At 40.0% G+C, this 288,358-nt stretch overlaps 3 protein-coding genes across 5 annotated transcripts; 2 read left to right on the top strand and 1 right to left on the bottom strand.

Moving 5' to 3' along the window:
* The first annotated feature begins 82,322 nt into the window (after window positions 1-82,322).
* LOC136866492 (arginine-hydroxylase NDUFAF5, mitochondrial) lies at window positions 82,323-84,444 on the top strand. Its single transcript, XM_067143510.2, has one exon. The coding sequence runs from the start codon at window positions 82,393-82,395 to the stop codon at window positions 83,605-83,607; it is 1,215 nt and encodes a 404-aa protein (XP_066999611.2). The 5' UTR covers window positions 82,323-82,392; the 3' UTR covers window positions 83,608-84,444.
* Window positions 84,445-126,314: 41,870 nt separating this feature from the next.
* On the bottom strand, window positions 126,315-157,415 carry Ufc1 (Ubiquitin-fold modifier conjugating enzyme 1). Its single transcript, XM_067143497.2, has 4 exons — window positions 157,071-157,415; window positions 156,785-156,916; window positions 156,537-156,704; window positions 126,315-126,663 (listed from the first exon to the last, which is right to left on the bottom strand). Exons 1-4 carry the CDS (start codon window positions 157,191-157,193, stop codon window positions 126,583-126,585), a joined length of 504 nt encoding a protein of 167 aa, XP_066999598.1. The 5' UTR covers window positions 157,194-157,415; the 3' UTR covers window positions 126,315-126,582.
* Window positions 157,416-158,223: 808 nt separating this feature from the next.
* Window positions 158,224-283,988, top strand: ifc (delta4-sphingolipid-FADS-like protein ifc). Of its 3 annotated transcripts, XM_067134997.2 has the most exons (7): window positions 158,224-158,483; window positions 184,269-184,445; window positions 268,329-268,468; window positions 268,742-268,955; window positions 276,428-276,639; window positions 279,280-279,427; window positions 283,294-283,988. In XM_067134997.2, the coding sequence occupies exons 1-6, from the start codon at window positions 158,402-158,404 to the stop codon at window positions 279,418-279,420; spliced, it is 966 nt and encodes a 321-aa protein (XP_066991098.2). In that variant the 5' UTR covers window positions 158,224-158,401; the 3' UTR covers window positions 279,421-279,427; window positions 283,294-283,988. The 3 variants fall into 3 exon arrangements, with proteins under 3 accessions (XP_066991098.2, XP_066991099.2, XP_066991100.2); XM_067134998.2 differs by lacking the exons at window positions 158,224-158,483; window positions 184,269-184,445 and adding an exon at window positions 209,915-210,057; XM_067134999.2 differs by lacking the exons at window positions 158,224-158,483; window positions 184,269-184,445 and adding an exon at window positions 240,628-240,646.
* The last annotated feature ends 4,370 nt before the right edge of the window (window positions 283,989-288,358 follow it).

Below are 288,358 nucleotides of genomic sequence, written 5' to 3'. Positions count from 1 at the left end.
CTGGTCACATTGTCAACAATGACAACAGCAGCAGATGTAATTTACCGCCAAGTAGTGGTCTTGCATCCTGGTGTGGGGTCCAGAACATCTATAATAATAATAATAATAATAATAATAATAATAATAATAATAATAATAGTAATAATAATAATAATGTTCTGGACCATCGTCAAATGTGCGGACCGCGCTGGAAACGGGTCCTGGACGGGTAATGACTATGAATGCAGTCCGGCTGCGGGTTCAGTACCGCCAAGGCACCCAAGATGACACCACACCGATCTCCTCAAGGATTTGATCCATATTAAAATGCTTATAGGAAAATATGGCAAAGATTTAGGGGCCCATCTGACCGGATGGAATACCTGGACCTAGCCCGGGAAGTACAAAATCGATTGCTGGAAAGAAAGATTAAAAAATGGGAGGAACCTCAGATCGCGAATTTCGGTGGATTATATATAAAACGATAAACATTCAGTTATAATTTTCAGTACAATACCGTAGCGAAGCACGGGTATCTTGCAAGTTGTTGATAGGTAGGCTATGCGTGAATGTCGAAATGTGTCTGATAACTTGTACTACAGTCGTGTGCACTGTAACTGTAATTAAGTCTAGCCTGGGGTAAGTGCACCGGGAAATGAAATAAGGTACTATCCCAACATTTCGCTGGAGAGTGTGTGACATATCTCATTAGAAAACCACAGTCACTATCATAGCATCATAAAGCATGTTTTATGTATAATGTTCAATTATGGAAAATAATAAGAAATAATTTTCCACAGATATAGAACACTTAGACACATGAATGCAAAATGTTTTGCTATCATAGCAGTATCATGTAAGGTGGGTGAATATTTAATACTGTTTGGGGTATAAAAATATATTGTATTGAATAGGGTTATTATTTTATTAGTTACAGTCCTTGGAATGGTTTACGACATATTTTATAAATGACAACTTATTTAATTACCTAATTTTGGCTATTTATTTTCAACTTTATCTCGGAGTTTAAAAAATATATTTACATTTAATTTTACAAAAATATTTTACATTTGTGAAGTAAACCCAGTGTTTATCCTCAACATTGGCCATCAATGGGCCAGTCACAGTCCTCAGTTTCAGATAAATTTGTTGATTTGGAGGATAAGGGGCTAGAATATTTCTCAAAAACAAAAATAAACAAACCTCATGGCCCAACAGCCCCGAAGGGCCATGACCCACCAAGCGACCGCTGCTCAGCCCGAAGGCCTGCATGTTATGAGATGTCGTGTGGTCAGCACGACGAATCCTCTCGACCGTTATTCTTGGCTTTCTATACCGGGAGAATATTTCTCAGAAGAACGAATATCTTTCAAAATTTTGATATCAGAATATATCATTCCAAACATCTTCAGGCGATTAAGACCCGAGTAAAATGTTTTCTACAAGTTACCTAATAATCTTTACTTGAGGCCTGTGTTTCTCTTTGATCCACAAACTGTTCATCTGTGAGAAAATCCTCTTAATACGAGCATTTCAGCCAGGCAGACTCATGCAAAAGGATAACACTTGAATATCACCAGCACTGCTCAAGGAGTCCTTATTTAAGTGTACAAAAATGCACAAGGCCTGGAGAGGGAGATAATCTATAAAACTTCGCATTAGATATTTCAGCTCCTTTGATGAAATGAAATGGCGTATGGCTTTTCGTGCCGGGAGTGTCCGAGGACATGTTCGGATCGCCAGGTGCAGGTCTTTTGATTTGACACCCGTAGGCGACGTGATGAGGATGAAATGATGACGAAGACGACACATACATCCAGCCCCCGTGCCAGAGAAATTAACCAATGATGGTTAAAATTCCCGACCCTGCCGGGAATCGAACCCGGGACCCCTGTAACCAAAGGCCATCACGCTAACCACTTAGCCATGAAGCCGGACTAGCTCCTTTGATGATAAACGTAATATAGCACATCACAGTTAGACTTTGCTGGTACACCGAGATAAAATTCCTAAAAAGCGAGACTGTCCCGGATTCCTACACTAGCCGGGACTTAATCACGTGATTCGGCACTTGGCTGACTTCGCGTTAAGTAAGTCTGTTTACCTTACTACGAGGCGTTGAAATACAAGATGATCAAGCGACATCTGAGTTACGGCGACCATTAACGTGAACCCACTTACAAAGCAAATTATCTTCGTACAATTTGTTAAGATGTTAACACCTGTAGCTACACAGCTTATGGAGGTGAAGGGCTCTTCGCACCCACACGCTGGACACCTTCCAACTGCAATAGTACTACACGCACAGCTACCGCGACCTCTGACGGCGAGGTCCCTGACTAATCAAAACCATACATCGCGACCCTCGACCTGCAGCCGGCTACACGACCTCATTGACTCCCCAGAGAAAGTTCTATGGCATGCACACTCATCAACAACTAACAACACTCTTCTGAATTCAACATATGACAGTGGGGGCTCGTAAATATCGGTGTTTTTTTTTTAATTGTTAAAATCCACAACATTATTATTTCATTTTTTCACGGATATTAACCAATTCCGAGATAAAATGAACATAAAATCAAACAGTAAGGATAAACTAATCATTCACCTACGCTGAAAATGTGGAAGACTGTTGTGTTGCAGATGAATGCTTGAGGCTTGGATAGGTCCACTCACAAAACGATTTATCTTCACAAGATCTGTCCTCAGAAATGTTCACAAGTGGAAGCCGCCTTTCCAAAGAATCGATTTCAAGTTGTATTTTGTAATAGAATACTAAAAGGCTAGTTTACTAGAGAACACTAACACTGTTTTCCACCATTATAAAATACACATGCCGCCTCTGTGGTGTAGTGTTTAGTGTGATTAGCTGCCACCCCCGGAGGTCCGGGTTCGATTCCCGGCTCTGCCACGAAATTTGAAAAGTGGTACGAGGGCTGGAACGGGGTCCACTCAGCCTCGGAAGGTCAACTGAGTAGAGGTGGGTTCGATTCCCACCTCAGCCATCCTCGAAGTGGTTTTCCGTGGTTTCCCACTTCACCTCCAAGCGAATGCCGGGATGGTACCTAACTTAAGGCCACGGCCGCTTCCTTCCCTCTTCCTTGCCTATCCCTTCCAATCTTCCCATCCCTCCACAAGGCCCCTGTTCAGCATAGCAGGTGAGGCCACCTGGGCGAGGTACTGGTCATACTCCCCAGTTGTATCCCTCGACCAAGAGTCTGAAGCTCCAGGACACTGTCCTTGAGGCGGTAGAGGTGGGATCCCTCGCTCAGTCCGAGGGAAAAACCGAACCTGGAGGGTAAACAGATGATGATGATGATGATGAAAATACACATTTCGGGTTGTTGCTGTCACAAACATATGTAAATCACAAAACAACACCGGGAAAACAGGAATCTGCATCAGAGAAAGGCAACCTTGTAACTACAAACTACTAGTGAGAACAATTTTCTTAGAAATTTATCAACAAGTCTCCCCCACCTTTTTTAAGAGTTAACAAAACGGAGACGAACGCTGCTTTTGTTCCGCTGGTTCGAGCCAGGTTTGAAGAGAGGAGAATAGTGTGAGTGTGGGAAGGAAGGATGATGTGAGTGTTGTGAGAGATATGGGAAGTATATGAGGTAGAACTTTCTGTGGTAACCTCTGCAATTTTTTTTCAAAAATGCGCACGTTTTCCCTCTACCTCTTAACACTTGTACTGTACTTTTGCTAGGGCTATTTCACCGTAGAAGTTTTTGCTGGTTCACTCGGCTGAACGAACCCACAGATGCAAGTATTCCACCCATCTTGGCTGGATATATTTCCCCCGCGGTCTAAGCCAAGAAAGACGATTAACCAGCAATTTCCTTCCTGATTTTACCCTTAGAAAAATAATAATCAGGAAAACAAGTAGTTTCCTAGTAACAAGAAGCCCAGTGAGCCATTGAACCTAATGAGAAGCAGTGCCTGCCTGACATAATATTAAAACTTTCTTCAACTTACCCCAGATATTTCTGGGGTCGCTGGAGCTATCCAGGCTCTTTTTTGTTTTAGCCGGATGCCCTTCCTGATGTCACGTGATTTTTGAGACGAAAATGTCAAACCAGGATCGACCAGGTGGAAAAGTTGTAGTTAAGCCACTGAGCTAATAAACTCTACGCCTGACATATTATTAAAACTTGGAAATCGTGGTAATTATTTCAGGTGGTACTGAGAGCTTACAAGTTTCAATTACTATGCTGATGGGGTGAAGGTACCTCATGGAGATCACCGTAAGTACCTAGGTGTTAATATAAAGCAAGATCTTCGTTGGAATACTCGCATAACCGAACTCGATAGCTGCAGTCGCTTAAGTGCGGCCAGTATCCAGTATTCGGGAGATAGTAGGTTCGAACCCCACAAAATGGTTTTCCGTGGTTTCCCATTTTCACACCAGGCAAATGCTGGGGCTGTACCTTAATTAAGGCCACGGCCGCTTCCTTCCCACTCCTAGCCCTTTCCTGTCCCATCGTCGCCATAAGATCTATCTGTGTCGGTGCGACGCAAAACAACTAGCAAAGAAAAAAAGAATACACGCATTAACGGAAATTTACATAAAGGTTACAGATCTCTTCATATAGTTGCGAGGGTGTTTAGGAGTTGTAGCAAGGATGTGAAAGAGAGGGCGTAGAAGTCACTGATAAGACCCCAGTTTTCGAAACCAACCGTCGGCAACCCTGAAGATGGTTTTCCATGATTTCCCATTTTCACGCCAGGTAAGTGCTGGGGATAAACCTTCAATGCGGCAGCGGCCGCTACCTTTCCCATCCTTACGTCTCCGAAAACCTCCGATGTGCTAGTGCGACGTTAACACTAGTCAGACCCCAGTTGGAGTATGGTTCCGGTGTATGGGAGCCTCACCAGGATTACTTGATTCGAGATCTAGAAAAGATCTAAAAGAAAGCAGCACGATTTATTCTATATGATTTCCGACAAAAGAGTATTCTTAAAGTTGCTAATTTTAGGCTGGGAAGACTTTGAGGGAGACGACCTGCTCGACTAAGTAGAATGTTTTGAACTGTCAGTGGACAGATGGTGTAGAATGATATTAGTAGAATAAACTAAATGGAGTTTTAAAAGTAGGAAAGATCATGATACGAAGATAAATTTTGAATTTAAGAGGACAAATTGGGGAAAATATTCGTTTATAGGAAGAAGTTGGGATTGGGATTATTTACCAAGCGAGATCTTCGATGCATTTTCAGCGTTTTTTGAATTAATTTAAGAAAACACTAGGTAAACAACTGAGGGAAAATCTGCCACCTCGGCGACAGCCCTAAATGCAGATCAGTGGTGAGTGACTGATTCATAATTGATAAAACTATCTCTGTACAAGTGAAGGAGGCCCCTGGAGGTGGATGGTAAAAGGCTTCCAATATCCGTAAACTCAGCACTAAATGGGATAAAGTTGTAGTATTGCCCTATCGCCTCAGTCGAGTGACTAATATTATCGTATTACGATCACAGGAATAGAAACAGCTTTTGGGTGGTTTGGCCGTGTGCGTTTGCAGAGTTTCGCCCAGACGTGCCATTCGGGCTCATCAGTTGGATTGGCACGCCCCTCCAAGACTCTGCTTAGCAGTGGCAGAACAAAAGCTGGTTCTATTCCTGTGATCGTAAGATCTGCGGCTGTGAAAGCCATTTTGGAATATTATCGTATGTTACAGCAAATTATCGTGCATCTTGGAAATCGTCTCCTGATGTAAAAGAATTGGTGAAATATACAAACCTAAAGCTCTCGTGCCTATTGTACGAACTAAGGAAAGAACTGTTACAAGAACGCTATTCGTATACGGTAAATACTGTATAAAACTATGTGATACTTCAGTAAGAAATAAAACAGTACTACCTTAACTGATGGATACCATACCCCGACACTTAAACGATGATTCTCAAAAATGCGAAAATCCCTGCGATCGTATTGATTCTCAAAAAAAAAAAATAGCTCGGCACCCATACAGCCCATTAAGGGATTTGGCCTGCCAAGACGTTTACTGCACAACTAGAAGGCCTGAAGATATTGGAGTGTCAACCATATTGCATGGCTTCCAAGGACTCCTGGGTTGAGTTTCTGGTCGGATCGTGAATGTTAACCTTCATTTCTTTCCTCTGGCTTGGGGACTGAGTGTTTGTGCCGTCTCCAACATTAGATTTCGTCTCAGGTAGGGCCCCATTCTCCCAGAATCACATCAATCGTTGTCGACAAAATACAAGTTTGAAGATTTTTTCGTCACAAGTTTAAGAAACCCAAGATGTTTGTATATTCGAGCGTTGGCTTCCAAGCTGGTGGAATGGTCGAGGACGTGGAGGAGTCCGCCCTTGGCCTCCATATGACTGTCGAATGTTCAGTATTCAACGGTTATGGTCCCGGATCTACAACCAAAGGAGGACAGGAAAACAATGCATGACTAATGTCGAAAATTCATTGCGGTGAAGATTCAGAGATATCCATCAAGGTGACATTTCCCGGTGTAAAACAGATCACGTTTTTACACAGTACGCTTTTGAGGTTGATGTAAACGATCGTTAGGATCGATACTCCTACGAAAGACCTTTACAATGTCACTCGAGTGTCTGCCTGTCAGTCTGGCTGGCTGACAGGCTGGTTGGCTGGCTGGGACGTACTCTGAGAACCACTAAGACGGTTAACTCAAAACCGAGCGAGTTGGCTACGCTGTTCGAGGTGTGTATTCGGGAGAAAGTGGTTTTGAATCCCACTGTCGGCAGCCCTGAAGATGATTATCCGTTGTTTCCCATTTTCACACCGGGCAAAATTAAAGCCATGGTCGCTTCCTTCTCAGTCCTATCCTGTCCTATCCGATCGTCGACATACCTCTCTGAGACGGCGCGACTTAAAAACACTTAGCAATGTTAACTCAGAACAATGCAAAGGTTTTCATACCACAGATATTCATAGCATACCATACAAGTGAGCAAACAGAATGTAAATAATTGATTCAACACTTCATATTCTTATTCTTCTCCTTCCACTTTCTCCACGCTGTTAAGGACGCGGATGCGAAATGTGTCATACATGTTTATCCGGCCAGGTTTTACAGCTGGACGCCCTTCCTGACACTAGTGCGTGTTTCTATGATGGTTGATAGTGTGAGTTGTATGAATTCGACGAGGAATGTGTTGGGAAAAAACACAAACACCCAGTCTCCGCGCCATGGGAATTAACTACTCGCAGTTTAAAAACTCCGGCTCGGCCGGGAATCGAACCCGGGGCCCTCTGAACCGAAGGTCAGCACGCTGACCATTCAGCCAAGGAGCAGAGCATTCATGACTTAATAATAATAATAATAATAATAATAATAATAATAATAATAATAATAATAATAATAATAATAATAGTCCGCCTCTGTGGTGTAGAGGTTAGTGTGATTAGCTGCCACCCCTGGAGGCCCGGGTTCGATTACACGCTCTGCCACGAAACTTGAAAAGTGGTACGAGAGCTGGAACGGGGTCTACTCAGCCTCGGAAGGTCAACTGAGTAGAGGGGGATTCGATTCCCACCTCAGCCATCCTCGAAGTGGTTTTCCGTGGTTTCCCATTTCTCCACGCAAATGCCGGGATGATACCTAACTTAAGGCCATGGCCGCTTCCTTTCCTCTTCCTTGTCTATCCGTTCCGATCTTCCCATTCCACCACAAGGTCCGTATTCAGCATAGCGGAGGAGGCTTCCTGAGTGAGGTACTGGTCCTTTTCTTCAGATGTGTCACCCCGAGCCAAAGTCTCTCTCTCCAGGACACTGCCCTTGAGTCGGTAGAGGTGGGATACCTCGCTGATTCTGAGGGAAAAACCAACCTTGAAGGGTAAACTGATTAAAAAAAGAGAAAGAAAGAATAATTAATAATAATAATAATAATGGCCCCCTGATGTTTGGGGTGGTGGAGTTCATCCACGGTACCCTTTGCCTACCGTAAGAGATGACTAAAAGGGGAACACCCAGGACATCCAGATTGGGAGTGTGGGTTGACGATCATGGTTCACCTAGGTAATTCTGGTACTTCTACTACTTACTTATGCCAGGCTCCTCCATTTTATCTTCTCTATATCGAGAAAGTGGCTCCACGGCTTGCGGCACGTAGCTGTCGGGAGGTAGTGGGTTCGAACCTCACTGTCGGCAGCCTTGAAGATGGTTCTCCATGGCTTCCCATTTCCACACCAGGCATATGCTGGAGCTGTACCTTAATTAAGGCCATGGTCGCTTCTTTCCCAACCTTTTCTTGTCCTATCGTTACCATAAGACCTACCTGTGTCGGTGTCACATAAAGCGAATTGTAAAAAAAAAAATATATTACGTGTGATCCCGCCCACTTGTTCTCTTCTAACCCCAACAGTATTAGGTTGTAAGACCTGTGGTATCTTTCATTTGCGTGCCCTTTGTGGCCCTTCGAAGGGTCGGAACTTTTCTATCGTTAGTGAAAAGAGTGGATACCACCAACGGCCTTAGTTTGCAAAGACGACTGATACCCAACTACACTCCGGGAAAATGAAAAGAGAACACCATGAATTCGTCGACCCAGCAGAAGGAACTTTTATTGACACACTCCTGAGGACGTATACAACACACGATCGCACCGACAGAGCCATACGAATCTGAGTACAGTCGACAGGGTGTGCGCAATAGCAGCGCGAGTACCGTGTATACCCTCCCTTTGCAGCAATGCATGATGGAATTCTCCCACGCAGATGACCATAGGGGTGGCGAATGTAGTCTGGCAGAATGGCCTGCCATGCAATTTCCACCTGGTGCCTCCGTTGGGCCATATTTCCTGCCATTCGTGCAGACCACGCAAGAGGACGTTACATCCGGTCCCCAAAATGCTTTATGGGGGACAGATCTGGGGATTATGCAGGCCAGGATAGTTGACGTACACCTTCTAGAGTACGTTGGGTGGTACGGGATACATGTGGACGTGCATTGTCCTGTTGGAAAAGCACCTCACCTTGTTGGTGAATGAACGGCAGAACGACGGGTTTAATGATGGTTTGGATGCACCGAGCACTGTTCAATATTTCCTCGACGATCACCAGAGGAGAACGGCCAGTGTAGAATATGGCTCTCGACACCATGATGCCGGTTTTTGACCTTGTGTGCCTCTGTCGTATACACTCCAGATGTTGGCGCTCACCTGCACCACGCCACACACGCCTACGATCATCATTGGCACCAAGGCAGAAGCGACTCTCATCGCTGAAGACGACACGTCTCCATTCGTTCTTTCTAAGTGCCAATCACGACACCACTGGAGGTGGGCTGCACGATGGTGGGTTGTGAGCGGAAGACGTCCTAACGCCATGCAGGATCGTAGCCCTGCTTCGGAGAGACGGTTGCGAGTGATCCTCGCTGATACCCCCGGAGCAACAATGTTCCTAATTTGTTGTGAAGTCGCGGTGCGGTCTACTTGGTAAGATGCGACTGTCTTGGCGTGCACCCATGCGTCACCACTATCCGGACCCAGGCCGACGGACATGTGCCCTTCTGCTGACCACTGTTTACAACATCGATGCTCTATGGAGACTTCTCGCCGCACGTGTTGCGCAATTCTGTCGTATGACCGCCCGGCCTCCCGTACGCCGGCTATACGTCCTCGGGAAACTGCGTCAGTTCTAAAAACGGTTCACGTTCACGCTGTCGCGGTATGCTAACGATGTTGCAGACACAGACGGAGCTCCGTATGCCACGGCAAAATGGCTGCCAGTAGCTCAGGCGGTGACCAACTGTTGCGCAGCCTGCAACGTTCCACGGCTGATGATGCGGTTCTTGGTGTGTCTACAGTGTTGCGTGTTTGCTCTGCACTCCCGTAGAGTCCCGTGCAAGTATGACAGGCCTTATTCACTTCACTCTTTTTGCATTTTAATTTTCCCGGAGTGTATACTGTCCGAGGATATTGGAGTGTTACGTGATCACTGTGATGACCACTCAGCCTTATTTATTGGGTTATATGACTGGGTTCTGTGTATTTCATAACAACAGCTCCGTAGTTGATCTCAGGAAGCTGAGTGAAATATGTTCCAATCCTCAGACCAGGATTAAAATCCTTGTTTTTACCAGGAATAGAAGTTGAAGCCAACACTACAGTATTAACTTCCAGTAGAATACTCTGATATACACGAACACTGTCATTACAAAGTGCTATGACAGTCACTATGTATGAGCCATTTACGGTACCATGTAACGTGTTCGTTTCTAATTTAACCTTTTCGATACGAATACATTCCAACTGTTCGTAGAGAAATCATTCTCACGTTCATATCCACCACCTTCAACTTAATCAAAAGGTATTCAGATTTCACCAAGATCTCACTCTTGTCCTGCAACTTCGATCTGAATGCAGAATGATATGAGCGCTTAAATACAAGTTCGAAGCATTTCTAGAACCGATAACGAATAGAATGGGAAGGAAAACTTGAGAAATGTTCCTATCCCATCATATTCCATTTTGGTCGGATTTATTAAGTGTACAAAAACGGTCCATTATACTGTACTTTTAAAATGAATAGAGTTTAATTGAAATATATTACAAAACCACTTTTGTTTGGATAGTGAGAAAATTCAGATTTACTGTATGTCTGTAAATGCCAATCAACATCTGGCTGGTTGGCTGGCTGGCTGGCTGGCTGGCTGGCTGGCTGGCTGGCTGGCTGGCTGGCTGGCATGTACACTGAGAACCACTTATCCCGTGCAGGATTAGTGTAGTGGCTTAACTGATGGCCTTCCACCTGGATGGCCGAGTTTCGAATCTCGATGAGCCCCGGCTTGAAATTTTCACCTAAAAATCACGTGGTGAAAGCATGAGCATCCGGTCTCAAGCTCTCAACCCAAACTTAAATGATTAGTCAGAGCGGTTCCAGTGACCCCCGAAATAATTGCGATAATCTGAAGAAAATTAAATTCCTATGATAAATATCAGCTCTTAAATATCAGATTCACATATTACATTGTTCTTTTCTCGGGATGCACAGAATGGCTCAAACCGTGAAGTGCTTACCGTCCAAACTCAAGTTAGTAGATTTGTTCCTGCCTCAATCAGATGACATTTGTAGGTGCTTAAATACACACAACCTCATGTCGGTACGTCTACCGACACTTAAAATAACTCCTGTGGGACAAAATGTCGGCATCTCGGAGTATCCTAAAAACGTACAAGAAGTTAGGCGTAAAATCAATGACATTATTTTAACCATTTTCCCCATCAGCTTCAGAAGATGATAGAAAATCAAAATGTGCTAAATGAAGCAAGTTGGGCTCATGACAAATGAAACAAAACTGAGCTATTAACTAACTGCTTGAAAGAAGAATTTAAGATCAATAGTAACTGTACAGAAAATGTAGAAAACTATCTACATCTAGGTCAGGCAGTTCCACTACTTGAGAGGCTTGACAAAGAGATCGGAAGAAGAATGGGAAATACTTGGCGTCAGTCCTCGGAAATGATTTTCCCGTAAACATCTAAAGGAAGGTATTCAACACTTGTGTACTGACTGTTCTTATGTGAAGTGCTCAAAACAGACAGTTAAACGAACTGAGAGTTTCTCAGAGAAGAATGAAAAGTTCTTAGACATTTCTCTAAACGACTGTCTGAGAAACTCTGAAATCCGGAGTAAAGGACATTGGAAGAGAAATGTGTACTAAAAGTGGAGTTGGAACAGGTCATATAGTAGAAATGGATCCGATGAAGTGGACTAGAGTGGTAACTGAATGTTACCACAGAGATAGACAAACAGGTAGGGGACACCTTTAAAATAAATGATCCGATGTTCCGATCCAGGTTGCGGGATCAAATTGGATGATGGCTGCATGCGACTGAAGAATTTGGAAGAGTTGGGGAAGGTCTTTTTCCCTAACAGGGAATTGAGCAGGATAGAACTAAATATTTAAGGAGACAAAATGTTTACCTAATAGATATCCAATAATTCATTTTACAATACTATAACCACAATTATTTTTAAGTGTGAATGTACGTATTTGTTAGGCCGATATTCCAAATTTCCATCCTCGTACCGAAACTACCGATTGATACCTGAGCTACACTTAATGCCATCGAGAGCCACATGCAGCCTATGAATAGGGGAATGAGTATGATTACCTAAACTGAAGCACCAACAATACGGAATTAGGCAGACTGGCGCCGGTAGGTACTCGCTACTCACAGTGGGAACCACAAGATGACCTTCACAACAATACTCGCCAGGATTACGTAAACTTTGATGAAGCGCCGCAGTAACAGATTTCTGATTAGAACAGCTCCAAGGTGCCCTCGTATGTTCTTGAAGAATCAGTTTCACACATTCCGCAGATACCTTATTAACATGTACTGAGAGTATCGCAGCGTGAGATGAAGACATGATCCAGACATGCGCAGAGTGAGAGATAACCGGAATTTCTCGCAAAATCGGCGATTTATCTCAGTCTAGGACAGTATTTCTTAAATATACGTATATTATAAAAACATTCAAGCTATTTAGAATTTTCTCAGTCGTGAAATTGCCGGCGTTTCTCCCCAGTGTAGTATCTGGAACATTAGCTGGCACAGCTCTCCAGGAGCCTGGCACAGTCAGTGAAAGGAAATTATTTTTCCTTTTCTGAGAACTTCATTTTTGAGATATTTATTTTCCTAAGTCAGTTGAGAAATCTTGATGATACTAATACTCAATAAGGAATGATGAACATATTTAGAGACTATCTAATTTAATGCTGTAAATAGGCAACAATAACAGTAGCTTCCTGCCCGGTTCTCCTGCTTTAGAATCTCGGTTCTACCAAGAATTTATAATTACGGAATACACTCAGCCTCAATGAAGATAATTAAGAAGAGAGATGGGTGCGAATTCCTGTCTCCGCCATCCTGGAAATTGTTTTGCTTCAGTTCCAATTTGAAATACAGATCTGGCCATTAAAGTTGCAGCTCCTAGAAGGGCACATTTGATGGATCACCACACCGATACTGTCTGTCCACGATCTTCTGAGTTTCTCTTAGCACAAATTTTCCAGTCATTCGGCGCTACTCACTTGCATTTAAACATTCGGTCGTAATCTCTGTGCTGTAGTGTCTATACTTCGCCGACTACTTGGCTATTTCCTTTGGTTCCGAGGACCTCGGTTTCGATTCAGGGCTGGGCTAGACATTTTAGCCACGTTTGGTTAATTCTTCCATCTCGAGGGCTGCGTGTTTGTGATAGTCTTAATAAACATCTTCATTTACATACAGCACATCGCACCGCAAACTACCAGGTAAACACGCAATAGTTGGTGAGGTTGGCGCCAGGAAGGGCATCCAGCCGTAAAATTGGTCTTAATTTACATTTCTACTAACTCCAGATAATTGGGAAGGAGGACAGGATAGAAGTAGATGTCTTTGCAGGAGACCTAGTGTTTGCAGTGCACTATGTCTTCTGATATGGGATAGAACAAATTTGTTACTTTGAGTCTCATCCTTTCGGTTTGACAATATCAAAGTGGCTGAGGTATGAGAGATGCTGGTAACCAGTCCCTGTTATGACTGGTGTGAAGATATCGCTCATATGGTCGATTGGAGCGTATATTTCAGAGGGTTGAAAGAGGGAATTGAGGAGTGAGACAGAAGTGTCTATTACGTATCAGCATGTGCCTGGTGTGAAAACAGGAAATCATGGAAAAACATATTCAGGGCTGCCGACAGTGGGGTTCGAATCCACTGTCTCCCGAATCAAGCTCACAGCTGCGCGCCCCTAACCGCACGGCCAACTGGCCCGGTGAAGAAAGAACTGATAGCGTCACATTGGTCAGAAGTAATAATTATGTCGTATGGCTTTTAGTACCGGGATATCCCAGGACGGGTTCGGCTCGCCAGGTGCAGGTCTTTCTATTTGACTCCCGTAGGCGACCTGCGCGTCGTGATGAGGATGAAATGATGATGGAGACAACACATCCATCCAGCCCCCGTGCCAATGGAATTAACCAATTAAGGTTAAAATCCCCGACCCGGCCGGGAATCGAACGCGGGACCCTCAGAACCGAAGGCCAGTACGCTGAAAGTTCAGCCAACGAGTCGGACGTCAGAAGTAATCATCCACACACCTGATTAGATTATCAATAGATGAATCGTGCGTAACAGGGTTTTGAGAAACCGCAGTGATGAATCTGTCAATTGAATAAAAAATGCTAGCATCGTACGCTAGGTTGGTGGCCGGGCTGAGTGGCTCAGACGGTTGAGGCGCTGGCCTTTTGACCCCAACTTCGCAGGCTCGATCCTGGTTCAGTCCAGTGGTATTGGAAGGTGCTCAAATACGCCAGCCTTGTGTCGGTAAATTTACTGGCACGTAAAATAACTCTTGCGGGACTAAAATCCGGCACCACGGCGTCTCCGAAAAACGTAAATGTAGTTAGTGGGACGTAAAAACAAATAACATTATTATTATTATTATTAGTAGTAGTAGTAGTAGTAGTAGTATTAACGCTGGGTTGAGACAGTTGACGGTCATATAACTTATAGATTACACATAGAGTTGTCCAGCTTTATGGTTATATGGTTAGCATGCAAGCCTTTGGTCGAAAGAGTTCGGGTTCGATACCCAATTAGGTCGGAAATGTTAGCTTTAATTTCTTAATTACTCTGACTCGAGGGCTAGGTGTTTGTGTTATCTTCATCATTAGAATGTATCTTAGGTAGGGTCCCATTCTCATAGATGCGCAGGTCGCCTATAGAGTGTCGGTTCGAAAAACCTGCACCAGCCTTTATCCGAAGGCCACACGAAAAATAAAACCTTGAACTGAAAATGCTATCTTTTGGATATGTATGTTCAGGATTGTCGGTAGTACAACTGCTTACGAATCGGGAGATGCCGAAAGTGATGATCGCAATGCACCTTAGTACCTACCATCACAAATGCATTGGATGTTAATCCTAAAATATCACCTGAGAGCCAACTTGTGTTATGGCACTATTGAGGAGCTTCTTCATCCTACACAAGAGCAGGTCAGCGGCCAATATCCTGTAAAATACTGGCGATTATGTCACCTAACAGGTGGCTTTTACACACCACTCACTCGGCGCCGTTCATAGACACTGTGCTCAGGAGCATTAGATACGCTATTCGACTCACTGTTTGAAAACTACACTTCTGACCGCATGTTTGTTAGGAAAGTGCATTAGTTCCAGGCAGACCTACAACTGACCTAGCTGGCCCATTTTGTTCATTCTTTTGAATGAATCTATTTGAGACGTGTTTTGAAGGGCAAGTGAATATACGGTACCAGGATGACTAAGTGATAATGTCATCACCTGAGAGAAACAGTTTTAATACACTTGCGTTCATGTAAGATCAATAATGATTGAGTGGCCATTAAAGATAGTAGTAGTGGTAGTAGTAGTAGTAGTAGTAGTAGTAGTAGTAGTAGTAGTAGTAGTAGTAGTAGTAGTAGTAGTAGTAGTATGTCCGCCTCTGTGATGCAGTGGTTAGCGCGATTATCTGCCACCCCCGAACGCCCGAGTTCGATTCCCGGCTCTGCCACGAAATTTGAAAAATGGTTCGAGGGTTGTAACGGGGTCCACTCAGCCTTGTGAAGCCAACTAAGTAGAGGTTGGTTCGATTGCCACCTCATCCATCCTAGAAGTGCATTTCCGTGGTTTCCCACTTCTCTTCCAGGCAAATACCGGGATGGTACCTAACTTAAAAAAGGCCACGACCGCTTCCTTCCCTCTTCCTTGTCTATCCCTTCCAATCTTCACATCCCCCCAACAAGGCCCATGTGTTCATCATCGCAGGTGAGGCCGCCTGGGCGAGATACTCGTCCCTCTCCCAAGTTGTATCCCGCGATTGAAAGTCTTACGCTCCAGGACACTGCCCTTGGGGTGGTATATGTGAGATCTCTCGCTGAATCCAAGGGAGAAACCAATCCTGGACAGTAAACAGATTAAGAAAGGAAGAAAAGAAAGAACGAAAGGGGTGGCAGCTAAACACGCTAATCACTACACTACAGACGCGGACATTATTATTATTATTATTATTATTATTATTATTATTATTATTATTATTATTATTATTATTATTATTATTATTATTATTATTATTATGAACCGCGGGAAACAACTGGTTTACTGGTCCGTCTCTTCTGCTCCTCCCAGATTTCTTTTTCAATTTGCTTTACGTCGCACCGACACATGGCGACGATGGGATAGGAAAGGTCTAGGAATGTGAAGGAAGCGACCGTGGCCTTAATTAATGTATGTGAAACCACAGAAAACCATCCTCAGAGCCGCCAACAGTGCATTTTTTCATCCTTTCACTGTGGTTTTTCCTCCTTTCTTCTGATCAGGTGTTCTTGACCTTTGTATGTTATTCAAGGAACCCCTTGAATGTATTAGTCTGAAACACTGTTCGATTCCAGATCTCATTTGTAAGGATCCGAATTTTTTCTCTATCTTGTATTGTCTCCTGAATCTATTTTGTGGTCGTCTTTACTTTGGTGATGTACTTGAAAAGTCCACTTGTCAGTCTGCTCTCACTCATTCTCATAAGATGTCCATAAATTATTATTATTATTATTATTATTATTATTATTATTATTATTATTATTATTATTATTATTATTATTATTATTATTATTATTATTATTTGTTGGTTCGTGGTGTGGGCCCTTGTGCTCATGCGGCTAGGATTATTCAATCCATCGGGTGTTTCTAAAAATTATAGGAGAGATTCTTATTGGGACTATGTTTACAGTAAGTATGGTACCACCCTAGTTAACAGAAAATTCACCAAGCACACACAGATCGTTTTAAGCGAGGGGACAATAATCAAAATCTCATATTGTATTATATGAGGGAAGGCTACTTCTGGTGCTCCTGGTATAAGAGGGACTAATCAGTTTCTGAATACCCCAATTATACAGGCGTTACCTGTATGAGTAACGGAGTCCAATTTCCACTTGACAGGCCAGGGAGTCATCGGAAATAACTTGGTGAGCGAAATGGAATTCGACGGGGAGCTGTCAGCATTAATATGATTTATGGAAGAAAGAAAGTAGAACTGGCTGAGTCAGCAAAGGAAGTGTTAAGAGTTAATGATGTTCGGGTAAGAGGGGAATAATGAGGAAAGGATAGCGGATTTTAAGATGTTCTTAACAAATATTAAATGAGAAAGAGCAGTGTCTTGGAATGGACAGTTAATGAGAAACGCCATAGTGTTTTTAGACACGTAAATGACTGAATTATTTGAATAGATTGAGGAGTTGGAGGAATTGCGACGGGAATTGTCTCAGTGTATTCACCATGTGAGGGAGCAGATGAGTATAAAGTAGAGAAGTTTTATGAAACACTGAATAACATCGTAATCTGGCTCAACAGCAATTATCAAATTGGAAGTAGCACTGATGTACAGTATATGAAATGCGGGGAAGATGTGGAAGTAAACGGGAAGAGTTTACTGGACTTCTGTGCTAGCATGGAATTAGCAGTTTCGAATTCATTCTCCAGGCATAAGGCTATTAAGCGTTACACATGGGAGGGACGGTGCTTCAGATCCATAATATACTATAACTGGCTTTGAATTCAGAAAAAGATTAGAAATTTATGGGTATTCCTGGGATATTTTCTACGATACAGACCGCTATCTGATTTACAGCGAAAGAAGTAGGCTATCACTAGGCCTGTCTGCTGGCGGATAAGGGTAGAAAATCTCCAGGATAAGGGCATTAAATAGAAGTACATGGATATGATAAGTGATAATTTCAAACGAATATACGCTCAACAGGTTCGGCATACTTGGATGCTTAATATAAACGGCAAGGGAATTCCTGAGAATAGCCATGTGTAAAGATGAGAAAAATTAAACACCTTGGTGGAATGTAGTCATTTAATTTAAATACGGAACTGTGTACTATAGGGAACGTTCCTTTAATTTATTGTTATTTTGTTTCTTTCTGCTTCTTTCTCTACAGAACAAACCGATCAAGTCACCAGTCAATTTCAGAAAATATTTAGACATTCTAAATGTAAATTTTACGCACGTTACTGATGATGGGTTTTAAATTCCCAAAACAGGTTTTAACAAAATATAATGTGATGATATAGACTGTGTGTTTTGGTTCATTTATTGTATATATAAAAGATTGCAAATTTGTTTTAAACAACTGTTATTATGTAGTTTTTCGATTCAGCTAATATTAACGAAGAAATTTGGTATTTTTTGGTTTGAACACCTTAATACTGCTACACCGGGCGAGTTAGCCGTGTGGTTAGTGGCGCGCAGCTGTGCACTTGCATCCAGGAGAGAGTGGGTTCGAACCCCACTGTCGGCAGCACTGCAAATGGTTTTCCGTGGTTTCCAATTCTCACACCAAGCAAATGCTGCGGATGTACCTAAATTAAGGCCACGCCCGCTTCCTCCCCACTCTTAAGCCCTCCCTATCCCATCGCCGCCATAAGACTTGTCTGTGTCAGTGGGACGTAAAGCAAATAGTAATATATGTATATTGCCACACCACAGTACATTAATCAAATAATATATATCCTAGCGCACACACTGCCTATCGCTGAATTTAAATACCGAGTTTCGAGAAAGTCTGTCCCTAAATTAAGGCCACGCCCGCTTCCTCCCTACTCTTGAGCCTTCTCTATCCCATCGCCGCCATAAGACTTGTCTGTGTCAGTGGGACGTAAAGCAAATAGTAATATATATATATTGCCACACCACAGTATATTAATCAAATAATACACTGACTGACAGAGCAAATGCAACACCAAGAAGGAGTGGTCAGAACTTTATGCCAATTGCAGGGTAGACTGACGTCACTGAGGTATGCTCATGATGTGAAATGCGCCGCTGTGCTGCGCACGTAGCGAACGATAAATGGGACACGGCGTTGGCGAATGGCCCACTTCGTACCGTGATTTCTCAGCCGACAGTCATTGTAGAACGTGTTGTCGTGTGCCACAGGACACGTGTATAGCTAAGAATGCCAGGCCGCCGTCAACGGAGGCATTTCCAGCAGACAGACGACTTTACGAGGGGTATGGTGATCGGGCTGAGAAGGGCAGGTTGGTCGCTTCGTCAAATCGCAGCCGATACCCATAGGGATGTGTCGACGGTGCAGCGCCTGTGGCGAAGATGGTTGGCGCAGAGACATGTGGCACGTGCGAGGGGTCCAGGCGCAGCCCGAGTGACGTCAGCACGCGAGGATCGGCGCATCCGCCGCCAAGCGGTGGCAGCCCCGCACGCCACGTCAACCGCCATTCTTCAGCATGTGCAAGACACCCTGGCTGTTCCAATATCGACCAGAACAATTTCCCGTCGATTGGTTGAAGGAGGCCTGCACTCCCGGCGTCCGCTCAGAAGACTACCATTGACTCCACAGCATAGACGTGCACGCCTGGCATGGTGCCGGGCTAGAGCGATTTGGATGAGGGAATGGCGGAACGTCGTGTTCTCCGATGAGTCACGCTTCTGTTCTGTCAGTGATAGTCACCGCAGACGAGTGTGGCGTCGGCGTGGAGAAAGGTCAAATCCGGCAGTAACTGTGGAGCGCCCTACCGCTAGACAACGCGGCATCATGGTTTGGGGCGCTATTGCGTATGATTCCACGTCACCTCTAGTGCGTATTCAAGGCACGTTAAATGCCCACCGCTACGTGCAGCATGTGCTGCGGCCGGTGGCACTCCCGTACCTTCAGGGGCTGCCCAATGCTCTGTTTCAGCAGGATAATGCCCGCCCACACACTGCTCGCATCTCCCAACAGGCTCTACGAGGTGTACAGATGCTTCCGTGGCCAGCGTACTCTCCGGATCTCTCACCAATCGAACACGTGTGGGATCTCATTGGACGCCGTTTGCAAACTCTTCCCCAGTCTCGTACGGACGACCAACTGTGGCAAATGGTTGACAGAGAATGGAGAACCATCCCTCAGGACACCATCCGCACTCTTATTGACTATGTACCTCGACGTGTTTCTGCGTGCATCGCCGCTCGCGGTGGTCCTACATCCTACTGAGTCGATGCCGTGCGCATTGTGTAACCTGCATATCGGTTTGAAATAAACATCACTTATTCATCCGTGCCGTCTCTGTTTTTTCCCCAACTTTCATCCCTTTCGAACCACTCCTTCTTGGTGTTGCATTTGCTCTGTCAGTCAGTGTATATATCCTAGCGCACACACTGCCTATCGCTGAATTTAAATACTGAGTTTCGAGAAAGTCTGTCTAACCGTTTTTCCATGATGTAACAAACAAACAAATAAAAATAACATGAACTGTTAACTACTTTAGACTTTTCTGTACCTCATCAGAGATATAAAAGAAGTATGAGACAATTATCTGAAGTATACAGACATAATTACAATTTCATTTATACAGATTCTCTATGTAGTGCGCATTGTAAATTCTTGGGAGCGTGGGGACGTGTTTAGCACAGTATTTCAACTCAGAAGGTCAAGGTTTGAATTCTAACGGGCCCTCGAGAAAAATGTCCAAGTCTAAAATAATGTAGTATACAGCCGTTAACCTCCGACCGTAACTCAAAATGAGACTCTACCATCCGTAAAACTGACTGGGAGAAGCCAAAGGAAGTCTATTTGTAGGGGCTGGAATAACTTACCAAGGGAGATGTTCAATAAATTTCCAATTTCTTTGCAATCATTTAAGAAAAGACTAGGAAAGCAACAGATATAGAATCTATCACCTGGGTGACTACCCTAAATGTAGATCTTTAGTGATTGATTGATTGATTGATTGATTGATTGATTGATTGATTGATTGATTGATTGATTGATTGATTGATTGATTGATTGATTGATTGATTGATTGATTGATTGATTGATTGATTGATTGATTGATTGATTGATTGATTGATTGATTGATTGATTGATTTATTTATTTATTTATTTATTTATTTATTTATTTATTTATTTATTTATTTATTTATTTATTTATTTATTTAAAATATTAGAATCTACTTGAAAAGTGATCGTGCTTGTTCCTAGTTACCTTTTTAGCGGTGATGATTGTAATATACTTCAGCATATCTTGCACAAACTTATGAGTCGTAAAAGTAATTTTAAGAAATCATGAAGATGAGCTGCTACAGCTACATTAAACAAGTTATCCGTATAACGAATGCAGCCACACACCGCTCTTCAATAGCGGAAACAGAATTCAAAGCCACACCAAAGCTATAAAGTTTAAAGTTTTTTCTTACTTGCTAAGTAGAGTATAAATAATTCATCGTAAGATATCTGGTTCTAGGAATTAACCTGACTAGTCTGGGTTCGATTACAGAATCTGCAACGAATCTAATATTGGTTTCGGAAACTGAAATGCAATTCACGCAATTTTAGGTAAACGTAATTAAATAGAGAGATTAATTAAAATCCCCACCCGTGACGATGCAAGTAGTAGATTATTGTATCTTCACCTTAAACTAAAAGTGATACCGTATTGGTAACATACACTACGGTAACTTGCTTCAAATCATAACGTACCGGGCGAGTTGGCCGTGCGCGTAGAGGCGCGCGCGGCTGTGAGCTTGCATCCGGGAGATAGTAGGTTCGAATCCCACTATCGGCAGCCCTGAAGATGGTTTTCCGTGGTTTCCCATTTTCACACCAGGCAAATGCTGGGGCTGTACCTTAATTAAGGCCACGGCCGCTTCCTTCCAACTCCTAGGCTTTTCCTATCCCATCGTCGCCATAAGACCTATCTGTGTCGGTGCGACGTAAAGCCCCTAGCAAAAAAAAAATCATAACGTCAAATATACACGTACCAGTTCCACATACGAGTATATTATTATCAGACAAGACTTCACACACACACAAGTACACGGGATTGTCGATCAAGATATCCCAAGCCCCTTTTAAAATTGAATTTATATCCTCGCGGTTCGAACCCCGTATAAAACCGGAGGTTTCGTGGCTGTGGTCACGATTTTAATTCTGTATTATTATTATTATTATTATTATTATTATTATTATTATTATTATTATTATTATTATTATTATTATTATTATTATTATTATTGTTGTTGTTGTTACGGGGTTACCCGTGGAGCAGAAAGAGGTTAAAGAAGGTGCCGGGGTGAATGGGTCTATCTACAATTTCAAAGTTGAGTTAAAACTTTAGAAGGTTATATTTATTTTCCAACAACAAACTTAACAATATTTTACAATGAACCATCAGGTACAAAAGCAATCTTGAAACAAGATTAAGAAAGTCCAAGATTAGTGATTTTTACAATTCTGGGCTTCACGCCCCTAGTTTTACAATTTTACAAAAGGAAGACGTATTATTTAGTGAGGGGCAGAAATCCCCTAATTCAAGAGCACTTGCTCCCTAAATCACAATATCTAGCCTCCCAGAGACACACTTTACAGTTACAAAACTTGAAAAAGAGCTAACAGACTCTCAGGTTTCCATGCCTACTCAAGGCCACATCAACTTACAGTCACTGGGCACTTAAGGCACAACTTACAATTTGAGAATGTTTTATAATGGGGTATTTAATACCCAACCTACGGGGCCTTCATAAAAAAGAACAGGTTAAATAACTGGCACAAACACAAAAGGAATGGACGCGTACACTGAGCTCCAAGATAACGAAAACTGAAAAACTAACAGGGCTCTAGGCCGATGAAACAGGGGCTATTCCCAAACTACTGAGGTGACTGGCATAGAAATTACTTTAACACATTACAGAAGGAAAAACAGTTACAAAACGTAATCACCTCAAACCAAGATGAAGGGGAGCTTGAGAGGGTAACTCACTCTCTATCCCCGATTTATAATCAAAGAGTTTATGAAACCGAAAGAAAAGTTACATTTTAGAAAAGTAGGTTACATTGTTAAAGATTCGGACCTTCCCTTTGGAATAATTTGCGGAGGTAGCAAGAAAGAATAAAGTTATGTGGCCATTACCTTATAGATGTTCTGCTGGCGACGAAAGAGGCCCCCGCCTCCTGCTTAAACACACACACTCAGATAGACGACAATCAATTGGCCAAGAAACGCGAAAAGCCGCAGTGTATAAACCCTCAGGGAATGTTCGAGACCATTCAAGACTAAACCAGCCACACCCTCTCAATTTAATTGGTTAATCTCAAAGTTACACTCAGAATCGAACAAGAAGCCTGTGATAGGTTGAAAATTAATTACACAAAGTTTTAATTGGCCAGATTCAAAACTGGCGGAAAGAAAAAGGAAGTATTGCCAACCCAAAAATAAATGAACATAGATCAGTTATGGAAAACCTAGGAATATGAAACTTCTTTAAATTATAAATTCTTTCACCTTGCACCAGGGTGCATGTATCATAGTTTTTAGTAGTGCCATCTGTGGAAAAATGTCCAAACTTCTTGATGTATATCAAAACAAAACAAGGAGAAATTCAGTCAGTTTAGGAAACTGCACAATAACAAAATTACTTAATATTTCAGTGTAGACATCTTCTGATTAAAGTTCCAACTTGTTGTGTTATTAGTTTCACTTTTGATTGATAGAGGAGTTCCTTTAGGCGCTAATTTTGAATGTGCGGCGTTGATGTGTACCTCCCGGTACAATTATTATTATTATGATGATGATGATGATGATGATGATGATTATTATTATTATTATTATTATTATTATTATTATTATTATTATTATTATTATTATTATTATTATTCAAACCTATGTAGAAGGATACATTTCTATGGTGGATTGCAGTGTGATGTGTTTTATGTAAATGAGGATGTGTATTAAGACGAACACGAATATCTAGTCCTTGACCTAAAGGAATTAACCATACGCAGGTGAAATCCTCGATCCGGCCGGGAATCGAATCCGGCGTCCTCTAAACCTAACGCCAGTATGATGACCATTCAGCCAAAGAGCTGGACAGTGTTTGCTTTGCTTTCTCTTTTACAAACAGTTTACTCTTCCTGCACCTTAACGTACAACAAACAACTTCCTCAGGCAGTCAAAGAGAAATAAATGCCGATTACCTCTTATTAAGACATGCTACAGCAATGAGTAAGTTGCAGCCCGCTTAAAGTTAAATTGCTGAAATTCCTGGAATAAAAAGTATGTGTAAAGTCCAGGCAGCCCTTACTTGTTCTCTTGGAATAAATTCTGTAATTAAGATAATTTAGAGTGATATCAACTTCATTGCTGCCTTTTTAATTGTAAGTTACTTTATTGGAGGGCTGTTTTAGAAGAGCTCATTATGACTGAATACATTACAAGGAGTTAGTTTATTTATTAAAATAATAGCGATACTGATAATTTTAATCGACACTAAGTACGAGACCTGTGCATTGAAGGATGTAATTTATTTCTTACTAAGAGGACCAAGTGAAGAAAATCATCTTTAACGAATCATGAAAAATAAGTAGTCAACCATGACTATAAAATGTTATGTTCTAAACATCCACTTAGGTGAAAATATAATACTCCAAGAAGCACAGTTTAATTGTCTTCACTCTGAAACACATTCTTAACTGATCAGTGATTTGCCAAGAAGAAATGCATTAAACTCTCATTCCTACAAATTGCCTTCTCCAGTTGTGTCACAAATCTCCCAGCCACGACCTGTTGAAGGCGGATGAGGAGTACTTGTTAATATCTTCAAGATGTTGCCTAATATTTGTCCTGAAGAAGCTATCGGAGCTAGAATACATTGGGAAGATCATGGAAAATGAAGAAAAGTACTGTATACTACAGATCCTCATGCAGGGAAAGATCTTCGAGATGAGAGGTAATGCCGTGTGGCCTCCGAAGAGGACTGGTGCAGGTCTTTTGATTGACGCCTGTAGACGACCTGCGTGTCTTCGAGATGAGAGGTAATGCCGTGTGGCCTCCGAAGAGGACTGGTGCAGGTCTTTTGATTGACGCCTGTAGGCGACCTGCGTGTCTTCGAGATGAGAGGTAATGCCGTGTGGCCTCCGAAGAGGACTGGTGCAGGTCTTTTGATTGACGCCTGTAGACGACCTGCGTGTCTTCGAGATGAGAGGTAATGCCGTGTGGCCTCCGAAGAGGACTGGTGCAGGTCTTTTGATTGACGCCTGTAGACGACCTGCGTGTCTTCGAGATGAGAGGTAATGCCGTGTGGCCTCCGAAGAGGACTGGTGCAGGTCTTTTGATTGACGCCTGTAGACGACCTGCGTGTCTTCGAGATGAGAGGTAATGCCGTGTGGCCTCCGAAGAGGACTGGTGCAGGTCTTTTGATTGACGCCTGTAGACGACCTGCGTGTCTTCGAGATGAGAGGTAATGCCGTGTGGCCTCCGAAGAGGACTGGTGCAGGTCTTTTGATTGACTCCCGTAGGCAACCTGCGCGTCTTCGAGATGAGAGGTAATGCCGTGTGGCCTCCGAAGAGGACTGGTGCAGGTCTTTTGATTGACTCCCGTAGGCAACCTGCGCGTCGTGATGAGGATGAAATTATGATGAAGACGGCGCATACACCCAGTCCCCGTACCAGGGGAATTAACCAATTATGGTTAAAATTCCTGACCCTGACGGGAATCGAACCCGGGACCCCTGTGACCAAAGCCCAGCACGCTAACCACTTACCATGGAACCGGACGAGATGAGAGGTAAAGGACGCTGACGAATGATCTGGTTAAGGAATCTGAGAGACTGGCACGAAATACAGTATATTCAGCAGAACTGTTCCGAAACGTCACCAACAAGTCTGAAATCGCCATGTTGATAGCGAACTTCCAGAACGGATGACGCACTAAAAGAGAAGAAAGAAGATCACTATAACATTTAATATTATTACACCAATTAATTTGGCCGTTGCAAACATCAGAGCTGTGAATTGCTGTCCAGAGTCAACATATTCTTATACCGACTTTGTATCAGTCATCAAGTCAGTCATTTTCGAAGCAGGTATTACTAAAAGACACCACTCAAAATATATAGATAAGTCAGCTAATAACATATTTTGATTTATATGTCCAGCCTCCACCTGCAGGTTAACAGCCGTTTGAACTTTCAGAACCCTTTACTTTCAGCAAGTCATCGAAGCAGTAGCGTTAATTAGCAGCTTACCTGCTGTGTGATTATCGTATGCTTATTGGTTTAAGGGCATTACGACACACGTGTGGTCAGTCCTACGTGTACTGAATGTAAAGATGTGTCTATTGCATAATACTTATTATAATGTCACAGAGCCCGTAACTTTCACGAGCTAGGAAGTAGACTACTCGTTTGAAATGCAATTATCGAGTTAGTTGGCTACGCGGTGTGACACATAACTGTAAGATTGCATTTCGGAAATGGCAGGTTCAAACCTTATTGTCGGCAATTCTGAATACGGTTTTCCGTGGTTTTCCATTTTCATAACAGGAAAATTACGGGACTGTGCCTTAATTATTGCTACATCCACTACCTTCCCAGTCCTAGTCTTCTCCCAAGCGACCAGTCTCCACCGCCGAAAACCTGCCTGTATTAGTGCTGCTAGAAAGAAACTCAAATTAGAACTAAGACAATCACGTCGCCAACAATCATATGTACAGTCGAAGCAGTCAGCACCACTAATATTGTGAAAATACTTCTCCATAAGGAAATGTAGCTGCCATCTTTGTTAACTGAGGTTCGAACCCCACTGTCGGCAGCGGTGAACATGGTTTTCCGTGGTTTCCCATTTTCACACCAGGAAAATGCTGGGGCTGTACCTTAATTAAGGCCACGGCCGCTTCCTTCCCACTCCTAGTCCTTCCCTGTCCCATCGTCGCCGTAAGACCTATCTGTGTCGGTGCGACGTAAAGCAACTAGCAAAAAAAAAAAAATTTAATTGATTTTAAATGTTTTAATCGTAGAAATGATCTGGTATTCTGTATTATTGTTAATTCTGTGCATGTATAATTATTTCGGTTTAAATGTGATAGGTGCCTGGGATTTTAAGTAAGTAAGGATGATAGATCCAACAGTTAGGATAGTCGTTTCGATAGGAATAACTGTTCAAAAATTCATAATTACTGCGCAGTTGCTATAAGGCTAATGCTCATAATCGTTTTATGGTCGATGTTACATTGTACGACATTTTACCAACTAATATTTGAATTGCAACTGCACATTATTTTACCTCTATCTGAAAGATAAGTCAATTGCTGCTCGCTTCCCGTCAGAGCCCTGATTCATCAGCAGCTTCTCTGGCACGTAAGTTTTGCGAATAGCGATAGTTTTGGCCTTTAGTACTACTCGTTTGAAATGCAATTATCGAATTAGTTGGCTACTCGGTGTGACACATAGCTGTAAGATTGCATTTAAGAAATGGCAGGTTCAAATCTTATTGTCGGCAATTCTGAATACAGTTTTCCGTGGTTTTCCATTTTCATAACAGGAAAATTACGGGACTGTGCCTTAAATATTGCTACATCTACTACCTTCCCAGTCCTAGTCTTCTCCCAAGCCTCCAGCCTCCACCGCCGAAAACCTGCCTGTATTAGTACGTAAACGCTGTTCATGTGCCGTGACTTGTAAGAAGTATTCGTTAGGAAAGTTTCAAAACGAACTTAATTTGAAGTTTAATTGCATCGCATACATTACACATCCATTGCTCTTTATAAAGGAATAGTGATTTTTAAAAAGCAATTTAAGTACGGTACTGTTAAAATTATTATTACAATTTGCTCTAAGTCACACCGACACAGATAGGTCTTATAGCGACGATGGGATAGGAAAGGCCTAGGAGTGGGAAGAAAGCGACCGTGGCCTTAATGAAGGTACAGCCTCGTGTGAAAATGGGAAAACACGGAAAAAGCATCTTCAGGGCTGTCGACAGTGGGTTTCGAACCCACTATCTCCAAGATGCAAGCTCACAGCTGCCCGCCCCTAATCGCACGACCAACTCGCCCGGTATTAGTATTAGTATTAGTATTAGTATTAGTATTAGTATTAGTATTAGTATTAGTATTAGTATTAGTATTAGTATTAGTATTAGTATTTCAATTTCTTTACATTTTAAAAAATGTCGCCTGCATAAGTTCTTTAACGTGTTAGAGCTTTCCACAAGGGAAAGAGGCTAACATTGAACTTACAGTGGAACTTCTGTTTATTTGACTACTCACTCTTGTCAAATACTGTATTTATATATAATACTTACAGATATTAGCATTTTTATTTTGTTTTGTATTTAATATTCGTTCGAGATATTTTAAAGTATATCTAACAACTTAGATACTTTTCATTACGAAGAATTCGAACTTACCGAAGAAGAAAATGTAAAAGAAACATATAAAGAGGGTTATAGCCTATGAACCCCCACCCGCTCCTCAAGAAAAGAAAAATGGAATTAGTACCGACAAAACAATAAAAATCTGCGAGTATACAGAACGACGCTCTATCCACATAATAGCTACATGGTGTCTAACATAGAAATTTCAAAAATATAACACACCACAGAAGGGCTCATTACGTGTGGATAAATCTTCGGTTCTACTACATCTATTTTAGAAGCTCATGTCATAAAGAAATAGCGCCCACGTTGTGGGGCCTTAGAAATGTCTTGACGCAGATTGCTCCATTTGCAAAATTGTACTTTGGTGGAATAAAGATATTTAAGTGGAACTGCATTGTCACATTTAATATTATTTTCAAAATGGTTAAATTCTTGAAGCTTTTCTCAGACCACAGCTGTTTTATTAGGGAAAAACAAAGTCACAGTTCTTTTTTTATTTGCGTATTTCCGTTTTCACTGTCAACATGTTCTTCCTCTTCACGCACCAAAAATACGCTGTCAAATTTTTCGTGAAGCGTAGGAATACGCTATAATGTTTGTTCACTGGGTCTCTTCTCGATATCTTGGAGTTTGACTGACAAGAGTACGTCAGTTCCTTGTCAGTCTTGTTCTTCCCTAGCCTTCAAATATTTCCCCTCAAACACACAATGTGACTGTCTACGTTACTGCACTGTTCTTCTTTCTCCCATAGACTCTGCTGGTCTTGCTGCTAGCTACAGGTACCGTCCGGCTGCAAGCAGCTGCCCAAACCACGGACCGATATACTGATGAAAATCGACCCTATGAGTTCGGCTTTGTAATAGAAGGCCAACAACACAGGCACGAAAAGAAAGGTAAGATGTTACTTGAAACCACTTTTCATTTAGAAGTTTTCAACCAATTGTCCGATCAATTGGACACTTAATAATTTCTTCTCTTGGGTTGCTTTTGGCTACAGTATCACTTTTAGGACGACTTTCTTGCAAATATGAGTCTCTCTTAAACCTCTCCGCATAAGAAACTAAAAATCGACCAAGTGGCTGCTCGGTTTGGGTCACGTAGCTATCATCTTGCATTCGGGAGATACTGGGTTCGAACCGGACTGTCGGCAGCCCTGAAGATGGTTTTCTGTGGTTTCCCATTTTCACACATTAATTCAGGCCATGATGCCGTCCTTCCCACTCCTAACCCTTTCCTATCCCATCGTCGCCATCTTTACGACGTGAAGCAAATTGCAAAATATAAAGAAACTAGAAACTAAATTTTAATTTCACATGTGTCATAACTAACATTATTATTGTCATATATCATATCATATCATATTCTTTATTCTTTCTCCAGATCTACATAATGTGTATATGATCCATTTATGTGGAGAAAAAATAACAAAACTTACCTAAACCAGCTCACAAGGAAAAGGAAAATACTGTCACCTGATAAACAACAGACCCATGAACAGATCATAAATAATAATAATAATAATAATAATAATAATAATAATAATAATAATAATAATAATAATAATAATAATAATAATAGTAACATTATTATTAAGGATCGTGTCTTTTAGCGTTCTGAAATCAGATATTTAGCATTTTGTAGAGTTTATTCCTTTGTAATTTAGCGTTTGATAGAATTTTGAAGAAAAACATAGGATTTCACTAAATTCTAATAAATTGGTCATGTATCTTGAAAACATTAAAGTAAGATTAAAATCGCATTTGCACAGAACTTACAGTAAAATAAAAATCCAAAGTATAATAAAATGTTACATTTACTTTAAATTGATGTAGGCTAAAGCGTAACATAGAGAAAGACATTTATACTGATGCAAAAACAGAATAATAAAAGGAAAATACACAAAATTAACTTTCAGGCCATCCTAACTCTGCGGTTGAGGCACAGGTACCCAGATGCTACCGCGTGTCTGACGACCCCCATCCCCCACCTCGGCCCACTTATCTCTGTCGCTGCGGCTATGGTGATATAACAACGCATGCGCTAGGTTGCTGACCTTACTCTTTTAGCCGACATGACAAACCATTAGAGTGATTAAATATCTTTTATCAAGACAAAACTGTGTTGTTTGGTGCTATGTGGAACGAAATTCGTACTTTAAGGAGGAATTTTCGTTGTTCGAAAAACATTTATAGTAGAAAATTGTGGAAGAATTCCTATCTTTAAAACCATGTAACATGTCCAAATATAACACTGGTAGTTACTGTGATAGCCTTAAATAATTCGGCAACAGTTTAGAAATATCGAAGAAATGTCTCCTGAATTAAACATATTTATGACGCCTTTCTCTGTAAATTTTGAGTAGGCTCTAGTTAAATTTCAAGGAGAACTGATACAGAGGGTACAGGGATCTGGAAGTCAAGTAGGGATAACATGAAAATCTTAGTGTTGAACTGTAGAAGTATTGTAAAGAAAGGAATATAATTAAATAATGTAATAGATACACACCAGTATTGTAATAGGAGTTGAATCATGGCTGAGAAATGATATAATGGATACAGAAATAATCTCACGGAATTGGAGTGTTTATCGTAGAGACAGGATAGGAATGGTAGGAGCGTAAGTATTAATTCTGATGAGGGATGAATTTATCAGATACGAAAAAGTTAAAGATGACAAACAGGAAATTCTAGGTGTAAGGCTCATCTCTAAAGATAATAGGCAACGCTGTTTATGGAATGGTACAGACCTGGAAAGGATAGAGCAGACGCTGATTCGGAATTGTTTTATAAGATAATCAGCTATATGGGAAACGATGTGGAAAGGAATGTGATTGTAGCGGGTAGTCTCAATTTACCAAATGTCAATTGGGAAGGTAATGCGAACCACGGGAAGTATGACCAACAAATGGCAAATAAGTTGATCTGGGAAGGACAGCTGAATCAGAAAGTGATGGAACCAACTAGAGGGAAGAATATTTTGGACGTGGTGTTGGTAAAATCAAATTATATCTATAGAGAAACCGAAGTAATAGATGGTGTTAATGATCACGTCGTAGTTAAAAATAAATGTGGTGGAAAGGAAGGTCGTAAAAGTAGGACTATTAGGCAGTTCCATATGGTTGATATAAATCATCAGTCAATCAATCAATCACTCACTACTGATCTGCATTTAGGGCAGTCGCCCAGGTGGCAGATTCCCTATCTGTTGTTTCCCTATCCTTATCCTAAACGATTTCAAAGATATTGGAAATTTATTGAACATCTCCCTTGGTAAGTTATTCCAATCCCTAACTTCCCTTCCTATAAACGAATATTTTCCCCAATTTGTCTCTTGAATTCTAACTTTATCTTCATATTGTGATCTTTCCTACTTTTAAAGACACCACTCAAACTTATTCGTCTACTAATGTCTTTCCATGCCATCTCTCCACTGACAGTTCGGAACATAACACTTAGTCAAGCAGCTCGTCTTCTTTCTCCCAACAGCCCAACTTTGCAACATTTCCATAACGCTACTCTTTAGTCGTAAATCACCCAGAACAAATCGAGCTACGTTTCTTGGGATTTTTTCCAGTTCTTGAATCGAGTAATCCTGTTGAGGGTCCCATACACTGGAACCATACTCTAGTTGGGCTCTTACCAGAGACTTACATGCCCTCTCCTTTACATCCTTACTGCAACCTCAAAACACCCTCATAACCATGTGCGGAGATTCGTACCTTTTATTTACAATCATATTTATGTCATTATCCCTATGAATATATTTCCTTATATTAACATCAAGTTTCTTACAATAATCCCCAAAAGAGACCTTCACCCCATCAACGCAGTAATTAAAACTGAGAGGACTTTTCCTATTTGTGAAACTCACAACCTAACATTTTTTTGCTAGTGGCTTTACGTCACACCGACACAGATAGGTATTATGGCGACGATGTGATAGGAAAGGCCTAGGAGTTGGAAGGAAGCGGCTGTGGCCTTAATTAAGGTACAGTCCCAGCATTTTCCTGGCGTGAAAATGGGAAACCACGGAAACCCATCTTCAGGGCTGCCGACAGTGGGATTCGAACCCGCCACCTCCCGGATGCAAGCTCACAGCCGCGCGCCCCTAACCCCACGGCCAACTCTCCCGGTACCTGATTTTTAACCCCGTTTAAATTTGTGCTAAACCTTTAATCTTAAACGTATGTCCACATACTTCAAAATTCAAAATATGACAGCGATGAATTTCTGCTAGATCATGATGCTATCTCACAGCAGAATATTAGAGAAATTATGACCTGGAAGTACGATAAGAAGCCAACCTTGACTCGAACCATTCCTTAACTCGCATAAAATTCGGCGCTGCTCCATTAAATAAGAAAAGACTAACCCAACAGAAAGTAATAAATATTGAACATGAAAAGCTGTAACAAAATAATACGCACACTGGAATTGCTCAATTTCCAACCGCACAGAAGCATCACTCATCCAATGTGCAAGATCATTAGAGATTGCAGACTTGACCAAATCCACTGGAAATACAGCAATCTTCTTCAATCCAAGACTTCATTGATATTACCAATTGCCTTACTTAGCCGCCGTGATGAGCGAATAGTGCGCTTAGCGTGATCTAGGTAGCTACATAATGAGATTGCTAGTTTCTCGCTTTTTGCAACAGCTAAGGTGGAATTGCTATATAAATTTTTATATACAGTAGTCTGTCACTTAATAAGGAAGATTGTTACTTTTCTCTATTTCATGAAACTTAATGAGCTTTTCAGGGGGTATTATTGTAATTTATGTAATACTCGTCTAATTCATGACTTTGTTTCACCACCTCACGTTTTGAAAGAGTTTCAATGTGACCTGGCATACTTTTAATGCCTTCAGCAGTCACTTTCTGAATATCCTCTTTCTTATGTCTCCAGTATTCAGAATAAGACTCTACAGAATACATAATAACAACTTACAAACCTATAGTTGTTAACAGGAGTACAAAAAGAAATAAGAACAGTTTTCTGTTAAAATTGCTAACTGAAATGCAAAGTAACTATCAAGTTTGTGTACACAAAAGTCACAAGATAGTATTTATGAGTTTTTATTGTAATAAATTGGCTCTTCAAAGTGTCTTAGCACCGGGCGAGTTGGCCGTGCGCGTAGAGGCGCGCGGCTGTGAGCTTGCATCCGGGAGATAGTAGGTTCGAATCCCACTATCGGCAGCCCTGAAAATGGTTTTCCGTGGTTTCCCATTTTCACACCAGGCAAATGCTGGGGCTGTACCTTAATTAAGGCCACGGCCGCTTCCTTCCAACTCCCAGGCCTTTCCTATCCCACCGTCGCCATAAGACCAATCTGTGTCGGTGCGACGTAAAGCCCCTAGCAAAAAAAAAAGTGTCTTAGCAGGGAAGCGCAAAGGCAAACTAAAAAAGAAAAAAGATTTTTTTTACATCATTCACTTACAAAGTAGAAAGCATTTTAAATAAAAATATAGGCCTATTCTGTCCCTGTTTACAAAGCATCCAGATAATATAGGCATGAGGGAGTTTTAAAAAGTGATTACGAACGGTGGAAAACGGTAACTAAAGATGTAAACAGACTCTGAGATGGGTTTAAAGCAATTGTTGAGGAATGTGAAGAAAGGTGTGTAAAATTTGTTAAAGACCCGCTATATTATAACAGAGAATTAAAGACATTAAAGAGGAAGAAGGTGCAGGTTGGAAAGAAATAGATTTAGAAATGGTTGTGTAAGTGAGGAGAAATTTACTCATTTTGAATAAATTTCATACTGTATCGCGTTTTCAATACACATTAACAAGTGGTTTACAGGTCACGAAAGAGTAAAATACTGTACAAGTTTAATCCTTTATGGGCATATGGTTATTGCAGAAAATCCACTACCCTAATTATTACTTATATTTATAAAGACAAATGAAAAATCAAGCAAATAAGCTTGTAGTTAAAAAAAAATGAGTTCCCAGACCGAAATCATAATTTAATTTCATCGATTTCAAATGTTAAAAACACAGCGTTTCGCCCAGTGTGGCAGAGGGCTCGAAACTCAACTACCTTGCTGGTAATTAAAATCAAGCAATTACCAGCAATTGCTGTTGATATAGTGGTCATTGCCGCAGGATCTCCACGATTTTCGCGGGGTTTCGTTTTTAAAATCCCACATACATTGATTGAAATTCAAACCGCAGAAGCTAGGTAAAAATCCTATGAATATGTCAATCAGCTATCGCACCCCTCCAAAAGACAAATGTATTAGCGAAGAAAGTGATAGCAGTCAGAATGTGATAACTCTCTGGCGTCTCATCAAGATTTTTGAGTTTCGAGTCCAGGATAATTAATATGAGATTTTCAATTGAGATAATATATTGTCTCTGTGATTCATCTCAGTTGTAAAACCGCAGACCGTTTGACATTTGATCGTAAGATATTAAACATATTTCCATCCTTTATAGTGAAATAGCAACAACGGTGATATTCCGATAAAGGCAAAAGACAATTTCTCATTGTTTTAGCGTCGCTGAGTAAGATATAAATCATGAAATTTGGAACAATATCATCTGAAAAATTCGAACTGCATAGTAACCTGACAGCTCTTATAGTCAACGGGATCGTAAGTTAGGAGAGGTAGGCTATATAAGCAGGGTATAGATATGATTTTCATCGTTGATATTCAGCTCATTCCGTCGTTATTGCGTAACGTTACTAATTGTCATCCTCGGAGGTCCATATTCGATTTCTAGCCTGTCAGAGATGTAAAAGTGCTGAACATATTTCAAAGGTACATACTTGTGAACCTAAAAGGATAATAATAATAATAACTACATTTACGGTTTTCGGAGACCAGAGTGTCAGAATTTTGTCTATTAGAACTTCTTTAGTGTGCTGGTGAATCTAACGACAACCGAGCTCGATAGCTGCAGTCGCTTAATTGCGGCCAGTATCCAGTATTCGGGAGATAGTAGGTTCGAACCCCACTGTCGGCAGCCCTGAAAATGGTTTTCCGTGGTTTCCCATTTTCACACCAGGCAAATGCTGGGGCTGTACCTTAATTAAGGCCACGGCCGTTTCCTTCCCACTCCTAGCCCTTTCGTGTCCCATTGTCGCCATAAGACCTATCTGTGTCGGCGCGACGTAAAGCATATATATAAAAAAAATCTAACGACACGCTTCTGACGTATTTGAGCACCTTCAAATATCACGGATCGAACCTGTCAACTCGGACTCTTAACTGTCTGAGCCACTCAATCCGGTAAACCTAAAAGGAACTGCAACACTTCCGGTGATTATGAGGATTCGAAACTTTACTAATTCATAATTTAAAAATTGGTGGAGACAAACTTAGTGGGTCTAAAATTGAGCGAATGCTCAGGCATGTCTCTTATCGCACGAAGAGAAGACAATCTTTAATAAACTCTATAAAATATTATAAGAGAAACCAATATGAAAGTAAATAAAGACAGAGTAATAATTTTATATTAAGTTCAAACAAATTTCCTTTCACAAAGAGGAGACGTCATTTCACAAGTAATATGTTTTGGCCAAATCAGAAGAGAGGCGTGGGAAGGATGTGATGGCTGAATGACATCGTCACGGCCACCGCAATTGGTATTTTTAAATTTAAAATCACAGATTCCACGTACTCCTACAGTATACCCATAAAGTCAAATGATCATAACCATGGGACCTCTTGTTTACGAGGAATCCAAATTCACGTCCGAATTCCACGTAAAACTGAAAGTCGCATGAGTATGATCACGAACTCAACAGTCACGTATGACTACGAGCTTTCTTTCCTTCCGGAATACCAATGGAAAAACTATCATTTCTACATATCAAAATCGATACTAATATTCAGTGCACTTCATAATACAAAGCAAATTGGAATCCCACAACGAGCACGTTGTACTCAAGAAAATATTGAATACTGTTAAGGTGAACAGGTATGAGTACGAGATGTTTATGTTCGTTGTACCACCATCTAAAATGGGCATTGGGCACTTAGAAAATGCGAGAGGGATTAAATCATATTTAATAATAATAGAAAACAAGGGGGGAAATGGAACAATATTTATTTGTTCAAATTTCATACTTCAATTATATCGCCCCTTGAAAATAAATGTAATTGTTTGTTCCCAGATGAAGCCGGGATTATAACTGGCGAGTTCGGCTTCATTACGGCGGACGGTATCTACCATGTGACAGTTTACGCAACGGATGAGAACGGTGACTTCAAGATCATCAGTATGAAGAATGTTCGTGTTGCCCCATGTAAGTGAGCATTAAATATCTTTCACTGACGTTCCGAATGGCATTTTTTCATCAAATGACAAATGTTAAACATTCATTTTATCACTATATACACTGACTGACAGTGACAATGCAACACCAAGGAGGAGTGGTTCGAAAGGGATGAAAGTTGGGGAAAAAACAGAGACGGCACGGACGAATAATTGATGTTTATTTCAAACCGATATGCAGGTTACACAATGCGCACGGCATCGACTCAGTAGGATGTAGGACCACCGCGAGCGGCGATGCACGCAGAAACACGTCGAGGTACAGAGTCAATAAGAGTGCGGATGGTGTCCTGAGGGATGGTTCTCCATTCTCTGTCAACCATTTGCCACAGTTGGTCGTCCGTACGAGGCTGGGGCAGAGTTTGCAAACGGCGTCCAATGAGATCCCACACGTGTTCGATTGGTGAGAGATCCGGAGAGTACGCTGGCCACGGAAGCATCTGTACACCTCGTAGAGCCTGTTGGGAGATGCGAGCAGTGTGTGGGCGGGCATTATCCTGCTGAAACAGACCATTGGGCAGCCCCTGAAGGTACGGGAGTGCCACCGGCCGCAGCACATGCTGCACGTAGCGGTGGGCATTTAACGTGCCTTGAATACGCACTAGAGGTGACGTGGAATCATACGCAATAGCGCCCCAAACCATGATGCCGCGTTGTCTAGCGGTAGGGCGCTCCACAGTTACTGCCGGATTTGACCTTTCTCCACTCCCTCGCCACACTCGTCTGCGGTGATTATCACTGACAGAACAGAAGCGTGACTTATCGGAGAACACGACGTTCCGCCATTCCCTCATCCAAGTCGCTCTAGCCCGGCACCATGCCAGGCGTGCACGTCTATGCTGTGGAGTCAATGGTAGTCTTCTGAGCGGACGCCGGGAGTGCAGGCTTCCTTCAACCAATCGACGGGAAATTGTTCTGGTCGATATTGGAACAGCCAGGGTGTCTTGCACATGCTCAAGAATGGCGGTTGACGTGGCGTGCGGGGCTGCCACCGCTTGGCGGCGGATGCGCCGATCCTCGCGTGCTGACGTCACTCGGGCTGCGCCTGGACCCCTCGCACGTGCCACATGTCCCTGCGCCAACCATCTTCGCCACAGGCGCTGCACCGTGGACACATCCCTATGGGTATCGGCTGCGATTTGACGAAGCGACCAACCTGCCCTTCTCAGCCCGATCACCATACCCCTCGTAAAGTCGTCTGTCTGCTGGAAATGCCTCCGTTAACGGCGGCCTGGCATTCTTAGCTATACACGTGTCCTGTGGCACACGACAACACGTTCTACAATGACTGTCGGCTGAGAAATCACGGTACGAAGTGGGCCATTCGCCAACGCCGTGTCCCATTTATCGTTCGCTACGTGCGCAGCACAGCGGCGCATTTCACATCATGAGCATACCTCAGTGACGTCAGTCTACCCTGTAATTGGCATAAAGTTCTGACCACTCCTTCTTGGTGTTGCATTTGCTCTGTCAGTCAGTGTACATAGAAATAATGCCCTTCAGCAAAAGCGTAATGCACTGATAGAATACGCTTTAATTTTATTTACAATTACAGATGTAGGCTATTCCCTGGGAGGATGAACTCAGTCCTCAGGAGGAACTCTTAATATCCCCTTTGGACCAACCAGTTACTTCGTTTCTTTGTTATCAGATACTACGCACAGTTTTAGAGCCTCACAAACTTTACCCTGTACTTTGTGGGTTGCAAACCTTCTCAAGAAACCATACGTTTTCATATTACTTTATTGTTCAGTATTGTTGAAACCCAGGTAGAGAATACAAAATTGGAGCATGTGATCATGTCAAATACAGTATTGAAAATTTATACTCTCATGGTATTTAAGTGTAGTGTGAAAGGTCAAATCAAGATGTAACAAACCAATTAAAGTAAATTCACAATAATTGTGACCAATGGTACCTCATAAGAAACTCCCAATGTTTTAGTAAGTCAGAAAATCAAAATCGAGTTATAAAAAAGACTAATGAAATTTTGATCAACAGTACCTTTTTAAGAATCTCCAGATATTTTACTACAGTGAGAGAAGTCAAATCGAGCTGTAACAGTGTTAACACAATTGTGATAAGCGGTATTTTATGAAAAGGAAGTCATCTCATGGTACAGATAATTATTACATCACTGTCTTTACAGACTGTCCTTGCTGTATCGGAATGAATGTTGAGAAGGCACCAGTCATCTTATATACAGTATAATGGAAGTAATAAAAAGATTGAATATATTATTGTGTGTATAGGGGTGAACAATGACAAGAGATGAGAAACAAAGACTAAGTATGGAACGAACGCATTGGATGACTATGTACGTAGGATCTTGTTTCCATGGAGGGGTGAAGCAGGGTGATAGGAGAAAAGTTGGCTACATAGAAAATTAATTGACTTGGTCGTGGAGAGTAAAAGGAGCAGAACAAATCTGGGTGTTCATTCGGTGTTGGGGGGGGGGGGGGTGTTGAGGATGGGCGGATGGATTCCCCCGAGCTCCATCTGTCAACTGCGTAAGCCAGGGTCTCTCAAACGCCCAAAATCTCACGCGTGCAAACTGGGGCACAGAGTTCCTGTGCACAGTGCATCGTTCCCACTCGGCTCGACTCGGACCAACTCTTCGTCTCTGGGCTACTCGGCTAAGCTCGGCTCGGATGTGGAGCGCTACGGAGCAAGTGAGGAAGAGGGAGACAGGTGGAGCGAGCGAGACAGGCGTGGGGAAAGAGAGAGACAGCGCTATTGCTCCAAATTGAGGAGTGGGGGTCTGCACTCTGGTCAACTAAGCGAAGTCGTCTTTTGCACCGTGCACGGTGCATGGTGCATGCACTCTGAAAGGCCCTGGCGTAAACCTTGCGAGATGTTTAAAGTTTCCCTTAATAGAGGATCGACTAAATCTGTAAACCATGAGTAAGAGAGTTGTAAAAAAACAAAGGAGTTCAAAACTTGAAGATACATTTATGATATCAACCGACGCACTCGTCATTTTCACCATCAAGTCAAATGAATAGGTAAGTTAAGGTAGTCACTCATAAGCTAAACGGCCCCTTTCAATAGATTAGGGGAGATACTACTCCTTGCTATATTTAGTGATCAATACAAGACAAAAGGTTATAACAAATATCTTGCGCTTACCGCACTCAGGAAATAGGATGGCAGATTAAAAAGGTCTCAATTATTCTTCAAAACTGTAAAACGTTCTCAAGTAGGCCTACTAACAGAAAGAAACAAAAAGGACGTTAGGGTCTTTAGTATTGCCTAAATCAATCTTGAAGGACGGACTTCAGGTGAAATGTGTACCCCTCACCGCACACACACCTACTAACACAAATATCTCGTGGACTGCTCGGAACAGGCTAAAATAAACTGGAGCTGGACACGTACCTCATCAATCAACGATAGGAAGCAGAAAGGTGATAACCCGCACCCGAAAATGAAAGAATGGTATCAAAAACATAAATTTATTAACACAAGTAGGAATTCGAATGAAAAAATAAAGTGGATAAAAATAAGAGAGGATACAGAAAAGAGATTACTTACGTATCACAGACGTAAGGACTTTCGCAGTTGTGTTTCCCATAATAAGTGCCGTTTGGTAGATATTAACAAAATTGTAAGGAAACATTGTGAATTGCAATTACAACCAGAATTAGAACAACCTCTTTCTTGGCGAAGTAATTAATTATTTGGAACAAAGCATCTCTTTCACCAAAGCGAGAAGTTGGATACGTACAATGAAAGCCAACATTTACTTTCTTAAATCACACAGACGAGCATTCGGTAATATCAGACACGAGTTCAAATCGTATCTTATTTTAAAAGACGCGGCTCACAACAATCACCTCTAAAGATCCGCATCCCTAGACAATAAACAAACAACACCGGGAAGATGGGCCGGCAAGAAACAAAAAAGAACAATATATGAAAGATGAGAGGTTGCCATAGTTACGAGATCGTTAAATGTATCCAACAATGAAGAAGGTAAAATGAAGAGCAAATCTTTAAAATACACAATCAAACCGGCGTGTAAGCCGAGAACACAAGCAAATAAAAAGTAAAATAAGGGTTGCGTTAAATATACACCTGTGAGATACGGAAAAATAACATATATTCAAACAAATAAATCCACGCCAACTCACTCATGCATGGTCTACAGGCCAAATGTTTGCAGGACAAAATGAATATTATTATCAAGATACGTTACGAGAAAATTCGTACTGCATGATAAATAAGATCACTGGCCTACGAGCTTGATTAAAACTTGCCAGGTTGTAACCCAAGGATCAACGCATAATGGATAGCCTCATCCAGTAACAATCATGACCTTTATCTAGTATCCACGCTACATGACATATTCATATTGCCTCTTCTAGGACAAACATGAATTACACAACATTAGCGTTAACGCAACATCAACACCAACACAAGGTCAGCCAATCATAAGCATGAAGAAAACATAGCGTAGGGTCTCAATTCAGAAAAACACGCAAACACACATCATTCACACAGAGCTATTTTCCGTTCCCAAATATTGAATAATTTGTACGAAAAACAAACGCACACAAGAGAAACCAATAAAACCTACAGCAAATGAAAATTTTTAAAAAAACCTGTAGAACAGGGTCTCAGTACTCTAGATCTGCATAACTACGGCAAACCAAAAATAAAAATAAATACCTTACATCCCGAAGAATGGAACCAGCAGATTCGATATAATCAAAATCATTGACACTGAGCAGAGAGTCGCGTAGGGTGGACGATAAATTCATTTGATAAACCACACAAAATCAAGTGCAATCATTTTGTACCTTAACGTTTCCGCCTTCCAGACATTGTTGTCTCTCACAGAGAGCGAAAAACAGAGAGTGTCACAAGAGAGAAATGCTTCGTCAGAAATTGATGGCATGAGACGCTATCTGTCAAGGAGAAGCTAAAGATACGTCATGTTTGGAAATATTACAAATTTATACGTTCGAGAAATTTCCGCGAGAGCGACGTCAGAATGGTGCAACACAAGGACAAACTTGGTTTAGCACAAATGTTCTAAATTGAAAGCCATTGCCGCAATTTCTATATCCGAAAAAAACTTAAACTGTGTTCAGTACTGTCTGTTTACTATATCATGTCTCTTAAGTAACAAAACCGTAGGATTCATCCAACAATAATCAAGAGTAATCAGATCACAGAAACTTGTCTAATTATTTATCGCATCTAACAGACACATTTTTTTATTTATTTATTTATTTATTTATTTATTTATTTATTTATTTATTTATTTATTTATTTATTTATTTATTTATTTATTTATTTATTTATTTATTTATTTATTTATTTATTTATTTATTTATTTATTTATTTATTTATTAGTTTCTCTTAGGCGCGTAAATGAGCGAATGATGTGGGTAGATTTGGCAGTTGGAGGAATGAGGAGAGAACTTTCTCAGTGTATTCACCATGTGAGGGTACATATGAGGATAAGTTGACAAGTTTTATGAAGCATTGAGTGACATCGTAGTCAGGGTCAACAGCAAGGATAGTTAGTGCTAATGGTCGACTTCAATGCGAGAGTTGGAAATAGAACTAAAGGATACGAAAAGGTTATTTGTAAATGCGGGTAAGATATGGAAGCTAATAGGAATGGGAAGAGTTTGCTAGACTTCTGTGCTAGTATGGGTTAAACAGTTACGAATACGTTCTTCAAGCATAAGGCTATTCACCGCTACACATGGGAGATCCATAATAGACTATATCTTAACCGACTTCGAATTCATAAAATCTGTTAGGAATGTACGAGTTGTCCGGGTTTTTTCGATGATATAGGCCCAGGGTATGGAAAGTGAAATCTGTCTGCAAAGGAATAAGAGTAGTAAATCTCCAGGGTGAGTAAATTAGACAGAAGGACATGGATATGATTAGTGAGAAGTTCCGAATACTAGACAGTAAGCAGGTTCAGGATATAGAAAGAGAATGGGTGGCATACAGGGATGCTGTAGTATAAACAGCAAGGGAATGCCTAGGAACAACTGTGTGTAAAGATGGAAAAAAGCGAACATCTTGGTGGAATGATGAAGTGAGAGCAGCTTGTAAACGTAAAAAGAAGGCTTAAGAGAAATGGCTCCAAACAAGGGCTGATGTGAGTAGATGAAAGAAACAGAGCGAAACAAATAGTTGTTGAATCCAAAAAGAAGCCGTGGGAAGATTTTGGTAATAACCTGGAAAGGCTAGGTCAGGCAGCATGGAAACCTTTCTGAACAGTGCCTAATAAACAATCTTAAGAAGGGAGGGAAAAAGGAAATGAACAGTGTTTTGGGTAATTCAGGTGAAATCTAATAGATCCTAGGGAATCACTGGACAGGTGGAGGGAATATTTTGAAAATCTTCTCAACTTAAAAGGAAATCTTCCAGGTGGTGTCGCAAACAACCGAGCCCATGGGGAGGAGGAAAATGATGCTGATGAAATTACGCGTGAGGAAGTGGAAAAGGTGGTAAATAAACTTCATTTCATAAAGCAGCAGGAATAGGTGAAATTATATCTGAAATAGTGTAAGTATAGTGGGAAGGCAGAGTGAAATGGCTTCATAGAGTAATAAAATTAGCATGGAGTGTTGGTAAGGTACCTTCAGATTGGATAAAAGTAGTAATTGCACCTACCTATAAGAAGGGGAACAGGAAGGATTGCAACAACTATCGAGGTACCGTACTTCATTGATCAGTATACGTAGTACAGTCATTAAGTTCTGAGACTTGACGCCTGGAGGATAGGCACCCATACGACTCTGTATGTTGCACACGATGCCGCAATACACGGCGTACACCTAGACAGAACCACATCCACCTTCAAAGTAGTCGCCGTTGGCCGTTAACCACTTAAACAGAACCACATCCACCCTCAAAATAGTCGCTGTTGACCGTTATGCACGTTTGCTAGCGTTGGTATAGCTGCTGGAAGCACCGCTGAAAGGAAACGCCATGTTTCGTCTCCAGTTATTATCCGGTTGAGAAATGTCGGATCATCGTCAGCACTACTGATGAGGTCACCACAAATCGGCATGCGATCATCACGTTGGTCTTGCGACAGGATTCGTGGCACACTGTGCTGGGTAACACGAGACATGTTGAGGTCATCCGTCAGAATTTTGTGGCAAGTACCATGGCTGACCCCTATTGCTGCTGCGAGATCGTCTACAGATTGGGAGCTGTTAGCACGCACCAAAGTTGCAACTTCTTGGATCTTGCGTTACGTTCGAACTATTTGTGGCCGACCAGTACGCACATCATCTTCCAAACTGTCACGTCCTTGCACAAAACGTCGGTGCCACCTAAACACAACACTGCGACTCAATGCGTCCTCACCGTAAACCTGCTGCATCATTTCAAACGTTTCGGCAGCGGTTTTGCTTAATTTTTGGCAGAACTTGATGTTTGCCCGTTGCTCAAACTGTGACATGTCAAGGTCCGACTGGCGCACTCAAATCACTGTTACAACAACGACCGTACGTCTGCTTCCAGTGCATGCACTCAACCGTCTCTTGTAGGGACGACTAACTGATATGGTACCATACCACGGCGCCACCTATGCGCTATAGTGCACCGTAGCGCCATCATGCGGTCAGTCTCAGAACTTAATGACTGTACTACGTACAAGACAAAGTATTCATTGGCATCTTGGAAGGGAGGGTGCGATCAGTGGTTGAGAGGTAGTTGGATGAAAACCAGTGTGGTTTCAGACCACAGAGAGGGTGTCAGAATCACATTTTTTGTATGTGAAAGGTAATTGAAAAATGCTATGAGAGGAATGGACAGTTGTGTTTATGTGTCGTAGATCTAGCGAAAGCATATGACAGGGTACCGAGGGAAAAGATGTTCGCCATACTAGGGGACTATGGGAATAAGGGCAGATTATTAAAATCAAACAAGGACATTTGTGTTGGCAATTGGGCTTCAATGAGAATTGGTGGTAGAATGAGTTCTTGGTTCAGGGTACTTACAGGGGTTAGACAAGGCTGTAATATTTCACCTTCGTTGCCCATAGTTTACATGGATCATCTGCTGAAAGGTATAAAGTGGCAGGGAGAGATTCAGTTAGGTGGAAATGTAGTAAGCAGTCTGGCCTATGCTGACGACTTGGTTTTAATGGCAGATTGTTCCGAAAGCCTGCAGTCTAATATATTGGAACTTGAAAATAGATGCAATGAGTATGGTATGAAAATTAGCTTTTCGAAGACTAAATTGATGTTAGTAGATAAGAAAGCCAAGAGAACTGAATGTCAGATTGGTGATACAAAGCTGGAACAGGTAGATAATTTCAAGTATTTAGGACGTGTGTTCTCCCAGGATGGTAATATAGTAAGTGAGGTTGAATATACCTGCAGTAAACCTAATGCAGTGAGCTCGCAGTTGCGATCAACAGTCCCTGGTTCGATTCCCGGCCGGGTCGGGGATGTTAACCTTCATTGGTTAAATCCAATGGCTCGCGGCTTGGGTGTTTGTGCTGTCCCCAACATCCCTGCAACTCACACACCACACATAACACTATCCTCTACCACAATAACACGCAGTTACCTACACATGGCAGATGCCACCCACCTTCATCGGATGGTCTGCCGTACAAGGGCTACACCGCACAGAGGCTCGCAGACTAAACGTTGAAAGGCATAACAGTCTATAATGTTTATTTATTTATTTATTTATTTATTTATTTATTTATTTATTTATTTATTTATTTATTTATTTATTTATTTATTTATTTATTTATTTATTTATTTATTTATTTATTTATTTATTTATTTATTTATTTATTTATTAGCAGATGTACCCGTGCTTCGCTACGGAATTCTACATTGTGTACAGAATTCTAGGTTAGGTAGTGTAGACGTTGTGAGTAAGATTGTTAAATTGCATAGCTATTAACGCTACCCTAGAAACGCGACGGGAAAGTCACCAAACGCCTTTTCTTAAGTGAAGACTGGGTTAGGGAATTGTCATTGTAATGGTAGGTCCTCTTGCCTACCAACAGTCGCGATCAAGTTACGGAGTTTTCATTATGATGGCAAACACTCACTCTCCACCTGCCCTTTTACATCCTCAGAAAGACCGTCGTAGTGGTTTTTGCCACCTGAAATCAACATAGGTCATTACAATGACGCCAGTAGGAATGTCGCGATTAAAAGCATTGCTAGCATATGAAATAATCGATCAAATGAAAAACCACACATTTTCTTACTTTTAACGAGCAGTACTACGCAGCCGGTCTAACAGTCCAAAGTTCCAGAGCTGGAATGACCAGGCCGCAAGCAGCCGTGAGTCGTGAGCATTCCTCTGCTGTTATTCTGTTAAGTGAGGACGCTGTCCATACCAATCAGTGTCTCAGAGTAGGGATCGAATAACTGGAATACTACGATGAAGCAGTGCGTTACGTACTAGCAGTATCAGGAAATTTATGAACCAGAGGAATGGCGTGGTAAAGAAAAAAGTTATCTAACTCCCCAGTTACTTCCTGCCAATATTCAGACAGGCTGTTTTACTTCATTCGCAGCAGTAATCCCATCTATCAGAGATGAGTGGCAGCATAAGAGACAAAGATTATCACAACAAACAATGGTCAATGAAATGTTACTGTTGATCAATGTTATGAGCTTTCGATATTGTAGGCCTTCACATTTAGCTTTCTTCCGACTTTGAAATACCCCTCTTATCTAGTCGGTATGGTACAACTGAATAAAACATAAATGATTGGAAATTGTATTATCTATAACTTTTGCTATGTAGTACTTTTCGATAGGACCAATAACATAGGAATTTAAAAACTAAATTTTAGGCGCATTCCCCTAAACTAGCATATCATTCAAGGTGAATATTTTTATAGCTTAGACTGTAGTTTCTTATTCCCCGACTCTATATAAATTCACTGAATTTTGTTTACCCATTTTCTCGTGACTCGGTGTTAATATGGACTTAGCAACAAAACTACAAAGTCATGAATACCTCTGTTATCATAGCCAGTAAGATAGAAATGTATAAGACATAAATGATCGGAAATTTAATTCTACGTAACTAGTAGATACGAACAATAAATAACATAAATATTTGAGAATTAAATTTTAGGCCTTCCCCTAAACTACCATTTCACTCAGCGTGAATAAAATTATTTAGATTGTAGTGGGTTATTCCCCGACTTTACATACCGATTTTCATTAAATCATCTTCGGCCGTTTTCTCGTGATGCGTGTACTTACATACCGACAGACAGATAGACAGAAATTACGGAAAAGTTAAAGTACATTTCCCTTTTACTGTGGACATGACCGATACAGAAATACCATTCTTTTTAAATTCTGAGCAATGTACAGATAAAACTCTTGTTATTTATTTATTTATTTATTTATTTATTTATTTATTTATTTATTTATTTATTTATTTATTTATTTATTTATTTATTTATTTATTTATTTATTTATTTATTTATTTATTTATTTATTTATTTATTTATTCATTTATTTATTTACAGCTCCATTTGGCAACCCTGATGCAAGTTTCAAGACTTCCCCTGTGCCTATAGGAAATACAGGAGTAAAATCTTCATCTCCAAGTGTGGCTATTAGCACTCAACCTCCACCGCCATCTAAAACAGCCTCCTTCCCCGGAAGTTCTACGAGGCCACCAATTTTACAAGAAACCAGCACTTCTCCACCCCTTATCACTTCTACAAAGAAGATTTTCAAGGTCCATAATGGTTGCAGTAACTGCGTGATTCCAACGACGACGACGACGACGACTAAGCCACTGCCTCCGCCGTTACTGAATCGAGATAACAGACCAGCGCCGCTTCCTTCTAAACCTGGGTTCCCATTCAGCAGCTCAGTTCCTAAGGGTTCTTTCCCTGAGCAGCCTCCTGAAGTATCTTTGCCGCGAGGAAATGGCCCCGTGCCAAGTCCTCAGCCTGTAGACAGTAGGCGAAATTTTATAACCCCAGAAGATAGTCCTCGAGGTGGCCAGCAGCCACTCATAGCTAATGTAAACATTCCTAGGAATCAGGAAACGAATCCTAAACCTCCTACGGAATTGCAACCACCCATTAGCGCAGATAAAGCAACATTTTTCCCGGAAACTACTTCAGGGATCCCGCGGAATGATAAAAATACGCAAGGAAATGTATTTACGACGAAATCTCCATTTACTTTATCATCCCCTCAAGTACCACCGCCATTTACTACTCCAGGTGGAAGACCACCTCAGAATTCTTTTGGAGTACAGCCTGTTAATATTCCTGGTTCAGTATCTACAATAACACCTAATCAAACACCGCGTTTACCTTCAGATAATTCAAGGCCTCAGTTTCCAAATACTAATGTACAAACAAATCCTTCTCCAAAAATTCCTTACAGCAATACTGCGGGTAGTGTACCTCCTCGATCGCCGCAAAATCCACTACCTCAAACTCCAAACTATAACTATCCTAATACTTCCCCTCCTATAACATCCAGCGTTGATACTCTCGGTAGCCCATCTCCTACTCCAAACCTTAACATCCCCGTTGCTTCATACCCTCAAAATTCAAACAATTATGTTCCTGGTAAGTCGTCGCCTCAATTTCCCAACACCAATGCTCCAGATACTCCAGACAGTGCAATCTCAGGTATTCCAGGATTTTCTCCTCCAAGCTCTCCAACCAATGGCATAATACCTCCTCAAACAACCTCAAGCAACCGAGGTAGTCTCCCACCTCAAACCCAGCCGACTTCCCCCGGAAGAACAACTCCCAGCCCAATAGGTGTAATACGTGACGGCCCACCTCCAGGAGTTAGTATATCTGACGTCATGAAGTTATTGTATATATTCAATTACACTGTGGGTTTTCATGGTCATCATGAATCAGGGTATAGAAATGGAGACAAGCAGGGAGGTTATTTCGTCAATGGTCGAGATGGCATTGGTAGAAATGTTAATTACGTTGCCAATGAATTCGGATATCAGCCAAATATCACATTAGTGAATCTTGGTCTGAACTCCCCCGATACTCCAAAACAAGACACAGAGAAGGAATTTGGATTAAAGGGTTATGAATTCAAATGGTTCCCCTCATGATTACAAATTATCAACGTATCTGTTCATCGGTAATTTAGCGCTAAATTTTCTGCGACATACTCGGTTTGGAGAATATAAACCTCCCGTTACGAGCATCTGTTTCACTATTACTCGTCACTTTCATCGCAACTATTCTCCCTCCGTAGAGTAGTTAAACTACTAGCCACTCAAAAGTACTGATCATAGATTAGATTTAGCATTTTATGTCATTACAGAGCTAGATGAGCAAATATAATTGTTCTGTCAAGTTCTAATGTCGACGTCATTAAACCGTTAATATCTTCCAAAGATTTCATCTTCAGTGAATTTCGCATAAAGAATTTAATGCAATTATTATTATTATTATTATTATTATTATTATTATTATTACTATTATTATTATTATTATTATTATTATTATTATTATTATTATTATTGTGCGATCCCCTCACAGAAGGTTGGCGACCACCATGGCGTATTTTTCCCTATTTTGAACGTCCTGTATCAGAGTTGCCATATCGTGGATCGAGCGACTGTCAGATAATCTTCTCCGCCCACTTCTACATTTTCCTTTTGTCTTACCTTCTATGATCAATTGTATTAGGCTATATTTGTCATTTCAGAAGACGTGACTGAAATACACTGCTTTCCTGTTTGGGAGGGTTGAGATTTCACATGATTTCCCAGCACGACTGAGTTCCTCGTCGTTGGAAATGTAGTCTACTCACGAGATCTTGAATACTTTGCGATAATAAATTAGAATTTTAAAAAGTCAGTAAATTATTAATACACGTACTTGAGATAAAAATATTTGGCTCCAGTTTCAGGACAAACATAGAAATTAAACCCACACAGACATGGAAATAGATCGAACTCATTACAAGAGTCTCTAACCCGTATTATGAAACAATAATGAATACCGGCATTTATTATATTGTTCAGAAACAATGCTAATATGAGCAAACGGTATTCATTGGAAGGATCTGAATAAAATTCAAAAATGGCGAAGTAACATGAAGAAAAATAGACATAAGTTGTGTGTTTGAGTCATCAGTCCATAGACTGGTTTGATGCAGCCCTCCATGCCACCCTATACTGTGCTAAACTTTCCATTTCTACGCAACTATTGCATCCTACATCTGATCTAATCTGCATGTCATATTCATACCTTGGCCTACCCCTACCGTTCTTACCAACTACACTTCCTTCAAAAATTAAATTAACAAGTCCTGGGTGTCGTAAGATGTGTCCTATCATTCTATCTCTTCTTCTCGTCAAATTTAGCCAAATCGATCTCCTCTCACCAATTCGATTCAGTATCTCTTCATTCGTGATTCGATCTATCCATCTCACCTTCAGCATTCTTCTGTAACACCACATTTCAAGAGCTTCTATTCTCTTTCTTTCTGAGCTAGTTATCGTCCATGTTTCACTTCCATACAATGCCACGCTCCACATGAAAGTCTTCAAAAACATCTTTCTAATTCCTACATCAATGTTTGAAGTGAGCAAATTTCTTTCCTTAAGAAAGCTCTTCCTTGGTTGTGCTAGTCTGCATTTTATGTCCTCCTTACTTCTGCCACCGTTAGTTATTTTACTACCCAAGTAACAATATTCAAATGGTTCCCCTCATAATTACAAATTGTCAACGTATCTGTTCATCGGTAAATTAGCGCTAAATTTTCTGCGACATACTCGGTTTGGAGAATATCTTCATTTCCTAATCAAATATTTCCTGCATCACCTGCCTTCGTTCGTCTGCACTCCATTACTTTTGTTTTGGACTTATTATTTTCATCTTGTACACCTTACGCAAGACTACATCCATACCATTCAGCAACCTCTCGAGATCTTCTGCAGTCTCAGATAAAATAACACTATCATCGGCAAATCTCAAGGTTTTGATTTCCTCTCCTTGGACTGTGATTCCCTTTCCAAATTCCTCTTTGATTTCATTTACTGCCTGTTCTATGTAAACATTGAAAAGGAGTGGGGACAAACTGCAGCCATGGCTCACTCCTTTCTGGTTTGCTGCTTCTTTTTCAAAGCCCTCGATTCTTATCACTGCAGACTGAAGATAATTCTTCGTTCTCGGTATCTGATCCCAATCATCTTCAGAATCTTAAATAGCTTGGTCCAATTAACATTATCGAATGCCTTTTCTAGATCTACGAATGCCATGTACGTGGGCTTGCCCTTCTTGATTCGATCCTCTAAGATCAGACGTAAAGTCAGGATTGCTTCACGTATTCCTACATTTCTTCTGAAGCCAAATTGATCTTCTCCCTACTCAGCTTCAACTTGTTTTTCCATTCTTCTGTAAATAATACGTGTTAAAATTTTGCAGGCATGAGATATAAACTAATGGTGCGGTAGTTTTCACATCTGTCAGCACCGGCTTTCTTGGGAACAGGTATAACAACATTCTGCCGAAAATCGGATGGGACTTCTCGTATCTCATACATCTTACACACTAAATGGAATAACCTTGCCATGCTGGTTTCTCCTAAGGCAGTCAGTAACTCAGAGGGAATGTCATCAATTCCAGATGCCTTGTTCCTATTTAGGTCACTCACAGCTCTGTCAAACTCTGACCTCAAAATTGGGTCTCCCATTTCATCAGCATCAACAGCCTCTTCATGTTCCAGAACCAAACTATCTACATTTGTACCTTGATACAACTGTTGGATATGTTCCTGCCATCTTTCTGCTTTGTCTTTTTTTCCCTAAAAGTGGCTTTCCATCTGAGCTCTTAATATTCGTACACCTAGATTTCCTTTCTCCAAAGGTTTCCTTGATTTTTCTGTATGCAGCATCTACCTTTCCTAGGACCATTCAACCTTCGACATCCTTGCACTTCTCCTTCAGCCATTCTTCCTTATCTACCTTGCACTTTCCATCCACTTCATTCTTTAATCGCCTGTATTCTTTTCTGCCCTCTTCATTTCTAGCATTCTTGTATTTTCGTCGTTCATCAATCAGGACTAGTATCTCCTGAGTTATCCACTGATTCTTAGTTGATCTTTTCTTCCTTCCTAACATTTCTTCAGAAGACCTACTGACTTCATTTTTCATGACTATCCACTCTTCTTCTATAGTGTTTCCTTCAGCCTTTTCATTTAGCACTTGTGCAACATGTTCCGTGAAACAATCCCTCACACTATTTTCGTTCAACTTGTCTAGATCACATCTTTTTGCATTCTTTCCTTTCTTCAATTTCTTCAACTTCAGATGGCATTTCATGACCAACAAGTTGTGGTCAGAGTCCACGTCTGCTCCTGGGAACGTTTTGCAATCCAACACCTGATTTCTGAATCTCTGCCTAATCATAATGAAGTCTATTTGATACCTTCCAATGTCTCCAGGTCTCGTCCACGTATACAGCCGTCGTTTGTGGTGTTTGAACCAAGTATTGGCAAGGACTAAATTATGATCAGTGTAGAATTCAACCAGTCGACTTCCTCTTTCGTTCGTTTGTCCCAGTCCAAATTCTCCTACTGTATTACGTTCTCTTCCTTGGCCTACCACTCCATTCCAGTCTCCCATCACAATTAGATTCTCGTCACCTTTTACATATTGTATTAAATCTATCTCTTCATATATTCTTTCGATTTCCTCATCATCCGCTGAACTAGTAGGCATATAGATCTGCACTATTGTGGTGGGCATTGGTTTGGTGTCTATCTTGACGACAATAATTCTTTCACTATGCTGGTCGTAGTAGCTTACCCGCTGCCCTATTTTCTTATTCATTATTAAACCGACTCCTGCATTTCCCCTGTTTGATTTTATGTTGATAATTCGGTAATCGCGTGACCAAAAATCCTGTTCTTCCTGCCAACGTACTTCACTTATACCAACTACATCTAACTTTAGTCTATCCATCCCCGTTTTCAGATTTTCTAACCCACCACAACGATTCAAACTTCTAACATTCCACGCTCCGACTCGCAGAATGTCAGTATCCATCTTCCTGATGATCGCCCCCTCTCATATAGTCCCCACCCGGAGATCCGAATCGGGGACTAGTTTACCTCCGGAATATTTTACCCGGGAGGAAGCCATCTTCAGTACATCATTCATACAGAGAGAGCTGCATGCCCCCGGGAGGTAGTTACGTCTGTAGTTTCCCGTTGATTTCAGCCGTGTAGCAGTATCAACACAGCTAAGCCATGTTGAGTATTAGTACAAGGCCGTATCAGTCAATCATCTAGATGCCCTTCCAACTACCGAAAGGCTGCTACCCCCCTTTCGATTAACCATTCCTTAGTCTGGTCTCTCAACAGATACCCATCCGATATGGTTGCACCTGCGGCTCGGCTATCTGCTTCATTGGGACACGCAAGCCTCCCCACCGCGGCAAGGTCACATGGTTCGCAGGGGAGGAGACATAAGTTAGCAAAGAAAATTCAAAGAAATAAAGAAAAAACGAAACAAACAAAAATCGTGAATATTCTTAAAATTTGATCAAAGGATCAACATGTCAAAAAAATTTAATTCTGTAAATATCAGTCCCTGCAATGAATGGTGTGAAGATGTTTCTCATGGGGTCGGTTGATGCATGCATTTCAGTGGGCTTGGCAGACTGATATGTAAAAGCAACTTCTGGGTCGGTGAGGAAAGCAACGGGAAACTACCTCACTCCTCATTCCCTAGTACGCCTCTTCAGTGATGTCTCAGCCATCTATGACAGCTGATGGCGGAGCTGTTGAGGATCCAACCAGCCTTAGGGCTGACGACTGAACATACATACAAATATCTATTAGATGTCGAACTCCAAAATGAATCCCATCTTAACTACTTTGTACCCCTGAAATACAGAGACCCACACATACACAATCGGAAATCTTCAATACTTTTTTTAATATGTACTCTTCGAGAAGACGGAAAAAGCCTTGTCATCCTCCGTATCAGAAACTCAAAATTTTGTCAACAAACTATTCATTTTCAATCATATATGTTAGTGTGTACATCTAGTACGGTTTCTTTGATCTCATCATTCACTGTAGAAAGGGCAAACGTTGGAATTTAACTTTTATCGCACAGGTTTCATTTCTATGATGGGTCGCTTCAGGTGCTCGTCAAAGAGAGGTTTCTTTCTCCCGTACGATGAAGTGATGTAATATTTTGAGTGAATGTATCGTTTAAGTTGATAATAAGTGCAAAAGTGTAAATGTTAGATTATGAATGACTTGTGTACGGCTGAGAACGTTACTTTTTAACAGATTAAAACATTCTATGTTTTCCATTTCCCTACATTCCATGACCTCGTTATATTTTACTTCTTACTGTGGAAAGAAAATTTGAACACAGAAAATCTCTTATGTTTAAAGAGTTCATTTTCACTGTGAGTGTATTATAATTATTGTATCATTAGAAGTTAAAGATATATGGCCAGAGTGAACGACTTGAAGAATCAGCAGTTTTTCAAAATCATTCTTCTACTTGCATCTACATATTTCCTAAAAACATCAAAATCTTTCAAAAGTACCATTGTGAAGAAATCATTTGGAGAACATTTAGAGAAAATGTGTATTGTTTCTCGTGCCTATTCATTAAATATTGCTATATTTCGTGTGCATAACATCCATAATCGGAAATCAATATTTTTGTAATATGTACTCTTCGAGAAGACGGGTAAAGCCTTGTCATGAGGTGTATTGTTAAAGTGATTATATTCAAGTAAAATGTACAGTCTCTTAAAATAAAATATTTGTTCTTATACTACTCTTTGGTTACATGGGAAAGACTGACAGTAGTGGAGGTTAAGAATCCAAATAAGTCTTAGAAGTATTTCGTCCACTCGGAGACGATAAAGAAAATACTATGCTGTCCCCCCACGTATATATTTTATTATTATTATTATTATTATTATTATTATTATTATTATTATTATTATTATTATTATTATTATTATTTAACATCCAAATAACTAGTTTTAAGGTTTTTGGAACCGCGACGTGCCGTATTTTGTCCCGCAGGGTTTTCCTTACCTGCCAAAAGGTCTACTATCAGAAGGATGGCGTATCTCGTATTTGAGCGATTGACCTTATTAAACCAAACGAAGAGTGATAGAACTATTTTGTTTGTTCTCTTTTACTTGCGGTCTATTTGACGCATTCCGTTCGTCTTATGAGCCAACCATGCCTGTCAGCCTCGCCCTTGAATATTTCTACGTTTTACACCTTTCCTGAGGTTACTGAATTGTATATCTTTAATCAGGTACTCCTTTTGCCAGTGGTTAAAGTTGTATCAATTCTCTTAACATTAATGAAATTAATCATGATTAATAGTCAGATTGGTTCTTACCACTTGGGTGGTTATCAAGGTAAGTGGAAAGGTATTCGCCAAAATAACTCAAGATGAATAATAAACAGTAATAAACCGGGCAAGTTGGCCGTGCGGTTAAGGGTGCGCAGCTGTGAGGTTGCATCTGGGAGATTGTGGGTTCGAATCCCACTGTCGGCAGCCATCAATATGGTTTTCCATGTTTTCTCATTTTCACACCAGGAAAATGCTGTGACTGTAGCTTAATTAAGGGTGGCCGCTTCCTTCCCACTCCTAGGCCTTTTCTAGCCCATCGTCGCTATAAGACCTCTCTGTGTTAGTGCGACGTGAAGCAAATAGCAAAAATAAAATGTAATAAGCTGACGAAATCGATTACGAAAAGGAAAATGGATTGGTAATAAGTTAGTTGCTCTAAAGAGTGAAACACAGGTTATCACGTACTTTTTATTTTCAGTCATAGAAGACATAGTCTTACTCCCGATAAATGTACGGTAGTCGTACGGCGAAAGGGAACTCTGGACCAGGGCGGAAGATTTTAATTTTGCCGGGTCAGCACTTTTGATTGGTGTTGCGTCAGCAAGGTCAATGACTCTGACATCATAACCTAAACTACGCTAACCTAACAGTCCTAACTTAACCTCACAGACTGAGTGGAAGAGCCTATCGGCCAGGTTAGTGGCCGATTTTGGACCGTTCGTTAATCCACAAAAAAATTGGGGAAGAGGGTCTCCCGCTTCGGTCACCCCTCGATCCTCCAAAGAATTGCCGGTCCCTTTAGCAGTCCTCTTCGGGCTTGATGTCCGATGGTGGTGGTGGATCGCTGGAAAGAGACTATCTATCGGAGTTCCATCCAGAGATGGAATGCGAGGATCACCCTGGTGAAACTCTAATTGAGCTTTTGGTTCCAGTCTGTAGCTAGCTTTAGGTAGTTCCAGTCATTTTTGGATCGCGCTAAAGGTCATTCAAAGCATGAAGATAGTTATATGCAGGTTCTATAGGTGGCAGGCAAGTGTGCATGAAATGAGAAATTTTAATATGTAGAAGCTGTTTGACTCGAGCTGAATTAGTCATATAACGTCAAGTATTAGTGTAGATAATATTGCTAGATTGCATTGAATCCCACTTTACCCAATCGATTAATGTTTTTCGAACTCACTCGTATCGATTTTAGGCGATAGCTCCCATGATGCTATTTGTGTTCTTTGAATTCCATGTGGTCATGTGCCTGTGCTATTTGAAATTGTAAACACTGTAAATATTTGTTCCTTGTGCTTGTTTAACTTCGCCAATCCTCCTGAAATCCTGTATTTCCTGTTTGAGCACACCTCACGGGCTGGAAGCTGAATAATTCCATTCATGTATTTCTATGTATTTCCTGCCTCGGTGCATTTAATTCTGTTATTTTTATTTTCATGAGGTACTTGTGTACTGATGTGATACCCATTATTTTGCGTACGCTGTGCTCTGCTGTCTTGCTTTTGAAAAGATTTATTATGTCATAAAATCAGCTTTGTATTAATTTGTCACCTATTCATTTCAAGGTGTCCGACTCGTTGGCTGAATGGTCAGCGTACTGGCCTTCGGTTCAGAGAGTCCCGGGTTCGATTCCCGGTCGGGGATTTTAACCTTAATTGGTTAATTCCAGTGGCCCGGAGGCTGGGTGTTTGTGTTGTCCCCAACATCCCTGCAACTCACACACCACACATAACACTATTCTCCACCACAATAACACGCAGTTACCTACACATGGCAGATGTCGCCCACCCTCATCGGAGGGTCTGCCTTCCAAGGTCTGCAATCGGCTAGTAATAGCCACACGAAATTATTATTATTTCAAGGTAAAGCCACTTTGTGTTGTGAGGTTATGCTTGTCATTTAAATGCAGGAATGCTATTACTTCGTTATAACGGTATGTTGAGTGCCCGTTTTCTAGCGTCATGACAGATGGATTTTTTCAGCTAATATTACGCGCCCTCCTATATTTGTATTTTATGGCAATATCATTACAGTACGGGTAATACTATTTAAGAATGGATGCTGTCAGTTAATCGAATATGTAAATTTTGTAGCTTAGGGAAGCAAAAAAAAAAGAGTTTCATTACGAAAACTGACTCAGAAATACCATTTGGAGATTCAACGTGCTGTGTGCCTGGATATAAATCATATTAAAGCAGATACACTCACATTCAAATCAAAATGTACTCATCGTGATGATTTCGTTGTTACAAATAACTCAATAGGGTTCATCAAACCATTCAAGGATAAATTTTTCATTAGAGAGGATACTTTCTGTGTACTTGTGTACTTGATAAGCTACTTTTTCGGATAAGGCCAAAGCTCTCAGTTGATGCCCATCCTAGTACATTTTCCAACTACTATATAAATGGTGGTTATAAAAATTTATAAGCTATGTTACCTGTATATGAAGATTATATAAGGCCATTGGTATCAAATGGAGCAATCTCCAACTTCCTTCATTTTACAGTAGGAGTAATTATTTATCTAACGCATTTCTATTCACTCTACCCGAATGGGTTTTGTCTTATATGTACAGCGAACGGGTTGTATGCGAATAATCAAAAAGAACCAAGCATAAGATTAATAGTTACAGTAATTAGATATATTAAATTTTATTTTGGAAACTGTTCCTTTCGATACAAACCGAAAGATTTTCGTGGATATTGCTCCTTTTGATATGAAAGTGCATGGAGATTGCTCTTTCTGATAATAACGTACAGAATTGTGATATCTACACTCCTTATTTCAGTATAAATGCCATTATAATATTATATTCTTCACACTAAACTGAAAGTTCAACAATGGCTGTAAAAGGTATGTTTATTAACATTGTTACAAAATTGACGGATAATATTATCTAGACGGAAAAAAACAGAAGGCATGACAAGAACATGAAACGCATTAGATTTTAGATTTGCAAACATTCCGATCACCAATATATTCATCACGGGTACAATACAATATTAAAATAGTGTATTCGGTAATAAATAAAAGACTTTATCCTTCACAAAGTAAGTAAAAAAGAAGAAAATATTTGTAAACTAAGGATAACTCTAAAAATAAAGTTCCCTCTAATTTTGGACATAACTACATCAACAAGAAATGTAAAGATTAATCACAGTTGATATGTAATTTTAGAACTACACACCAAATTCTTTGATTTGGATTACAGTATCAAAGCTAAAGATAAACTGGTCAAAATTCAAATATGAATTAAACTTGCAAAATAGAGTCATCATCGTAAATATTTTCACACAAAAAATCATGTTGTAGAGTCTCATCGCCTTCATCCACTCTTTCTGCATCGTGAAGCACTTCTACATAGTACCGAAGCTCGGGAAGCGTTTTCCAGTCTTCACCGAAGTGGGATGACAAAACTTCGAAACGATTCTCAGTTTAGCTTTTGATAAGTTATGTACGGTGTTCGCACGTATTTCCAATGGTGATTATTTCAGACAAGGAACTGGTGTTTTTTGTAATGAAAATGGACATGTTATTGTCAGCACGGCATGATGCCTCCACCCTTACTTTTACATCACACTTTTTGACACCCCGCATTAGTATTACTCGTTTACTTGGAGCAAATTTGAAGTGCCATGATCCAATATGGCTTCAGAACAGCATCTGCACACGAACTTTAGTATTTTTACTGTTCTGAACATAAAATTTATTTTGATATTGCTTTCCAACATGTTTTTAACTTTTTGGCTTCCATCTCCTCCTCCTCTGCAGGGTTAGTATTACCATAGTATTTTAGCAACAACTGATTTCCATTTCCTTTCATCCCGGGTCCACATGATTGCTTTTGTGGTTGACACAGGTGTCAAGTTTTGCGGTATCGTATTCATCAATCAATCAATCAATCAATCAATCAATCAATCAATCAATCAATCAATCAACCAGTCAATACTGATCTGCAATTAGGGCAGTCGCCCAGGTGGCAGATTCCCTATCTGTTGTTTTCCTACCATTTTCTTCAACGATATGAAAGAAATTGGAAATTTATTGAACATCTCCCTTTGGTAAGTTATACCAATCCCTAACTCCCCTTCTTATAAATGAATATTTGCCCCAATTTGTCCCATCGAATTCCAAATTTATCTTCATATTGTGATCTTTCCTACTTTTAAAGACACCACTCAAACTTATTCGTCTACTAACGTCATTCCACCCCATCTCTCCGCTGACAGCTCGGAACATACCACTTAGTCGAGCAGCTCGTCTTCTTTCTCCCAAGTCTTCCCAGCTCAAACTTTGCAATATTTTTGTAACGCTACTCTTTTGTCGGAAATCACCCAGAACAAATCGAGCTGCTTTTCTTTGGATTTTTTTCAGTTCTTGAATCAGGTAATCCTAGTGAGGGTCCCATACACTGGAACCATACTCTAGTTGGGGTCTTACAAGAGACTTATATGTCCTCTCCTTTACATCCTTACTACAACCCCTAAACACCCTAAACACCCTCATAACCATGTGCAGAGATCTGTACCCTTTATTTACAATCACATTTATGTGATTACCCCAATGAAGATCTTTCCTTATATTAACACCTAGATACTTACAATGATTCCCAAAAGAAACTTCCACCCCATCAACGCACTAATTAAAACTGAGAGGACTTTTCCTATTTGTGAAAGTCACAACCTGACTTTTAACACTGTTTATCAACATACTATTACCAGCTGTCCATCTCACAACATTATCGAGGTCACGTTGCAGTTGTTCACAATCTTGTAACTTATTTATTACTCTGTACAGAATAACATCATCTGCAAAAAGCCTTACCTCTGATTCCACTTCTTTACTCATATCATTTATATATATAAGAAGATATAAATGTCCAATAATACTGTCCTGAGGAACTCCCCTTTTAATTATTACAGGGTCAGATAAAGCTTCGCCTACTCTGATTCTCTGATTCTGAGATCTGTTTTCTAAAAATATAGCAACCCATTCAGTCACTCTTTTGTCTACTCCAATTGCACTCAATTTTCCCAGTAGTCTCCCATGATACACCCTATCAAATGCTTTAGACAGGTCAATCGCGATACAGTCCATTTGACCTCCTGAATCCAAGATATCTGCTATATCTTTCTGGAATCCTACATGTTGAGCTTCAGTGGAATAACCTTTCCTAAAACCGAACTACCTTCTATCGAACCAATTATTAATTTCGCAAACATGTCTAATATGATTAGAAAGAATGCCTTCCCAAAGCTGACATGCAATGCATGTCAAACTTACATCACAGAACACTACGAAGAACGTACAGCTTGTTTTGATAACATGTTTGTGCACTTCCAATATAACTAAAAATCCGACAAATTAGCAAGACATTAGAACCACTATGGCAGCACTCACATGACCAGAACGGAAAGAGCTGATTGGTAGCTGTGGATATTGTCCCACTTGATTGACTGTTCTGTTCAAAAGCAACGTTATACATCCATGCCCTGAAGTGATCCCATTTTGTTCTTTTTTGCAAATAACAACATATTTTAGCAGTACAATACAATAGTGTCTGTAACTCAATTTTTACGAAAATTGGATATTGCTCCTTTTGATACCAATAGCCTCATATTCTCTTTGTTAAATTAGATGACAAGGTATCAGCGGATATACTGTCGCTTACATTAAGTATTTACTGGACAACGATTTGGATTTTAATGTGTTTATTACGAAAATTCATGTGCCACCAGCCCGCCGGTAGTCATGATCGTTAAGGTGTTGAAGTCTATATGTTCTGACACCCTGGTTAGCCAGTTCGAGTCTCGTTGGTTGAAGAAAATTCCCCAACAGGATGTTGACCGGCAGGGTAGGAGATGTGGTGGTATAAAATTTCTAATCACTAGATTACATGCCAAAAGTCTGGATTAAATTCCAAACCTCTCCGCAGTGCTCATATGGAATGAGGACATATGTCACTGTGGGGATTCGTCCGTTGGATGGCGACTTAAAGCTTTGAGCAGACCCCTTGGTGTTATTCGACAGTAGTTGGCTACGTGCCGAGTTTCACCCTCTGCCTACCTCATTATCATCATCCCACACCCTGACGCCTATGGGCGTCAAATGGAGATACCTGCATCAGGCAAGCCAAACATGTCTTCGGACACTCCCAGTACTAAAAGCCATGCGATAGATAAATAAATCATGTGCCACCAGAGAACTTCAAATCCATTCTATTATTGAGAGACAAAAATTATCTGAAGTGTAACAGATGAAGTATAACAGTTAGGTGAATCATTATCACAATAATTGTTATGAGAGAATTGCAGTTTGTGACTGGGTTATATTCCTAATAAATTCCTTGAACCAGGTAGGCTATGCTATTTAAAAGCGTATAGTAATAGAAAGTTCATTCAAATACATGTATTCCTAAAACAAGTATTGATTTATAAGAAGAAGAATTACGGACTGGAATAATTTACAAGGATAGATAGATAGTATACCCTTTAGGGCATAAAACAATGGATCAAACACATAAAACAATAGTGGGTTACATAACTTACCTGCTTACCTGTCCATAAAAATAAAAATGCACCTAACTAGCAGCAGCCGGAAAGTGGGCTCAACGGGTCCTTGTGACGAGAGTGTGATAGGACAGGTATACAACTACAGTATATTTTCATTACCAACTTGAAATGAGGAACTCTATGAATGTTAAAGCAGAGTCAATTCAATAATGGCAATAATTATTTACAATAGTATCCACTCATGGTGCAACAAAATGCCAAAGACGGCTTACATTATAATTTAAAAGGATCAAAATAAAATGATATCGACGTGCTGATGGATAAAAAATGAACCGGTTAGAAAGTCATTCGGTAAACATTATCATTGGACCTAAAAAATGAAACATGGTGCTAGGATTAGGGACGTTTTTCAGAAATAAATTTATGATTAAGGTTCCCTTACATCTGGGAGATATTTACATATAAACAGAAAGCAATCAACGCTATAAAACCCAAATAAAATAAACCAAAACTTTGAAGCTACTTGTGGCCCGATTCCAACTTAAAATTATAGGAGTGTGAAATCCCTGGGTAAACTTCATAGTTACCAGACAATCTAACAATCAACATCAAATCTACTAGTACACAAAGATATCACACATTCAATACACACCAATATGGACAAGCAAGTGGAAAGAAAAAAATCTTTGTCACCAATAAATCTCAGCCGGAAAAAGAAGGATTGCATTACTGCCTGCGGTTTATAAAAATGGCCGACACCTCCTAGGGTGCGGTATCTGTGCCAATGACCTGGCTGTCTGGAGTGTGAGGGTCTCCCAGCCACACAAAAAATCGTAAACAACACTAACAATGACATTGTCCCACCAGCATTTCTGGTCTCGAAATCACATAAGGGCGTTCATTTTCATCTTCTCTTGACAAACATATGAGCCTCTACACAATTTCTTACAACCAGTAAGGAACCAATTCCCTTTCTAAATATCAGGCTCGATTACCAGACCGCTTCCGGGTCTAATTCATTAAATTCACAGTACTATGCCGTACTATTTTCTCATAACAACACAGCGCTTTCCACACGTAGCACGACTTCATGCCCTCTAGATCTCGGTTCGAGTTATATCTTAGGCAGTGCGAAACTAGGTCATAAATTTTGATGACGTTGCCTACAACGTGGTTTTTATACACTGAACAGACTTTACACGTAGTGAAACATGCAGATAAATCGCACACATGCAACATGCAACGGCAACGTTACGTTAATCTTACTATCCTTTCTGATATCAGAGTGTGACAAGCTTTCCTTAGATGACCCTTATTTACAGCAAAAATATAAGTCACGAAACATAGAGAAAATGCTGACCTGACACTAAAATAAACAACCTTAAATAACTCTTAGCTCCTGGATCACCCATAAAATAATATAACACACGGCGCAAGTTCCCCAATGATTAGTTATGTACATTAAAAACATGTGACTTTAAAACCATCTTAACAAAATAGCCTGATAGACTCCTACGTCATGATTAAGTCTTACTTTAATAGCCAAAGGGCTTAACTGGCTACTATTTATCTAATTAATTGCTAACTTTCTGCTTAACTGTCACTAATCCTACCACATGCTTACAAGTTTGGTTCACTTAGCTTTAGCTCATATTCGGTGACCTTCTCCTCTCTCGTTCAGGACTTGGCTATGCCATTTAGCCAAGCATGATGACGGCGTTCATAGCTGTAGGTCCACTCATACTGATGTCTCCAGTTCGGTCCATTCCTGGCATCTGCTTGATGCTCTACTCCACGTGATGTCCACCCGGATTTGAAACTCGGTTCCCGAATTACTAGAATGAAATATGTAGTTACTCATCCGCACAGCACAGTCGTTATACAGACACCGTTTCCTGCGTACACTAGGCAAGTCTGAAACGTATTGAATTTGAGACATCGTTTAATGTAGTGTTAAAAATAAAACACGCACTGGGGTGTGTCAAGGCTTACTTATACATGAGTTCTTAGCCTATTTGTTGAGTTAAACTGATTATCCTAACTCAACTACACACGTGCGTTCTTTTGAAACACAGAAATAATTTCAGTTCGCAGATTACAGTCTACTGACGATCGAAATCATACTACGAGCTGACCCGTACCACTTTTGTGAAGGAGTCTATGCCAATGGCAAAATTTCCAGTCAATTAATTACATGCTCATGACCACACTATGACGAATGAAATCTAATCTCACTAGAAAGACTATTATTCACATATCTACAGTTCGAATGAAGTTAGCGCGAACATTTCAAAAGCAATAATAGTCTTTGTTTTAGACAATGGTTTATGGCGCAATAACACAGACAGACCCGCGACACGCACCGGCAGCAATCTTACCGTCGAATGAGCTGCCTCCCTCCACATCTCTCATCTCTTATAGGGAGCAAAAAGTAAAGCCATGCGGAGTGAACTCCCGCCAATCACACTTGAGTTTGGTATGCAGCCACTAAACGGCTTCCCACGGTGGTGGTATTAATGCGGAGTTGTCAACTTCGTCACTTATTAATGGCGTTAAACATATCATTATGTTCAGAAATTTCTGCTGATAAATTTCATCAGTTTATTATCCTGGAAAACCCTCAGATAGAGGAGATATCAATCGATTTCTGTGACGTGGTGAACCTGACTCTTCCCGCTTTAAATGTTATTAAGGTGGCATGGTACTTCCCAAAACAAAGTTCTTATCTCACTTTCCTTCTCCAACACATCTTCGGCTTCACTCATGCATGGTCACACCCTACCTAGGGAACCACCTCCAAGCTCCCGCATTCTATACGGCATCGTGCCCTGGTACTAGGCGTCCTGTTGCGCAATATTACCATTGCGTCAAATATCGCCTATTAAGTCATGAACAGATTGATTGATTGATTGATTGATTGATTGATTGATTGATTGATTGATTGATTGATTGATTGATTGATTGATTGATTGATTGATTGATTGATTGATTGATTGATTGATTGATTGATTGATTGATTGATTGATTGATTGATTGATTGATTGATTGATTGATTGATTGATTGATTGATTGATTGATTGAAATTGCCGTTCTTCGGAACGCATCAGATATTCCGCAGGATTGTTATTTTGGAATGCAATCCTATCGTACCCATTTCCTAGACTATAACAGTTCATAGAAAATATTTATGTTTTTAATTTTCCATTTATTGCTCATCTAAATATATGTCTAGGTAGCATTGGTTCTATAACCTCAAATAAAGCATTCTTAAATGAAAATAGTAAACTCCTTTAAGAATCAGGAATGTAGATAAGTACGTAAGTACGTACGTAACAGGATGAAAATATTGCATAAGGAAGAAAATAGAGCTGAAGTCGGCTTTTATTTATTCGATGTCATATCCACGAAATAAGGATATTATTGACCTTCGCTGCTAAAATATTTTCAACCCGACACAGCAGGTAACCACATAACTGACGTTTACATGTAATGCATGAGCTTAATAGAATTTTAGTGATACAATTAATGCTTCATATCTCGAACATATCAATGTCGTTAGTGCACAAATATGTTTCATGCAATAAAAACTTCCCAGTCTGTCAAACACACAACAATTACAAAATAAATTATAACACTATAAACATACTTGTAAAATACACACTAATATACAAAGAATGACATGTTTCGTTCTACAAGAACATCCTTAGATTCTATCAAAACACTTAAAACATGCTTATATATGTACAGTATTGTTTACGTTGTGTAAGCTTGTCAATGATAGAGAGTTTAGTGATAACAGAAACCAGTAATGACAAAAATAAAATAAATATACAAGTATTAAAATAATGGAAAACTTACGTACTTATCTACACAGCCGATGCTAAGTCCGTCGTCACCAAACACTGTATTTAGCTCTTCGGGTTACTTTTGGAGTTGGGATGGGTACTAGAATTGCTGTTTTTGTCATATGAGGTCGAAGAGTTTCTCCGTAGGTGAAGCTGTCATTGACTGAATTCTTTCTGGTTTAGATGAATGTAATCTGGGGTATAAACACTTCTGCGTTTGGAACATATCAGATTATGAGTGGGGTAATCACTAAATACGGATGGCATTTTATCTGGAAGAAGCATCTTCTTTGTGGGGCTAACACTAAAATCAGATTTGCCGAAATGCTTGCTATACACTTTCGACGGTCTTGCTGGTAAGCATAAAAAAATATTTTTTAGCCTTACCTCGAAACGGCAATTTTCCACTTATCTAGTAAGGTCGGATCAGTAAGAAACAGATGGAACGTCACATTTTCTTCTTTATTTGTACTGCTTGAAGTATATCCTGAAACAAAGCAATGCATCATTTTTAACAATTTACTCACATTCAAATATCGTGCACGGAATGTGCATTACATGACATTAGCCTACAAGAATTATCAGAGTAATGAGAGTAACACCACACTATTCATCGCTGCCATAAAGACACTAACGGAATCTGTCTTGGTATTTTGGCACAGAAGTAGACGAAGAAACAACCTATAAATGATTAGTACTATTACACCTTTTCATTCCGTACCTGATGGAGCAAGGTGGGTCTACTAGAGGATAAAAGAGATTTGAAGCCGTGTATTGAGGTGCGGAAAAGGTGAATGTGTGGTGCCCGTGGCCTATAATAAGGTACGTTCCGGAATTTTCCTTAACCCTTTAGTGCCAGGCGAAAATGTAAAGGTGAGGTCTAAATGTGCCTGGCTGTTTTAATTGAAAATGTAGGCTTTAAAAATAAGAATGTAACTCATCTGTTTTTAAAGATATGAAAACGAAACTTAATCAGGAAATGCAAAACATAGTCATCCTAATTTAGGATTACTTTCAGATAATTTACCATTTATCCCTCACGTTATTGATTAATAAAATGCATTTATTCAGGAAAATAAAAGTTCGAAAATTTTATTATTCCTGTTACCACACACTTAAAAATAGATTCAAAACAAACACTGGAGGGCACATATACATAATACAAGATACATGAAAAGCATTTTGTTTGTTCTAAAAGTATCTGCAGGGGTGTCAAAAATCCGAAAATATAAATTCCAGCATATTGAAAAAATACACCAGAAATGGCAATCATACAAGTAAACACAATTAAACGATGACAGTGAAAATAACAGCCGTATAGCTAGTGACAGGTGAGTCAAGTGACCGCTAGGACTTCGTGGACAGTGATTCTGATCTTGGTAAAGAATCAAGTACCGATTTCGTCTCAGAAAATGAAATACCTGTGCGGAATGTGACTGTACATAATCAAGCAAGTGATAGTGAAGATGTTAATGCTAATAGTGATTGAAAAGAAAGGAGTGTTGACCAGGACAGTCCTGCACAGGCTTCTCAACAGTTCCTGGACTCATTAGTTCTTTAATTTCCTCCTCACTTACACCACTCTTCTTACATTTCGACGCCATGCTTTTAGGAGTAACGTGTAAACAAGACCATCTCCAATAGTCAGACCTTAACACAAAATCAACATGGCCAACGCATCGGTTGAATGTAAACAAGCCTCTGCATAAATATAACCTACTGAATATCGTACTGAATCGCTAAGTTGTAAATAATAATGTACACATTTAAATATATCATATTAAGGTAAAATAACACAATATGGAGAACCAACTAGAAATATAACGCATTTTAACTAAATGTACACACTAGACACATGTAACAAAGGCTTATTAGCAAGAAACATATTTATGCACTAATGACATTGATACAACAGCGATATTGAACACTAATTGTATCACTAGCATTCTCTCAAGCTCATGCGTTACATGTAAACCGTCAATTAAGAGCTTAATTGTGAAACAGATGAAAACATAGCAGGGAAGTTCAATAATATCTTAATTCATTGATATGACATTACAAAAATAAAAACCTACGTCTACTATATTTTCCGCAATACGAAATACGAGCATTAAGGACTGAAATAATTTGTCAAGAGTGCCTACTACCATATCTACACAAATTCGATAAATGAAAATGAAATGGCGTACGGCTTTTTTAGTGCCGGGAGTGTCCGAGGACAAGTTCGGCTCGCCAGATGCAGGTCTTTTGATTCGACTCCCGTAGGCGACCTGCGCGTCGTGATGAGGATGAAATGATGATGAAGACGACACATACACCCAGCCACCGTGCCAGCGAAATTAACCAATTAAGGTTAAAATTCCCGACACTGCCGGGAATCGAACCCGGGACCCATGTGGCCAAAGGCCAGCACGCTAACCATTTAGCCATGGAGCCGGACAATTCGATAAATTTCCAACTTCTTTGAAATCATTTACGGCAATACTGGGTACTGTACGTCAGTACACACACTATATTTCAGATTCTTAAAGCAGTTTACTATTTTCATTGACGACTGGACTAGAACCAATGCCATCTAGAGATATATTTAGATAAGCATTATGTGGAAAATTCAAAATATAAGTTTTCTCTATGAACGAGTATGGTCCAGGAAACGGGTAAGATAGGATTGCATTCTAAAATGACAGTCCTGGAGAATATCTGATGCGTTTCAAAGAGTGGCAGTTTCAGTTCAGTCAATCAGTCACCAATGATTTGAATTTAGGGCTGTCGTCCAAGTGGTAGATTTACCTATCAGTTATTTAACTAGTCTTTTCTTAAATTATTTCAAAGAAGTTGAAAATTTATCGGATTGGTGTAGATATAGTAGTAGGCACCCTTGGTAAAGTATTCCAGTCCGTAATTCTTCTTCCTATAAATCAATGCTGGTACTTGTTTTAGAAATACATTTATTTGAATGAACTTTCTATTACCATACGCTTTTAAATATAATAGCCCACCTCGTTCAAGAAATGTATTAGAAACATGACCCGGTCACGAATTTCAATTCTCTCTAACAATGATTCTGATAATGAATCACATTAACACCCACATCGTAGGCAAGGCAAATATGTACCGTAGGTGAGAGTATATCAGTTGATAGCTTATCCCCTAACTTAAAAAAGAGAATATAAAATTCATTCATTAATGGTGACAGATGGGGCGTGGCAATGGGAGTGTAGGTGGGTTGGTTTGAACTGCTGAGGCTGAAGTACGTGGCGACAGTCTTCTTAAATGTGTACCCTGTGTTACCGTTGCCATAGCACCTAACCATTTTTTTATCAGCGTTAGTCGACTTTTTCTCGCCGGTAGCGTAAACGAAATGTCAGATTCCAACTATTGCCTATGTTTGCAGCGTAGGCAACGCTCCAACTCTCGTGGACCTTAGTATAATTATGTGCAACAATTAGGATTATGAAATGTTAGCGTTGGGGGATTGGGTAGAGGAAGAGCTATTATATAATGGAAATGTCAACAGTGAGACGGAAATGTATACTCGAAGTACTTGGCAACATTGGTTTGCATGGCAGTACATATGGATCATCCTTGGTAAGATAATAATATTTAAAATAATAATACTAATACCCGTGTGGGGATTTACCGGTTACCTCCATCGGGCGCGTCCCATTGGAATTGGGGAAGCTCGCTGTCTCTGCCGCCAGCAGAGTCAGAGGGTAGTAGGGAAATAAAATACCACCGTGAAAAAAACTGGTCCCTTGCTAGGGTTACAGCGGAGACTGGTAAATGACCAGAAGCCAGAAAACATCTTGAGGCAACCTCTAGGGCTAACAACCCTAGATGTAAAATGATGGGTACCCGTCCAAAGCAAAGTCAAGTCAAAAAGCATGATGGCACAACATTTCATGAAACATACCCCAGGGGGTAAATCTTCGGATAAATCCCTCGTCGTGAACGCCACGGCGCACGAGTCTCGTTCGGATTGTGGGGGAGACTCAACATCATGCAAGAGACGAGTCGGAGCGTCTCGGTGTACCCCGAAGAGTCAAAAACTCAAGCCAAAATCTAAAACCTTTCTAGCAACTTTCAACATGAATTCACTTACACAAACTGGCAAGCTGAAAACCCTCACCAAAGCTCTTCACGAAAATCAGATATCCATAATGGCCCGACAGGAAACAAGGTACCCAGATGAAGAGATTTTTGAATCCGAAGGCTACCGATTTTTCAAGAGCAAAGCGCAAAGAGGAATCCCCAATGGAGCTGTGATGCTTGGAACCGCGTTTGCTGTTAGAACCAAGATCTTGAAATCGGTTGCAAATTTCGAACCTGTGAATGACAGATTGTCTATACTCACAATTAAATGCGCGAACAAAACCTACGCCCTAGTTAACGCACATGCTCCTACAAACGATAAGAACAAGTCTGATCCAGACGAAGTTGATAATATCTGGGACCTACTGGATGAAAAATTAAACAAAATCCCCAAACACCATGTCAAGCTTCTTTTGGGTGACTTCAATGCCCAACTAGGTCGTGAACAGAAGTACAAGAAAGTTATAGGAAATTACCCTGCTCACAAAAGAACCAATCCCAACAGCAAAAGACCGGTGTCCATTTGTGAAAATCACAACCTGCAGGTCATGTCGACCCAATTTCGCCATCTACCATGAAAGCAAATTACTTGGCGTTCTCCCGTCCAAGCTCTCGGAGAGTTCCAAATTGATCATGTTGCAATCTCCAGGAGAAACAACCCTGAGATTATGAATGTCAAGGTAAAGAAAGGCATCAATGTGGCCTCAGATCATTATATGTCTCTTACCAAATTCAAACCAATTCCCGCAAACACAAGGAAGACAACCAAACAGATCACACGCTTCGACAATGATAAACTTCACCAAAGGATCGAAGAGTTCCAGGAGAAGGCTAGACCAAATGACTGTGACTTTAACAACGCCAAAAGTCCCCTTGCTGAGGCCGCCAAAGACATTGCCGAAATCGAGAGAAGCAAAAAGCATGCCTGGTGGAATAGTACCTGCGAATCAGTCCTCCAAGAAAGACTCAATGCGTGGAAACAGTACTCCTCTACGAAATCAGAAAATGATTGGGAAACCTACAAAACCCAACGTGCCCAATCAGCTAGGGTGTTCAGAACTGAGAAACGTAAATACGAAAAATCTCTCATTGAAAAGATAGAACAAAACTTTAGGAAGAATGAAAGCAGAGAGTACTACAGAGCCTTCAAACGCAAACTCACTGGCTATAAACCACCATCTATATGCTTTGAGCGAACGGACAGCACACTGGCGACGTCAAATTAAGAAAATTTCAACATTCTGGCAGATTACTTCAAGAATTTACTTAATTGCTCTAAACCGCAAAGCGCAATTGAGACCAAGGAACCCTTACTCAGGTACCCAGATTGCAGATCACCGGACAGAGATGAAATCAAGCGCCACATTGCCCGTCTCAAAAAAACAAAGCACCGGGGGAAGACTCAGTAGTAGCAGAACTATGGAAATATGCCCCACAGGAATCACTTGATATCTTGCAAAAGCAAATAGAAGAAATTTGGAACAAGGAGACCCTACCCGAAGATTGGAAAATAGCTTTGATCCATCCATCCATTACACAAAAAAACAGCATGAAGAACATCAACAACTACAGAGGAATATCTTTGCTACCCGTGATTTACAAAATTCTATCACTTGCCATCCTGGAGCGTTTGGAAGCACAAGTCGAACATCAAATAGGTGAATACCAAGGAGGGTTCAGAAAAGGTCGCTCAACAGCGGAACAGATCCAAAATCTCAAAACGACCATCAGATATTGTACACTAAGGTCCAAGCAGTATATGTCTGTCTTTGTGGACTTTAAGAAAGCGTACGACTCCATTGACCGGGAAGTCCTGCTAAACATCTTAAATGAATTTGGAATTGATTTGAAACTGCTGGCATTAATTAGAGCCACCCTGGTCGATACAAAATCCAAGGTGAAGTTTATCAGTTCCAAGGATGTCTCTCGCATTCCTTTGACATCAAAACAGGAGTCCGACAAGGTGATGGGCTATTCCCGATACTCTTCAACTGTGTTCTTGAAAATTGCCGAACAAACTGGTTTGCAGATTTCGTTTGAGAAAACAGAAGTAATGACTAACATCAAAGAGGCTCCACCAAAACTCCATAAAAAATACGGGGACATCACCCGAGTAGACAAATTCAAATACCTGGGTGAGATCATAATGAAAAATGGACTGGACAAATAAGCACTTCAGGAGCGAGTACGCAAACTGGAAATAGCCTACCAAACATCCCGCACAATCTACAACAAAAAATGCTTTTCCCAAAACACCAAGATACGTCACTATGAAACAGTTCTGAAGCCAGAAATTCTATATGCAGCCGAAACCCTGTCTCTAAATGCCAACAAAGGACTCCTTGAAGAACTGGAGAAAAGAGAACGCAAAATTGTGAGAGGAATCTTGGGATCAAAGTACAGAAATGGAATCCATCAAAAGAGATCCAACAAGGAAGTCTACAGCAAAATAGAGAAAATTACCGACACAATCAGAAAAAGACGGGCACGATTTTACGGTCATCTGAAAAGAATGGACGGAAGAAAGTTAACTAAAGAAATCTTTCACTTTTTTATTCAAACCCCAAAACCACAATTCCCCGGTTTAGAAATACCAAAGAAGACCTGCAAATGCTACATACCTCAGCTGAAGACGCCCTTAACAGAGATCTCTTCCGCAAAAAAATATTTACGAACGGGCTAAACCGAGACGAGCAACCGAAAAGAAGACACGGTGCCCTTTGGACGGAGGAGCGTAAGCAGCCCCACTCACAAAGAATGAGGGAAATTTGGGCTCTAAAGAAGGCCAAGTTCAGTGTCAAATGCAACAAGACTTAACGTGGTCCTTGATGGCCCCAGCGAATTATATAATAATAATAATAATAATAATAATAATAATAATAATAATAATAATAATAACAATAATTCTATTTGCTTTACGTCCCACTAACTACTTTTACGGTTACCCCTTCCTTAAATTTGTATATATATATACTGTCAAATCTCCACTTTACCAACTTGAACAGGATGGAGTATATATAACGCTTGTATGGATACCTGTACATTCTAACATTCCTGGTAATTATCAAGCTGAATTTGCCGCCAAAGAAGCTAGCCGTCTTCTCACTCCCCCCTCCCTCCTCTCACAGTAGCTATACCACCTCTTGATTTCTATCCTAGCCTTACAGACAATGCCTACCGGTCCTGGCAATATGAGTTGAACCAATCTGCACGTTATAAAGGTGCTTATTATTACCAGCTTCAACCATACATTCCAACAAAACCGTGGTTTTCCAAGGGCACATATACACGCCGATATATTACTAACATAATTCGCTTACGATTCAATCATGCCCTTACTTCGCAATATAAGTTCCGTTTTCATTTGGTTAATCAGCCTACTTGTGAGTGTGGTGATTCAGACGGGGATCTTAATCATTTGTTTTTCCAATGCCCTATATATTTTTTCTCTCGACGTAAGTTACTCGCTAGTCTTACACGAATGAAAATTCCTTTTCCTACTAGCCTAACTGGTTTGTTATCTGATCTATCCCCGCCATCATTAATGTTATAAATCAATTTCTTGATGATGCTCAATTGATGCTATAACCACCCTTCGCTCAAAACTTGTTCTTTGACCAATTTCCCCTGCTCTATAAGATTATACATCAAATTTTGGTTTTAAGTCAGTTTTTTTCTGCCTTCAATTCTACTTTGCTACTGTTGCTACTGTGCTTTTTGCTACTGAACATCGATACAGTCTTTTGTTATTCCCACTACTCCTTTTTCAATCATTATCATACGTGTTTCCGGTGCGTTCCTCCTTTGTCAACCAGATGAAACATCGCGTGTTATGGTTTTAGGTAATTCCACTTATGTACACACTACACATTTCCGGTATGTATCTCATATTTCTTACCCACTCCTTCATTGTTCACCCTCCTATTAGTGTTTTCTCCTCTCCATAGATCTTTCTTTTATGTTTGTTAATCCCAATTGTAGACCCGGTCATGTTCGAGTAGTGAAAAGACGCCAAAATGGATACTTCGGCGTGAAGATTAGCACCTTTGTGTCCGTGTGTTTTCTCCTATGTCTCTTTACCTTTTTGCATATTTGCTCACTCCCCCTACTCTTAGAGGTTCTGGGTGATCCTACTTTTTCACATAGCTGCTCTCATTGAACATTCACATGATAGAACCCTATACATTCTTTAATCATACCTTAACAATTTTGTCCCATACTGAAATTGAGGTATAGTGTCTAATCCACTAGCATACCTTCTGGTTAATAGTATAGTGAAGTTTTTTAATACTTATGTATTGGATCATAGTGACAAGTGTCAAGCCAGCACAAATTCGCAGGTGACGAAGTTTTTGTACCCTGCGTTCTTTCTTTGTCTACCTTCAGACACTACTTTCCAGCTTCCATTTTGAACTATGTGCAAGACCTTTTCGTGTGTGATCTATAAATAACTTGCCAGTTCTGAGTGTGCATTAGTTCTATATCCAATATGTGAAAATTACATCTGTCTTATGTTCTCCAGACTCTCTTTTGTGTGTGTTTCATTATATTTACAAGTATAGTGCCTGGGTAACAGTAAAAGAGCCCATAAGCATCAAGAAAGAAAAAAGAAAGAACTACTTTTACGGTCTTCGGATACGCCCTTGGTAAGATAGGAGCAAGATGGATCACTTCGACGTGAAGATAGAGTACCTTGTATCCACGTGCTTACTACTAGGTCTATTCCCCTTATACCCACACGATGTAGATTTTTCCTCCTGCTGGAGATCATTGTGTTGAAGTACTTTCTGAATAGTTACATTAAATCCACATAATAAGGTACGATCCCTACATAGTAATAACCAAGAAGTTTACAGTTTTACCAGCTTTAAAAACTGTGAGAAAGTTTTTATTATTCACCATAAGTGGTTATAAGGCCGGTCTCCACTTATTAACATTTAACAACAACATGTTAAATGTTGAAAGTGTTAAATGTTAACTGGTGAAACCATCAACATGTTAAATGTTGAATACTGCTTCATTTAACATTGTGTCCACACGTAATAAACATGTTAAACTTGACTTTCTTTGTTTATATATAGGTAGTTCATCATATCAATTTGTGGTAATACATTTAGGTGGTGTTTGGTATTTTCAGACAAGGACAATGGACTCAGATGAAGAGTATCTGGCCTTAGTAAAAAAAGAGAAATACGGTGAAACGACGCTAAATATTTGCGTAACGGTCATAACATCTCTCACCAAACAATTCAATACGAATGTCAAAATATCAGATGTGCGGAGGAAAAGATTGGATCGCTGATAATTGGTGAAAGGGCGATTAAACCCAAACTTATTTATGACCGCAATCTCGATCCGCTTATCGGATATTCTGAGGCACAAATAAAGGAATCGGTAAGAAGTGACAAACTCGATACGGTATCAGATATCTCTGCTTCTTTCCTGAATTACTTATTTCGTGTAAGCATATTGTAAGAAATATGTTGTAGAAAATAAGTCAAACAATTGCTCTTGGTCTATCTTTGATCTCATATCTGTTTGCTGCCTTCTGAAATTACTAGTTTTAATGAATTTTTATAGTTTTTCATATTCGAACGTGTTGCATTGAGCGGGCGAGACAGATCAGTAAAGAGAACTCTAGCGGCACTTGCCGGAAGTATCTCGAGGAAGAGTCTAGTGTGCTGTATTTTCCGGCCTTGTGTATCTCGTAGGCAACGCTCAAGCCCAAACAAACCTATCAAGGAGGAGAAGAAAATGCCTTACTGGTTGAAGCAGCAGAACTACCCTTGGCTATGCGACGAGAATATCTAGCGTCTAAATATTTACTTAAAAAGATAGCTCTGAATTGTCATCCCATATTACCTAAATTGCAGCTTTTAAATGAGTACCAAATATGTCAAAAATTGAAAGCCAGCAACATACCGGCACTTCTACTGGCATATGAAGTAATTTTTCCCTTAAGGAATAATGTTGTACATACAAGATCATTTCCGGAATACTCTCACGAATACAACTTATCTACATACCACCCTTCCATCATAGCTACTACTTTCGAACACCTTCCGGGTAATCTGAAGAATAATCCCACTCTAGTTAATAAAACTTTACAAGCATTTCTCAATCCGCATAAACAATACACAAATTGCTTTACAGACGGATCTAAGACTTCAGAGGGAACTGGAGCTGCCTATTACATCCCCCAGCTTAACATTCAGCAACAATTTACGTTACCACCCAACGCTTCCATATACACTGCTGAAACCTTTGCTATTCGACAAACTCTTTTATGTTTACGGCAATATAATATTCCCAATGCCATCATCTGTACCGATTCATTAAGTGTCCTTCAAAGTATCAAAACCCCGCAGGAATCTACTAGTTGGTATATATGGAACATCCGTAAATTGGTATACAACCTTTCCGTAAATCAGCATGATATAATATTAATTTGGATACCAAGTCATTGCAGCATACCGGTTATGTTCAGGTTGATCGTTTAGCTAAAGCAGCAGCTGCAGGACAAGGTCTTCCCTATCACCTCGCCATTCCACACACGGATTATTCCCCTATTATCAAACAGAACGTACTTCAAAAATGGTCTTCTCTCTGGAAAAATTCCGCAAAAAAGAAGGGTAAAGCTTATTATCAACTACAACCGGAACTGCAAAGAACCCCCTAGTTCACTATGGGCACTCACTCTCGGAGACATATAACTACAGTAATCCGCTTACGATTCAATCAGGCGCTTACACCTGAATATAAGTACATATTTCATATCGTGACACAGATATTTGCGCCTGTCAGCAAGCAAGTGGTACGATTCATCCAATGTTGTAACTATTCTAACCAACGAAAAACGTTTTTCCAAGGACTAATAAATCATAACGTTCCTCTACCAACTAGTGTCGCTTGTCTCATTCATACTCCTACGGAACCATTAGTTAATATGCTCACTAATTTCCTTGATGAATGTAAAATCGCCTTATAAGTCACTCTTTTATTTGACTACACGTCACTAACATTCTCACACTTACATTACATAACCTGGCTATTCCTTTAATCTGCACGTGTTAACAACAGTACAAATCAGCTCACCGATAATAGAAGAACTTCCATATCTATCATGGATATCACATATCGGCGAAGCTCAGCTTTTTATTACAGCCTAATATAGGGTTAAATTAATACTTTAATCATTCTTTACCAGCACAAGCCTACTGCTCTGATTCATCCTTTTTTCTTTCTTTCTTTCTTTCTTTCTTTCTTTCTTTCTTTCTTTCTTTCTTTCTTTCTTGAGGAGGTAGGTTTGGGATTAAGACCACTATTTCCCAGTCACAAGTCCTACTTAATATTTCATTTGAGTCACTTTACGATACACTCGCATCAGAAATAACCGTTTTAGACACAAGTATACTGGGTTATATGTAATAAGAAAAAACACTATTCTGTTCTTCGTGAGTAGAGCCATACAAAACATTACACTTTAGGAACTTTTGGAATACATAGGGATCCTTATGGACTTTAGCAAAACAAAACTAAAAAACACTTAACTAGGATGTAACAAGAGTGCAACGCTAGGGTCGTGATACACTCTCTGGGAACGTATAGAAGTGCCACTTCTCTGTATTCCGGAAAAACAACTGAATTTCTATAGCGTAATTACAATTTGATTTGAGTGTTGTCAATATACTTGTTATGAATAGTGATGATGTGTGGCGAAGGTTGTGATAGCAAGACTGAAAGACGAGTAGGTAAAGGTACGTATAAGCTAATTAATTTCCGCATTAAAATTTCCTGGTGTGCGTATTGGGGGCATTGGAAAAATAAGTGGTCGCTGTCTCCATAATTATGTCCACAGGAACAAGCTGAGTCATTCTTGATATGAAAACGGTGTAGGTACACAGGGGTTAGCGAATGATTGAAACGTAATCTAATAATGTTAGTAATGTGACGTCGCGTGTACTTACCGTTTGCAAACCACGGTTTTATTGGGATGTTAGGTTGCAATTGATAATAGTATTGTCCTTTCGTACTAGCTGATAGACGCCATTGTGTGTGCGATGCAAGCTGAGCTTCATGTTTAATACGTGGGAAGAAATCGGAGACCGGAATTTTGATTTGTAATAAATGAGCGGTATCTGCACTTGCTTCTTTGGCTGCTAAATCGGCTATATCGTTACCTACGTGCTGACTATGCCCTTTTATCCATAATAACGTTATAAAAAAGCCAGACGCCTCGAGTTGGAAAAGAAGATATTTAACATCGTATACATACGTATTTTGACTTTGGGAGATTGTAGAGCTTGTAACACACTTTGGGAATCACTGAAAATATTTATTTTTCTGTAATTCAAATGCTGGACATATAAAAGAGCTTGGTATATAGCATATAGTTCTGCTGTAAAAATGGTTAAACTATTCGGCAACGGATATTTAAAGCTATTGTGTGTTTGTGGATCAAAAATGCTGCTCCAACTCCAGTACACGATTTTGAACCATCGGTAAAAAGATGATAATATACAGAATTTAATAAACCTTAAATTTCTTATGAGCAGGTGGTTTGAGGGTAGGTGCACGAATAGATTGATTCAACGAGCCAAAGGGCACAATAATAATAGATGGACGGAATATTTGAATATCATAGATATATGAGTACATATTCAAGCGTGGTATTCGCAAAATGGCCTCGGAAATATGTTGCATTTCAACGTATGCCATATATATTGCGGGGTATTGATGCTTATTAGGAGGACGCTGTTGGTAATATTCATGTAGTAATTTTAATTTGGGGAATATAATGGAGTTCGATCGACTGATATGTTTGAGTAGAAATTTTTTCGAAATTTTTAACCTTCGAATATGAAGCGGTTCTTCTGAAGTTTCCACCAACAGGACGTTGGTTGGTGTTGTTCTAAGGGCACCCACACTGATACGTAATGCAGAAAATTGTAATCGATCCAATGCTAATAGACTTTGTTTAGAAGCTAAATCAATTATATGTGCACTGTAATCAAGAGTGGAACGAATGGTTGCACGGTATAACTGTAATGCTGACAAGGGGTCAGCACCCCATGCACGTTTCGTTACTGTTCCTAAGATATTGATGTATCGATCAGATTTTCTCATTAAAGACTGTATTTGAGGATGCCATGTTAGCCTTTGGTCTATATAAATGCCTAAATATAAATGCTGTGGGACAAAGGGGATGTTATAATCATCGAAAGTAATAGGACTTCTATCAAAAACTCTTTTGTTAGTAAAAATTATCGCCGCACACTTAGGTAAGGAAAGAGAAAGTCCATGGGTCGATAGCCACCGAAAAACTAGACTTAAAACATGGGATATTGTAACTCTATAATTGTCAATGTTGTGGTGTGAACAATATAGTTCATAATCATCTGCATAGGCTAGAATTCGGGCATACGGTGTTACTATAGATTCTAGATCTTTCATATAGAGAGAAAACAAAATGCCGCTTAGTATTGATCCCTGTGGCAATCCCTGCGATGTGAGCCGGCTATCAATTTTATGTTGAGTTGATTTAATTGTTAAACTACGATTGGTGAATAATTGGTGTAAAATAGAAATGAATCTGATGGGAAATCCACAGGTAGATAACTTCTCCCATAGGATATGTAATAAAACGGCATCATAAGCGTCCTTTATATTCAAGAAAACTGCAATAGTAGATTGCTTCCGCCATTTTGTTAATAAGATACCCAAAAGGAATATAATAATAGGTTCCTGTGTACTATGACCACGCATAAAAGCGAATTGGTTATTAGGTAATAACTAATAATATTCTAATATCCACGCCATTATTTTCATTAGGATTTTACAAAAAAAAATCTGATACATGATCCCATTACAATTCCGCAAATATTGTCAGGTACAGTGGGTCGTTTGGTGGGCTTTAAAATGGGAATTATAAAAAAATTGTTCCATTGCATTGGCACTTGTAATGTCTCAAAAATGCCATTGTAATATTGTGGTAAGTCGATATGGGCTTGGGAAGGCAATGCCTTTAGCATAAGATACGTGATTGCATCAGGTCCTGGAGAGGAACTATTAACGTTATATAGGACAGATTGAAGTTCATTATATGTGATTGGTTTTAATAATAAATTAAAATGACAAGAATCACCCACAGGGGAGGGTATAAAGGGGGGATTTACTGATGCTGGGGCGAGAGTGTGCAGAAAGTCCTCTAAAACTTGTCGAGGAAATAAAAAGTTAGCTTGATATTGAAACGTTCTTGTAATCATGCGAAAGACATTCCAGAATTTCGCGGCCGGTAGCTGTGGAGTTAAAGTAGAAATGAAAGATTCCCATGCCTTACGTTTCTTTGTGTTAAAAATTAGCTTTGTTTTTGCTATATGATGACGTAATTGGAAGTAAAGATGTTGTGTCATAGATTGACGATATTGTTTAAATAATTGTTTTCTCTTAATAATGAGGTCATGGCATTCTTTATCCCACCATTTTTTTACGTACTCCGGGGGGAGCTCATTACCTTAAGGGGTCTGCACGGATGGAACATATTTAAATAATGAGTTAAACAGGGAATCAAGGTTGAAAAGGTGATAGATGTACCACGTTCGTGCTGTAGAATATGATTGATATATGCTTGATAAGTTTGGATATTGAAATTTTTATAGGAACGTACATTACTTACGAGTGAAGGGGCATTATTGCTGGAGGTTGTTGGGTTATTACCATACGTTATCATGATTGGAAAGTGGTCACTGGTGTAAGTGTCGGATAATGTGTGCCACGTGGTAATAGGAGCCATGTTTGTACGGCATAACGTAAGGTCCACAGCACTTGGTGGGGATCCAGGCAGTGTAAAACGCGTTGGTGAGCCGTCATTTAATATAAAAAGGTCATGACGATTTAACATAACAAGTACATTTGATCCCTTTATCGTGTCCGTTGTACACCCCCACTCAGTGTGGTGACAATTGAAGTCACCGACAATGAAAAGGTGTTGGAATTGTGCAAATTGCTCGAAAAATTGTGACCATTGACTTTGAGTAATATAAATTTGAGGGGGACAGTATATATTCATAAAACAAGTATTACGGTGTACTACCCCGACCGCATACGTGTGTGGAATAATATATTGCAAAGTTAGCGATATATAACTTAATGTCGTTTGTACACATGTGGCTACACCATCGAAACCATTACCATCATGGCGGAGAACCTGATAGCCTTTTAATCGGAAGGAAAAATGTGGTTTAAACCACGTTTCCTGCAAAAATATAATGTTAACCTGCGTTTCATTCATTAAAAATTGTAATTCATGTTGCTTAGAAGTGACACTTCGACAGTTCCATTGTAAAAATCTAATCATAAAAGAATGTTCATTATATGATCCCTTAATTGGTATAGTATATAATGAAGCTGTGGCTCATGGCTCATTTTTTGAAGTAACATTATTATAAGTCGCTGGATTTCCTGATGAAGGCGTTCCTTCGTAGGGGTATAATTTATGGCTTGGGGGGCCACGGAAAGTTGCTGCCCACTTTGTTGTGACAAACTTGGTGGATGTGAGACTTGCTCAGATGGTATCATCGTACTCGATGATGGGATAGGGTTTACTGGGGCAGGATGCTCATTTCGAAGTATGGCCATGTATCCCTGCTTATCATAGCCGGGTTCAGATGTGGGAGGGGGTGATTGTAAAATAACTTGTGTAAACTTTCGTTTACGGGGGTTTGATGTCTGTGAAGACTGAGGATTCGTTGGTAAAGGGGGGAATTGATTTTCCTGTTATTCAGAATAATAAACTGGAAGTGCTGTTCTAGCTTTAGCTTCCTGAAAGGACAGATATTCCGTGCTCATTAGCCGTTTAATTTTAACCTGATATTTGTGTTCAGGACAGTTCGGAGATCCCGTAATGTGATTCTTCTTACAATAAACACATTGCATGAATTGCTCGGTACAAGCATTGGTTTCGTGCTGCTGGGAACATTTGCCACAACGTGCATTTTTTGCCTGACATTGCCGTATCGTGTGCCCATAACGCTGGCATTTGCGACAGCGGATAGGTGAAAAAATAAAGGGTTCTACTTCCATATACACCTTGTATAATGCAACATGATGTGGGAGCGTTTGAGCCCGGAATACGATTTTAAGAGAACCCGTAGGGAGATATTGCGTTTCACCATCTTGGACCACTCGACGATTGAGTCTTTGCACACTTTTGACTGGTACTTCAGATTCCAAATACTGGAGTATATCCTCATTAGATAGACTTTTCTCGACTCCGCGGATTATTCCGACATGCAAAACTTGCGATGAAGGGATATATGCTTTGATTTTCAGAGTTTCTAGTATAGGGCTGTTCAAAAACGCATTGGCTTGAGCAGCCGTATGGAAAGTTACTTGAATTCTGTTGCGACCTTTACGTTGGATAGATTTAACATTTAACTTTGTTTCATAGAAACGACGACGAAGAGCCGTAGGGTGTAAACTACCTATGTTCTGATCCGTTGTGGATTCCACAAATACAAAATACGGACCATGGTGATATCCGGGGCGGATACTACTTGTGACACCGCTCATTGTTGGTTACGTTGTTCAGTATTAGAACGTGATGACACGTCCGTATTAAGACATTGCGAATCATTCCCAGTTGACTGAGATCCCTGCTGTTGCCTCGTATCGATAGATGAATCAGTCACGGATTCCTCATCCATGGGTATTTCAATTTCACGATCCACTAGTAAATTAGTCCCGAACATTGCCAATGTCCCCCCACTTTCGGCAGCCATAGCTTACCACTCCTTCACCACACATATACTATGCTCAAACGATCACCACTGCCGCGCTCAACTAACTCGCACAAACAAGGTAGTGTACCGCACGACAAATGACAACAGACTGAGAACGCCATTCATCCTTAACCACGAAAAGCAACTTCCAAAACTTGCACTACCCAAGATTACCAACCTAGAACCTACGGATATTATTTCAACACAAACAAATGCATTACCAAACGGTGTGGTTATTGGGTACGGAGTTAAAACTAAGCCCAACAACATACAAGCAGAAAAAGAAGAAGGAGGAGGAGAATAAGAAGAAGAAGAAGAAGAAGAAGAAGAAGCACAGATCGGGGAGGGGATGAGAGGTTGTTCGAAGTGTCGGTGATGTTCATGACCGGTGAAATTTAGATATTTCTGTTGAAAATGAGATTTTTGTCTAGTTTAATTACAATGAAGCCGTGTACATCGATTTTGTTTAGATTATTTCACAGGAATCCTGCCGTGAGATGTAATTGTAGGGCAAGTCACTGGTCAGTTTCTCGATCTAGGTTATGTGATGACAGTCTATGCCCCTTTGGTTGTAAATTGGACACACTTCCGATGAAAATCAGAACGTATTATAATTTAAATTCATTCCGAAGGTTATCTTCCTCTCCTGGATTTTTCCAAGTAAAGTCGACTGTTGATGCAACTGTAAATATATTTGATCGTCAAGCCAAATTGTTGCAGAAAGAGAGAGCGGCACGTTGCCCAGAAGTTAAGGTGTATGATTATCTGAAGGAAGAAGTTGGTTTTAGATTAGCAGATAGAGTGTTTGACATCAAGAGAAAATTCAAATGTGCTGTTGACCTTGGTTGTGGTCGTGGCTATGTTTCGAAACACATTTCTTCTGATTCTGTTGAACAGCTTATTCTTTGTGACACTAGCCCAACTTGGTTGGAACAAGCTATTTCACCGGATGGTGTAGAAATTCAGCGAAGAATTGTAGATGAAGAACATCTTCCCTTTGAGCCAGGTACAATAGATCTTGTCATTAGTAGTTTGAGCTTGCATTGGGTTAATGACTTGCCTGGAACATTTGCCCAAATTCTGACGTGCCTTAAGAATGATGGTGTTTTCATGGCATCAGTGTTTGGTGGTGACACATTATTTGAACTGCGTTCATCTTTGCAGCTTGCTGAATTGGAACGTCATGGAGGAATAGCACCTCACATATCACCATTTACTGAAATCAGAGACATAGGAAGCCTTTTAACTCGAGCTGGTTTTACAATGTTAACTGTGGATACTGATGAAATTGTAGTAAATTATCCTTCAATGTTTGAATTGATGTGGGATTTAAAAGGAATGGGCGAGAGTAATGCAGCATGGAACAGAAGACTGCATCTGGGACGAGACACAATGTTCGCTGCAGCTTCTATTTATCAGCATCTGTATGGAAAAACTGATGATAAAGGAAGAATTTCAGTTCCTGCAACATTTCAGATCATTTATATGTTAGGATGGAAACCAGATGCTTCTCAGCCTAAACCCCTTCCAAGAGGATCAGGTGAAGTTTCCCTCAAAGATTTATATAGGCTTGATGAAATTGTTGCTGAAGCAAAGAAGTTGAAGATAGATGAAGACACTAAGAAATGAAGATAATCCCTTTCTTGTGAAGTGTAATATTTTGTTAAGGTTAATGCTATCACAGTTGTAGGCTATTTTATCTTTTGAGCCCCTTCTTTTTCTGTATAGTTCAGAGAATTTCTATTGTTCTGAAGTGATTTTTCTACCTTGGCTTACAAACTTGATTTTGTTTCAGAAAATAAGATTATATATGAAGTATTAGGTGTCTATTTAATTTAAACAAGAATATGACACAATATTATTTTTCCAGTGTTCCAAGAGGTCTTCATTGTGCTGATGCATATATTATGTAGATATTCACATGTACTTGGTCACAGTAACAACTACACTGACTGAGCAAATGTCGTGGGATAGCGGAGCACTGATGCGCAGGTGTGTTGTCTGCGCACCACACGTCCCCTGTGCCAGCGGCACTTGTATAGAAGACCTTGTGAGCAGTGGCTGAGCATGTGACAGGTGTAACATGGAACGTCGTCATGAGCTGACACCATTCGAACGGGGTATGGTGGTCTGTGCCCGACGAATGGGAAGTGCGATTTCGGAAGTGGTGCGGGAATTCGGCTTCACACGATCAACTGTGTCTAGGGTGTATCGTGAATGGTTGAATACAGGTGTCACCGTCCACAACAGACGAACGACCGGCCTTCTAGCCATCCTCGATGACCGTGACCAGCGACATCTGAGACGGATTGTCAGTAGTGACAGACGGGCAACCATGCAACAAATCACGGCTCAGTTCAACACAGGCCATGCTAGACTGGTCTCCCAGTGGACAATCCATAGGAACATGGGTTCTATGGGGTATGGGAGCCGGCGCCATATACGGGTGCCATTGTTAACCCAACGTCATCGGGCACAACGGCGCGCATTTGTCGCCAGTCACCAGGGATGAACACCGGAAGAATGGCGTAACGTCGGACGAATCACAATTTCACCTGCACCATGCCGATGGGAGGCACCATGTATGGCGCAGACCACATGAAGCGATGGATCCCGCCTGCCTCGAAGGTGTGGTCCAGGGCGCTGGTGTCTCTGTTATGGTCTGGGTGCATTTTCCTTGTATGGAATGGGCCCCCTAGTTGTTCTGGAAGAGACTCTGAATGGTACGCGGTGTGTTGAGCTGCTCAGAGACCATCTCCACCCATTTTTGGCTTTCCAGCCCCCAGGCGGTTCTGCGGTATTTCAAGATGATAACGCGCTGCCACATCGCCCGGGAATGGTTCCAGGAACATGCAGCGGAGGTCCAACGACTGCCATGGCCACCTAGGAGCCCCGATATGAACCCTATCGAGCATATCTGGAATAATAATAATAATAATAATCGTATGGCCTCAGCTACCATGTGCAGACATTTCAAGTTGACGCCATCTAGCTGTCTGCTCGACAATTTCGATATTCAGTTTTACTCTAGGCCCACTAGATGGCAGACCGAGTAAACCGAAACTCTCTTGGGCGTCTATAGCTGAGATTTAATTAATTTTGTCGGGTAAACACCAAATGTATCACCAGAGATCTTTTACATGCTGACATCGTACGACATGGAGTGTCGAATGGACTTTTTTCCGCCCTTCAAAAATCTGACTACCTCTGCCTGGTTTGAACCCTCTATCTTGGGATCAGGAGGCCGACACTCTACCACTGATCCATAGAGGCAGCTAGCATATCTGGGATGTCCTGGAACGCAGGCTCCGTGCCATGGATCCTGCACCCACAAACAGACTAGCATTGGCGACCGCTCTGCAAACGATTTGGCGTCAGCTGCGTCCAGAGGACTACCAGGGACTTGTCGACTCACTTCCATGGCGTCTCACTGCAGTTCGCAGGGCCAGAGGAGGCCCAAACGCTATTAGGTGACTATCCCATGACATTTACTAAGTCAGTGTACACTCACCATTTGTGAACATTATTGTATTAAGACTCTTGTTATTGCAAACGTTTTTAAATACTTAGCCTAGTAATAAGGCTTTGGGAATAAGAGTGTCAGTGGAGTATAAACTAAATTTACATTGCTTCTTTTCAAGAATACTTATCTAAAGTACCATATATAGATGAGCATTTACTTTTGCAATGAACTACAGTATCCACTGTACATACAGTATCTGGCTACCGTACAGCAGAAATCTAAACCGTACTACAGTACTGTATGCAGTGCATACCGTAAAAGGCTACATATGAGACAACAGGTTTAAGATACGGTACACAAAAAAGTTTAATTGGATAAAGCAATAGGAAACGAAATAGAAAGATCACATACGGACCTTCCAGAAATTTCTTTCCCTTAAGTGTATCATAGACGTGCGTTTTACTACATTGAAATAATGCTTGAAGATATTTCACCGACTGTTTCTGATTTTCACTTGCATTTATGAACTTAACTTTTTCATCAAGGGATAGTGTTTTATGTTTCTTCCCTGCCATATTTACTAACAAACTGAAGAATAACAAGTACAGCTACGGAATGAGTTGGCTGTGTGGCTGGCTGTGAGCTTGCATTTGAGAGATAGTGGGATTGAACCACATTGTCATCAACCCAGAAGATGGTTTTCTGTGGTTTCCCTCTTTTTTTCTTTTTTTTCTTTACATCACACCAACACAGATAGGTCTTATGGCGACGATGGTTTCCCACTTCCTTCCCACTCTTAGCCCTTTTCTATCCCATCATCACCATAAGACCTATCTGTGTTGGTGCAATATAATGCAACTTGTAAAAAGAAAAAATCCAGTACCAGTATAGCTCAACAACACTTGTGCTACAGAGCTTCCATGCTTACACTGTGTTGAAAGTGGCACGTTCTCCTGTCAGGAAGTCCAGCACCTGGGGGAGGGTGCTGATAAGCACTCAGGACATGGGCAGATGCTGACAAGTTCAGCAAAATGAACCTAAATGCATTACTGGGGCTCCAACAAATATTCTAAGCCCCTAAATTAATTACAGTACCGGTACTGTATAATAACAACAACAGGTTTCATAAGAGAATTCCTTGCTTATCTATTCTATTGTACATATTACATGTAACATTACATTGACAGAAGTTCCATATTATTCAGAGATTTTTCCCTCATGGGACTGGAAATATTGGTCCGTGTCCGTGTTGGATAGGTTCCATTTTAGGCTGCATAAAGTGCCATATACCTTCATGAAAAAACAGAAAAAGTCCTTTTAAGGCAGGTTTGCGGTTTGTTCAGGATACAACTTATACAGGTTTTACTGTAATAAGGGTAGACGTCCAAACATTTTTAAAATCCCATTCACTTCTGAACATAATTACATTGCATGCAACATATAATTACTTGCATGCATATTGTTCTGCAACTTATACTTAAGTTGCAGGAAACTTGCCTAGATAAGTATGCGTGTTAACTCACTATGGTACCCTGCAAAAATATCAATAACTCTGTCTTTGAACTGAGAATCCTTTGATATCTTAGACAATAGTGTCTTCTCAATGGCCAAGAAAGACAAACACAACAGTCATTCATTGGTCACAGAATTTCTTTAGGATGTTTTAACCTGCTTAAGAGCACTTGTACCAAGTTCACTTGCATTTGTTGCAGACAAAACGCAATACTAAATTTGTCACTTGTTTGTAAATATATTGGTCATTCTAGTGAATCAATAGGTTAAGAGGTGACAAATACTTCTCAAAATCACAATAAATAAGACTTGATTCACTTTTCAGATTGGTCTTCTTCGAAACTTACATTAATTTTGTAAGTTTACTTTGAATAAAATTTATAGTTATTTTACTGAACTTTTTTCATTCAGCAGTTCCACAAAACTTATTTATTCAAATCTATTTTTTCATTTATTTAATTCCACCTTGTGTCACTGTAGGCAGGAAGTTTGAAAACATTGTTCCTGCAAGAGTTCACTCTCTTTTGTAGATCTACTAAAGAATGTGTGGAACATAGTGATCACAAATAAACAGTTTAATTTGTTTAATGTGTTTAGAGCCATTCAGTAACACCAGATTCAACATGCGCATAATAATAGATAAATATTGCACATGGATGAAACTGTTGCACAAGGGCCAGGACACCTCTATGACCTCCAGCTAAGTCAGCAGCCCCATCGTAGGTCTGTCGGTTGTGTCGTCTACTTTAACAGAAATAGATTGTGCTCTATCTACTTCATTACTTATTCTTTCTTATAGCACGTCAGTTATTAAGTCATTCTGTATGATGCTAGAAGTACCTTTGAAACTGGAGTTGAAGTACAAAATATTTTTTACTGTTTATTCTTCTTCGGATAGTAAATCTAACAGTTGTAAATAATTTCCCCTGTTTGCTGAATCTTCATCTTGATGATGAATGTAAAGTGCAAATTCTTATTTACCTAAGTAAGTAATAGCTTCGATAAGGTTGTGGGTTCGGATCCCACCGGTGTGTGGTTGGCCATTTTTGTTCTGTACTTAACATCTCTTCAACACGTACTAAATGTATGTAACACGACCTAATAGGTTGAAAGTTGGTTCGATTACAATGCGGTCGTGAAAATTCAATATTCATTGACTTGGCCCTCAACGGGCAACTTAAACGCACTCTACAGTGTGATGGTAGTAGTATCAGACCTGTAGCTTAGATCCTTTCCAACAGAACAAAGATGGCCTAGGCCACCATAGCTCAATTGGTAGAGTAACCGATGCGAAATCGGGAGGTTGTGGGTTCGGATCCCACTGGTGTCTGGTTGGCCATTTATGTTCTCTACTTAACATCTCTTCAACACGTACTAAATGTATGCAACACGACCTAATAGGTTGAAAGTCTGTTTTGATTAGAATTTTCTGTTATTAGCAACTTTTTCACTGTGCTGAATAGCAGCAAGATACAAACTTTCTGACAGAGCATGTTCAATTCTATTTTAGCTTAACAAATGAAAGCTTTCACTGTTCTTTAAATGTTTTTGTAAAGCTCGAGGCTTGCATGCTTTACGTTCAATATTTTTTATTGTTGAGATGCCATCTTTATTCCACTCAGATCCACCTCCAAACCTAACACAAACAAAACAATAAAATTGATTTCCATTTGTGCTAAGTTACTGTCCAACCACTTGTATTTTGAATACCACTGTGTTTTGAATTTCCTGTTCACATTACTATCCTTCTTATGTAAATTGCAAGTAGGTTATAGATTTTTCATGTCACATTTTTGTTCATAAGAGAAACTTGTCTTCAACCTTTTAACAGCCAACGTCCAACTGATCAGACTTTCAAAGTTCAGTCTAAAAACGCTGGGAATTTTTTTTTCCAAGTTATTTATTTGTTTTAATAATGTATAATACATCTTTTGGACTAGTATTGGATTAAATAAGAATATATACAAGTTCATTCGAGGCTTGGTGACCAGGCGGCAATTCAGCTCCCGCAGGCGAGCAACAAACTCCTTACCCTTTTACCGGAAAAAAAAAAACCACACACACAACTGTTCCGGATGCAGAAAGGTTAGTACTAGTAAAGGTGGTAAATGGAAAACGACCAGATACATTTGCTAGAACATGTTATAAACATGTGTAAATATTAGTAAATACTTTCTTGTATCATATTTTTAAGGCAAAAAATGAATTTTTGAGTGTTATGTTTTTGTGAAAAAGACATTAGTAATGTTTAATTAAAACAAACCAGGAACTACAGCATTTGTATATAATGTAAGATTAGAAAATTTCACGTTAATGAAATAATAATAAAAATATTGTAACTGTAATATTGTACATAAAGCTCTATTTTTTTATATGTGGCATAGGAAACACCACCTCTCGAAAATAATACAGTTTTTTATAGTAAAAATATTTTTTCATAACGTTGTTTGATCATGAAATACAGTTGAACCTGCTTTATACGTAACTCTGTTCTACGTAATTCGTATTTGTACGTAATTTCCTTTAGGTCCTGGCAAAATGTAATTTAAAAGCGTGTTAATTAAACCTTATTTATACGTAATCCGTTTATACGTAATTCGCTGTTATACGTATTAAATGCCAGTGAAATATAACTGAGTTTTGCGTAATTGTAATCAGAATGTGCTATTTAAAGAAAAACTACTGTATTTACGAAGTTTCCCCGTCGGCGTTGGCGGAAGTAGAGCGATCGGGTTTCGGAGATGAAACATAACACAGAGTTTCGCCAAGTGACATTGTTGACCCTTACTTACTTGCGACTTAACAAAGTCGAGTCCCATTCGCTCATCCTCTACCTTCGTCGTTTTTGACACGCCGCCAAAGATTAAGGTACATTGTAAGCAAAATGGGCTGTTTCGGTGCGGAAACAAAAGAAAATACAGTAAATTTGTTTGAATATGAGAATTTCTTTCATGGGAACAACGGAGAAGTAAAATGTCTACTATGCCGATACCTGGTGTTTGCTGTTGAACAGTAGTTTTGTTATTCAATTGCTTTTGATTACCTATGGAGAACAGGAAGAGGAAAATTTAAACGAGAAATGAACGCTAATCCACACAAAACAAAAACGGAAATTGCTTAAGTCTTAGGGATTGCTTATACCACGCTATGTACAGTCATCAGTAAAAGAAATGCCATTTTGGAGGAGTTCTTAAATGTGGGTTCAAAACAGCAAAGCGCAGCCATCAGCAAGAAGTATGATACGTAGATTTGGAGAAAGCATTTTTCTCATGGTTCCAGCAAAAGCGGGCTGCAGCTCTACCAATTAGTGGAGACATGCTGAAGGCAAAGGCGATAGATTTAGCTAAAATGATGAGTATCACTGCTGCTTTCAAGGCTTAATCAAGATGGTTGCAAGGATTTAAAGATCGTCATGGAATCATGGGGAGAACAATTTGCGGTGACTCAAAATCTGCAGAAGACGTCACGGTACAACACTGGAAAGAAGAGGTTCTGCTGGGTATCGTAAGCGATTATCAGCCTCCAAACATCTGAAACTGTGATGAGACCGGCCTATTCTTTAATCTCCTTCCTAATAAAACATTAGCTGAAAAAGGTGACTCATGCCATGGAGGGAAGAAAAGTAAAATTCGTGTAACAGTACTTCTCGCCACCAATGCAGATGGATCTGACAAACTTCCTCCACTTTTGATAGGAAAATCGAAGAATCCAGGTATTTTAAGGGTGTGAAAACAAAACCTAAAGAATATGAATCCAATGGAACAGTGGTTGAAAAAACTGGACATTAAAATGAAATAGAAACAGAAGAAGATCCTTCTTCTTATGGATCGATGTGCAGCACATCCACCTCAAATCGTTCAGGAGAATGTCCGAATGGAATTTTTCCCTCCTAACTACCAATGTTCTACAACCGCTTGATATGGGCATCATTGCAAATTTCAAAGTGCATTATAGAAAAATGCTGGTTCAACATTTAATAACACTGAATGATGCAGGAAATGAACCTTTCTCCATTAATTTGCTACAAGCCATGGACTTTATTTTGGTTGCCTGGAAGCAGGTGTCATCCTCCACAATCAGCAACTGTTTCCACAAAGCTGGTGTCTTACCAGAAGAGGTTGCCTCTAATGATGGTTATGGGGACGAAGTTTTTTCTGGCAATGAGCTAACGCTACCGCAGGGTGTAGAATTTGATACTTTTGTGCATTTCGATGACAATCTGGCTGTATGTGGTGAACTACCGGATGAAGAGATTATTGCTGATGTATACCAACAACGCGGCGGTGATGGACCAGCTACAAGCGATGGTGACATTGGAGATGGAGATAACGACTTCAATCTTGACACCTGAACTGAGTGAAGTGTTAAGTGCAATCGAAGTGTGTAGGCGTGTCATCAGTGCGAAAAGTTGTAGCGAAAATACCTTGAATTCATTACCAAGTTTGCTAAAGGAGATTCATACTCTTAATGCAAGAAAAGTGAAACAAGCCAAACTATCTGATTTCTTTAAGGCTGGGCCAAGTTCAAAATAATACTTTCTGTCATAATGTATTTATTATTTGCAAGCATTTACACATATATGTATATTCCATTGGTTTTGCACTAAATATGTGATGTATTACGTAAGTCTGATTTCTAAGTAATTCTGAGTTACAAGTAGTTTTTTCTCTTCCCCTTGATATACGTATAAGTCAGGTTCAACTGTACTTTCTTTTCAAGGAAAGAAAATATTTATTTGAATTATCACTTCATAAAATAAAAATGTATAAAATAAAGGTGCATTAATTTACATCAATAAAATGCCCGAAGCATTATCTTAAAAAAAATGCCCATCCAATTTACATAAATTGAACAGAAGTTATTACAAATAATTTACTGCAAGGTAAAAAGTACTCATCAGGCCTTGGTGGTATAGGACATGGACACCGCGTATGAGGCTGGCGGTCAATTGAATTGGAGTTGCTTTGATCACACACTTTTTAAAAATAATTTATAATTAATAATTCGTCATAAAAATAATAATGCATGGCAGGCTAGAAATTAAGCTATTGTTCATACTCTGTTGCCTACCAGCCAGTAGGCAGGCTAATGCAAGACCGTGAGACAACTGAGACAATAATGGAAATGTCGCTCAGCAGTGCAGGAGAAGGCAGGTTTGCCCTTGCCAAGCTGTGCTGTTATGCACGTGCCTGTTACTCAAACATGCCGAATGGCAAAGCCGAAGAGACAGTTGTCAGACATGTCTCTTCATCATCATCATCATCATCATCCGAGCTGCAAGCTCGACGTGTTCCAAGCACAAACTGGTGCTTCATCCAGTGTTGTTACAATAATGAAGCCATGTGGACTGACTGATGTAACCATTAACACGTAACTCCAAATATTAATTGGGTAGACACTGTCTCGTATGCTTTACCCTTGCTCATTTGTATATATTTGTTGATATAGAGCCTGTTAACTCTCATTCCCCCACATGATTCACATTCTTTCTGTAATGTTACCATTGCCTTTTCCATATTACATAGTGTGAAGACACGTGATCAATCGTCATTGATCTGCATTTAGGACCGTACCCAGGTGGCAGATTCCCTATCAGTTGTCTAATCAGTCTTTTATTAAGTGATTTCAAAGGCTTTGGAAATTTATCTAACATTTCCCTTTATAAATTATTTCTATTCCTATAAATGAATATTTGCACTAATTTGTACTCTTGAATTCCAACTTTATCTATATAGTATGATCTACTCAAGCTTTAATACCATTACTAAAATCATCATTTCTCAACGGACAGCTCAGAACATCCAATCTCCTCCTTAGCCCAAAGTTTGCAACATGTTTTGTAACACTACGCTCTTGTCAGAAATCATTCAGAACAATTAGTACTGCTTTCCTCTGGATCTTTTCCATTTTTCATATTAAGTAATTATGGTTTGAGTCCCAAGCACTGGAACCATACTCTAATTGGGGTCTTACCAGAGATTTATACGCCTTCTCTTATTACATCCTTACTAACCGCTAATTACTCTCATAACCATATGAAGAGATATGTAACCTTTATTTACATTTGATTGTCCAAATGAAGATCTTTACTTATATTAACACCTTAATACTTACAGTGATTCCTGTGAGGTACATTCACCCCCATCAACACAGTAATGTGTTTGCTTGCAACCTCTGTTGTATACCTGAGATTGGGTAAGCCATGATGTGGTCATGTATAGTAGCATTTCAATGATCTTTCCAGATATTTATTTTGTTTAAATTCCCGCTAACAAATAATTTAACTACAGCAACTTATTAGCAAAACATCAATTTGTTGCAGTGAATCTGGAAGACTTTTTTTTCGTAAGTGTAGATATTTACTTGTTCAGACTTTTAATTTATTCATTTATAATAAGTATTAGTGTATGATCTCAGCTACTGAGTTGCAGATCTTCTGAAATTGTGCTGTCTAGACAGCCTGATTTTGCTGCTGTCTAGCAGCCTAAGCAGGATTGTACAGGACTGTTCTTCAAAAATTTTACCTCTGTCAGGATCTTCGGATAATGAGTCACCAATGTGGCTAGAAAAATGATGGCATATAATTTCATATGGATGTATTTTCTATGTGCAAAAAGTGAAAGTAGGTAGGAGATGTATTTGATGATACTCAAACTAGCCTCGTGTTGGTAAATACATCAGAACATGGAATTGGTGCTAGACAAAATTTCTGTGACACATCTCCAAAAACCATGAAAGTAGTAAGTGGGTCATAAGACCAATAATATCAATTAATTATTAATCAGAAGTGGTGATCTTATCCACTTTATTAGAATATCATCCTAAAAACTACCAAAGATGAATCAGTACCCTTACAAAACCTATTCCACAGCATGGACTTCAATATTGACTTTGGACGTGACTAACCACATACACACAGTAAATCACACATCTTGCGCACATTAATCATATATAAATAACCCACAGAAAGTGATGGTGGCGATCGTATCCACGTATTCTGAAATGTTGAAGCACTCCTGTGTGAAGCAGCTGCAATAGCTTTATCACTAACTGTAATGATATCTTCAAGTTAGGTTTCCACAGGGCAGTTTGGACAGTGAAGTCGATGCTGAAGATCTTGAAATGCACCAGTTGCAATTAGCATTCTGTGTGTAACCTTTTGAATGTAACCTTGGTTCTGGGAATTCCAGTTCTTATCCTAATGAGGGTATTCCAGACAGGTCAAGATTGTGAAGTATGACCTGGAGTTCCTTCTGTAGGCAGATTCCAATCAGATAGTATGGATCGTTTCTGCCAGTATTGATTCCTAAGAATGTTTGGTGTGGCTGGAGCTGTCGTGGTGTAATGAAAATGTTCTGTAACCTGAGATGCTATAGTACTGTTTCATGACCATAGAGAGGATGACTGTTGTCCACCTCTTGTTTGAGTTTCTCAGTTTTAGCTGCTACTTGTCGTTGGATTGAAGGTGGAGCTTGCCACAAGAGTCGTACAACTTTTCGTTGTTTGTTGGTTTCAGGCAGCCATAAGCTGCATGGCAAATATTGTTTAAAGCAATATCCACTTTCTTGGAATAGACAGAACTGACCCACACAGGACAAGCATATTTATTTGGCTGTACAGAAAGGAAGTGCCAAAGCTGTAGTTCATACAGTTGCTGGATGTGCTCTCCAGCTTGACCCTGTTAGTATGTGTAGTAAACTGTTTATAAGAGACCGACCAAACTGAACTCCAAGGTATTTAACAACAGAGGTGAACTATAGTTGCCTTCCTTCCCAACCGAAGTTTGTGATTTTCAACACGATTACGTAGATGGAAAAGTGCAACCTGTGTTTTCCTAGGATTCGGCTTAAGGTGGTTGTCCTTATAACACATGGACAATTCACTGAAACAGATGTGCAGCCTGGATTCTACTTCCCAAAATGTATTACCTGAGACAGGCAATAATCCTGATTAACAGGCCTCACTTCATTTCACACCACTACTACATGTAGAGAGGTTCAAACACACAGTCTGTTAGCAATCACGGCACACGACACATTTTCCTTGGCTCAACTCCAGAAGAGTCTGTTGCTCACACAGTCATTTCAGATGGCTGCTCTACACAGTGAATTATTGAACACTGATAACTAAACAGCGGTGATATAACAGCAACAACTCAATAGTGCTAATCAACACTACAGTATTCGTCATAACAGCGACAATTAATACTGTTCCAACTCTACTCACACCAACTGTTCCACACATGGACCACTTGGACTCCACATCGGTACACACAGAACTCCACGGCAGTATACACATTTGACTAATACGCTCTCTCCTTCAGTTCATTAATTTTATCTATCATTTATTCAGGTTAACTTCATGGACACTGCAATGAATTGTGAATTTATACCAGTCACATATTAAGAATGTGTTGGTTTTAACCATATCTTCGTGTGCCGTCCTGACAATGTTCAACAGCATTTCAGTATGATTTTAACAACAAGCACTACGAGAACATTTTAACATGATGCTAAGAATTTAGAGCATAATTTAATTTTGTCATATTCTACACATAGTTCATCCCAGATTTTGAATTTCAGTTGTGTGTTTGTACATTTGTTTTAATGTCAATTGTGTGTTTGTACATTTGTTTTAGTTATCAGATGTATTACATTAAAGCTGATGATGGCCAGCCAAGGCCAAAACTAGTCTCTGGTTTAGAAATGTAATTCAAAGACTGCATATTATAGTATTGAAAAGGTGGACCATTACGACATTAGTTTAATAGTTATTATTATCACAATTCAATAGGATCAAAACCATGAAGTTTATTTATATCCTATGAGTGCACACATAGTACTTAGTACTCCAGAACAGTGACATACACAGTACTCCACAGCACTCCAACATGACAATACTATAACACTGACTCCAGTGAGACACCCCAACACACAATTCTGAAGACAGCCAATGCTACTACTATCCAACTCATCTACACTGACTGACCTGACCATTCCTGGTGAGCCTGTTTCATATACCCGGTGATGAAGTTCTGGAATGAGAACATTCTGGTTACAAATTCCAGAAAATCCATGAGAAACAAGATGAAGAGAAAAATAGAGGGGGTGGGGGGACATCACTAAGCCCTCCAGCTGGTTGCTCCCAGCTGACACTTCCTTCCAGGAAATACCAAAGGGGCCTACAGACAGAGGGCTGGCATGTAACAGTAGATCCTACAGGCAGAGCTCAATGTTATTAGAGATGATGACTGCCAACCATGGAGCACAGACTTCTCTTTCTTAATACAACTACGAACTTCATCCTCAGTATTGCCATTATTACCAATACACATCCTAAATAGGTGAAATGAAAAACTTCTTTTAGCTGAGTAGTTCCAGTTTTGATATTGGCTTGTGTTTCTACTCTCCCATTGCACAGTAAATTAAAATCACTCATTTTCCAACTACAGTTTACTTGATGTGATAACACAAGTGCTCACCATTTCTTTCTGTCATATAATTCTTGTTGATTATTATCTTAAATATTTCTCTCTACCCCTCTAAATTCAGTCCTAATCCAGTATTTTCTTTGGATTCCCTATACTACACTGCATCATACACACATACACTCAAAACTTAAGTGACCTGAAATGATGCCAGTTGATGATATTCTGTTGTACGACATCACCGGCTTGTGTTTTGCCAACATGCACAAAACTCTAACACAGTATTTCCACTGTGGGATCTTCGACCATACAGCTGAAATCTTTCACTCTGCGACTATCTCATCTCCAGGCTGCTGAAGAATATTCTGAGTGGCTGCTACGTCACCACCAATGCTGAGATCCAGGCTGTCATTGAAATGCAGTTCCACAGTGAGCAAAACAAAACAAGTATGCAAGCGTAAGCATTTGTTTGCTCACTGGAAACTTTTTTTTTTTTCCCCTAGGTGGTTATCTTCAGTTTTCAAGCTTAAAAGTTTGCTAAATTCCAAATATATTTTTAGCATCAAATGTCAAGAAACTATCGAGGAAATTTTTTATATATAAAGGAGGTAAGGCAAGATGATGAATTCAAAGCATAGCAATGTACAGAGATATGTAGAAAAAAGTGAAAATAGACATGAATTAAAATGGCACTTCCAGGTACCTTAGAAAATTAAAACTTCATACCTGTAAACCTGATACTCCCAAGACCATTGCAAAAACAGAAAATTCCCATGACCTCCCTCAAAGGACCAAGCTGAGGGGCTTCAAAATTGTGCCTCAGAAGACTAAACAGGGTAAGTACATACGCACTTCTCTACCCAGTTGTAATTTTTTTTTTTCCCCCAAAGTGTGGGTTATTGTAGTCACGTGCTAGTTCGTGAACCATGGACAATGGCTGAGAGGCCTAGTAATTGGTCCTGAGAGTTAGGATACCAGTTGCTACGGATTGGGAGTGGGCATCTGGGACACACTCTGAGTTATGGCCCTCCTTGTGCTCAGGCGGCTAGGACAATTCAATCCACCATGGTCCCTAACCCATTAGAGGAGAGATCCTCACTTGGACTATGTGTAAGTAGGACAGCATCCTGCTTCATGAATTTACCAAGCTCAGAACATTTTAAGCAAGCCTCGGACCTATGGGAGTAACAGAGTCCCACTCTCATTTGACAGGCGAGGGACTCATTGGAAACATCTTTGGCGTACGAAATGGAATTCGATGGGGAGCTATCAATATTAATGGAGCTTATGGAAGAAAGAAAGTACAACTGGCTGAGTTAGCAAAGAGGCTGCATCTGGATGTACTATGAGTAAATGATATTCGGGTAAGGGAAGATAACGAGGAAGACATACGAAATAATAAAGTGTACTTGACAGGTGTTAAAAAGGGAAGGGCAGGGTGTGGGGGAGTGCTGTTCATCAGAAATACTATTGCACACAACAGTTTCTGTTAGGCACGTCAATGAGTGAAGGATGTGGGTAGATTTAGCAGTTGGAGGAATTAAGACGAGAATTGTCTCAGTGTATTCACCATGTAAGGGTGCAGATGAGGATGAAGTTGGACAAGTTTTATGAACTTCTTACAAAATTGTTCAAAACTGTTTTAATCCTCCTAGTTGATACTTTATATTTTTATGTCCAATTAAGACAAAAGTTCACACATAAATAGACATGTTTCTTCCTGGCATTGGGTCATCCTCAGTAAGACATGTGCAATGAGTATGGTATGTCTATGTGTGAACTTTCGTCTGAATTGGACGTAAAGATATATAGTATTGACTAGGATGATTAAAATAGTTTTGTACAATTTTGTAAGAAGTTCAACCGTCAATACAGATTCAACAATGAGATTCATGGTCTGTAGTAAGTTTTATGAAGCATTGAGTGACGTAGTCAGGATCAACCACAAGGATAGGATAGTAGTAATGAGCGATTTCATTGTGAGACTTGGAAATAGAACTGAAGAATACGAAAGGGTGATTGGTAAATGTGGGGGGAACGCATGGAAGCTAACAGGAATGGGAAGAGTTTGCTGGACTTCTGTGCTGGTATGGGTTTAGCAGTTAAGAATACATTCTTCAACCATAAGGCTATTTACCGCTATGCACGGGAGGGTAGGGGTTCCACATCCATAATTAGAATATATCTTAACTGACTTTGAATTCAGGAATCTGTTAGGAATGTACAAGTTTTCTGGAGATTTTTTGATGATCTGTAGTGAACTAAGTATCTCTAGGCCTAGGACAGAGAAAGTGAAATCTGTCTGCAAACGAATAAGGGTAGAAAATCTCCAGAATAAGGAATTTAGACAAAAGTACATGGATATAATTAGTGAGAAGTTCCGAACACTGGACAGTAAGCAGGTTCAGGATATAGAAAGAGAATGGGTGGCATGCAGGGATGCTGTAGTAGAAACAGCAAGGGAATGCCTAGGAACAAAAGCAAAGCAAAGTCACCTCCGTACAAGCCATGAAGGCCTTTGGAGGAGTGGAAGGTAAAGGCTTCCACCATTGTTAACCTCGGCACGTGATGGGGTAGAGTGGTTGGCTCTATGCCCGGCCGCCTTTGCCCCCAGGAATTAACCTGGTATTCATTTTTGGTGTAGGCTGAGTGAACCTCCGGAAGTGGAAATCTCGTTTCTTAAATCTTTACGACTTCCCGACGGGAATTCGAACCCACATCCTTCCGGGCAAACCGAGCCCGTCTTTACCGCCTTGGCCAGGCAACCCCTAATACCTAGGAACAACTGTGTGTAAAGATGGATAAAAGAGCAAACCTCTTGGTGGAATGATAAAAGTGAAAGCAGCTTGTAAACGTAGAAAGAAGGTTTATCAGAAATGGCTCCAAACAAGGACTGATGCAGAGGAGCGAAACAAATAGCTGTTGAATCCAAAAATAAGTCGTGGGAAGATTTTGGTAATAACTTGGGAAGGCTAGGTCAAGCAGCAGGGAAATTCTGGACAGTAATAAAGAATCTTAGGAAGGGAGGGAAAAGGAAATGAACAGTGTTTTGGGTAATTCAGGTGAACTCATAATAGATCATAGGGAATGTAAAAGGAAATCTTTCTGGTGATGTTGCGAACAACTGAGCTCATGTAGAGGAGGAAAATGATGTTGGTGAAATTATGCTTGAGGAAGTGGAAAAGATGGTAAATAAACTCTATCATCATAAAACAACATGAATAAATGAAATTAGACCTGAAATGTTGAAGTATAGTTTGAAGGAAAGGGATGAAATGGCTTCACAGAGTAATAAGATAAGCATGGAGTGTTGGTAGGATACCTTCAGACTGGACAAAAGCAGTAATTGCATCTATCTATAAGCAAGGGAACAGGAAGGATTGCAACAACTATCGAGGTATATCATTGATTAGTATACCAAGGAAAGTATTCACTGGCATCTTGGAAGGGAGGGTGCGATCAGAGGTAGTTGGATGAAAACCAGTGTGGTTTCAGACCACCGAGGGTGTGTCGGGATTGGATTTTCAGTATGCGCCAGATAATTGAAAAATGCTATGACAATTATAGACAGCTGTTGTGTTTATGTTTCGTAGATCTAGAGAAAGCATATGACAGCGTACCGAAGGAAAAGATGTTCGCAATACTGGGGAACTATGGGATTAAAGGTAGATTATTAAAATCAATCAAAGGCATTTATGTTGACAATTGGGCTGCAGTAAGAATTTATGGTAGAATGAGTTCTTGGTTCAGGCTATTTACAGCGGTTAGACAAGGCTGTAATCTTTCACCTTTGTTGTTCATAGTTTACATGGATCATCTGCTGAAAGGTATAAAGTGGCAGGGAGGGATTCAGTTAGGTGGAAATGTAGTAAGCAGTCTGGCCTATGCTGACGACTTGGTTTTAATGGCAGATTGTTCCGAAAGCCTGCAGTCTAATATATTGGAACTTGAAAATAGGTGCAATGAGTATGGTATGAAAATTAGCTTTTCGAAGACTAAATTGATATCAGTAGGTAAGAAAGCTAAGAGAATTGAATATCAGATTGGTGATACAAAGCTGGAACAGGTAGATAATTTCAAGTATTTAGGATGTGTGTTCTCCCAGGATGGTAATATAGTAAGTGAGATTGAATGTATGTGCAGTAAAGCTAATGTAGTGAGCTCGCAGTTGCGATCAATAGTATTCTGTATGAAGGGAGTCAGCTCCTGGACAAAACTCTTTACATCGGTCTGTTTTCAGACCAACTTTGCTTTATGGGAGTTTAAGCTGGATGGACTCAGGATATCTTATTCATAAGTTAGAAGTAACAGACATGAATGTAGCAAGAATGATTGCTGGCACAATGGCAGGAGAGTACTCGGAATGAGGAGATTTAGGAATGAACTCAATGGATGAAGCTATACGCATAAACTGGCTTTGTGGTGGGGTCATATGAGGCGAATGGAGGAGGATAGGTTACGTAGGAGAATAATGGACTCTGTTGTGGAGGGTAAGAAAAGTAGAGGGAGACCAAGACGATGATGGTAAGACTGAGTTTCTAACAATTTAAAGCTAAGAGGTATAGAACTAAACGAGGCCACAACACTAGTTGCAAATAGAGGATTATGGCGACGTTTAGTAAATTGCAGACTGAACTCTGAAAGGCATAATGGTCTATAATGATGATGTATGTATATATGTATGTGAAAAGTAGATTGAAACCATGCGCTTAGGAACAAAAGATGTATATTGGCACTTAAAGTAATACAAATATTGAATCAATCTATAGGGAAGAAATAATGCATATTATATATATCGTAATGAATGTACGGTATTTTGGCCCTTTAATTTGATGAACGTGATGGGACATGGTTCACCTGTATATTATTATTATGAAACACAGTCCATTACATTGCTAGAATACAAGTATAGCTGAACATTTTTCTGTAAACTCATTGCAATTTGTGCATGTGGAGCACTTGGATGCTAGTTATGTTAACCACATTTTGGATTGCTCCTCAGTGAAAACTCATTTCAGCCAGTAGCCTAACAACACATAACAGAATACTCATGTTACCATATTTTATTGTAGACATTGTACTTTGGTCTCAACACTTTAACTCAACAGCAACACAACTAATCATCATCATCATCATCATCATCATCATAACCATCATCACCGAGCGAGTGGCTGCATAATTTGGGTCACATAGCTGTCAGCTTGCATTCTGGAGATAAGTGGGCTGAACTCCATTGTCGGCAGCCTTGAAGATGGTTTTTCATTGTTTCCATTTCCACACCAGGCAAATGCAGTCCTTCCTTCCCGCTCCTAGCCCTTTCCTAAATTGTATGGAGTAGGTGGATTTGACTTTTATGATTCCTTTATAAGAATTTTTGTGAGTTTACTTTCCTATCCCAATGTCGCCATAAGACCTATCTGTGTTGGTTCGACATTGATAAAATTGTAAAAAATATAATCATCATCACAAGATATGTTCTAGATTGGAACCATGCAGCTCAAGACATCTTTCATACCTGTGCTAGAGGTCGGTAATTATTCCTGCTATTGAGCCTCTGGAACTGGATAGGATTACATGTCTAATGTTGGTCTACAGCTGTTCAATACGAGGCCGACGAGAAAGACACGCCGTGGCACGCACGTCACACATTGAACGTCATGTGACTGTGCCATAGCCTGTCTTTCTCAACGGCCTCGGTTCATCATAATGAGATCTCTGTACACTTCTTCTTTTAAAATATCCCACAAATGTGCATCTAGTGGTGTAAGATCAGGAGAACATGTCAGGAATCGATAATTGGTTCATAAGGACATGATGTAATTTTGGAAATGTGGATGTTCATTTCCTACCAGAAGAACATTTTCATTGGCACCAAATGAATCTGGTACATCTAATATTTTGCACCAGCTGTAACACTGTTCGCTTCACTGGGGAGGGATTTATTGAATTCCTCTTGAAAATGTTCCAGCAAAATCCTTACACATGTTCCTGCTAATCGACCCACTCCATATGACCAGAAATAATGCTCCATAAGAAATGCTTTTTGTAGCATACTTAGAGCCATTGTTGTCCATCATGCACTATGACTACTTCAGTTATCAGCCAAGGTCAAACTGCAGCCTGACGAAACACCAGCACACTTGCTTGTCTCAAGACTCAGTGTTGTTAAGTTTCTGTATACTTTATAATGGGCCATGCTGTACTTTTGTAAAAAGAAATAAAAATCTAAAATTTAGTGTTATTCAATCAGCTTATAACAATCTTATTTCCAAGCAATGTTAAAATATTTATGCAAATTATAATTTAATGCCACTAAAAGGAGTCATTTAGTACAACATGAGAAAACATCTATACTTAACCAAAACATCAAAAAGAATCAATCTTGGAATTAAATGTTGCTTATGCAACCATTAATTTTACATTTTTCCAAACTTTATAGGCACCTAAATCTTGACCTACAGACCTAAAGATCTCATTCAGTCATCATTAATGAGTTACTGTCCGACTCGTTGGCTGAACGGTCAGCGTACTGCCCTTCAGTTCAGAAGGTCCCGGGTTTGATTCCCGGCCGGGTCGGGGATTTTAACCTTAATTGGTTAATTCCTACGGCACAGGGGCTGGGTGTATGTGTTGTCTTCATCTTCATTTCATCCTCATCACGACGCGCAGGTTGCCTAGGGGCGTCAAATAGAAAGACCTGCACCTGGCGAGCCGAACCCATCCTGGGATATCCCGGCACTAAAAGCCATACAACATTTCATTTCAACGAGTTACTAACTCCCTACATTTTGGTCTTCAAAGCTCTTCAGTGGATCAAGCTCTGTTTGGCCTACACCACATTTCAACTAAAAATCAACCAACCAATCACAACTTACCTGCATTTAGGTCTGTCACCCAGGTGACAGATTCCCTATCAGCCATTTACCTAGTAGTGATTTCAAAGAAGTTGGAAATTTATCAAACATCTCCCTTGGTAAATTGTTCCAATCCATGTCCTCTTCCTATCAACGAGTATTAGCCCCAATTGGTTGTCCTGAATTCCAGCTTTATCTCTATATTATGATCTATCCTACATGTAAAAACTCCTTGCAAGCTTACTCATCTACTAATGTCATTCCACGCCATCTCGGAACGTTCCACTTATGATAAAGATGTTGATTCCCACGGGGAACCTGAAATTTTTATTCTGAACGAGTAAATTTATAATACCAATATAGTTGGTCCGTTATTGGACATTCTCATTTCCAAGTCATGAGAAGATCAAGAATTCTTTGAGCTATTTTGGTGTTATGCATTTGAGACAGATGATCACAAAACATAAGATGACACTTCCTCATAACAGGTGAGAACTTTTCAAATTTAGAGTACAACTCTGCATTTTACTTGGGTGATATAAGCCCTTAGAATTTTGACATGAGTGGAGGGTCTTACTTTCATTTGGGCCATGCATTCAGCAGCATATACTGCATAAGGCTACAGGACATGCTATAGTGATGCAGCAGTATTTAGCATGGATAAGTGGGTTTGCAGAGGTGAAAAGCTGTTTCCATGCTATTAGGCCAGTATTTTAGAGCTGCTTTCTCTGATGCATTAAAGGAAATGATCTTTCCAACAAACTTAAAATGAATGGGTTCGGTTTTTCCATATTTAATATCAACAAATGCAGTGGTATTATGACAGTCAGGCATTATTACTTTAGTTTTTCAAAAGATATCTGGAGACCTACAGCTTCAGCCGGGGTGCAAGGCAGTTGGATGCGCAACAAATAGCCTCTCCAACTGCAAAAGTCAACCTCACCTTCCCGTGGTGCTCCCTGTTATCACAGACGAGGCTCTGGCAACCAAATATATGGCGGAATAACCATATCACAATTAAGGATGCAGTAAATGGCATCCTTTCCACCCGTAACATCTGAGGTGGGAGCAAGTGTCAAGGCTTAAAAGTGGCAGCCCCACCATGACACTCGGTGAATGTGGGCTAATAACTCGCAGTCGCTTAAAACTAACTTATTAAAGAAACTAAGAAATAGAGCCGGACAGATCCTAAGACGATGACCTTTGGCTTGAAACAGGATATGAAAATTGGATTTTGGAATGTCAGAACACTGTATCAGACTGGGAAACTAACACAACTTGCTACCGAGGCAGAGAGGTATAGACTGGGTATTTTTGGAGTTAGTGAAGTAAGGTGGAATACATTTGGAGAGTTAAGAACTTTGAGGGGACAAACATTCCTCTACTCTGGTAAGCCAAATGAAAACGACCCACATCAGGAAGGAGTTGGATTTCTTATAAACAAGAGATCAAAGAACAGTCTGATAGATTGGAAGACCACCTCATCAAGGATTATCACTGCAAGATCCAAGGGGAAGATCAGAAATGTTTTGATTGTCCAATGCTACGCACCTACAGAAGAAGCGGAAGCAGATGATAAGGCTAAGTTTTATTCAGAACTACAGAGTTCCATTCAGGCAATAAACAAAAGGGACATTGTGATTGTTATGGGAGACTTCAATGCCAAAGTGGGTTCTGAAAATCTGGGTCTTGAACAAGAAATGGGGCGACATGGACTTGGTACTAGGAATGAGAATGGAGAACTTTTGGTAGACTTCTGCGCAATCAATGAACTTGTTATTGGTGGAACCCTATTCCCTCATAAAGAATGCCATAAAGTAACGTGGATCTCACCAGACCAGCGAACTCAAAACCAGATTGATCACCTGGTAATTAGCAGAAGCTGGAGAAAGTCTCTTTTGGATGTCAGAAATCAAAGAGGTGCAGATATAGGCAGCAACCACCATCTAGTGACTGCCAACATCTGGATTAAGATTGCAACTGCAAGAGACTATTTGATCAACAAACGAAAAGGTTTTATGTTGGAAAGCTAGAGGATAATAGAAGTAAGGAACAGTTCAAGCTTGTCCTCAGTAACAGGTTTACAGCACTCCAGTTAGATGAAGAACACTGGAAGAAAGTTAAAACCACTTTGACAAACACAGCAGAGGAGGTACTAGGCTTCAAGAACATCAGGAGGAAAGATTGGATGACATTAAATACTTGGGAATGTATTGAACAATGTAGGGAGCTGAAACTTAAGTTGAATAATTGCAGGACACGAACCCAGAAGGTTGAACTGCAAGCGGCATACCATGCTAAAGATCGGGAAGTTAAGAAGAGTGCAAAAGCAGACCGGAAAAAATGGGTATCAGACCTTACTGAATTAGCGGAGACTGCAGCAAGAGATAGAAACATGAAAGACTTGTATGACATCACACGAAACTTGCCAAGAAGAAATTTAAACAAAGCAGACCCATCAAGAACAAACAAGGAGATATGCTCACTAGTGATGAAGCTAAGTTGAAGAGATGGCGAAAACACTTCATGCAGGTGTTGAACAGAGAAAATATAGAGGAAGATACACAAGTGGTAGAGGTGAACGAAGATTGTGAAACTGATGGTATCAACACTGATCCACCCTCAAGAAATGAGATAAAAGAAGCAATCAGCCAAATAAAGAATGGGAAGGCCCCAGGAGTGGATAATGTAGCACCTGAGCTTCTAACTGTGTACCCTGATATGACAGCCGATCTGTTGCATCCACTGTTCACAAAAATTTGGAATAAGGAAAGAATGCCAAAGGAATGGAGAGAAGGACTCCTTGTGAAATTACCAAAGAAAGGTGACATGACCAACTGTCACAACTGGAGAGGTATCACCTTGCTCTCGATTCCCAGTGAAGTGATGACACAGGTGATCCTTAACAGGATAAAAGCAAGGATAGAAAACCAACTGCGCAATGAACAAGCACTCTATGAATTATTATTGAACAGTTAAATGAATACAATTCTGGCCTATATTTTCTGTTTGTGGACTTAGAGAAGGCTTTGATTCATTGAAAAGGAACACCATGTGGAGAGCGCTACAGAAGTACGGCGTACCAACTAAAATCATCAAAATCATCAAAGAGACTTACAACGACTTCACGTGTAAAGTAATCCATGAAGGGAAGCTTTCGGAGCCTTTCTCCATAAATTCTGGTGTGCGGCAGGGGTGTGTCCTATCTCCAACTATCTTTCTCCTTGTTCTGGATGACATCATGAGGAAAGTTACAGAGGGAAGGCAAAGAGGCATCCAATGGGAATTGGGTGACAGATTGGAGGCTTTGGAGTATGCCGATGACTTACTCAAAACCATACTGATATGGAGGGAAAGATACAGGATCTGGAGAGAGAGGCAGGAGAAGTGGGCCTCAGGATAAATGCGCAGAAAACAAAAGCAATGAATATCAATGTGAAGAGCAAACAGAAATTTAGAGTCAGTGATGAGGACATTAAAGAAGTCAAAGAATTTACATATCTTGGCAGTGTGGTTACACAGGATGGAGGAGCAGCTGCTGATGTCAAAATGAGAATCCACAAAGCAAATGCGGCATTCGTACAACTCTACCCGATATGGAGGGCCAGAGAAATATAAATGAAAACCAAACTTTGCATTTTCCGAACAAATGTAAAAACAGTACTGTTATATGGTTGTGAAACCTGGAAAGTTACCTCAGAGATTACTAATAAACTACAGGTATTCATAAACAGATGCTTAAGGAGAATTAAATGTATTTTCTGGCCAAAAGTAATTTCAAACGAAGATCTTTGGAAACAAACAGAAGAAGAGCTCATTGGCATACAAATAAAGCGGGGGAAGTGGAAATGGATCGGCCAAACACTGCGGAAGCAGCAGGATGCAGTGGAGAGAAAGGCTCTGTTTTGGAACCCCCAAGGACAACGGAAGAGAGGTAGACCCAGGAAGTCATGGAGACGCAGTGTGATGGAGGAGGTGAAATAAGAAGGGAAGACCTTTGGAGAACTCAAGACTCTGGCTCAAAATAGGATACGCTGGCGCTGCTTTGTCGAAGCCCTATGCTCTGCAAAAGAGTAAAAGGAAATAAGTCAAGTCACAGCTTCGGCCACTTCTAGTAAAGTTTCAACTTGGAGGCAAGCAGTGTCTATGCCATTAGGACTACATCATAATATATAGAGTATCATATTATGCTAAAGCAAGATAGTCGATGTTCATTGCTTTGGATACAGTGCCCAGCCTATTACCATTATTGGGTAGTCAGTTTCTCCACTCACAGATGACCTTTCCTAGAAAAGAATGGGCAAGAACCCATCGCCTTACTCAAAGAATCTAGATATTGTGCCAGGTCAACATTTCGTATGGTTAGGCCTTTACGAGGAGCGATCCAATCTGGCTTCCTGTCGCGAGTTACATCACTTATTAGGGCCCACCCTGCTCGCCTCAGTTACAACCAGTCATAGGGGAGCCTGAGGCCCAAGGCGAGTCCTCTCAACCACTACTCCATGTATTTTGGTCCTTTCTGGTGGCACCAGAAATTAAGGTTCAATCAGAGCCTTTGATTTCCCGAGAGATCCAAGGACTTCTCCTCATCCAAAAAATCTGGAAAGGCCGAGCCCCCTATATAAGTGGCATGCTGAACTAGTCTTAGTGGTTCAGTGTGAGCTCAGTAAGTGAGCAGTGCAGCAATCGTGACTGCTCAGTTCTGTGAGGAAAGGAGTGAGTGCTTTGCGTGAACTGATGGAACAGTGCTGTTGATTGACATAAGGCCATGAACAGAGGATTGCCGTGTGCGAGTGCAAACTCTGTACCACGAACAGACTTGTGTGACTGTGCTAAGCCCATGTAGACTGTTACGTGTGTTGCCGCTAAAGTTGTTCAGTGAATTTATTCATGAATTACGGTATGCTAGGATACAATGTACAGTGCATGTGTGTGTGTGAACTGTGTAGTGTAACTCTTTACTGTTTTATCCCGTAATTATTAGACTCAAATGCTAGTGGAGGGGGAGAGAGTGTAGTGTAATTGTTTATTAGAGTTAGTTAATAAACATGTCAAGGAGGCTGTGGATTTGACAACTGATTTCAGTTAAGCAATCTCTGTATTGAAATCAACCAAATTGTGCTTCGTTTGGGGTTCACCCACAGACTGCAAAGTTTGTTAGTGTGTTTTACATATGTGATTGTGTTATCTTCCTTGGCTGCATATGACAATGTTTCCACTAAATTCTTAAGTTTAGCTGTGAACAAGACGATAGCCATCTTGTTATAGTTTCTTGTTTATCGTTGATTGTAAAATTTCTCCTTGACCTTTTTGAAAGGTATACTGTGTTAGTTAACACCACCTAGGTATCCTTTACACCAACTAAGGAACGGTATCCATGTTTTGTTAGTATTCAAGAGTAGTGTATTTCCAGTATTGTATTCAACGTTTAAGTTAGTTATTCTTTGTTATTGCATGTGTCAGATAGAAGATAACAAACAATTGCCTGTTGTCTATATAGGAAATCAGGTGATGCTAGATCCAATGTATTACTTCTCTGTGAGATATGTCATTCGAGGATTCATGGAATTTGTGCTGGCATCTCTGATGTACAAGTTGAGGTTCTTACTAGCACTGCTGACTCGTGGATGTGTCCATCGTGCAAATTACTAAGAAATTTGCCAACTTCTTCAGTAGTTGGTTTTGAGTTAATAAAACTGTCCTCTCTGCGATAAATTTGTTAAAGGTATGAGAGGTCTTCATATTCATTGGTCCCAAAATCATCCCGATAAGCCTGTTAGAGGAGATGGTTCGATAATGACATCACAGGATTCTTTTAATGAGGAACTGGCTTCGTGTAAGAATAATATACATATGTTACGTCATATTCCCAAGGGTGCTAGGTATTTCGTCACCGAAAATTTATGTCAGGTAATAGTGCGTTGCATTTCAGATAATACTGACGACTGCTGGAGAGGTCTACTGCTTTTTGCTTATATTGCTCTTTGGGTCCCTGAAAAATCCCCAAAATATAAAGCTCCATTTCTTGTAATCATCATCATCAGTGTCCCACTCCAGTCGCCTGGGTGTGGTTCATCTCTTGTTGTTGTTGTTGTTGTTGTATGGTAACATACACAGAACAATACAAAGATTAAGTATACACAAACAGTAAGCACAAAATATTACATACATAATTACAAGATATACACATTATAACAGGGGCTGCCTGGCCGAGGCAGTAAAGGCGTGCTCGGTTCGCCCGGAAGGACGTGGGTTCGAATCCCCGTCAGGAAGTCGTAAAATTTAAGAATTGAGATTTCCACTTCCGGAGGTGCATATGGCCCTGAGGTTCACTCAGCCTACACCAAAAATGAGTACCAGGTTAATTCCTGGGGGCAGGGGCGGCTGGGCATAGAGCTAACTACTCTACCCCATCACGTACCGCGGTTAAAAATGGTGGAAGCCTTTACCTTCCACTCCTCCAAGGGCCTTCATGGCCTGTACACATTATAACATTGAAAACAATCGTGCAAGCAAAAAGGGTCCAAAGAGTTAGATCTAAATTCTCTAGCCATCGTACTGCCTCAGCAGAAGCCACCACAAAGTCCAGGATGGATCTAACGAATGCCCTTCGAATGCATTGGGTGACTATATGGTTGATAGTCTACTTACACCACAGTCATAGGCTGGAGAAGATCTCATACCCTATTTAACCGGGCGAGTTGGCCGTGCGCGTAGAGGCACGCGGCTGTGAGCTTGCATCCGGGAGATAGTAGGTTCGAATCCCACTATCGGCAGCCCTGAAAATGGTTTTCCGTGGTTTCCCATTTTCACACCAGGCAAATGCTGGGGCTGTGCCTTAATTAAGGCCACGGCCGCTTCCTTCCAACGCCTAGGCCTTTCCTGTCCCATCGTCGCCATAAGACCTATCTGTGTCGGTGCGACGTAAAGCCCCTAGCAAAAAAAAAAAAAAAAAAAAAAAAAAAATTACCCTATTTAAACATCATTGATCCACATCTTCCATGGTTAGTACAGACTGTATTGAGGGCTGTTCATGTCTTGCGGGGCAAATCAAAGCCAGCTGGAGATTCTTATAATTGAGCAATGTGTAACTACTATTAAACATAACTTAAAGGAATTTAAATTGTCATCTCTCATAAAGGGATATACTAATCAAAAATACATATTGTAGAATATTTTATTGATTGTGTCTACTCTACAGTTCATTTTTGGAAAGTGTGGACTGCGGATTAAAATTTACCCATGGTAACCTCTGCCTGTTGTAAAAGGCGACTAAATAATAATAATTTTTTAAAATGTTATTTGCTTTACATCCCACTAACTACTTTTATGGTTTTTGGAGATGCCGAGGTACCGGAATTTAGCCCTGCAGGGGTTCTTTTATGTGCCAGTAAATCTACCGACACGAGGCTGACGTATTTGAGCACCGTCAAATACCACCGGACTGAGCCAGGATCGAACCTGCCAAGATGGGGTCAGAAGGCCAGCGCCTCAACCATCCGAGCCACTCAGCCTGGCAAAGGCGTCTCAAAGGGGACCGAGTGGCCGCCGGTATAAGTGGCCTCCGTCAATGTCCGAGGGTGGATGAACGAATTGAGGTCAGGGCACTCTCTTGTCCTTGGGGTGAGAAACTGCCCCTAAAGGTAGATGAACCTATACATATTGGTCAACGGCATAGAATGGAGAAGGCAACGGGAAACCACTCCATTAAAGATCCTAAGTATATCCAAAATGGAATGCAACCATGGAAGCTGACATTAATGAGGAAATGTTAACTACTGATCATGGATTTCGGAACCCAAGATCTGGCAGGAGAGGTAAGAGAGCTTCTGAGATCATTAGCACCATGAAGATGGGAACATGGAATGTACGAATGCTATTGAAAGCAGAAAAACTGGATGAAGTGAAAGACCAGATGAGGAAGAATGAGATAGATACTGAAACAGGAATGTTGTGCCGACATTTTCTGCTCAAAGTATTTCTGAAACAACGCAAGCTAACACCCGTCTAGGCAATTTGAAACTACCGCTGTATGCACAGGCAATGGATACGATGGCGAGTCATGCGGCTGCTCGCTGCTCTGAGCTTGCCAAGGACAAATGACGTCACAATAGAACCTTCTATATGTTCTATGTCACTATCTCTTGAATGAAACATGATATCAAATTTCTGACTACACCATCATGTAGCCCAGTATTAAATATGGTGATGTACCAAGTTTCAAGAAGATCGGCGGCAAGATAGCCGAGTAATTAGAAATTAGAGTTATATGAATTTAGAAGCCTGTGGTCTGACCTTCACGTATAAAAGAGGGCCACGAGGTCGGTAGTAAATCAGTATCTTTGTGTCGTCCCAGCCATTCTCATCTGCGGACCAGCTGTGGGACTTCAATTCTGCATTGTTACTCTGTCTGGCGAAACGCCGATGTTCTACACGTAAAGTACGAATGCTCAGTAGATTTTCTAAGTCCACGGTGTGAACCTTGAACTCTAAATTTCAAGTGTGAGAAGAGGTGTTTAAAATATTACAAGTCATTTACAGTGATTGACCAACATTTAACTGTGACACGAGTGTGACTGGATTTATCTCATAAAAGTAACAATCATTCTACAAACAAATATTTACGAAGTGACTCATGAGAACTCTGTTCTTTTTCTGAAAGACTGTGCTTTGTAAGAAAACTTAGTTGTTAGCAGCTAACCGATTTATATAGCACCACAGCAAGTAGTGGAGACTTCGCAAATGCTATGAGGAAGGGCAAAAGGGGTATATTTTTTGCGAAGGTCGTGGATACTGAGGTATGATTCACTTGCTTGCCGCGTGCATTTGTCAGTCTGGAAGTCTCTTTAGTGTCTGTTAGTTTCTTAGAGTGTAGTCAAATACTAAATTATTTTTTAATTTTATTATCACGCCATACTTCTATTTAATTGTAATACGTGAATAATATTGTTTCTTTGGTGAAAGTATAGTATTGAATCAAAATCTCAAAAAACTATTATTGCCGCACTTAAGATAGTAAACTGTCAACCTTTACTTTTCTGTCTAAATACGCTCAAAGAGCATCAAAACCAGTTTTTAGTTTTTTTGTTCAGTTTTGATGTCTATAACCCCCACCCACTATATCCCTTAACCTGGCTACTTTCTGTTTTCTGCAATTTTTTTGCCCCCCCCCCACTTCTAATCCCCAGTTGCTGCTACTGAACGCAGGTGGTCAGGGTTTGATGAGTTCCATTCTTCACACCAGGCTAGATCAGCATCGAAATGTGAGTTGATGAGTTTCTCACCAAGCTTCCATGATGGGTTCCTGGATTTCAACCTCTGTCGTGTCTGAAGTTTGCAGTCCTGATGTAAGGGCAATTGAGGATCACTGCGACATTTCTGCCATTCTTTTAGCAGAGCTGCTTCTCTTCGTATGTGAGGGGGATGGATGTTGGATAACACTGGCAGCCATTTCAGAGGTGTTGATTTGATGGTGCCTGATATTGTCCTCATTGTGTCATTCAGCTGGACATCAACTTTTGCAGTACGTGCACTGTTAAGCCATACAGGGCAGCAGTATTCTACAACTAGGTAGACCAAAGAAAGGGCTAATGTTCGCATAACAGTTGCGTTTGCTCCCCAGCCAGTTCCACTGAGCTTGTGCAAGATGTTATTCCTCGTTTTTAGCTTTGCAGCAGTAAGAGGTGTTGTTTATACGACAGTGTCCGGTCTGTTGTGACGCCCAGATATTTTGAGCAATGATTATATTTTAGTTGCTGGCCTTTGAATTCCACTTGGGGTACATAGTTGGCTCTTCGACTATCTAGATGAAAGCAGCTCACTTCAGTTTTGTTCAGGTGTTTAAATATTTGTTCAAGTTGAGGAGATCCTTGGTGAGTGCAGTTTCTGCTGTTTTAAAATCATTGGACTGGGTGGTCAGAGCTATGTCATCTGCATATATGAACTTCTGAGAAACAGTTGCTGGAAGATCTGCAATGTAGATGCTAAAGAGTAGTGGAGCAAGAAATGATCCTTGTGGTAGACCATCATTTAGTACCTAAGGCTTGGTTGCATTGCCATTTAGATGTACTTCAAATACTCTATTGCATAACTTGTTGTTGAGAAGTGTTGCAAGGGTTTTACAAGGAATAATCTTTAAGAATTTCAGTACCATACCTTGTCGCCACACCGTGTCATAAGCCGATGTTAGGTCCACAAACACTGCGATAGTTTTCTTCTTCTCCTGAAATCCATTCTCAGTGTGGTTGGCGAGTGCCAATACTTGGTCACAGCAGCTTCTGTTTGGTCGTAATCCAGCTTGTTCGACTGGTATGTGTTGGAGGGCTGTGGCCGAGATTCTGTTGTAGACCATTCTCTCGATTAGCTTGTAGCATATACTTAAGAATGCGATGGGTCGATAATCTTCTGGACTGTTTCCGCTTTCCCAGGCTTCAGGATGGCAACTATTTTTGTTCTCTTGAGCAGGGATGGGAGCCTACCGTTCCGTAAGAATTTAACTAACCAGTCCAGAGTTCTAGGACCACAGTGTTTCAGGAACTCTGGGTATATTCTATCTAATCCAGCTACTTTAACTGTTTTTATTTCTTTCAGAGCTGCTGAAGTCTCTGCAACATTGAAGTCTCCCGAAAATTGTGTGTTTGGTTCAGTCAGGGATAGTTTGTTTCTTAGCTCTTTCTTAAGTTTCTTAGTTTCAACTTTGTTGACACGAGGAGCTCTCTTGGAAAGACTGACAATTCTATTGGCTACATCTACTGGAGATACGTTTGAGCTCTTATTAACATATCTTGGAGTGCTACTTCCAAGTTTTCACAGAAGAGCCCATGCTTTTCTACTCGAGTGTTGGAAATTCATGCTGGATGTCACTGAATTCCATTTTTCTTTTCTGTCAGAATCTAAGCAGTACAATAGTTCGTCAGCAACTTCTGATCTGTTACTTTGTTGGTATTCCTCATACAGCTCATCACACCGCCTGTTCCACTCAGGAATATATTTCCTAAATCCTCTGGGAATATGTTTCTTTGCTACAGAGCACATTAAACCAACAAATCACTCATAGTTGTAAAAGTTTGGTGGAATCCACTGAATGTTGTAATCCAATTCCTTAGTGAAAGCTTCCCAATACGCTTTTCCAAAATTCCAGCGGAGTAGAGGCGTTGATCCTATTATCGGGACTTCAATACCAATTTTTACGAGGATTAGTCTGTGCTGACTTCAAGGAAAGTCACTCGGTACTTTTCTACTGCACTGTAGAGGTCTTCCATCTTTGTCTCAATACAAAACAAAGGTCTGGGTTGGTGTCTTTCTTCCATCTGCCCGAGTGAAAGGAGCCTTTGCCTATAGCATCATACAGTAGGAACACATCTTCTGTTTCTGACCAAGCTAACACACCAAGCCCATCCTCATTAGTGTCCCCATATCTCCCATGATGACTGTGGGGTGCTTCATGTTCTGGATGGCTTCTTTACACCAAGGTTGAGACAGTGGTTTATAAATGTTTACTATTTCCAAGTCTACTACTTTGACTCTGGCTACAAAGATGTCATTAGAGCTTGTGTCTAGAATTTCAACTTGGTCAATATTATTTCGTATGTGCACAGTGGTGCCATAGCATTTGTGGAAGGTAGCCGTAGCAAGGTTGAAGCCTGGTATTTTACATCTGGAGTGAAGTTTGGTTTTGTCTTCACAATGCGTTTGTTGTAGTAACATGACATCTACATGATTGTCGTTTAGGACTTTTAAAAGGTATCACTTTTAGATCGGCTTATACCCTCAATATTTACTTGAAGTATATTCAAATAGGGGCCGGTGTTTATTTACCGATGTTGTTGCTTGGTTCTAGAAGGACAGTTTAGATTAAAATTATGTACCATGATCTAGGTTGAATTGGGAGTGGCGACCCCATTGTAATACTAGCCTATATACGTTTCATTCATTGCATTCCTGACCTGGTCTAAGACTGGAAAACAGGTTGTAGGTTTTCATTCATTTTCATCTAGGTTGAAGTGTACTTTGCTGTTTGCTGGGATATCCGTAAAGCAGAGCTTTAGCTCCAGCAGCCAAGTGCCGTTGCTTACTTAGCACCACCCGAGAGACAGGTGTAGGGTATTTTAAGGTTATACCTATGGACGTGAAGCAACGATAGAAGAATTATTAATCAACTTTATCTGAACCAAAGCACAAAAATAATCGTCAATCAGGTAGAAAAGGCCAGGATTAGAAAAGGAGTTAGACAAGGTTGTCCCCAATCACCGTATTATTTAATATGCTCACTGAGGAAGCTATTCAGATCATGAAGGAGAAGACAATGGGAATAAAAGTCAATGGTGAAAGGATACATTGTCCACCTCACTGGCTGAATGGTCAGCATTGAGGCCTTCAGTTCAGAGGGCCCCAGGTTCGATTCCCGGCCAGGTTGGGGATTTTATTCGTGTTTGATTAATTCTTCTGGCTCGGGCACTAGGTGTTTGTGTTTGTTCCAACACTTTCCTTTTCTTATTCAGTTATAAATTACTAAAATAGACTCCAAATCTAGCAACTAGTCCCTAGAATCGACTACACTGATGTGAACGAACACGAACATAGCACGTGAGATTTACAATTGATATACGCATCGCGATATACAGGTTTCAATAAACATCGCACATTCGGGCGGATTTCTCGTATTAATAAACGTCAATATTTCATTTGAAAAAGACCAATGAGAGAAGGACTTCCGGCCACTGGTGTACAAAGCTGAAATAGCGGGATTTGAAAACAAATGTTTGAAGTTCACCAAAAAATAAGCTAAAATCGGGAGGTGGGAAAAACTGTTGAAAATTGGGAGTCTCCCGCCTAAATCAGGAAAGTTGGCAGTTATGGACCTTGCACCGGAAGTCTGGGTATTGGCAAGTGGCATTCCATCTCGAAGACAAAGAGAACACAGGACTCTCTACCGACCAAGGGCTGTACCAGTTCACCATGATGCCCTTCAGCCTCTGCAACATGCTGGCGACCTTCCAGCAACTGATGGAGGAAACACACCGAGAATCTCTGGAGAGTGTTCCAGAGACTTCAAGGGGCTTACCTGAAGATGAATGCTGTAAAGTGCCAGCTATTCCAGAAGGAGGTGTGCTACCTGGGTCACATCGTGTCGATGGAAGGAGCAGAACACGTCCGGGACTGGCTGGTGCCAAAGGACAAGCGGGAACTCAGGAGCTTCCCCGGCCTTTGCGCCTTCTATTGTAGGTTTATATCCAGCTACACTAACATCTCAAATCCACTTACATAGCTCACCGAGGACAGAAGGCTGTCCCAATGACCGTCAGAGGTGGAGGCTGCCTTCTGTATCCTGATGAAGTGCCTATGTACAGCACCCATCGTTGGATACTCCAAAGCTGGGGAGAAGTTCATCGTGGACACTGATGCCAACAACATGGGAATTGGTGGGGTGCTGTCACAGGTGCAGGATGGCCAGGAGATGATGATCAAATAATTAAGCAAGACGCTGTCGAAAGCCGAGTGGAATTACAGCGTAACGCATCAGGAACTGCTGGCCATCATGAAGACCTTGGAGCACTTCCACAAGTACCTGTATGGACAGCCGTTCCATCTGCGCTCTGATCACTCTGCCCTGACGTGGCTTCTGTAACCTAGAGGGGCAGACACCTCATTGGATACATTGCCTTCAGTATTACGACTTCACTGCTGAGAACCTACAAGGAAGGAGAGACTGCAACGTCGATACTCTGTCCACGAGGCTGTGCCTCAAGAACTGTGTGTACTGTCAGAAAATGGAGAGGCTGGTGGGCACTGTGGACGCCTGGGCCATGAGGACCGTCGCCAGTGAAGGCTAGAATCATGCCGCCCTGAGGAAAGAGCAAGTGAAGGATGATGACATTGGGCAGATTCTGCAGGATGTCAAGTCAGGACAACAGCAGGAATGGAAGGACATTGCTGAACACAGTCCAACCTACAAGGCGTGGTGGGCTCAGTGGACATCTCTTAAGGTCGATGACATTGTACATTTTTAATGATGAAGTTTCAACCCATTTTGAATACAGTACTCTTCCAGATGATTTAAATCTTATTGAAGTTTTAAACAATCAAGTGGACCATTAATTTGCATTTTTTTTGCATTGTCAGCAAATAAAAGCAATTCAGAATTCTTTTTAATGTCATTTATGTAGAGAGTAAAAAGTAAGGGAGCAAGGTGAGACCCTTGAGGAACTCCACTGGTATCAATAATAGGCGCAGAAAAATTATTCCTTATTTTAACGATGTCCGGCTCCATGGCTAAATTGTTAGCGTGCTGGCCTTTGGTCACAGGGGCCCTGGGTTCGATTTCCGGCAGGGTCGGGAATTTTAACCATCATTGGTTCAATTCGCTGGCACTGGGGTTGGGTGTATGTGTCATCTTTATCATCATTTCATCCTTATCACGACACGCAGGTTGCCTACGGGAGTCAAATCAAAAGACCTGCACCGGGTGAGCCGAACATGTCCTCGGACACTCCCAGCACTAAAAGCCATACACCATTTCATTTTTTATTTTAACAATCTGCAGGAGATTCTTAAGATACAATTCAAACCAGGAGAGAAGAGGCCCGTTAATTCCATAACCTGTTAGTTTTTGCAGCAAGATATCATGGTCAACAGCGTTAAAAGCTTTTGAGAAGTTTGTATAAATGCAGTCCACCTGTGAGTGGTTCTCTATTGCATCCAAGAGGAACTGATAGAATAAAAGAAGATTGCTACAGGTTGACCATCCTGAAAAGAATCCATGTTGCTCATCAAGGATTATGTTTCTAAAGAGAGGTGTGATCTTGTCAATTATTGAGTCAAAAATTTTGGAAATATGAGAAGAAATTGTAACTGGTCTATATTGTTTTATGTCAGTTTTATCACCATTTTCAAAAACTGGACTAACAAATCCTTTCTTCCATTCCTCTGGGAAAACACCTTGGGTAAATGATAAGTTGAACAGATAAAAGAGTGCTTCACATAAAATAAATGAGCAGTACTTGAGCAGGGAAGTTGAAACACCATCAGGTCCTACAGTTTTCTTTAATTCCAGAAATATCAGTTTGTAGTAAACTTCTGCCTTACTAATGTTTATAACTGACAGATTTTACAGAGAAAAGATAGTCATATAACATACTATTACTATTCTTTTTTCGTCGCCATAAGACCTATCTGTGTCGGTGCGACGTAAAGCCCCTAGCAAAAAAAAAATTCTTTTTTTGTAATTTGCTTTACGTCACACCGACACAGATATGTCTTACAGCGACGATGGGATAGGAAAGGCCTAGGAATTGGAAGGAAGCGGCCGTGGCCTTAAGTTACAGTCCCGGCATTTGCCTGGTGTGAAAATGGGAAACCATCTTCAGGGCTGCCGACAGTGGGGTTCGAACCCACTATCTCCCGATTACTGGGTACTGGCCACACTTAAGCGACTGCAGCTATCGAGCTCGGTATATTGCTATTCTGATAAGAAGAATAAACAGATGAAAAGTGTTTAGCAAAAAGACTGACAATGTTTTCTCCAGTATCTGCTGTAACTTCATTAAGATGCACTGTTGAAGGAATATTATTACATGACCTTTTAGAACTTAGATATTGCCAGAATTTCTGTGGATTGAAAGTAATACTTTGTTCATAGTTGGAGACATAGTTTGTATAGCAAGATTTGGATTCAGACTTGCATTCATTTCTTAATTTCGAGAAATGCTGATAATCACTATTGAGACCCGCTATTTTGTACCACTTATGTGATGTCTTCCTTTCGATAATCAGCGACTTCAATTTATTCAGCTATCTTTTGAAGGCATTTTAATTTCATGCCATATAGGCTCTCAGTGAATCAATTTCAACGTTCCGTATTACACTACCAGGCAGAGTAATTCACCTATCTCTTGGCTTATCTATGGCTGAGTTTTTAATTAATAATGTCAGGTAAACACCGACTGTGTTACCAGAGATCATTTACATGCTGAAATGAAATGTCGTACGGCTTTTAGTGCTGGGATATCCCAAGACGGGTTCGGCTCGCCAGGTGCAGGTCTTTCAATTTGACATCTGTAGGCGACCTGCGCGTCGTGATGAGGATGAAATGATGATGATGAAGACAACACATACACCCAGCCCCTGTGCCATTGGAATTAACCAACTAAGGTTAAAATCCCCGGCCCGGCCAAGAATCGAACCCGGGACCCTCTGAACCGAAGGCCAGTACGCTGACCGTTCAGCCAACGAGTCGGACATTTACATGCTGACATTGTATGACAACGTCGAACTGATAATTTTTTCACCGTTCAAAAATCTGATCACCCCCTGACGGATAGGCCGATATTTTAAATTCACAGAGGGAGCTAAGCAGGAGGTTTTATGAAGAAGGGACAGGAAAGAAGAGATGCCACAGCAAAAATATTACATGGTTTGTTAAGTACATATTTTAGTTTTATTGGTATCACAGTAACAATTAAGATGGTGGTGACGACGACGACGATGATGATGATGATGATGATGATGATGATGATGAAGATGAATCTACAAAACAAACACATAAACAAGCCCCATGGTACTACAGTTCTGATAGGCCTTGGCCTACCAAGCAGCCCTAGTCAGCCCAAAGGCCTACAGATTACCAGATGCTGTGTGGTCAGTACGAAGAATTTTCTCAAGTATTATTCTTGGCTTTCTATACCAGGGCCATGTTACCTCACCGTCAGATAGCTCCTCAATTACAATCACATAGGCTGAGTAGACTACGATCCAGCCTAAAGATCCACGTAAAAATCCCTGAACTGGCCAGAAATTGAACCTGGCGCCTCCAGATAAGAGGCAGGCACTCTACCCCTGGACCATGGGCTAGTTGCTAGGATGTATATGTACCATAAATATCTAAAATGTGCAAAACACAGTAATATGAAAAAGAAATGAAAAAAATCAAATTTTTAAAACTTATAAGTAGCCAATTAATAAATAATTTCATTCTTCTAAATAAGTGCCAAATCATTCCAGAACTATTTCTGTTGACATATTTTACTTATTTTGAACAAACAACACGACTGTGCTATCTGGTATCTCTTCAAACTCTACCCCTAGATCTCTAGTCTACGACTTACCTTGTGTTTCGGACATCATCTTAAATTTGTTGCATACAATTAGACAATTGCATAATGCACCGTCACATACCAAATTACCTAATTATGACACGATTACTATAAAACATTGTAAGGAATTATTTATTTCATCTCCAAAATCTCTGTAAACATAAGCACTGGTCAAGAGGATATTGAATGTGGGGTCTGATAAATTATATGTGATAATTATGTACACCTACAGTAGCCATCACTTTTTGTACTTAGCCTACTCATTCGTGTACTTACCACTGCATACAATGCCAGAATATATGTCCTTTATAATTATGTTATACTACGTCAATAATAGACCTCAGTAGAAATGAAAAGCCTAGCCGCTCACTGACATGTATTTATGGAATGGAGAAGGACCATGGTTGGTTATTTGCATACTAGGCACAAAAAACATTCAACTCCGCCTACCTGTAGGCCTATGACACGCTGCTCACCGCACAATGCGAAGAGAATGCTCTCTAGATCTCTTGGCATTTCTAGCGAGAAACAGGTACTTCCACTAGTCTCGAGACGCCATCTCAGATCGCCCATCACTACCGACCACGTGTCTTCTTTTAACATGAAGGCTTTGGGTTGAACAGCGGTTGCTCAGTAGGTGAAGACCCAACAGGGCTGTAGCACCATGAAGTCGTATTTGTTTCAGTCACACTTTTATATGCAAGGATTTTTTTTTTTTTCAAGTCAGAAAATTACCACTCTATTCACATTATTTTTACATTTATTAGCTTTTACTATTTTTAGATTTATGCCGCCATTAACTCGGTATTTAAAAGTTCATGGTACCTGACACATATGTGACTTATTGAGGTGGTTTTCTGCAACACATTTCGGGAAGTTGAGACTATAAAGATTACTACCATGCTGTTGGATAATCTTGATGAAATGAGTCTGAATATATGCAGTTTCTCTCTTCACCACCATTGTTCTCAAAGTAAATCTCACAGAATTGTAAAAGACCGAGTTGCATCATTAAATGTTTAAAATCCTTCCTATATTTGGTGAAAGTTATGTAAGCTGATAGAGTCCAGGGCCAGCGAATGAAAGACACCTCAAGTGAAGGAGATCAATCTCTTTAGTGGAAATCAACTTTATTCATCTGCATCTAGATCTATCTCACAAGTGACAGTCTTAAACTTCCTTCGAGATCTGTCTCATGAGATGCATCTCATTTTTAATCATATCACCCAATGAAGTTTGGTAAACTGCCAATACAGTGCAGTACTGACCTTCCTGTGTAAGCCTGTTGGGCTGAATTTGCCATCATTGTATGGCTATGATGATGATGATGTATGGCCAATCAGATAATCTCACGATTTCTCAAACATTTATATTTAACCCCTTAACTGGGTTTGACGCCTAAATGCATCAACAGCTGTCGCACGAGTATTGGGTTTGACGCCTTTAGGCGTTCTTGTACTTCTAAATGTGTTCTTACGTAGGGTTAGGTGCCTATAGGCGTCTGGCTATTCTTAATCACTTCTGCCATCTACTATCGTAATTTAAAACTAATTCCATTCATATTATATGTGATTATTGCTGTCCTATTCCTTTCTTTCCAGTCTCACGCCAGTTGGGTAGATTGTGCCCAGGCGGTAGTCCGACAGCTGTCTCATGTTGCCTCGTACGGTCTGCACCATATGTACATTGAAATTACTAAATTTGCAATTTGTTGTCATCGTCATTGTTGTTATTATGATACAGTTGTTCTGCGAACTCCATTGTCCATGTTCTGATAACTTTTTGTAAATTGATCTGTAATATGGTGGTAAACTGTTCCGTGTGACGTGAACATGGCTTGGTTAGGAAAGATGTTGAATTATCTGAGAACCCGCCGACCAGAAGTAGGAATCACTGACGAAAACGTTGTGTTATGTGCCTGTCAAACCAAAGGCGACGGGAAATTGTCTACTGCTGTGAGGAATGTGACGTGGCACTTTGTCCTTGCCCGTGCTTCCGTATTTACCACACTGTGCGCAATTTCTGAATGACCTATGAACCAGAAAGTATGTAGAACCTATTACAGTATTTATTTACATAGTTTACGCCCACATTGGAGCACTTAAATCAAACCCAAATACATTTATGTTAACAAAGAATTAACTGAAGATTTAGCTTGCATAATCTTCTTCCTTTCCCAAAACCTCTTCATTCTGGCTGACCTGGCTGCCCTTTCTTCATCAGATATGACATATTGTTTGTGTTGTACAGTTTTTAATGACAATCTCATTTGTTTGTTCTTGAGAATCCTTTTTTCTTCTATATTTTCAATTTGCTTCATTGTAATATTCAGCTCTTCTAAATCATTATGAACTTCTTTAAACCAATTATTTTTTGTTTTACTTTTCCAAAAGTAATTAAATAGTTGTTTTATTATCCTATTATCATTTAATCTAGAAAGATGACAGAAAAAGGTAATTCTTCTTTTTTTCTCATCGTATCTATTATAGATTCACTTTCCCTATAAACCACTGCATTAGGCAATAATCTCCACTGTCCATCCACCTGATGTTTTTTATTAATGATTGTTCTGAGTATCCTTCTGTCAACCTTTTGCAGTGTATGAGTTGTTGCTTTGGTGTTCAATTTAAATAGTATTTCACAAGCATAAGTCACTTCAGGTTTAATGACGGAACAGTAATGTTGAAGTTTAGCATTCATTGAAAGAGATTTTTTCTTGTACGTTGGCCATGTAATTCATTTTGCTTTTTTATAACTTAAATGTTCTGCTTTCTATTGATGATTTTTCATTGGAGTTCCAAGTTATAATTTCACCAAGATATTTAAACTTATTCACAATTTTAATTTGTTTGGTATTGGCTAAGGTAATTGTTGGTGGTGTAACAGGGAAGGTTGGCATTATGTTTGTTTTTTCATATGAAATTTGCAATCCAACTTTTCTTGCTATGTTATCAAGTTCTTCCATTTGCAATTTAGCTTCTTCCATATCATTAGCAAGTAGTGCAAGATCATCAGTGAAAGCTAAACAATTGAGTCTTATTTTTCTGCCAATCTTGATGTTAGGTTGACACACCTTATTCCATTCCCGCATGATTTTTCCCAACACACAATTTATTAAACAATAATGGTGAGAGTCCATCTCCCTGCCGAAGTCCAGTATTAATGTCAAATGGCTTTGAGAGTTCATTTCTAAATCTGACTTTAGATTTAGTGTTCTTAAGGGCAATTCCAATAAGACGAATAAGTTTCGGATGTAAACCAAATTCTTGTAGGATATTCAATAATGACTCACGATGGATACTATCATACGCCTTTTTAAAATCAACAAAAGTGATAACTAACTTTTTGTTTCAAACCCTATGATGCTTCATAATCCAATTTAAACTGATAATTTGATCTGGACAACTTCTCCCTGGACGAAAGCCTCCTTGGTATTCTCCAAGTTCACAGTCAAGTTGTTCTTGAATTCTCATGTATAATACTTTGAAAAATTTTTGTAAGTGATATCCAGCAATGATATCCCCCAATAATTGTTGAGATCTGATCTATCACCATTTTATGTAAAGGGTGTATTATCGCCATATTCCACTCTTCGGACAATTTTTCAGTGTTCCAAATGTCTATGAGGTATTTATGTAAATTCTGAATGGTTTGTGTATTAGCATTCTTCCATATTTCTGCAGTTAGTTGATTCTCCCCTGAAGCTATGTAATTTTTAAATGAATCGATGGCTTTCAACACTTCATTGTAATCTGGTGGTATAACCTTTTCTAATGGTGTTTTATCTTTTGAATGAAAGTCATACTCTAGGTATTGTGTTGGTTCTTCGCTATTAAGTAATTCTTGAAAGTATTGAGCTAAAATTTCTGCATTCTCTTGGTTACTATGTGCCAGTTTTCCATTTGTATTTCTCATCATAAGTGTTGGTGGAGTATAGTTTGATTGGTATTGTCGGAACGTTTTATAAAAATCCCTCGTCTTATGTTGTATCAATGCTTCATCTATTGCGTTTAATGATTCTTTGTGATAATTTCTCTTAACCCTTCTGATTTCTTTGGCTGTTTGTTTTCTAGCATTATTTAGTTCTTCACGGAACTTTTCTGTTCTCTTTTGTTGATCATTCAACCATGCTTTGTGCCTGTTTTGAATCGCTGTGTCACACTCCACATTCCACCAAGCATGTTTCTTTCGTTTTTTAACAGGAGCAATTTCTTCAGCTATGGTTTTTAATTTTTCAATTACCGTCCCCAAATTGTCGCTTAGAGGAGTTTTAGACCTTTCAAAATACAGTTTATTATTAATTAAATAACTAGGGTCATACTTCTTCTTCCTATTGGATTTGGATATTTTGTTCTTTTTTGGCGTTAATTTTATTTTAAACTTGGAAATATAGTGATCTGAATCTATGTCTACCCCACGGAGTACTTTCACATTATAAATTTCTTTGTGATAATTCTTGGGCCACATGGTCAATCTGGAACTTCCCCAATTTAATATTAGGGCATTTCCAAGTCATTAGTTTGTGTGGTCTTCTTTTAAACCTTGTAGATTCCAAAATTAATCCATGATCTATACAAAGATCAATTAATCTTTGACCATTTTTATTTGCCATTTACCCACTACTGTACAAAATTGTTTTTCTTTTCCTATTTTAGCATTAAAGTCACAATGTAAAATTTTAATATGTGTATCAGAGATACCTGATATCAACTGGTCCAATTCTTCCCAAAATTTTTCTGTTTCCTCCTTTTCTTTGTTATTGTCATCATTCGTTGAGGCCTGGACATTTATCAATGTGTATGTTTTATTCTCTACTTTAACTGAAAACTTGAAAAATGCCATCATAATAATGAAAGGAACACTTTTTATATTCACTTTTGTATGAACACACTGTGTATATATTTATGGGTTTACAAACAAAACGGTAATAACATAATGCTATTGAATTTCTACTATATCACTAATAATTTCAATAAATCAAGTAAAATTTTCTGTTGAGTATTTACATCTGCCGCACGCTACTGTACCCATTTCAAAAGTGCACGTTGCGCTGAATAATTACCCACTGGCTGGTTGACATTATGAAATTATTCCCCAGTTAAGGGGTTAATTACATATGCTTCCGTGGTCTTAGCCCAATTTAGAAAATTCTGCTTGCAAAGATCTAGTGTTTACCCAAGTTTTGTGACCATCCACTCAACAACATCAACAGTGTATAATGATTACTATTATGCCCGGCTCCATGGCTGGAATTTTAACCATCATTGGTTAATTCCGCTGTCTTCATCATCATTTCATCCTCATCATGACACGCAGGTCACCTGGTCGTCAAATCAAAACATCTGCACCTGGTGAGCCGAACATGTCCTCGGACACTCCCGGCACTAAAAGCCATATGCTATTTCATTTCATTATTATTGCACATCCAACTATACATTTGCTCAAAGAAACATATGTCTGTTAGTCATACAATTTACAGAAAGATAAGATAAGCCAGATAATAGGATAAACATGTTTCTCAATGTGACTTGATTTGACAGTCGTTTGTTCCTTTCCATTTTATTTGTCTAATTGAATGATGTTTGAGGTATCACAATATTTCTTAAAGTTATACACTGTGTGCTTGAAAACCAAAATTTCCTGTACTTTATGATCAGTTACTTTTCTGTGGAAATTTTCAATAAATTGAGATCACTGTATACAACTTGGTGATATGGCAAAATTTTTCAGATGTGTGAAAGCAATTTTTGTGGTAGAAAATTTTTAGTATTATACACTCTTCAAATGTTCAGTTGCATTTCAATAAATGATTTGTCACAATGTGGAAATATCTTTCTGCAACTTTAACATTTTGGTACAGAAGTTTCTCATTGTTGTAATTACAGAAGTGTATAGAAGGTATATATTCTACCTTGCTTAAAATGGAATGTAAACATGAGATATTCTGTTAGGAGTACACTGTAGTTAAATAAGTAAATAAAATGCTTAGATCAGCTTCTTTTAAAATAATATTTATTTCAAAAATTGTACTTAATTATAAAATAAAATATCACTGAAGCTCATTTACACAAGAAAATCTCCACTTACTGTTTTGAGGTCCAACTACTTCATACAAGAAAATAGTGACTACACAGCATAAGGATGAGATAGAATCAAGAGGATTTTAATTGATTTAATGGAAGTTCTTTCCAACTGAAATGCCTTCTGCTTGGTTGAGCTTCATTAAGTTGGTCGCTTTTATTTTCCTCCAGTTATTTGTCATCCATCAGTTTTCTCCTTGTAAGTCACAATTCCTTTCTCAATCATATCTGGAATTTCAACTGCCAACCATGGTCCAAGCTGAAATATTAACAAATGTACAGTAAATGTGACAAAATTTGCATTTAGTAGAGATGTGAGAAAAGACTGTTTATTGCACCAATAAAATAAGACAGGAAGTTAAGGAGGAAGATAGGAATTCAATGACAGGCTAGTGTGGGCAACAGGAGCAAAAAAGTAGAGACAAGAACCAACATGAAAACACTTGAAGATGAGAATTCCAACACTTCACACATAACCATGGACTTCCTTCCCCTTCTATTACTTAAAAATTATGAAAATTGTTAACTTTACCCTGTTACCTTTCTTTATTAACCCTCCCCCAATTCTGAAAACTTTATTACTATTAACAAAAATGTGCACAATGTGCAAAATATAAAATAGTACATTATGCAACAAGCCTATAATGGCAATAATTAAGACACGGGTATGTTTATAAAATGAACGAAGCAGGTTTTATAATTTCCAGACGAATGTCTTAATTACCATCATAGGCGAATTGCATACGACTGTTTATTCTCGACGATAATTATTTCTGTTAAGATGTCACTTCACAGTTGAGTTTACTGAACAAAGCGCATGCGCTGGGTTATTGATTTTCTGTGTGTGGATCAGAGACCTTGATGATGTCATTTGTTTTCAAAGCTTTGATAGAAGGTTATCATAACCTAGCTTGATTTCAAATACAAATTGTTTATTGTACAGTCGGTGAAGTGCATTTGCAGGAATGTGCTGTGTGGTTGTGGAATACTGGAAGTAGAAGGTGCACTGGCTGAGATGGTTTAGTGAGCGATACTTAGAGGACTTGCAGGCTATCTTTCTCGGAACCTACGGTGAATGAGTAGGATGTTGATGAAATACATATTTTCCCTGAAATGCTACCGGGATTATCTACATTCCGACTTGGACGCAGCTGGGGTAGGCTTGTCTTGCACTGAATATCAGCAATACACACTTGTTTCATAAATCTGATCTAGTAAAATTCAGATCTTGCCTTGACTTTAATGATTTTGGCTGATGATGGCCTCTAGCAAGACCAAAACTAGTATCAAATACAGTATATGTTACGTTTTTTAGGTTACAATAAATAGTATTGAATTGGTGGAAAACTTTTAGCACGTTTTACATTATGTTGAATAAAATATGTTCCAGATAGCTGCGTTTTTCTATGAGAATTTAGAATGTGTTCTCATAGGCCATAGCGTTTGGCACGTGTATCTGCATTCTGATGTCTTCTATGAAGAAAGTTTCTTTTGGTAAGACATAAGTCAGTCTTAATGGTGCTATCTTCCCGATAACCAGGATTTGTTTCATATAACAAGCTTTAACTTTCTCTAGCATTATGAGGTCGTTAATTTTAAGTATATCCCAGGTTATATGGATCCCAAAGTTGCTACTGGTGCTATAGCTGTTTTAAATAGTATCATTGCTTTTTTTTTTTTTTTGTTGAAAGTTTTTGCGATTACTGAATGCTGTAAATTGCTTTTATTGCTGGTGTTGCTCTTTCTTTGATATAGTTTTTGAAAGATGCCAATGTTGTTTGAAGAGTAACTCTGAGATATTTGAAATTTGTTACTACTTCTAGAGGTTTATTTTCAAGGATCAATGTATTTTTTGGAGAGAGTTCACCACCTCTTCGGAAAGTCATCTGTTTGGTTTTGTTGTAATTTATTTGTAAGTCATTTTCAGGGCCCATGAAGTGAGTCTGTTTAGTACCTTCTGCAGCTCTTCTCTGTCTTCTGAAACCTATTACCATATCACCTGCATAGAAGTATGGATGAACTGTCCTTAATGATATTTGTAATGTCTGCTGTCATGACGTTGAACAGTAATGGGCTAATTGGATCTCCTTGTAGAACACCATTAGTTTGAATTAAACTCTTGGATAAGGTGATATCATCAGATATTTGGATGAAATTGTATTTTAAGATGTCTGAAAGTATTTGTTATTTGGTGTGCTTCGCCAATCAACAGACAGATTTCGGATGAGTGTTTCCCTATTTATGAAATCTAAGGCTTTTCTCTTTGGAAGAAACTGATCTGCAGTCTGAAACATGGAAAAAACTACCACAGCGTGGAAAAGGTGTCTCGCATTTTTCAGAATGAACACAAACACCTGGATTACAACGGAGAATGCTAATTGCTTTACGTTGCACTGACACAGATAGGTCTTATGGCGACAATGGGACCGGATTGGCCTAGAAATAGGAAGGAAGCGGCCGTGGCCTTAATTAAGGTACAGCCCCAGCATTTGCTTGGTGAGAACATGGGAAACCACGGAAAACCATCTTCAGGGCTGCCCACAGCAGGGTTCAAACCCACTATCTCCCAGATGAGAGCTCACAGCTGCGCGCCCCTGACCGCACAGCCAACTCGCCCGGTACAACGGAGAAAGGACTTTCAAATTCCCAATGGACTAATGCCATTAAAATGAACTGCAATGCGATAACAGTCCGCTTTCTCAGTAGAAACCAAGAAAACCATTGCCGTCACTGTAACGAGTTGGAAACCCTCCCTCATGTTCTTGGTTTCTGCTCGAAAGGGGAACTATAGAGAAATAACAGGCACTATAGAGTCAGGAACAGTATTGCAGAGCTTCTCAAAAAAATTTAGCAGATTTGAAGTCTTTGAAGGACTGCACTCTATCTCTAGTGATGGATCCAGTTATCAGAACAAAATTACATGTATGGCTTTTTAGGCGTTTGCTCTTTTAACCAGCATTTCATCTTAGGTCTGACACTAGACTCGTCAGAGTGGGATGTGTCAGACCCTACCCACTGATGCTGGGGTGTATGCAAGTGAACTTATCAGAAGCCTATTTATGAGGCACAGTCTGATAACTGCATACGGGATATAAAACTTCACAATGGAATTAATGCCTGCCTAGCATTTCCAAATGAAAATTCGAAACTCCCATGGAGGGAATTACATATTTTTCCACCAATAGAGCATATCAAAAATCAGAACAAAATTAGATGTATGGCTTTTCAGGCGTTTGCTCTATTAATCAGCATTTCATCTTAGGTCTGACACTAGACTCGTCAGAGTGGGATGTGTCAGACCCTACCCACTGATGCTGGGGTGTATGCAGGTGAACTTATCAGAAGCCTATTTATGAGGCACAGTCTGATAACTGCATACGGGCGATAAAACTCCACAATGGAATTAATGCCTGCCTAGCAATTCCAAACGGAAATTCTAAATTCCCATGGAGGGAACTAGATATTTTTCCACCAACAGAGCATGTCAAAAATCAGAACAAAATTAGAGTCTAGTGTCAGACCTAAGATGAAATGCTGGTTAATAGAGCAAACGCCTGAAAAGCCATACATCTAATTTTGTTCTACTTTTGATATGCTCTATTGGTGGAAAAATATCTAATTCCCTCCATGGGAATTTCGTATTTCCATTTGGAATTGCTAGGCAGGCATTAATTCCATTGTGGAGTTTTATCTCCCGTATGCAGTTATCAGACTGTGCCTCATAAATAGGCTTCTGATAAGTTCACCTCCATACACCCCAGCATCAGTGGGTAGGGTCTGACACATCCCACTCTGACGAGTCTAGTGTCAGACCTAAGATGAAATGCTGGTTAATAGAGCAAACGCCTGAAAAGCCATACATCTAATTTTGTTCTGATTTTTGATATGCTCTATTGGTGGAAAAATATCTAATTCCCTCCATGGGAATTTAGAATTTCCATTTGGAATTGCTAGGCAGGCATTAATTCCATTGTGGAGTTTTATCTCCCGTATGCAGTTATCAGACTGTGCCTCATAAATAGGCTTCTGATAAGTTCACCTGCATACACCCCAGCATCAGTGGGTAGGGTCTGACACATCCCACTCTGACGAGTGGTGGTGGTGGTGGTGATTATTGTTTTAAGAGGAAGTACAACTAGGCAACCATCCTCTATATAACACTAATCAGGGGGAAAAATGGAAGGGGTCCGACACTTCGAAAAATGAAGATGTCGGCCAAAGGAAGACAAGGGCCACGAAGGACGTGAAAATGAAAGACTCCCTAGCCCTCGAAAACCTAATAGAGTCGGGGTCGGAAAAGAACAAGAGTTGACCAAGGGAGGTCGGATAGGATAGATGAAAGTGAGGAGCCTGGCACAAGTAAGTGGAAGCAATGCCAGGACTCAGCTGAGGGCCCCGTGATCGCCAACCCACGCTCCACAGTTCAGAGCCCCTGGGGCCCCTTTTAGTCGCCTCTTACGACAGGCAGGGGATACCGTGGGTGTTATTCTGCCGCCCCCACCCACAGGGGTCCACTCTGACGAGTCTAGTGTCAGACCTAAGATGAAATCCTGGTTAATAGAGCAAACGCCTGAAAAGCCATACATCTAATTTTGTTCTACTTTTGATATGCTCTATTGGTGGAAAAATATCTAATTCCCTCCATGGGAATTTCGTATTTCCGTTTGGAATTGCTAGGCAGGCATTAATTCCATTGTGGAGTTTTATCTCCCGTATGCAGTTATCAGACTGTGCCTCATAAATAGGCTTCTGATAAGTTCACCTCCATACACCCCAGCATCAGTGGGTAGGGTCTGACACATCCCACTCTGACGAGTCTAGTGTCAGACCTAAGATGAAATGCTGGTTAATAGAGCAAACGCCTGAAAAGCCATACATCTAATTTTGTTCTGATTTTTGATATGCTCTATTGGTGGAAAAATATCTAATTCCCTCCATGGGAATTTAGAATTTCCATTTGGAATTGCTAGGCAGGCATTAATTCCATTGTGGAGTTTTATCTCCCGTATGCAGTTATCAGACTGTGCCTCATAAATAGGCTTCTGATAAGTTCACCTGCATACACCCCAGCATCAGTGGGTAGGGTCTGACACATCCCACTCTGACGAGTGGTGGTGGTGGTGGTGATTATTGTTTTAAGAGGAAGTACAACTAGGCAACCATCCTCTATATAACACTAATCAGGGGGAAAAATGGAAGGGGTCCGACACTTCGAAAAATGAAGATGTTGGCCAAAGGAAGACAAGGGCCACGAAGGACGTAAAAATGAAAGACTCCCTAGCCCTCGAAAACCTAATAGAGTCGGGGTCGGAAAAGAACAAGAGTTGACCAAGGGAGGTCGGATAGGATAGATGAAAGTGAGGAGCCTGGCACAAGTAAGTGGAAGCAATGCCAGGACTCAGCTGAAGGCCCCGTGATCGCCAACCCACGCTCCACAGTTCAGAGCCCCTGGGGCCCCTTTTAGTCGCCCCTTACGACAGGCAGGGGATACCGTGGGTGTTATTCTGCCGCCCCCACCCACAGGGGTCCACTCTGACGAGTCTAGTATCAGACCTAAGATGAAATGCTGGTTAATAGAGCAAACGCCTGAAAAGCCATATATCTAATTTTGTTCTACTTTTGATATGCTCTATTGGTGGAAAAATATCTAATTCCCTCCATGGGAATTTCGTATTTCCATTTGGAATTGCTAGGCAGGCATTAATTCCATTGTGGAGTTTTATCTCCCGTATGCAGTTATCAGACTGTGCCTCATAAATAGGCTTCTGATAAGTTCACCTGCATACACCCCAGCATCAGTGGGTAAGTTCTGACACATCCCACTTTGACGAGTCTAGTGTCAGACCTAAGATGAAATGCTGGTTAATAGAGCAAACGCCTGAAAAGCCATACATCTAATTTTGTTCTGATTTTTGACATGCTCTATTGGTGGAAAAATATCTAATTCCCTCCATGGGAATTTAGAATTTCCATTTGGAATTGCTAGGCAGGCATTAATTCCATTGTGGAGTTTTTATCTCCCGTATGCAGTTTTCAGACTGTGCCTCATAAATAGGCTTCTGATGAGTTCACCTGCATACACCCCAGCATCAGTGGGTAGGGTCTGACACATCCCACTCTGACGAGTCTAGTGTCAGACCTAAGATGAAATGCTGGTTAATAGAGCAAACGCCTGAAAAGCCTTACATCTAATTTTGTTCTGATTTTTGACATGCTCTATTTGTGGAAAAAATATCTAATTCCCTCCATGGGAATTTAGAATTTCCATTTGGATTTGCTAGGCAGGCATTAATTCCATTTATGCAGTTATCCCTCCTCTGCGAACCATGTGACCTTGCCGCGGTGGGGAGGCTTGCGTGTCCCAATGATGCAGATAGCCGAGCCGCAGGTGCAACCATATCGGATGGGTATCTGTTGAGAGACCAGACTAACGAATGGTTCATCGAAAGGGGGGTAGCAGCCTTTCGGTAGTTGCAAGGGCGGCAGTCTAGATGATTGACTGATACGGCCTTGTAATAATACTCAACATGGCTTAGCTGTGTTGATACTGCTACACGGCTGAAAGCAACGAGAAACTACAGCCGTAACTACCTCCCGAGGACATGCAGCTCTCTCTGTATGAATGATGTACTGATGATGGCTTCCTCCCGGGTAAAATATTCCGGAGATAAACTAGTCCCCCATTCGGATCTCCGGGTGGGGACTACACGAGAGGGGGCGATCATCAGGAAGATGGATACTGACATTCTGCGAGTCGGAGCATGGAATGTTAGAAGTTTGAATCGTTGTGGTAGGTTAGAGAATCTGAAAAGGGAGATGGATAGGCTAAAGTTAGATGTAGTTGGTATAAGTGAAGTACGTTGGCAGGAAGAACAGGATTTTTGGTCAGGCGACTACCGAATTATCAACACGAAATCAAACAGGGGAAATGCAGGAGTTGGTTTAATAATGAATAAGAAAATAGGGCAGCGGATAAGCTACTACGACCAGCATAGTGAAAGAATTATTGTCGCCAAGATAGGCACCGAACCAATGCCCACCATAATAGTGCAGGTCTATATGCCTACTAGTTCAGCGGATGATGAAGAAATTGAAAGAACATATGAGGAGATAGAAGATTTAATACAATATGTCAAAGGTGACGAGAATCTAATTGTGATGGGAGACTGGAATGCAGTGGCAGGCCAAGGAAGAGAAGGTAGCACAGTAGGAGAATTTGGATTGGGACAAAGAAACGAAAGAGGAAGTCGGCTGGTTGAATTCTGCACTGATCATAATTTAGTCCTCGCCAATACTTGGTTCAAACACCACAAACGACGGCTGTATACGTGGACGAGACCTGGAGACACTGGAAGGTTTCAAATAGACTTCATTATGATTAGGCAGAGATTCAGAAACCAGGTGTTGGATTGCAAAACTTTCCCAGGAGCAGACGTGGACTCTGACCACAACTTGTTGGTCATGAAATGCCATCTGAAGTTGAAGAAATTGAAGAAAGGAAAGAATGCAAAAAGATGGGATCTAGAGAAGTTGAAAGAAAAGAGTGTGAGGGATTGTTTCAAGGAACATGTTGCACAAGGACTAAATGAAAAGGCCAAAGGAAACACAGTAGAGGAAGAGTGGAGAGTCATGAAAAATGAAGTCAGTAGGGCTGCTGAAGAAATGTTAGGAAGGAAGAAAAGATCAACTAAGAATCAGTGGATAACTCACGAGATACTAGACCTGATCGATGAACGACGAAAATACAAGAATGCTAGAAATGAAGAAGGCAGAAAAGAATACAGGCGATTAAAGAATGAAGTGGATAGAAAGTGCAAGGTAGCTAAGGAAGAATGGCTGAAGGAGAAGTGCAAGGATGTCGAAGGCTGTATGGTCCTGGGAAAGGTAGATGCTGCGTACAGGAAAATCAAGGAAACCTTTGGAGAAAGGAAATCTAGGTGCATGAATATTAAGAGCTCAGATGGAAAGCCACATCTAGGGAAAGAAGACAAAGCAGAAAGATGGCACGAGCATATCCAACAGTTGTATCAAGGTAACGATGTAGATAATTTGGTTCTGGAACATGAAGAGGCTGTTGATGCTGATGAAATGGGAGACCCAATTTTGAGGTCAGAGTTTGACAGAGCTGTGAGTGACCTAAATAGGAACAAGGCACCTGGAATTGATGATATTCCCTCTGAATTACTGACTGCCTTAGGAGAAACCAGCATGGTAAGGTTATTTCATTTAGTGTGCAAGATGTATGAGACAGGAGAAGTCCCATCCGATTTTCGGCAGAATGTTGTTATACCTATTCCCAAGAAAGCCGGTGCTGACAGGTGTGGAAACTACCGCACCATTTGTTTAGTATCTCATGCCTGCAAAATTTTAACACGTATTATTTACAGAAGAATGGAAAAACAAGTTGAAGCTGAGTTGGGGGAAGATCAATTTGGCTTCAGAAGAAATGTAGGAACACGTGAAGCAATCCTGACTTTACGTCTGATCTTAGAGGATCGAATCAAGAAGGACAAGCCCACGTACATAGCATTCGTAGATCTAGAAAAGGCATTCGATAATGTTGATTGGACCAGGCTATTTATGATTCTGAAGATGATAGGGATCAGATACCGAGAACGAAGAATTATCTACAACCTGTATAAAAATCAGTCTGCAGTGATAAGAATCAAGGGCTTTGAAAAAGAAGCAGCAATCCAGAAAGGAGTGAGGCAAGGCTGCAGTTTGTCCCCTCTCCTTTTCAATGTTTACATAGAACAGGCAGTAAAGGAAATCAAAGAGAAATTTGGAAAGGGAATCACAGTCCAAGGAGAGGAAATCAAAACCTTGAGATTTGCCGATGATATTGTTATTTTATCTGAGACTGCAGAAGATCTCGAGAAGTTGTTGAATGGTATGGATGAAGTCTTAGGTAAGGAGTACAAGATGAAAATAAATAAGTCCAAAACAAAAGTAATGGAGTGCAGTCGAATGAAGGCAGGTGATGTAGGAAATATTAGATTAGGAAACGAAGTCTTAAAGGAAGTAGATGAATATTGTTACTTGGGCAGTAAAATAACTAACGATGGCAGAAGTAAGGAGGACATAAAATGCAGACTAGCACAAGCAAGGAAGAGCTTTCTTAAGAAAAGAAATTTGCTCACTTCAAACATTGATATCGGAATTAGAAAGATGTTTTTGAAGACTTTTGTGTGGAGCGTGGCATTGTATGGAAGTGAAACATGGACGATAACTAGTTCAGAAAGAAAGAGAATAGAAGCTTTTGAAATGTGGTGTTACAGAAGAATGCTGAAGGTGAGATGGATAGATCGAATCACGAATGAAGAGATACTGAATCGAATTGGTGAGAGGAGATCGATTTGGCTAAATTTGACGAGAAGAAGAGATAGAATGATAGGACACATCTTAAGACACCCAGGACTTGTTCAGTTGGTTTTTGAAGGAAGTGTAGGTGGCAAGAACGGTAGGGGTAGACCAAGGTATGAATATGACAAACAGATTAGAGCAGATGTAGGATGCAATAGTTACGTAGAAATGAAAAGGTTAGCACAGGATACGGTGGCATGGAGAGCTGCATCAAACCAGTCTATGGACTGATGACTCAAACACACATGCAGTTATCAGACTGTGCCTCATAAATAGGCTTCTGATAAGTTTACCTGCATACACCCCAGCATCAGTGGGTAGGGTCTGACACATCCCACTCTGACGAGTGGTGGTGGTGATTGTTTTAAGAGGAAGTACAACTAGGCAACCATCCTCTATATAACACTAATCAGGGGGAAAAATGGAAGGGGTCTGACACTTCGAAAAATGAAGATGTCGGCCAAAGGAAGACAAGGGCCACGAAGGGCGTGAAAATGAAAGACTCCCTAGCCCTCGAAAACCTAATAGCGTCGGGGTCGGAAAAGAACAAGAGTTGACCAAGGGAGGTCGGATAGAATAGATGAAAGTGAGGAGCCTGGCACAAGTAAGTGGAAGCAATGCCAGGACTCAGCTGAGGGCCCCGTGGTCGCCAACCCACACTTCAAAGTTCAGAGCCCCTGGGGCCCCTTTTAGTTGCCTCTTAAGACAGGCAGGGGATACCGTGGGTGATATTCTGCCGCCCCCACCCACAGGGGTCCACTCTGACGAGTCTAGTGTCAGACCTAAGATGAAATGCTGGTTAATAGAGCAAACGCCTGAAAAGCCATACATCTAATTTTGTTCTACTTTTGATATGCTCTATTGGTGGAAAAATATCTAATTCCCTCCATGGGAATTTCGTATTTCCATTTGGAATTGCTAGGCATGCATTAATTCCATTGTGGAGTTTTATCTCCCGTATGCAGTTATCACTCAAACTGTGCCTCATAAATAGGCTTCTGATAAGTTCACCTGCATACACCCCAGCATCAGTGGGTAGGGTCTGACACATCCCACTCTGACGAGTCTAGTGTCAGACCTAAGATGAAATGCTGGTTAATAGAGCAAACGCCTGAAAAGCCATACATCTAATTTTGTTCTGATTTTTGACATGCTCTATTGATGGAAAAATATCTAATTCCCTCCATGGGAATTTAGAATTTCCATTTGGAATTGCTAGGCAGGCATTAATTCCATTGTGGAGTTTTATCTCCTGTATGCAGTTATCACTCAAACTGTGCCTCATAAATAGGCTTCTGATAAGTTCACCTGCATACACCCCAGCATCAGTGGGTAGGGTCTGACACATCCCACTCTGACGAGTCTAGTGTCAGACCTAAGATGAAATGCTGGTTAATAGAGCAAATGCCTGAAAAGCCATACATCTAATTTTGTTCTGATTTTTGATATGCTCTATTGGTGGAAAAATATCTAATTCCCTCCATGGGAATTTAGAATTTCCATATGGATCCAGTAAACGTGCAGACACTGTCGCGATTGGCAGGAAGAGAAACATCGGCGTTGTTATTGATCCAACAATAAGGTTTGAGAGTAACAGTTCACAGGCCAAAGAAGTTGATTCTGAAAAGAAGAGAGACTACAAACCCTGTTTTAAGTACTTTGAAGAACAGTATCACATACCCGCCAGTTGCTGGGAGGTGATTGGGTTACTCTTCGTTGCGCGAGGATCTGTCACAAAATTTTCAGTTAATTTCTTCCTTCATTTTGATATTCGTGTTTCGTTTCTAAAAGCTATTTGTTTAGATGTTTTACGTGATTCATTGTCAATGGTAAATCATATTTATACGGTATATGTAAATAAAAATGAAGTTTTCCTCATCGGGGATAGCTGTACAACAGGAGTATTTCAATACTCAAAAACATCTGATTTTAAGCTCATTTTATCCTAAGATAAATATTGCAAAAATTATTATCTATTTGATGCTGTTACCGTATGGTACCCCTTGTTCTGGGGCAGCTATCCCTTGGAGATTCTCAGTCTCATGAAGACAACAAAAATATTATCTCCCTGGGCATCTTATTGTATCTTGAGCATGTTCTAGGTAAGTAGTTCACAGTATGAAGAGTGCTTCTTCCCTTTCTGAAACCAAATTAGTTTTCTGGTTATAGAACATCTACTTCAGTAAGCCTGCTGTTTAAAATTTCCATGAATATATTGAAAGAAGTGTTTTCAAGGGCTACCCCTCTGTATGAGTCTGGGTTACAGGTTTTCCCTTTGAAAATATTATTGTCAACATTGTTCAGTTATTTTTCCTGTACTCGAACAGGTACTGAATAATTCAATACAATAGTCTTCCATCAGATTGTAAGATTCTTTGAAATGTTCACTATATTATTTTTTTTTTTTTTTTCAAAATCTTCCTCTACTTGGAGGCTGCCAAAGACAAAGAATACACAAACAATTCATTCAAAAATAAAATGCGTAACTTTATACTGTCTGGTCCTGAAGCCTTGTTGTTTCTTGCTTTCGTTACTGAATGATAAATTTCCTGTCTCGTTATAGGGGTGATGTTTTGTGTTGTTTCTGTAGCATAATATTCATATGCTGTATCCTTATGTTTGAAGTTTAGAATGGTGTCAAATTAACAATGATGTTACTTGCTTTACATCCCATTAGCTACTTTTGTGGTTTTCGGAGATGCCGAGGTGCCGAAATTTAGTCCCACATGAGTTATTTTACGTGCCAGTAAATCTAGACACGAGGCTGACTTATTTGATCACTTTCAAATAATACCGGACTGAGCCAGGATTGAACCTGCCAAGTTGGGGTCAGAAAGCCAGCGACTCAACCGTCTGAGCCAGTCAGCCCGGCCTGATGTCAAAATGATTTTCCCATATGTCCATGGAGATTCCTTTTCTTGTAGTTGGTCTTGGTTTTCTGAGTGATATGAAAGGATCTTTCTGAACAAGTTCTGCTTGTCTTGTGTATCTAGATCAGGGGTTTCCAATTTGTATGGGCTCGAGGGCCATTTTGGAAACCTTAGTCATGTTCGCGGGCCGCACTTGAATAGGCCAATTTTCGTAAAATTCTGCAAATGGTACAGAAGCACCATTATGAAATCATATGCATAGTTCAATTGAAATGAAGGTTTGATCATTTTAATTGCTTAAAACATTATTTTAAAATTGCATTAAAGAGTGAAATTTGGAGCCGGGATGAGTGGCTGAGACGCTGGACTTCTGACCCCAGCTTGGCAGGTTCGATTTTGGCTCAGTCCGGTGGTATTTGAAGGTGCTCTAATACGTCAGCCTCATGTCAGTACGTCTGGCACGTAAAAGAACTCTTGTGGGACAAAATTTTGACACCTCTGCGTTGCCGAAAACCATCAAAAGTAGTCAGTGGGGCGCAAAAATATTATTACTTGAAGAACAAGTGAATACTTGAAAAGAGGAACTAGTATTAAAGAATAATTAGTTCTGACTTGGGTCTATAAGGTGTATAAAAATTAATACGTTTTTGAACGAGCTAATAAATATTTTTGTGGCTTTTCTTCACATTATTTCTTACAATGCTCTCGCGGGCCGCAAAAATGGCTTTGCGGGCGAAATGCTGCCTGCGGGCCACTATTTGGAAACCCCTGATCTAGATCAATGCAGTCTGTGTTTTACTGTTTACTTAAGATTTTGTGTAACTTTCTTTGTTGGGCGTATAATGATAAGTCATGTTTTTGCATTGTGGTTTTGGTTTGGTGTAGTACTAACAGGGTCTTCTTCCATTCATTATTGCATTCCTTGTCAAGCCATGGTTGCGATTTCCTATCCTTTATTTGTGTTTGACATGATTGCAAAGTCATTGTGCATAGATCTACTGCTTCGATTATTTAATGACCCTGTATTAGACGTGTTGCTTCTTCTATTTTCCCCAAATTTTCTTTCAATTTTTCCAAATTTAATTTGCTAGATATTCTGGTTGCCACAAGGTAGATTGAAGATAATGGTTGACTAAAATCAAAAGTTGTTATAACTGGTATATGTTTTCTTATTGGTGTTATGTCTGATGTCCAAAGTGCTTCCTGTTCAATTAATTTTTTGCCTTCCCCTCTGAATAATACAAGGTCTATTGCACTAGTGTCATTCTGAATACTTTACATAGTTGATATTCTACTGGGGGCCTCATCACACAAATAATATGTGCATATGCGATTCTGATTTTTTTTGTGGTGTCAATTTCAAAACTATTTTCGCATCCAATTATTCAGTGAGATAACATCTGCAGTGTATCACTAACTGGAAGGAGAGAAACACAACAAGATCAGTATATTAGTTTGCCACTGAAAATAATCAGCAAACTAAGTGTTTCCCAGTTCAGATTGAACATAACAGGCAGAGGGAGTAACAGGCCTATGACCAAACTTTCAGGACATATTCCTCACATACAGAAGAAAAAAATATGGACATGGGCTCAGAAATGCTTTATTCTAAGTTAGTACTCATTTTATAACCTTACACAGTACACTAATAATGGGAAACAAACAGGAACAAAACATATCAGCATACCACATGAAATGTTCACAATGCCCTCTACTGGCATTGGTACAAGCATCAATCTGCTGTCACACTGACATCAGCACATCCATGACTGTATGTAACTGAAAGATCTGTGATTAGAAGGGTAAAATGTTTGTGGAAACTTATGGGAAGCTGTTTGGGTAAAACAAAATATAATAGAGAGAGAGAGAGAGAGAGAGAGAGAGAAAAGTTTACTTGGAAATCTGAAGACGTTTCGAGGAAGATTTTTCTGAAGAAGTAATTGAGAGGGACAGGGAAACTGTATTTAAGCTTTTTAAAAAAGGGGCTCTTTCATTTACAGTGGCACATGACAGCTTATGGTGAGTTAGAGCAAGTCGTCGGCCAATACTTTTATCCGAGTCGTCATTTCTCGCCTGAAGTTCCGTAATCCTTAGTCCACACGATGAAGGTGGCGCTGATGGCTTATCAGACCAATTCTTGCATAAAACATGTGGTCACACATGTTGCATCCGATGGAAGGTGGGGGATGTGGCAGTGTTTGACGTAGCTTCTTTCTCTGGCGAGTTTCCTCTTCCTGTCTTCGACTGATGTTCCTGCTCAAACTGTGCAACTCCAGCTGAGATGGTAGCACACCAGAGAGGGTGATCCAATGTGAGAGTACGCCAAGTATTTGGATTTATATCCACTCTTTTCATGGTCTGCTAAAGCTGGTCTTTATACCACTTCAGAGGAGCACCACGAGTTCTCCTGCCAGTGCTGAGTTCACCATACAGGATTTGCCGAGGGAGTCTGCTGTCACTCATACGATGGGTATGGTCTGCCCATCTAAGCCGATGACCAACGATGGTGGCTTCAATACTGTTTAGCTTTGCTTTCTCGAGAACTGCTATATTAGTTATCCCATTTGATGTTCATGATGGATCTAAGTTTTTGTTGATGAAAGCGTTCCAGTTTCTTGATGTCCCGGTGATATAGGGTCCAGATTTCACACCGTAGAGTAACACAGAAATAACAGCAGCTTGGTACACCATTATTTTTGTGCAGATACTTAGATCTTTGTTCTGGAATACACAATGTGAGAGACGTCCAAAGGCCAGATGGGCAGCCTGTATTCTGTTTTCCACGTCCTTCTCAGAGGTACAGTGCGTTGAGAGGATTCTCCGAAGGTATGAGAAGTGCTCCACCCTTTCCAGAGCTGTGCCAGATAATGGCGATATCAAAATCTGGACGGTGTGGGGGGGGTTCCAGGAGCAGGCTGAGTAAGCACTTTGGTCTTCTGAATGTTGACAATCAGGCCAAAACATTCATAAGCTCTGTTGAAGCAGATGACAGATTGTTGAAGCTCTTCTGGTGTGTGGGCTGAAGAAGCATTGTCATCTGGATATTGCAATTCTGTGACCCGTGTGGAATAGGTTAATCTTTTGGAGCGGAGCCTGTCCTAGTTAAAAAGCCATAGCGATATTTAATTTTCCACGTCTGTGTCGTTTGCAGGCGCTGTCTCATAAAGCGTAGCTGCCAGGTACAGGGCGAAAAGTGTAGGTGCAAGTACACATCCTTGCTCGAGTCCATTTGTGATTGGAAATTCTTCTGAGATATTCTGATACAGTACCTGACCAACCATACCATTATGAAGAGCTTGGATAAGACCAACAAAATGCTTGGGGCATCCAAAGCACCTCAAAACCATCCACATAGCGTTTCGAGGAACCACACCAAAGGCCTTTTCAAGGTCACAGAACACGAAGAACAGAGGTGTGATTTGTTCTCCGCACTTCTCCTGAAGTTGTCTTGTGCAGAAGATCATGTCAATTGTACCATGAGAGGCACGAAACCGACACTTTTTTTCTTTTTTTGCTATTTACTTTACGTCGCACCGACACAGATATGTCTTATGGCGACGATAGGAGAGGAAAGGCCTAGGAAGTGGAAGGAAGTGGAAGGAAGTGGCCGTGGCCTTAATTAAGGTACAGACCCAGCATTTGCCTGGTTTGAAAATGGGAAACCACGGAAAACCATCCTCAGGGCTGCCGACAGTGGGGCTCGAACCCACTATCTCCCGATTACTGGATACTGGCCGCACTTAAGTGACTGCAGCTATCGAGCTCGGTGAAACCCACACTGAGATTGAGGTAGTAATCTCTCAGAAACAACCTGAAGTTGATTCAGTAAGAGCTAGTAAGTTCTCAGCATTTCAATTTCATCAAGTTGAGTCCCAAGAATTGTGAGATGATCCTGTACCAATGCAATAGAAGGAATGTGGTCTGCTGTTAAGTGTGCAGTTTTAGATCAGGCTCAGACCAATACAGCAAGCTACTTCAAGCAAAAGAACTTTTGAATTAGGCAAAAGTGTGTTTGCTTCATTATGCTTGTATAAATGCAAAACATTTCTGCTGACTGTATCTTCAGCCATGATGATGCTGCAATGCTGCTGGGAAAAATTAGACACAGATGAAAAAAAAAAACAGCGTCATTGGGAATATTCAATAAATGAGAAATGGAAAACACACTGCAGAATTTTCTGCAGGAACTGAGATATGATTAGAAGAAATTTAAACAATTTTCAAGATTATTCTTAAGAGACTTCTGATTTTATTACTAATCTGCTATTAATAAAATTACCAATTACAAATGAAACATCACAGCAGAAAAAAAAAACTGTTACTCAAAGGTAAGTTGTATGTTATTCACATTTTGTTCACACAAACATGAAATTGAGAAGTACTTTATAACTTCAATAATAATAATAATAATAATAATAATAATAATAATAATAATAATAATAATAATAATAATAACAACAAATCAAATAATGTGTGTAAACTAGAAAAGTTTTCAGAAAATTACTGGATAAATGGTCAGAAGATAACAAGGTATAGCCGAGACAACGAAATCAAAAGCCTGATGGATTACACGTTGGTATGAAAAGGCAAGTAACAATCTCTCTGTTTCATTGTGGTATATCAGTACTGTGCAGGTTTATATGGGGATGTTGTACAGACATATGGAGTAGAAGCAAAGGATTTTGCCTAGTCTTCATTATCTTGGTCCTTTAATAGGTCATTAAGAACGTTCATAAATTTAAAACATAAGTATCCTTAAGCTCTTGCATCACAGTTTTTCAGCGAGTGGAATCTGACTTTCAAAAAATTGTAGATTTGGATTAACAGATGATGTCAACTGGCTTCTCTGCAAATAACCTTACTCCTTGTGGGTGGGGTTAACTTCCAATAAGTAACCAGGGGAACCTGACCCCTACAGAGCGCGTCCCCAGGTGGCGGATAGCGGGCCCCTACAGTATGTAGGGCTGGTTGAAATAACCAATACAACCCGCGGAGGACCAACAGGTAGCCCAATTCCTGGGGGTTTTAAAATACTGGGACACCCTCTCTCCAGGGGTCATAAATATGGAGGGCCCTTGCCCTGGGTTAAGGGTGAAGACCTCAACGGCATCTACGGCGGAGAAGATGGACTTCGGTACGGCGGAGATGGCGGAAGAGGCAACCCATCCTTCTGGGGTGTACAGATGGAACCTACTGCCTTGTAGGACGAGGAAAGCATCCTCAAAGGCTAAGGGAGTAAACCCTGAAAGAAAATCCTCTTATGCGTTAGACCTAGCAAGTCAGCAGGAGAGTATCGAGTATAGTTGCTTTCAATAAGAAAAAGAGCCTCGGAAAGAATATTATAGACCGGACTGACACGTCCTCTCAGACAATTGTAAAGTATGATGACCGTAAGGCTGATGATATACAATGTTCTGAAAGGAAACCCCAAATAAAAAAGAGACCCAAATACCGAATTGGAACTATGAACATTCTATCATTAACTGGAAAGTTAGAAGAACTCCTAGACATGATGGATAGAAGAAAAATATCAATATTGGGATTAAGTGAGACCAAATGGAAAGGGATTGGAAGTAAGACACTTCGTGGAGGTTATAAATTATACTGGAGTGGACAGGAGAAGGTAGCGAAAAATGGTGTTGGATTCTTAATTAACGAAAGGACTGATGCTACAGCTGAAGTTATCTGCAAAAGTGATAGAATCATTAAAATGTCCATGAAAATGGAGAACACTAAGTACACCATCATACAAGTGTATGCCCCACAGACAGGCTGCAGTGAGGAAGACAAAGAGAAATTTCGGCAAGACCTGGAAGATACAGTTAATGAGGAAAATGTTATTATTATTGGAGATCTAAATGCGCAAGTTGGGGAAGACAGACTTGGGTACGAGAACATCATTGGTCCACATGGATTAGGACAAAGGAACCCAGAAGTAGAACTATTAGATCTGTGCAGAAGAAATGATCTTATAATCAAAAATACATTCTTCAAAAAAAGAGACAGTCACAGAATAACAAGGTACAGTTGGGATGGCCAGTATAGAACATTGATTGACTACGTAATCACAAATAAAGATGGTGGCAGGTACATCACAGATGTAAAGGTCATCCCTAGTGAAAGCATGGACAGTGACCACAGATTGTTGGTAGTAGACTTCAAACATAAGACAAATGAAACGCAGAAACTTATTACGAAAAAACCAAGGATTAAAACTTGGAAGTTGCAAGAAGTCCAAATAAAGGAAGAATACAAACTAAGGATTCAACAGAGTTTGCCGAAGTGTGAAGTAACCAGCGTTAATGAAGAATGGAAGGCCTTCAAAGACACCTTTGTGGGAGAAGCCAAAAACCTATGTGGAGTTACAAGTTCTATCAAAAGAAAAAAGGAGACACCATGGTGGAATGATAGAGTGAAAACAGCGGTGAAAGAAAGAAACCAAATAAAGGCACTGGACAAGGAGAAACAAAAACAGGGACAAGAACGAAATGAACAAGAAATACAAAGACTTCAAGGAGTATACAGGAACAAGAAACTTGCTGTAAAGAACATTGTAAGGGAAGAAAAAGAGAAGAAATGGAATGAGTTTGCAGACAAACTGGAAGAGGACAGTAGAGGAAATATGAAATTGCTATACAGAGTAGTGAAAAACAAGCGAAGGGATCAAGAGACCATAAAAGCAATAGAACGTGATGATGGAACTCTGGCACAAGAAGAGGGAGAAATTAAACAAGAACTCAAGATCTATTTCGAAAAGCTGCTGAATGGAGATACAGAAAACATAACAACGGATAGAGGAGAGCCAAGTCGAGGAACCACAACTGAACCACCAATTACATGGCTTGAGGTTGAAAATGCGCTCAAGAGCATGAAGAAAGGAAAGGCAGTGGGCGTAGATGAACTACGTGCAGATATGCTGAAAGCAGCGGGAGTTCCAGGAATCCAATGGCTCTATAGACTGCTCAACAAGATATGGGAGGAAAATACTATTCCTGAGGACTGGAAGATGGGCATCATTGTACCTCTGTTCAAGAAAGGAAGCCGACGAAAATGTACTAATTACCATGGTATCACACTACTGTCTCATGTCCTGAAAATATTGGAAAAAATAATAGAGACCAGAATCAGAGATATTGTTGAACCAATTTTGGAAGAAGAGCAGTATGGTTTCAGACCAGGAAGGTCAACTACAGACCTTATATTTGCAATTAGGATGCTAATGGAAAAATACTGGGAGAAGAACAAGCCTTTATTCCTAATATTTTTGGACATTGAGAAAGCATACGATAGTGTACCAAGGGAAAGAATTTGGCAATGCATGAAAGAACTTCAAGTGCGAGACAGCCTCATAGACAAAGTGAAAATGTTGTATAGTGGGAACAGAAGCTGTATTCAAGTAGGATGTGGTTTGTCGGACTGGTTTGAAACAAAGAGAGGAGTGCAGCAGGGCAGCTCATTGTCACCACTTCTATTTATTATTGTAATGGATGTAGTAATGAAATCTATTAAAAGGAAAGAACATGGAGATATCAAAGCCTTCACATTTGCAGATGATGCTGCGATCTGGAGTGACTCAGAAGATGAATTGGGAGAGAGAATACAAAGCTGGAATGAGGAGTTTAAGAAATATGGTTTAAACATCAGCAAGACCAAGACGGTGGTGATGAAAGTGTATGGGGAAGGAGCAGAACCAATAGTCATGTTAAATGAAGCTCAACTGGACAGCGTTCCAGTTTTCAAATACTTGGGTAGCGTTATATCAAATGACAACCTAGCAAAACATGAGGTGAACAATCGAATCAATAAGGCAACACAATTCTACCCCCAGGTAAGACACCTGCTGTGGGATGAGCAAATACCCATGAAAACAAAAATGACATTGTACAAGTCCTATTATACACCAATTCTTACATACAGTCTCGAAACCACAACACTGACCAATAGAGATAATTCCAAACTTCAGGCAGCTGAAATGAAATTCCTACGCACTATGATCCAGAAAACCAGGAAAGACAAGATTAGGAATGAGAAAATTAGAGAAGTAGGAATAGACAATTCTCTCCTAAATAAGATTCAGATATCAAGACTGAAGTGGTTTGGTCACATGAAGAGGATGCCAGTAAACAGAACTGCAAGGAAGGAATTTGACAGAAAGGTAGAAGGAAGACGACCCGTGGGAAGGCCACGAAGGAAATGGATAGATTTAGTTAAGAGCGATGTAATGCTGAGAGGTCATGATTGGGACAAGTTGGTGGAGGAAGAATGGTACAAGGACAGGATGAGATGGAGGAGGCTCATATACCACACCCGGGAAACTGGAGATGGTTTAGGATGATGATGTCAACTGGCTTCTTGTTTTTCAGAAATTCTACCATGTGGTCTGCAACGATGTCTGCAGCACACTTTGCCTTTCTGTCAAGGTTATTGGATTAATATCGCTCTTAGTTTCACCATTTTCATGGTAATACCGTAATTCGTTTGTGGCATAGGTATATTAAGAGTTGGAAGTCCGTTCACTGTTACATCACTTTACAAAAACAATATAAATATAAGTCACCACCTTATCAATACAAAATTTATTCACGTTCAGCTAGTAAATATGGTCAAGACCGGTTTCGACCCCTAGGGGGTCATCTTCAGTTGACATGCATAAAAGATATATTTTACAAAAACATCACATATAATGATTAAAACTTAAATTAAGTCCAACTGATCATAAATGTTGGTATGTATGTCTTGGTACATTTGAGCTATTGTATGTGTCAATCCTAAGTTTCCCAGCATACAGTGTCAAGGTAAGTAGTTAACTAATATACTTCATCCATGAAATTACATGCTATTTTTCATGTTATCACTATCTAATTTGGGTTGTACAATGTGGAATGAGATATACACACATTTGTGTAAATTAATAGTAGTAAGTTCAGTAGTATACATTAAAAATTGGTTCTTGAATTACATTAATTGATTATTGATCAGTCATATGAAAATGTAGAATTATTGGTTTGGACACTTGTAATTACAATATTAGTATGCAATACCTTGTTGGCATATATCTTAAATACTAATGTATCAGTTTATAAAGCCTATTATTGTTATTTTATGTCTTGGAATAAGGTTGAACTTTTAGAAAACTATTTGTTTTGCTGAGCATAGGCATTAGATAATCTTGTTAAAATGGACACATAACTAAAACAGTGGTATATATATACCTTGTTAAAAATACATTGCATACATTATTAATATGTGGTGCTATATATACATTGTTTAGGGTAAAATGGGGTTAACAAAGTTTTCACAACAGTATTTGATTAGTTATGATGTTCCGATATAATGGGTCCGTAAAAATATATAACTATATAACTGCGGTTAGATAAGTATTTGTATAATCTGCTTGCAATTTAGGTAATATTTGGTTGTAATGTCTGGCGATATTTTGGGCAGCTACTGTTATTAGAGCTATTAAGAGTCTTGAATATTATTGATGGAGCATGTTCTTCTTTTCGTGTGCCGTAATATGTTGAGTTGGTGACATTTGTAAGAAGACGTTGGATGTTATGCGTCCTGTTAGTGTGCACGTTGATTTTATCGTAGAAGCATATAAGTTGTGAAAACAAAGTATCTGGAAGTAGAAATAATAAGTGTGAAAATGGTGCGGTATGAAAGTGTAATAGTAAATCACATGTCGTTTCACTTACGTTAGGCGTTGGAACCGTGCACTCTGTGTAGCTGCCTGTTGAGATCTAATGCGTGTTGCTCTGAGATTGTAGTTGGCGACGGTAGAGGGGAGGTTTGGGGGCATGGGTGGAGTGTTAGTAACGGGAGTGGGGTTGGAGGGGAGGAGGTCTTGGAGCGGTTGATTTGAACGTATGGATTTTTGTTTATTAATTCTTTAAAGGTAGTAATCTTTAGTAAAGGAATTACTGCATGGAAACGAATATTGTTTCTGTCTATGTTTTCGTTTAAGTTGGAGTTCGGATTGACGTATTTGTCTAAATTTATGTAAAATTCTTCTATTATACTGAGCAAGGGACTTTTTGGATTCATATTGAGGATTTGCATGTCACTATTAATGTTTGTGAAATTGTGTTTCTGAACGTCAATGTGCTGACCCATAGCTGAGAAGTGTCTGTGTTTGACGGCATTTACATGTTCATTATATCGTATTAAAAAACTCCTACCAGTAAGTCCTACATAGCTGGCTCGGCAGTCGTTGCATTTGAGGCGATAGACTCCTGAGTGGTTGTATTTATTTATGTTGTTAACAGATTTGGAATTGTATGTTGGTGTTATTGCGTGTAGTTTTGTATGCTATTTTTAGACCTTGTTTTTTGAAGATATTGGTTATGGGATGTATATGGTTATTGTTGTAAGTAAACAGTGCATATTCTTTTTTATCTTTGGTGATTCTGGTTAGCTTGGTTTTCGGTTGGTTTTTGACTTTGTTGATGATCTGGTTTATCATTTCTCTTTTATATCCGTTTTGTTTTGCTATTTCGTGGATTGTGTTTAATTCTTTATTTAGATTTTCCTTTGAAAGTGGAATGTTATATGCTCTGTGAATCATACTATAGTATGCAGCTTTCTTGTGAGTATGTGGGTGGGTGGAGTCTATCTTTATTGTATTTGATGTATGGGTAGGTTTTCTATATATGTTGTATGTTAGGTGGTTGTTATGTCTGGTTATGGATATATCCAAGTAGTTTATGGTGTTGTTATTTTCAGTGTCCATGGTAAATTTTATATGGGGATCTATTTTATTCAGTTGTTCTAAGATTATGTTTTCATTAGTATGTCTATTGTCCATGATTATGAATGCATCATCGACAAACCTGCACCAATAGATGATATTTCCTATTTTTTTTATTTCTTGGTGTTCTAAATAGTCCATATATATATCAGCTATTATGCCTGATATTGGTGATCCCATGGGTAATCCTTTCTGTTGATAGATAGTGTCATGGAACTTGCCCAAGTCAAAGCCTATAGACCATTATGCTTAAACTCCTTCATGCTAATGGCAATGGAGAAAATACTAGATAAATACATCCAGAAAATGGTGCAACTGAACTCAACTTTACATGAAAATCAGTTTGCATACAGACCTGGCAGATCCACTGAGACAGTGCTCCATCAATTGGTTTGCAAACTAGAGAGTATAGAATACAAATAAATTGCTCTGGTGGCATTTCTAGATATAGAAGGGGCCTTCAGTAATACCACTTACAACTCAATGATTAAAGCTGTTGAAGAGAGCAGGGTGAGCAAGACTTTTGTAAAATGGATTAGATCCATGTTAGACGGGAGAAAAATAAAGGCAACTTTGTTTGAAGAGACGCTAATGGTTAGAGCCACTCAATGTTGTGTGTAGGGAGGAGTTCTTTCTCCTCTTGTGAGGAATCTTGTGGTGAACAAAATCATAGCCATGCTCAACGAACAGGGATTTTACTCAGGATACGCAGATGATCTAGTTATTGTGGTAAGAGGTAAGGTGATGAGTATCATCCCGGACCTCATGCAAAGATCATTTAACCTTGTGGAGAACTGGTGTCGGGAAGAATAACTCACAGTCAACCCGAGCAAGATAACATTGGTCCCTTTCACAAGCAGGAAGAAATTGGAGGGGACGAGAACAATGAAGCTCTTTGGGCAAGAAATCTATATGGAAGAACAGGTGATACACTTAGGTGTAATATTAGACAAAATGTCAATCTGAAGACCCACACATAGAAAAAAACATAACACGAGCTAAGAACGTATCGTATACATGCAAGAGGGCAGTCAGGACAACATGGGGTCTAAAGCCAGCAATGGTAATGTGGATATACACAATTATTATTAGACTACTGATGACCTATGCAGCAATCATTTGGTGGATGAAAGTAAGTCAAGGAAAAGTCAGTAGCAAACTAAATAGCCTTCAGAGAATGGCATGCATAGCCATAACTGGGGCAATGAAAACTATGCCGACAGAAGCTTTGAACACTCTACTAGATCTCCCTCCATTAAGTAACTTTATAGAGGGACAGGCTAGAATGAGCTTATATTGATTGGAGCAAAATGGATGCTGGAAGGCTCAAAGGCCCAATCTTGGTCATTGTAAAATTAACAGAGTAATAACAGCAGAAGTTTTACACTTGCCAGCTGATTATATGATATATGTCATTCCAAAGGACACTACACTGAAAATCTAGATAAGTGAAATGTAACAGTGAATGACTAGTCCAAAAATGTTTTACAGCAATAAGTATTAAAAGGCACAGAGCACAAGTCTTGAAACTTTAGCCTATTCCTTGTAACCTTGACATGCTTATCAGTTGTTCCTAATCTGCCCCTAGCCATTAGACTAATACTACAACTACACAACAAAACTAATTATCTGTTAAGGTGTGTTTTTTTGTTATGGTAATTGATTGGTTCGTAGTGAGGATTACTATAATCATGTTCTAATTCGTGAACCATGAGCAACGGATGAGTGACCTATTAAGTGGTACAGAGAGTTGAGATACCAGTTGCTACAGAATAACAGTGGACATCTCGGGCATATCACAAGTCATAGCCCTCCTTGTGCTTGGAGAGCTAGGACTATACAATCCACCGGTGGTACATAACCTGTTAGAAGAGAGATTCACACTGGAACAATATGTAAGTAGGGTAGCACCCTGCATACTCAGAATGTTTTAAGCAAGCCTCGGACCTATGGGAGTAATTGAGTCCCACTTCAATTCGGCAGACGAGGGACTCCTTGGAAACAACTTGATGAAGGAGATGGATTTCAATGGTGAGCTATCAATATTAGTGGGATTTATGGAAGAAAGAAAGAAAGAAAGAAACTAGAACTGGCTGAGTCAACAAATAAGATGCATCTGGATGTGTTGGAAGTTAATGGTATTCGAGTAAGGGGAGATAAGTAGGAAAAGACAGAAAATTATAAAATGTTCTTAACAAGTATAACAAAGGGAAGGGCTGTGTGTGGAGTAGAACTGTTCAGGAATACAATTCCATGCACATAGTTTCTGTCTGTCACGTAAATTATCAAATTATGTGCGTAGATTTAGCATTTGGCAGCATCATCAGGATAAGAATTGCCTTGGGTCTATTCACCATGTGAAGGTGCAGATGAGGATGAAGTTGACAAGTTTTATGAAACACCCAGAAACATTGTAGACAGGATCAGCAGCAAGGATAGGATAGTGCTAATGGGTGATTTCAAAGAAGTGAGAGTTGGAAATAGAACTGAACGATATGACAAGATAATGGGTAAATGTGGGGAAGATATAGAAACTAATAACAATGGGAAGAGTTTACTAGTATTCTGTTCTAGTATGGGATTAGCAGCTATGAATACATTCTTTAAGCATAATACTATTCACCACTACACATGGGAGGGTAACGGCACGAGATGCATACTAGACTATCATAACCGACTTCGAATTCAGGAAATCTGTTACAAATGTGTGGGTATTCCAGAGAATTTTTGATGGTACAGACCACTCTATGATCCGTAGTGAACTAAGTATATCTAGGCCTAGGATAGAGAAAATGAAATCTGTCTGCAGACTAATATGGGTAAAAAAAAATCTCCAGGACGAGGATATTAGAAGTACCATGCACGGATATGGTTAGTGAACAGTTCCAAACAATACAGTATACAGGTTCAGGATATAAAAAGATAATGGCCGACATACAGGGATGCTGAGTAGAAACAGCAAAGGAATGCCTAGAAACAACTGTGTGTAAAGATGGTTCTGTGGAGTACTCCACAGCAGATAACAGTCACCGTAATGTAACAAAGTCCACAAGGTTTTGTAGTAGCAGTCAAAGGGACGCACCATCATTCAAATATTATGAAAGAAACAAATCAACTCCTCAAGATTTTGGATTGACGTCCCTTTTGACAAAAACCCTCATAAACACAAACTACTACCAACGGAAAATCTGATCATAAAAACAAGACTAGTTCGATGCAACTAACTAATTCAACATTTTACTGTTCAAAACTATTAAATTACAGTAGCAAGCCTCAAAAATTAAAACTTGAATCTGAATTCCAACGTATCCAAGATTTTAATCTTCAGACACCAATAAGTTTTAACTGTAATTACGACTCAAATTTTAACATAGAAGTCATATTACAATTGTTTTTAATAAACTAGAACTTTGAGAAAACAATTTTCAACATTTCAAGAGACTGTATTTTGGACGTCAATATCTTTAGAATTACCGGTTATTCCAATTTTAGTATAGTCATTCATATTGTTAAACTATTAATGTGTTCATAAATTCCCATGTTTATATATTTTATTACTTAAATTTAGAATTATAATTAAGCACAAATTTGTCAAAGCAAATCAAATATGACAGGTCCTTGAGATGATTATATAGGCTGAGGATGCTTGAAATTCAAGCGAAACATGTCCCTATAAAATAGTGTTGTAGCATTATGATCTAACATAAAACCAATTGTATTGAAAAGGTGGAATAAAAAATCACAATATTGTAAGCATATTACACTTCCTTCATACCGTTCTGCAATATTTTCCATTATCTCCCTACTGACGCGAAAATGTTCATTGAACGTTTCATTGTCATAGCGAGGTACTGTTTCTTCTATAAGCGGAGAGAGAGAGAGAGAGAGAGAAGTAGAATTTTGGTTACTAAATTATGAGTTACATGTAGTGAAAATTAGTATCATTTAAACATAATTGCAAACAACTAAAAAAATTATAATAACTTGCCTAAATAATCTTCATTTTTTGCTTTTGGGATATTGTAATATATCCCTAGATCATCTTCACAGGAGTCCGAATTCATAAGATCACCATCAGAATCGCCTTCAAAATCATCACGCATCATTCTCGTTTTTATCTTGTGTCTCTTACTTTATTAGCGTGTAGTAAAATGACTTTTTAACTGTATAATTGTATAACAACGCCGTACTTCTATTTAATTGTATGTGTAACGTGTCGTCTACTCGCGCCAGATGATACCGATCAGCTGTTCACGCTTCACCAAGTGACAGCTATGGACCACAATGCACAGCTCACACTTATTTTGGTGTACTGCGCATGTCAGAGATGAACAGTTCTTGTTCTGGAGCACGAACTGCTTTGCCAGTCCGCAAACTGGTTCATGAACGGTCCACAGTCTGTTGGAACAACCGACTCTTGAGTCCGTTTGAGTTTTGTTGGAACAAACCTAATATGTTTATGACACATTTGTGGTATGGGCAGAAGGTCCTAAGAAATTTCATATATTTCTAAACCACCTAAATAAGCAACATCCTTCAATGAAATTCACTATGGTGAAGTCAATAACAGCTGAGCACGCCTTATCAGGTCATGAGGTCGTGTTCCAATATGTTCAAGCGCTTACCCACACTAAACACCAGAGGTCTAGAATTATACAGGAAGCTGTCGAAATACGTATAAATCCTAACCATTTCAAAAGGGACACTGGCTATCAATTAAGTAATATGTGGTTGCCAGCCATTAAGGATTTACATAGGTAGGTTCTCTTCCTAGTCCTTTCACTATTATTTAATTTCGGTGTTTTCCAAATTTATGCGTTCCTCATCACTGGATGTTTCATTCCAGGCTTGTCTCAGGGGCATACTTTCATAACGTGTGTACACCTGTTATGCCCCCTCCCTCCCTGACCAGCCGTCAGCTCCCGCTTCAAATGCTAGCACTGTGCCAGCGTAAGGTGAGCCATTTGGTGACGAATGAACGTACCACTTTCTTTTACTAACTGTAAAATTCAAACCTTCATTATTGGAGAAGTCTTCCTCATGAACAGTAGAGATTTTCTTCTGGAGATGCAGAGCAAACTTCTCTGCGAAACGTAAAGAGTTTCACCTTGTTTTCTTGACACGGCATAAGCTCAAAAGCCTATATAATGTCTACAGTAATAGGGAATCTCAGAAAGGGAGGGAAAAAGGAAATGAATACTATTTTGGGTAAATCAGGTGAACTCATGGTAGATCCCAGGGAATCACTGGACAAGTGGAAGGAATATTTTGAAAATCTCAATGCAAAAGGAAATATTTATGTTGACGTTGCGAACAACTGAGCTAGATTAATTTTTATATCTCTTTCTTTCCAGACCTTGTCATTTTCAAAAAGGATTATTCTTAGGATTTAAGCCACGAATATGGTGGTTGTACAGCGCTGGTCTTTGCCATATGACAGGCAGTCTCATAAGGCTTCAGATTTCTTCTACCAAATTAGCTAAATTTGAAATAATATTCTACAAGTTAATGCGTTTAATCATTCTGATATGGATTTAGTACCAACCCGTTTCCAAGGCCAGAATTTCGATCTCCCCAGTCAACACACTGAAACTACCAGATTCCAATGATGCTTGCAACGATTTTCATGTAAGGTCGTTCAAATTTAACTTGGCTGAAAAACTGTTTGCAAGAAGATTTAATCTACCTCTTTAAATATATGTATATTTGTTCTATGTTTTCTCAATAGTTCAAACAGTAACTTCCATTTCAAATACGGACAGCAACAATGGACATTGATTCTGCACAAGGCGTTACAGCAGGCTTGTCAATTTCAAGTTAGAGTAATTTCATTTTTTAACATTAAAGACAAAAGTTTTTGCAAGAAGTGAGGTCAATTTGTGTAAATAATATATATATTTATATCTTTTGCATTTCCCAAATAGTCCTTAAAAAGACATTGGGTTCTTCCATTTTTTTTTTTTGAGTTTCTAATTTTGCTTTTTGTAATCTACCACGTGATTTTATGGCTGATGAAGTCTCAAATAGAGATAAAACATGTCTCTAAATATTTTTAATATGTTTTCAATTAAATAGTTCACTTATAAAGTTATGTGTATTGATTGGGTGGACCAAAACCTAACATTGTTTCTTAGTTTTAACTGTATCAATACGGATCTACACAATGAAGTTCGTAAATTGTACTAAGTAGTAAGTTCCGAGCTGTCGGTGGAGAGATTGTGTGGAATGACATCAGTAGATGAATATGTTTGAGCGAGGTCTTTAAAAGTAGGAAGATCACAATATGAAGATAAAGCTGGAATAGAGGAGGACACATTGGGGCAAATATTCATTTATAGGTTAGGGGAGTTAGGGATTGGAATAACTTACCAAGGGAGACGTTCAATAAATTTCCAATTTCTTTGCAATCATTTAAGAAAAGGCTAGGAAAACAACAGATAGGGAATCTGCCACCTGGGTGATTGTCCTAAATGCAGATCAGTAGTGATTGATTGTAGAAATTATAAGTTAAAGAAATTCTGTATTGACAACAATTCATGTTCATGCACACTTGTGCACAATAAAACATTTATTAATAACATCATTTGGAGAGCATTAATTTAAAGCATTTTGTTACTGAGTGAAGCAACCATTCATTTTTAAAAGTGTTTTTATTTTAATTCAGAAGGAAGTGCAGAAGTTATAAACTTCATACTGTTAGTTGTAAAGTTCATATAGAGATAGAGGAAGGAAAGGGAGCAAAGTACCTAGGAGATGTATACACCCATGAAACCGATTGTACACCGACTCTTGCAGATACACATAACTGAGGAATGGATACCTTATTTACCGTATTACATGTTTATTCATGTTCATGGATAATCAGGAGCACTAGTTTTAACGGACCTATAATGCAGGCCAACTCTTCCTTTCACATCTCCCTGGGTACTCCATGGCCAACTGACATTAGCACATTAGATATGAGGATCATACCAAAATCCTGACTCAATGTTTTACCACACGATGCTATTAGGTAGAAAGAGCATAATATTAATACTAACTTGGATTTAATTCTTTAAAAATGTTCGTCATCAATACAAAGATAGAGGATCCTTATTTTAGAACATAAACATAACCCTTAAGACAGTTAAATATTTCTTTTATACTTACACCTAATGCCATTGCATGTCCAATACCAAATTTTGGAACGTTTCTTGCCCATAGAGGTTTAAAATGGTCCGTCAAGCATATTTTACCACCTCGATACATTTTTGCTGTCTTCCCATCAAGTTCTGGAATGGCTATTTCTGGTGCAGTCGTAGGATAAGTAACTGGAATCTGGAAGTTAAAAGGAGAATATAAATATCCCCATGGCAAATAATTACAGTGATCATTAGCATTCAAGTAGGCCTACTTACATCAAATTCCACATCAAATTCATATTTTAATAGATTGTGTATGTACCAACATTTTCCAAACCATCTGGTGCCTTCCTTATTTGATTCTAGACGAAACCAATCATTATCTGCACTTTTATTATTTTGAACATACTGCAAGTTAGAAAAAGACAAACATTATTTTATTATGACTAACATTATACAGCCTATGAGTGGTATATTTTACATTACCAGGCAGTTACCATATGGCAATTAAGGTTGGATAACACTACCCGTATTTCTCAATCCTCGTAACTTCTCATATTACCTTAATTAGACTCTGATATTCTTCTTTCAATCTTTGAACCCACAAATCTTTGTCTCGCGGTCCGGCTTTAGTTTTAAGTAAAGGAATCCCACTTAAAGCCTTTTTTGTAGCTTCATCTACCATTTTCAGCTGTTCGAGTTGTCAAATTATCCAAAATATAGTCCCTTAATTGCAACACCGGTGGTAAAAAAATTGGTTATAATCCTTCGAGTTCCCTTCACTTATAGAACAACATAATTGAATGAACAATGAATACACTTCTCCACATGCACCAAATCTTTACAAATCTAAACTTATGCAATCAGCTGTTGCTCTTTAACAACAGACACGACTCACTGAAGTCGGAAGTGTTCACGGGAATAGATAACGATAATCGACAGATATTCTTTGATCGATAATTCGGTTGAGATGTGCTGTTGACTCGACTGTATCGACTGTGTTAAGCGGGAACCAAAGAAGAAAGCGAGAATTTCGCGTGCACTTTCATCTGTCTGCATATACGGCGAACACTATTTATTATGACAACGGCATGTTTTTACTGTATTCCTTTGTGAACCCGGATCAACTGTATTTGATTCAGATCAATCAGTCGTCCTCACTTAACGATAACGCTTCTATTACTGCTGTGAGAACACCATGCATGTCAACATGGTCCTCGGAAAGTATTGAGGAACATAGTCCTTTAATTTAGAATGTAATATTTACATTTTATTGAATATATTTCTTCCCTCTTTTGATTCCAATGTTAGTACTTTTTTGCTATGCTTCATTTCATGACATTGCCATAACGGTTGTAATATTCAGGGATAATTTACAACTTCATTGCTTCCGCCGTGACATAAATTTCAATGTTTCGCTTGCTAGGTGACTGCATACTGAGAATTTTGTCCAGTGGCCACACATGTATTAGTCTGCATTAAATGTAATAATGACTGTTTGTCAATAATGTTAAAATACACATATTGTATTGGCATCTTTTTTTTTTTTTTGACATTGTAAGTGTTTGCTCTCTCTCTTTCTTGATCAACTCACTCTCGCTTGATATGACATACATCGCAATAGGATATATCGATTATCGAAGTATATAATCGATTGATATTGTTAGAGTGCCAAAGTGGGCGGTCACGGAATTGGAGTCATTAGTCGTCGAATCAGTACCCAGTGGAGTTGGTTATGTGACGAGACGACCTAGCGTGTGATCTAGTTGGTAGCTGGTGATGTCACATCACTGATGTGTAGTCTAACCGGTACTGTGACCGTTGTTAATGTATTTACCATCTTGCTTTGCGTCTGAAGTGCAGTGAAATACAATTTAAATAAGTTTCAGAACAATGGGAGCTCATGTTTCCAGAACTGATTTCGAGTGGAGCTATACAGAGGAACCACATGCGAGTCGCCGGAAAGAAATTCTGGGTATGTAGCATTTTTTCTTTTCTTTGTTGTAGTTTCCCGTTTCTAATTTTTTTTATCAGTGTCCTAAATATAACTTAGATGTTGACTGTCACACAGCTAAGTTATTACATAGAATGTTTTATCAGTACCGGTATATAGGCCTATTTTTTAAATGTTCTCCCTCCCGACCCGCCCCTGAGATGCTGGACATTTCTAAATAGGAAGGATGTTACGGAGTTACTAGAGATTTTCAGGATATATGAATTACGGAGTAATTTGAACTCAGCTGTGTGGTTTCATTCATCCAGTGGAGTGAATTGCTTCTTCCTTAAGTGTTATTCCCGTATTCGGAAATTCCCTGAAATGGTTTCCAAGATTGATTGGCGATTCTCATATAGGTCTACAGCTGCGACAAAGATCAAATGAGAGTAAGAGAGAGGGGTGCGAAGCCGTAAGGATGGACTGTTCACCTGTAAAAAAAAAAAATGCCCTGTAGCTTCCAGATCAATATTAACATTTTGTTTTGCTTAAAATTGGCTGGTACTCACTTATCTTATTCTGTCTCAAGATGAACATTCACACATCTTCACTTAGGCTGTGATACTTTTGGTGCGGAGTCTGCATACTTCTGTGTAGTAACTAAGCACCTCCTTAGCTTCTGTTTAATTTGGCTCTGTGGTCTAATTCAGTTCAATACCTCATTAAGTCTTTGATAACAGAGTCTAACAATTATCTCTTTGGTCTCCCTCTGTGTATCTTACCCTCCACGACCAAGTTCTTCATTCTCCTAGGTAACATCTCCATTCGCTTAACATGACTCCACCCCCGAATCTGGTTTAAATAATAAATTTTATTGCGCACAATGTGCATAGAAGTTCACAATTAGATAAGACAGCGTGGCGTCTAATGCGCTCTGCATAAGTGTTAGTCCTTAATAAATTCACTAATCGAGCAGGACCTCGAGGAACACTTCTGGATATGATATCTTTCACATACTTGGTCACATAGCCTACACACACAGTTTATGTTCGGATCGTGAAAAACTTTATTTTTGCACATCTTGAAATGGAATCCGTGTACAGCCAACCTCGTAACTATGTGTCTCAGTTGGTAGCCCGTTTCCATCCATTTTCGATTCGTCATGGCCTCCGTTGAGTAGAAGTCTTCCCAAATGTCCCTCTTTTTTTCTCTAAGTTTATGCAACAGGTTATCGTATGCTGCGCCTCCTGGTAAAACAAGATTGTATCTCAGGTCCTCAATCAGGAAGGTTTCTCTCGCGAGTTCATATACAAGTCGAGATCTTGTAGTTTTTGAAACACTGAGGACTCGCTTCAGATATCTGGATTTTATCTTTTCCAGGTCGTTTAATTGCTTCAAACTCAGAAATTCCCCTATGATCTCAAGCCCATAGGTTAACACTGGTAGCACTTTTACTCGAAAAAGCACCATGGCTGTATCCACTGCAATTTGTGTGATATTCTCGATGTCATTCATCGCTTTCAGAGCTGCAATAATTCTAGCTCTTATATGGATCCTGAAACTGCTGCATGTGGTCTGCAAGGTTACACCTAGGTATCTAAAACTGCTAACTCTGCGAAGGCGGACATTATTACACCATATGTGCTCTGTTTCCTTTAGTTTACCTCCTTTCCTGAATACGACTAGTTCAGTCTTATCCTCATTTATTTTCATTTCATTCTTGTTTGCCCAGTCCACTAACAAGTTCATCGCACGTTGTAGTTCTGTTATGTCTTCAGCCGCAATTGCCATGTCATCAGCATACAGGTACATTTCTGTGTCTGTATTTTCCTTTATCTCTGACACTACATCAGAGGTGAAAGCGTTAAATAATATAGGGCTAAGTGGATCACCTTGAAGAACTCCTATAGTCTGCGGTATCCAATCTGACGACCCAATGCCATCGTCCACCTGTATATAATTCTCAGCCAACAGGTTTGATATGAGTGTTGTGACATTAGATGTTCCGATTAACTTCTCCAGCTTATCTATGAGTAACCTTCTGTTTACCCAATCAAATGCCTTGGAGAAGTCAATGAATGCCACAAATAATTTGCCTCGTGGCATTTCTAGGGTGATACGAATATGATTCAGTAAATTCTCCAATGCCATAGTTGTAGATCTTTTCCGTCTGAATCCAAATTGCTCCTCTGGTAACAGTGCATCCAATTTATTCATCACTCTCTTCGTTAAGATCCTTGTCAGAAGTTTCAAACCTGTTTGTTCCATCGCGATCCCTCTGTAGGAATTCGGATCATCTGCGTCTCCTTTCCCCTTATATAGCATTCGGATTGTTGCCTTCCTCCAATCTGTTGGGACCCTTCCAGTTTCGAGGCATTTGTTCAGTAAGGCACTCCATACCGGTAACAATTCCCTCACTGTCTCTTTTAGATGCCCATTTCTTACTCCATCTGGTCCTGGTGTTCTATTGCGCCTTCCTTCCTTGATGGCCTGAACGATTTCATTTTCCGTTATTAAATTTGATGGTTCTCTGTGATCTGGACATCTGAATGTTGGTCTCGTATCTCTCAAAGCAATTGTTTTGTTGAGGTGTGATTTCCATGTTTCCATATCAATCTTAGAATGTATTTTGCTCGTTTTCGGCCGTAGAGTCTTGTATGGATCCAATTTAGCTTCTTCTATGATCCTCTTCTGTTGTTCTTCTATGTACTGAATCTTTTTTCTCTTCAGGAGCTCTTTGTACTGAACTCTCTGTTGCCGGTACTCTTCCAAGTTTTCTCTGTTCCTTATTTCTCTTGCCCTGTTCAATTTTTCTAATGTACTTCTCCTTGCCTCATAACATTGTTTGTCGAACCAAGGTTTTGACTTTCTTGTCCCCAAACTTAGAGGAGCCGCTTCCTCATAGCAACTTGCTATCCACCATGCTGCGGAATCTATTTCACCTTCATCTATCATTTTCTTCACCTCGTTGATCTGGCTTGTCTTTGCTTTCACTTTGTTTATGTCTATATTCTTTCTGATTTTGGCTCCTTTTCTTAATTCAGCCACCTCTTCCGTCTTCGTGATAATGTCTGTGCTCACTGGTAAGTGCTTTCTTACAATGGAGCCATCTTTGAGGACCAGCTTTGTTGTTCCCAATGTTATGAGACCCCTTGAAAGCATTAAATGCATACAGCTTCATCCATAGAGTGTATTCTTAACTTTGCCCTTATCTCTTCATTCAAAGTACCCCCCTGCTGTTCAGGTTTGTACCAGCAATCATTCTACCTCCCTTTGCCTTTTACTTTTACCGAGCTCGATAGTTTCAAGTTTGGATGTGTTGTTCGGACTTCATCAGTGTTTTAAATTAAGATTGTAAATTGTGGCATAAAAAAAAGTGTTTAATTTATTATTGGGTATATGTGTGCAAATGTCTTCCAATTGTAGCATGGCTGAAGATGACCAAATATATATGGGGTCGAAACTAGTCCCAGTTTTATAAGACAGTATACAAGCTTTTGGTATTGAATAGGTGGACCCTTCCCTACCCTTCGATAGTGATCAGTTGTCAGTAGGACCATAATGTAACTAATAACTTAACTGTAAATTAAGTTACACAATTGTAAGTTTCTCAAGAAGTAATTGGATTCTGTTGCATAGATCTATTGTAGTACTGTATTCTTGGCAGTAGGTGTCGTTAATATTTATCAATCGATCAGTCATTACTTATCCACATTTAGGGCAGTCGTCCACGTGGTAGATTCCCTATCTGTTTTCCTAGACTTTTCTTAAATGATTTCAAAGAAATTGGAAATTTATTGAACATCTTCCTTTGTAAGTTATTCCAATCGCTAACTCCCCTTCCTATAAACCAGCATGTCCTCTCGAATTCCAACTTTATTGTGATCTTTCCTTCTTTTAAAGACACCACTCAAACTTATTCGTCTACTAATGTCATTCCACGTCATCTCTCCACTGACAGCTCGGAACATACCACTTAATACCAATGGAGTTGGTCTGTTATTGGACCCCGTTTATCATCATACCATTGCGTACTGTCCATCTCACATTATCAAGGTCATTTTGCAGTTGCTCACAATCTTGTAACTTATTTATTACTCTATAAATAATAACATTATCTGCAAAAGCCTTCCCTGATTGCACTTCTTTACTCATATCATTTATATGTACTGTATAACAAAACATAAAGGTCCAATAATACTGCCTTGAGGAATTCCCCATCGTCGCCATAAGACCTATCTGTGTCAGTGCGATGTAAAGCAACTTGCAAGAAGAGAAATTCCCCTCTTATTACAGGGTCAGATAAAGCTACTCTAATTCTCTGAGATCTATTTTCCAGAATTATAGCCACCCATTCAGTCACTGTTTTGTCCAGTCCATTTACACCTCATTTTTGCCTGTAGTCTCCCATGATCCACCCTATCAAATGCCTTAGACAGGTCAATTGCAGTACAATCCATTTGACCTCCTGAATCCAAGATATCTGCTATATGTTGCTGGAATCCTTCAAGTTGAGCTTCAGTGGAATAACCTTTCCTAAACCTGAACTGCCTTCTATCGAACCAGTTATTAATTTCTCAAACATGTCTAATATAATCAGAAAGAATGCTTTTGCAAAGTTTACTTGCAATGCATGTCAAACTGACTGGCCTGTAATTTTTAGTTTTATGTCTATCACCCTTTCCTTTATAAACACAGGGGATACCATAGCAATTCTCCATTAATTTGGTAGCCTATAGCTCCTTCATGCAAACAATAATCAAATAAAGACATATGCTGTTGGGTTTATGCCGTGTCAAGAAAATAAGGTGAAATTCTTTACGTTTTGTAGAGAACTTTGCTGTGCGTCTTCAGAAGAAAATCTAAACTGTCCACAAGAAAGGCTTATGGGATGGGAATTTTAACGAACAGACGGACGCAGGGGCTATGGGAAATCCACTTTCGCCCGTAGTGGCTAAGTTCTTTATGGAGCATTTTGAGGAGGGGGCTATTGCTTCAGCACCCCTCAAACCTATGATCTGGTGGAGGTATGTTGTTGATACATTTGTGGTCTGGACAGAAGGTCCTGAAAAACTTCATATATTTCTAGGAGATGGAGTTGGACGGATGCCTTCCTTTCTTGGATGTTCTAGTAAGAAAGAAACCGGACGACTCCTTAGCACATACCATCTATCGTAAGCCTACGCACACAAATCGCTATCTTCATGCATATTCTCACCACTATTCAGCATAAAAACAAGGCATTCTTACGACACTCAACAAGAGAGCGAGACGAATTTGTGGGAACCAAATATCCAGGTAGAGATGGACACACTGTCACGTTCAAGGGTTAATGGTTACAGCGACTTGCATATTCATGGAACCGTGCGACCAAGCAAAGCTCACAGAAGGAAGAATTGAAGGGAACTGCCTACCTGCCTTACATTCACAACACCACGGATTGAATTGCCAAAGTCCTCCGCAAACACAATATAAAAACTGTGTTTGGCACAGTCACTAAAATTGCTCACAGTCTGGTTAAAACCAAGGACAAAATGTCCCCACTTTTACATCCTGGGGTATACAGAATACCCTGTACTTGCGGTAAGGTATACATCGGCTAAACATGCTGGTCCATTGCTACTCGTATCAAGGAACATGAACGAATTACTCGTCTCAACCAGCCAGACAAATCTGCAGTAGCTGAGCACGCTCTATCGTCGGGTCATGATGTCATGTTCCAAGATGCTCGAGCTCTTACCCACACTAGACACTGCTGGTCCAGGATTATATGGGAAGCTGTGGAAATACGTAGAAATCCTAACAATTTCAACAGGGACACTGGCTATCAATTAAGTAATTTGTTGTTGCCAGCCTCTAAGGATTTACGCAGGTAGTTACCTTCCCTGTCCCTTCACTGTTGTTTGCTATTTCGTTTCGATGTTTTCCAAATTCGTACATTCCTCATCGCCAGATGTTTCATTCCAGGCTTGTGTCAAGGTCATACTTTCATATGTGCGTACACCTGTTATGTTATGTGAACCTCTCAGACTGATTCTGATGGTTCCGTCAGCTTCCTCTCCGAACGCTAGCGCTGTACTGCATCTGGTGACGATCAAACGTACCTCTTCCACTGTTATTATAACGTCTTAATTCTAACCTCATCGTCTTAGAAGCCTTTCTCGAGGACAGATGAGATTTTTTTCTGAAGACTCAGAGCAGAAGTTCTCTGTGAAACTTAACTAATTTCACCTTATTTTCTTGACACATCGTAAGCCCAAAAGCCTATATCATGTCTATAAGTACGGACCGTGAAAGCATGAATGGCAATAATCAAATAAGTACGTCCGATATGCTATGGTATCCCAAACCATTGTCTTTAGTATATCTGCTGAAACCTTATCAATTTCAGCTGCTTTTCTAGTTTTCAACTTTTGTATCTTATTGTAAATGTTATCATAGGTAAATTTTAATACTTTTTTAGTATTAGTCACATCCTCTAGCTGGACATTATCCTTATAATCAACAATCTTTACTTACTGCTGACTGAATACTTCTGCCTTTTGAAGATCCTCACATGCACACTCCCCTTGCTCATTAATGGTCCCTGGAATGCCCTTGGAACCTGTTTCTGCCTTAAGTACCTATACATACCCTTCCATTTTTCACTAAAATTTGTATGACTGTCTATTATGCTTGTCATCATGTTATCCTTAGCAGCTGACTACTTTGCTAGATTCAATTTCCTAGTAAGTTCCTTCAATTTCTCCTTACTTCCACAGCCATTTCCAATTATATTTCTTTCCAGTTTGAACCTCCTCCTTAGTCTCTTTATTTCTCTATTATAATATAGTGGGTCTCTACCATTCCTTACCACCTTTAAAGATACAAACCTGTTTTCAAATTCTTCAACAATTGCTTTAAACCCATCCCAGAGTCTGTTTACATTTTTTTACCATTTTCCACTGATCATAGTTACTTTTTTAAACTCCCTCATGCTTGTTTCATCAGCCTCCTGCCTAATAGTGTTAAACTAATGTATTATTAAGGTCCACCTTTTCAATACAAAATATACAGAGTTTAAATTACATAAAGGATTAGGTACTCGCTTCGACCTAATAGTAGGTCATTATCATCCTGAAGCAAAATTAAAACATAAATACCGAAGAAGGTAAACAATGTAAAGATACATAAGGTCTCTTAAATGTACATGCCATGTGAGATATTGAGAAAAGAATTATAGAGACGTGCAGCACTATGTTAAAAAATAACTGACAGAGATTCATAAAAAGTCCAGTGTGCATTAAAAAGATGTCAAAGATAGCAATCCTTGAGTTGCTGGGTAAGGAGATTAGTATATGCTGGCTCCTTTAAGATGCTGTTATCCAATTGAAGAACAACTGAGACGAAGTTACCTCGTTTTTCAAGATATTCATAGACGTAAAAACACATGGATGCTAGAAAGGCTCTTCTGTTTTTTGGAACTTGAAGGAAGGTGATTGTTGCGCGTGGAGGCTTAAGAATCGAGAGATGTGCTACACTACGTTAAAAACTAGAAATCTATAAAAAAGTCCAGTGTGCCATATAAAAGTTAAGTTGTAAAAGTAATCCGTAAGTTCCTGGTCATGGAAATCGTAAAAGGCTGGCTTTCAAGCAATGCTATTTTTCATTCAGAGATCAGTTGAAATTGTAGTAACATTGTCTTCTCAAGATATTTATAAATTTGAAATATATGTGGATGCAAAGTATGATGCTATTAACATAGTACTGCACGTCTCTATAATTCTTTTCTCAATATCTCACATGGTATGTACATTTAAGAGACCTTATGTGTCTTTACATTGTTTAATTTCTTCGGAATTTGTTTTAATTTTGCTTCAGGCTGATGATGACCTACTATTAGATCAAAACTAGTCCCTAATCATTTACATAATTTATACTCTGTATATTTTGTATTGAAAAGGTGGACCTTAATAATACATTAGTTTAATTTATTGTAATCACAGTTCAGTACAGATCTATCATAATGAAACTTATTTCATTTAATTACTGCCTAATAGTCCTACTTTTAAGATCTTCCTTTTTATCACATTTGTTTTTAACTAGGACAAAAACAGCTTCATTGTCACTAATACCATCTATTACTTCGGTTTCTCTATAAAACTCATCTGGTTTTACGAGCACCACGTCCAGAATATTCTTCCCTCTAGTTGGTTCCATCACTTTCTGAATCAGCTGTCCTTCTCATATTAACTTATTTGCCGTTTGTTCACGCTTCTTGTCGTTTGAATTACCTTCCCAATTGACATTTGGTAAAATGAGATCTCCCACTACAGTCACATTCCTTTCCATATCGTTTCAGACATATCTTATCAATATGATGCCTCTTACCTATTCTAAATAACATAGAATTTATGTTGTGGCCTGTTTTGTTATACTTCACGTATTGTAACTTATACCGTACTAGTAAATTCTTGGAATATTTTTAGTCTGAACATTAAAAGATACCATTAAGTTTACATACAATAATTATTATTCTAACTACAAAATTAATAGTCAAAATGGGCCTTTTGTGCTAGTTTTCCTTGTAGAAACAGAATGGAATAATTGTCATATTACCAGAGGAGTAATATTTGAGAATTAGCTCTTCATTGTTCTCAATATAACACAAAAGTACTGTAGTTACAACTTGCTTCCTGGATATAACATATCTATTAACGGTGAGAAATATGACAGAGAATGTGCAAAATTCTGTTTAGACAGTAAAATGGATAGTAAACCACCAGCTCCTTGCGATCTAGTTTTCTGCGTCCCTTCGCATTTACTACAATTCTGAAAGACATCGGTCCCTCTCCCTAAACCGGGTTGATGTAACAAGATGTGTTTACGAGTTAGAAGATAGCAGGAATCGTGAGCACCACTGTTAATTCATTATGGGTACCTCGAATGAACCCGTAAAACAAGTACAGTTACGCAGACCACGTGCTTTAAAACAGGAGGTGGTCACAAAGACCGGGAGCACGGTACTGTATAGGTTGGGAAGTAGGTGCCGTAGGTCAAGTGTTGCAGTAGCTCACATGGCAAGCGGGCAGGAAGATATGTGATAGTGGACAGTCATTGAGGTAGGAGGTTCGAATCCCACATACGAATTTTTTTTAACAGCCAGTTGCCTGGGATGTGGTAATGTTGCATACTTGATAGATTCCAAGGACTGATTTGTTTATTTGAGCCTGTAAAAGACCGTATATATCGTTGCACTGGGTTTGGTGCTGGGTTGGACGAGGGTGTGGAGATTATGGTATGTGGCCAGTATAGGCTGGAAAGTGGGCGCTTTAGGTCAAGTGTCGCAGTGGCTCACATGGCTAGCGTGCGGTAGGATGTGTGATAGTTGACACTGCTCGAGGGTTAGGAAGGTTAAGTCCCATGCCAATATTTTTTTAAAGTCAGTTGCCTGGGATTTGGCAAGGTTGTATACTTCATTCCGGCATTTTTCACAGACTGATGTGTTTATTTGGCCCTGAAACGTTCCGTTATGGAGCTGGGTTGATAGAGGCTAGGAAACATGTGACAGGGTTTGTTATCCACGTCGTTTAGCGCAGCACCTGCTCGAACTGACGACCTCCGTGGCCGATACAGAGCTGCGCGCTATATTTTAAGAACCGTCTGGCCTGTTGCAACATCTCTGGCAAAACGGATCGGCATGCCTCTGTGATGAGCTGTCTAAGGTGACAAGGGCTGGCCGGCTCCGGTGCATACACCAGTTGTTTTACATGGCCCCACAGAAAAAAATCCAGGGACGAGAGATCGGGCGATCTGGCGGCGGTCCAGGGGACAGGTCCTCCCCTTCCTATCCATTTATCAGGATACGTCCCATGGAGATGGTTCTGAACGACCACCGCCGCGTGGGGTGGAGCTCCGTCATGTTGAAACCACATCCTTCAGCGGTCAAAGAGTGGTACGTGTTCCAAAAACGGCGGTAGTTCATCTTGGAGAAACCGCAGATAGCGTTGGCTGGTCAGATGGTCCTCAAAAAAATGGAGACCGATGAGGTGGTCACCCATGACTCCACAGCATACATTCACCCCCCACTGTACCTGAAAAGCTGCCTTTCGCACCATTGTTGTGGAATTGTGCTTCGTCCGTAAATAAGTCTCTAGAAAAGCAGGACCAGTATCCACATGCTGTAGGATCCAATGACAGAATGCCACCCGGGCATCGAAATCATGACAGTGGAGCTCTTGGTGTAAGTGCAAATGGTACGAGTGAAACCGATGGGTATGCAATATCCGCGTAACAGACGCTTGCCTGGTGTTTTTCTCCTGTGCAATGGCCCGTGTGCTATTATGAGGGTTACGCCGGATAGCGTCAAAACCTCTTCATTCTCAGCAGACGTCACGTGATCTCGATCAGGCCGTGTCCCTCCCAAGGATGCAGTGTCCCGCAGGCGTCTTTCCACACTCCGAAATGTCATGCCCGTCGGTTGTTGTCTATCCGGATAGCGTTCTTAGTACAGGCGTTGTCTGGTATGCATTCTGTCTAGCTTCTCGATAGATAAGTAACATATCCATATACTCGTCGCTGGAATACATCTCGAGGCAGTGAATAAAGTTTGTGTTGTGAATTGCTTCGAAGGAGGCGAGTTCGCGCAGCTACATACTTACCTGCCATCGCATGTTGTTATCGTTCCAGTGGGGCATACTTTGCCCTACCTGTGGTCTACGAAGCTTGGAACATGTTCGACGTAGCCACAGACCATCTCCCCATTCTCGTCCAACCCAGCACCATACCCAATGCAATGATACGGTGTTTTACAGGCTCAGATAAACAAACCAGTCCTTGGAAGCTGTCAAGTATGCAGCCTTATTACCACATCCCATGCAACTGGCTGTTAAAAAAAAACTTATGTCGGATTCGAACCTTCTACCTCGATCACTGTCCACTATCACAAATCTCCCCGCCCACTTGCCATATGAGCTACTGCGACACTTGACCTACGGCGCCCATTTCCCAGCCTACACAGTACCGTGTTCGAGGTCTATGCGCCCACCTCCTGTTTTAAAGTACGTGTTCTGCGTATCTCTATTCGTTTTACGGGTTCATTCGAGGTACCCATAGTGAATTAACAGTGGCGCTCACGATTCCTGCTGTCTTCTAGCCCATAAACACACGTCTCGTTACATTACCCCGGTTTAGGGAGAGGGGCCGATGTCTTTCAGAATTGTAGTAAATGTGAAGGGATGCGTAAAACTGGAGCGCAATGGGCTAGTGGACCACCGGTATATTTTCAGCTAAGAGTAAATGTAAGTTACAATTGAATGACAGTGATTGTTTTAAGTTCATATTCATTGTTCATCATAGTCTTTCTGAATTCGTCATTGGATCGATTTTGGAATTACTTTTCTTTCAGTATTGTGAGTTGGATCCACTGATTATTTTAAATTCATATTCATCCATTCATTCTTCATCATCACGTTTTGAATTGTGGTTAGTGATGAATTTTGGACTTTTAAACTGCCGTTACATTTCGTACCATTAGGGGCCGATGACCTTAGATGTAAGGCCCCTTTAAACAACAAGCATCATCGTTGTTAATATCAGTAGACATCTTCATTTGAAAATGAAAATTTCTAAAATAATACGCATCCTAATAATTATTAATCTGTGCATGGGCTGTATATATGAGCTTTTGGTTCTACTTAATTTCTTTGAAAAAGGCCCGTCAATAGCACCTTCCATTACAGAAAAATTTGGGATGCACGTTTTAGGTGATTCATCGTGTACGGTGTGTAAGGAGGTCGCCCCTTGTAGGTGAGGGTGGTAGAATACATCCACTGTCGTAAGAGGCGACTAAAAGGTGCCCCAGGGCCTCTCAACTTGGGAGCGTGGGTTGGTGACCACGGGTCATTTTAGCTGAGTCCTGGCATTGCTTCCTCTTGTGACGGGCTCCTGACTTTCGTCGATCCTGTTCGACCTCCCTTGGTCAACTCTTGTTCTTTTCCGACCCCGACGCTGTTAGGTTCCGAGTGCTAGGGAGTCGTATTTTCACGCCCTTCGTGGCCGTTGTCTTACTCTGGCCGATACCTTCACTTTTCGAAGTATCGGATCCGTTCCATTTTTTCTCTCTGATTAGTCTAGTGTTATACAGAGGATGGTTTCTTAGTTGCACTTCCTCTGAAAACTGTAATCACCACCATTATAAGTTCTGATGCACAAAGAGACCAAATGTGGCACTTGGTTCGTGTAAGACAGTAAGAAGTGGAGTGAGCAGTTTAATTTCCATGGATACGATGTGCTGAATTGTATACGTATATGATATTACAGACGCTGAATTCACTCCGACAATTTTATGATTAAATCCAGGTAGTTGGTATTCAGAATTTCAGGCGATGAATAATCAGGAACGATCTTGTCGGTGAATTTAGTGCCAAATGCAATCGCAGATTGTTCCGTCTCTTGCGATTTAGCGTGTTCGTAAGCTATAGGGTGCGTAACTTTGCGACTAACAATTTTGTGAATTGCTTTGAAATTTCAAATTCATCTCGTTCCAGCTTTTAAATCAGTCACTCCAAATGCTCTAGCTTTCGTGTACGCCCACCGCCTCATATCGGTATTATGCCTCTTGAAAATTGGACCACACGTACTCCGAGATGACCTTGTATTGCTCACGTTTTGTATCTTGTTCATATCTCTGATAACGAGATAGTTGTTCTTGACCCTCCTGAAGTGGTGCATGATTGTTTTCATCAATCACCATTTTTTCTTAGCATCAGTTGTTTCTTGACTTAATCGGAAGGAACACGTTAGCTAAAGCGTCATTCAGAAGTTCATATACAGGATCGACATCTCGGAAGGCAATTTGCATCAGTTCGTCCTCCTCCAGGATTTCAGTGGCAGTGGCGTCTTAAAGTTTCTTGATCAAACTGAAAATAGTGTTGTGCAAGATACAAACACAAATACACAATCTCAAGAATTCACTAATCGCAGAGCACAGTATACACTCATAAACGTAAACTTTAAACTCATTCGATTCTTCTTTCGGGACCTATGAGTTGGCCGTGCGGTTAGGGTCGCGCAGCTATGAACCTGCATTCGGGAGATAATGGTTTCGAAACCCACTGCCGGCAGCCCTGAATATGGTTTTCCGTGGTTTCCCATTTTCACACCAGACAAATTCTAGTACTGTACCTTAAGGCCACGGCTGCTACCTTCCTACTCCTAGCCCTTTCCTATCGCATCATCGCCATAAGACCTGTTTGTGTCGGTGCGACGTAAAGCAAAATTGTAAAAAAAAAATACATATTTCTTCTTCTGCGTTGAACAGTATTGTTTTATGCGGCTTCCGTACACTTTGCCTACGCTCCGAATACACTGCAGTAGGGCCTTATTATTTTTTCTTCAAGGCAACAAAGGCAGTGCTGGGATTTCCTGGTGCTGTTGCAATTTGAGGGTTCATCTTGTATTTTCATGCTGTGACCTCCATATTGTAATCTGTGTATAATAATAGGTATAAAAGAATTGTTGATTTTGTAGCCTTCCTCTGAATTCATATTGCTCTGGTGTTTCTTAATTCCTAGTAGTCTCTGGGGGTTTTCTTTCCAGATTCCAGGGAATAGCTGGTAAAACGCGAAATTGCATTTGACAGAACATAGATTTTAGCAGCTATCACCCTTTCACATAAAGTATGGCAACTATAGCATTGTTACTCCACTAACATACAGTGCTGTGTTAATTCTAAAAGGTATAGCACCTGGTACCAAAATCTATCATATACTGGTCGGGTGAACATATTACTGAAAGTTCAAAATGGATCATCTGTTTTCAAAACATTCTTCTTTAACAGGGTAACATGAAAAGAGCTATGTAATTTTTCATTTTTAATATTAAAGTTGTAGTTGAAACGAGCTAACTTCATACAATTTTTAATTTTGCTCAACATTATTCACCAACCTTCATCAGTTCATCACTATAAAGCAATTTAAATATCAGTATTTTCCTCATTCGCAACAAACTCTTTTAAATGAAGCATTTGTATGATGAAGTAATACTGTAGTATTCTCTACGACCGAGCTCGATAGCTGCAGTCGCTTAGGTGCGGCCAGTATCCAGTAATCGGGAGATAGTGGGTTCGAGCCCCACTGTCGGTAGCCCTGAAGATGGTTTTCCATGGTTTCCCATCGTCGCCATAAGACATATCTGTGTCGGTGCGACGTAAAGCAAATAGCGAAAAAACAAAAAAAAACAAGAGTATTCCCTACGTTACATAAGGGGATCGTTCCCAGTTGTACTTCTCTTAAAACAATCACAACCACCACCACCACCACCACCACTGTTCTTGACGTAATCGGAAGGAACACGTTAGCTGAAGCATCATTCAAAGGTTCATGAACAGGCTCGACATCTCGGAAGGCAGTTTGCATCAGTTCATCCTCCTCCAGGATTTCATTGGCAGTGGCGTTTTAAAGTACCACTATACGGTACCTTTGTAAGTTATAACTGTAATATTATGAAAAGTTACTGGAATAAAAAGAAAAGGCGGAGCTTAAACAAAAAAAATTCGTTCTTTCCCATTGAGTTTACGTATATAGTACTACGTCATTGACTTTTGCACTCAAAATGTTGTCCTCTCAGGTGTCTAGGGCAAAACTATGGAATTCTCTCCCTATCAGTGTACGAATATCACTTTAATAGCATCATTTAAGCGATCTTGTCGATATTTTCTCATAAATCCGTGAACAGTTTGCATGAATGTTAAAGTGAATGAGAACGAGTATGATGTAGATCTATCGTTAGCTAATGCAGGTAGAGAATATTAATCATTAACAAAATAACTATAATACTATTTATTCCATTAATTTAGGTAGTTTCTAGATGATATATACAGTCTTAAATAACTTTCAAATTGTCACTATGTACTGTATGTTGTAATTAAGTGTAACAGATGGCCGTGAGCTCTAACTTTGCCACATAAAAAACGTAATCTCCATATATCCATGACGGCGCTGGGAGGGGTGGAAGGTAAGGCTTCCACCATCCGTAACCTCGGCATGATGTGGAGTAGAGTGGTCACCTCTAAGCCCTCGCCACATACAAAGGCATAACATAAATAAAATGATACACTGCCGGAAAAATTAATAGCAACTCAGTGAATTTTCTCCTCATATCAAACTATTTCATGTCTCATTGTGACAGGTCATTACAAAGTAATACAATCTCTATATTTTCTGAAAGCTTGTTTTATTGTCTCTCTAATGCAAGGTAACAAATTAATTTATTGCCCATCACATAGCAGTCTGTGTAGTATTTCTTAATTGAAGGGACAAAACCAGCATTTTACACTTCAATAATTACTTTCTTATGTCGTCTCTAGTACTTGGTGGCATAGCCTTTTGACCTCAAAACTTCTTGACACCTCCTCGGCATGGAATCTACTAAATTTTGGAGAGTTTCAATGGGCATTTCATGATACCAGATATTAACAATAGCCTCAATCGCAGTCTTGTTCGGGGCTTCCTTTCTCTTATTTTCTTCAGAATCGCCCACAAATTTTCTATTGGATTTAGGTCTGGCGAATTTCCAGGCCAAGACAGTGCTGAGACATTTTCTTGTTCACCTAAGAAGTCTTTGACCACTTTTGCACGATGGCAGAATGCTGAATCATCCTGAAAAATGAATGGTTGTCCTGCAAATAAATCCTTTCCTGATGGTAACATTTTCTTCTCCAAAATCGTCTTGTACTTCTGCCCATTGATAGTAGATTCTAGGACATCAATACGCCCAACACCATTGTATGAGAAACACCCCCAGAGCATAACACTAGTTGGAACAGTTTTTAGAGTACAGGCTGGATTCAGTACTTCACTTGTTTTCCGAAACACTCGACAACCCGCATCACTTCCACCAATATTGACTTTAGATTCATCACTGAAGAGAACCTTACGCCACTGCTCAGCTGGCCAACGCTTCATACGTTGCTTTTTGATGAGCATTGTTTCTTTACAGGCTTTTTTGGACACCAAATCAAATTATCGAAATCTGTTGCCTAACAGTTCTAGAACAAACATTAACACCAGACGTTTCTCTCCATTTGTCTCTAAGTACTTCCGAGGTAGCAAATCTATTTTCCAGACATAAGCGATGCAGATAAAATAGGATAGAATAGTGCTAATGGGCGATTTCAATGCAAGAGTTGGGAATAGAATTGAAGGATACGAAAGGGTGATTGGTAAATGTGGGGATGATATGGAAGCTAATGGGAATGGGAAGCGTTTGCTGGCCTGCTGTGCTAGTATGGGTTTAGCTGTTACGAATACAATCTTCAAGCATAAAGCTATTCACCGCTACACATGGGAGGCTAGGGGTACCAGATCCATAATAGACTATATCTTAACAGACTTTGAATTCAGGAAATCTGTTAGGAATGTATGAGTTTTTCGCGGGATTTTTCAATGATACACACCACTATCTGATCTGTAGTGAACTAAGTATCTCTAGGCCTAGGGTAGAGAAAGTGAAATCTGTCTGCAAACGAATACGGGTAGAAAATCTCCAGGACGAGGAAATTAGACAGAAGTACATGGATATGATTAGTGAGAGGTTTCGAACAGTAGACAGTAAGCAGGTTCAGGATATAGAAAGTGAATGGGTGGCATACAGGGATGTTGTAGTAGAAACAGCAAGGGAATGCCTAGGAACAACTGTGTGTAAAGATGGGAAAAGGCGAACATCTTGATGGAATGATGAAGTGAGAGCAGCCTGTAAACGTAAAAAGAAGGCTTATCAGAAATGGCTCCAAACAAGGGCCGAGGCAGACAGGGATTTGTACGTAGATGAAAGAAACAGAGCGAAAGAAATAGTTGTTGAATCCAAAAAGAAGTCATGGGAAGATTTTGGTAATAACCTGGAAAGGCTAGGTCAAGCAGCAGGGAAACCTTTCTGGACAGTAATAAAGAATCTTAGGAAGGGAAGCAAAAATGAAATGAACAGTGTTTTGAGTAATTCAGGTGAACTCATAGATCCCAGGGAATCACTGGAGAGGTGGAGGGAATATTTTGAACATCTTCTCAATGTAAAAGGAAACATCCTGGTGATGTTGCAAACAGTCAAGCTCATGGGGAGGAGGAAAATGATGTTGGTGAAATTATGCTTGAGGAAGTGGAAAGGGTGGTAAATAAACTCCATTGTCATAAGGCAGCAGGAATAGATGAAATTAGACCTGAAATTGTGAAGTATAGTGGGAAGGGAGGGATGAAATGACTTCATAGAGTAGTAAAATTAGCGTGGAGTGTTGGTAAGATACCTTCAGATTGGACAAAAGCAGTAATTGCACCTATCTATAAGCAAGGGAACAGGAAGGATTGCAACAACTATAGAGGTATCTCATTGATTAGTATACCAGGCAAAGTATTCACTAGCATCTTGGAAGGGAGGGTGCGATCAGTCGTTAAGAGGAAGTTGGATGAAAACCAGTGTGGTTTCAGACCACAGAGAGGCTGTCAGGATCAGATTTTCAGTATGCGCCAGGTAATTGAAAAATGCTACGAGAGGAATATGCAGTTGTGTTTGTTTCGTAGATCTAGAGAAAGCATATGACAGGGTACCGAGGGAAAAGATGTTCACTACACTGGGGGACTATGGAATAAAAGGTAGATTATTAAAATCAATCAAAGGCATTTATGTTGACAATTGGGCTTCAGTGAGAATTGATAGTAGAATAAGTTCTTGGTTCAGGGTACTTACAGGGGTTAGATAAGGCTGTAATCTTTCACCTTTGCTGTTCGTAGTTTACATGGATCATCTGCTGAAAGGTATAAAATGGCAGGGAGGGATTCAGTTAGGTGGAAATGTAGTAAGCAGTTTGGCTTATGCTGACGACTTGGTCTTAATGGCAGACTGTGCCGAAAGCCTGCAGTCTAATATCTTGGAACTTGAAAATAGGTGCAATGAGTATTGTATGAAAATTAGCCTCTCGAAGACCAAATTGATGTCAGTAGGTAAGAAATTCAACAGAATTGATTGTCGGATTGGTGATACAAAGCTAGAACAAGTCGATAATTTCAAGTATTTAGGTTGTGTGTTCTCCCAGGATGGTAATATAGGAAGTGAGATTGAATCAAGGTGTAGTAAAGCTAATGCAGTGAGCTCGCAGTTGCGATCAGCAGTATTCTGTAAGAAGGAAGTCAGCTCCCAGACGAAACTCTTTACATCGGTCTGTTTTCAGACCAACTTTGCTTTACGGGAGCGAAAGCTGGGAGGACTCAGGATATCTTATTCATAAGTTAGAAGTAACAGACATGAAAGTAGCAAGAATGATTGCTGGTACAAACAGGTGGGAACAATGGCAGGAGGGTGCTCGGAATGAGGAGATAAAGGCTAATTTAGGAATGAACTCGATGGATGAAACTGTACGCATAATCCGGCTTCGGTGGTGGGGTCATGTGAGGCGTTCGATACAAACTAGCATGCAAAATTTTTGGTTTTTTCCTTCAATTCAGAAATGCTACACAGACTGCTATGTAAAGGGCAATAAATTAATTTGTTACCTTGCATTAGAGATGCAATAAAACAAGCTTTCAGAAAATATATAGAATGTATTACTTTGTAATGACCTGTCGCACTTAAACATGAAATAGTTTGATATGAAGAGAAAATTCACCGAGTTGCTATTAATTTTTCTGGCAGTGTATATTAGGCCTATTTAAAATGCTTAAAAAACGGGACGAAATGGAAAATTGATGCGACGTATAGTCACATTGCTACATTTCTTTTTCTAGGATAGACTGGAAATTATGTCGTTCTGTCAACGAGTTGAATTCTTTCGTATTTAACGAAGTAATGAAAAGCTCAACTCGAAAGATGCTACGATATTCTAAAATAAACATGTTACGTAATACCGGTAATTTTCTTGGCAGTTTTTCACACTAGACTCCCTGAATATTAATCAGAAATGCTACTCACCAATGTCTTCCTACGACAACACTGATCAAGATTTACTTAGTAAATCACTAACGCCCGAAAGAGCCCATTACACGCGTTCAACCCGTAATAGCAAACTACGGAGGGTTGCGCCAGTTAATACAGGACGCGACCTTCGGCTCACGTGTCGCTCTTGGAAGCAGTTGCATGTCTGATTTCTTTCTTTGGTCTGGTCGGTATGATTTAGAGAAGTGTCGTGTTTAGTCATATCATACCATTGTTGCCTTATGGCCTGCGGAATTGCAGATATATGACAAGGCTACATTGTTGGTCTTTCCGATGCTAATTTCTCATTATCGAGGATTGTACAACAGTGTGAAATGAAAGTCTCAACACTAGTAAGTCCTCTGTAGGCAATGTGATAAAATTACATGAAAATGGTTTTCCGCCAGAAATAACTAGTTCGAAAAATCTGCCGAGGAGTAGGGTTCGACCCTCCAGGACTCTGGACATCATTAACCCTAGAATCATAAAGTCCCTCCAGGGTAACACGAATCATAAACTTTCGTCTGTCAGACTACCGAAAAGAAAAGCACTTTAATAGGCATAAACCCAACATTTTACACAAAATACAGAATATTAAACTTAAAACTACCACACGTTGTGATGACAATTAACTCTGGTCAGTTTTTCTTCAATAGGCACATTCAATGCACTGTTTTGCCTGGTGATCAAGACAAATGTGCTTCGGCATGTCTTGCAAAGGAATCGGGTTTTTCTTCTTTTCTTTGATGGACAAAACGCGCAAACTTTTCTTCCTTCAGCAGTACCTGATTGAGGCTCTTCAGGAATGCCATCTTTTCCAAGAATTTCAGCAATGGTCCTCTTCAGGCTGCGGCTCAAAGTTGGTGTGTGAAGTCTCTCTTGCAGCTTTGGGGCCATTAGCATTTTGGATATATCCTTTGAAAACTCTCGCCTTGAAAGTGGCGTTTGGTCTTTTTGAACCATCTTATGCACATAAATAATATATCCATTGGCAAGTGATGTATTAATCATACTATAAAAGATACACATTGGCAATCTCGTTTTTTTGAAGAAGACATCAATGTTGGCATTTTATAGACAGTATCCACGGCACCTTTAGTCCCATTGTAGTCTTCTGCCATATCTTTTTCCGGCTGGCTGCTATTGTTCCTACTTCATGGCATGTAGAAAGGAGGATTACATTCTTGTTTGGTTTTCCTTTATAGGATACCATTGTTTTTATACCATCATAATAAAACATGGAGGACCCAAGCTTTCTTCCCTTGACTGTTTTCATCTCTGGTGGTATCTGTGGCTTGTCTTTTCTCATTGTTCCAATGACTGTCAGGTTATGGTCGCAATGCAGAGAATCAGCCAGACGAATTGAGGTGAAGCAATTGTCGGTCATAATATTTCTCCTTGATGCATATATTGGCCGGGTAATTTCATTCACGAAATACATTACCACTAATGTCTCCTGAAGAGAGTAGTTCTCTGTCTAATTCAGAAAACACTGCCGTTATCAATTCATCATCATGCGCTAGATTTTTCATTTCAGTATCCTATTAAGCTTACGTATTACGTACAAAAAACATTACTGTAATAAACCTTATATTCACACTATTTACAGCTATGTGCAAATCACGAATACTTTCACAAATCATAAACTTTCGTCTCTCAGACGACGGTCATATCGCAGTGAACAAACAACTGGACCTTTATGCTTGAAACCAAGGTCAGCACTAATTGTTGATAGCCGGGGAAGAATAGATGGAGGGGGAAGGCACAGCTCATTAGCATCTGGAAATTACCGCGGAAACTACAGGGGTGCGTAGTCTGGGAGACTAAAGTTTATGATTCTAGGATTAAGAAGGTAAAGGCTGCTGTCCTGAAGGAAAATCTACCAACTCAGGCACCTTGCCTGTCACACATGCACATCTATAGGTACAGTTTACTGTATAATTAAAAACGACCTGAACCTGGTAAAGTAGCATAAGGCACGTGGGCATGCTTTTGAAAGTAAGGCACGTTTAAAGAACGGTTCACTAATGCCAGAAAATGATACGAAACTTACCTAACAGGGGATAAAATGGCAGTCGGTTGTTACGCTGGATGAGGATTTGGGTTATTTAGATGACACCAGCAAGCCCCGGGCAAATTTACTCTCGCCCAAAAGTCCAAAAAGGGCACTCAAACTTCGTCAAGGAAAACAAAGAAAAGTTTTCTACGGGATTCATGGTAGTGGCAGAATATTGTGCCCGGGGTAAACTCAGAATCCACAGAGTGCCAAAAAAATGTGAGGATCAATGCTACCTACTTTCAGAAGAATGTCATGGACCCCTATTTCGATGGATATACCTCGGCTGTACGGTGAGGATGCTTCAAATGTCTAGATTCACATGGATAAGGCATCCAGTCATACTGCCAGATCCCCAGTCATCTAGTACGAGAGAAAAGCAGAGACGTGTGTCCGTGTCATGCCATTTAGCGACATCCCCGGATGCCTCGCCGATGGATTTCTGTGCCTCTGTCTCTTGTAAAGAGGGCTTTCTTCTAGACGTCCCGCCACTATTGAGGGTCTTTGGAAAGTGCGAAAGGAGGTATGGGATAATATACGTCTTCTTCGTGTTCTCCGTTGAAGTCCTCTACATTGTAAATTGAGATGTAGGGCAGTAGTCCGTGCCTGTGGCTATTATCACATCGAGCACAAGCGGGTCTAGAGAAAAGGATCGCCTAGGACAAATGGTAAGTCAAAATCGCCCAAACGTAACTGGGGCAACCCTCCGCATATACTGTAAACCAGTGGTGGGTGGGAAGAAAGAATTTGTATATGAATTTCCTGAAGCTATTTATAGTAAACTGCACTATAGTAGGAATAACCATAACTGTCTTTCTGCATGCAATTGCTGCAAGTTGTAAGAAATTACTCTGCGAGGGTTGAAAGCCCGATGGGTGATCTAGCCACCTGAATGGACAGCCTGTGCCAGTCGACTAATAGCACGAATGGTCATTTTATGGGTGTATATCATGTAGGATTTTATTCCACTGATACTTTGTCCTCCCAGCCCAGACTCCAGTCATGCCAAACAAGACTTGCCACACTTCATAGACAAGTGCTGTTAGTACCTTTGCACCTGATATTAGTCAGTTTTAAAGAAACTTAAATTTTATCAACACGTCCCCTTCTCTGAATACAAATTCTGAAAATTCTGTTCAGCAAATTGTTAGTACGCTGGCAAAGCGAAATTTAAAAGTACTGTACTGCCAATGAATTCCAGGTTGGCAATTTTGTATTTGTCCAGTATGAGGATTTCAGTGTCAAGAATTGCTTCGTTGTAGATCATGTCGTTTACTTCCACTTTCGACGCTTCATTCCTGAACCTGTCCAGGATCTCTTCTGTCATGTGATCTTTGAATTAGTCCGAGAGGTTTCGAGGATTATTGAGTCCACCTGAACTGAATATCCTGGTATCATCAAGGACATTAATCCATGAATGGGAGACTTCCTCGTTTACCGAGGGAGTTGGCCTTGCTGTTAGGGACGCGCACCTATGAGCTTGCATTCGGGTGATAGTGGGTTCGAACGCCAGTGTCGGCAGCCCTGAAGATGGTTTTCCGTGGTTTTCCATTTTCACACCAGGCAATTGCTGATGATGCATTTTTAAGGCCACGGCCACTTCCTACTCCTAGCCCTTTCATATCCCATCGTCGCCATAAGACGTACCTGTGTCCGTGCGATGCAACGCAAAAATTGCATGAATAAAAGTAATGAACCCTTTGGTCCATACTAAAGGATACCTACCTTTCTTACCTATCAGCAAAAGTTCATGAGATCTGTCTCTTGGGTCGTATCGGGTTCTTCGTCACTTGCTGAGGTAAAGGTAGGGTTCAGTAATTCTAATCTATCTACTCAAATGAAAGGTTTGTTTAAAAAAAATTCCTATTTATTCAAGTAATTCATGTATCATTTATGGTTTATCAACGGTATCATTCAACTCAATTGTGTCCACTGGACACCACAGTTATTTTAGATAGAGGTCAGAACACTGGTGTGAGCCTTCGGCGTAACTGCCTGATGGGCATTCTTACTAGAAACCATTGTCTCAATTATTAATTAAAGAAAGGAAAGTCTGGAAATCCTTAAATTCGGCTTCCATGTGAGACTACATCTACCATCATAGTGATTCTTTATGGTCCAGACCTCGTAACACGAACTCTGGACTCTGGGTATAATTAAGGCAGTCCAATCGGTGTGTGCCACACAGTGGTTATACGGCATGGACCCTTAATTGAATCGATGTGACCTGCGACTATGTCATGGACCGACATCTAAACTTCTAAGTTACTTTAAAGTCATTGTGGATGATGACCGCAAGGAAAATGATGCTACAGTGGCATATGGCCCTAATCTAAGTCACTGAGGTTGATGACCCCCTGACCATCCAAGTTTCTAAGCTGAAGGCTAAACACTTAAGTTACATCGGTTGATGACCAAAGTTTCCACTTTACTATCCCCAGCACATTCACTGCTCAATCAACCAAAGTTAAATAATACAACAATAGCAATGCTCACAATACTTTGTGGCAGTAAAATCCATTTCCTTCGGATATGTCCCCTTAATCGTTACGTTAACATTTACACATTCCCCAGAAAAAAACTAAGATTTCCAGAATGCATCTCCAAGTTATTCGCTTGATTTAAAGTTATTTCAAAATACGGTTTTCACCGAATTTCATAATTAAATAAATTTAAATGATTTAATGAAATCTTAAAGAACACATTTTATTTCCACGGACGAATGGTTTCCTCACGAGTTACTACACAATTTTTGATGTATTCGTTTAATCATGTTGATGTTTATCTGTTGATTCCTGTATCTGGTAAAGAACTATTACATCATTCATGTCCAGTTTATATCTTGTTTCATGACCTCACACTTTAAATCTAATCTAACTCTAGCCATTATTAACACTTGGATAACCCTAGTAATTACGTACAAACCAAAAGCAACTCGCCGTATAATTACGATGTCATATCTCGTCGTAACATTTTACAAAGTGTGCGCACCCCTCACAGACAAACAATCATCATTACCATCGCTCTATATTTTGAACAACCCTGAATTTGGCTAACCTTGTTTATTATACTCTTAAGTTCGTGGTCTCTAATGCACATTTCTTTCTCAATTAAACAAATTCACAGTATCCAACTGCTCGCACGTTATTCCCGGATGGAAATTTCAACTAGAATTGATTGAAAATGGGTAACCATGGATTTCTTATATTATTTACGTCAAAAATTCAGACAAAAATTTTTTACGTCGAATGAACATCTTAATTTGACATCACAAAATATAGGCAATAAACACACGGAAATGACGATCTACATTGGACGTGATATCACTTCGAAACCCTATTTAATAACCCTTTTTACAACATCATACGGCACTCGCAAGACTTCGAAAATTTATCCAAGTGGAAAATAAAACAAATGACCCTTTTTCGTCGTATTCTGACATTTACAAAAACCACATAGGGAGGACCAACTGCGTCGTATATACCCCCTTCAAATACATATAATTTAAACATCATGAAACAAGATATAATATGTGGTAAGATGGTAAGTCACGCCAGCGTTCATCATAGGGCTCACCTGTGTACATGTCTTCAGTGACGCCTAGGCAACCGATGACAGTTGATAGTGGACCTGTTGGAGATCCAACCAGCCTTCGGGCTGAGGACTCTACATATCCGTGATTTGGCAGTTAATATCCATGTTGTACGGGGTTAATCTCCGGCAAGTGGCACCTGCGCTGCTTGCTGACCAGACTTGGGCTCTCACTGAAAAGAAACATAACAACAAGTATGAAAAGATGTATGTTTGGCAGCTTGTAAGATTCCTGCTGGTGTCAGACCCTTTGTCTCTTGAATATGTAGTCTATGAGATCTGCATCGGTACAGAATTGTTTCTGTCTTAGCCCATGTATTTCTGAGGTCGCTGGAGCCACCCGGGTTCATTTTGGTTTTGGCTTTGTGTTCTAGGTCGCATACCCTTTCCGACGCCACGTGAGCTTTTTTTTTTTTAGATGAAAACCCAGAATTGACTGGAATTCGAACTTCAGCCTTCCGAGTGGGAAACCAGGAGCTAAGCTATTGAGCTAATCACGCCTCCAGAACCGTTTCCAGTTCATCCTTAATTTTAATTGCTTGGTTTATATTTATACGTTTGGATGCCTTTGTTGTCCATATTCATTGAAATTCTCGAAGAACGCTTGTCTGGTTCTCATTTTCGACTAGTTTCAATAAACTATTTTTGGGATTGTATTTTTCGAATATTCGAAGTATCCTCTGTGTTAATAATACGGAAAACTACTCTGTTTATTGTGTTTCCTGTTGTGGAGGTGGTGACGATTGTTTTAAGAGGAAGTACAACTAGGCAACCATCCTATATTAACACTAATCAGAGGGGAAAAAGGTTATCCGGCACTTCGAAAAATGAAGGTATCGGTCAAAGAAAGACAAGGACCTCGAAGGCCGCGAAAATGAGACTCCCTAGACCCCGGAACCTAACAGCGTCGAGGTCGAAAAAGAACAAGAGTTGGCCAAGGGGGGTCGGATTGGATAGGTGAAAATGAGTACCCTAACACAAGTTCAAACAATGCCAGGACTCATCCAAGGGCCCCGTGGTTTCCAACCCACGCTCCCAAGTTAAGAGCCCCTGGGGCCCCCTTTTTTTAGTTGTCTCTTCCGACAGGCAGGAGATACCTTGGATGTCTGTTGCTCCTACTCACATGAGGATGTGTGTATTCTGGTGTTTGATTTGCTTTTTCTTTCCGTCTACCATTATTTCTATTGTGTGAGGTGTTTGGCGTTGCAGTATTTAAAGGCATTTATGTGTATTCCTAATTTCAGCCAAATATCCTCAGATCAAGAAGCTGTTTGGATATGATCCTAACTTCAAATGGGTTGTCACTGGAATGGTATTAATTCAACTTATTTCGTTCTATCTACTGAGAAATCAATCATGGCCTGTGCTTATTGTCGTCGCCTATTGTTTTGGCGGAGTTATAAATCATTCCCTCATGCTGGGTAAGTAACAGTTTAATATTATTTTATCTTGATTAATTGATGCTTATATGTATTTTAGAGTATATTTTCACTTTCTTGACATATAACACTATAACATACCTGTAAAAGTACACACTATTACACAAATATTGACATTATAAACATCCTCAGATTCTATAAAATCACTTTAAATCATGCATGCATATATATACCGTATATAGTATTGATTACAGTGCGTATTATGAACAAGTAATAACAAATAATTATTGTAGTAGTCTTCAGCTGGCCCCTTATTAATAAGGTAACGGTTCGTTGTCGACAGCTCTGGAAACGTTTATCGTAACATACCTGATGATGAGAAACCTTTAGTGAAGTAATGGACATCATCCGTCACTATCGCTGATAATGCTTTTGCATTTTTTAAGAAAAACTTCTACTGTGAATCCCTCGAGAGCTCTAAGTGCGGTGTACACAGTACACATCTAGACTTCTGTTAGAGAACTCTACTGGGGAACCTCTCGAACTGAAATGTGCATATTCAAATGCCCACATTGTGGAGGATAGTGCATTGAAAATACTAAATGATACAATGCAAGTAAAATAATGTATTTCTCTTTACGACAGTCCAACGTCAAAGGAAAAGTCGTGCAGTCCACCGCTAGAGGAAACAAATGCAAGCAAATGAAAGATTAACTTTCCATCCCTACTCACAAGGGGGCATTCCCCACTCGTCACAACCGATTTCGCTCAAATTTATAGAACATGCAGGGCATGGCTAGAAATTAAAGTACCCGAAGTGGGAACTCCAGATGGCCAAGCGTATAGAAAATAAAAATAAAAATGTTGACGCGGCTCTCGCACCGTATCAAGGTAGTTGGCACCGTATAAGCCACTGACGTTCATGCGCTCGCGGAGCAGTTGTTGGCGTAGCAGTAGGAGCTCGGACTGGTAGTATGATGTTCGTGGGTTCGACTCGCCTTGTGGAGATTGTCTTTTTCTGTCACGTTTTATATTATTCATTTTCCAATTACGCAAAGAGGTGAATAATTCATTTTATTTATTCGCAAAAGGCATAGAAAAGGTAAAAAATTGGGATTTCATTGTCATTGTCTACCTGCGCCAATAATCTATTGTTTCTGTACAGCCGCCAGGAGCAACCGTCACTTGTTAAGTGAAAACGAACCTTACAGCGAAACGACTATTCACGTTTATGGCACATTCCCCAAGGAGAGGAGATAGCCAATAAAGGAGAAAAAAGAATTATTTCTGTTTGAACACGTCGGGAAAGTACGCAACTCCATATTTTCTGCAGTTCTCATAAGTTCGCATAAGTAAAACAAATTAAAATAAATGAGTAATATAAAAATTGAGAAAAATATTCTTCACACGGCGAGACAAACCCACGACCATCGAATTACTAGTCCAAGCTCTTACCGCTACGCCATCTACTGCTCGGCGAGCGCACTAACGTAAGTGGCTTATACGGTGCGTGAGCCGTGTCAACATTTTTATTTTTATTTTCTATACGCTTGGCCATCTGGAGTTCCCACTTCGGGTACTTTAATTTCTAGCCAAGCCCTGCATGTTCTATAAATTTGAGCGAAATCGGTGGTGATGAGTAGGGAATGCCCCCTTGTCAGTCATGCACCCTTGAAGTCATGCTCCAGTTGGCTCTTACGGAGTGTGGCCAACCAGTGCTTCATTCTGATATGCTCCGCCATATTTTAACCAAATGGTTAGTTAGCTCATATAAACGTGTCTTCTGAACAGGGTAAGTTTTCTGTGCTGTTTCAGTGAAGCTTGGGCTATCTGTTTTATCTTAAATAGTACTGATATCTTTTATTAACTGCAGAGGATTGTTAGCTATTATTAGTTACGAAGTGAAAGAGAGAGAGTGAGTGTGTGTGGGTTTTTTTTTTTTTTTACATAGTTCAGAGGTCTGGATTTTAAAGAAAATACATACCTGTCTGTTTCGCTTGCGGACGCACACAGACCCAAAAGGGGTTTTATAATGTAATAGGGAACATGCATGATTCGGAGTTTTAATTAAAAATATGCTAATCTGATTCAAAATTGCATGCAGAATTCAAAAATGTGATCAGAATGTACAAATAATAACTCCAAACATGATAAAAATCTACGAAAATGTCACGTCACGCAAGTACGCGATCTCATTGGCCTGACGTCATCGTACAGGTTGGCTGAATTAGCAGACGAAATAACACATAGTGTGCTGTGAGAAGCAGGATACACTTCGCGTATTTCTACTTTACGTTAGTGTCTAGTATGGTTAAATTCGAGGTCTATACATTGGATAATAATCTGAGTGGTATATTTTAGACTTAAAATGAATCCTGCGCAGACAGTAAGGCAGAAAACTTATAAATGGTGTAGAGTTCCGATGTGCAATAGCACATCGCATACCATAAACAAATTGTTTATGAACGTTCCAAAGACGCTAAAACTAGGGAGAAATGGATTTTGGCGAGCTGGAGAAATGCTGGTGCTATATCGGAAAAGTCTACAGTTTAATTTTTTGAAGAGTTTAACGTAAGATGAATTTGTTTGAATTTTCAAACCACTTTTCTATATCAGCTGTTCTAGTGGTAAAACTTTAAATTTTAATGTATGGTGCTTTATTTAAATGCTTCAATTACATCTTGGAATATCAAAGTAACAAACAGTGCATTAAATAATGCTGATTATTAAAGTATTCTCCAAACCTAACCTATGTTTTGGGTGATCCATATCAAGATAATAAATCAAAGGGGTTATGAACCATTTGACAGCTCTAATTCTACCCATATATCTTGGCATGGGACAGTTGTGTATGTCTTTATTGAAGAGCTTAATTGGTAAAGAAATTTAGGCTATATCTAAATACTCTATAATGTAACAAAGAATAGGCGTGTACATCATGAAAGGAAACAACGTGAATTTAACAAATGTATAACTCTACACAAAACCAATGCTTGTCTGTTGGGGCCTTATAAGTTAACAATGCTCAATTATAATAATTATCATAATATTAATGAAATAAATAACATAATTGCACACAGGTGAAAATAGTGATGTAGGTGTTTAAAATATTATCCAACTTAGCCTAAGTTTTAGGTTATACAAGCCAAGTCATAAACCGAAGGGTAAAAATACCGCGCGAGTTGGCCGTGCGGTTAGGAGCGCGCAGTTGTGAGCTCGCATCCGGGAGATAGTGGATTTTGAACCCCACTGCCGGCAGCCCTGAAGATGGTTTTCCGTGGTTTCCCATTTTCACATCAGGCAAATGCTGAGGCTGTACCTAAGGCCACGGCCGCTTTGTTCCCATTCCTAGGCCTTTCCTGTCCCATCGTCGCCATAAGACCTATATGTGACGGTGTGACGTAAAGCAAAAAAAAAAAAGAAAAAGTAAGTCACAGCACCCAAAGACATTCCTGTATTGAGCGACTAAAATGTCACCAGAACACTTTTCTTTCCTGATATGCTCAGCTTGTTAAAAGCCAAATGTAATTAATGTTATTGGCTTCACGCCCCGCTAACTACTTCTACGATTTTCGGAGACGCCGATGTGCAGGAATTTAGTCGTGCAGGAGTTATTTTACGTGCCAGTAAATCTACCGACACGAGGCTGACGTATTTGAGCACCTTCAACTACCACCGGACTGAACCAGGGTCGAACCTGCCAGGTTGGGGTCAGAAGGCCAGCACCTCAACAGTCTGAACCACTCAGCCCGACTTGTGAAAACTAGATGAAGTCATATTTATCTTTATCATGTTTAACTTTTTCCCTCCACAAAGATATTTAATTCTCTTTTATGGGCCCTGGAAGACGGTAGGCCAGTTGTCCCAACCATAAATATATATATTTTTTGGGGAATGATAGGTTATAGCCCTATAGTACTATGATCTTTCTTTCTTTCTTAATCAGTTTATCCTTCAGGGTTGGTTTTCTCTCGGACTCAGCGAGGGATTTCACCTCTACCACTTCAAGGGCAGTGTCCTGGAACGTGAGACTTTGAGTATGGTGATGAAACTGGTGAGGAGGGCCATTACCTCGCCCAGGCGGCCTCACCTGTTATGCTCAACAGGGGCCTTGTTGGAGGATGGGAGGATCGGAAGGGATAGACAAGGAAGAGGGAAGGAAACGGCCGTGGCCTTAGGTGCCTGGAGGAGAAGTAGGAAAATACGAAAAACCACTTCGAGGATGGCTGAGGTGGGATTCGAAACCCTTCTACTCAGTTGACCTCCCGAGGCTGAATAGACCCCGTTCCAGCCCTCGTACTATTTGTTTTCAACTTTCATGGCAGAGCCGGGAGTGGCACACATTAACCACTACACCACAGAAGCGGACTAGTACTATAATACAACCTATATGTTTATGTTAGTGCTGAAATCCGATTTCTTACTTTACTAATGCTGAAAGCCCGAAAATGTAATGTTATTCTTTAATAGGGGAATCAGTCTAGAAGGAAATGTTGAAAGTGATGTGATACCTATTCAGGTTCGTTGTTATCCTAATACTATGGGTTACAGTACATTGCACGTATATAAAAGACGCCACTTACAAACTTGCTTGTTATCCGCGAATTTCTGCGGCCACAAAAGTCACTATTTTTCAAGATAGATTGTCTGATTGTGCTGTTTTGGACCTTTCTTCTGTCATTTTGAAGTTATTCGCGATCATGAATAATAAACAATCGGCTTTTAGCAACGGCTGATGCACAACGGCTGGTAGAGCTCCATGCGGTACTGGATCGTGACGTCACAGCGCGCCGCTTACGTCAGAGGCCGTTTCACTCGCCTTGCGGAAAGGCACTATTAAATATTTTTTTAATGGTAGAAAACAAGACAACATACCACAATGTAATACGTTTACGTACTATTTCATTGGTGTACTTTTCAAAAAAAAATTTTTTGAAAATGATGCATGTTCCCAATTGGACTATTGCTCGTTTCATCTCTTAAAAGTAGCAGGTTATTAATATTAACTGGGGTTAAGACAGGAAAGGTCAAATTTCTCCGATTGTGTTGGACGTATCAAAAACCACTATAACAAAATTTGTTTAGAATATCCTGTAAGTTCCTATCTTTAATTTTTATATTTTGCACATTTTTACCGTGGGAGGAACAAAATAACGGAAATATTCCGAACATTTCACAATCTTCCAAATGTCTCCGGAAATATTTAGCTAGCAAGTTGGCCGTGCGGTTAGGGTCGCGCAGCTTTGAACTTGCATTCGGGAGATAGTGGGTTTGAAGCCCAATATCGGTAGCCCTGAATATGGTTTTCCGTGGTTTCCCATTTTCATACAAGGCTGTACATTAAGGTCACAGTCGCTTCCTCCTCCTAGCATGCATTATGTTTATCAATGTTTTTATAGACATACCTGCCACAGACATATAGTAAATAAACTGGCAAACTGGCATTTTGTACTCGTGTTGTAGTTGTTGGGTAGTTATGTTTTTAACTTTACTTTATTATCACTTGTAGTTAGAAGCTGTAAGCTAGTCGTAAGTTAAACCTATAGTAGGTATTGTAAGCCGTAGTCTTAAGCGCTGGAAAAACTTAAGTTGTGTGTGAATTTGTATATGATGATGCTGGATTAGAGTGCTAAACTAGTACCGGTAGTATTTCTTGTAATATTTTCTTTCCATGGAATTGCTTGTTGTACTCTTGTTCGTTGTTGTTGGGTAATTGTGTTAACTTTATTATTACACTACTACAAGTGACCATTACCACCGGGATATTTCCCATTTGCGATGTATTTGTTAATGATAATTTAAAAAATGAAAACTGGCAATGAGCAGCTATTGCCGAAGCCGGAAGCTTGCGGCCGCCGCTGTCTTACGTCATTATACTGTTCGAATGCATTAATATAAAATAATAGCCGAAATATGAATATTTGACGGGAAATAATGAAAAACACATCGATATAATATTTCAGTGAAGCTTACGCTTCCTCTTTATTACCTTGTTATAAGTGCCTCGCTGGTTCGAGTCCCGCTGCGTGCATGGTTTCCTTTTTCTTCCTTTCTTTTGTTTCATTATTATTATGGCTAAATGGTTAGCGTGCTGGCCTTTGGCCACAGGGGTCCCGGGTTCGATTCCCGGCAGGGTCTGGAATTTTCATTATTGGTTGATTCCGCTAGCACAGGGGCTGGGTGTATGTGTCGGGATCATCATAATGTCATCCTCATCACGACGCGCAGGTCGCCTACAGGAGTCACTTCAAAAGGCCTACTCCTGGCACGCCGAACTTGTCCTCGGACACTCCTGGCCATTTCATGTTTTTTATTATTATTATTATTATTATTATTATTATTATTATTATTATTATTATTATTATTATTGCTTTTATCTTAATATGTAGAAAAAGCCACTCCAAATGAACTCAAATAGCTATCCTCTTTACGGATCTAGAGTGACATCTGTTCCATCTTTCCTGCAGCATGATTCTATAAAGTTTTAAAATCACTGATATTACATTAATAAGACTGTAGAAATGTGTCCGTTGTGTGTATATCTAAAGCATGAATGCTTAAACTTAAAAACATACCGGTATCTATTACATACAGTTGAGCTGTGACTTCAGTCGACATGTTCTGTTTCATTCCTGCTCTTAAACCACGTATACTATTCTCTCACAAGTGGACCTTCGGGTAGAGGGGTCGCATAAATTGTTCGGACTTACAGTAGGTCTACGTGAATGTGACAATATAAATGTCTCGAAGGCATTGGGGCCGGATATTTAGACATGCGCCAGAGAATCGACTTTGACAAATTTCAAGTGCCTTACATCAACCAAACGTTAGCGAAGTGACAAACGAGCACGTGGCTCAGTGGGTAGCGTCAAGAGTCTTGTAATAAAGGCTTCGCTGGTTCGAGTCCCGTTGCGTGCATGGTTTTATTTTCCTTTTTCTTCCGTTCTTATGTTTTATTCTACGCATGTTCTTGGAAAAAGTATGTATAATGGTTCAAAAGTTAGGTACAAAAGAAAACTGTCAAGTAGGAAGTTGAACATACACATTCTGAGCAAATGTCATGGGATAGCGGAGCACTGATGCGCAGGTGTGTTGTCTGAGCACCACAGGCCCCCTTTGCCAGCGGTAGTTGTATAGGAGACCTTGTGAGCAGTGACAGGTGTAACATGGATCGTCGTCGTGAGCTGACACCGTTCGAACGGGGTATGGTGGTCGGTGCCCGACGGATGGGAAGTGCGATTTCGGAAGTGGTGCGGGAATTCGGCTTCACGCGATCAACTTTGTCCAGGGTGTATCGTGAATGGTTGAATGCGGGTGTCACCGTCCACAACAGACGAACGACTGGCCGTCCGGACACCCTCGATGACCGTGACCGGCGACATCTGAGACGGATTGTCAAGTGACAGACGGGCAACCGTGCAACAAATCACGGCTCAATTCAACACAGGCTGTGCTAGACACGTCTCCCAGTGGACAATTCGTAGCAACATGGGTTCTATGGGGTATGGGAGCCGGCGCCCCACACGGGTGCCACTGTTAACCCAACGTCATCGGGCACAACAATGCGCATTTGTTGCCAGTCACCAGGGATGGACACTGGAACAATGGCGTAACGTGATATGGTCAGACGAATCACGATTTCAACTGCACCATGCCGATGGGAGGCACCGTGTACGGCGCAGACCATATGAAGCGATGGATCCCGCCTGCCTCGAAGGTGTGGTCCAGGGCGCTGGTGTCCCTGTTATGGTCAGGGTGCATTTTCCTGATATGGAATGGGCCCCCTAGTTGTTCTGGAAGAGACTTTGAATTGTACGCGGTATGTTGAGCTGCTCGGAGACCATCTCCACCCATTTTTGGCCTTCCAGCGCCGAGGCGGTTCTGCGGTGTTTCAAGATAACGCGCCGCCACATCGCTCCCACGTCGCCCGGGAATGGTTCCAGGAACATGCAGCGGAGGTCCAACGACTGCCATGGCCACCCAGGAGCCCCGACATGAACCCTATCGAGCATATCTGGGATGTCCTGGAATGCAGGCTCCGTGCCATGGATCCTGCATCCACGATCAGACCAGCATTGGCGGCCGCTCTGCAAACGATTTGGTGTCAGCTGCGTCCAGAGGACTACCAGGGACTTGTCGACTCACTTCCACGGCGTCTCAGTGCAGTTCGCAGGGCCAGAGGAGGCCCTACACGCTATTAGGTGACTATCCCATGACATTTGCTAAGGCATTGTACTTATCTTCCTTAATCTGTTTACCGTCCAGGGTTGGTTTTTCCCTCGCACTCAGCGGAGGACCAGTATTTGGCCCAGGCGGCCTCACCTGCTATGCTGAACAGGAGCTTTGTAGTGGGATGGGAAGATTGGAAGGGATAGACACGGGTGAAGGAAGACAGCGGCCGTGGCATTAAGTTTGGTACCATCCCGGCATTTGCCTGGAGAAGTGTTAACCACGGAAAACCACTTCGAGGATGGCTGAGGTGGGAATCGAACCCCCCTCTACTCAGTCATAGGTAGCCTAGGTGTCACTGAAGAGGCATACTAGGGAAACGAAGAGTGTAGTAGTTTCCCCGTTGCTTTCCTCGCCACCGAGTTCGATAGCTGCAGTCGCTTAAGTGCGGCCAGTATGCAGTAATCGGGAGATCGTGGGTTCGAGCCCCACTGTCGGCAGCTCTGAAGATGGTTTTCCGTGGTTTCCCATTTTCACACCAGGCAAATGCCGGGGCTGTACCTTAATTAAGGCCGCATCCTTACATTTCCTAGGCATTTCCCATCCCATCGTCGCCATAAGACCTATCTGTGTCGGTGCGACGTAAAGCAAATAGCAAAAAAGCTTTCCTCGCCGGGCCAGAAGTTGCTAATACATATCAGCTGCCAAGCCCACTGGAATGCAGGCACCAACAGACTCTCTGAGCGATATTTTCACACCATTCTTAACAGGGACTGGCTGAATAAGAAATATTACTAGCATCGCTCATACTTTGGTTAAAGACAAGGATGAGACTGAGACAGGTCAATGAAAGTAACAAATTTATTCTAGCCCATAGCAGAAGACATGGTGCACTTGTAAACACTACATCTTGCCAGCAAAGGCATTGTATTTTCTTACATTCACTTAATTGATTTTTCAATATTTTCCCCTTGAAGGTGCAGTCTTTAACAATGGCAACCTAACACATGGTGGCCATGATCTAGAGCTGTGCAAAACGGCGTTTAGACTAGCTCAAACTCATTTACAAGAAATAGGTCCCGCTCAGTCTAGACTCGTCCAGAGCTTCGTGCTCGGTTACTATGGTCAGTGAGTGTTAGGAAGTACCAAACTCGAAATGGCGATCTACTTCATTAGACAAATGAACCTACCGAACTGGCCATGGTATATGATCACAATCAGCAGAAGCTAATCTGAACAGATCGAGCAGCTCGAAAACTCGGAAGTTCGTGTGACTCGCTTTTTGGTGCACTGTTGCCACATGCATTGGTTCTCCGAACATCCTTCTTGTACAGCCACTGAATGGAACACTCAAGTCATAACACACGTGCGTGAAGTAGAAACATGGCAGTACACTCAGTTTGATCACACGCCGTGTGACCACAGACATCTGTATGTCTGTGCGTGTGACTGAACAACAGAGTGGACCGAGCCTGTGACAGAGTTTCGAGGTTTGGTTGGCTCACGCTGCTCCTATGTAAATATCGCCCATTTCGACTGACAAGGGGAGGTCACGATGACCGCATCGCCAATTTTGTTCAAACTTTGCAGGTTGGTAGTACTACATCACAGAAACACGCTGGCAAAGTAGTATCGCGCAACTCTCAAATTTTCGAAAAAAGCGATTTTGAGAATATCGAAAAAAGTTGAGGTTTAGCACGCCAGATACCATCAAGCGAGAGACTGTGGCGAGGTGGTCGAGTGGATAAGGTTCTCCATTTCAGTTATGAAGATGTTGAATTCGAGTCACGCTGCGATCATTATTTACCCCACCCCCCCCCACCCAGGTTCCCCTTTTTCATCTGTTACAAATTTCTTCCTCCCCTGCGAATCATGTGACCTTGCCGCGGTGGGGAGGCTTGCGTGTCCCAGTGAAGCAGATAGACGAGCCGCAGGTGCAACCATATCGGATGGGTATCTGTTGAGAGACCAATCTAAGGAATGTTTCATCGAAAGGGGGGTGGTTGCAAGGGCGGCAGTCTAGATGATTGACTGATACGGCCTTGTAATAATACTCAACATGACTTAGCTGTGTTGATACTGCTACACGGCTGAAAGCAACGGGAAACTACAGCCGTAACTACCTCCCGAGGACATGCAGCTCTCTCTATATGAATGATGTACCGGTACTGATGATGGCTTCCTCCCGGGTAAAATATTCCGGAGGTAAACTACTGTCGCGACCCCCAAATTAGGCGGGTGAGGAAAAATGCGCTGTCGTCAGATATGGGAACGGCAAAGCGACAGATGGTCGAGAGTCGCTTATCTCCGAGCACGGATTGGCAACGCTGATCGTGCAGTGCTGTCTAGTTGAAGCCCATCCGCTCCAGGCCACCTTACCCATGCCATTCCCTATCATGCAGCTGTTGAGCTCGCGCCGTAAGTGCAGTTAAAATGGATAGTGAATGTGAATTGATTCGGGCTCAAGTCAAGAGAGAAGTGGCAGAGAGGACCAAGACATTCTTCAGAAGCCATCGACCGTGTGCCTGCTGCAAATTGGGAAAAGTGCTTCAATCGCGCGGAAAATCTTCAATCTGACGATTCAGCCAAGGAAATAGTAAGGGACGAAAGAATGGAGCCATTCATCATCAGTGTAAATGACGACTCGACAGAGAGTGAGATGTGTGATGACAGTGACTAAGAAATCTTAGACTGCCTTGAAGCTGGAACCCGATTCTTAATTCATTCTAAATTAATGGTAACCTATTCTTTAAAGTAGTTCTTTTTCCATATTCCTCAGTACAATATACAGTATTCAAATATTTAAAGTTATAATGTAATAAAACTGATACGGATTAATATGTAATCCGAAAGTATTTACGGCGTCCTGCAGCCTGTGCTGGCGCGCGCGCCCCGCAGTGCCTCAGCCAGCGACATTTACATAATCGCTTTCCGGGCCATTTTCCAGGAAAATTACACGACTCACGGAAATATGTTTCAGATAAAAAGTATAAGTCAGGCAATTTTTAACAATTTTTCCCGCAGACAAAATTTTATTGGCTGAAAAAATAAAAACTTGGCTGATTACTGAAATTTTCAATACATGATTCTACGGATTAAAATTTACTCGTTCAAGATTTTATTTTTAATAATCTTTTTTTTTTGCTAGGGGCTTTACGTCGAACCGACACAGATAGGTCTTATGGCGACGATGGGATAGGAAAGGCCTAGGAGTTGGAAGGAAGCGGCCGTGGCCTTAATTAAGGTACAGCCCCAGCATTTGCCTGGTGTGAAAATGGGAAACCACAGAAAACCATTTTCAAGGCTGCCGATAGTGGGATTCGAACCTACTATCTCCCGGATGCAAGCTCACAGCCGCGCGCCTCTACACGCACGGCCAACTCGCCCGGTAATAATCATTTGAAGTGGTTTATATGGAAAATAGTTATACCACTGAAATCAGCAATCTTTTCTGAAGCTTGTAGTATAATTTGTTTTGAAATATTGTATGAAGTAACATCAGGAGCTTGAGAGAGAACAACTTGCCTCGCGCTCCGAAATGATGTGTTCAGTTAGACGTTTCTTCGACAGTTGCTACATAACCTTGGCAACAGCGTAATTTCTCTGACCCGCCTAATTTGGTGGCCGCGATAATAGTCCCCCATTCGGATCTGCGGGTAGGGACTACATGAGAGGGGGCGACCATCAGGTAGATGGATACTGACATTCTGCGAGTCGGAGCGTGGAATGTTAGAAGTTTGAATCGTTGTGGTAGGTTAGAGAATCTGAAAAGGGAGATGGATAGACTAAAGTTGGATGTAGTTGGTACAAGTGACGTACGTTGGCAGGGAGAGCAGGATTTTTGGTCAGGCGACTACCGAATTATCAACACAAAATCAAACGGGGGAAATGCAGGAGTTGGTTTAATAATGAATAAGAAAATAGGGCAGCGGGTAAGCTACTACGACCAGCATAGTGAAAGAATTGTCAAGATACACACCAAATCAATGCCCACCATAATAGTGCAGGTCTATATGCCTACTAGTTCAGCGGATGATGAAGAAATCGAAAGAATATATGAAGAGAGAGAAGATTTAATACAATATGTAAAAGGTGACGAGAATCTAATTGTGATGGGAGACTGGAATGCAGTGGTAGGCCAAGGAAGAGAAGGTAATACAGTAGGAGAATTTGGATTGGGACAAAGGAACGAAAGAGGAAGTCGGCTGGTTGAATTCTGCACTGATCATAATTTAGTCCTTGCCAATACTTGGTTCAAACACCACAAACGACGGCTGTATACGTGGACGAGACCTGGAGACACTGGAAGGTATCAAATAGACTTCATTATGATTAGGCAGAGATTCGGAAACCAGGTGTTGGATTGCAAAACTTTCCCAGGAGCAGACGTGGACTCTGACCACAACTTGTTGGTCATGAAATGCCATCTGAAATTGAAGAAATTGAAGAAAGGAAAGAATGCAAAAAGATGGGATCTAGACAAGTTGAAAGAAAATAGTGTGAGGGAGTGTTTCAAGGAACATGTTGCACAAGGGCTAAATGAAAAGGCTGAAGGAAACACAATAGAAGAAGAGTGGATAGTCATGAAAAATGAAGTCAGTAGGGCTGCTGAAGAAATGTTAGGAAGGAAGAAAAAATCAACTAAGAATCAGTGGATAACTCAGGAGATACTAGACCTGATTGATGAACGACGAAAATACAAGAATGCTAGAAATGAAGAGAGCAGAAAAGAATACAGGCGATTAAAGAATGAAGTAGATAGAAATTGCAAGGTAGCTAAGGAAGAATGGCTGAAGAAGTGCAAGGATGTCGAAGGTTGTATGGTTCTGCGAAAGGTAGATGCTGCATACGGGAAAATCAAGGAAACCTTTGGAGGAAGGAAATCTAGGTGTATGAATATTAAAAGCTCAGATGGAAAGTCACTTCTAGGGAAAGAAGACAAAGCAGAAAGTTGGCAGGAGCATATCCAACAGGTGTATCAAGGTAAAGGTGTAGGTAATTTGGTTCTGAAATATGAAGAGGCTGTTGATGCTGATGAAATGGGAGACCCAATTTTGAGGTCAGTTTGACAGAGCTGTGAGTGACCTAAATAGGAACAAGGCACCTGGAATTAATAACATTCCCTCTGAATTACTAACTGCTTTAGGAGAAACCAGCATGGCAAGGTTATTCCATTTAGTGTGTAAGATGTATGAGACAAGAAAAGTCCCATCCGATTTTCGGAAGAATGTTGTTATACCTATTCCCAAGAAAGCCGGTGCTGACAGGTGTGAAAACTACCGCACCATTAGTTTAGTATCTCATGACTGCAAAATTTTAACTCGAATTATTTACAGAAGAATGTGAAAACAAGTTGAAGCTGAGTTGAGAGAAGATCAGTTTGGCTTCAGAAGAAATGTAGGAACACATGAAGCAATCCTGACTTTACGTCTGATCTTGGAGGATCGAATCAAGGAGGACAACCCCACGTACATGGCATTCGTAGATCTAGAAAAGGCATTCGATAATGTTGATTGGACCAAGCTATTTAAGATTCTGAAGATCATTGGGATCAGATACCGAGAACGGAGAATTATCTACAATCTGTATAAAAATCAGTCTGCAGTGATAAGAATCGAGGGCTTTGAAAAAGAAGCAGCAATCCAGAAAGGAATGAGGCAAGGCTGCATTTTGTCCCCTCTCCTTTTCAATGTTTACATAGAACAGGCAGTAAAGGAAATCAAGGAGAAATTTGGAAAGGGAATCACAGTCCAAGGAGAGGAAATCAAAACCTTGAGATTTGCCGATGATATTGTTATTTTATCTGAGACTGCAGCAGATCTCGAAGTTGCTGAAGGGTATGGATGAACTCCTGGGTAAGGAGTACAAGATGAAAATAAATAAGTCCAAAACAAAAGTAATGGAGTGTAGTCGAACGAAGGCAGGTGATGCAGGAAATATTAGATTAGGAAATAAAGTCTTGCAGGAAGTAGATGAATATTGTTACTTGGGTAGTATAATAACCAACGATGGCAGAAGTAAGGAGGACATAAAATGCAGACTACCACAAGCAAGGAAGAGCTTTCTTAAAAGAAATTTGCTCACTGCAAACATTGATATAGGAATGAGAAAGATGTTTTTGAAGACTTTCGTGTGGAGTGTGGCATTGTGTGGAAGTGAAACCTGGACGATAACTAGCTCAGAAAGAGAGTAGAAGCTTTTGAAATGTGGTGTTACAGAAGAATGCTGAAGGTGAGATGGATAGATCGAATCACGAATGAAGAGATACTGAATCGAATTGGTGAGAGGAGATCGATTTGGCTAAATTTGACGAGAAGGAGAGATAGAATGATAGGACACATCTTAAGACACCCAGGACTTGTTCAGTTGGTTTTTGAAGGAAGTGTTGGTGGTAAGAGCGGTAGGGGGAGACCAAGGTATGAATATGACAAGCAGATTAAAGCAGATGTAGGATTCAGTAGTTGCGTAGAAATGAAAAGTTTAGCACATGATAGGGTGGCATGGAGTGCTGCATCAAACCAGTCTACGGACTGATGACTCAAACAACAACAACACAAATTTCTTTTCTTATGTTACTGTCAAAATAGACTTGAAAATTTTCCTTCCCAATAATTTGGCCTCTTCTGTAATCTCTAGAGAGTCGCCGGGATCCAGTAAGTGATTTATACAAAGAAGGTGCTCGACGTAAGCCGTTGCCCTTTTCAACTATGTATTTGTTGTTTGCTCTCCCGGGAACTCGTTTGGACTTTGCGTAGCTTCACATTCAAAAAGACGTCCATTCGAACATAATTCAACATGCGAGATCTCCATGCCGATCGAACTTATGATGAGCACGTCTGGTTCAGTGGTGGCTGGTGGTATCTGAAGCTGGGTGTTGCACCAAAATTTTCAGTGTTGCAATTTTAAATCAGAATCTTACGGAAATAACAAGAATCCCTAGTATCCGTATGTAATGAACTTCATTCCTATTAAAACTGAAATATAACCACCAATTAAAACACTGGAAATAATAGGCTATTTATACAGTATAACTACAGTTATTCTTACCTCACTTGAATTGAAAATGTGCCCTCCTGTTTTTCATTGATGCAAACTTGTCAGTCACCCGTTGATTGAAGTCTGCGATTTCCATCACCAGAACTCTTTCTACAGAAAACATTGCCACGGCTGACAATCTTTCCTGGGCCATAGAGTTCCTTAAGAAAGTTTTTATCCTATTCAAAGCAGAAAAACATCTTTCTGCTTCAACAGGCGTCATAGGGATTTTAAGAATTAATTTCAACACTATCAAGCACTCGCTGAACGTTTTCTCTAGGTTGTGGGTTATTATAAACTCTGCTAGACTAACAGCACCCGACAATGATCTGAATTCTTGTGCTAAATAGATGGACGATAGTTCATGGCGTAGTTTTAGTTTGTCCAAAAACGTATACACTGAACACACTGTATGTGAGGTACCTTCAGGGAACTTAGAACAGTACAAGGAGAACTTCTCTGGAAGAAACAATGATGAAGCTACAAGCTGACCTGAGAAGCTAAGACTATTTTTAGCCTGGGAAATTATCACATCGCACACTTCTTTTGCTTCTCTTTTCCATTCAGTCCTGTCCAATTTCTTTTTCTTCAATGAGTAATCGGTAGGTTCATTACCGCTCGTGAGGTCAATTTCTTCTCGAATCTTGGAGATGTTTACATAAAATGCTGAAACGGCCTTATGTGCAGAACCAGCATCAGTGTCTCCGTGTTGTAGCTGACCGAAGAGAACTTCGACTAGTGGCATAATTTTACGGAAGAATTCCATCCAAAAATTGAAACTACAACTGGAAAGACTTTTTTTTATGACCAAGAGCCTGAAAAATTGTAGTTTCACTCATTACTGAGTCACCTTCCAATATCTGGTTCATACACTCAATAAGATCTTCCTTGCAGTCATAAACTGTATTTGCGCATCATGATTGAAAATCCCACTTAGTAGGGCAAGCCCGTGGCAAACGTTTCCTCACTACCTCGTCACGTATCGCGGTCCGCTGTGGACTGTCGGAGAAGAATGCACAAATTCCTTGCAAACTTGAAAAAAAAATATTTTCACATTGCGGTTGATTGATGCCGCCTTGCTCATTACAAGATTAACTTGATGGGCATAGCAATGCACATATTCTGCGTTGGGATAGGATTTTTTTTTTTTTTTTTTTTTTTTTTTACAATAGCTTGTACCCCACCAGAGGAACCAGCCATAACGGATGCCCCGTCATATGTCTGTGCAGTTAACTTCTGGGGAGTTTCATTTACTTAGTGCTTTTTTAATTCTTTCAATAAACACGCAGCTAATGTCTGTGCGTCATGTTTTTGCAGGAGACAGGAAACTCCAGAACCTTTCTATTGGTTTGCCTCTTAATACGTAACGGTACACAACAGCCATCTGGAATATATTGGAAATGTCACTGGTTTCATCTGCTATAATAGCTAAACATTCTTAATCCCTTATTTGTTTTGATATTTCTTCCTGGAATACCTCCAACATAATTTTCAAAAGATCGTTGTGAATTGTTTTGGATGTTCCTTTGAAAACAGTTGCCTTTTCCAAATGACATTTTAGCACGGCATCCAATTCACCGCTAAAATTAATTAGCCCTCTGAAAACACCTGGGTTTGATGATGATTCAGTTTCATCGTGCCCCCTTAAGGCAAGTTCAAAAGAACCGCAGAAACGAATACAGTTTATTAAAACATTTAACACATATCTGTTATGCCTAACTTCTTCGTTATACTCCGCAATTTTCTTTCTATACGCACTACCGAGTTGTGCAGCTACGTTGACAGTTCCAAAAAGTGTCAGTCTTAAACAGTTTAGAATGTGAACAGCTGAAGATTCATGTTTCTTTACTTTGGTTCTTAAATGGTTTATGCCCGTAACTCCTACTTTGGTCCACGCGGGTTCCCCACCAAACAACAAGCACGGGAAGCAGAATAACGCATTTTTAAGTTCGCAACCACATAACCAATCACTATTTGTATAAATATCCCTTTTAAACACCATCCCAAACTGTCGATTTCCAGTATTAATATTCTGCACAATATTTAAGTCCGGTAATGGTCTTCCGAGTGTCTTTACGGTAAGTTTCTCCTCATCAGAAAGCTGGAAAAACTCTAACTTGTAAATTACTTACAGTATTCATTTTCACTCACACTCCGCCACACATGAGATTACACCTTGAAAAGTTAATATTTCAAACCAAACATTCAGTTAAAGTTATAATAATAACGCACAGACAAACTATCTACAACGAAAACACTCAATCACCTGAAAACACACCAAGACCTACACGTGATAAATGTAAACATAACGTCTACAGTAACATCAACAACTCCATGTTGCAAATCGCAATAGTCCAGCCGTTTATCAACAATCAACATGTGACAATGTTGTCACAAAGCTCGCTTCACGGTTGACAAAAGTATAACATGTAGTTATGTTGATGAAAAAACGTTTCCTCCGAAAATATATCCTCAAAACAAATTTTGCGATTTAAAAAATGGTCATGATTGCCCATGAAATACAAATGTTGGTAACATTGTTAATGGTGCGGTACAGCTTACCCTAGTGGCGTGGAAAAGAAATTACCGTTGCGAGAGAAGAGAAAGCAGGGATGAAGTCATCTCTGCAGAGTGGTGCAATCTAACGGGGACATTTGAAATTGTTTTTCGTTAGGGGACTTGCTGTTCTCGTGCAACTCCCTAGGACCGACACTGGCGGGCTTGCTACCTGATGCTGTACATCGTATACAGGCTTAAGGCCACCACACACAGAAAGCTAAGCTACACTACACTACGCTATGCTACGCTAAGCAATGCCAAGCTGTGGTGTGCTATGACACGAATAAGAAGCTAAGCTAAACTACACTAGGCAGCACTTTTATTGTCGCGCTGTTCTAAATAATCAATTACTCTCTCTGCTTGGTGGCATGTTTCATGTTTGTTTGTTTTTTTTTTTTTTTTTTTTTTTTCTCGAAGGGGTTCAACTGGCTGAGATTTTGTTGGTGTGGAGGCGGACGGAACAGATGATGAATCAGATATATGTGATAAGGAGTGTAGGTCTTCACATTCCGGACTCTCAATCATCTGAGTGGCTACTTCAGTTATCTCTTGACCTCGATATATTCCCTGCCTGTCAATTTTTGAATGTGTGCTGTAAGGAAAATTAAGCTACTAATACACATCCAAAGGTATATTAAGAAATGACACATGGAGATCTGTTTATGGACAATGAGCATATTGAACTGTCCTAGTGCTTGTGCTTCAAGCACAATTATTCATGTTGTTTATTTAATTAGTAAAATGTTTATGCTGCCTTAGCTGAAAAACATAACAAATCGAGACGTTCTTATTTTCTTATAACTTCGAATGAATTACGTGCGTTTTAAATTATAATGTACTCAACATATGAATTCACTTATAACTTCATCAATTTTTAATACTTAAAAATCTTTTTAAAATATTTTAAATATTAGCCATACTACGTTAAAGTGACAGCTCACCTTCTTGTAGAAATATAAGGCAGAAGGAATTTCTTTTGCTTGTGGAATTTCCAATCCTTCATTTTTTCCCTTCCTGCCCACTTTTACTCTCTTTTTGTCTCGTTAGTGCCCCCTTAAAACAGCCTGTCTTTTCCTCTTTACCTAAAACAATAAATGTTATTATTTTACCCTTCACGTTCTTAGTAACTGTTGATATATTTAAGAATATGGCATACAGTTGCAGAACAGGTGCTTCAACTGTATCTGCCAAATTGTAAATAATGTGCCTAAAGCTATGTGAAAAATGTATTCGTCTAAAACAATTAGAACTGTCAAAATTGTGATTATATAGCTAATTTATAAATGGTAGCCTACTTACAATCAATTTGAAGTACTGTACTTATTTCCTGCCAACAGTTTCCCTTTCTTGTCAAGTATCTGTAATAATTTGATGACTTATCATAAAGGCAGGGATATCTTTTCACCTCCTCAATTAGTCATTCTTCTTTTGGCCTGTTATCCATTGTATTAAAATAACGAAGTACTACCAGAAGAGACTCACACGACACGACTAAACACACACGACAGCCCGCCAGACCAACTACTCAGAAATGAAAAGCGCATGCGCCAGGCCAGCTACAGCCAAGAAAATCGCCTGCCTAGCGATCTGTCTAGCTTAGCTTAGTTTAGCTTGGCTTAGTATAGCTTAGGACAGCGGCCTGTGTATGTCATCGTATTTAATGCATTGTGAGCGATATTTTTCATAACACCGCGTAGCTTAGCTTAGCTTAGCCTAGCTTTCTGTGTGTGGTAGCCTTTAGGCTCGTCCCTGCTGAAACTAAATAGCGGCGCGCTGTGCGCTAGGGAGTTTGGCGTAGGAAAGTCAACCCCTTGAGTTTGATTTGAAGACGGCGGAGTTTAATGGTCCGTTACGAAGCATTAGTACATCGAACGACAAAAGATGGTTGGTTTTAACACATTTTAGAGTACATGTTAGGTTTATTAAGCTGAAAAATAGGAAGAAAAGACGACCAATGAAGTGTAAAATTATTGGGAGTAGTGCAAACCTGCAACAGTACCACGCACCGCCCTTGCTGGTTACATCGCACACAACCGTTCCACGACACAACGCGGTCAGATAGTGATTAACTGCTGCTTTCATTCACAACACGAGGAAAAAGTAGATCAGGAAATGCTTTTATCCCCTTCCCCTTTCATCTGTAACAAATTCATTTTCTTCTATTACTGTCAAAATAGATTAAAAAATTTTCCTTCCCAATAATTTGGCCTCTTCTGTAATCTCTACAGAGTCGCCGGGATCCAGTAAGCGATTTATACAAAGGTGCTCGACGTAAGCCATATGACCCTTTTCAGCTATTTATTTGTTATTTGCTTCCCCGGGAACTCGTTTGCACTCTACGTAGCTTCAGCGCGGTCAGACAGTGACTAACTGCTGCTCTCATTCACAACACGAGGAAAAAGTGGATCAGGAAATGTCAGAGAGAGAAAAAAAAAAGCTTGGTATGAGCGTGACTCGAACCCACTATCTTCATAAGTGAAGTGGAGAACCTTAACCACTCGACCACCGCGCCACAGTCTCTCGCTTGACGGTACCTGGCATGCTAAACCTCTCGTAACTTTTCTCGACATTTTCAAAATAGCTTTTTTTGGACATTTTTGTGAATTACGCGCTACTGCTTTGTCAGTGTTTTTGTGATTTAGTACTACCAACCTACAAAGTTTGAACAAATGCGGTGATGCGGACATCGTGACCTCCCCTTGTGAGCCGCAATGAATCTGGTTCCAGTCTGTCCAGACCGGTTCGTTCATGAGTCTGTTTCAGTTCGTTCTAGCAGCATGTGTTCACTGACCAAGCCAGTTGGGCAGTCGAAGTGGAGACTGAATGAGCTCGGATTCGCTCATTGCACGATCCTACCGGTTTGGTTCCCATTAGTGGAAAAAATGTAACCATCTGAATGTTAGCCGACAGGGTAGGTGAGGAGGTGGTATGCAATTCATAATTTATAAGATTACGTGCCAAAACTCTGGATTCAATTCTAAACCTCTCCGCAGTGTTCATATGAAGTGAGATCATAATGATGGTGACGTAAAACCTTGGAGACCTTGTGGTGTTGTTCGGTAGGAGGAAGCTACGTGCCGGTACCAGGTTTCACTCTCTACCTACCTCATTACGTAAGCATCCTCTCACACACACACACACACACAGGTCGCACATATGTGTCAACCAGAAATACGCGCACAAGACCCCTCTGGTGGCCACACGACGTCAGTTAGTACCAAATACATTCAAATGAAACTAATTTTCAACTTGAGGCGGTATTTCAGTGGGAACCAATTCTCTGTGGCTCTTCCACACTTGTTCTTACGTCACAATGTCCCAAGGTCTCTTGAATACTGTGTACGGTTTTTTTGTACTCCAGTTATTTCAGTTAGGTGGTTAGGCTGGCTCGAGGTAGGTGGGGGAATGTGGGGGTGGGGTCTCCGTCCAGGGTAATAGGTTTTAAGGGGCGGCAACATCAAAAAAGTAATAAACAATTTATACATGGTTTACATTGGATGAATTTACTGAGCATTTGAACTACTTCTGACTCTCTTTACTATAGTTTCTGTATATGACCCTATATGTCTAGAAATTAGTTCAAATCATCGACGTCGTTATTGACATTACCGTCGTCACCGTTGTTTTTGTTCTTGCAGAAAACTCTCTAGGTCGTTCGTAAGGGATTGAATGAAATTAAAAAATAACGCTGTGAATAAAGCAGTATGGGAGGAAGTAAGTACTGTAGTTACGTAGTAGTCACGTAGGATTGACGTTACGGTTAGAAAACAATTTTGTTTGAAAGTGCAATGAGGTATGAACCACAAAATATAAATTTCATGTTTCCGTTTTGACAGCTAAACTAATATTCTTTAAATCACTATAACAATGATTTATTGTTGAACAATATCCTCCTTATGTGGTTATGTGCACACTAACCCGGTTTATACGCACGTGCTCACATCGTTCAACTGGGCAAAGAAGTTACAGGCAATCATACCACCGAGACATATACAATTATGGTAATCCTTATTGGCAGTAAACCAAATCACGAAATATCAATTATGAATCAGATATCGCCTAGTCCAATTAGCAGACTTTTAACCAATGAAACATTAAGATGATACCAAGACAAGTAGATAACATTTCTCACTGAAGATTTTAACTCGACCTCTATAAGAGCATGAACTTTTTCTTAATAAGAACATTTTAACATTCGTGACACCATTCTTACTTTAATTTTTTAAATGTTAACTGCAGTATGTAATGTCAATTTTAGCCATCTACTGAAATGTTTCCGTGGTTTCCCATTTCACACCAGGCAAATGCTGGGGCTGTACCGTAAGGCCACAACCGCTTCCTTCCCACTCCTAGCCCTTTCCTGTCCCATCGTCGCCGTAAGACCTATCTGTGTCGGTGCGACGTAAAACAACTAGCAAAAACAATCTACTGAAATGATCCAATTAGGATCAAAACATGTATAGATGTGACAAATATGAAATTTGTTTTAAAAATTCACATTAACCATAAGGTATTGAATAAGGATAGTGTTCAACAATAAATCATTCTTACAGCGATTTAGGGAATACTAATGAGTATGACGTTTAATGAAGAGAGGGGAGGGCATTTGCAATTACCGTACGCGACGACAAAACTCGTGGGGCCGGCGCTGTAAAGTGATTATACACTCATGTTCATAAAAACCTGAACACCTTGAAATACTAGAGATAGGGAGTGCATATTCACAGGACATGTGCATTAGTATGTTCTGAAGAAATGATTAGCATTTGAACCTTGTCCGCCCTCGGGTTCAAGGTCCACATCGATGTCTCGGTGCACCACCACCGACTGGCAAAATGTGCCTGCGGCTCTCGTTGTCGCTATAAACCGTAGGTAATAGATCACTGTGACTTGAGGAGACGTCCAGAATGCCTCGCAGATGTATCCGAGAACCGTACCGTCAAATGAGTTTGAAAGAGGGCGTATTATTGGCATGAGAGAACGTGATGCATCCATTCGGGAAATTACTGCTCGTGTGGGACGAAGTGTGTCGCCAATGCAACAAGTATGTACAGAATGGTTCATAGAAGGCCGTAGAACACGACGATATGGGTCTGCTCGCACCGCCCAGACCCCCGCCCGAGAAGATCGACACCTCATCCGAATGACATTACAGGACAGATCTGCGGCGTCCTCGGCTCTGGCGCAACAGTGGAATAGTGTAACACATCGTACGCTATCAGGAGTGACAGTCCGTCGCCGTTTATTACGGTCTGGGTTACCGGCGCGTCGTCCTCTTCTCCGCCTACATTTGACTAATGTGCATAAACATGCTAGACTGCAGTGGTGTAGGGAACGACGTCACTGGGGACAGGAATGGCAACAGATTGTGTTTTCGGACGAATCCAGGTTCCGTTTGTTTGAAAATGATGGCCGTATTTTGGTTCGCCGCAGACCGGGGGGGGGGGGGAGCAGGGCCGGATTAAAAGGGGGGCTAAAGGGGCTGCAGCCTCGGGCCCCGCGTGCCAAGGGGCCACAGCCCTTGGCCGAACCTAAAATTGTATAAAAATGCCTGCTGCTCCACCTCCGTGCATGTATATGAATATTTATGATCGCAAAATATCGAACACGCACTCTTCCTTTCTTATCAGTTGTCCGCGTTAGTATTTCATCACTGCTAGAATTAATTACCGTCTGGAGACACGAATCCTCGCTACTTACGCACTGTAATTATTGTAAAGGTTATTGTTGACGAAAATTTAAATCTGGCAGCTTGGGAGTACGGGCAGAGGGGAAAAGGGAGAAGAGATCTAGGAAGTGAGCGGGAGGGGATAGGAGAAGCACGGTGGAATACGCATGCTATACTATATCTTTGCATCAGGAAGAGAACTTCCAGTTCACCTCTGATTATTAAACCATTTGTAAGTTACAACTGTAATGTTCATGTAAAATGGATAGAAAATATCCTAGTGGTGCCAAAAAACGTAAGTTCTGTTTTGTATGTCGATTTGATAGTGTCGATGAGACAAATGTAAAATATGTTTTGGCATTATGAAATATTAACATGAAAAATAGAGAAAAATTGTAGTCTATTTCAACACTTCCCTATTCATTAATTTAAGTGCAAGTAGTTCTATAACGACTTCAGTATGCTAGTCTTACGTGATGTTACGAAGAAGGGGCCCCCAAACACCTTCATCCAGCACTGGGGGGGAGGCATCACATAGACTGCTATCGCACTGACATACAGCGCCAACTCAAGGGCTTATGGTGTGGGGTGCTGTTGAGTACGACCACACATCACAGTTAGTGCGTTTCCAGGGCACTGTGACCAGTTTGATCTACGTGAATGACATCCTGCGACCCGTAGCCATACCCTTTCTGCAAGACACCCCAGACGTCATATTTCAGCAGGATAATGCGCTACCACATATTGCTGCACGAACACGTGCCTTCTTGTCACAGGTTGTCATACTGTTGGCCTGGCCCGCCCGATAACCGGACTTCTTGCCAATCGAAAATGTGTGGGATATGGTGGAACGACGGGTGCGGCGCTGTGACTCACTGCCAACCACCAAAGATGAACTGTGGAACGAGGTGAATGCAGCATAGATGGCTATACCCCAGGACGCCATTCGCGCATTATGCGCGTCAATGCCATCACGCAAGGAACAAGTTCGGTGCCCATGGAGGGCCCAGTGCCTACTAGGCAACAAGTGGTGGTGGTGATTATTGTTTTAAGAGGAAGTACAACTGGGCGGATCCGACACTTCGAAAAATGAAGATATCGGCCAAAGGAAGACAAGGGCCACGAAGGGCGTGAAAATGAGAGACTCCCTAGCCCTCGCAAATCTAATAGCGTCGGGGTCGGAAAAGAACAAGAGTTGGCCAAGAGAGGTCGGATAGGATAGATGAAAGTGAGGAGCTTGGTACAAGTAAGTGGAAGCAATGCCAGGACTCAACTGAGGGCCCCATGGTCACCAACCCACGCTCCAAAGTTCAGAGCCTTTGGGGCCCCTTTTAGTCGCCTCTTACCAGGCAGGGGATACTGGGGGTGTTATTCTACCGCCCCCACCTACAGGGGGATACTAGACAACAGGACACATGCTGAACCTAGGTGACTGAAATGCTAATCGTTTCTGCAGAACATACTAATGATCATGTCCTGTGAATTTCCTGTCTCTAGTCTTACAAGGTGTTCAGTTTTTTGTGAACATGAGTGTACAGTCTTACAAGTAACGTTACACTACATTGTACAAGACATCCAAAAGTACTGTATATCCTCCCCCGTGTTTTCGAACGATAATTTTTCGCTCCGACTAATATCACGTAGAAGGAAATAATTTGAAATGATTATGAAATAACTCATTCATTACATAATAGGCTTATGCTCAAATGGGTGAAAAGAGGAATGAGCTAATCTTGTAGACTTTCATTGGTTTGCGGGGGCAGACAATTGTCACGGCACTGGCACTAACAAGCTGTAAGGCTGCTCGTCCACTGGAAGAGACTACGCGCGATTACGATATCAGGCGATTACGTGCATGCTAGCGCGACTGATCCCAAAGCGGAGATTGTAACGGAACCGCGTCCACTACAAGCGATCTCGAACGGCCGACTCACACGATTATAGGCGATAACAGGCGACAAGCGATAGATCCCACTCGAATGGGATTTGCCGCGTGTAGTCGCCTGTACTCCACGGTTCATGCAAGCATCCGGTTGTCTGTCGTCGTCATAAGCAACATTATTTTTATCATTACTACATTTGTCCTGGATGTAGACAGTGAAAAGTTAAGTGCGGTTTGTTAAAGAACACCGCTATGTAATATGAAAGATAAACGCTATCATTCTCGAGATATACAACGCAAACTCTGGTCGAAGGTTGCAGAGGAAGTGGGTGTTGATAATGGTAAGTATTCTAATTAAATTATTTATATAATATACTGGACTGAGTAGCTCAGACTGTAGAGCGCTGGCCTTCTGAGTCCAACTTGACACGTTCGATCCTGGATCATTCCTGTGGTATTTCAAGCAGTGGCGGTTCGTGACATTTTACTCTGGCAGGGCCGTGCCGCCATCTCTTTCCCCTCCCCAATCGGTCCAGTTTTCACTGACCAACACCGATTTTTTTAGATGAATGATAATAACAATAATCTGATGACACCGGCTGAATAGAAATCTGCTTTCACTACATTCATTTATTAATTAACTACACTGCAATGGCATTTAAAGGTTTTATATTTCTGTTTAAACCTTTTTACTGTTTTTCTTATGGGTTGTGGTGCGTTTCTCTCGGTTTTGTATGTTACACTGATAAATTAAATTGCATACTTCATTCGATCTTTGATTAATAAATATAAATATAAAAAACCAAAATAAATTTAAAATAAAAATAAATACACTTTTTAATAATTATTCATATCACTTATCTTAGTCACAGTTAAACGTTCTTGAGGTGTTATTGTCTACCTGAAGTTTGACGTTTTGTCTATTTTTAGCTCTGTTACATTCAAAATATAGTGAAACGTTTCTGGATGCATCCGATAATAATCAAACAACTTCTGGGGGTCTTTGTCCAAATCATTGTGCAGATGATGGAATTCTCCCATTGGCTTTATTTTAGCTAGTATTGGGTTTACCCAGCACCGATGTCTTCTTTTGCGATTTTTCCTCCGACGCCTCGTCAGGTAGGGACTCTCCAGAATGTAAACTAAATCATCATCATCATCATCCATCATCCATCTCACAGACTATTTAATACTTTCAATAACTTGACAACGTCTACTACGGAAACACAGACCTGTACGGAGTACAGATGCCATTTGACAGCGGCGCGAAGTCTCCTGCAGTGGACGACCCCAGTCACGTGTAGTCGCTTGAATCAAAGTCGCCTGTAGACGCCTCATCTCGTAATCTCCTGTAGTCGCTTCCAGTGGACGAGCAGCCTAAGTCTCCGATCCGATTGAGATTTGGTACGACGACTTCAGTAGGAATGCTTTATTCAGTCGTATATTTAGCACCTGTTTTGGGATGTCAAAATTTGCTCGTTTAACCACCTCGTAGACAGGAGTGAGCGGCGGGAAACAGGCAAAGGTGTGTGTGTGTGTGTGTGTGTGATAGAGCATGACACACAAACTGGCCGACTGCCCCACCGCCTCTATGCGGTGCTTGAGGGTACGAACATGCCGAGTGGCTTACGCCTCACTCAGTGCTCACAGCAATGCTCATCCTCATCATTCAAAGGCGCACATTCCGGGTGGGAGACCCTCGCTCTTTCTTCCATAAGAGGGAACGTTTTCCATCCAGTTATGATTGTGCAGCATTCAAGAGAAGATCGCGTTGTGCTCATTAAATTTAATTTTGTTTTTATGCAAATATTAGTCGTTATCTGTGTACATAATGGTTAAATACAGTAGTATCAGTGATGGACTTACGGTAGCAAGCAAACTGTAACTGTACTTGATTTCATATTCTGACAGAAGGTACAGCGCGCATCCAATTAATAAGAAAAGGCAGAAATTCCGTGAATTCCATCATTTACCCCAGGGAGTGAAGAAAGATACACAGAAATTCCACGACTATTTAAGAATGTCATTGCAGACATTTCAGTGACAGACTCCTTGGCTAAACGGCCAACGTTGAGGCCTTCAGTTCAGTGGGTTCCAAGTTCTATCCCCGACCGGGTCGGGGATTTTAATCGCGTGTGAATAATTCTTCTGACTCGGAGACGGGTTGTTTGTGTTTGTCCCAACACTCTCCTCTTCATATTCAGACAACACACTACACTACCAGCTAACACAGAAACACTTACTAGTGATTACATCCCTCCACATAGCATCAGGAAGGACATCCGGCCGTAAAACAGGGTCAAATCCACATGTGCGACACAGTTCGCATCCGTCACCCCACAAGGTGTGAGAAAAAGTGGTAGATAAAGAATAAGAATGCAGGCATTTCAATATTTGCTAAAAGGTGGTGGTGGTTACTGTTTAAGAGGAAGTAAGACTAGGCAACCATCCTCTATGTAACACTAATCGGAGAGAAATAGGGAAGGGATGCGACACTTCGTAAAATGAAGGTATCGGCCAAAGGAAGGACCACGAAGTGCGTGAAAATGAGTCTGCCTAGGCTTCGAATGCTCTATTACCGTCGGAGTCGAAAATGAACAAGAGCTAACCAGTAGTGGTCGGATAGAATAGATGAAAGTGAGAAACGTGGTAAACTAAGTGGAAGTAATGCCAGGACTCCGCTGAGGGCCCCCGTGGTCGCCAACCCACGCTCCCAGGTTGAGCACCTGGGACCCCTTTTCGTCGCTTCTTACGACAGGCAGGGGATACCGTGGGTGTTATTCTTATTTGCTAAAAGGAATTGAAGGCAATATGAAACCATGGGAGTACAGCAACTGTCATATCAACCCTATTTACATTGAAGAAAAACTGGTCATTACAATAACATCAGCAGTAGAAACGTAATATTATTCTCCATTTCAATAAAGTAACCCCTACGTTATCGAAAGAATAAATTTGTGGAGTATAAGGATAATATTAAACAATATTGATATTTTACCGTCAATGAACATAGGCCGATAATATTATGAGTAGGTGGCCGTGGCCTTGAGCCAAACAATCACAGAACAGCACTCAAGAATAACATCGCTCCAAAATCAAACTGATTTGATTCCTGAGGGAGGAGAGGAGAAAATCGGGATGAGTGAAGTGGCGGCATGAACGCCACTATTGAAATATATGGGTATGTTGTGCATCTTTCAGCTTCCTGTGTGAAGAGAAAGGATAACCCCAAAACAGGTGCTAAATACACGACTTGGCATCTAATTTTGATACGGCTGAATAAAGCATTCCTACTGAAGGCTTACCGAATCTCAATCAGATCGGAGACTTACAGACGGAAGGGTTTATTTGTAAGTATGATTCATTTCTAGGTGCAGGAAAACCCGGGATCGTGGCCCACTGAAAAGATGGATAAATTTATTATGGCTTCTATTCTGTTATAAGCTTCTAATTTCCGCTTGGCATGTGGCCATCGTAATCATGAACGTAAGAGAAGAATCACTTTACGTTTTCCACTTCTCATGCATGGAAACTGACTTTACGTTCGTTATCAATTTATCAATAAGCCTATGTCGTTATCATATGTGGAGACTACAGTATATTCAAGATGTATAGTTCAGATTGTCAGGCCTGGAAAAGTACCGAGGTGATTACTTCCTACTCCTGATAAGTACTTGTTAAACTGCGCCAGTTAGCTTTTCCTTGGAGTCATTCTTTCGCAGAATTGTTTGATGTAACAACACTGTCCTAGCTTACATTTCCACACGGTTTAAGAGGGAATTTTACGTTTGTAAGTATGTGCTCCACTCTCCATCTGGTTCTTCCATTTTATCCTAATAATAACCATGCAATTATTCTATTACTTTTCGCTATTCCGATCTTGATTAGTTCATTCTGTATCTAACGTCGTTATCCTTGTTGTCCATCAGTATCGATGTTCGGTTTGATACCCCATGAATTCACTCTGAGTAGGCTATATTTCTTGAATGTCCAGTATTATCTAGTAGTAGTACTTAACCGTTCTGCTGCATCATTACTAGATGCGTAGATACGTAATCCGGCTCCATGGCTAAATGGTTAGCGTGCTGGCCTTTGGCCACAGGGATCCCGGGTTCGATTCCCGCTAGGGTCGGGAATTTTAACCATCATTGGTTAATTTCGCTGGCACAAGGGCTGGGTGTATGTATCGTTTTGATCATCATGACGCGCAGGTCGCCTACGGGAGTCAAATCAAAAGACCTGCCCCTGACGAGCCGAACATATCCTCGGACACTCCCGGCACTAAAAGCCATACGCCATTTCATTTACTAGATGCGTAATTTATTTTAGACAATTAAACGAAAGCTTTTCTATTCTTTGTCTATAGTTTTAATAGTATTTATACTCGGCCTAGCTGATTGCTGCCATCTAGCGGATGAGTGGCGGCAAAAGAGACAATGCGTACTTGAAAAACAGTAGCCTGTCAGTGTGGTATTATTAGTGCTAATTTTTTGAGACGGAACATTTGCAGGCCATCACGTGTTTTCTTCGGGTGCACTGATACCAGCCCATTCGAGGCTTAGGCTTCAAACCTCCCTCTCCACATTTTGATTCCTTTTTAATGATCGCTCCTTCACACTTTTATTACATTTCGATAGTCGTCTTCATTATCTTCCTCAATACGGGCTTGACAGCTTTCACCATTGCCGATTATTTCGTTACCATGGCGACTGAGCACTGCTTCCAAGGTTCCAAGTCAGCAATGCTCGCCGTTGATTGACTTAAATCTGTGGATATCTCTATTATTATTATTATTATTATTATTATTATTATTATTATTATTATTATTATTATTATTATTATTATTATTATAACTCTTGCGGTAAAATTTTATCAGATATACAAGATTGGTTGCCTGCTGTCATTTCTTGATGGATGCAGTACTTTTGTATCCATCACTTGGCACAGGCCAGAGTAAAGTGTAGCATCCACCGAAGTCCCAATCTCATCCATGGCTGTGACTATATGGAAGCTGCTGGGGTATGGGTGGTGCTAAGTAATGACATTCGGAGTACGACTAGTACGTTTGAGTGTTATGGAAGGTGTTGCTCATAGGGTTAATCGTGCTGCAGTAGCACTTTCTGGCCCAGTGGGGAAAGCAATGGCAAACTACCTCACTCCTCATCTTGCCTAGTACGCCTCATTTTGGTACTCTCATTGGTTTTTGCGGTTTCCTTATAGCTGCATAACCATTGGTGGTGCTATTTGAGGATCCAACCAGCCTCTGGGCTGATGACCTGATAGATATAGATACAAGATTGGACATAGAATTCTATTCTATCGCTTTGTTGCTTTTTAGATTGACGTATTTCCTGAGATATTTTGAAAGTTTTTGAAAAGTTTGATAATCGCGAAGATCTTCGTTATTCCACAAACTGTATACTAAAATCATATGAAACATAAAAGATTGGAAGTGATATTTAGCACGTCTTTTACGGTCAAGTTTTAGATTCAGCAGTCATTAACGGAGAAATTTGACGTTTCTTGTTCGTGCTCCCTAAATACTACTACACGACTTCATACAAATTAAAATTATATAACCTTCTGTTGGTTGTTAATCCTTTGGTTATCTGTGCCCACTGTGTCAATACGAGCCTCTTATCAATCAGTCGTCCTGGGTATGTGCCTTTGGTGACTCATGAAACCGATCGTTGACTATATTCTTGTTAATCTAAAACCGGAAGTGGCACTGTGGCTGAAGACACATTCCACTAATGTTATCTCCCTTGTTTTTCTCCTATCGAAAAGGTGCACTTGAGAAAAATATTTTTAGAAATTAATTTCCATTAAGTCTGGCAGTTTTCCATTGAGGTCGGTCATGTACGAGTATATTTCGTGGGAGCGTAAAATCACTGTTTCGACTTCCTATAAACCCCCAAACCAATCTGGGATTTAGAAATAATATTGACCATAATACCTATTCATGGACAGATATAAAGTTTGGTAGAAGTATATAGAACAGTTTCCCAGTTATAAGAACTCAAGAAACGAACGAACAGACAAATCGACAAAAAAGCCCGCTCGAACTTGGACTGAAAAACGGTCCGTTAATGATATCTCCCTTATTAATCCTCGTATCGAAATGATGCACATTAGAGAAATGTTTTAGAAATTGATTTCTATTAAGGCAGGTAGATTTCCATTAAGTTTGGTTGTCAAGATATCAGCTGCCATGCTCAAATTATGACTCCAGACTGAAAATTTTCTGGAACAACATGATGGTGAACACCTGTGTGCTTTGTTCGCGCATGAGGTTTCGATGTTGTAGGCCTTCACTTTTAGTTGTCTTCAAGCTCTGGGATATTAGGGCATCTTGCTTCATGACTCCCTCTTGTCTTATTCTTCAAGCGATCGTTCCTTCACGATTGTTTTCTCATTTTTTATTATCTTCTCACATTTTTCCTTGCCGATACGGACCGATGACCACGCGGTTTTATACCTTAAGACTCTCATGACAAGAAACATCGCCAGTTAACACGATTAAACAATATTTCCGTGTTAACAATGCTTGCCGTTGATATGGACTAAGTAACAAAAGTCTAAATTCATGAATTCTGTTGTCATAGTCGGTACGTTAAACTGTATAAGACATAATTGGAAATTTTATTCGCTATAATGTTTTGTTACGGAATGTAATACTTTTCGATAGGACCAATAACATTAGTATTTAAAAATTAAATTTTACGCTCCTTCCCCTAAACTACCATTTCATCCAGCGTGATTAAAAATTACACTACTCAACAAATTTGAACTTTTTTCCCATAACATTAATAAAATAGGTAGATCTTAATCAATTTTCATGCGCTGAAAACGAAAATACACAGCTCGATAGCTGCAGTCGCTTAAGTACGGCCAGTATCCAGTAATCGGGAGATAGTGGGTTTGAACCCCACTGTCGGCAGCCCTGAAGATGGTTTTCCATGGTTTCCCATTTTCACAGCAGCCCTTAATTAAGGCCACGGCCGCTTCCTTCCCATTCCTAGGCTTTTCCTATCCCATCGTTGTCATAAGACATATCCGTGTCGGTGCGACGTAAAGCAAATAGCAAAGAAAAAATACGAAAATGACAGTGAAACGTTCGTAACACGCACGTTTTCGTGTTATCGAATTTACTCAATACGTTGAATAAATCAGTATTTTTGATCTATTAAAAATTACTTTCTCATTTTTGTATAAACATTTTCAAGAGTAGCTTAAATATGACAGAACTGGTATATTAATAACTGACCAGCTGTTAAGACTTATATAAACTACTCTTCATGCAATAAAATAGAGAAAAATACCTCATTTTTTGTCTTATGTGAATTGGAATCTTCTCTTTGTAAAAACCAGCAATAATCGCCCATCATCGGAGGATCCCATCGTCCTTGCCACCGTTGCTCCATTTTAACAATGTCTTGGTGAAATCGCTCTCCCTCCTCATCACGTACAGCTTTCCAAGTTCTCAGGAAAGAAGTCCAAATGTGAATGTACGAAGTGGATCTTCAATGACATACGGCAGCCCATTTCTTTGCAGTTTCTTAGTAACATCTGTATTAATTGATAATAATTTTCTTCCTTGTGATTCCTAAAAATCCTTGATGCAAAATATTTGCATGCTCGTAATTCCTTAGGGTTAAGTTTTTTCTCAAAAATGTTGTCCTTCAAAAGTTTTCTAATTTTTGGATCGACAAATATGCCCTTTTTTAATTTAGCATCACTGATTTTAGGGAACAGTCTTTTAAGTATTGAAAGGCTTCTCCACTCTTACCTAGAGCTTTCACAACATTTTTAATTAGCCCTAGTTTTATAAGGCGGAAGAAGTACTTTTTCACGTTGCACTAGGTCTAGTGGAGGATAATTAATATTATGTTCACCAGGAATATAACCTTTTTCTGATAGCCAGTCCTTCACCACATAATGCTGTGCTGTTGCTCGAGTGTCCCACAAACATTTTAAAAAAATGCTTAGTAAACCCTCCTTGTAATCCAAGCAACAAAGCTATTACTTTCATATCGCCACAAATTGCCCGGCGACGTTCGTTATAATTTACTGCATTCAAAATTCGTGACATGTTTTCTTTATTTTCTTTCATAGCGACTGAATGAGCCACTGGAATGGAAGGTTTTGTATTGCCATTGTGTAATAAAGCTTCTTTTAAGCTTAGTTTTGATGAATCGATGGACAGTCTCCATTCTTCTGGATTGTATTCAATATCTAATTCATCCACCAGCCCGATCACATTTTTGCTCACACAAACAGAATTTTCCATTGCAAAATAAGTAGTCAGCTTATCATTTCGTTTTCTGAACACTGAAATCTTGGTATCTCTTGCTAATAAGTTGGATTCTTGTAATCTAGAACCTAGTAGCTCAGCATGTTGCTTGGAAAGACCTAAATTCGTAACTAGATCATTAAGTTCTGCCTGTCGTATCAGATGAGGTGTTTTATGATGTTCGGGAATGGAGGTGATATCAGCGGAAGTTGAAGGGTAGTCTGAGGATTCTGATTGTTCGTATTCCTTTGGAATGACAATCTTCCCCGCTGGGTGGAGGGATAGGGACGGGAAGCTCAGGACAATTTGGCACGAGTCTTGTGGCTGATGGCAGATTAGGATACACAATGTTACGTTTGATTTTCCTTAAATCCTTCTGTTTTGGTAATACAGAAGTAACAATTTTCCAGATGACTGATAGGCTGTCTCCAAATCATTGGAACAGCAAAAGACATACCTATTATTTCCTCCCCGCAACCACTCTGTTAACTTTATGTAACACGTTACACAACACAAGTGTGGTGCCCAGTTTTTACCTTGATCACGTACTTTACAGCTAAAATACAAGTAATATGCTTTTTTTTTTTTTTACATTGTAATTGTGATCGTCATTGTGATTTCAAAGTTAATTCCTCACAAACATAGCAGAAACTATTTGGAGAATTTTTACACGAACGACAATTGCGATCCATTTAACACCATTGCAGAATAGCTAGTTCCGCTCACAACACTTCCACAATCAGAACTAAATGCTTCTATTCTCAGTACAACAGCAAGCAACCGTATTTTCGCAATACAACGGCAAGCAACCATTTTCTTTCTTTCCATTAGTTATAGCATGCTTTTGCTGGCAGGACGTAGTGTTTACAGTGCACTGTGTCTTCTGGTATGGGCTAAAACAATATTGTTACTCTCAATGATCTGTCTCAGCTTTATCCTTGGCTTTGACAAAATGAAAGTGACTGAGGTATGAGTGATGCTGGTATTGCCATTCCTTATGCAGCCAGTCCCTGCTATGAATGGTATGAAAATGTTGCTCATAGGGTCAGTTGGTGCATGCATTTCAGTGGACTTGGCAGACTGATATATAATAGAAACTTCTGGCTCGGTGAGGAAAGCAACGGGAAACTACCTCACTCCTCATTTCACTAGTATGCTTCTTCAGTGATGCCTAGGCCATCTATGACAGCTGATGGTGGAGCTATTGAGGATCCATCCATCCATCCATACATACATACATACATATAGTCCGCACACTTTATGTTGGTGCATTTGTGTACCGGGGTGAGGAGTAAGGAGGGAGCTGTCCCGGTACCGATAGTGCTGCCAACCGAAGGAAAATGAAATCTGAATTGAATCGAGAATATGATCGATCGATACGAAGTTTCTAAACCGTTATCATCTTAAGCCAACAACTATGTCACATACACATTATATAACATTATAAAACATTTCTCGATGCGAATCTTGTTCCTAGCATGATTTCAATACTTTGGCTTTGTTGTGTAAACAACAACAGTACTAGTACGTAAACTGTACGCCAGATGTCGCACAACGATGCTTAAGCGATTCATAGTTTGTGTTTCAAAGGTTGCCAGTACGAATCTCGAAGATCGCCGAGGTCGACCGATTCAGCACTAGGGTGTAAATGCACCAACATAAAGTGTGCGGATAATACATACATACATTATAGCGGGATGTGCCTACCCTCCGTGCAGACGCATAAGGGTAATAAGATAATAAACCACCGCGAAGGGTAACACGCATTCAGGCCACGAAAGATAAAGTATGTTTTAAATGGTACTTTAAAAGAGCGGAAATTCAAAAGATCTACAGTTCGTAACATCATTATTTGTGCACCCCGCTTAGCAGATACAAAATGCCAGTATAATGTCTATATACACATAATCAATGCACGAGACTTGGATAACGTTATTTCACAAAGCTACCAAAAGCCTCTGTATATAATTGTAAAAGAATGGAAGGCCAATATGTTGTGTAGTGGCCTATTTGCTTGCAACAGTCTTGTTTGTATATGCGAGGTAATGATCAGAAAAATTCCCAACGTAAATTAACGTTCGCATGCCGCCAGACTGCGCGGCCTATGGGGCATGTACAGACGTTAAGTGTCCTTGTTTGGCCCGTACACGATGGGTAAGGGCAAAGAGTTAAGCACTGCTTTGAAACAAGTTATCGTTAACCTAGCGCTTAGAGGCTAGGATGAGAAGCAAACAAACCGCACTCCACAGTGAATTATGTGCTTAATATATTTCTGTACAATGGCACAACAAAGAATTTGCCGAGAAGAACTAAAAAGAAGGAACTAAATGACAGACAAGAACTTTTCATTGTTAACTGAGGCAACATCCGAAAATAAGTGTTCCGGAAATCCGACAATTAACAGAACCACTGTTGAGAAAACATTTCCAGCCAGACTGTTAGCAGGATACTTTGCAAGTATGGATATAACGGAAGACGAGCAAGAAAGAGGCCGTTTGTAAGCCGAAGAAATCGAGTATCTCGAATGGAGTTCGCCAAGACGCATGAAAATAGGAGCCAAGAGTTCTGGGACCAAGTTATTTGGTCTAATGAGACCAAAATTAACATTTTAGGACCAGATGGGAACTGCAGAGTATGGAGGAAAGCAAATACTGCGAATGAACCTAATAATATCACTCCTACAATGAAACATGGAGGTGATTCCATTCTAGTGTGGGGGGTGTATGTCCTCTAAATGTGTTGGTACCATCCACTTTATCGAAGGAATCGTGGACAAATGGAGCTGTCGTTAAGTATTGCAGAAAAATGTGAAACAGAGCATTCAAAAGATAGGACTTATACCCTCGTACATATTCCAGCTGGTCAATGATCCTAAACATACCGCTAGCGTATGTAAAGAATGGCTCATATGGAGTGTCCCTAAGCAGCTCAAAACACCTTCCCAGTTCACAGATCTGAACCCCATTGAACACTCGTGGGTTCTCTTGAAAAAAAAAAAAACAAAAAAAAACGGGTTCGTTCTAGGCATATACAGTCTAAAGGTCAATTTAAAATAAGTATGGCAGAGGAAAGGGAAAAAATTGACCCCACTGTCTGTAAAACGCTAGCAAATTATATGCCGAGACGATGTAAGGCCGTAATAAACCCCAGAGGTTATGCCGCTAGATATTAGGTTATTCTTGTATTACAGAAAATGTTTGTTTAGTTATTTGTATTACTGGTGTACAAATGTATGTATGTTCAGTCTTCAGCCCTAAGGCTGGTTGGATCCTCAACAGCTCTGCCATCAGCTGTCATAGATGGCCTAGGCATCACTGAAGAGGCGTACTAGGGAAATGAGGAGTGAGGTAGTTTCCCATTGCTTTCCTCACCGAGCCAGAAGCTGCTATTACATATCAGTCTGCCAAGCCCACTGAAATGCATGCACCAACCGACCCTATGAGCAGCGTTTTTACAGCATTCATAGCAGGGACTGGCTGCACAAGGAATGGCATTACTAGCATCGCTCATACCTCAGTCACTTTCATATTGTCAAAGCCAAGGATAAGACAGAGACAGATCAATGAAAGTAACAAAATTGCTCTAGCCCATACCAGAAGACATAGTGCGCTGTAAACACTAGGTCCTGCCAGCAAAGGCATGGTGTACAAATAAGTTTTCTAATATGAAATGTACGTTTTGTTTCTATCTGCATTGTTTTTATATTAAAGGTGTAATGCCATTGTTACTTATGTTGTTGTTCTCCTTAAATACCTGTACAATCTGAACAACGCAAAAGGGCCCAGAAATGATATTACGAATTATCTATCTATATATATGAAATAAGAGTTTTGTCTGTACATTGCTCAGAATTTGAAAAGAATAGTATTTCTGTATCGGTCATGTCCACAGTAACAAGGAACTGCACGTAATGTCTGTCTGTCTGTCTGTCTGTCTGTCTGTCACAGAGTCGGGGAATAACTCGCTACAATCTAGGCCATAAATAGTTTTATTCACGCTGGTTGAAATGGTAGTTTAGGGGAAGGCCTAACATTTAATTTTCAAATATTTGTTAGTGGTCCTATTTTAATAAAAATTGGTGTACAAAGTCGGGGAATAAGTCGCTACAATCTAGGCTATAAATAATTTTATTCACGCTGAGTCAAATGGTAGTTTAGGGGAAGGCCTAAAACTTCATTCTTAAATATTTACATAATTAGTGGTTCTATCTCTTTGAAAATTGGTATGCGAAGTCGGAGAATGAGCCACCACAATCTAGGCTATAAATTATTTAATTCACGCTGAATGAAATGGTAGTTTAGTGGAAGGTCTAAAATTTAATTCTCAAATATTTATATTATTCGTGGTCGTATCGATAAATACTACATAACCAAAGTTATATAGAATTAAATTTCCGACCATTTATGTCTTAAACATTTTTTACCGTACCGGCTATGATAACAGAGATATTCATGAATTTGTATTTTTGTTGCTAAGTCCATATCTACGCCGAGCCACGAGAAAATGGGTTACCAGAATTTAATGACAATCTGTATACAGAGTCAGAGAATAAGAAACTACAGTCCAATCTATAAACAATTTTTTTCACCCTGGATGAAATTCTAGTTTAGGGGAAGGCGCCTAAAATGTAATTTTTAAATATCTATGTTATTGGTGCTATCGAAAAGTACTACATAACAAAAGTTATAGAGAATTCAATTTCCGGTCATTTATGTTTTATTCAGTTTTAACGTAGCGATTATAATAAGAGTGGTATTTCAGAGTCGGAAGGAAAGTAAATGTGAAGGCCTACAATATCGAAAGCGCATAACATTGATCAACAATAACATTACATTGACCATTGTTTGTTGTGATGTTCTTTGTCTCTTATGCTGCCTCTCAACGCCGATAGATGGGATTACTGCTGCGTACCGAGTACAGTATAATAGCCTGCCTGAATATTGGCGGAAAATAGCCAGGGAGTTAGAAAACTTTCTTCTTTAGCATGCCATTCCTTTGGTTCATACATTTTTTGATACAGCTGGTTCGTAACACACTGGTTCATCATAGTATTCCAGCTATTCGATCCCTACTCTGACGCGCTGTTTTGAATGAGCAGTGGACATACTTAAGGCAGAGGCACACTTAGTAGAGTTGTAGTAGCCCTGGTCTTGAATAACAATTAGGCCTATTACAAATTATAGCACCACAATTCACTAAATAACTCAAAATTCAATTCTGTAAAGAGCCGTTTCTTAAAATCTTCTTCCTCTTCATTTTTATTAAATTCTACATTCATTTAATTCCAAATTAGCAGTGAAGAGGAGGTTTCTCCTCTGGCTTGAGGGAAAATTTGCCTCAAAGTCAGATAGATTTTTCCACCGCCAGTGTAGTGAGTAGTAAAAGGGCATAGTTTTTGCCCTGGGAGTCTCCACTATTCGACCCCCTCCCTGCTGAAAAGGGACGATGAGTGTTCACGGCTCACGGCAGGCTGCGGCTTGGTCATTCCAGCTCTGGAACTTTGGACTGTTAGATCAACAGCTTAGTCCTGTTCGTTAAAAGTGAGAAAATGTGTGGTTTTTCATTTAATCGAGTATTTCATATGAAAGTATTGCATTTAGTCGCGCCATTCCTACTGACGTCATTATAATGTATGTTCATTTTTTGTTGGGAAAACCACTAAGACAGTCTTTTTGAGGATGTAAAGAGGCAGGTGGAGAGTGAGTGTCTACCGTTATAATAAAGTTCCCCAACCTGATTGTGACCGATGGTATGCAAGCGGGTCTACCATCACAGTGAAAATTTCCTAACTCAGTCTTCATATGAGAAAATGTTTGGTGACTTCCCCGTCGCGTTTCTAGGGTAACGTTAAGAGCTATACGATTTCATACAATCTTGCTCCTAGTTGTATTTTAAAGTGTAAAGTAACCCCCTGTACAAATAAGACTGTTTCACTCTGTATGTTAAAGAACATAACCACTTTCAAAAGGGTAGGTTTAAACACATTTTTATACGATTCGCTAACTAAAAGATGAGTTTATAAAAAATGTGAGGTGTAGGCAATTTTTCAAGGCAATCAGGGCGTACAAATTACCTAAAAAAAAGTTAGTCCTGTCCATGTTATGAAAACCTTAGTTTTGTATGTGAAATTGAAACTACATTTTAGCGAATGTTGCGATCATCGCCTGTCGTTCACTGGGGATGATGGAAGAATTCGTACCTCATTTCTAGAGCCCGGATTATATGTAGTATAAAAATGAGAAACATGTACATAAATATGTAGCTAAAATTAACAAAATATGTAACTAAATATGCAATATTAAATAAAAAAAAAAAGCTTTATTTGATGTATCCTTGTACACAGAAAAGGAAACAAAACCGAAAAAAGTTAAAAGTGCACATGTTATTCAACCTCTAATTTTGATTTGGAGGCACAATTCATAAGTAAATATTTTTCCTATTTTTCTGCGGCCATCGAATGCTTTCTGTCTGTTAGGATGTTCTTATATATTGAAAAAGACCTTTCAACTTCACATGAAGTCACTGGCGCGTATTTCAAATTGCCCAGCAAAGAAATATTCAATTGTAGACTTGCTCAAGGAAGGAAGGTTCTGATCAAGAGAGAAGAAATTTTATCTCATCAAACACAAACAAGCTTGTTAGAAAAGTGTTTCTGAAGACTTGTATGTAGTGTAGCCCTTTATGGAAGTGAAGCTTGGGCAAAGAAAAAGGCGCTTTTGACATACGGCATTAAACAGAGGACTGGCGAAGGGATCACAAAAAATGTCACTAAATCTGAGAGGAGAACAATGTGACAAAGTTTGTGCAAGGGAAGATTGATACACAGCTCGAGACACCCAAGACTTGCACCGTCAACATAGCTAAGGGATGTGATTCTTTGACAGAATACCTCACTTTAAATTATTAAATTATTTTTAGATGTTAGAGGCGTCCAGACTTTTTGAACTATATTCAAGTGTTTAATTAAAAAAATTAAATCTATGTAAAATTAGCGAAGAAGGTATTGTTTTCTTTCAAATGCGCTCTATCCTTCAAAATTTTTAAAATACCGTATGTAATAATTATAAAAATATTTATTATGCATTGAAATATGTAAAAATTTGTAGCTTTAAACTCCTAGAATAATGGTTCCTTTAGTGTAATTCGCCGACATTTTAGCTTTTCTTGTAGCTACATATATGGAAACAGAATATGTAATTACATATAATCCGTGCTCTACTCATTACAAAGTTACAAATAATCACACCAGGTTTACAATATTCACCTAGGTACTTTCCAATGTGAGATTTTAACATATTTCCTTCCAGTTGCCTCACTTTTCTGTTATGCACGGTAGCACATACATATTACTTCTATGCTTTTGGGGCATGAAAATCTCCCAGCTCGTTAGACTGTCAGTTTCCTTAAACATTTGTGTCCGACTTCTTGTGTCAGTTATTAATCGTAGCCCCATAGTGACATGATATACTTTTTCTCGTCGTTATTTCATTGGAGGTGCTTGAAATGGCTGCAGAATAGCTATGAAACGCTGCATTCAAAGTTTTACCGGTTTGAGTCGAAGACATTGCTCATTTTTCGTCTGCTCTGTTAAATTGTTATCCCCTTTGGCGCATTATAGAGGTTGTCCATTTAGGGCTGGATTTTATTTTTGTTGGATCACTACCAACCGTCACAGAAACACGTAATAGTAAATACATCCCTCCACATAAGGTTGAGGTCTCCAAGGGCACCCGGCCATAATACAGGGCCAAATGTACTTGTGCAAACAGTTCGCACCCGCGAGCTCACTAGGGTGTGGAAAAAGCGGAAGAAGTCCTTACGCTCGTAGAACGAGATTGTTTCATATAATATACAATAGAGTAAAGGGTAATTTTCTAAAGTGGGTAAATATTAAGTTTCCTGTTGGAATTTGTAACAGTTATTGTTTGTAAACCAAATATCTGGTTTAAGCTGCGTGTATTAGCAGCAGGTTTTCTTACAAATTGGTTGAATAAGTACTCTGTTCTCAGAGCGCTAGACAAACGTTTTATTTGGAGATACATGTATTGACCTCTTCGTCAACACTTGTATGGGAGATGGAATCATCTTCTCATTAGCCGATAAAGTTTTTTTTTTCTTTTTTTTTTTTCTCGAAATCAGCTTTGAATGTATTAGATCGTTTTCAATACATATACAGTAGGATGTATCCAAGAAATGTTATGTGCAGAACAAAAATGCCCAACCGGAGACATTGATTGACGTGTGTTCCAGACGCTGCCCAAGATTCGCCTATGCTAAAATCATCGGCGGGAAACTTCTCATTCCTGCATAGTGACTGCATGTCACGGTGAAGTCGTCCTTCACAGAAGAACACGTGACCAACGTATCAAGCTGTCAGGCTGGCCCACTCTTTTAAGTTCTCAACAGCTGTAATAACCAGTGATGTAACACAAGCTTCGTTTGGATGTGATTATTCGAATTAAACCTTTTCCGTGCATTGTTCCCCGATTAGTCATATGGAATACGAACTACAGAGCTGTGCATTTACATTTCAGAAATAGTACATTTATTGTTAGGGATTTGAACCGCAGCCACTTTGCTTGAACTGGCAGCGATATTTCGAGTAACATAACTAATTTTTACCCACTTTAGACAATTTTTTTATTTTTTATTTTTATGTAACACCCATATCATCGCATTGATCACTAACCAAACCTACTTGTTTAACTGTTGTATGAAATGGTTTTGTATCTTATTACTCAAGAACTGCTGGAATGCTTAGTCATTCATTAGCTTATCGATAATTTGCTATGTCAGTCACCTTGCGAGTTGGCCGTGCGGTTAGGGGCGCGCAGCTGTGAGCTCGCATCCGGGAGATAGTGGGTTCGAATCCCACTGTCGGCAGCCCTGAAGATGGTTTTCCTTGGTTTCCCGTTTTCACACCAGGCAAATGCTGGTGCTATACCTTAAGTCTACGACCGCTTCCTTCCCATTCCTAGGCCGTTCCTGACCCATCGTCGCCATAAGACCTATCTGTGTCGATGCGACGTGAAGCAAATAGCAAAAAAAAAAAAAAAAAAAAAAAAAAAAAAAAAAGTCAGTCGCATGCGCCTATCGGAAAGAAAAATTGCATACCATACAAGCTCTAAAGCGGTTTATATGAAAAGTACGTTATCTGTTCTGTGATATAGACGGAAACGGCTGCACTTGTTAAGATAGCTCCTTATGAAGTAAATTAGCCCGCCTTGTGACCATAATCGTTAAGGCGTCAAGTCCATATGGTGTTACACCATGGTTAGCCGGTTCGAGTCCCGTTGGAGGGAAACCGTCACCGTCAGAATGTTAGCGGCAGGTTAGGAGAGGTGGTGGTATGCAATTTCTATTCACTAGCAATGCTTGGCGTTGATGGACTATGCACTAAAAATCTAAATCATCTTTAATATGTATAAAAGTGTATAAGATATAATTTATCGGAATTTGCAGTTTCTATAAGTTTTATATAGCCTACAGCTTTTCTATGGAGCAAATATTTCCGAAGCTATTTAGAAGTTCGTGGAAAATGAAATAATCACAAATCATGGTTTTCTAACACTTTGCCCACATCTGTGGGGTCGCGGATGCGAAGTGTTGCACATGTGGATTTGGCCCTGTTTTACAATAAAAACGAAAAATGGCATTTTTGTTAAAATTCATTTTGGAACATTCCGTTCGTTTAGAAATACATTCCTATTTAAATTACCATTAGCTGCAAGAATAATGACAGGCATATTCGCATTAACTTCTATGATTTTCTTGAGTTTCTCCTTCGCTCCCACGTTCATTGTCACCGTTGTGGTTTTTCATTTCCCTAATTAGCAGGTACGGTGACCCGATGGTGACCGCCCAGCCCGGCAGTATTAACAAAATAGATGAGGTGGGGTAAAAATACAATTTACAAGAAAGTTAGAAAATATCCAAGAAAACGCTAATGGAGGTGTATTTATACATTTCTGAGAAGTTGAGGACCATGCTAACGAATTCAAGAAACATGTTTTCTTGGCAAGTGGTACTAACAAATAAGTTACAACCTATTTGGTACTAATATAATGTGTAAATGTCGTTGTTGGAGTCATCAGTCCATAAACTGGTTTGATGCAGCCCTCCGTGCCACCCTATCCTGTGCTAACCTTTTCATTTTTACGTAACTATTGCATCCTACATCTGCTCTAACCTGCTTGTCATATTCATACCTTGGTCTACCCCTACCGTTCTTACCACCTATACTTCCTTCAAAAACCAACTGAACAAGTCCTGGGTGTCTTAAGATGTGTCCTATCATTCTATCTCTTCTTCTCGTCAAATTTAGCCAAATCGATCTCCTCTCACCAATTCGATTCAGTATCTCTATATTCGTGATTCGATCTATCCATCTCACCTTCAGCATTCTTCTGTAACACCACATTTCAAAAGCTTCTATTCTCTTTCTTTCTGAGCTAGTTATCGTCCATGTTTCACTTCCATACAATGCCACGCTTCACACGAAAGTCTTCAAAAACATATTTCTAATTCCGATATCAATGTTTGAAGTGAGCAAATTTCTTTTCTTAAGAAAGCTCTTCCTTGTTTGTGCTAGTCTGCATTTTATGTCCTCCTTACTTCTGCCATCGTTAGTTATTTTACTACCAAAGTAACAATATTCATCTACTTCCTTTATGACTTCGTTTCCTAATCTAATATTTCCTAAATCACCTGCCTTCGTTCGACGGCTCTCCATTACTTTTGTTTTAGACTTATTTATTTTCATCTTGTACTCCTTATCAAGACATCACCCATACCATTCAGCAAATTCTCGAGATCTTCTGCAGTCTCAGATAAAATAACAATATCGTCGGCAAATCTCAAGGTTTTGATTTCCTCTCCTTGGACTGTGATTCCCTTTCCAAATTTCTGTTTGATTTCATTTACTGCCCGTTCTGTGTAAACATTGAAAAGGAGAAGGGACAAACTGCAGCCTTGCCTCACTTCTTTCTGGATTGCTGCTTCTTTTTCAAAGCCCTCGATTCTTATCACTACAGACTGATTTTTATATAGATTGTAGATAATTCTTCGTTCTCGGTATCTGATCCCTATCATCTTCAGAATCATAAATAGCTTGCTCCAATAATAATTTCGTGTGGCTATTTCTAGCCGGGTGCAGCCCTTGTAAGGCAGACCCTCCGATGAGGGTGGGCGGCATCTGCCATGTGTAGGTAACTGCGTGTTATTGTGGTGGAGGATAGTGTTATGTGTGGTGTGTGAGTTGCAGGGATGTTGGGGACAGCACAAACACCCAGCCCCGAGCCACTGGAATTAACCAATGAAGGTTAAAATCCCCGACCCGGCCTGGAATCGAACCCGGGACCCTCTGAACCTAAGGCCAGTACGCTGACCATTCAGCCAACGAGTCGACGCTTGATCCAATCAACATTATCGAATGCCTTTTCTAGATCTACGAATGCCATGTACGTGGACTTGTCCTTCTTGATTTGATCCTCTAATATCAGACGTAAAGTCAGGATTGCTTCACGTGTTCCTACATTTCTTCTGAAGCCAAACTGACTTTTGCCCAACTCAGCTTCAACTTGTTTTCCCATTCTTCTGTAAATAATACGTGTTACAATTTTGCAGGCATGAGATACTAAACTAATGGTGCGGTAGTTTTCACACCTGTCAGCACCGGCTTTCTTGGGAATAGGTATAACAACATTCTGCCGAAAATCGGATGGGACTTCTTCTGTCTCATACATCTTGCACGCTAAATGAAATAACCTGTCCATGCTGGTTCTCCTAAGGCAGTCAGTAATTCAGAGGGAATGTCAACAATTCCAGGTGCCTTGTTCCTATTTAGGTCACTCACAGCTCTGTCAAACTCTGACCTCAAAATTGGGTCTCCCATTTCATCAGCACCAACAGCCTCTTCGTGTTCCAGAACCAAATTATCTACATCTTTACCTTGATACAACTGTTGGATATGCTCCTGCCATCTTTCTGCTTTGTCTTCTTTCCCTAGAAGTGGCTTTCCATCTGAGCTCTTAATATTCATACACCTAGATTTCCTTTCTCCAAAGGTTTCCTTGATTTTCCTGTATGCAACATCTACCTCTCCCAGGACCATACAGCCTTCGACATCCTTGCACTTCTCCTTCAGCCATTCTTCTTTAGCTACCTTGCACTTTCTATCCACTTCATTCTTTAATCGCCTGTATTCTTTTCTGTCCTCTTCATTTCTAGCATTCTTGTATTTTCGTCGTTCATCAATCAGGTCTAGTATCTCCTGAGTTATCCACTGATTCTTACTTGATCTTTTCTTCCTTCCTAACATTTCTTCAGCAGCCCTACTGACTTCATTTTTTCATGACTCCCCACTCTTGAAACAATCCTTCACACACTTTTCTTTCAACTTGTCTAGATCCCATCCTTTTGCATTCTTTCCTTTCTTCAATTTCTTCAACTTCAGATGGCATTTCTTGACCAAGTTGTGGTCTGAGTCCACGTCTGCTCCTGGGAAAGTTTTGCAATTCAACACCTGGTTTCTGAATCTCTGCCTAATCATAATGAAGTCTATTTGATACCTTCCAGTGTCTCCAGGTCTCGTCCACCTAAATAGCCGTCGTTTGTGGTGTTTGAACCAAATATTGGCAAGGACTAAATTATGATCAGTGCAGAATTCAACCAGCCGACTTCCTCTTTCGTTCCTTTGTCCCAATCCAAATTCTCCTACTGTACTACCTTCTCTTCCTTGGCCTACCACTGCATTCCAGTCTCCCATCACAATTAGATTCTCGTCACCTTTTACATATGGTATTAGATCTTCTATCTCCTCATATTCTTTCGATTTGATCATCCGCTGAACTAGTAGGCATATAGACCTGCACTATTGTGGTGGGCATTGGTTTGGTGTCTATCTTGACAATAATTCTTTCACTATGGTGGTCGTAGTAGCTTACCCGCTGCCCTATTTTCTTATTATTAAACCAACTCCTGCATTTCCCCTGTTTGATTTTGTGTTGATAATTCGGTAGTCGCCTGACCAAAAATCTTGTTCTTCCTGCAAACGTACTTCACTTATACCAACTACATCTAACTTTAGCCTATCCATCTCCCTTTTCAGATTCTCTAACCTACCAGAACCACTCAAACTTCTAACATTCCACGCTCCGACTCGCAGAATGTCGGTATCCATCTTCCTGATGGTCGCCCCCTCTCGTATAGTCCCTACCCGCAGATCCGAATGGGGGACTAGTTTACCTCCGGAATATTTTACCCGGGAGGAAGCCATCATCAGTGCCGGTACATCATTCATACGGAGAGAGCTGCGTGTCCTCGGGAGTTAGTTACGGCTGTAGTTTCCCGTTGCTTTCAGCCGTGTAGCAGTATCAACACAGCTAAGCAATGTTGAGTATTATTACAAGGCCGTATCTGTTAATCATCTAGACTGCCGCCCTTGCAACCACCTACCTTTCAATGAACCATTCCTTAGTTTGCTCTCTCAACAGATACCCATCCGATATGGTTGCACCTGCGGCTCGGCTATCTGCATCACTGTGACACGCAAGCCTCCCCACCGCGGCAAGGTCACATGGTTCGCAGAGTAGGATGTGTAAATATTGAAATGCAAGAGTTCAGTGGAAAACCCGTGATTCATGTGCGCATTCAAAGTAAAGGTTATGTAAATCGTGTTCAGCTAACGGGTGCGCAAGTTCCTGCTCCGAAAAGACAGTGGAGTATTGAAAGAAAAATAAGACTTTGAAATGGACAACACGAAAATGTTTCTAAAGGCTAGTTCTTTCTGTAATTAGTGTAATATGCTAGGTAATAATGACCATTTTAAATTTAATTCAAAGGAAATGCCTGATGAAAATAGAAAAACGGTTATTTTAGGCTAATATTCCCCACTAGAAAAGGTGGACCATCCTACAGTGAGGGTGCTGATGAGGAAGTAGGTACAGGGGTCTGGAGATCTTCCCACTGCAAGCTGGATGATAGATATTTGGTGATGAAACTACCAATTCTAATGACAACTGTGCATTTGGTTTGATGTAGTTCTCCATGCCCCCATATCCTGCACTAACATTTTAATTTCTACATAACTACATTCCACATCTACTCTAATCTTTCATATTCATGCATTTTATACTCATGGCGTTCTTACCGCGTACACTTCCCTCGAAAACTAACTGAACAAGTCCTGGATGTCTTAAGGTGTGTCCTATCATCCTACCTCTTTTCCTGGCAAATGTCATATCGTTCTCTTCTAACCAATTTGATTCAATATCTCTCCGTTTGTGATTGTCTACCCATCTTGCGTTTCAGTATACTTCTGTAACACCACACTTCAAAAGCTTCTGTTCTCTTTCTTTCTGAATTGGTTATTATCCATGTTTCACTTGCTTACAAAGCCACGCTCCAGAAGAAAGTCTTCAAAAATATATTTATAATTCCTATATCAATGTTTGAAGTGAGCAAATTTCTTTTCTGAAGAAATGTAAAAGCAATTCGTACCGACAGTGCCACATACATGTTGAAATAGTTCATTTGATTTGATTATGTTGGTGTCATAAATGTAGAGTGCTACTCATAATAGTGTTTAGTCCGGACCAAGTCCGTACCAACTATGCCTATGGACTTACGAGCTGGCGAACGTTTTTCTTATTCATAGACTGCTTTTTCCGTTAGTCTGAGGGCTATCCGGCTTTAGTCCGGACTAACTTTAGTCCTGGTCTAGTGGTAGTTTAACCGAGGTCTAACATCCCTAACACGGAGGTCGTACGTGAATTTCCGGTTAGTTCGCAAAATAAGGGGGATGAGAAGACGTATGGAAATATGTGGAATACGACCGATTATCTTCCTGAAGTACGACGATACCAATTTTTTTTAATAGATACCGTTTTACGAAAACCAGTACAAGAGATCTGATAGCAGTTGTGCGTCCTAACCTATATGAGCATGCAAACAATAGACCGCTAGACTCTTACCTCACTACGTAAAGTTTTCTGCTGAAGAAGAAAGATCAATTAAGAAGTTTCACGATATTAATCAGTTTCCTCAAATAATTATTTGAATTGTATTGTCTATTAACTGCAGTAATTCTCAGATCGTTAAGGCGTTGAGTTTTTATTATGGTCTGACACCGTGGTTAGACGGTTCGAGTACCGTAGGTCGAAAATATATTTACTATTGAATGTTGGCCGGCAGGAGAGGGGAGGCGGTAGTATACAATTTCTAATCACCAGATTGCGTGCCAAAAGCCTGGATTCAATTCCAAACCTCTCCGCATTGCTCATATGGAGTGAAGTCATATGACCGGGCAAGTTGGCCTTGGGGTTAGGGGCGCGCAGCTGTGAGCTTGCATGCGGGAGATAGTGGGTTCGAATCCCACTGTCGGCAGCCCTGAAGATGGTTTTCCGTTTTCACACCAGGCAAATGTTGGGCCTGTTCCTTAAGGCCATAACCGCTTCCTTCCTAATCCTAGCCCTTTCCTATCCCATCGTCGCTATATGACCTGTCTGTGTTGGTGCGACGTAAAACAAACAGTGAAGGCATATGACGCTGTTGGTGGTGATTCGTCCATCGAATGGGGACGTAAAGGCAGACCCCTTCGTGCTATTCGACGGGAGTAGGCTATGTGCTGGCACCGGGTTTCACCCCGTCAGTCGTAATCATCATTAACAATGTGTTCTAGGTCGTTGGGGCCATTGATGGCACTCACATTCGGATAAAAAATCCTGGAGGGGAAGACGCGCACATTTATATTAACAGAAAAGGATGTTTTTCTTTAAATGTTCAGGTAATGAAATTAATGAACCAAACCAAGCCCCATGGCACAACAGCCCCGGAGGCCATGGCCTACCAAGCCATACTGGCTAAAAATCTTCGAAATATAGTTACCCTGTTTTTAATCAGCTAGCTTTAGTAACTGACATGATTATAGTCCATATGCCCATGAAATCTTAATTTCCTGCCTGTCACATGAATACTACTAGCACATTTGCAATATCAGCGTGTTATCTGTTATGTACGGTAGATAGTCATATGTAGGTCCCTGTCCGTGTACAGAATGGTAACTTACCCAATCAGTCATGATATTATCCAATGCTATTAGTTTTTATAAACTTATAAGTAATGCAATGTAAAATTATCTATAACTGGGAAGATAGCACTAGCGTAATTATGTTTACAAGAAATTGGAAAAAAAGTATCTTCTTTATATTCGAATTTGTGGAAGTAGATCTTATTTGCCACCACTGGTAATCTCTTCTCCACACATGAAGAGAGAAATAATTTTTTCCTCTCGGCTCCAGTTGGTCTCTCAAATCTTCTTTCCGACGTCCATTATCAGTCAAGTCTGCATGAAACGTCCGCGAATTGTTACTCAGTTGTTGCTTAGGTCTCCGAACACGGTCAACGTTTTGCGAGTTAAGCGCATGCTCACAAGTAATTGGCAACGCTTGGCACCAATGTGCGAGGATTATCTCCAGAGTATTTTAGTACACGCATCGATTCGTTTACATTGGTTGCACGCTTGCACGAGTAACTGGTGATGCGAGCGTGCACAAGTGGCTTGCATGCGCGTGAGGTGGTTATACGGTCGCGAGTAGGCTTCCAGAATAGATTCATCGCACGATGAGTGTTTTGTAATGGAAAACAGTGTTTTATTTTAACGATATTTGCCATGGATTCATATGTAATAAGAAACGAATGAGTGAATGGATATTTTACTGAGAGAAGATAGAGAATACAAACATATTTCTTCCGATCTACTCAAACAATTAGAAAAGTTCTTTCGGTATTTCTGAATGATATCTTTGACTTCTTATTTCATCCTGGAAAAATAACTCCATAAATATTCAGACAATCCAACTTTCGGATCTGTGCGTCTCCAGAAGGAAAGCTCGTTGTTACATTAAGGTAAACTTTAAGTCTTACAAAAAATTACCTACAGCCTTTAAGTAAGCTGTTTTCTTATTCCAGGAAGTAATTTTATTTTACTTTCAAATATATACCGCACTGTACGTGTAATGAGGCAATATTATATATATGACTATATAAATTGAGAAATAGTACTACATCAAAGTTTGTAAAAACCTCAAATATTCCAGTATTGTAATAAATTGATTAACACTTTAATGACCGTACATTTTTCTAACACTGGTACTGTTTAAAACAACTTAAATGGTGACAAGTGATCATCATGGACGTATCATGCATTTTTCAGCCTGGTTGGTCTAAAATGCACTGTGAGTACGGTAATTAAAAATGTCCAGCTAGCATTGTCATCTTTCCTTAAATATCATAACTGTTACCTGTTTTTCCCGCTAGAATCAAATATTCTTAAAGCTAATAACGAATCTGCAAGTCCAGAAAACAGTGTGCACGTGCTTGGTAAAGGTGAAGGTGCGAGAGAATAAACAAAAGGGAGAGAGGCCTTGAACAAAAGCAGAAGTCTGAGCTTAAGGGACTTGTGGAGAAAGAAAAATAAAGGTGTTGAGGATAAGGAGGGCAAAGAGTGTCTCAAAATGTCAAAAAAAAAAAAAAAAAAGATGGAATAGAACTGGAAAGTCAGAGTCTATAATAACGAGAACTAAATCAAGTAATGTGGCAGAGGGGAGTAAAAATAAAGGAGGAAGTGGAGATGCAGGGGAGGCTAGGTTATAACTAGACTGGAAGATAGGATTTGTAAATATTGAAGGATTGTTAAGCAAGATCGGTAATGAAGAAGCAATAAAATTAGTTGAAAGCTTCGATATTGTGGCGTTCTTAGAGACGTGGTTAGAAATTGGGAAGGTGTTAACGTGGAGGGGGTTTGTGGTCAAGTACAAATCCAAAAGTAAAGAGCGGACCAAAAGTAGGACGCCGGGGGGATTGTTGTTCTAATAAAGGAAGGGATTAGTGAGTTAATAGAAGACATTGAGAATGAGATGGAAGAGGTGGTCTGAGTCAGGTTTAATATAGGGAGTGAGAAAGGGAGAGAAAAGAAGGTATGCTATGCTTTCCTATACTGTCACCCCAAGAGTTCCACATATGCTAATGAAAAATTCTTTGAGAATTTATTATTGGAAACGTGTTATGGGGGGGGGGGGCGTATGAAGAAGATGGAATGTCGCTATTTGGTGATTGGAACGCCAGGATAGGTGATCTGTGTCATTTGGCAAAGATGATGAGATGATGGGGGGAAGATGATGTAGTTTTGAGTTTAAACTCTTAGAATTATGTGCAGAAGGCAAATTTTATATTTTGAATGGCTGGCGGGAAGGAGAAATGAAAGGGAAGTTGACGTATATTACATTGCAGGGTGAAGTGTTACAGATGTAGTAATCAGCTCGGAAGACATGTTAGGGAGAATTAAGAGGTTAGAAATCGGGGATCGGTTTGAATCCCACCATGCCCCGGTTTGGGTGATTATGGAAAGAAGTTAAAGGAAAAAGACGGAGAGAAAATAGGGGTGTTGCGAACGGTATAGGATATATTAAATATAAATGGTCAGAAGATGTAAAACGGGATCTAGATGTACTTACAGAGAATGAACTGCAATTGAGTGTGAATGGGAGACAGCGTTGAGAGTTGACAATGTTGATAGAGCGCTGGAATTAATCGAATACCCAATTAAGAGGGTAGCCGAGATAGCTAGTTGTAAGAGAGGAAAGACGGGGAAAGGGGGAGAAGGTTGGTACAATACAGAGTGTAAGGAAATGAGGAAAATAGTCATGAAGTCCTTAAAAGATTATAGAAAGCATGGAGGGCGAGCTAAAAGACAAGTTACCTGTAAATTAAGAATATAAGTTTAAAATTGCCGAGAGGAGGAAAGTATGGATGAGAGAACAAGTAGAGGCAATAAATACGGAGTGCAAGATGAAACAACTTGAAAGGGTGAGGGGCAGAGCAAATAAAATTAATAAGGGGTGAAGAGGGTTGACAGAGTTTCGCCTACGACCAATGGGTGGACTACTTCCGAGAATTATTAGGAGGGAAGGATAGATGGAATGTTACAGGGGGGAGGAAGGCCATATGGAGGGGCGTGGATACAGATGTATGAGCTTGATAAAGAAATATCAAAAGAAGTATTAGGGAGTGATAGGAAAAATTATGGGTAGGTCGGCTGGTGGATGTAATGGCATCAATAACTCGTTTTGGAAAGAAATAGGCAAATATAGTCTTATGATAGAGGGCATAGTAAAACTATTTAACAAGGTTTCGTGGGTGGCAGGTTTCCAAAAGAGTGGTAAACGGGGACTATATGCCCAATCTACAAAAAGAGTGAGAGGAATCGCCCGAGTATTTATAGAGGTACCTGACTAGAAGGTGCCTCCGTGGTTCAGACGGCAGCGCGTCGGCCTCTCACCGCTGGATACCGTGGTTCAAATCCCGGTCACTCCATGTGAGATTTGTGCTGGACAAAGCGGAGGTGGGACAGGTTTTTCTCCGGGTACTCCGGTTTTCCCCGTCATCTTTGATTCCAGCAACACTCTCCATTCTAATTTCATAGCATCTATCAGTCATTCACACTTTGGGAGTGGCGACCCCATCGTACTAATAGCCTGTATGTGCTTCATTCATTACATCCCTGACTCGGTCAATGACTGGAAAACAGGTTGTAGGTTTTCATTTTCAATCTTACTAGACTCCTTGAGGAAGATTTACACTGGTGTACTGGCGAACAGACTGAGGGACTGGGCGGAAGACCAGTCGATACTGTCAATTTTTCAGGGCGGCTTCAGAAAAGGTAGAACAACAGATAATATGACAGTCAAGATGATTCTGGAGAAATATTTGAACAAGGAACAAGGTAAAGTATATCTAGCGGCTATTGATTTTAAAAAAGCTTTCGATATAGTGAGTAGAAGCGCGTTAATAGAAAAATTATGAAGGAGGGGTTTCAGGGAAAATTTTTTTTTTTGCTAGTTGCTTTACGTCGCACCGACACAGATAGGTCTTATGGCGACGAGGGGACAGGATAGGGCTAGGAGTGGGAAGGAAGCGGCCGTGGCCTTAATTAAGGTAAGTCTGGTGTGAAAATGGGAAACCACGGAAAACCATTTTCAGGGTTGCCGACAGTGGGGTTCGAACCTACTATCTCCTGAATACTGGATACTGGCCGCACTTAAGCGACTGCAGCTATCGAGCTCGGTTCAGGGAAGATTATCCGAGCGATTGAGGCTGTATATGATAAAGTGTATTGTTGTATTAAATTGGAAGAAAATTTAATAATAAAAGCAGTATGATTGAATGTAAGATAGGATTAAAACAGGGCTGTAAGCTATCGCCGATTTTATTTATATTCATAAATGATATTTTGCAAGGGCACGGAGAGAATAACTGGGCATCGCCGGTTGTTAACGATGTAGAGATCCGAGGATTGATTTTTGCCCATGATGTGATATTAATGACTTTAACATGATGGGGTTTACAGAGAAGTTTAAAGGTGGTCTCCGAATATTCTAGGATGTGGTCCCTGAAAATTAACTGTAATAAATCGAAGGTGGTGGTAGTTCGAAAAAAACAGGGCGAGAAAGGAGAGGAAATAGGTGGTACAGGGGAAGTTGATTGAAGAGGTGGATAAGTTGGAATATCTAGGAGTGCTTATAAACAAAAGCTTAGGATGGGAGGATCAAATTAATAGAGCGAAATGGAAGAGGGCGGCACCCCTCTCAGTGGTTAAAATTCTGGAGTCTTGGTACCCGGGTATAAAGTATAGTATCAAAAGGATGGTATTAAAGTCGTTAGTGTTGAGCAGAGTAACGTATGGAGCTGAACTATGGGATCTAGAGGAAGGAAGAGACACGCGAAATCAGATTATTTGTAAATTTAGTAAGACCTTGATGCGACTCCCGCAGTGTACTGCAAATGCGGCGGCGATACTAATTTGTGGGGAGTATGTAGAAATTGATTGTGTGATGAGGGTATTTATCTATTGGATGCGATTAAAGAGAGGGGAGGGTGTATAGTGTTACAATCGGCCTACCAGCAACGGCTGAAAAGTGTGTATACCGGGAGCTGGCTGTCGAAGATAAAAATGTGGAAAGGTTGGGTATGGGATACTTATGGCATGTGGTTTAGAATACGAGGGGTAGCAGCAGTCGGAGTACGATTTTAAGGAGGGTTAATAATATTCAGCAGCAACGACAGATGGATGAATGTAGGAAGAGAGAATCCCTTAAGCATATTTAACAAGGTAAGCAAAGTATCAAGGATAAATATGTGGAGAGATCAGTGAGAGGGGGGGGGGGTTACTGTGGTGGATTTTAGGCCTATACAAAAAAGGGGGATCAGAAATAAAGACAATTCATTATGTATATTGTGTGGAGAAGTGAATGAGGACATGCACTTGCTAGGGCGATGTATAGTAACAGAAAAAGTGAGAGTGAAACTTTTGAGTGTAAGGCAGCAAGAGATATTAAAACAGAGTAACGAGCAGAAAATTATTGGGTGGGTGGTTAAAGAATGGAATAGGGTAGGGAATCTGAACTGGTATGTATATGCTGTAAAACATTGTGTTAAAAAAAATAAAAGTGGTTGTGTAAATTCATTCAGGGTGGGGAATCTGAATTGGTATATTGTTTAAAAAAATTAAAAGATACGACTAAAAGAAGTGGTTGTGTAAGTGGCTAATGAGACAACTGGGCATGTAATTAAAAAGGTAGGGCAGTGTGTGTAATATTTTGTGCTATCGATATTGGGTACCTAGGTAGTAAAGAGGAAGGCAGGCACGAGACTCAGCAGATGAAAGGAATTATAGGGTTGAATCAGCAAGTCTTGTACGGCGAGATAGTTCACGATAAGGAGAAAGCAGCCTTGTCGAGAAACAATGAAACATGATTCAAGGACAAGAGTTGCTGTGCTCCAGCACGTGGCGCGTAATGCAAATAGATCAAGACTTGCTGATTCAACCGGGATTGGTGAGGAAGGTTTTTTTATCTTTGTTTTGTGTTGCCGTGTTTTCAGCATTTCACCTGTTGAAAAATTAGGTGGTAGTGTGCTCAGTGTGTTATTGAGCATCCTTTCTCTGAATGGGAGAATGTTTTTTATATTTGGTTTGATTATGTTTATTGTTTTTAGTTTCGTTATGTAAATTGTAATTTTTCCTAGTTTTGCTTGGGTTTGTAGATGTTGCTATTTTTCTCCATGGTGATCGATTAGGTTAGAAAACTGTAAATATGGAGAAAAATAAATATACTATACTATCTTTCTTTCTTAATCTGTTTGCCCTCCAGGGTTGGTTTTGCCCTCGGACTCAGCGAGGGATCCCACCTCTACCGCCTCAAGGGCAGTGTCCTGGAGCGTCATACATCGGGTCGGGGATTGAAACTGGGGAGGAGGACCAGTACCTCGCCCAGGCGGCCTCGCCTGCTATGCTGAACAGGGGCCTTGGAAGGGATAGACAAGGAAGAGGGAAGGAAGCGGCCGTGGTCTTAAGTTCGATACCATCCCGGCATTTGACTGGAGGAAAAGTGAGAAACCACGGGAAACCACTTCGAGGATGACTGAGGTGGGAATCGAACCCACCTCTACTCAGTTGACCTTCCAAGGCTGAGTGGACCCCGTTCCAGCCCTCGTACCACTTTTTCAAATTTCGTGGCAGAGCCGGGAATTGAACCCGGGCCTCCGGGGGTACAGCTAATCACGCTGACCACTACACCACAGAGGTGGACATATTATACTATACTATTTATTATACATCCATGATGGTCACCTATCAAAATTTAAGTTGTTTTAAAAAGTACCAAGTGAGGAAAATTTACAGTTATTAAAGTGTTAAAAAATTCATTACTGTACTGGAGTATGTGTTTTATAACCTTTTGATTTTGTACAATATTTCTCAATTTGTATAGCCACTGCTTCAATACGCGTGCAGTGCTGTATACCGTGTGACTCAGCAGCCCCTTCCAATATCGTTTGCTGCTGCCCAGCTGATGTGCACATGGTTATAGGGGTGCTATTCCCCTGCAGACGTACTGTATGGTACTAATGTTCAGTGAGCACGTTTGCAACACGATTCTGAACCCTAGCGAAGTGTTATATTGTCCGTTCGCAAAACATGACGCCTTGGGATCATATTGCAACGTCCTTTTACCATATAACTATGTTAATGTGTCGTGCCTCGTGACTGGGTGTAACGAAGAGGGTAATCAATGCATAAACAGAAGGTAACAGTGCAATGTGCCAGCGGTGGCTCGAATCCAGCATCGTTCAAATATTTTTGCATCGGTATGATGTTTGAATACGTAAACACAGGCCCATGTTCGCCACATTCAAACAGTAGAATGACGCTCTTATTCATCTTGTGCCCTGCGCATACTCGGCTGGTTAGGGCCTGAATGTACTGGAATCTCTGCTGTCATTCGGCATGTTTTCCATAGTTGAATACGTTGACATGCTCCTAATTTATAGGGAAGCAAGACAAAACGCGTGTGAGGGACAGCGCCTGTACCAGGAACGGTATCCCGACAGGCGACAGCGGCTGCTACGACATTCCGCCGTGTTGAAAGATGCCTAAGGACAACAGGCCTGTTTTCCGACCAGCCACCAGTCCGCGATAGGCCCGTTACATCGAATGAAAGAAGAGGCCGTTCTGGAGGCAGCTCGAAATAATAATAATAATAATAATAATAATAATAATAATAATAATAATTTCGTGTGGCTATTTCTAGCCGAGTGCAGCCCTTGTAAGGCAGTCCCTCCGATGAGGGTGGGCGGCATCTGCCATGTGTAGGTAACTGCGTGTTATTGTGGTGGAGGATAGTGTTACGTGTGGTGTGTGAGTTGCAGGGATGTTGGGACCAGCACAAACGCCCAGCCCCGGGCTATTGGAATTAACCAATTAAGGTTAAAATCCCCGATCCGGCCGGGAATCGAACCCGGGACTCTAAACCGAAGGCCAGTACGCTGACCATTCAGCCAACGAGTCGGACAGCTCGAAATAATTCACACATCAATACAAGGACGATTGCAAGACAGGTGAACACCAGCCAGCCGTTCGTCTGCCGAATACTGCATGAACATAAATTTCACCCATACCATCTTGAGCTACACCAAGAGCTCCATGGGCGGGATTTCGAAGCTCCAATGGAGCAGGGAAGCCCGAGAATTATGGATGACAGACAGATGTAAAGAAATTGAGATCCTTCAAGAGAAGCACGACTATTTTAATTTGCATAAGAAAGTGAAATAACTTGCTGGTTGGAAACGGAGACGATATGGTCTAATTTGAGAGATGCCAATAATGAAATCATCTTGGGTGTGGAAGGGAAACTCAAACGATGGAAGGAATATATAGAAAATCTCTTCAGAGATGACAGAAATGATCCTCCTTCACCTGACGAGAGAATAAATGAAAATAGCCCTGAAATAACAAAAAGATAAGTTGTACATGCCGTAAAACTTCAAAAGAATGGTAAAGCAACTGGACCTGACGGCGTGTACGCTGAAGTTCTCAAAGTAATAACAGAACAGGAATCTACCGGCCTAAATATCTTAACATCATTATTCAATCAAATATATGTCAGGAGAAATACCATCAGCATGGCTGAAATCAGCCTTCATACCACTACCGAAGAAGCCTAACTCGTCTCAGTGCGATGATTATCGTATGATAAGTTTGATGTCTCACGTGCTCAAAATATTCTTGCGAATCATTCACACCAGAATATACCAAAAAATGTGAATCCCACATGGATCAGAATCGGTTCGGTTTCCGAAATGGCGTTGGTACACGTGAGGCACTCTTCTCGTTAAATCTGTTGTTACAGAGGTGCAGAGATATGAATGTTGATGTCTATGCCTGTTTTATAGACTATAAAAAAAGCTTTTGATTGTATCAGGCACAATAAGCTGATAGAGATTCTGAGATCAACAGGTATTGACTCCGGTGACTTACTTATAATCAGTAACCTGTACTGGAATCAGTTTGCAAATGTCAAAACTGATCGAGGAACTTCAGAATCTGCTTCGATCAGGAAGGGCGTCCGCCAGGGTTGTGTACTGTCACCTCTGTTGTTTAACATTTACTCAGAGGCAATCTTTACAGAAACATTGGAAGACTATGGTGGGATCAAAATTAACGGGAAAATCATCAGATATGCAGATGATACTATTGTCATAGCTGATCACATGCCTGCCCTTCAGTGCATGATAAACTCCTTAGTTCAGCACAGTGAAGAGTTTGGATTATATGTTAACCCCTCAAAAACGAAAATGATGGTGTTCTCTAAGAAGACAATTCGGACAAATCTTACAATAAAAGATAAAATAGTTGAGCAAGTGTCTTCTCTCAAATATCTGGGTACCATCTTGGATGACCAATGTAACTCCAAACGGGAGATAATATCTAGAATTGAGCAGGCCAGGAAACAATTCATTACCATGAAGAAATTCTTTGTGAGGTCAGATCTCAGTCTCCAACTACGAATTCGTATGATTCGCTGCTATATATTTTCTGCTCACCTATATGGATGTGAAAGCTGGACTCTGGATCAAATCATAGAAAAACGTATTGATGCCTTCGAAATGTTCCTGTATCGCCGTCTCTTGCGGATATCCTGGGTAATGAAAATCTCAAATGCCGAGGTCCGTCGGATGAAAAAGCAAAAAGAACTACTGCTCACCATAAAACAGAGGGAAAACGCAATACCTAGGACATATCATGAGAGGTGAGAGGTATCAGTTATTACAGCTTATTATCGAAGGGAAGATACAGAGGAAGAGATCTGTTGGGAGAAGAAGAAATTCATGGCTGAAAGACCTTCTCTTTTACTTCCTTACAACCCCTAGATACCCTCATAACCATGTGCAGAGATCCGTACCCTTTATTACCAACCCCGTTCTGCCCAAGATCAGAGCAAAATTGCGTTGACGAATTGCGGGCTGCTATGATACAGTAGTTAATTTCTACGGGGATATCTGTGTGGAGAATTCAGGAGAACAAGGCATTTCATTAAATGTCATGATTTACGCTTCATTCGATCAAACGAGAGATATGATTCTCTATACATGAATGGATCCCAAGTAGAGGTAAGTCGTCTCATCAGTATACTTGGGCATGTTTTAAACACTTCACGTACATAGAGAAATGCTACTCGCTCATCACGTTCAGGTACCACTAAACGTATGAGAGTAAAAAATTGCATAGAACGTTCCTCTTAGGTCGTACGTAAAATTTCAACCCTCAAAGGTTAATAATACGAAATATGGACAATGTTTCTGGACGATAACTAATTTGTATGCAGCTCGATAGCGTTGATAGTTAGCAGGTCGCTATAAATGTTTATACCGCTTGGTAGCGTTGACAAATTGCGGGTAGCTATGATAGTTAATTTCTACGCCTCTTTATAGCGTCATACTCGTCTTAGCTTTCTGTGTTGAAGCAGGCAGACCATATTTTGAGATGAGTCCAGTATTTAAATATGCATTACAGTAAAAGGTTTTCATTAACAATATATATTACCGTTCGAATAAAACGCTAGTATTACTTTAATGTGAATGACGAAACATAATTGGCCGAAAAGGGCTCCATTTCACAGATTTGCAGATAAATGGTTTACTGACGGAAATAAGTTACCGTTTGTTATCTATGAGGGTGATAAGATTCAAACCGCGATAAAGCACTATGAGAGGAACCACCTCATTTCGCTTGGCAACTCAACACATTCAAAGGGCATACAAACATCAAAGTGGCATAGGGTAGTAAGCAGCCTTTTATCAGTGGCCAAGCATATACCATTCGTAACTTTAAGAAAGACTAGGACTTGTAACCAAGCGAGTTGCCCGTGCGGTTATGGTTGCTCAGCTGTGAGCTTGCATTCGGGAGATAGTGGGTTCGAACCCCACTGTCGGCAGCCCTGGAGATGATTTTCTGTGGTGTTCCATTTTCACACCAGACAAATGCTGAGGCTGTACGTTAATTAAGGCCACGGCCACTTCCTTCCCACTCCTTTCCTATCCCATTGTCGCCATACGACGTATCTGTATCGGTGCGACGTGAAGTAAATAGTGTTTTTTTTTTAAACCTATGAATTCTTCAAGACATGTGCCGTATATAGGATTTAAATGTTGCATCGAGCATATTCACATACTTACCTGATCAAGAGTTATTTTGTCTATAGAAAAGTGTCATGCTGGAAATAGAATGTTGCGTTTTCCACAGTTCAAATGGATGAGGAAAGTATGACTACATAATTATGCAGGTTCAAATTATGACTTCAAAATATCGAACCCTAAATCTGTTGCGAACACACCGCCGTCTTCTTCAAGCCTCAAACCCTATACAGGACACTATGATATGCCATTCTCTCCGGTCTTTCGCCAGCTGAGATGTCTCGTGGAATGATTTTTCGAATATATTTTTTAAATTTAACCCATTTACTGGAGTGTATAATAACGTCCTTAGAGTAGTATGTTTAAACTATTTTAAATTAAGATATCTCGAACAGGCTCAGATTTCTCATTAAACGAACTTTTCATAACCGTCCTTAGATGTTCTCAATGCCTCAGTTTTTAACAAGCAGTGCTCTAAACTTAGATTTTAGTTACTATCCCTCTATTTTTGAATTAATAAAATAACTTCATCAATTTAACATTTCATAAATCTTGTCCCTGTTCCGGGGTTTCTCTTCCTTCTACCTTCCCTCTAGCCAACATTTTTTCAATGCATCATGACTTTGCGATATGAAATTTAAGAATATGTTACAACCATTGTTTATTCACGGCATGAGCCTGTCATTCATCTGAAGCTCTTCTAGATCATAAATATTAGTGAACTGCTTCGTTCACGATACCCGAAGGATCCACTGGAAGTCCCTTGTTTCTAAAGTTTGTTTTTTCATAATGGTCCACGTTTCGGTGGAATATATGGTGACAGGAAATACCAGTGCATTGACTAAAAGTTCGGCACTTCTAGTTGATATCCTGGCCTTAGATATTTTCGGAATTTTGGCGGGTACAGTTGGGACCATGGCCTGTCTTCTCTTATTTCTTCTCGACCTCCTCTTTCATTTAAAACCAGTGCTCCTAAGTAGATGAACTAGCTTACTATTTCGAATTCAGCTGTCATGACCGAGTCTCATGAGTCATGACTTTTGTTCAGACCATGTACTATATACACCCAGTTCCTGAACGTTTGGATCCTACGTCGTATATTATAGTGTTCTTTTACACCAAAAAGGTTTCTATGTAGTTGACCACGTTTTCTTCTATATTTTCCATTTGAACTCTTCATTTCCGGCAATGGTTTAGTTCAGTGGTTTGGTGTTTCCATAATATCAGTTCTGAGAACGTTTCTTGCGGATTGTTTACTGAAAGATATTATGCTTTTGTTTGTTATTTCTTCTCTAAACTTAGTAGTTACTCGTATGTTGATGACCATCAGCATCACATTCCGTTGTGTTGGACCGTTTTTCTACATCACAGAAAGGCAAGAGTGAACTCAGAAGTAAACACGGTTACATCTGATGTGTTCAGACGCAAGTGAATCCACTCAAAATGTATGCCTTCCATTTCTCCCACCATATACCTGAAACATGCAACCCAACCATGCAGTTGTCGCTGGCCAAGTGGGCATGTAATCGTAATATGCGTGCATTTCTAAACAGTTGCAAGCGTTTATTTATAAAGAATAGGAAGAGCAAGTCTTTTGCCATTTACAAGGGGTAATTTATCAGTCATCCGTTATGTTCCGAAATCATTTTGGGAGTTCGTAGATATATCTATTATAGATGAGTTGTGAAAAGAAGATATGTTCTGCATACAATCCAGACAGTACACCAAACATTATCAATATTACGCATTGTAACGGTTAAGAGTTTTATGTTTAGCTGTTTGGAATACACTCCTTCACTGTACGCTCAAAGCTATACCCAATATCTCCCACTCCACATCCTCCATTGTATGCTAGGAACAGTTTCATGTTACATCACATTTACGTCACCGGCCACTGAAGTCGATTCCTAATTCTCTCTCTATCTGTAGTTGAATCTTTCAACACCAGTAACTCTTTGCAAAACTAGCTGTGAAATGCTACCTTTTTTCTTGATAAAACAGTCCTATTGTACTCTGCTCTACTCCTCTCCTCTTCTCATGTGGCTCACAACGTGACATTGCGTGGTAATCCCCAGGTCTCAGTTGAGTCTGTCATTTCTTCACTTCGGTTGATGACTTCCCGTAAAAAAATAATAGCAGCAGTAGAGTGGTCGCGCGGTTTACGCGCTACAGCTATGGAACCAAGCACTCACTGCATTCGGGAGAAGAACGGGTTCGAAACCCCTTGGTCGGCTGTCCTAGGAATTGTTTGCTGTGGTTTCCCATATTCACTTTCAGGCAAATGCCGGGACAGTTCATATTCATAGGTCTCAGCCGTTTCCTTCCGCCTCCTTAACCAGTTTCATTCACCATCATTTATTAAACCTTTATTAGCTTCTTAGGTGTGGTTGGCATCAGGAAGGGCATCCTGCCACAGGAACATGCCATAGATTTCATCTTACCTCACCCCCGACCCCGTATCAAGAAACGGGACTAAGAGGTTGTAATTCACTATCGTTATAATAACAATTAGGAATGTACAAACATTGGTTTAATTCTTGACTAGGTTAGTGACACGCTGAGCAGTAATTTTAGGTGGTTTTTTCCCCTGAGTATTTCTGAATATTGAGTGGAATTGGACAGTATCTGTTCTTTCAAGAACGAAACGTGTCATTGTATTTTAATTAAGTTGTTTCTTTTTCAGGCATAATTCTGTTACCATATGTTTTCTTTTTCGGGTAATGTATTTATTTAAAAAAATAGTTTCGGCAGACTGAAGCACCTAAGATATAAATTAACTGAGTCGAAACTGAATAGATAGTTGTCTTCGTATCACAAAAAAAATCCCAATTCTAGCCCCCTCCCATCCTTGCGTCGGCGAAACAACCTTCGATGTGTTAGTGCGACGTTAAACAAGTAGCAAAAAAAAAAAAAAAAAAACTTGGTTTCGACTTCCGAACGATGTTGGAATGTGCCCCCAAAGCGTGTGGTGGTGGTGGTGGTGGTGGTGGTGGTTTTTTTTTTTTTTTTTTTTTTTTTTTTTTTTTTTTTTTTTTTGAAAAGGCCCAGGGTGTTTTCATATTCACTTCCACATCCTTACCAATGAAAAATGATAGAGGGCAGTTCTCTTCTGCTTTAATTTTATGTTGGGGATGTTGCAGTTGAATTCGTGAGCAAAGAGAGATACGTATATCCTAAAAATTAAGAACTAAATGCAGAGATGTTCTAGGAATACGAAACAACGTTTTCCAACGTTGTATCTCTAACCTCCAACCGGTGCTAATGTTTGTGTAATGACTCGACATTCCCAGCTATGATTCTTTGTCCGAAACATCAGTTACGGATGACAGTTCAGTTCTCCACTAGAAAATTTATCATAATTTGGAACAATCAGACGACTAAAATACTTTTCTGTTTAAATAATTGAAGAATTAATTTATACTGTTTCTCATCTTATTCAGTAAATCGTTTGACCTCGTTATATTCTTCTGTAGTATTGAAGGACTGGTGAATATGTTATTTGGTCCTTTTATAAACCTGTTAGGTCTACACGTTATAGAGAAGTGTCCTCCCGATGAATCAACTAATGAGTTAATGAGTGCTAGTGTAGGAGCATACACTTCATGCCACTTAACTCTCGGCTCCCTTCACCCGCAACAGATGTCTCGCGCAAAGAATCCCAGATGTGAATGATGTGAATGTCATGCCACGGTACACACATTAGTGCAGTGTATCTAAACGAAGGTGTTAACCAGAGTAAAAGACCCAAGCACGCGAATTCTCAGACACTCGCGTGTACAGTCAAGATCTTTTCTCGACGTCCTTGACCCCGACGCTACGTAAAATGTAGCCTGAAGAGTAAGTATCGCACCCATTTTTGAAAAGTCAATATTTCTGTGCATCACTGTCACTCTCCCATGATATACAGTTTAATATTAATGTGTAGATGTGAAATATTACGGAAAAAGCGACATGGGTCTAAAGGATTCGCATTCTACTGATCTGCATAATACGTAAGACACCATGATACGAAGCTCTTTATAACCTATCAGTCCGTAGCCCTTACAGAAACTTTGTGCCGGCTTTGAGAAAGTTTTTAGAAAAACATCTGTGAATTTTTCTCATTCCTCACGCAAGTTATGATTCGACATCGATCGACGGAATCTCCCGTTCCTCTTTTGTGTACTGTTCATGATTGTGGCCAGTCTCGAATTTAACTGTATGTTAATATCCAGCTTTTGCCTGGGAATGAGAGGCTGTCCGCAAGATGAAATTCCCCAGGGGCACTTGGAAGATTGAGTTTGTGGCCACGGGGCCCTTACCTGAGCTCTGGCATTCCTTCTACTTATGTTTAGACTCCCCTTATCCTATCTGACCTCTCTTAGTCAACTTTTGTTCTTTTCCGAACCAGACGGTATTAAAGCAATCGGGGCCTAGGGAGTCTTTCATTTTCACGCCCTTCGTGGCCCTTTTCTTTGGCCAATACCTACATTTTTGGAACCCCTTCCATTTTACCCCTGTGTTTAGTGTTAATAAAGGATGGTTGCCTAGTTGTACTTCCTCTTAATCACCATCATCACAAGATTAAACAACTTAGAGGCATGGTTATCAGACTCGGCGTTACCTAATACACTGATCAGCCAGAACATTATGACCACCTGCCTAATAGCCGGTGTATCCACCTTTGGCACTGATAACAGCTTCGACGTGTCTTGGCATGGAAGCAATGAGGCCTTGGTAGGTCCCTGGAGGTAATAGGCACAACGTCTGCACATACAAGTCACCTAATTCCCGTAAATTCCGGGGAGGGGAGCGAAGAGCTCGGACGCCACGTTCACATCCCAGATGTGTTCGATCGGCTGAAGATCTGGCGAGTTGGGAGGCCAGCACATCAATTGCAGCTCGCCACTGTGTTCCTCGAACCACTCCATCACACTCGAGGCCTTGTGATATGGCACATTATCTTGTTGAAAAATGTCAGTGCCGTTGGGAAACATTATCGTCATGAAGGGGTGTACGTGGTCTGCAACCAGTGTACGATACTTCTCGGCCGTCATGGTGCCATGCACGAGCTCCACTGGACCCATGGATGCCTACGTGAATGTTCCCCAGATCATAATTGAGCTGCCGCCAGCTTGTCTCCGTCCCGCAGTCCAGGTGTCAGAGCTGTTCCCTTGGAAGACGACGGATTCACACCCTCCTCTCGGCATGATGAAGGTATCGGGGTTCATCAGACCATGCAACGCTCTGCCACTGCATCAACGTCCAGTGGCCAGTTCACTCATAGTTGCCGATATCGTGGTGTTAACATTGGCACATGCATGGGTCGTCGGCTGCGGAGGTTTATACTCAGGGGTGTTCGGTGCACTGTGTTCACACACACTTGTACTTTGCCAAGCATTAAATTCTGATGTTATTCCGCCAAAGTTCGCCGCCTGTCCTTTTTTTTTCAGTCTGCCCAGCCTACGACGTCCGACATTTTTTATGAGGGGTGGCCGCCCAACCCTTCGACGTTTGGACGTGGTTTCATCTTGGTTTCGCCACTTGTTGAAGACACTCACCACAGCAGTCCTCGAACACCCGACAAGTCGTGCAGTTTCCGAAATGCTCGTGCCGAGCCTCCGGGCCATCACAATCTGCCCTCAGTCAAACTCAGATAGATCGCGCGCCTTCCCATTTACATACGGGCAGCACGTTTACTGATACTACATGCACCGTGCGTGTTTGACTAGCAATCATTCCTCGTCAGGTGACGCTGCTACCGCCTGGACGGGTTTATATCGATGGTAGGTGGTCATAATGTTCTGGCTGATCAGTATACAAAGCACAGCTATTTCAAAACAGAACATTAGAAGACATTTACGGTACCTCCTGCGGGTGCGGGCGGTAGAATACATCCATGGTATACCCTGCCTGTCGTAAGAGGCGACTAAAAAGGCCCCGGGTGCTCTTAATTTGGGAACGTGAATTGGCGACGACGGGCCCGTAGCTGAGTCCTGGCATTGCTTTCATGTATTGCTTCCAGGCTTCTCACTTTCATCTATCGTGCCCGATCTCTCTTGGTCAACTGTTGTTCTTATCCGACCCCAACGGGATTAGAGCATTTGAAGTTTTTGTCCGATGCCTAAATCGTATATTAGCATACGGTAGTTCTGCTGTGAAGATTTAATATTACGAACATTTCATATCTCTAAATATTTATATTTACAGATTTGAGAGCGCGTAACCTTCTTTAAACTAGAGGAACTTGGAAATGTTAATAAATTTCAAGCGTTGATCAGTGTGTCGTCACGTTACATTTGCGCCTTATTCGTAATAGAAATAATGAAAAGTTACTACGCTGTACTCTTTTTTTTTTTTTTTTTTTCAATCTTATAACAGCAGTAATCTTTGTCTGGTCTGCAGTTAGTTCTGAGAAACTGTAATGTTTGCTGATATTATGAGATTCGTACTGATTTGCGCGCTCTGGGCTCGGCTGCTCTGCTCCTACTGTGACGTCATTTCGTTAACCAATAGCAGCTCGTCTCGCGTTGGACCCAACCTTTAGTAGTGTTTAAGAACCTTGGGACCAACCTAGTGCGATATAGTCGATTTGTATCACATCAGGTTGATAAAAGTTAAACTACTAGTCATCAACGACCGTTGTCAATAACGTTGTGCTGGAACGCCCTGGGAGAAAACCATGCTGATTGGAGTTAAGCAAGTTATTCTCCCGTAAGAATTCCAGCACGCTGTTCACGATCAGGCGCTTAGGTACCCTAAATTAGGCCTCGATAGAAATGGTACTAAGACTGCTGAGTCTTTCAGTGTTCATTGAATTACGCAAAAATGTGTTTATCCTCTTCAGAGTGATCATACTCTTTTTTTTTTTGCTAGCGGTTTTACGTCGCACCGACACATATATAGGTCTTATGGGATAGGAAAGGCCTAGATAATATTTTTAATGTAGTTCAATGTTATTGCAGAGATTTTTATTTCACGAAATTGTGAGCAAATCGTACGTGAAAATATACAAAGAATGTTGTTTGCATGCAGACTGGTAATGTACAAGTAATTAAATTAAATTTTACTAGTGGCTTTACATCGCACCGACACAGACAGGTCTTATGGCGACGGTGGGATAGGAAAGAGCTAGGAGTTGGAAGCGGCCGTGGCCTTAATTAGGGTACAGCCCCCAGCATTTGCCTGGTATAAAAATGGGAAACCACGGAAAACCATATTCAGGGCTGCCGACAGTGGGATTCGAACCCACTACCTCCCAGATGCAAGCTCACAGCCGCGCGCGCCTAACCGCACGGCCAGCTCGCCCGGTACAGGAAATGTTAATATTAAATTAATCAATTTTGACACTTCCTCAACACAATTTTTTCAGCGGACAAATGTTTTTCTATATCGGAATAAATGTCAATTCATTTTCCAATCTTTCCCTATTAAAAAGGGATAAATGTTCACAAGACTGCTCAGTTTAATAGCAGGGAAGCTCTTTGTAACCTATGAACTGATTTGGATCTAACAACTCAACAAGCCGGATGCTTTCGAAATCGCCAAACCGTATTTCCATTTGCATAATTAAGGTGTCACCACCAAACAAAACACACGTATAACAAAAAAAGGTTCGTGCTTTCGGAACAGGCTGTTAACCACGAATATCTTGTATACCAAGAAAATTGAAATTTTCTCGCTACTTTACCATCATAATACTTAATACCCAAATTAGGCATACATCTTGTGTATTTGGCTTCACACTTCTCTTCGTAAGTCCAAGATGAGAACGGTTTACGTTTTAAAGAGTTCAAAAGACTCGTTAAGTTCCCGAAGGGGACTACATCACATATCATTTCAACGCGATTTTCAACCGAATGATGCCAGTCTCGTTTTACGCAACTAACAGTCCATGTCTGAATTGTTACAAATAAAGCCAATAACCTAATGCACGGATTTCCCACTAATTCCAAAGAAAAACGCACGCTTAACAATAGGGTACCGCTACTTCATTGTCACCTTCGCGCTGGGAGTTACTACGCTCTCAAATAACACAAGAGGCTTGCCCCTCTGGGGTCTGGACCTTGTGGAGAGAGGAGTGCGGGCGGTAAACCTATCTTCCCTCCACCTCCCCGCGCCTAGAGTTGGGTCGTTCATGAACTAACTAGTTCATTTGAACGACTCGTTTATTTGAACTAGTTCGAGTTCGTTCAAATATTTTGAACGAGTCGTTCACACGAGCATACAGCATATTAAAGGAGGACGAAGACGTAAGCAAGCACCATCTATAGTAAATCTTACGTACTAGCTTACGTCCAGCACGGAATACTATCTCTCTTGCGCCGCTGGTGCTGTTGCTAAGATAGCTTTACCTAGTTCATTTGAACGACTTCGTTCATTTGAACGAAATGCCGCGAGGGCTGCTTGTATGAAGACAGCACAAATGAACTACCTCGTTCATTTGAACGACTTCGTTCATTTGAACGAAATGCCGCGAGAGCACAAATGAACTACCTCGTTCATTTGAACGACAAAATGAGCACGCACGAAAATGGCCAATGGCGTGCCGTGTTAATGATCACATGACAGCACATTTCTCAACTGGTGATGGAGCAGGGAGAAGTTATAAAAAATTAGAAAGTTTAACTGTTTCTCTGTCTCTCGTAGATGACTTTTCTCCACCTAGGCAGGCTGGCGGCGCCGCTGGGCACTGGGCAGCTGTTTTCTGCTCGCGCAAGGCGCTCCGCAAGACGATGAAGTACCAAGTTCACAGAATGTCGTACTAGTCGCCTAGCTTTGTAACTGAGCGCATGTTGGTTCGAGTCCGGTCCTATGCAAGATAGGTCCACAAAACACACGATGGGGTGATAATGTCGCTGGTTCACCTCTTATAACAACGATATCCCACATAATATTAACGAACAATACCGTATTCGAGGTTCCTCAGAATTCCATTACGAAAAAAAAGAAAAAAACGGGTTCACTGTCTGGCACTTGCGTAAGCGTTCTATCATACACGACAGTTGTGGAGAATAATACACGGGCACCGGTAAATAAATACTCTGTCTACACACAAAATAAACAATGTCAACAACGAAATCACACGCATTTGGAGCAGAGTAGCAAAACCATGCTAGCACATGGTAACAATTACAACACATCAGTACACATAAGTTATCTTAAGATGCGATTGACACAGAATACGCGAAAGTTTTCATCATAAACCACATAAAAAATACGCCGTAAGAATATTTTCTCTAAACAAATACATCTTAAGCAAATAATACCGTAAACTACGCTAAGGTGAATCTGGAGTGAAAATTTGGCTATTTCCCTTCAAATAGGCCTATCAATATTTCAGTTTTGGGCTTTAAAAACTGTTCAGTTTCCCTGTATAAAAATGTAATCACTATCACCCTACCACCGTTTTTACAGCTCCAAGCCCAAATTTTAAATTTTAAAAGGAAGTGGTCATGTGTGTAACAAGTGCACTCATTCAATTGCTGTATTATAATAATAATACCGAGCTCGATAGCTGCAGTCACGTAAGTGTGGCCAGTATCCAGTATTCGGGAGATAGTAGGTTCGAACCCCACTGTCGGTAGCCCTGAAGATGGTTTTCCGTGGTTTCCCATTTTCACACCAGGCAAATGCTGAGGCTGTAGCTTAATTAAGGCAACGACCGCTTCCTTCCTACTCCTAGTCCTTTCCTGTCCCATCGTCGCCATAAGACCTATCTGTGTCGGTGCGACGTAAAGCAACTAGCAAAAATATAATAATAATAATAATAATAATAATAATAATAATAATAATGCCCACCTCTGTTCTGTGGTGTGGTGCTTAACGTGATTAGCTGCCATCCCCGGAGGCCCGGATTCTATTCCCTGCTCTGCCACAAAATTTGAAGAGTGGTACGAGGGCTGGAACGGGGTCCACTCAGCCTCGGGAGGTCAGCTGAGTAGAGGTGAGTTCGATTCCCATCTCAGCTATCCTCGAAGTGGTTTTCCGTGGTCTCCCCACTTCTCCTCCAGGCAAATGCCGGGATGGTATCTAACTTAAGGCCACGGCCTCTTCCTTCCCTCCTCCTTGTCTATCCCTTTTGACCTCCCCCCCTACTAAGCCCCTGTTCAGCATAACAGGTGAAGCCGCCTAGGCGAGGTCTAGTCCTCCTCCCCAGTTGTATCCCCCGACCAAAAGTCTCAGGCTCCGGAACTCTGCCCTGAGGCGGTAGAGGTGGGATCTCTTGCTGAGTCCGAGGGGAAAACCAACCCTGGAGGGTAAACAGATAAATAAATAAATTATTATTATTATTATTATTATTATTACTATTATTTTAAGTACGCTTCAGCTACCATGTACAGGCATTTTGATTTGACATTCTGCTTTATTTCACCAGGAGGGTGATCTGACTGACTTAAGGTAAACACCATATGTGTTACCAGAGATCTTTTACATGCCGATATCGCACGATATAGTTTCGAACGGATTTCTTTCCGCCCTTCAAACATCCGAGTACTTCTGCCGGGTTTGAACCCCCAATCTTGCGGATCGGAAGTAGACTACTGATCTACAAAGGGAATTTTGCATTCCCATTAACCTATGTACGTATTTATTGTCACTTTGTAGCATACAAAATATTTTTCTATCATATTCCTTCGAAATTACCATACATTCTTATGATCAAGTGAATAGAGCAAAGAACTACGCTTTAACAATGGTGTGATGAAGGCAAATTGAAATTGTGTATCTCCTACATTTCTTCCCTGACAACGAAACTATTAATTACGTCTGGGTTAAGAATCAGCTGACCGCATATCAAGTTCATAATGTCAGTCACAACTCACTGTAATATGTTATAATATTAATGGGGAATGTTTATCGATGAGGGAATTAGATTTTTCATACCAATAGAGCATATCAAAAGTTAATGGGCTTCTGATAAATTCACGTGCATGCACCCAATCATCGTCAGTGGATAGGGCCTGACACATTCCACTCTGATGAGTGTAATGTCAGGCCTAAGACGAAACTCTAGTTTTATACAGCAAACGCCTTAAAGGACTTACATATGAGATTTTATTAGTTAGCTATTCAGGAACATCCCTTATTAACAGGACGTTTCATACGGTTCGTCCTCCCAGCTCTTTAACAGATAAAAAGGACAATTATCACCTTAGTGCAATGTTTTCCCGTGTATAAAGGCAGTAAATACAGTAGCTTCTTCTCTCTCAAACAGCTGATTCATACGCCCCTTAAAACCAACGAGCTTTAAACAACGAAGGAGGTGGGGTGGGGTCAAGGCTGTATGGTTTGCCGTTAAATTAAAGGAAGACGAAGACGTACGCAAGTACCATCTGTTGTAAAATTTACGTACTAGTTCGCGTGCGGTGCGGTACGGTAAACTACCTCTCCTCACGCCGCTTGTGCTGTTGCCAAGAGAGCTCATAATAAACTACCTCGTTCATTTGAACGACGTGCCACGAGAGCGTTTCCATGAAGACAGCACAAATGAACTACCTCGTTCATTTGAACGACTTCGTTCGTTTGAACGATTTCGTTTATTTGAACGAAATGCCGCGAGAGCACAAATGAACTACCTCGTTCATTTGAACGACAAAATGAGCTCGTTCAAAAATGGCCAATGGCGTGCCATGTTAATGGTCACGTGACAGCACATTTCTCACCTGCTTATGAACTACCTCGTTCATTTGAACTAGTTCATTTGAACGACTCAAGGCGATGAACGGTATCGAATGAACTAGTTCAAGCAAATGAACTGACTGGACCCATCCCTACCCGCGCCAGTCATCAAGCGACTGAAGGGAAACACAACAAAAAGTCCTGGGTGAGAACTTAGACTGCCTCCCTGTTAGAACAAGTAGTCTGCTGTCGCCATCTAGCGGGGCGATCAGCGAAGCACATCATCTGCTGTCATCATGTAGCACATATCAAAGAGATTATTGTTGATTTAACACAATAACAACAGCAGATAAATTTGTTACGATATTTATGTTTAATCGTATTTCTTAGGGTAGGCATTGCCTCAAATGACTCCCAAGTAGTTTCGCCACTGGAAAGTAGGTATGATATAAAATGCAGACTAACACAAGCAGGGGAAGAATTTCCTAAGAAAGGGAATTTGCTCACTTCGAGCATTGATTTGGGAATTAGAAAGATGTTTTTGAAGACTTTCGTCTGGAACGTGGCATTGTATGGAAGCGAAACATGGGCGATAAGTACCTCAGAAAGAAAAAGAATAGGTGCTTTTGAAATGTGGTGTTACAGAAGAATGCTGAAGATGAGATTGGTAGGTAGAATCATGAATGAAGATACTGAATCGGATTGACAACAGGAGCAGATACGGTATATTTAGATACAGCAGTACAGTATCTTACCTGCTATATTCGTGTGTATATTTGTGTGTGTGTATCTATTAGGACACGGTACTAATAATAATCTGTCTAAGCATTTAGCTTTGTTGGTAATCTTTGAGTACAGTAGTTCGTGCAAATTTCAAACTTGCAATTTCAATTTCTGTTTGTGCTTAGTAGTGACATACGGCACCGGTATTGTAATTAGGATACGTCTGAACGTGGTTTAAAATTATTGTAGTGTAATGTACAGTAGTATACGAGTAATATCTTATTATAAATTAGCGTGCTTATTTTATTATTGTAATTTTTTTGTGTAGTATAGTAAAGTATCTGTAGAAACTCTCTTACTAAAATTCTGTTGTTGTAATTAGGAGAGGCTTAACTACAATATAGAATTGTGTATTTTTTGTGTATTCCTTTCGGTATTCAGTAATTAACAGTAGTTTTTATCTGTTAGGCTGTTGTAGGATAAAAATAGAATACGACTAAGTAGTATTATAGTGCAGTAGTATATTAATTACGTAATTGTCGTGTGATCTTTGAGTACTGTCCTAGACAATATTTCTTTTCGTTCAATTTTTTGCACAAAACAAGTTATTTTAGTTTTCCTTCTCTTTTAATTTTTTCCGTAAGGAATGGCTAAAGAGTGCAAGTGTAGGAACTGAGGGTGTGGCGAGGCATTGAGGGGTATGAGGGAAGAGTTGGAAAGTTTGAGGGAGATAATTAGGATTCTCACAGAAGACAGGTAGGCCTCCCTCAAACAATGTACAGGTTACATCAGGTGTAAAAGAGAGATGGGAAGGAAAGGGGCGAACTGTAGAAGACAGGTGTTCTAAGGGGAAAGAGATTTCAGGCTAAGGGCTCTATTCAGGATCAGAATTCAGGACAGGTGTCTGTGAGAAATCGGTACGAGCTACTCCAGGTAGAGCGACAGAGGGAAGATGAGGAACAGGGAACTGTTGCTGAGATGTGTAGAAGTAGGAGGAAGGGAAAAGGTAGGAAAGGAAACTGTAGAGGATAGGAAAAGACAGGTAGGACAGGGTCATGGGAGGGCGAACAGGGAGGTGGAAGTAACTTCTGCAGCTATCAGGAAAGATAGGGCTGACCAGGAATGGAGGGGATCAAAGGAGGTGGGTAGGGGTGAGGCTCTGGTCATGGGGGATTCCATCGTTAGACACGTGGGGAAAGTGTGTGGAGGAAAGGGAACCAGGGTAGAGTGTTATCCAGGAATTAGGTTGAGGCAGATGCTGAGAGAAGTAGAAGAGAAGGAGGGGAAAGAGAAGGTGGTAGTGTTTCACGTTGGTATCAACAACGTAAGGCAAGCTAATATAAGTAACATAGTTGGGATGTGTGGGATCTGGTAAATGCAGCACGGGTGAAGTTTAAGAAAGCGGAGATTTTTATCAGTGGAAATCTGTGTACAATTGGAGGGATACTACTGGAGGGTGATTGGGGATTTAAATGAGACTATGGAGTGGTTATGTGGGGAAAGTGGGAGTGAAGTTTCTAGACCCTAATGGGTGAGTGGGAGATAGGGTTCTGCGCTCATATGGCCTTCACTTAAACCGCAGTGGTACGTATAAGTTAGGAAATTTGTTTAGAAGAGTAATAGGGAGGTACATTCTGGGAAACGGGGTTGTCTAGGGAGCGGTGATGAGGGTACAGAGATCTGGAAGCCAAGTAGGGATGACATAAAAATGTAAGTGTTGAACTGTAGAAGTATTGTAAACAAAGGAATAGAATTGATTTAATAGATATACAGGGTTATTCACCTAACATATTACACGGAAATAACTTATAAACCGTTAAAGATATCGGTATTCTGTTTTCATATTCGTAAATGGTACCCAGGGTCTTGTAAAATAACGTGCTACTTAGTCTCATAGGATGATTAATAACCAAGATATTGATACTGACTCCATATTTTTTGTTACGGGGTATCGTGGATGTGCAGAGGTGAAAGAAGGTGCGGGGGTGAACAGGTCCCAAAATACGAAATTAAAGTTAAGATAAAATTTAACAAAGTTATATTTTCTTTTAAAGATTAAGAAATAACAAATAGAACAGGTACTCGGTAGCCGAAACACAATTCGAAAATGTACAATTACAATGATTACAGGATTTGGGCTCCGAGAGCCAGACACCAAATTCTTGAGCTATAAGCCCAACCTTACGATATACAGAATTCAACAAAGGGGCAGAAGACCCCAATCATGCCCAGGAGCACTTGTTCCCAATTACACAGTAAAGCCTCCTCGAGGCGCGCAGAAAACACAATTTTAGAAAGAGCAACCCGCTCTTAAGTTCCAGCCTATCAAAGGCCACACCAAACTCCACTTTCAAGTTGTCCTCCCAGGACATGAAAACAGGGGTAAAATACCCAACCTACTGAGGCCTACTAAGTAAAGAAACAGGATAATTACCTGGCCTCTAAAATACCAACTTGAGAGGAGGCAAAGCCGCACTCCTAATACCTTTTGTTTAAAACCTACTTGGCACTAGGCCGTTAATGCAAGGGCTAATCCCATACAAAAGAGGTGACTTATATGAGAAGACAATTTACATTACGCTAGAATGGAAGAAACGGTTGAGAAAATAAGTTCACCTCAAAGCAATATGAGTGGGAGCTCGAGAGGGTTAAGCACTCTCTATCCCAATTTATAGTTTAAACAGATAGAATTGATACCGAGTGTGTTTACATTTTAAGGGAAAGTTACATGGTAAAAGGCTTCGGACCTGCCCCGAGAGTTAAATTGCTGAGCTAGCAAGAAAAGAAGTTATTAAACGGCCATTACCTTGTGGATGAACTGCTGCCCGAAGAAAGAGGCACTTCCCGCCCCCTGCTACGTACTTTACACACTGAAAGATGTTATTGAAGTGGCACGGAGACCCGAAAATCAGCAGTTTATATACTCTCGCGGAAATTTCGAGGCGTTTCAGGAATGAGAACACCCTCCCACAAGAATTTTATTGGCTAGGGTTAAGCAACATATCCAAGTTGAAGAACATACACCTGATTGGTCATAAATTAAAGAAATTCGGGATTGGCTAAATTCAAACCTGGCGGAAGGAAGGGGTTAATATTGCCAACATAAACAATAACTGAAAGAAATTTAACAAAGAACAAACTTATGAACACAAAATTTCTTCAAAAACATAGTTCTTTCACTTCGCACTAGGGTGCATAATTGTATTTCTTCAGTAGTGCCGTCTGGAAGAGAATGTCCACACTTCTTACTACAGGCAAAACAAAAATACATCGAAAACGACCCAGTTCAGAAACTTCAAAATTTACAAGTAGTGACATCTTCTGAGAAACTAGAAAATTAACACAGTAGATAAAGTTCAGACTTCCTCCAGTAGAGGAGTTTCAACTGGCGCAAAGTTTGAATTAGCGACGTGGAGGTGTACCACCCGGTACATTTTTAAATGGAACGTCACAAATTTATACAGCTGGCCTAAAAGTTTAACTGCGTACAAGTTCAAATATGTAAGTATTTTAAAAATCGGACAAGTAATTTTTGAGAAATAAATAACAGCATGCGCGGTTTCGCATTCCGCATCAGACGGCGTGCAGTCGGGCAAGGACATACTGACGCGTAAGCGGTTTCCTGGGAGTGAGTTCAGCCTCAGAACGGATACCAAGCATGTATTGTAAACATAATGTGATGTACCGAGGCTAGGAAAACAACAGATAGGGAATCTGCCACCTGGGCGACTGCCCTTAATGCATATCAGTATTGATTGATTGATTGATTGATTGATACCGTAACATACCCCTGGGGGTGTGCAAAGTTATTGTATGACTGCCAAACACACAACGGGGAAGGGAGATTAAAGTTGCTGTTTTTGTTTTGACATCCATATGTAATAAGCTGCGCTCAGTTTAGCGTCTTTTCCCACGGATGGGAATGGGAAGGATTTGGAAAGGATGTCGGCCATGGCCTATCCCAAAGGTACCTATCTGGTATTTGCCTGGTGTTGAGCATGCGACTCCATGCAAATCACTTTCATGTTGGGCGAGGCAGGACTCGAACCTGCGCTCTCCCGACTGCAGAGCAGTCTGTCGAGTTTTTTAATCAAGTGTAGCGGTTAGCATTCGTAGCTGTCGCCGCGGTAGTCCGGGTTCAATTCCCAGCTCTGATAAGCCATTTAATTCTGGTTGGAGGGCTGGAACGTGGTACACTCAGCCTCATGAGGCAAAACTGAGAAGAGATGGGTTCGGTACCCATCTCAGCTATCCTGGAAGTTTTCGTGGTTTCCCAACGTTACTCCAGGCAAATGTCGGGATGGTTCCTTACTTACTACAACGGCCGCCTCCGTCCCAATTCTTCACCTGAATTGCAAATACAGTACACTACTACAGACACCACAATAACACAGGTTATCAGACACATTCTGACACACAGTACACACACCTCCAAGCCCATGGGGCTACACGACTACGATGTCCAAGCCCCGGAAATGATATAACAATAACTATTCTCTGTATCCCTTCGAGTGTCTTAATCACGTACGTCTGGAGAGGAACCCGAACAATAAGATGCATTACTGAAAGTGCGACCGTATAAGCATTACTGTTCTGGAGTAGACTTAGTGTTTGAAAATGTGGATTTTATCATGCAATCGCAGTGTGAATGACACACGTCCTGCAAACAAATGGAAATAGTAAGATACGGTAGTGTAGCTGCTATTAGAGGGCGTAGGAGGGGAAGGTCTTGTCCGCCCTGTGTCTTACGGGCCTCATGTTAAGTACACTACAGTTTTGGAGTACGTCTAGAGAAACTGTATGGAGAGTATGGAAGGAGTTCTAGGAGAGCTTGTATGTTGAGAGGTATACCTCCGGGATCATCTGTCACGTATGCCAGTACGACGCCTTTGCCGCAAGTTGTTGCAGAACGCACACTGGAATAATAACGTGAAGAGAAACAGGACCACACCAGCTAGAGGGGAAGAGAAGGCTGTAAGTGTTCTGGCGGCCGTCGCCCATAATCCACATACTACCTCACACGCAATTGCGCGTGATGCCGGAATAAGCCAGGCAAGTGTCATTCGCATTCTACAGTGACCCAAGTTTCATCCCTATCACGTATCTTTGCATAAACAACTTGATGAGCGAGATTATGGACGTGTGGATTTCTGCCGTGTTGTTCTTTCGCGAGCACAGGACGACAGGAACTTCCTGCAGAGACTTCTCTTCACTGATGAAGCGACCTTCAGCAACCATGGACATATCAATCTACGGAATATGCACTAATGGTCTTGTGAGAACTCGCATTGGCTCAGGCAGGTGGATCATCAGCGGGAAAGGAGTGTCAATGTGTGGTGCGGAATAATCGGCGTCTATGTAGTAGGGCCATATTTTCTTGAAAGTACTTTAACGGGGAACAGGTATGCCGAATTTCTATCAGAAGTGTTCACTACACTGGCGGAGGAAAAATCTGTCCTGTAGGCAAATTTTTCCTCCAAGCCAGAGAAGAGACCCCTTCTTCACTGATAATTTGGAATAAAAGGAATGTATAATTTAATAAAAGTGAAGAGGAAGAAGCTTTTCTTAAGAAACGGCTCTTTTCAGGGTTGAATTTTGAATTATTTCGTGAATTGTGGTCCTATAATTTGGAATAGGCCTAAATTGTTATTCTAGACCAGGCCATACTACTACTACTACTACTACTACTACTACTACTACTACTACTACTACTACTACTACGTCAACCTCTGCCTTTAGTATGCAGACTGCTCATTCAAAACAGCGCGTCAGAGTAGGGATCGAATAACTGGAATACTATGAAGGGTAGCAACCCGTCGGAAGGACATTTGATTGCTTTAAAGTCTTGCAAAAAGTAAAATGCAAGACCGTAACGGGTCACATGGCCCAATACTTGGAAGGAAGATGATGATGATGATGACTATGAAGAACCAGTGTGTTACGTACCAGCTGTATCAGAAAATGTGTAGACCAGAGGAATGGCATGCTAAAAAGGAAAGTTTTCCTACTCCCCGGCTATTTTCCGCCAATATTCAGTCAGCCTGTTATACTCTGTATGCAGCAGTATCGGGGTTGAGAGGCGGCATAAGAGACAAATAGCATCACTACGAAAAATGGTCAATGTAATGTAATTGTTGATCAATGTTATGCGCTTTCGATATTGTAGGCCTTCACATTTAATTTTCTTCCGACTTTGAAATACTGAATAAAACATAAATGATCGGAAAATGTATTCTCTGTAACTTTTGTTATGTAGTACTTTTCTATAGGACCAATGACATACGTATTTAAAAATTAAATTTTATGCGCCTTCCCCTAAACTACAGTTTCATCCAGGGTGAATAAAATTGTTTATAGCTTAGACTGTAGTTTCTTATTCCACGACTCTATATGCCGATTTTCATTACATTCTGTTAACCCATTTTCTCGTGGCTCGGCGTCGATATGGATTTAACAAGAAAAATACAAATTCATGAATATCTGTGTTATCATAGCCAGTGCGGTAAAAATGTATAAGACATAAAAGGTCGGAAATTTTTAATTCTATATAACTTTGATTATATAGTATGTATCGATACGACCACTAATGATATAAATATTTGAAAATTACATTTTAGGCCTTCCCCTAAACTACCATTTCACTCAGCGTGAATAAAATGATTTATAGCCTAGATTATAGCGACTTATTCCCCGACTTTGCATCACAATTTTTATTAAGATAGTACTACTAATAACATAAATATTTTAAAATTAAAATTTAGGCCTTCTCCTAAACTACCATTTCTATCAGCGTGAATTAAATTATTTATGGTTTATATTGTAGCGACTTATTCCCCGACTTTGCATACCGATTTCCATTAAATTCTCTGTAGCCGTTTTCTAGTGATGCGTGTACAGACAGACAGGTATATAAAATCGGAAAAGTAAAAAAGTGCATTTCCTTGTTACTGTGGACATGATCAATGCAGAAATACCATTCTTTTCACATTTTGGGCAATGTACAGACAAAACTCTTATTTTATATAATATATAAATTTAGTTAGTTATTTGGGCAATTGCCTCTATTAATACTAATTAGAGGGAATGTGGAAGATTTCAGACCTTCGAAGAACGAACTTATCGGCAAAAGACAGGGTAAGGCCATGAAGGGGTGAAAATTAAATACTCTCTAAGCCTTACATACCTAATAACGTTGCTGTCGGAAGAGAACAAGAGTTGATTGTGGTGGTCGGATAAGGCAAGGTGAAAGTGAGGAGACTGACACAACTGGAAACAATGCCAGACTCAGTTAGGAGAACCGTGGTTTTCAGTCCACGCTCCCAAACTAAACCCCAAGTCCCCGCTTTAGTTACCTCGTACGACAGTCAGAGGATGTCGTGGGTTCATTCTACCTGCCATTCCCCACCCACAGGTTGTTTTTTTTTTGCTCGTATAGCTTTTGTTTGAAAGTCCCACCACCCAACACCGAAAAATTCCTCTCCTTCCCACCTTTCCGAAAAAATCTTGGATATGGCTTTGCTCAAACGTATTGAAACGAGTAGTACGATTAGTTCAGTCAACAAACGCAACGAAACGCTTCTGAACCATACGCATAATGGAGAGCGTATGGAAGAGGAACGGGTGTTTCACGTTTCTTTCCGCCGAAGTCTGTCTCTGCATGACCAAAATTAATGGCTTCGAGGTAACATAATAAATAGGAAACGTAGTCGTAAAAGCACCACTGTTTCTACCCACTGAGGCTTGGCTCATTAATTAAAAACCAAACTTAATATTACAGAGCACCTCATTCTACTGGCAAACAATATAGAGGAGGCTACCTACAACTTAGTCTTTATAGTGTAGTGGTTAAGACTGGTCTGAAGATCAGCACCCAGAAGACTGAATTTATGACCAATATCAAGGATGCCCCTTCTACAATTCCTCTCACGGACGCTACCATACGAAAAGTATCTGCAGTTAAGTACTTGGGAGAATGGATCTCTGCGAATCAGAGCGAGAACGTAGCCATAGATGCCAGATGTACCAAGTTTGAAAGGGCTTATCACTCGTGTCGTAGCATCTATTCATCTAAGTGCCTCTCCAAGAACCAAACTCAGTCACTACAACTCTCGTCAAACCATCTGTTCTGTATGCTTCTGAGTGCCTTGTAATGGCTAGGAAGGGCCCACTCAGAAAACTGGAGTTAAAAGAGAGGAAGATCCTGAGGAGGTATTAGGCCCAATCAGAGAGGAAGGAGGCACTTAAAGAATCCGCCATAATGATGAACTGTATGAACACCAGCAGGGCATCGTCACATCTATAAGGAAAAGGTGCCTGACCTTTTATGGACACTTGGCCCATCTGGATTCCAAAAGACTCACCAACAGGATATTCACAGTAACAGGAAGAGGCAAGGCTTCTAAGAACAAATGGACTACTTCAGTTAAGTCGGATATGGAACAACTAGATATCCTACTGGGACAAACTCATGACGACGGAAAAAGAGATGATAGATCAGGAGACCTAATACGTAGTGATACATTTTATAATGTTATATCTGATTAGCCTTTTCCTGTTCCTTCAAGAGTCGATTTAATTAAAAGTGGCCGGACTGAGTGGCTACGACCATTGAGGCACTGGCCTTTTGATCCCTACTTGGCAGGTTCGATCTTAGCTCATTTCGGTGGTATTTGAAGGTGCTCAAATATGTCAGCCTTGTGTCGGTCGATTTACTGGCACGAAAAAACTCCTGCGGGACAAAATTCCGGCACCTCGGCGTCTCCGAAAACCTCCAGATTTAGTTAGTGGGACGTAAAAACTATACCATTATTTATTAAAAGGGGCATCAGAACAAAAAAATGTCCATTTAGTTCAGTCACAAGATCAGACGATAAAATAAAGGGCACTATCTGCAAATTAACTTCTGATTGGTTCTTTATCATCTACTATCATAAAATAGTGAGAAAATTCTGCCAACTTGGATGGTCTAAAACACACACACGCGCGCACACACTTCTACAGTTTTTGTTGTAGGCTCTTTGGCAATGATAAAAATCGTGATAATCCATTGAGTTTAAAGGCTGGTTTTCAGTCTTCAGGAGACTTTGTCTGAAAGTTCAAATACAGGAAAACTCGGAGCAACATTTAACTTGTTTTGAAAAATGGAAAACATTGTGAGCTTGCCTAATTCGTAACAAAACTACAGTATTGATCTAGTTAGCCAGACAATTGCAGAAACGGAAAGAGGAAATACCACATACTGTAGTCAAGCTGTTACACCATGGGATTTGGTTTTTGGTCAAATTGAAAAGTTCATTTATTTTAAAAAAAAGTGGAAATAGACATGAAATTAAAAACATCTGCAGGCATTAAATCAAAGTCTTAGAAATCACTAAAAACAAAATTTCAAGGTTCAGGACCTCAGCATTGCTGAGGAAAAGGGTACATCAATATAATCAAAATTCAGATTTGAAAAAAAAAATGGTTTTCAATTTTTAAATCTAAATTATGCCTAACTGATTGTTTATAACTAAGAAGAATGTATTTTAACTCAATGTGATAAGTTTCATGTTTTAAACTCAGTGTCCATGTTACAGAGAATTTATGAAATGATTTTTTGTGCATGTCTACCCTTAATTTCTGCTGTCTTTGTCATATAGACTGACTCATCGAATTTAAATTTTATCTCCTATTGCATGTTTTTGTTTAATCGTAATTCTACCCTGTTTTTCATCTAATAATTTCTGCACTTATTTTTCGTATACTTTCCACCTTTGCTCACGTTTTTGATCATTATACTTGAGAAACTATTTCCTCATCTTTTCTGTGGCATCTCATAATAAAATTAGACTTAACTTCATTATGTGATATTGATTGCTCAAGCCTTGCTTACTGTAGTTGTACCTGTCACTGTCTGGGAGAAATTGACATCAGGTCCTCACTATCACAAATTGGAATAGTTTTCTTAGAAACTATGTGTTGGAATTAATGGGACTTTTTCCATTTCTTTAAACAAGGAATGAGAGAGAGATGAGTAATTTCCTTGCTTCTGATAATTCAGTTGTAATTAATTTTTGACACAGCTGATTAGGTTTAATATTTCATCTTTTCATCTGTCAGTTCATGTCATAAACTATTATTTGGAAATAAAAATTAAGGCATTGTTACAGGCTACTGTAAGCAAAGAGTGGTATTCATATAAAAAATTACTGACTTCTTATTGTAAATTTTCCAGAGAAGGATATTCTTTGAAAGAGCATACCTATTGCCATAAATCTCAAATTGCATTGTATAACAGAAGAAAGTTCAGTAATAAAAGTTGTATTTTAAAATAAAATACTTTTATTCTCAAAATAATTCTATGCTTTTACTTTTCTTTAAATCTTTATAATGTGTGATACATTGTTTTCATAGGTAACCTGTAATGTTAGAGTAAGAGGTATAAGATGTGTGTTACAAAAGCTGGGTAACAAATACAAAAGAAAATATAAGGATGTGAAGAGGGCACATTTGCAAGAAGGGTGTTACGTCAAGTTCTATTCTTCCTTTGTAACAAGATTGTAATTAGAGACCTGTGCAGATTTTAATTCACTCCGAGAGATGCCAAAATATGTTTTGATGGTGGAGTAGAAAATCAGTGTAATTTAGATAGCAGACCCCCTGATGGTTTTCATTTTTTCTCCTACAGTCTTATTGTTACTGTCCTCATCGTGTGGGTTTATTTCACATAATCTTTCATGTTATTAGTTGGATTAAATGTTGTAAGGGTTAACTACATTTCAGAATGGAAATTATTTTTCATGAGCTGGGGTTGCCTTTGTTTTATTCCGTACTCTCTCCACTCTGATAAGGGGAAGTGAAAAATAATCCCTTCCTGTTGCATTGTACTCCCTACTTACAGTATGAAAAGCATTTTCATATTGCTATTATAGCCACCATTTTAGATTATAACTTTATTATATGACCTAAGTTATTGCTCTTTCCTCTTTTCAGCAATTCATGAAATCGCTCACAACTTAGCATTTGGACATGGTCGGCCATTAGCAAATAGACTGTTTGGTTTCTTTGCCAATCTTCCCATTGGTTTTCCATTTTCAGTCAGCTTTAAAAAGTATCATCTTGAACATCATAGAGTAAGTATATAATATTATTCTACCTTTATTTGTGTTTGTAATATTTCCTTATAAATCTGCCCACCATCAATATTTCTGAAAATTGTAGAGGAAGTTAATGTTGATATAAATAATTACAATTATTGTAATGCAATACTATGGAGGGGAAATAGTATGTTGCTTTCTCTGCTTAGTTTGATAACAATGAAAAGTGCAATTATGTCTAAAATAGTCTTACCTGATAACCTGAAGATGAAAATTGAGTTATTTTCTAATTTTATTTACTTTTTCTAGTACCAAGGTGATGAAATGAAAGATACTGATATACCAACATACTTGGAAGCCAAATTATTCTGCAACACCTTTGGAAAGTTCTGCTGGTTGAGTTTACAACCATTTTTCTATGCACTGAGACCAATTATTACCTATCCAAAGCCACCCACAAAATTGGAAGTCATCAATGTTATTATACAGATAATATTTGATGTATTAGTTTATTATTTTCTAGGTAAGTACCTACATAATTCATTGTATCTTTCTGAATTTATCATTATTAAATGAGATTTTTCTGGTAAATGATTCTTTTAAAATACAGTATGTACAGTACAGTGCATAGTTCAAAAAGTCAAACTCTTTAAAACTGTCATTTTGGTGTACCGGTATTTCTTTTTTTATGTTAAAACTGCATTATTTTTATTAATAGCTTTATAATCGTATGCAACATGAACAACGTATAACTGTAGCTTCTGCAAACACTTACAAACTGCACTTACACTGCAAACACTTAAATCAAAGTTAGATTGCTTTATTAAAATGCTTAAAATCCAAGGAATATATGTAGGTATATATTGCTACATGCGTGGCCTCTCGGTCCACTATTCTCAATCTCAGGTGTTGGGCAGGGCCAGCACACACAAACTGCTTGACTTCACTGGGCTGGAGCTTCATGGAGGAAGGCTGGCGCCTATTGGTTAGACACCACTGCAAGTGCTGTCATTGGCCGTTATGTCGCTGTGGGCTTGAGGGATGTGGAAACTACTAGGTCCACAGGCTGAGAATCTTCCATTTCTGGAGGTTTCTACAGGATTCGAGCTGCCGACGTATTACATAAAATCAGCTTCATGGTCCGTATCGCACTTCAATAGATTCACAATTAAGTGTTTATTTATTTTCCACGTAGTCGATACAATGATTGCTTAAGGCAATTTAATGGTTAAAAGTGGTACGCGTTTTGTACATTATCAACATCTTCAGCCACATAACACATAACTCAAGAGTTTTTTTGTTTGTTTTAATGTTGTCAATCTTATGTTAATTTTAAGGACACTTCCTCTAAAGCATTACCTTGTCAATTTATATATTTTTCATCTAAACAGTGTTATGTGGCTGAAGATGTTGATAATATACGAAACATGTACCACTTTTAACCATTAAATTGCCTTAAGCAATCATTGTATCGACTAGGTGGAAAATAAATAAATACTTAATTGTGAATCTGCCGACGTATCTTGAAGTGCCAGCCACGTGTATATAAGGCAGGACCACCTGCGGGATTCAGTTCAGTCGATGAGTTAGCAATGAGCTCACTGTGATCTTGGCCAATGAGTCATCGTGACAGTTGGGTTGTTAGTTAGTGGCAGAGTATGAGTGACAGCCCGAGTTGAGTGGAGCAGTCTGTGGAATGTCTGTCTGTCAAACTGTGGACTCGTCTGTTGCCTGTCGCTGTGAGTTGTATCTGTTAGGGCCGGCTGCTGGGGAGAGCATTGCGTGTTCTGGTGCAGCTGTGGAAGAGAACACAGAATGTCGGCATGGGGCTGTGAACTTTGTTCTATTAGTGTGTGGAGAGCGAACATCTTTCTGAAATTCAAGACTGTCTTGCGCAGGCTGTGGATTGTGACAACGCCAATGAGGGTGACTTTGGATCTGAGTGAGACTGTAGTACAAGTGGTTGGAGTCGGTGTATATTAGTGTGAATGAACAGTTGAGAAATAAGAGAACGTGAATTGTGTAATTGTGTCATGTACGTTAAGCATAAGTGTAAGCTCTGTAATCCTGTGTGGTAATGTGTAGACTAGTAAGTAGTTCATAAATATTGAAAGTATAATGCTACAAGATTCGGTCTTCATTTATTTACCCTGCCAGCATGTTACAATACTTTTAGAGAGACAATATGGAAAAATATATGTAAATAAATCTGACTTATATTCTGTATCCTACAGATAATTTAAATCTCAAAAACTACAAACAAAAACAAAAAGTAAATTTTTTCCTCGAAAGTCTTACTAATTTAATAATAATAATAATAATAATAATAATAATAATAATAATAATAATTTTATTTCAGATTCATTACAACATGCATACATACAAAGTCAAAACACATCAAGAAAAACCAAACCATCCTCACACCACAAAACCAGATGTCATAACACTTTAACAACTGCCAAATAACAGTTAATGTTGCTGTCTCGGAATTCAATTTAATTCAAATTGAAGTAGCATATGATTCACGAATAATGAGCCTGTCATTTTTAAGATTTCACATTAATGTAGCTCGATAATGGAATCCGATTACTTGGTTGAATGGTGAGCATAGTGGCATTAGGGCCCTGAGTTTGAATGCCGTGGGGTCATGGAATTTAGCTGTGCTTCTTGCTTGGAGGCTGAGTGTTGGTTTTAATACCTCTCTTCATCTACATACAGCACACAACACTACCAACTACCACAGAAACACACAATGGTGAATACGTCTCTCAATATAGGATTGGGCATCCAGGCATAAACTTGGCTTAACGTACACTAATGCCAGCCTTGCATATTTTTGGAAAAGGTCAGGAAGGAAGAAGATAGGTTGACTATCAACTTGTTTATGAAATGATGCTGAATCTATTTAAAATACTGTAGTATATGCTTGAATCCACCTTGTCAATAAACTTCTATCATTGAAAACCCTTTTTTCATCAAACAGGTTTAGACAAGTCAATACAGGAACAAATACAAATACAGTACCTATTGTTATGGTTAAATTTATCAACAATGATGCTGAATCTCTCATTGTTTCGATACACAGTAATACAACAGACATGGTAATTTTTTAATGCCCTTTTGCATGAAGCAAAAAACTGGGATTTATTTTCAATATTGATCAAATCCCAGGACAATGTCTTCTGAAGAACACTTTCGGGACACCAGGATGGATTAATGTAATCTGGTACTGTCCTGTAAAATCTGGTACATGTTTCAACCCTACATAATATGCACTCTATTAGTGTTAACTATTCATAGTCCATCATTTAAAGAGTATGTAATCTGACCTTGCTGAACAATTTTGAAAACTCAATGAAGGAAGAAAAAAAGATCAAATAAACATGTAAATATTGCATGAATGGGCAATGGCTTCTCATTTATAGGACTGTATTATCAGTTGTCATCTTTATCCACAGCCTATTTGCAGGGGAGGTGATGATAGTTGTAAAAGGAGGGGAAAGTTTCATTGGAATTCATATTCAATTGTGCTGTTATCACTTGGGTCATGGTCATCAGTATAGTCTCTTCCATCAAGTTTCATGTCTCTTGCTATGTTCTTTAATGCCGTGTTGTCAGTGCCTTTTCATTGCTTTGCTTTTGAATTCTCAATGAACTCCACGTCCAATATAAAAATAATATAATATTAATCATTTCATTTGGGAGCCATTACAAAGTCAAAACACATCAACATACACCAAACCATCCTATTTCATTGTCACACCACAAAACCATCATAAAAATTAATGACTAGGAGTTGAATGAACTGATTGCTAGAATGATGTGTACTTCTGTCTTGTGTCTTAAGTATTGAACTGTTTTCTAGTTAATTTGTTCTGGATATGCACCTGTTCATCATATGTTCTTTGTGGAAGTCTGCATAATGCAAGTCATTGTCATTTAAAAGGCAAGTGCTGAACTTGATACTAAATACTGCCACATTGGTCTTAATACACTGGTCAAAGGGATTGACACAGACTTGTGTGAATGTCTGTTATGTTCCCAATGACTTAATTGCGTAGGCTATAATGATGTCTATTCAAAGCAAATTTATCTGTAGACTTAGGACTGTAGTTCACGGTTCCCTGAAATCATGCTTCATGTATGATGAACATATTCCAGCAGAATGAAATGGCAGAAATTGTCAAAATATTTTTCACTCAATAAGACATTTTAATGAGGACATATGGTGTGGGCCATCTTGATCCAGGTTTGGACATTGTGCAATCCCAGATGATCTTCACATTTCTTCACTGGCTGTGAAGTTGTTGCAGAGAAGTATGTCGGTACTCCAGGTGCAATGGGCAAGGCCATTTTCTCATAACTGTCCCTAATCAAGTCCAGTGTTTGTTCATCTCTGATTTGTGACACATACTCATAGCAAAGGATCTCTAAATTGATCCCAGGACAGCAATGGGAGTGACAGTATATGAACAAACCTGCCATGAACAATTTGGAGGAAAGGAATATGAGAGCTAGACTATCTGTTAAAACATTCTGCTTGATGCTGCATCACAAAACATTTCACCCATGGTTTGCTCATCTTTACATCCATTGGGAACTCCGACATTGTTGGTCTGTACATTTGAAGATGCCTCCTTGAGCACTGGTAAGTCAGGTGCTCTGCAGAATGTAGAGGTTTCGTTGATGGTGTTGGATGGCACAAGTGTTGACAATTATGGACTTGGTTGTTGTCCGTAGTCACCTTACCAGGGTATTGGCCTCATCCTGGAGAAACAGGACATGGTACAGGTCATCTTTATTAATAACAGGACCAGACTACATGTTGCGTGTTCACCATAGAATTGTCCGCCTCCATAGCTTAACAGTTGATACTATTAGCTGCTGTACTCGGGGGCCTGGGTTAGATTCCTGGTACTGCAAGAAATGTAAGAATAGCAGGAGGGCTGGTACAGCTGAATCTCTCTTGTGCAGATACCATCTGTTACATGGAAAAATGTCCGTTACAAGAGATGTCTGCTAAAACAAGGTTGTAAAAATTAAACATTTTAGCGGCAAAGAAATACTTTAAATGTAAGAACACATCTTCAATTAGACATTTCAGTTTTCATGCGCTTGTTCTTCTAATATTGGCCCACTCACTATACTGCAGTGTTCACTTCTGTGAAAATGGACTCCCACTTTTTTTTCATTCCTCGATTCCCATTTTCCTCCCACACATTTAACATGTCAGTTTCGTTCTATACAATTGTTTTCCTGCAGTTTAATTTTTCAGGGAGCTTTTCTCACTGAAAGTCCTATCGCACTACACTTTTTCTTGCCTCGAGATCTCAACATGGTCGTCCCTCCTCTTCATGTTTACTGGGCAGTTGAAATGCTATGGTATTTCTGCCTCGACAATCAGAACATGAAAGTGTCTTCCTTGTCAAGTTCAGTTCAACTATCTGACCTCAGCTTTATCAGTGACAATCTTAGTTTTAAATAAAATGATAAAAGATATGCTGGAAAATCCCTTGGTACTGTAACGTGAGTAAGCAGTCACTGGTAGCATTCCCAGCCAACTACAATTCTCAGAATGTACACAAACCAGAACATAAGACGGCCCTAATGAAAGGTTTGGAAAGAACCCCATACGAAACAATTAACTACAGGGTTACTTCAGCATTCCTATGTAATTTCATTTCCCTTTTCCTTGGACTCGAAATAGTACGTATATTCAAAAGGAATTCCCATATGTCTGAAGAATGATATTAAGAGAAAGAATTATGAATTAAACACCATCCGTACTATTGCAAAATTAAATGGCTTCAACAACTCTTTCATAAACCGTATTATTAATAAATTAAAACACTGCTCCAAATCCACATTAACAAAAGATAAAACCAAACCTACTGAATTTTTCACCTTTACTTTCTCTCAAAACGCTTATGAAATCACCAACATTCTTAAAAAACAGAACATGAAAATTTCTTTCAGAACCAATAACAGAAATCTTGATTTATTACACAACTCTAACTCAATAAATCTGATGTTTTTTCTAAATCTTGAGTATACAGCTTTCATTGCAATTACTGTAGCTCTTCGTATATCGGACAGACAGGACGTAACTTTAATATCAGATACTCTGAACACATCAGTGCCATAAAATACAACAGATTTTCTGCTATAGGACAACACATGCAAGATTCTAATCATAATTTCACCAGTATTGATAAAGACATCAAAATATTTAAAGTTATTAAGAAAGGCCCCTTCTAAACACTACTTAAAATTGTTTTATTCATCTCGACCAATACTTAAACGCCAATTTGAATTTAAATGAAATTTCTGAAAAACCTAATTTTATTTGACTACATTATTCGTTGTTTCAAAAATGCTAAATTTACAAACCCAAATTCAATTTTCCAATCCTTATATAGTTCATACAAACATTTTCTACCTATAACCCACTCCTTCTGATCCACCTTAAACTACTTCACCTCCGCATTTATTTCCCTATTCCTTCCTTTATTTTATTCATTATTTTTCTACTTCAACCTTTTATTTCCTTATTACCTTCTTTTTTCACTCTCCTATTTGAATTACATTTTCTAACACATCGAATGTTTTAGACCACTCTAACTTTCAAATTTATACTTCATGCTATTCTAAGATCGACCTCAAATTTTACCTCCAAGATATATCACGCTGTGTCATTACGCTCCTCAACTGTTTCAATATTGCTCTTTTTAGTATTTTTTTCTCTTCACAATTCTTCTTTTTATGTCATGTTTCAATAACTTCATTAAACTAACTTACAAATTTCTTTAACTAGTTATATCTCTTTTGATAAATAATATACAACTATATTGTACTATTTCACTCATATCAGCATTGAAAGCTTGATACTTTATCTTTTTTTAAATTTTTTCATCGGCTTTCCACTAATTTCTGGAAGCACAGTGCCGATTGACACATACGTCTTGCTACTCTTCAAGAACTTGCTCCGTACTACGCTTACATATTTGATATACAACTTCTTTATGATATTTGGAACTATCGACACGCAGTGTTGATTGCTAAATTTAAACAGTGCTTTATGAACTGCAACTGAACTCTTCAAGAACTTGCTCAGAACTACATTTAAATTCTTATTTGCTTGTAGACTTCTTCACACACAGTGTTCTCTAACACGTCTTACTAACATAGTTGATCTACGACTTTATGATTTTTAGAACCATCGGCATGTAGTGCTGATCCTCAAAATTATACTGTGTGTCTTGAAGTGAAACTGAAGAATACGTATTTGATTTTAGACTTCTAGGCATTGAAAACTCAACTAACAGTGCTCCATAGTGTGGTATATCTCGCCAGCAAAGGCATGATAGTGTGTTATAGTGCTTCGTTAACTGCATCTGACGGTTTCATCTTAACTTCACATTTTTACCTGTGCTTCTTATTTGTGTTTGACTAAACTTCAACGCACAGTGCTCCCTAAAGATTTTAGTGCTTCACTAACAGCAACTAACACAATTATTTTAACAACACATTTTATTTATCTGTGCATTGTTTTACTTACTTGTGATCGGCTAATGATGACCAAGAATACTAGTCGAAACCGGTACCAATTTTAATTAAATAGGAATGTAAACTAACATTTATTTTAATAGTATTGAAAGGTTGAACCATTTTATATCTTCTTTTAACTTAATAGAGGAAATTGTAGTCGTATCCTATGTTCTGTCGGCAAAGTCTCTTCTCTCTCTTCTTTCTAATTGGTTGACATTTCATTCTTGTTTTGTTATGAAGGGCATCTAAGAATTTTTTTACTGAATGTCTAAATTAAATTGATGAGCAGTTGATTAAATGACATAAGCTCATACAAAGTGCATTTCAGCAGTCAAGACCAAACTACTACTACTACTACTACTACTACTACTACTACTACTACTACTACTACTACTACTACCTTATAACATTTTTAGAATGTGTGTGCACTTTGGTTTTTTCTTTTAGGTGGGAAGATATTAGTATACATGGTTGTTGGTTCATTGTTAGCCATGGGTATACATCCAGTTGCTGGCCACTTTGTCGCTGAGCATTACATGTTCCGGAAAGGCTACGAGACATACTCTTATTATGGATGCCTGAACTGGATTACCTTCAATGTTGGATACCACAATGAACACCACGATTTCCCAGCTGTTCCAGGATCTAGACTTCCAGAGGTCTGTATGTGTATGAACTTAATCTACTCATTATGTTATAGGCATTATAACTATGTGTACCTTATGCATCAATGCTTGCTTTAATATGGGAATGTAGGAACTTCTGAAGAAACAAGATGAATGACTTAGCTAACTGAAAATAATGCCATTAACTGACAAATTTATATGCTAGAAACTGATTAGAATAGTGAATACAAAGTTTGTATTGGTATAGAGAGAACTTTTTGTAATACTTGGCACATTCAAAAATGTTTGACACTATATAGTTTCTTTCTTTACACTAATTATTTAATAAATAAATTGTACATATTCCATTACAGTGTTCCCCACCAATGTTGATGTACTTTTGCCACTGTGCACTATTTGCCTTCATTCCCTTTGAGGTGTTGCTGAATGATTTTATGGACCTGCTGCTGTAGTGATTGCTGGCAATCCTATCATTGAGGAGCAGCCAATCCAACGGCAGAATATTCTTTTAAGAGGAAGTACAACTGGGTAGTCATCCTCTCCCAACACTAATCAGAGAAACTATGTAAGAAGTTGACCTTTCGAGGAATCACTTGTTTATGAACAATTCTGGTTTTTACCAAAACTACAACTATGTCTTTTCATGAGAGTTTAATCCTGATGTAAACATGGTATGTCCACGCCTCCGCCGAAGAAAATGTTGTGATTCGCTGAGCGTGTAGTACCGACCTCCACCCTGTCAACATCTCGTTTTCGGACATACAGGGCTGCACATCACGTACAACAACAGTGCGAAGATCTGAACTTCTGAATAAACAACTAAACCTGGATTTTGTTCACTTAGTTTATTGAACACATTCACGATGCACTGCATATGGTCACTCCTGAGCAGTTTTCCTCTTTTGTGCTTCACTATACACAACGGTCCTACCTCTTGTTCCATTTCTCTCACTATGAATACTGACACTGACCGCTGCTGCAAGACACAACACCTTATCTCCACACTGTACAGATTGGGACTTTCCCTCACTGCGAGAAGACTTGTATTACACCATGCCTTGTGCCTTCATTTCTCGTTATTTAATCACTATTTTATGAAAACAAAACCATATATATACCGGTATATATGACAACTGTATTTTAATTTGACAATGTACTCTTCCAAACTCTAAATGTAATAAAATAAAATAAAATAAATGCGATGTACTACTTTTCTTCGAGCTCACATACAGTCGAGTGAGTGCGACGGTTGCTTCTTCAATCAACTACATCCATGTCCACGTGCATAGGCAAGGTGCTCTGCCTATTTGTTTACATCAGGATTAAACTCTCGTGAAAAGCGGTATAGTTATCTGTTGCTGAATGCTCAGAGAAGTTTCCTGGATTTGCGCTGTTTTGCTGCATCAACTGTTGTCGCAGCTCCAATGCCACTGCTTCTGCTTGGGTGAGGGAATCGGCGTCACATTATGCACAGACCATTTTCATCCTCAAGTTCCGTTGGTTGATGGCGTGCAAGGGTTGCATTCTCCAGTTCATAGAATGTGTTTTGCCTGTGTACCATTATCATTTTGGATATGCACTGGATGTCTTCTTGTGTTTTGTATTCCTCTTTGCTCCAAGCTTCAGGTGACAGCAATTTCAGTCTAATTCTCCCTGTCTTCATTTTCTCCTGCCTACTTATGGTTTGTCTTTTCTTTTCTTGCCACTTTATTTTTGTTTTTTAAAGTGGCATTTGGAGCAGTCATTCTTCCTGGGAGTCTCCTTTTCTACTCGGGTGCTAGTTTTTCTAGCAATACCAATACCAATATTGTGCCCTCAAGTGCCCAATTAAAGCTTGTAGCATTTTCCTGTACAAAACTTCCAACATTCACCTAAAAAAAATTAAGATGTAATAATCACAATTCATCTTCTGATATCCTTTCCTCTTTCTCAGGATTTTTCAATTCCAAAACTTCAGTACATCGTTTGTTCTCACTTTACCTTTGGGATTTCTAAGACTGGCAGTAAGTTGCCTGTGATCACTGTCCAAGCTTTCCCCTGGAAATTTTTTCACGACTGAGCAAGTTGGCCATGCTGTTAGTGTTGCGTAGCTGTGAGCGTGCATTCAGTGGATGGTGGGTTGAATCCTACTGTTGGCAGACCTGAATATTGTTTACCGTGGTTTTCCATTTTTCACACCAGGCTAATGCTGGGACTGTACCTTAATTAAGGCGACGGACGCTTCCTTCCTACACTTATCCCATCGTCGCCATAAGACCTGTCTGTGTCGGTGCGACGTAAAGCAAATTGTAATTTAAAAAAACAACATATTTGTCATGAGGGTTCCCTCAGAGAAATAGTCCCTGTAGCGAACCTGCAAAACAAAAGCTCTTTCTCATGTGGAGCTAACTACCTGTAGTTGGATGTCTGGAATGAACGAGTTTGCACGACTTGCCTTAAATAGAATTGGTGGCTGTTGACAAAAAATATAGGTAACATTGTATGGCAACACAGTTAGATTACTTCAGCCAGCAACATTTCAATGATAATCAAGTGTTAGTTTTTTCTTTTTAACAGGACACTGAAATACTGCCATTTATATTTGTAAGTTTGTGATTCATGGCTGATATTTTTGATATGGAATGCCTTCTCGGACCATTTATTTTTATTTACTTATTTAATTACTTTTTGTAGGTGAAGAAGATAGCAGCAGAGTACTATGACAATCTGCCGCAGCATAGTTCCTGGGTCAGTGTTCTGTACGACTTTGTCATGGATCCTGATATTGGACCCTATGCTCGTATTAAGAGAAAACGCAAAGGCCTTGATTCATGAATAGCAGGTAAAGTGTAGATTTTTGTGTATTTCCATTAAAAACCTTTTTGAACTACATTAACTGGAAACTTAGTGTTTTTTGATTCATTGAATGGTTGGTTGGTTGGTTGGTTGGTTGGTTGGTTGGTTGGTTCATTCATTCATTCATCCATCCAGTCATTGTGGAGCCTATTTTATTGTGAGCAAATTGTGATTTCTTTAAGGGTATTCAAATAGATATTTATTTTGTAATTTATGTTCATTTCATTTTACTACTATGTTATCAGTAGAGCCCGGATTTCCATGCAAATGCATGTTTTTAAATAAGCTAGTTACATTTCTCAAACTTTGAAAATATTCGTTTTATGGCTTAATAGTTCCAAATAACCATTCTTTGTCTGTGCATGTTTGCATGTTTTGGCCTTTTTGGAGAACATTCATACACAATGCATATTTTGAAGATTTTGGATTTAATAGTGAATATATGGACATTTAATATTGCATAATATAACTTTTCTTCTGACTTTGGCACATATATAATATTTACTTGCCTTTTCTGAATGTTTGGGATCACTTTTCCACGTTATACAGTATGTCTATTACTGAGAGATGGAGAGAATGTGTTCCTGGCATCTTATTTGACAACCAAAGTTGGTACATATGGTAGAGGTTCTATAATCCAATTAAACAAACACTTTATCTGTTGCTTGAGTGAACATTGACGGAAGCCGAAAGGCCCCACGTCGATCTTTAATTCTTAGGAATAAGGTGTCCTAGTTTTACAGCTGTACATTGCTATAAATTGAACCGTAAATTGTGCGTTACTCATTGACGGCTCATTTTTCGTCTGTTAGACGAACACAAAAAAAAAAAAAATCGCACATTTGCGGCGCCACGTTATAGCAGTTTACAAACCTTGGTTTTGCATTGAACCCTCTTCCGCTGTTATCCCGGAACTTCCTACCCTAAACTCTAACTCGTCGCACGTCTTTGTTATCACATCAGGCAATAGGTGTGCACCTGTCTCTTCTTGTGACTTAGAACATATTCTGTGCTTAAGAATGTGCTGACTGATAAACGAATGAGCTTAAATCAAGACAATTTCAAGAAATTAGTTGTTGTACAAGGTTTCAAAAGGAACTAAATTTTCATAGTGCATATTTTCCAGTTTATTTTGCATGTTTTGCCATATGTTAGTGCATGAATGCATGCATATATTGAGATTTGATAGTGCATGGAAATCATGGCTCTAGTTATCAGTAATTTGATTATTTCTTGTTGATTGCACTTACAGATCATAACATGTTGCTTTACTTAAAAGCATATGTTGTTTATAATCCTAATTGGGCAGCTGTGAAATCAGATTACTGCAAAGGTGTACCATTTAATGCACATTAACTTCCTGCTGTAGGGCATTATTACGTGTACCACTTTTGGAAGATTTACGGAAGCAATTGTTCTCTAGATGCCATCAAAAGGGTTGCATTGAAAAAATGTGTGAGACACATACAAAAGGGTGGTTTGGTGTATACAAAACTGTTTTCCATTAAAATAACTGATCTTTGTTATCATAGATACATTTCAGTACTTTATTAGTATGTATATACTTGCCTTGTTCATTAATGTTTCCTTGATTGTCCTTCTTGGAACCTATTTTTGCGTTAAAGTGGTTATATATACTTCTGCATTTTTCACTTAACCCATGAACGCCTAGCGTTGCATATGTGCAACGGCATGCCGGTGCTCTTTTCTTTCAATGTATGAAGTTGTTCTCCACTAAAAGAATGAAAATTGCACGCGTATTCGGTAAAGGGAAGTGCTGTGCTTTCTTACGAGTCGGTTAACCAATAGTCACCGCTTCATTGTTGACGAGGTGCATGTTTGAAGTTCCAGCTATCACAATGGCATACAGTAAGAGGTAAGATTCGCTATATAATTTTGACTTGGAAATAATTAACCTCTTTTAGGAAATTCTTAAAGTAAATTCATTAGAGTTTGAATGTAGCAAGATTCCTTTTACAATTAATAACTCGTGTGCGAGTGAGATCCACATATTCCCGGCGTTACATATTTGCAACGCTAGGCGGATCCGTTGTCAAATCACTTCCTTATGTATCAATGTACCGGGCGAGTTGGCCGTGCACGTAGAGGCGCGCGGCTGTGAGCTTGCATCCGGGAGATAGTAGGTTCGAATCCCACTATCCGCAGCCCTGAAGATGGTTTTCCATGGTTTCCCATTTTCACACCAGGCAAATGCTGGGGCTGTACCTTAATTAAGGCCACGGCCGCTTCCTTCCAACTCCTAGACCTTTCCTATCCCATCGTCGCCATAAGACCTATCTGTGTCGGTGCGACGTAAAGCCCCTAGCAAAAAAAAAAAAAATGTATCAATGTTGCTTCTACAGTTCACCCTGTCTTCCCACTAGATCTGGTCAAGAGATGTTCCAGGGCAGATAAGAAAGTCATCATGGTAGAACGCCCTGCACTATTTGGAATTTATAATACATTTATGGGAGGAAAATATCTCATTGACGAGAACGTCAACAGATTCTGCGTGGCAATTAGGAGCAAAAAATGGTGGTGGGTAACTTTTTCCTGGATTTTAGACATCAGCCTGCAAAATGCTTGGTACCTCAGCAACATGTCACAGCCTAAAATGTCGGAGAACAATCAGACATTCTGCAAATAGTCATAGCATGTGACAAAACATGGATCTTTCAATATGATCCTGAAAGAAAGAGGCAATGAATGCACTGGAAGAGTCCTGGCGAGGAAGAAGTGGCTAGATCTCTGGTAAAATAACCATGGATTCTGCATCAAGACAACTGCACTAACTCTCGATGCCCTTTCTGTGAATATATTTTTGGCTGATAAACTCGCTACAGTTCTTGAACATAGCCCATACTCACCAGATCTGGCTCCTGTTACCTTTGTCTCATCCTCAGAGTGAAAAGTGTGTTGAAGGGAATTCATTTTCAGTCTCCATGGAAGAGTTAAAAGCAAAAACGGCAAAGGTACTGCATGGGTTGACAGACTTTCAGCATTATATACTGTAGTGTACAGAAAAGAGAACTTTGAAGGTGATTAAGTGCAGTTGTAAGATTCTTGTAATAAATCATATTTTATTACACCTATGAATGTACCTGCTATGGATATTTGTTCTCGGCTATGTTGAACCATCTTGGCATCCTGGGAATCAGAGTGGCTAGCTATCCAAACTCTTATCAAGCTGAGAGCAGTTGAGAAGCCGGCTGCCAGGTGGTGGTCCTCTTTCTGGCCTTCACGGAGAGAGGCCATAGTTTTATGCAGGCTGAGGATATATCGTGGAAAATCTATATACTCTTATCTCCTGAAGAAGCAAGGACCCCCCCCCAATGTGTTCTTGTGGTGCCGAATTCACCATGGCCCACATCCTTACAGTGTGTGCCGATCTCTCTGGCCTAAGATGAAATCACTGAAACTCATACTAGCCGATGACTGGAATACTACTGATCTAGTCATTTGCTTTGTGTGAGAGTGGTTTCATCAAGGGTTTCTAAACTTCAAGTTTTCAGTGTCCTTTTCCGCTTAGTCATTCATTTATTTTTCTCTTTAAATTTTCAGTTTCGTCCATTAAATAAATAGCTTTTTTTTTTTTCTTTCCTAATTTGTTCAGAGGATGGTTACCTAGCTGTACTTCCTCTTAAAACAATCACCTCCACCACCACCTCAGTCCTGTTTAATAATTGCCACACACTGTATGTTCTGAGAGCATTAAGATATTTACCAATTTCCAATAGTCATTGTGAGGGATAAGACCCTATTTTTAAATATACTGTACTTTTGAAGAGAAAGTATATGCAATTTTTGTGCTATTTAATATTTACTTATTGTTGTTTTCTATGGTTGTTGCAGGCAAGTCTTGTCAGTGCCATGATACAACTGGATTGTTAGTGCTTCAATTCAGATACGAACTGTTACAAATGTACTAATTTTGTAAAGACTCATTATGCATTTACTGCTTTTTATGCAGATTTAAAATGCTAGTTGTTTCAAACACCTGTGAAGAATTTCGAAAGTTTCTGTTGCACTTCAAGAAGTAAAACCAATCAGTTTGTATTTTAAAATTTGATAATGGAGTAGCACAAATCAAGTGTTTGAACTGAAGGCTTGTTCATCAAGTGGAACTTCAAATTAAAGTTGTATTTGTTAAAATAATTTTGAACCTTTTTATATAAAATTAGAACAATACAATTACTGTGCTTTCTGATTGTCATATTTCTTATGAATGTATACATAAAAGTGTATTTTTGTCATTATAAATGAATTTGGTTTTGTATAGATATCTATTCTATAAGTTCATCTGTGAAGACAATAGGGAGAATGTGATTCATTGGAATTTAAATGAAACTGCACAGTTCCCATCTGATACTGTTATTGTAAATGCTTGCCATTTTCTTTTACAATTTTGTCCTCTGTAATGTGATATTTCAATTCTTTTTAATTCTTGTACTGAAGGATATGATAAACAGTTCATGTAGATGTCAAAAATAGTAAGTGCAAACATTTAAATTAAAAAAAATAAAAGTTATGCGATATTTTAATCATAATTAATGTTTTTTGTAGTTTTGATGTACCTGACATGAAATCAGGTCTTCACTTTTTACACTGATTTCTTTTCCATTACATCTGATAAATTTCATCTTCGGTTCCAGATTGACGTAAATATATTTAAATTTTTTTATAAATTACACATATTTACATAATTATATTAAACAGGTGGATGATTATTAAGAATTTTAAATTATTATTTAGCGTATGGCTTATACAGGCAATATCAGTAATATATATATATATATATTGTACCCGTAAAAATGTGTTCATATCTTTAAGGCGCTTGATATTAAATGAACGAGCATGATTCTTAATCTCGGTTGTGGCTTTATCACTGGAGCTGGTACAGAGAGAGGTATAGTTATCAATTTGAGAGATTATTTTGATAAATTGAGTTTATTGATCATCAAGAGCAAGTTGATATCACCTTCATACAGCAGCGTGGAAATGTCATGGCTGGTTGGTATCTCCAAGTCCTGGGATGGTGCTGGACATCGACTGGGCAGGGACCACACCTGCTCGGATGAGGAGTTCTGGAACGTCTGGAGGTTCTGGAAGTGTCTCGACGTTCTGGAAGTCTCGAGGTTCTGGAATGTCTCGAAGATTGGTACGCGTTCCTGGGTTCGATTCGAGACGTAATTCACACCTGAATTTCCTGTACGGGCACTCCACACATTCAGGGCACTGTCTGAACAGATATGACCTTTTAATTATGATTACTGCAAAAACGTTCTAGAATAATCACTCGAAGAACAAGTACTGGTAGAAATGTAAGTTCATAAGGCAAGCTCACTGTAAGTCAGGATGTTCTAGAGGATTACTGTTACTGCAGTCCTAAATGCATAGTTCTGAAGGTTTAAAACATATTGGCAATGAACTGAATAAGTAGCACTCGGAAACTGTCCTGTTGCATTAATAAGCAAAGTGAATAGCCATTAAAGAAAATAATATTCGAAAGAAAAAGTCTGACTTCATAAATTATGGATCACTCAAAATACTGGAAAGTTCTAGGCTTTAGGGAAATGCGATATGCGTATTCCGAATTGTCACAGTCTTTAAGAATCAAAACATAAGTCCCTGTGCAGCACTTGGAAAGCATTGCATATTTCACAATTAAACGTAATGTTGAATGTCCCCTAAGTTCAATGTTCCAGAAATTGATTCAAAAATATAAGTTTGAATAAGTTCGAAACGTAAGTTCAATGCGATACACAACACACGTGAAATTCAATCGTCGTCGAATAAGTAAGTCCTTATGTGGCACTTAGAAAAAAAAAGTTCCAATGTGTAGAAATAACAAAGTTCCAATGTGTCGAAATGTTAAAGTCCCAACACGACACTCGAAGAAAATAAAGTTCCGATGACAATGTTCCAGTACGTCACCTTAAGAAAATAATAAAGTCTTATCGCGACACTTGGCGAAAATAACTAAGTTCCAATGAGACGCTTCAGAAAAAAAAACAAAGTTCTTATATGACACTTTAACAAAACATCAAAGTCCAATCACGACACACGAAAAAAACAAAGTCCCAATGTGGCAATATGACAAAGTTCCAATACGATGCTCTCAAAAGTAAAGTCCCATTCAGGCACTTCAAGAATATGACAAAGTCTTGATACAACACTTAGAGAAAATACCGAACTTGGATTTCGCAGACTGTCGACTAGAAGTTCGACACGCACAACACTTCTCTTGTCACCCGTGTCACAGAGACGGCGGAGTGACAGACACTGAATTCGTAGGTCGGGTGGTCTTCCTTTTATACACGTCCGCATGGAAGTGTCTAGAACTCGGGTACTATCTACCCTTATAACTTCTATAATACTCGGTGGATTTTCTTGAAATCTGAAGAGAGGATGTCCATTGTAGAGGCTTTTAAGTTGGCAATGTCAAAATAGCGATAAATTAGCTCAAAATGTACTTTTGAGGACGAGCTGGATCATTATCATATATGGTAGCGGATAGCTGGCTTACGGCGGCCACGTCACTCGCTGGGCACGTCACCGCGTTCAGCAGGCTGCCTACCTTCCATCTCGCGGGAAGTTCAACAAACATACTTCGGACTTCTGTCGTAGCGGTGTTCCCGGTACAATATATATATTTACAGATGAGAAACAAAGTAATTTCTACTTCAAAACTGAATATAAAGTTTTTCAATCCAGTGTACAACATATGGAGTTACCAGCAGGAAGTCATCATCACCACCACCGTGATAGGCTCGAATCTTACATTCCCTGATGATATGATAAATAGTCTGGTGTGGACCTCCGCAGTCACAGTCTGGATTAGGTAGTTTTTTCCGCTTGTGGAGAGCAGCTCTGCACCGGCCATGTCCTGTTCTGATTCTATTCAGGGCAGTCCAGGTCTTGCGTGGTAGGTGGGATCCGCTTGGAAGTCTGGGACCTGAGAAGAAAGTATGCAGGCACACATCTGTTGCTGCTTTCCATCTACATTTCCACTCACAAAGAGATTGAAAATCCTTAGCATCCATGTCAGCCACATCACGCAGAGTTGGATGGCGTGATTTAATCTATTAAGATTCAAAAGGGGCAGGTCACCTTGCACGGGTAGACTAGTTTTTCTCAAGGTCTTGTGGAATTCTTGAACTGAAAGCTTATTCAAGTGGAACTTCAAATTAAAGTTGCATTTGTTAAAATAATTTTCTTGTTAAAATAATTTTGAACCTTTCTTATCTAAAATTATAACAATACAATTTCTATTCTGAAACCTGGCAAACCCAGCAATAAGGTAGAAAGCTATCAACCCATTGCCCTTCTTAGTTGCTGCTACAAACTTTTTGAACGGTTGATATATAAGAGTGCTGTTCACATATAAGCAAAATTTTGTTTAGGTTGCCTCATCATTGACTGATATAACTAAATCATTCTAATTTAACTTAAAGCAACTTTTTCTTTAGTTAATAATAATGATAATGATAATAATAATAATTTACAAGAAAGTTATGGGAAATTACCCTGCTCACAAAAGAACCAATCCCAATGGCAAAAGACTGGTGTCCATTTGCGAAAATCACAACCTGCAGGTCATGTCAACCCACTTTCGCCATATACCCAGAAAGCAAATGACTTGGCGTTCTCCCGTCCATACTCTTGGAGAGTTCCAAACAGATCATGTTGCAATCTCCAGGAGAAACAGCCCTGTGATTATGAATGTCAAGGTAAAGAAAGGCATCAATGTCTCTTATCAAATTCAAACCAATTCCCGCAAACACAAGGAAGACAACCAAACAGATCACACGTTTCGACAATGATAAACTTCGGCACAGGGTCGAGGAGTTCCAGGAGAAGGCTAGACCAAATAACTGACTTTAACAACACCAAAAGTCTCCTTGTTGAGGCCGCCAAAGACGTTGCAGAAATCAAGAGAAGCAAAAAGCATGCCTGGTGGAATGGTACCTGTGAATCAGTCCTCAAAGAAAGATTCAATGCGTGGAAACAGTACTACTCTACGAAATCAGAAAATGATTGGGAAACGTACAAAACCCAACGTGCCCAAGCAGCTAGGGTGTTCAGAACTGAGAAATGTAAATGCAAAAAATCTCTCATTGAAAAGATAGAACAAAACTTTAGGAAGAATGAAAGCAGAGACTACTACAGAGCCTTCAAACGCAAACTCACTGGCTATAAACCATCATCTCTATGCTTTGAGCGAAAGGACGGCACACTGGCGACGTCAAATGAAGAAAATTGCAGCATTCTGGCAGACTACTTCAAGAATTTACTTAATTGCTCTAAACCGCAAAGCCCCATTGAGACTAAGGACCCCTTACTCAGATACCCAAATTCCAGACCACCCGACAGAGACGAAATCAAGCGCCACATTGTCCGTTTCAAAAATAACAAAGCGCCGGGGGAAGACTCAGTAGTAGCAGAACTATGGAAATATGCCCCACAAGAATCACTTGATATCTTGCAAAAGCAAATAGAAGAAATTTGGAACAAGGAGACCCTACCCGAAGATTGGAAAATAGCTTTGATTCATCCATTACACAAAAAAGGCAGCATGAAGAATATCAACAACTACAGAGGAATATCTTTGCTACCCGTGACTTACAAAATTCTATCACTTGCCATCCTGGAGCGTTTGGAAGCACAAGTCGAACATCAAATAAGTGAATACCAAGGAGGGTTCAGAAAAGGTCGCTCAACAGCGGAACAGATCCAAAATCTCAAAACGATCATCAGATATTGTACACTAAGGTCCAAGCAGTATGTGTCTGTCTTTGTGGACTTCAAGAAAGCGTACGACTCCATTGACCGGGAAGTCCTGCTAAACATCTTAAATGAATTTGGAGGTGATTTGAAACTGCTGGCATTAATTAGAGCCACCCTGACCAATACAAAA

This window comes from Anabrus simplex, chromosome 1 (assembly GCF_040414725.1).
Source record: "Anabrus simplex isolate iqAnaSimp1 chromosome 1, ASM4041472v1, whole genome shotgun sequence".
NCBI classification, from domain to species: domain Eukaryota; kingdom Metazoa; phylum Arthropoda; class Insecta; order Orthoptera; family Tettigoniidae; genus Anabrus; species Anabrus simplex.
This window is presented reverse-complemented; position numbering and strand designations above follow the sequence as displayed.

What these genes read in the sequence shown, in the direction of transcription:
- Ufc1 (XM_067143497.2), bottom strand. Translation starts at nt 157,193, where the DNA reads ATGGTAGATGAAGCTACAAAAAAGGCTTTAAGTGGGATTCCTTTACTT. An exon ending in AATTTGATGTGGAATTTGAT is followed by an intron (nt 156,705 to 156,784) that starts GTAAGTAGGCCT and finishes TTTAACTTCCAG; the next exon opens with ATTCCAGTTACTTATCCTAC. An exon ending in GACATGCAATGGCATTAGGT is followed by an intron (nt 126,664 to 156,536) that starts GTAAGTATAAAA and finishes TTAATATTTCAG; the next exon opens with CTTGGACCATGGTTGGCAGT.
- ifc (XM_067134997.2), top strand. Translation starts at nt 158,402, where the DNA reads ATGGGAGCTCATGTTTCCAGAACTGATTTCGAGTGGAGCTATACAGAG. An exon ending in TCGCCGGAAAGAAATTCTGG is followed by an intron (nt 158,484 to 184,268) that starts GTATGTAGCATT and finishes TCCTAATTTCAG; the next exon opens with CCAAATATCCTCAGATCAAG. An exon ending in ATTAGTTTATTATTTTCTAG is followed by an intron (nt 268,956 to 276,427) that starts GTAAGTACCTAC and finishes TTTTTCTTTTAG; the next exon opens with GTGGGAAGATATTAGTATAC.
- LOC136866492 (XM_067143510.2), top strand. Translation starts at nt 82,393, where the DNA reads ATGAGATTTTTGTCTAGTTTAATTACAATGAAGCCGTGTACATCGATT.